At 35.5% G+C, this 258,521-nt stretch overlaps 13 protein-coding genes across 17 annotated transcripts; 7 read left to right on the forward strand and 6 right to left on the reverse strand.

Annotated features, from left to right (window-relative positions):
* Positions 1-6,213: 6,213 nt before the first annotated feature.
* LOC137394396 (uncharacterized) lies at positions 6,214-16,702 on the forward strand. Its single transcript, XM_068081111.1, has 4 exons — positions 6,214-7,312; positions 7,533-7,649; positions 7,803-7,891; positions 16,505-16,702. Exons 1-4 carry the CDS (start codon positions 6,214-6,216, stop codon positions 16,700-16,702), a joined length of 1,503 nt encoding a protein of 500 aa, XP_067937212.1.
* Positions 16,703-18,150: 1,448 nt separating this feature from the next.
* LOC137394397 (uncharacterized) lies at positions 18,151-32,580 on the forward strand. Its single transcript, XM_068081112.1, has 5 exons — positions 18,151-18,247; positions 21,165-21,305; positions 26,389-26,487; positions 28,985-29,134; positions 32,394-32,580. Exons 1-5 carry the CDS (start codon positions 18,151-18,153, stop codon positions 32,432-32,434), a joined length of 528 nt encoding a protein of 175 aa, XP_067937213.1. The 3' UTR covers positions 32,435-32,580.
* A 1,361-nt stretch (positions 32,581-33,941) lies between these two features.
* LOC137393219 (calmodulin-like) lies at positions 33,942-38,904 on the forward strand. The gene is made up of 6 exons (XM_068079670.1): positions 33,942-34,078; positions 35,952-35,979; positions 37,436-37,579; positions 37,862-37,971; positions 38,259-38,394; positions 38,614-38,904. Exons 1-6 carry the CDS (start codon positions 34,076-34,078, stop codon positions 38,640-38,642), a joined length of 450 nt encoding a protein of 149 aa, XP_067935771.1. The 5' UTR covers positions 33,942-34,075; the 3' UTR covers positions 38,643-38,904.
* Positions 38,905-39,360: 456 nt separating this feature from the next.
* Positions 39,361-43,714, reverse strand: LOC137393470 (small ribosomal subunit protein eS24-like). The gene is made up of 4 exons (XM_068080039.1): positions 43,624-43,714; positions 43,368-43,430; positions 42,971-43,180; positions 39,361-39,538 (listed from the first exon to the last, which is right to left on the reverse strand). Exons 1-4 carry the CDS (start codon positions 43,624-43,626, stop codon positions 39,425-39,427), a joined length of 390 nt encoding a protein of 129 aa, XP_067936140.1. The 5' UTR covers positions 43,627-43,714; the 3' UTR covers positions 39,361-39,424.
* Positions 43,715-43,787: 73 nt separating this feature from the next.
* Positions 43,788-61,710, forward strand: LOC137392829 (poly(ADP-ribose) glycohydrolase-like). The gene is made up of 13 exons (XM_068079159.1): positions 43,788-43,924; positions 45,074-45,300; positions 46,676-46,963; positions 48,424-48,538; positions 49,129-49,270; positions 50,678-50,838; positions 51,582-51,679; positions 52,777-52,916; positions 54,600-54,747; positions 55,043-55,121; positions 56,192-56,400; positions 59,358-59,486; positions 61,177-61,710. Exons 1-13 carry the CDS (start codon positions 43,821-43,823, stop codon positions 61,272-61,274), a joined length of 1,938 nt encoding a protein of 645 aa, XP_067935260.1. The 5' UTR covers positions 43,788-43,820; the 3' UTR covers positions 61,275-61,710.
* A 206-nt stretch (positions 61,711-61,916) lies between these two features.
* LOC137392828 (uncharacterized) lies at positions 61,917-91,894 on the reverse strand. The gene is made up of 11 exons (XM_068079158.1): positions 91,869-91,894; positions 83,335-84,415; positions 78,149-78,230; positions 76,912-76,997; positions 74,040-74,101; positions 67,550-67,700; positions 65,233-65,331; positions 65,014-65,112; positions 63,833-63,925; positions 63,361-63,582; positions 61,917-62,190 (listed from the first exon to the last, which is right to left on the reverse strand). The coding sequence occupies exons 2-11, from the start codon at positions 84,337-84,339 to the stop codon at positions 62,143-62,145; spliced, it is 1,947 nt and encodes a 648-aa protein (XP_067935259.1). The 5' UTR covers positions 84,340-84,415; positions 91,869-91,894; the 3' UTR covers positions 61,917-62,142.
* Positions 91,895-92,324: 430 nt separating this feature from the next.
* On the forward strand, positions 92,325-118,996 carry LOC137393538 (dol-P-Man:Man(7)GlcNAc(2)-PP-Dol alpha-1,6-mannosyltransferase-like). Of its 2 annotated transcripts, none has more exons than XM_068080131.1 (10): positions 92,325-92,339; positions 92,831-92,994; positions 96,158-96,284; positions 99,027-99,200; positions 101,367-101,561; positions 102,643-102,746; positions 106,193-106,419; positions 110,691-110,860; positions 116,068-116,143; positions 118,590-118,996. In XM_068080131.1, exons 2-10 carry the CDS (start codon positions 92,845-92,847, stop codon positions 118,822-118,824), a joined length of 1,458 nt encoding a protein of 485 aa, XP_067936232.1. In that variant the 5' UTR covers positions 92,325-92,339; positions 92,831-92,844; the 3' UTR covers positions 118,825-118,996. The 2 variants fall into 2 exon arrangements, with proteins under 2 accessions (XP_067936232.1, XP_067936231.1); XM_068080130.1 differs by lacking the exon at positions 92,325-92,339 and adding an exon at positions 92,362-92,454.
* A 455-nt stretch (positions 118,997-119,451) lies between these two features.
* On the forward strand, positions 119,452-131,868 carry LOC137393099 (uncharacterized). Of its 3 annotated transcripts, none has more exons than XM_068079512.1 (9): positions 119,452-119,572; positions 121,201-121,308; positions 122,645-122,699; positions 122,830-123,031; positions 123,318-123,412; positions 125,740-126,027; positions 128,368-128,493; positions 130,896-131,061; positions 131,423-131,867. In XM_068079512.1, exons 3-9 carry the CDS (start codon positions 122,655-122,657, stop codon positions 131,608-131,610), a joined length of 1,110 nt encoding a protein of 369 aa, XP_067935613.1. In that variant the 5' UTR covers positions 119,452-119,572; positions 121,201-121,308; positions 122,645-122,654; the 3' UTR covers positions 131,611-131,867. The 3 variants fall into 3 exon arrangements, with proteins under 3 accessions (XP_067935613.1, XP_067935612.1, XP_067935614.1); XM_068079511.1 differs by lacking the exon at positions 119,452-119,572 and adding an exon at positions 120,500-120,578; XM_068079513.1 differs by lacking the exons at positions 119,452-119,572; positions 121,201-121,308 and adding an exon at positions 121,990-122,047 and having other exon boundaries at positions 131,423-131,868.
* Positions 131,778-140,955, reverse strand: LOC137393100 (malignant fibrous histiocytoma-amplified sequence 1 homolog). Of its 2 annotated transcripts, none has more exons than XM_068079514.1 (4): positions 140,930-140,955; positions 136,700-136,934; positions 133,714-133,963; positions 131,778-132,463 (listed from the first exon to the last, which is right to left on the reverse strand). In XM_068079514.1, exons 1-4 carry the CDS (start codon positions 140,953-140,955, stop codon positions 132,162-132,164), a joined length of 813 nt encoding a protein of 270 aa, XP_067935615.1. In that variant the 3' UTR covers positions 131,778-132,161. The 2 variants fall into 2 exon arrangements, with proteins under 2 accessions (XP_067935615.1, XP_067935616.1); XM_068079515.1 differs by lacking the exon at positions 140,930-140,955 and adding an exon at positions 137,090-137,183.
* A 59-nt stretch (positions 140,956-141,014) lies between these two features.
* LOC137393098 (kinase suppressor of Ras 1-like) lies at positions 141,015-184,880 on the reverse strand. Its single transcript, XM_068079510.1, has 12 exons — positions 184,744-184,880; positions 160,261-160,445; positions 156,668-156,717; positions 154,282-154,908; positions 153,331-153,376; positions 149,151-149,277; positions 148,193-148,326; positions 147,624-147,838; positions 147,344-147,479; positions 146,205-146,334; positions 145,886-145,969; positions 141,015-141,146 (listed from the first exon to the last, which is right to left on the reverse strand). Exons 2-12 carry the CDS (start codon positions 160,353-160,355, stop codon positions 141,075-141,077), a joined length of 1,716 nt encoding a protein of 571 aa, XP_067935611.1. The 5' UTR covers positions 160,356-160,445; positions 184,744-184,880; the 3' UTR covers positions 141,015-141,074.
* A 24,711-nt stretch (positions 184,881-209,591) lies between these two features.
* LOC137394398 (potassium channel subfamily K member 15-like) lies at positions 209,592-226,327 on the forward strand. The gene is made up of 2 exons (XM_068081113.1): positions 209,592-209,874; positions 225,318-226,327. The coding sequence occupies exons 1-2, from the start codon at positions 209,592-209,594 to the stop codon at positions 226,325-226,327; spliced, it is 1,293 nt and encodes a 430-aa protein (XP_067937214.1).
* Positions 226,328-226,569: 242 nt separating this feature from the next.
* LOC137394741 (gamma-aminobutyric acid type B receptor subunit 2-like) lies at positions 226,570-238,377 on the reverse strand. Its single transcript, XM_068081503.1, has 7 exons — positions 238,255-238,377; positions 237,277-237,409; positions 235,465-235,572; positions 233,502-233,710; positions 232,704-232,908; positions 228,841-228,987; positions 226,570-227,467 (listed from the first exon to the last, which is right to left on the reverse strand). Exons 1-7 carry the CDS (start codon positions 238,359-238,361, stop codon positions 226,748-226,750), a joined length of 1,629 nt encoding a protein of 542 aa, XP_067937604.1. The 5' UTR covers positions 238,362-238,377; the 3' UTR covers positions 226,570-226,747.
* Positions 238,378-244,322: 5,945 nt separating this feature from the next.
* LOC137392815 (large ribosomal subunit protein uL15-like) lies at positions 244,323-250,894 on the reverse strand. Its single transcript, XM_068079146.1, has 4 exons — positions 250,751-250,894; positions 250,384-250,523; positions 247,595-247,760; positions 244,323-244,758 (listed from the first exon to the last, which is right to left on the reverse strand). The coding sequence occupies exons 1-4, from the start codon at positions 250,751-250,753 to the stop codon at positions 244,630-244,632; spliced, it is 438 nt and encodes a 145-aa protein (XP_067935247.1). The 5' UTR covers positions 250,754-250,894; the 3' UTR covers positions 244,323-244,629.
* Between the last annotated feature and the right edge of the window lie 7,627 nt (positions 250,895-258,521).

Here is a 258,521-nt window from a genome sequence, read left to right on the forward strand (position 1 = left end):
AATGTCAGTAAAAAGTTTGTGCCTCTATCTAGAGACACCGCTGAATGATATGTAGGTGAAAGTTCCTCAAGAAGTGCGCTTACCCTTTTCTCATGAACCGAAAGTTCCCAATGCACAACATATGGTGTTTGATTTGTCCAATAAATATAGCATATATACATAGCCCGGCCATATAGCACAGCTGTCCGCTAGCTGACATGTGGCTAAGTAGTTCCTAAATAATTGGGTTTAATATTTTTTAAATAACTGCACCACAGTGAACAAAAGGTAGCACAGCTATCTGTCACATTGATAGGTATTGATGTAAACCCACAAGACAGTGTTTCATCAATTACCGTGCCACCTGTATTTGAACGCTACTCGTATTTGAACGCCACTTCTATTTGACCGATACTATTTGACATTCTAAATCTTCACGAACCCATAATTGCAAGTGATCAGTAGAAAAGTGTCCACAAAACTGTACTAATAATGACTCGATTACATCAATAACAATTAATTCTTTCATTTTTCTGTTCATATCGAAGTCCATTTTTCAACTCCAAATTTTAAGTTTTTCCGTTAGAAACTCTGATTGCAACATCAAAGAAATAACTAGTAACTGTATCAGGCTAATAGTAGTTCATTTTTTAACGCGGTCTTGATACTCCGATGTACATGGGGAAATGTTGTCACATTTGTAATGAAAAATGTGCTAATACGTATTTTGAAGCTAATATTTTGAGGCTATTTTGATTGTACATGGTTTCTCTTTATTCATGGTAGAAGTTTCTATTCAAAATGGTATCGCATAAAACGTTTTGATCTGCTAAAAAATTGTTTGGACGCTAACATCGATTAGCTCAGCTGTGCAGAAGAAAACATGAGGTCAAAGACACCGTGGAAGGTATTGAGCGGCCAGAATAATATGAAATGATTTCAAACGAAGGCAACAATCAGAATGCAACTGGCCATGCGAACAATGCTAATATTTTTGTTTTTAAAATGTTAATATTTGTTTTAAAATGGTAATTTTTATTGCTGCATGTTTTTATAATTATGGTTTGCTATTTCACTTGCTTTTGAATATATATTTGCAGCATCTGATAAATTATTATTATTATAAAATTTATAAATTTGAATATTTACAGCGTATTATTTGATAGCATGATTGCAGTAATCTGGTCTTGGCTTACAATGGATCGACGCTTGTAACTTTGTTCTATTGCACATAAAACTCGTTTTGGCTGCAAACTGTAACAAATATATCGATGAGTGCAATGGGCTTTTATGCAACCTTGTTAAATATAGTTATAAAATGAAAATATACCTTCAAATTTAGTATGAAAAAACAACTTTAAAGCTCCAAAAAACTGCAATGCAGGGTATAAGATCATCATTGATTAATTGCAAGCGGTAGATATCAACTGGTAGAAACTTGTATCAACTTTCTCTTGCATATTTCTTTAAGAAATTTACGTCAAGTTGGAGCTAAGTAAGCAAATTTCTTGCCTCCAGAAGGGTTAATGTCGCACGTCCGAAGTGAAGTGCAAAATATAAATGACAGTCAATTCGCCTGTGAAAGGGTTAAATTTATCTTTTCAACATTCTAATGAGGTGTTTAAAAAATACAACCGCCACCCTTTATTTGAACATCACTGAAGGAAGGGTAGAAAAATAAGAGCGCCATGTCGTTCAAATAAAGGTAATAAGTTAAATTGTTTTAGTGGGTCCGGTTAAAAGCATGACTGGCTTCTTCAATGACTTGCTATCACACTAGTTCTATTGTCAAACTATTAAAAAGTTAGCTAATACTTGCAATAGAAACACAAAGTGTACAAAATATTTAAACTCATATAAACTTTACAAATATTTTAACACTTTGCCACAGCTTTTAAAAATAATCAAAGGTAGGATAACTTCTGTGAAAAACATTACTCCTACATGTTCTTGGCTCAGTGCTCAGGTTCTCTATGGGTAAAGCTATTTCAACAGTTGTTACAGCCAAAAAAAGACATTAATGATTATGTCGTTTGATGTAATAATCCGAACGAGCCTGGTTTCAATTTAATGCAAGCTTTTGTTCAGCAGGGCATCTCATCAGTAGGGTTTTTTGTATTACACACACAAAATCATAGCTGTCAAACAGCGCACAAAATAAAAGGGCAGCACGTTTGTATAATAGAACAGATTTTGTGAGCGTTGTTTGTTAGGAGCACAATATTCAGATATACATCAAACCTCAGAGAAGTTATCAATTTTGAAGGGGATAGGCAGAGATGGGCACTCGAGTTAACATGCTTGTTCGAGCGAGCCTTAAGGTTCAATTTACAAACGAATCAAATTTAATCGATTCTCTGATATCTTTTACTTACTGTAGAATAGAAATGATTCGGCGCATCCTACCAGTAAGAGTTGAATTGAATCGATTCTTTCCTGTCATCATAGACAAATTCACTTGATTCTCCATTTTTCAATAAGCAAAATACTTGAGTCACTGCTTCTCTTTATTATTACTATATCAGTATCTCTATGATTAGTAATTTATTACTGTGTTAATGGAAAATCCATCATGGAAAGTAACATCCTATTAAATCAATCAGTTGATTGTAAGTGCAGTCCAGCAATGCCAGCTGCAAGCGTTTAACCTTTTCATAAACCTCTATATCATATTTACGTTACGTAAAACGGTACGTATTAACGGTATTTACGGTACATTCTATTTGTTGATAATGTGTAGTATTACTATGTATGTACCACGCAATGATATAGTATAATTCTATGATTTAACAGGTTTAGCTATGCTGTTTTGATCATCATGTAAACAAAGGTAACTACATCTCATTCAAGCATCAAGCTACGTCCTATACAGTGGTCTAAATTTATCACCCACAGGACTCAGTGGTAAGTTAAACCTAATTCACTAGCCTAGTTGTTCTTAGTTTTGAAGTTTGTTGGCAAGATTTTCTTTCGCTGGATAGATAGTTAGATAGATAGATAGTAGATAGTTCCACTAGTCTGGTGAGTTCACTAATTTATTCAATATTCAATATATATTTTATCAACTTACTAACAATATCCATTCGTTTTTACAGTATTATTATAATCATATTATAAATGTGATGAACACTACTGATAAGAATAGCGCTAGCGATGATGCTATCTTTTCTTCCGACGTAGCCGTTTTTGCAGTGGTAAGTAGTTTATTATTTATTTAGGTAATTATTGTGCTATATTAAATACGCAATGAATGAAGGAGTCTAAATGTAATAAATGAATGAGAGAAAACACTATCTTAAATTATTATTATTGCTCTATTTTAAGCCTTTCATTTTCTGGTGTATCTCAAACTATCTCTAACTATCTATTATCTAAACAATTGATTGTTGTAATTATTATCAAATTATTTGTTATTCACAGCATTCAATTGTCAGTTGCTTAGACTAGTGGTTAATAAATAAACAAAAATTATTATAATAAGTATTAAAATTTTCTGTTACAAACAATTATTGAATAAAATGATTAGTAAATATTTTTTTGATCAATAACAGTACAATAACAAATTCAATTAATCGAGGTATAGATATACATGTATATACATGTATATATACATGTACGTATGTGTATATGGACACATTCAACTTGGTTCATATTGGCAATCATTTGACGGTGGGTACATTAGATAGTGGAAATGGTAGTATGTAATAACAATTGCAGCCCTAATGTGGCAATGCATGCATTGGCAATAATTCGACACACTATTTCGATTTGCTGCATGCAGTTCACCTATGATACTATCAACTTTCTTTCAACCACCAATAGCTATCACTAACTTGTACATACAAATGCCATTTGCTTTGGGAACTCAAGAAATGGGTGCCACATTCTGCTCAGCCAGCGGCACCTGTTGTCATCAAGGAGCCAGAATAGCACAGAATAAACCTCTTCAACAAACTGAAGAAAAAGCCATTGCTCCTTCAGTGTATGATAATGGCTTAGAGGGTGAATTACCTAAACCGTAACTGCCGCGTACAACTTTTATCGTGTTTTCTAGATAAATCAGACATGCTGATTCCGATTTTGTACTCGAAAGAAGAATTGATCTACTAACTGGCAGTGACAAGGGCTTTTTTACAGTGTTTTAATATCAGTCTTGAAAACAACACAATCGGCACAACAAGCTCCGCCCATAAATATGTGACAGACTCTAGCTTTTTAGGAGCGGAAGTTAAGGATGTTTAGTCCGATTTAGAATGATAGAGATGGATGTGTTTAAACCCATTATTATCTAAATTCAGTCTTCAAAATTTTCTCAGTCTTTTATGAAAGGTAGATAAACTATTCAAAATTGCTCATAGCTTGTTACAGGATGCTTAATAGGCTGAACGCCGAGAAAAATGAGCTAAAAAAAGCGCGATTTATCACAAGCTAGCGTTGTTATCGTGCTTTTTTGAGCTCATTTTTTAAATATGCATTGTTAAATAGCTTATCTACCTTTCAGAAAAGACTGATATTATTTTGAAGGCTGAATTTAAATAATAATGGGTTTTAAGACACCCATCTCTATCATTTTAAATCGGACTAAACATCCCTAACTTTTGTTCCTAAAAAGCTAGCGTATGTCACAAATTTATGAGCGAAGTTTGTTGTGCCAATTGTGTTGTTTTTGAGACAGATATTGAAACGCTGTAAAAAAGCCTTCATGACTTTAAAAGTTAGTGGAGCAATCTTTAGTTTGAGTACAAAATCGGGATCAGCGTGTCTGATTTACCTAGCAAATACGATAAAAGTTGTACGTGGCAGTTATGGTTTAAATATCACGAGTTGGATGCTACACGTAAAGGTAATTTCACTGTATTTTGGTTGTTTGTATACATCAGCTGGCAGAAATCATTGTTTCAGTGGTTGCTATTTTTTCGGCCGTAACTGTAAGCTATGTGTAATGATGCATTGACTAATCTAATGTGAGATCACTCGAGTGTTGGTAATGATGCACATGTGGTAGCTAGTTTCTATAAATGAGAAATTATGTCATGCTCTGGTACTGTTCAACAAGCATTCTGGAGAAACATTAGAAAGCAATTTGATTATCATCACTAAAAACCTTTACACAGGTATATAATGTTGGAGTAAATACAAGAGGCAGATGCCCGAATTTGCTAAAATTAAGGAGATTCTATGCACACCCCCTGCCACCAGTGCACCAGTGGAGCGAATATTTAGTCATAGGGGCATCATCAAGTACTTTCATAAATCGAGCATGACCTCAGCAACTTTAACATATTTTATATTAAATTATTTTTGTAAATTTAACCACCAAGCCCATTAATATATGATAAAACAAAGCTGCAACAATTAATGTTTATTTTATTTCTAAGCTTGTTTTGCATAGGAGTTACCCAATAACATCTGTGTGGGTAAGCAACTCTCTTAAGAGCAAAGGCTAAACAGACCAGCTAGTGAACAAGTAGCGAATTGATAGATAATTGATTTTGTTTAAAGAACTCAATCAAATTGATTCGTTGGAAGATAGCTAACGAATATAGAATTGAATTGTGGTGTTTTGCTTATTGAATTGAAATTAATCGACTCTCACGTAATCTATGATGCAAAAAATTTGGGAATGGAGTTGCTAATAGTTTGATGAGAATTGGATTGATTTGAGTCATTTTTAAAGCGCTCATCTCGGGGATATGTGTGCAGGCTTTTTATGCTTCTCGTTCTGAACAAACAATGAATGAGTCATAATGACTGAACTAACGAATTACTATGCAAAGCCAATGGTCAATAATGAAAAAACAACTATACTATGTATATCAGGCTGTAGTAAAGTAATAATAATAAAGTAATTTGCACATTGAAAGAGTGCAAGTTGACAAAACCTGCCGAATCATTTTAGCAACAAAATAATCCAATATGAGTCTGTGTAATACCTTGATTCAAATATTAAAAATGACTTTGTTGTACTTCTTTACCTCTTTCTTTTTCTTACTTATTTTTTTGCTGCAGCCTTATAATATACATGTAAGATACTGCCGATTTTTCGATTTTTTTCTGCTTCAAAATGGCCTTATCTTAACGTTTAAACGCAAGGTAGTTGACATGTCAATAATTATGATTAGCTAAATAAACTTTTTTTTTATTAAAATGCGATAGATTTTTTGCAAATAATATAAACAAAAAATCATGCATTAGTATTTGTATTGTAAGTTTTCATGGAGATTACAAGACAAGATGGCTGACAATCCTGCAGACGTAAGCTTTCGCGAAAATTCATTGAAAAGGCAAAATAAACGACTATCACAAAGCAAGATAGTTTCGGGACCTATATCCTATAATTTGTATTCTTTGTTTTTAAAATATTTAGTGAATCGTGAAGTTCCTACAGAGTTGGCATTAAACGATTCAGAAATTCCTATTCCAGCATCGGAATATCAAGCATTTGAAAACATCGCAAAAGACTGCGGGCTTGAGCGAGCTTTTCATGCGCAACGCAATGATGCATCTACGTCTGTCAATAATAAACGTTTTACAGGGTTGTCTTCTGCAACTGCATCTTTTAGTACCGCTATCCAAGCTGAATCATCAAACCAGTCAATGACTACTGATATCGATTATTGCGTTGAAGAGAAGATAACTTTTTCAACTAAGGGTACAGCGGTTTTAGGTGATGATGACGATATAGCTACCGGTAATATGCAGTTTCAGAAATTAGAAAATCATATCCGTAACCAGGGAAACATTCACGACGATGACATTCCTTCTATCGACAGTTTGCCCTGTGTGCCAAATACTGATTTATCTAACAACACAAAATTAGCACCAAACGATTCGTTGCCGACTTCAGTAACTAGCAAAATGTATAGTAATCCTATTAAAACTAACAAAAATTTACCAGAGGTCAATAATGCTAAGCTGAAAAAATTCCTTCTTTGGGCAAAGAAGATGTATGTTAAGGTGAATTCCGTTGTAGAGGGCAAAGATCTCCAAATAGTTTCACTTATGTCTAAAAAGAGTAACAGGGAGATTGCGCCGAAGGAAAGTTTTGAGCAAATTATTGAAGCAGTACATAATCGGCGGGGTCAGGTTGGTCAGAATCATTTGTCAATCAGCAGTACTATCGCAGAGATAAAGAAGACTTACACATTTGGGTATCGCGATTTCGGAATGACTGAAGAGTTAGTGCGGCAGACAGTGTCAAAATGTCGCTCTACTAAGTGTATTGCTTTGTATTTCCAAATTGCAACAGAAAAGCACATTGTTCCTACAGATGGAGGGCCAGCTTCAACAATCAATCAAAATGAGTCCCCAATCATTGACAAGTTTTATCAAGGTGGGTTAAAAAGTTGTACAGGTAATCTGTTTTATTTATTATTCAGGTAATTCCTATTTCTTGATAAATAAATCAACAACTATTTATAAAATAACTGAAATGTCCCGTATAAATAAAATACTGTGTCTCAGTTTAAAATTAGGGTATCTGTTAGCAAATGTAGCAGAAGGTCTATATTTTGTTTTCAAATATAAATTTGTAAAATTATTTAATTATGCAGAAATTGCCCATATCATTGTTGAGAATGATATCTGGCTTCATCAAGGCTCTCACAAGAACAAAGAGAAGGTTAGAAGCAAAATCAACAGCATCAAAAGGAGTAGCCCTTTTTGGCACGGTATTATCTAGCATAAAACTACAGCTTTGATCTTTGACTATTATACTAATTATGTAAAGTTAATATTATTACTAAATTTGATTACATAATCGTAACCCTTGAAAGTTAGTACAAAGGTCAGTGGTGCACATTATTTACATGCTATGTTTACAGCTAGAGTTGCAAAACGAAAAGTAGAAGAAGAGCGAACCGGGCAGTCAGGTAACAGAGCAAGGCCATCTCCACCATCAAATATTGTGGAGGTAAGTGTTTTCTGGGGACCATGTACTGCAAAACAGCATGCTTTTTGCTTTCTCCGGTAGTTTATAAATATTTGTTATCTGTTCAGCTTAGTAAAATTTCTTTACATCATATTTTTACAATGTTCTATGATCATACAAATTTTTCAGACACTGCAAAGAGGTGATGAGCTTGAGAATAAATTAATAGTGTAATGATGTGTGTTGGTCAAATGGTTTTTCAGTGCTCATATGTAGCGTTTAAATGTAGCAATGAAAAAACCTAGGGAGCAGTTAGAAGTTAACTCTTTATCTTTTTTTAGCTAATCCTAACCAAAACTGCCAAAGTTACATACAGCCAAACCTCGGCACACAAAAGATTTTCTTGTATTAGTTTAATTTTGCTTCCTCAAAAACAAAGTTTGTCATAAATGCATCATAGGATCACAGGCTATCTGAATAATGATATGTCTAATCACTAGGCCTAATATATGTGGTGCTCACTAGCGCATCATCATTACCTATTTCTTTGTGAAATTTCATGAGTTAAACTACCTCAATGTACGCAGAAGCTAAAGCAAGAACTGATGGTCTTAGACTTCCCATCACTTGCAACTATATTTTAGTAAGATGATGTCATAATGGCGACTTCTTGCTGTACATGAGTTGATGATTTCACTTTTTGCCATGCTGCATTTGTGTCCCAGTTTATTATTTGTATGTGAAACAAAAATGCTTGAATTATTTTTAAAAATTGAAAATTTGTTAAAGGTTGACTTACAACAAAATTCACATTACAGTTAATTGGTATCAAAAGGTTCGCCATGTTTTACTGTTGTGTGGTGGTAGGTGCCAAATATGTGGAAATGTGATTACAAGCCCTTAAAAGCTCAAAATTGAAAAGCCGCCATAGATGGGAATCAGTTTATTTCTCTGACGTTGTCATTACATTTGGTTATTGTTTTGTCACGTGATGTTCTCACGTGAATTGAAAGGCCTATAAAAGGCTCAATATGAAACTCCTCGTAGCACTAGTTTATGACAAACACTTCAGGTTTTACTGAAGACCCCGTATCAAATATAGATGCTCACTACTCTACAGTTTTGTTTCGGCTTATTGTAATCGTCTTGTCGCAATCTGATCATGTGACCCAATACTTCGCAAATAATTTCTGCAGCACTTTACGATTATCACATGTGACCAACAGGCTTGTCATGTTTATCAGACAATGATATGTACTCCTTCGAGCTAAGGTTAAAAAATTAAAAAAAAATTTATGGTAAGTTATAAGATATCAGTGCTAAAAGTGACAGCATTACAATGACGATAAAACAGACGCGTAAGAGCAATAGACATGGTTTTATTGAACGCTTGAAGTATATTTGTGAAAATATTTCCATGAATGAGGTTGCATAAAAGTGTAAACAGAAACCATCTCGTAACAACTACGTCCCATTTGAGCCATTTTGGAAAGAGAATCCAAACTACGGCGGTCTTGTGTGGCTGCGATTAACTTAGTTTTTTTTAGCTTTTAAGAGCTTGTAATCGCATTCCTACATATTTTGCACCTACAACACAACAGAGTAAGGCATGGTGAATATTTTAACACCAAATAACTGTAATGTGAATTTTGTTGCAAGTCAACCTTCAAGATTATTTTTATTTTTGCAGCTCTCAAGTTTTAAAAAATTCAATAAAATCTCCTTAAAGCAAGTCAATTTATTTGTTTCTGAAAACTATTGCTATAATGTATAGCTCTGATGTATCAAATACTACATCTATATATAAATCTCAAAGTTTGTGAGTGTGTCTCTGTGTGTTTCGGTTTTTCGAGCTATAGCTATTAAAATTTTGGAATTGAAAACTCATGTCCTGTTGGATTTGATCTCAGAACCCCCTGTTCACCAGGCAAATATATTTATCAATTAACCTACGTGAGATTGATAGATTCATTGGACAGTAGGAGTGATTATCTAGGTTAAAATACGCATTACAGCGCAACATCACTAAACCTTGCTCTCACGGCTCTTGTTAGTAGGTTTAATTTACTAGCTTGCTCAAATTAGCAATATGCCAGGCTAATGGCAAGTGGCAGGCAACTACATTACCTGTCACTGTTTATAAGATGATTTTTAATACTCGTGCAACGCTGGGCATTCCGCTAGTTATAATATACACCGTACAGGATGAAAATATTCGTTGGTTATAAAATTCGCGAGTTCGCGAGCAGGCAACTCCGCGAATTATAAAATTCCATGAATAATTAGTTCTATTTTTAATCACAAGGGAGAATAACTACTGCACCAAATTAAAAACTAGCCGCTAGGCTGGTTTTCAATATAAATACTAAACGTAGTTGAGTTTCAAAACATTTTTAAAATCATTGCCTGGGCTTTGAGCTAACACCATTGCCAATGCATCACATTTCTTTACAAAATTATTCAAGGTTGTCACAAGATATGCAGAATGGCGTCATCGCAAAAATAGCCACTAGGCAAAAGTACTAAACGTAGCCGAGTTTCAAAATTTATTTAAAATCATCGCCAGGCTTCGAGCTTTATTGCCATTGCATCAAACTTTACAAAATCATTCAAGGTTTTCACAAGTTATTCGGCGTGGCTTCGTCATTGCAAAAGGTCTCTCCTAGTCTTTTTACATTGAAATCAACTCCATCAATCCCTAATACCGAAGTTGAGGACGATCATGATTCTGATCTGGACATTATGGTATGTATTTGCTTTGCAGATACGTTTTTCCATAATTAACTGCATTAGTTAATTCTTTTGTTTAAAAACTGATCGCTTTCATTAAATACTTCAGCTATTGTTTTTGTACTTCCTTGACACTTGTTAATATTTTTTTCTTTTTTGTGTTTACTGCAGATTGACAATGAAACAACCTACTCCAATTACGAAAACTAAAGACAAGTAGTAATATTCACCGTGGCAGAAATATTGGCAGAGAAGCAACCAGTCAACCTAGACCCCTTCATCGACAACAACTCCTTGATATCGCTGCAGCAAACATGATTAATTGTATATTTTATTTCATGTATAGATATATTATAATTTATAACAAACTTGAGTGTACAAATAAAATGTTACAAATACAATTTTACAAACGATGAATGGAGTAAATATAAATAGTTTAGTCCATATGGCGGTTGTCTAGAGCAATAAAATTAAACTGATACTCTTGATAAGTGAATACTAGCGTGTAATGGTGCTCTCTGACTAGTTATTCTGGTAATAACAGCGCTATATCGCTGTCACTGTCTTGGGTAGATGTTAAAGGCAATTCTCTCACTACTACGTGGCTGGTAAGTCAGTTATCAGAAATCTCCTCGTCGCTTACTATTGTAACGTTCTGCTGGTTGGCCAAAAGTTTGTGATCGTAAAGGCGTTTTTGTTCCTTTTTTAAAACAGATATATTCTCCTCGTTAGCAGCTGCGGTCACTTCAATTTCAAAACATCCCTGAATGATTGGTGATCTTCTAGGAATAACATCCACCACCCTTGCAGTCATTGTACCTCCGGATATGATGAAAAAGCTGCTTACTATACTTATTTCACGGGGTAGATGACCAACCGTTGCGCAGTCTGCGTTTATTAGCTTTACTGCCAATGGTTCGTGTAGATTATTGGGCTCTTTCTCACACTAAAACGAATAACAAAGCGGTAGGGATGGAAAAAATATATATTGCGTTTTACTGAAGTAAAACTCAATTATTAATTTAGTAAATGGTTTAAAAAAAACTCATTACTTACCACAAGTTGTTGGCTTATCAAAGGCCTCCAAAGCGTTGAATATTCGTGTTTACCACTGGACGCAGCAAAAATTGTTTACCGTAGCTTAGCAAGATCGCCTCGCAGTTGTAAGCCAAATATAAACCAGAACACGTGTTGTGCGCATGCGGAGGAAAACTCTATTACTAGCCGCAATAGAGTTAACTTTTCCTAGAGAGTGGCAGTTTTCAGCCGCGAATAAATTCATCCGCGAATATGCATAAAAAGACAATTTTCGCGAAATATAACTCTGCGAATGAATTCATCCTGTACGGTAGTTTTGATGTACCAAATAACACACTATATAATATATAGCTCTGATGTACCAAATAACACACTATAATATTTAGTTCCGATGTATCAAATGCCACATTATAATATTTTGCTCTGGTGTATCAAATGCCACATCATAATATATTGCTCTGATGTATCAAATACCACATTGTAATATATTGCCCCTATGTATCAAATACCACATTATAATATATAACTGATGTATCAAATACCACACTATAATATATTGCTCTGATGCATCAAATACCACATTATAATATATAGCTCTGATGTATCAAATACCACATTATAATATATAGTTCTGATGTGTCAAATACCACATTATAATATATAACTCTGATGTATTAAATACCACATTATCAGGGTTGGCATCGTATTTCCCATGGCGATTATTACCGCCGGTTTATACCGGTTTTTACCACCCCGGAAAAACTCATTTTTGTCCAAAAGCGGGAAAAACTAAAAAACCTCTTTTTTGACAAGTTGACTAATGCTTAAGCAAAGAATAACAATACACTTATACCATTAGCTTCATAGAGCTTCTTTATGGCTCTTTAACGGGACACAGGCTAAAAAAGTGCATAACCTTTTTAATTGGTTTATTTACTAAATATAAAATGAAAAGACCAGATCACAAGATAATATTCGTTTATTTACATATATTTAGTAGTAATATTGAATGAAAAGCAAAATTGATGCGTGAAATGTGAAAGTAAGCATAATACAACAATTAGAAAATAATTGAAAGACGAAAACACATGAAGATAATGCCAAGTAGTAGAGACCGGTGAACTGAACAAACGGATTAGAGTATTGAGAATTGATTGTCTAAGAAAACTTAATCCTCTTATTTGGCCGAATCATACCCTAAAGAAATTGTTTTTAGGTTTTGGTATCAAGCTACCAGTTTGATGCTTTCTCCACTCCAAGCCTGTTGCACTTTGTCTGCACTAAGGAAAAAGCGCTAAACAATGCACCTAAAAACAGTTCTATTATTGGACTGTAAAAGGCTCATCGTTATTTAACGTTGGCCCGTATTTTGAGTGTTGATTTTTTCCAATTTTTCCCACTTTTAAACACAATTCGACTTCCATTGCTATCGTTTGATATAAATATGGAGTCACACAACCAATTGTTTAGTCCAATTTTCCATTTATATTAAATTTCATTGTTTAGCAAAATATTTGGATAAAAAATTCTGGCGTTATAATATTTCTCAGTGGTTCCCGGTTTTTACCAGTTGTTCCCGGTTTTTACCAGTTTTTCTCGGTTTTTACCAGTTTTTCCCAGGAATAATGCCAACCCTGCACATTATAATGTATAGTTCTGTTGTATTAAATACCACATTATAATTTATAGTTCTGATGTATCAAATACCACATTATAATATATAGTTCTGATGTATCAATTACCACATAATATATTGCTTTGATATATGAAGCACTAAATTGCTAAACTTTTTTATTATAACTATGTTCTTTTATTGTGAAAAATATACATTCCAACTTGTTTTTTTGTCAATCATGTAAAATGCTCTCTCAGTATCCCAACTAACCTTTAAAGCATTTGTAACATAAGTGTCCTTGAAAAATAATGGAGTATTTAATTTTACATATTCTAATTTAGTCTATGCTAAAGCTAGCTTTAGATTTGTTTCTCTTCGTCTATATTCTGCTAAATGATAGATTCAAACATTGCTGACTACACATTTCTACTGCAGTCCATATTAGTTTATATAAGCCTACATGTATATAGGGAAAACTAGAGAATCCGAATGTTTTAATACTTCTAGCATAGCTCAAAATGCAAGATTTTACATCTATGGTTTTTAAAATGTTCAAGTAAATTTGCTAAAAACAAAATGGAAAAGGTATGGATAAACGTTGCTGAATGTCAAAATGAGGCTATAGTGACATAATAAAGAGCTTGCGCAGTGACATAAAATAAGCTGAAATTATTTCACAATGATATGTGCCCAAGAAGATTAGGCTCAATAACAACGTTAATGCAAACCGTTACTGCGATCACCTTAAAGGTTGACTTGCAACAAATTCACATTACAGTTATTTGGTATCAAAAGCTTCACCATGTCTTACTCTGTGGTGTAGTAGGTGCAAAACATGTGAAAATGTGATTACAAGCTCTTAAAAGCTAAAAACGAACAGTTAATCACAGCCATGACAAAATCGTCGTAGATTGGAATCCATTTCCAAAACAGCTCAAATGGGACGTAGTTGAACATGATAGCTTCTGTCCAATTATTTTCACAAACATACTTCACAAATTCAATAAAACCATGTCTATTGTCCTTACGCGTCTATTTCACGATCATTGTATTGCTGTCACTTTGAGCACTGTTATCTCAAAACCTAGCTTAAAAATTAATTTAATGTTTTAACCTTAGCTCGAAGGAGTGCATATCATCCTTTGATAAATATGAGCAGCCTGTTCATCACCCGTAATAAACAAAAATTGTTGCAGAAAATGTTCAGGCCATTTGGCAGGAAGTATGGGTCACATGATCAGATTACGACTAGATGACTAGACCAAGCTTAAACGAAACTGTAAAGTAGTGAGTGTCTACATCTGATACAGGCTTTTCGGTAAAACCCGAAGCGTTTGTCATAAACTAGTGCTACGAAACGTTTCATACTGAGCCTTTTATTGGCCTTTCAATTCACGTGAGAACATGACATGTTAAAACAATAACCATATTGAGCTGAGATGATAGCTGCGATAAACTGTTCGTTTTTGGAGCTTTTAAGAGCTTGTGATCACATTTCCACATGTTTTCCACTTACAACACACCAGAGTAAGACATGGTGAACCTTTTGATACCAAATAACTGTAATGTGAATTTTTCTGCAAGTCAACTTGTAACAATTTCTGCAGATACAGTATTTTAAACTGGAATTAACTTTGCGTATAACAATACATTGGCTTTAAGGCTGTGCGTGGTTACTTACAGTATTGTTTAAAGAGGTGTTGTAGGTTTTTAGGCTGTTAGATCGATTAAACATAGTACAATGTATTCTTATAGACTTGCCACAACATGCAATGGCCTTATCATACGACAAAGATGTCAGACCATTTTAAAAATCATTGATTATGAAAATTGCCCTCATCATTGATTGTAATTGGATTGTGTTAGGGTTTGTGCACAGGTTAGAAATTTTTTTATGAAAAATTATCCATAGAATGAAATAAAGTTGTCTTACTATGACTGTTATTGCAAAATGCATAGACTTTGTCAGAGTGCCGCACCTTGAATGATTCTCAGCAGTGGTTGTTGGAAGGGAGTTGCTGTGGTCAGAGCAACTAACATGTGAACCTTTATTGGTTGAGGTTCAATGCTCAGAAAAAATTGGGGCATTCAGAGTATTCAGCCTTAAATTACTTCTTCAACCAGATTAGTCTGCTGTTGCTATCCCAAATAAGGAAACAGTCATAGACTACTGACCATAAAAATATGATCCTTTTTAAAAACAAGTTAAACAACTGATATTTTTAATAATCATCAACTAACTGTAGTTTTTATTGTTAACAGCTTTTGTGTGTACTAGCCAAATCCTGGACTAGATAACAAACTGCTTCAGCTAGAACTTGAATAATTCATGGGAAAAGTTGTCAATCATTGTCAATAAGGCACCAATGTTGCAACACTCAATGAGGGATTTCTGGTGAATTTTCCCTCTCTTGTATCAAAAGTTCTTTGTTTAGTAAATTGCAGCTCACTCACTCCAGTACTTTGTTTAGCGAGAATGACTCGGAGTCTGTAGCTTCAGCTGTATGTATATTTTACGAAAAAATTGTTTTTAGTTATGTTTTCCTTTCACTATCAATTATACAAATCATCAGCCTTTTCCGATAAAGCTTATAAATACAAGAGATTCAGCATTTATAACAATACATATCAGATCATGACTTTTCTGTGAATGACAGACAATGCTGACACGAGCCATCGCAATTCGAATTTAGTATATCAGTGTGTCACACTTGAAAAATTGTTGCTCAGTCTACCATGTAGCTAGTGTACACATAAATATACTCTAGTTCATAGCTTGCCACTAAAGCTTTGCAGGCAGTAATAATAGCTGAGAGAGAGTAGAGTTTGTATACATAACAAACTCACGTGTATAAGTTTTTTATGGGAAAATTGTCTCAGTGAGGGATTCCAAAGATAGTGTTGTTTGTGGTGTATGTATGAGAAGACTGCAAGTTCAGTTGCTGAGCTTGGAGATTATCTCTGCTTTTAAAATTTGCCTATTATGCACCCTCTATAGCTAATTGTAGTTTTAAATACTCTGATAGCTGGATTGTTGTTGCATATAGCTGTTAACTTTTGTAGCAATCATGCTTGTAATAGTGCACATTTCAGCGCCCTAAAATCAACCAGCTTCATTTCACACAAAAAGGTAAAGATTTAAAGCTAAATGGTTGTTTTAAGTACTGAAAATGCTCAAGTACTCCGAGCTCACCGATGGCAGAGTTCAAGTTATTAATAAATTGTTACAGCGGAGTTTAATATTTTTATTAAAAATATTTGCCTATTTGTAGACAATGTCTTTAGAAGCTGCTTATGAGTGTCTGGTACAATTGACTACACAGATGAGGCACGAGCTGCTCATTGCTTTTGTTGGGGAACGCAGGCACCAGGACAACCTTTCTCGCTCCATAGCTGCTAGTCAAGCCTTGGTAAGGCGGTGCTTGGCAACTAGCATCGCTCCTGTCCAGATCGAAGCATCTCCTTCCTAAAACCACTTGCTACCTAGGTTTATTACGGGATTGCTCCTGACCAGTAACTGTTTTAAGTATTTTGCCAGTAAAACTGTTATGCTAATTCACAGCCATGAGATAATACTTGTTGATTTTATTTTGTTGCATTACGTTGTTATGCATTTTGTTTTCCAAAATCTTAGTTCTCATTAATGATACACATTCCGTTCCTGTTACTAATAAAATTCTAGTTTTTTTACACTGCGAGGCTATTATTAACTACACAAAAACAGTTAGATACATTAACTAACCTATGCTAGCTAGTTATGTAAGTCATTCAACACTGGCACCATTATTTGAAGATCTTCGTCGATTGCTCTTCCAATTGTTAAAAGACCTACAAATAACAAAGACATTGCCAGCATAGTGGTTGGTGTTGGATTAACAATTATAATTGGGAATGTAAAAAGTTTGAAGTTTGTTAAAGCAATTTGTCTTCATTTTAGTTACATAAAATAAGTCATCCATTTCTATAATTACACTGTGTACATGGTTTTTATAACCAATCAAACTTACTTAGAGATTAGGAGAGCAGACAACTCTTCATCAAGAGGCTCCTGAGGATTATAGAATACCAGTTCATTCTGAACAGTTTGCGTGCTCTTCGTATCCTTGCAACATTAATCCAATAATGGTGAGTGTTCAATGCATCAGTAAAGCAAAATGTTGGTTTGAGACAATTTGCTGCAACAGCTTAATTCTTACACTCGCCTAGTAAACATTTGTATTTTAGTAAATGTTGTTTTCCTAATTTCTCTAACTTACACAACTTACAAGTTGTAATGTAAAGTCGGCTATAAGCTACTGACGTTTATTTTCAATAGGCCATAATCTAGCTACGCTGAGGATATGGACTGTAGCTGTTAATGACATAGTCATGAAAAAGCTATGAAATGCTGGTTGCCACCTAACCATTGGGGTCAAATATTACAACCAAATTATATGAATGTTTTTCTATTCCAGTTTTATCAAAAGTTGCAGCCGTTAAAAGAGGAGTCATTTTTCTGTTTGCAAAGATGATGGATGTAACAATAAATGTGAAGCTCTGTTACAAATATCTAGCAGAGGATTACCAATCAAAAATTATTATCTCATAGGATTTAATAGTTTTATACAGTTTTCCATATTCAAGAGAAATGATTTAATGTATAGCCCACGACTATTGTAGCCAAGTAAAGCTTTTGGGGGTTTACTAAAATTTAACACATAATGTTAATACACGGATACAATACCTGGGAAGGTCGTTCCTTGCTGACTAGCTCGTAAATGTATAGCACTCTGTCAAATGTTTTAGATAAACATTCTGCGAAGTAAAGAGAGAGGCTCTTGCTTTTCTCACATAGAGTAATGAATGTTAGACTCATTTGTGTGAGACATTCTCTTGATAGCTGTCTGACATCGGTCTCTCGTAGTCCATGTTTTGCCATATGACTCCATGCGTTAGCAAACATGCTCAAGGCAGTGAAGAGATAGATAATGACTATGTAGAAGACTGTCTGCTTGGCAATTTCTTCAACAATAGCGGTCGGGTCATCTATGACAAACATTTCAAGCAGCTTCTATCGAAATTGGTCACTAACCTGTGAACATATATCTTCAAAATTCTTTTTAAAAACTGTTATTCGAAATATTCTTCCATTTAAATAACTCATTAGTAAAACAATCCAAGCTCCATTTGTAAGTGAAATCTGTGGTACTCTTGCGATGTTAGTGGCTAGTCAGCAGCCATTGCTAGACCTTTTCCTTTTCGCGCTAGTTTGCAGATTTGTTGAACACTCCTGTCTGCTGCCAATATCATGTGTTGCTTCTCATCTTATATTAGGCATCACAAGCTCAGATCAGGCAACGGGAAATGCATTGATGTAACTAGCTGCACTGCCTGTCGGTCTTCATCTTATATCTAAGTATCCTATTGTTACTTCATAGGCTGTAAGCAGATGGTGGTGATATATAACGCGCTTATATTCTCCGAAGGTTAATCTCTAATTGAGACCTCTATACTTATCTCACAATCAGTGCGGATTGATTCCACATTAATAAACCTATAAATAGTGAGCTCTAACAAATGCAGTCCTGATTATTGCATTTTACATACCGGTAAGATGGGCTTTTGATGATTACATACTACACACAAATTTTTGTATCCATTGCATCGTAAAAAGGTATACAGCATTTTAGCTTAAAAGGTTTCCACAATTGAAAGCGCGTTTGAAACCTATGACCTTTTAAATTATTTTTCATTAATGTATTAATTGCTCTTAGCGCTGAAATTTACATGTCTGCTAGACATTTATATAACATTTGATCAATTTTTGTAATATATTGAACAATAGGAACAATGTACAGCCGATTGTGTAATTAAAAAATTCATTGCCAACAACAGAATCAAGGATACATTTGCATGTAAGTTGTCTTATACCTGGAGAAAGCGTATAAGGCAGAGAACAGGGCAGTAGCATTTTATTAAATGATATCTTGTCTACAAATAGTTACTGCCGCCATCATTAAAAGAAATATATGCGAACACATTTAAAAAGTTTATTTAAACACGGCACCAACAGTTAAGTCTAACTTTTTCATCTAATTAGTTGAAAAGTTAAATTTCCTATTCTATTTGTTGGATCAAGGACCTTAGGAAAATTTTGGCCCAAAGGTCAGAGAGCATTATCACAATATTTAACATATTTTAGATATATATCTATACATAAAGAGATTCATAAACATATCTAGAGATTCATAGATGTCTAGATTTTCTAAAGACATTTTCATAGTAGCGCTAGTCTATTATGCTAGCTAGTTCACAAGGTGAATCGATGCTAATGGCAGGCTACTGCGTATGTTGAGCGCATACACTGCTATTCACAAAGTTCATTACTACTGTACGTTGTATTTTATCACGTCTTATCCACGGTAATTAGCACTTGGCCTGATATGAGTTGCTACAAGGGCGCTCGATAGCAACAGCCCACACGTCATACTATTATATACTATTATATCTTATAATGTAGAGTGTTTGCTCATTGTGTTTGTACAGTTGAGTATTGTTGAACTTCTTATCGATTATTTAATAGGTCAGTGTATTGGACATTTTCCTTTCAATTGTGGCACACAAAGCATTTAATTTTTGGTTAAGTAATGATGAATAACCGGAGTGAATAGCCAAGTGTAACGACGAGACTTGCAAGCTACTACATTTCACGTCTAGTTGTAGTTGAGTTAGCCAGGAGTCATAATGGTAAGCTGTATGTATAGCTGGTTACGGGGATGATAAACTGTATTCAGGTTGTAGCACAAAATAGGTACATCGGAAGATTAGCATAAGCATAAAATATTTATGTAGTAATGGTGCTGCAGTGTATTTTGTAGGAGGGTAGTGTAAAATGGTTGTAGCCTAGCCATTGAAGTAAACAAAATAGTCGTCATAGTAGTGATGGAGAATAAAATAGTTTCCATAGCAGCATTTTAGTGAAATAGTGCTGTTATAGCTACTTAGCATCTTTAAAAAGCTATAGTCATAAATATCACTTTCCTGAAGACAAGTGGTTAAGCTTACATCGCTGGTGCTACAAGGTAAAGAACATGGTGCAGAAAGGCTTAATTATGTGCCATTAGACATTTGATTATCTTTTTGTAAAGCTCTGGGCTTTTGGTAATCATTTAGAAGTACTAAATTTTGCTAGTAATGTCTGAAGCTACATATTGCATAAGTAAGTTGAAAGCAAATACTGTCGTTTTGTATTTGACTGAACAAATGTCTGGAGGCTTCTAGACTGAATAAAAGACATTGTGCACTGACAGTTTGTATATTTTCGGTGTTGTAGAGTGAAGAAACCTTAGCAGCTGAAAAGATTTCCGGTAAGCAGACTAACTGTCACATGCTTGCGTCAAAAAACTGATATTAAAGATTTGAAGTACTAAGGAACGCAGTTTATCGATTGAGTACCACTTAAACTACAGTTTGAATTTACTCTATGTTTAAATTTAGCAAAAGACAAGCCTTAAAGAATGATCAAGCTTTTGGATGCTACTATACATGATTTTTATTGAAGCACTGTATACGGTAAAACAAACTAAAAATCTAATGGTTATTTTTTGCCTTTTCGCGGAGAAAGATTGGCCTGAACTGATTGGCCAAAATCTTAACGCCTCAGAAGATGTAACAATAGCCAAGTAGAATTATCCAATAAAAAGTATAGACACACTGATTATGCTTTTTGATTGGTCGCCCTTATGTTATTGCGGTTACCTTACTAGTGCTGTTTGAAATACATATCTTGTGATTTGAATGTAAATTTATGTCATTTATTTGACTGCTAAACCTGCATTCATTTGTTTTGTTGTCAAGTTTTTTCTATGACGGCATTATATTTTTATCAAAAATGACAAAATTTCGTATGTTCAAGTAGGTTCGCATCACTCTATTTACCCTTTATATTGTCAGAACTAAAGGTGCGATTCGCCTGGTATGATAAAGAAGGGAATGGTTTGATAAGCTCCAGTGACCTCATCTCATTTCTAAGGTGCATCGGCCTGAACCCTTCCAAAGCTGAATGTGAAGAGTATAAGAGAAACTGCTCAGGAGGTGAGTACAATGTTAGCATGCGCCTCTTTGTAGCTCAGCTATAGCCTCAGTTCACAACATCACTTTTGAAGCGCAAAGTCCCACTTGCCAGGCTGGAGCTAATCTAGTGCTTAAAGCATGGCCATTTCTGGTCACATTCTATGATCACAAGTAGTTGGGCTCCAGCCTTTTTTAACGGAACTAAAGTAACTATGTTAATCTCCTGTACCAGGACGGCGTGTTAGGCCTACACAACATGATTTAGAGTTGCTATTTATTAAGCCTACCTTCTTGAGAGATTTGCAATAAAAATTGGGATGCTTTTCACTTGTTTGTCTGAGTGAATTACCACTTGCAGTTTGCTCCTTGAGATTTAGACAATAGAACTAAAGGTGCAGCAGTGATTTTCAGTAATAGAATAGTACACAGCATATCCTTCCTTTTAGTAATAAATTATAGGAGAGCTAAAATATTCGCTAACAAAGCAGTTATAGAATAAGACTACTAAACAGGTAACATGTGATGGCTTAAAATTAAGATCTGTAATTGGTCCAATTGTCAGCGCTAAATTGTTTCAAGCTGGCGCAGTTGTACTGTCAATGATCACCATAAACTTACTCAGTAGTTTTATGTTTACAAATCAGTTTCAAATAGTAAATGATATTAGATGAGATAACTGTTTACAACCTTAACCTGTATAGCAGCCATCTTACCATACTATCCCTGCTTTAGTCCCATACTCCACTCTTTTTATCCACTCCTCTGCTTCACTCCCTTTATCCACCCCTCTGCTCTACACTATCCACTCCTCTGCTTCACTCCCTTTATCCGCCCCTCTGCTCTACCTCCTTTATCCACTCCTTTGCTCCACTCCCTTTATTCACTCCTCTGTTCCACCTCCTTTATCCTCTCTTCTGTTCCACTCTCTTTTTTCACTCCTCTGCTCCACTCTCTTTATCCACTCCTCTGTTCTTCTTTCTTCCACTCTATAGCTCTCCTAGTAGTTGCGACTTCCAGCCCCACTTGGGTTTTAGTCATTCCATGTGAGCCACATTCAGCTCCTTACCCTCTTGGATTTGTTTAAACACGAGGTTCAATGGTTTAGCATGACACCGGAGCATTTACAACATTTTTTCCCAATGCTGTTGTGGTGCATCAAAATTCCTGCTAACTAAGGAGTCATTATTCACAAAAATTTGAATTGTATGTTCACCTCATATTTTCACAACTTCTTTATTGCTCACTACCCTATGTTGAAACTTTTTATTATCTATATTGACAACTGAGTATCTTACTAGACTCTGTTTACCTAATGTGATGTCACAAGCACGGCAAGGCCATATTTTAAAGATATATAACACCAACACTACTACATATATACATTCTATATGCAAACCTGCTTTTGTATGTTAAAACCATAATATGCTGGCGCAAATAATCCCATAAGAATTCATTATAATTTGTTTAATTCGCTCCATGGCCCACAACATGATGATGCTTTAATAGTTACTTTAGGTAATTCTTCGTATCATTAAAACTAATTCTTTATTTAAAACTGAAAAAATTAAATGTACAAGTAAATTCATAACTCTTTTCAACTCAAGTGATATAAAAAAATTGTATACAACCTAACAATTATTTTGAAAATATCATTGCGAGCTCCTTTAACAATGCTCTACCTAATATCCATTGCCATAACAGAGAAATGCATTTTAAATGCTATATTTAAAACCATTTATTTGATTTAAAGGACTAACCATTGCCCTTTTTGTGATTTTTCTATAGCATAAATTGTCAAACATTTTGGGGTAAAATAAAATTATAGGCAATTTGCTTTACAAAAGATATAGTAATAAACACTAAAAAAGTTTGTTGTTACATTCATTTTGAGTAACGCGAACCAAAGTGTAGGTGGATTTAGAGGTGGAGAGAAAGATATGTGTAACTTACACTAAAACCCAGTTCTCATCTCACTGTGATCGGCCTGTGGTCATGGGCGATACCTGAGGAGGTAGCCTGTCGTGATGAACTGTTGTTTTTGTGGAGATGTCCCCCGTCGAGCTGAGCGAGCAAAACAACTGCTTGTCACAATATGCACTGCACCTGATGCATCAGCTGCACTGAAAGGGAGTTGTTCTCTTCTGTCTATACGGCTTGGCTGCGACGTTATGTCAGTCGCTCCATTGGTAATCATAACGGATTTAGCCCCCAAATTTATGTAGAAAAAAATAAGATAAAAACGTTTAATAAGGGACCAGACTCTGCGGTGAACTTTAGTGGAACTTAAAAATAAAATAAATTAAAAATAAAATCAATAAGAACAAGTAAAACTGACTGATACAAAAATATAAATGAAACTGACTGAGCGCACAAATAACAACATGTTTAGTTGCTGTTGTTGCCTAAGTTCTTAAGTTCCACTAAAGTCTACCACAGAGACTGGTCTCTGGTTAAACGTCTTTACCTTATTTTTTCTATATAAATTTTTTGGCTAAATCCGTTAAGATTACCAATGTGGCGACCGACATAATATCGCATCCAAGCCGCATAGACGGAAGAGAACAACTCCCTTTCAGTGCAGCTGATGCATCAGGTGCAGTGCGTATTGTGACAAGCTGTTGTTTTGCTCACTCTGATCGCCAGGGGACAACTCCACAAAAGCAACAGTTTGTCAAGACAGGCTACTGAGGAGGCTGCCTTAGTTCTCAGCGCCTACGGTACCGACGGTGATAACGTGATGAAAAAATTGTCTGCTCCTACACAACGGTATTTTTTACACATGAAGTTAAGATATAACATATGTTTTCGGGTCAAGGTCATATTTTTGGCGAAGTGCAATTGCACAATGCATTCTGGATGCGCAGGTGGCCGATGCACAGTTCTCACTGTCAGCAACATCCTGCAACCTGCGCTGGGGAGCATAGAAAAGTTCAACTCGTTGAGCTCCGCCAACGGCCATCGCCGGCAGAAAAATTATCGTCGGCTTGCTGGCTCTCAACAACCGCCAGCAGCAACCGGTTGCACCACCGCCTCGTCTTACGGTGGGGTGAGAACCAGGCTTTATTTGAACTAAGAAAATTTACTCCAGCCTAATTTGACACTTGAAATTATATTTTTCAGTATGTAAAACAAATGGAAATGAGGAGCCTGGTAAAAATTACTGATGAATTGAAAAAAAGGTTTGTGAGTCCAACATTTGCTCAAACCTTTCATCATAAGTTGGCAAATTAGTATATTTAGACGGTTATAGCCGAAGGTTTAACCGTATAGCAGATTTGGACTTACACGTAGGTTAATTATACACAATATGAAGAGCGCATCTCTTCAAATACTACTTTCATAAATAATCTTGGGGCTGCTTTCATGAAGTTACTAAAGACAAAAGAGTCTATCAGAGATTTGAGTACTTAGAATATTTGTGTTTACCATAAGTAATCTAAACAAAGAGGGTTATTATCTCTTTATCTTGAGTCTAGCAGCTGGCAGTCTAGCTGTTATTATATAGCCAATGGTAGCCTTGCCTGTTTAATGTTAGCCAATGGTAGCCTTGCTTGTTTAACGTTAGCCAATGGTAGCCCTGCTTGTTTAATATTAGCCAATGGTAGCCTTGCTTGTTTAATGTTAGCCAATGGTAGCTTTGCTTGTTTAACGTTAGCCAATGGTATCCTTGCTTGTTTAATGTTTATAAACCTAGTTAATGAGCCGCAAACATCAATGAAATCTTTGTTACGAGGTGTGAATTTTAAAAACTTATAACATAACTTCTATCTTTAAGTTTATTGTTTGTAATTGCAACATTGAAAATTACCATAATCCAGCGTTCTATATAAATCTCACTGTTTGTCTTTTTGTTTGGACTTTTTGTTAAACCCTGTGTCCAGTTATAGCAATTAAAATCTAGCAATGAAAAATCTGCATGGCACTGGATTTGATCTCAAGACGTCTAGATCTACAGGTAGAAAACTTAACCATTAAGCTACACGGAGTACAATGGATTCATTGGGCAAATAGTCATTACATTGGTTAAGATACTCACGCTTGAAACTCTTGCTTGGGGTTAATAACTAGCACTGTTAACTGTTAAAGATTGTTAAGCTGGCCCTAAACATGGATATTGTTTTAATAGAGATTTTAGTAAAGATAGCTTTCCAGATAATTTTTCTATTGCCGTGCAATGCGCACATTCAATTAGCTCGTAATAAAATTAAATTCTTCATGACAATCTGTCTTCACTGGAAATGATTTTAAAGGTTGTAGCTAGGTTTAACTTTTTTTTACCTTAATTGCAACGCGTCGGTTGTTTAAATATAATATGATCTACAGTACATAAATATTGTCCTATGTTTAGATTACAGTGTGATATTTTAGGTGCATGAAACGTACCTCAATCAGATTATGGGATCAGCTGCAAAAAGTACGCGAGATTGAGCAAGGCACCTTCTCTTGATAAATATGCAATTAAATTTTATTTTGTGATACCTGATAGTCTCACTCAATACATAGGGAACAGCCGTGACATAGAGCACTTAGTCCACAATCAATAGGCTATTGCTGGTAGTATAAGAAACGTTTTAAATGAACTGCCAACTGACAGGTGTATGCATATGCTCTTGTTCAGTTATGTATATTTGTGTATCTAGTGTATAGCAAGTGAATCCATTTTCATGTCATCAAACCAAAGGATCAAAATAGTCAACTATACAATCACACCTAGCAAACTGCTTTGATGAAAATTTTGTGTCATTTTCATTTGATTGGTTGGTTTAATTTTAATATTTCTGTTACATATAAACTAAATAATGGAAAAAAGTGGTTCTTGACGTATAAATTTAAACTAATGTTAATTTTAGTATGTTTACTCTAATAACTTTTGCTCGAAAAAAGAAACATTTTTTAAAAAGTTTGTTGAAGTACACAAAACATTATACATAGACATGAGAACTCATCCCTTCTCATTATCTGCGATAAATGTTGTTATTTATAGATACAGTACCAAAGGATGCTTCAGCCAACCAGTAAAATATTAGCTCAAGTAAATTTGAGGTTATCAGTCCCTTATCAACATCATGTCTATGATAATACTCTTGCCATTTTTGATCCACAGAGAATGGCATGGTAGACTTCTCCTCAGTGGCCTCACTTGTCCAAAATATTGGCTGGGATATAACTGCGGAAGAGGAGGCGGCTGCAGATGCTTTAGCACGTATGTGTTTCGATTTTAAATTATAAGAAATGAGCTGAGTATTTTTTTATCTTGAATTAGTTTCTCTTATGATTTCTCGAAGATTTTCTTGGAAAATGTTTAGATTGTTACAAAGCAAAACCATGTAAAGACAAATAGTAGCATATAATGGCAAGAGGTCAATGGTGGTAGGAATAGAATGTTGTAAAAATACATCCATTCGTGTTTTAAATATCAGAACAAAACTGGTGTTGTAGGCAGGCTATAGAGGAGCTAGTGAATATTGTGCTCCATTGAATTTGTTATTGCCCTGTAATCTGTTAAAAGCATGAATGTAGACTTTAAAGGAATAAATGATCAATTTAGTTGTGATATACATGTATACATGTAAGAGGATAGCACAACTCTCAGACCTATTGTTAAATTTATGTTTCGTTTAATTATTGCCGTGGTATGGTCTATTTTAGTATAGTAATTTATATAACGTTTTTTTACAATATTTTCATCAGTTACAAACTAGTACTGTCACATGATCTACTCCATGCATCGTGTTCCTTTATGAGGCTTCAAATTTTTATTGTTGGCAAATCAGTTATGCTATTAGATATTATTTTGAAAAAAATTATTGGTTTAACAATTTTTGCATTATTTAAAGCCGTCTCAATCAGTTTAAACATTTAGCATCTGAACTTATCTTAAATTGGTATGTACAGGGTAGGTAGAATACTTGTATCTCTGATGTCATCAACTCAAGTAAGTGTGAAGAAGCATATGGAATACACTTGGAGTAGCACCATGAAAGTATCTTACTGTTCTAAACCATGTACTAAACATGTCTTCTTGTTGCAAATATGCTGTAAGTGCTGCAGTAAAACAATTCCTAACAAAAGTTGAACAGTTTGTCAATCTCAAGGTGCTATCGAGTTTAACGAAATCTATAGTTAAGTCTGCTCATTTTTATTATAGTAATACTTCTTTGTGAATTTGAAGCTTTTTACTCTTAGTTTAGACACGTGTAATATTGTTGCTGGCTATGTGAGCATTACCCTTAAAGTACTACTTCTACAATTTAGTAGTTTCGTTTCATCTTATAAAACCGTTTACAGTTTGACAGTAAATCCTGGATTTGTCACGCCTTGCGTAATTCCTAAAGCATTCAAATTCATATACTTGTAAATGGAAAAATGTTATACAAAAGAAAACCTGACATTTAAAATTTATGGTTTACTCAATTTTTAGACAAACACTTCATATGGACAAAAATAGAGAGAGGCCTGCATAGAAATATAGAGAGTTGGCATAGCTGAGATTGCTGTCTATAATATATTCTCGTACTAATATCATCGTGGTTTGTTCATTCGATGGCCAAAAACATCATGTCTGCTGCAAATAATTTTATTTGAAAAAGCAAAACACTGAAAATCCTTTTGCTTGCTCTCCGGTTTAAACTGCTGCTATTTTTACACTTCACTACAGAAAGCATTCGTTTTCTGTAGGCCAATCATACATAATTATGGGTAGTCAATCTGAACACTAAAACGTAACGTTGTTTTTCAGAGTGACTCTAATAGGTCCTGGCAGCAGTGTGGTCTCACATAAACAATATCACTAGTTAGTCACCTGAAAAAGTAATTTTTGCCTCTTCTCGCTCTAGTCTTCTAATGCTCTAATAACAAATATACCAGCTGATCAACATACCGATTTACAGATTATAACTAAAAACTACTCAAATCCAGATGTATTGAGTTAAATGGTCAAGTGACCATTTTCACTCAACAATTCAACTCAAAAATGGGTTGCTTTCAAAAAATTATGTTGAAATGGGCATTTGATTATTTGTTGATATATATTAAAAGAGGAAATATATTTGAATAATTTACAACATATTATACGTAACGCTAGTAAATGGAAGTATTACACTGTATTCTTAGTCTATGATTGCTTGTAGTAATTTGTATTGTTGCTAACATTAAATACATCTCATATTATAGGAGTTCTGACCGTAACAAGGAAATTTTTAACCTACTTTATCAGCTGTATTACTCAGGCACAATTGAAAATAATTTGGTAGGATAAGAATTTATTAGATGTTTATAACTGAGCAATAAAAACTTAATATTTATGATACTTTAATGTGTTAGGCTGAGGATAATTACGTTCATAAATAGTGAGTTAGTAAAAACTACATCAAAATACAGATTTATTTAAGAGAAGATTGACCTATCGAGATCCTCCCTGATACTGATGCAAGGATATAGTCATCTCTAATTATCCAGAGAATTGTATGCATTGAGTAGAGAAATACAATTTCGCTGTATAAAACTGATAGCAAACTCTCGCTAGTGTTATTTCCACTAAAATAAAACTTGGCAGCCTTTGTGATGTTACTAGACCTTCTGAAATACTAGTGCTAGATACTTTGAAACCTTTAGTTGCACGGATGGCCATGTATTATAACTGTGCAATCTTATATGCTTACTCTTTTCAACGGCATCATTACTTACTTATATGCTGACAGACTTTGATGGTGCGAGAACTGGCTATATAGAAGAATCTGTTTTACGTAAGAAGTTAGCTTCTCTCGGTCAAGATCAGCTGACACAAACCGAGTTGACAAGGATGATTTCTCTAGTTGAAAAGGATGAAAAGGGTAGAGTCAACATTAATGGTAAGTGTAGCGTGTTTGTCAGAATATTCACCTCAACTCTTTATTTACTCACAAGACTCAACAACACTACTGTACACTAGTCAAGCAAGTTTACAACTGACTGCCCAGTTATTCATCAGCACTAACAACAGATAATACATGTGGTTACGGCACACAGACATGGTTACAGCACAAAGACATAAAAGCAGATAATATAGGCTAGCATAACAGCATGTGTGGTTACACACCGATGACTATTCACAACCAATATGTACTTGTAATCTCAAAGCATCTACCACTAAATATTCAAAATCACAGTAATTTACAGTTTCTGTTAATCATACGTACATCTGATACACCTATCTTCTGTCAGTAGGCAATGATCACAATAATACAGTCAAACCTCGTATGTAGTCTATCTGTTCTGATCTTTGCTCTTTATGTTAAGATCGTTGTAAGCTGGAGCATAGTGTTTTAAAATTATATTGTATTTCACTTAATCTATTCCAATTCTCAAAACGCCTTAATGACAAATACTTTAATTAATTACATATAGTAATAAGATGAATGTGTTATATAAGGTTGTATAGAACCAAGATATTTGCTAGAAATTACATTAATAAAGTGAAAATTCCTAAAAAGCTTACTACTTTTACTTCGCATTCATGTTAGAGACGGGCAAGTTGTGGTAATATAGAAGATATATAGTAATATAGTATATAGTATATATTAGTAATATAAAAGATGGATGGCGAGTAGACATACTAGTAATATAGTATATAGTAATATAGTATATATTAGTAATATAAAAGATGGATGGCGAGTAGACATACTAGTAATATAGTATATAGTAATATAGTATATATTAGTAATATAAAAGATGGATGGCGAGTAGACATACTAGTCCAATTTAAACTATGTAAATTTAAATTAGCATACAATTTTATATATATTTTGCTTTCATATTTGCTATTTTTAAAATTCTACCTTCAACTATCATGGTCAGCCCCACTTTAACCCGTTTCAAGCTTTTTTTCTTCACAATAATTACACCTGATTCATCAAGTTAACTTCTAGATATGTCTAGACACTCTTTGGAAGTTGCTTGCTTATGCCATTCTACAACTGATTGTTTTAACTCGCCACTCTTAATTCATTCGCACCACTCTTCTTGTGAGGATTTTAAAACTAAGGAAAGAAAGATATGAAGCACTGTTCATCATTATTTGAGCGACATACAACTAAACTATGTAAACAGTAACTGTACACTTACTTGCATATACTGATTTACAAAACTGTTATGTTTCGAGAAAATTTGGACATCGTATGTTGGAAATTACACCATTATTTGGAAACAACTACTTCCTCAAACTACACATTGCATGTCTAAAAATTCATATGTAGAGGTTTATAAGTCGAGGGTTTACTGTACATCAAAACAATTTGCAAAACCAAATGTGATTACAGAAAAAATGAGATGCCAAAGTCAACTCACTCTTGTTAAACCCCAGTGCAATGATTAGGTGAAAAGTTAAAAACAGTTATCCGATGTTTACAGGAATATTTAATTATTATATTTATTTATATTTTATTTAGATTTAGTCAATATATAGTTGACTATAGTCAATATATAGTCAATATATAGTTATTAGTAACTGAAATTTCCACAGTTGGAATGGTTGCTTTCCCATAACCTGTAATCTCATGTAGGAAAATCAAGACTCTAGCTTGTGGCCACTTTTAATATCTTACTTGATGTTTCATTAAGATGGTGGCATGTCAATCTTGCAAAGGCTTTCAGCTTTTACACACTTTTACGCAGTGCCGCAGATTGAATGATCATTTCTAGATGTGTATGCTGTAAGGCTAATAGGGAGGTTTGATTCTATATGTCACGAGATAGCGCTCTGTATGCTCGCCCAAGTGGCTATTTTCTTAACTGTTCTAATTGTATGCTTGGTCATTAGCTCCCAGTCAAAGCAGCTATAGTCTCCACCTTTTGGCAGAGCCCTGTCATTAGGCACACTGCATCTGCACTCCACTGAAATAATTGCTTTGCACATTGCCAGACTAAAAGACCTGGTGAGAAATAAGCGGTGGACAATTGCTGTCGATATTATATACTAAGGCATTAGATGTATCATTGGAAGAACGCTTACTGATGGCTCCGGAATGTTCTCCCACTTTAGATGAAAGCGTCTCAAGCTATTGACACAGCGCGTGTAACAGCCAATTGGCGAGAGCTGCCAACTCACTCCATGCATAATAAATTATGCATAAATATTGTCTGATAGATAGCTGATACCTACTCCAGCTACTTGTCAATATTTATCAGCTATTGCCGTCGGCTCGCTATGGAAAGGATACTGCCGAGATCCTCTATATATGGACATGTTGATAATATATCTCTTTTTATCAAAGACTGGCATGTGTGACCAATTCCTCAAGCATGATGTCTGCTTATGGCTAGCAGAGGCTGTGCGTGTTTTTAAAAAGCATCCTTGCACAAACAATAGCTCTGTGGTATTGGCTGTACATGTCTGAGTCCTGTGGCAAAGGATACCTCTATGGCTGGAGACATGTCCAATTGTAGAGAGCGATTTAAAGTTGGATGTCATTCTTGTGACCACCAGTAGCCTTTCCGGGAATTGAATGCCAACCTGTTGTTCGCAAAACAGGCGCTCTGAACCACGAGGCCACAGAACTGTCTCAGTGCTAGCTCTGCTTACAGTTCTTTTCCTGGTTGATACTAGTTTTGCGTAACTGGCTGGGCAAGAAAATTAAAGTTGGTATCAATTGTAGTATAGACTTTATAAGGTCTTTGGTATACGCTTTGGCTGAACCGGATAATTTCTTGGGGATTATGTCTGCAATCAGCATATCAGGTTTGGCTCATTGCTTTAACTGGTAGATGTAAAAGTTATGTGAGCTTAAAAAAGTATGATCTACATAGAGGAAGTACAGGAAGAGACAGCTTGTGCTTCAAATTAAGTCTTTGATTAGCTATATGTACTTCAACCCATATTTAAAATGCAGCATTATAGGCCACAAAATACCAGCCTTTTTTCACTTCAACAAACACCGCCTCCCCACCAATGCAGGATTTGCTCAAGCTAACCACTAAATTTGCAAAATAGACATCTGAAGAGTTATACATTGTGATCACGACCTTGAGCTAGATTTGGAGCTGTGCCAGTATTCTTGTCTTATTAACGACTAAAGCTGAATGCGTGTGTATGTTATGCTGCCTTATATCATGCTGCTTTTTGTATATTTGTAGAACTTAGCACGGCTTTAATGCGCCGATCATCATCAGCTTGAACGATGTCCAAACGTTCACTCTATGCAGAGAAATGACGGAGAACTTCTCTAATTATCAAGATTTCATTTGTGCTCGAATGTCGATTATTTAAATTATCAATACTTAAGTTTTTAAATTGCTTAATAAATCTCAAATTATGAGTATATCCTGTATTTCTCTTTTCATACTGAACTGCTCCATTGTTTCTCAGCTCAGATTTTAGCGCCATCATTTCTTGACCTTTCAGATCAGTCACTCAATTAATCTTTAGTTGATTATTTTAAACTCCACAGCTCTAAAACTAGTATGTGTACCTGATTTCACGTAATTTATTTGCTTTTCTCTTCCACATTTTACCCTACTCTCGTTCCTTGTATATACCTGTCTTACTTGGTATTAGAATTAATCTTGCTCACCACATTAAGTTGATACGCAAAATTGAGGCTTAAAATTTCTCCACCACTGGCAGCCGCATAGAAATAACCTCCCATTTATTCTTCCTATGATCATAAGTAAACCACTTCGACCTATCATAGATGTTCTATAGATAGATATATGAAGGTTTTAGTATGACCCAATTAATGTTTAACACATTCTGTATCCGACCTAGTCAGCAAAATGAGTTAGGGTGCTGTGTACTTGAAGCAATAGAATTAGGACTCTCATTACCACAACCGTTGCAAATATGAACATTTTTAGCTTTGTTCTCATTCATTTGCTTGTTTTATTTGACTGCCAAATTAAATTTCTCAGTATACAGGACAATGGATTACTGTTGCTAGTGTATTTCTTGGTTTGATTTAATGGATTACTGTTGCTAGTGTATTTCTTGGTTTGATTTAATGGATTACTGTTGCTAGTGTATTTCTTGGTTTGATTTAATGGATTACTGTTGCTAGTGTATTTCTTGGTTTGATCTAAAGGTTACTCGTTAACCATTTTACTTCTCTAAGACTAATAAGAATAGTGGTGTATATATGTTTAATAATGTTAGGGGCAGCCATATCCGCCTCATAAATAGGTCAGAGGTTGCATGCAAGTTCTAGATGTACTGCTGGACACATGTTCGAGTATCAGCTCAGTTTTGACACCTTGAGTAATTAAGATCAAACCTGTCCGAGAATAAGCCAATGGTTCAAATTCGACATCACAGGGTCTCCACTGGATTGTCTAATCAAATAGAGAATGGACAGTTAACAATCCCTCATGAGACCAAACATGCAAGGTTGTGAGCCTTTGTTGTCATTTTCTACCCTCATTATCCGAAGGTCCGATACGCAAGACTCATGACTCGGGGGACTACTTCAACCCTCAAGGTGTTTGTTGAAAGCAGGGGCTAGCTTGTATAGCAGCTATTGAGAATTACTAGGATTATTGACAGCTGAAACGGATAACAATAAAGCAACGCTCGCCTGATGACAATAAGTTGCTGTATTAATGAATTAGTCATATAAATGGATCGATAAAGGATCGAAGGCTAAACTCATAATGGCATTGAGGCTTGGTGTCGGATGTAACCAGTGGCATCGCTTTAATCCTCTAGCCAGCCCTCGAAGCAGCGTCTTGGCTACTGGCGTGGCCAAAAAGCAAACGGAACACAACTTTACAACAAACAACGGCGTGTACCGCCTTCGTGCAGCTGATTGGGACATCTTGAAAACATGGTAAGCCTGAAATTATTTTTATCGACTAAATACCGTATATGAAATTTTTCACCTATGTTTGCAATAAACTTTTAGTGTGCTTAGTACTACATCATCAAAAAGCAGTTGTTATATATATATTTATATACGTATATTGTTTTATGTTCACATATACATTTTTGTTTGTATACGGCTTTAGCTGATTGGAGATTGTCGAAGAGAAATCTCAAATGCTTTGATTAGACGAATCTACCTTTGGAAGCAATTTTGCTAGTGTAGAAATCTATACACGTGAATATTTTTAATATTTTGTGAAATTTGGTCTTGTGGTGGTGATCGTACTCATGTTATATGGCCGCTGTTCATAAAACACAGCTTCCTTGTGTAAGCCAGTACTCAACTTCATGCGTAGCATTTTCTAAGAGCGGGATGCTCAGACCTTGTTAATTAGATTCCTACAACGCAACGCTGTTCTATAAGGAAATTAATTTCCTTCAGTGAATGTGATACATGTAGCTGCTTCACAGCTTATATACTGGCAGCTGAGCGCTGTCATCTAGTAGCCATGGCATACAACCCCTCACAGGCACCGTTGTAACTAAATTTTAACAGCTAACATTCTTGCTCAGTCAACAAATATATATAGTTTGCAGCCTACAGATAATATAGCCAATGATTCGACGTGTCTACTGGGTCATCTAGCGCAGATGCTCAAGTGAGCTGTTCATTGCGAATAGGTTTAGTACTAAATTTTACATAGGTAGGTCATATTTTAAAACAATTTGGCTCCATTGTGTTGACTGGCATTTTTAAAACTTTGTTTTGATAAGCTAAAAGTTTTTTTCAGAATGTTTATCGATGCTATAAAGAAAAGTTTAAACACAATTCTGTTAATTGAAACTAGTACACTTGACAGTCTCGTGCACAGTGAGAGATCGTCATGAGTAATCAGTAGATGTGCATAATTATCCTGTGAAGTGGTAAGGCGGCCAAGTAGTGCAGTAGTGTAAAGCGTAGTATGTAAAATGGAGGGTCTGAGTTCAATTCCCGTGCGAGGGGTATCTTTTTTAGCTAACTCTATTCGCGTGGCTTCAGATGGATGGGCACGGCTCTTATTATAGTAAATATTTTTGCAAACAACTTTTAACAACATATATTGAAATGCTTTCATTTGTTTTTAATCTCATACTGGCCGATTGTGAGATGAAAATCACATTCAAACGAATCAAACTCCTACAAGATGTTGTACTGTTTGCCCAAATACTTCTCAGGTTAATTTTCTATTGTAAAATCATAAAAACCTTTTTTCAAATCTTTTGGCTGTTGACAAGCTCACTGTAATCGGTAATACAAGCTGTTCTCTATCATGTTATTTACAACTTGTAACTTGACAATCCGGTTTGCTTTGAGAAATTGTCAGGTGTGCTAAAAGAGCACAGAGAATAAGTATGTGTACAACTATTCTGAAAACTTGAACGACGAATGATAAGCACAGGTGCTCTGCATGCTTGGCAGATGAACCAAATATCGGTGGTTGAAATCCTACACAAAGCCATTGGTCTTTCAAACCTCCAACAATGGCTTCAGATATTGCTAAACAGCATTGTGTGTTGATCTTTGTGACAATGAAAATGTTTTGCAACAGAAGACTGTAGCAAGCCTCTTCAGTTTTAAACTAGATGTACCAGTTTTCTTGCACTCTGCATGAATAAAAACTAAAAAGCAGTAAGGCAGAATCGTTTATGCTACAATTGTTTTGATACTTCTATCTCAGAGTCGGCAGCGAAGAAGGGAAAATCGTCTTATTCACTTGTAAATACATTTACCCTATTTGGTTAGTTCTGTCATGTAGGATAGGTAGTATTTCGCTCAGACATGTCATTCTTATTTGTAGGCAGGACTTACGGAAGACCAACTTGGAGGTAAGACTACAATACTTGCAAACTTTAGTTTATATTTTATTTTATATTTACTTTTATTTTATAATAGTGCTTGAAAAATTGAAAGAATAAACATGTCTGGTCATTATCATGCAATTCTTTTTATTTTATAGTAAAATGTATAGCAAACTAAATTTTTTTTAGTCGAGTTATAAATAGAGTATGTTTTACAAAATGATCATCTTCCCTACTTATTGTTTTCCATGCTACACTAAATAAAAACGATTCCGTTTTACCTTTGCTAGTCCTACTAAAATGATTTTCATTCATATTTTATAACGATGGCAACCTTCCGTTCATTGTACTTATATATTGATCCCATTTTGTTCTAATGATTTTATTCGGGAATATTTAGAGATACAACATCAATTCATGATAAGATAAGTCCTGCGACAGATAACCTAACAAATAAAGTAATTGTAACTTTGATTACATGAAAGCATTCTTGCCAGACTATTCTGGCTTAGGATGCATGTTGAAAAGAAATTGGGGTTCCAATATAATGGGTGTGGCACAGCTTGATGAACTCCGATCGTGTACGCAACATAATCTGATATCATATTTTCTTACATTTATTCAATGTGATGTTTTATTATTTCGGATCTAGCTCAACATCTGGGTAAAAATATTACATTTGAAAGCTTTAGCAATAGGCCTGCTGATTACTTATATCAAACACAAGGCCATTAATTCATTTCAAACTGTTTGATGAAACATCAAGCCATAAATTATCAAAGAGATTGTTACTTCAAAACAGAGAAACTCCCCTGCCTGAATTCCTACTTGAGATAACACATTCAGTGGCAGGACAACTCCTTTTAGTACATTTGGCTTCCAACACTATCAGAAATAGATAGCACTGTAACAACAGGAGATTGTACTGTAGTTCATCTAGCTCTTTATCCCACTACAGATGTTTCCAATAGATTCAATTGTTCTTTAATACACCTCGTTTAGTATCTAGCCATAGATGCTAGTTTTAAATTCTACCACACAAAATTGTTGCACCAATAGCTCAACTCCACTGCGATACAGCTAGCTTTATCTCACATGGAGTAATTATTTTAATCGCTATTCAACAGGTTGTAGAATTATATAATTTAAATGTGTGTATATATTTAAATTATTAGTGTTAAATTTTTGTAAATGTTCTGTAAATGAGACACCCCAATTACTCACTTTGCTTTTTTCACAAACCCGTGTTAGTTTTGCGTATAACACAACTCTAGTTAATCATAAACCCAGGCCGAGTTGTACAATTCGGCAACTCGAGCTGTACAACACGGCAACTCGAGTTGTGAACGCGCAACGCGAGGCACTGTAAACATGGCATAAACGCGCCATAAACATGACAAGGCGTTTTTTAATAGCAGCAGACTGAAAAACTGCTTTTTTGCCTACTAAACAGAAGTCAGTAAAATCTGTGTCACAATTACAGACTTCAAAGAAGCTTTCCAACTCTTCGATAAGGATGGAGATGGCCGCATCACATCCAAAGAACTTGGAACTGTCATGAAGTCCCTCGGGCAAAACCCAACAGAATCAGAGCTTAGTGATATGATCAACGAAGTGGACACCGACGGTAAAGGCTCTTAATTTATTTCCTCAAAATGTAAATTGTCACTTCAGAGAAGACTTTTCACATGTAATGTGCAACGTTAAACCCATAAATCCTGAAAAGGATAGGGTGCAATAAAAAGTGCACGCATGCTCCTCATGTACTATATAAAATAATCTACAAATGTTTTCCTATCAGCCCTTACAAGCTGAAGCTCTCTGGCTTGATTTCGGTTTATGTGACAGCTATGCCACTTGGTAAGCGTTCTAAATGACCTTGAGCTGTCTTAATGGCCGTATCTTGCAGGTAATGGAACTATTGACTTCAACGAATTTGTCGTTATGATGCAGAAAAAACAAAAGTCTATCGACAATAGAGAAGAAGAGCTCAAGGAAGCTTTCAAAATGTTTGATAAGGTAACACAACTCTAGCACATTTTTTCTTGATCAGTTTATCTTTCAGTGTAATTATTAGCCTTCACTAATTTCCTCCCCTGTCTAAAGCATTACTAGTAAAATTGCCCAGTTACAACTTGAAAGTTTATCCTATCATTGTTTTATAAACAGGTTGCTAGCTCGATGGATCTGTTAGGAGTCCTTTACTACTGATGTAATTGCTTGTTTTAATATCATCTCTACAGACCAGCACAATTATAACTAGCGAACTTATTCAAAAGTTGAGCAGTACTACTGGGTACTTGTAGGATGGTAATGGGTATATCAGTGAAGCAGAATTGAAAAGCGTGATGTCAAGCCTTGGAGAGAACCTAAGCCAGGAAGAAATACGACAGATGATTGAAGAAGCTGACAAGGATGGGGATGGCCATGTGAATTATAACGGTATGTGAAGATAATTACTATTAACGTTTGTAATTGTTCGATTATTATATTACCTGCTGTCACATGTATTTTTCTTTATCCTGCATGGAACAAATAGCCTACTAAGTGCCACAGGAGCAATGGGGGTAGCGCATATTTGTTAGTACTATGTATTAATGTCATCACGTGCTGGGGTATTGTAAATAATTCTTTTCATTATTTTTATTATTATATTTGTAGAGTTTGTGAATATGATGCAGAACAAATAATATGAATGGTAATGACATCCATTGATTACAGCAGATGCTATGGCAATCTTCACAAAGGAACCACTGACTGTGTGAATGAACCAAATTTAGATTTTACTGCTCGACCTAGTCTTAGCCTGTACATTTTGTGGACATTATAGAATGAAATGTAGCAAACACTGAGATGCAATCTTGTTTTAAAACTAAATCATAGAGTTGACGAGTTTCAACTCTATGAACACCCACTTTTTTGTTATTCCATATATATATATTATTGTCCTTACACTAACCTCACCACCGTAACTTGACTATTGTTTGCCCAAGAAATATTGCAATAGGTACTACAGGGAGTCTATAGGTTTGCAAGACCACCACCACATTAACCAAATGAGACTGACAAGACAACCTTGAAGCAGCCAAACAAACGAGTTTCAACTATAAATAACATGCATGAAATTTAAAGTGAAAATGAGTTTCGTCAAAAGCCATATACATGTATAAACGATGTGTGCTATAGTTTGACGTTAACTCTCAAGCGATGGGTGACTCAGTTTCTCTGATGGAAACAAGCCCAGATGTTAATTCATCATTCAAATTTTTAGTAAACAATGAAAATTATTACAATCGCATTATTACAATAACTTACACCATGTATATATTAATTTTATTGCTGTTCTATGTGTATTTTTTGACTCCCGTTCTCCTAGGTGCCCATATGCAATGATTGCAAAACAAGGAATGATAATTTGAGTTTTATATTTATTTATGATCGATGAGTGCAACAAAAGTAACAGAAATGTGAATTACTTCTTGCCACCGCCGACCTTTGACTTGGCTACACCTCTCACCTTCTTCTGCCTGTTCTTTCTCTCTTTACGCTGCTTCCTTCCAACCTTCTTTATTTCTATTAGGCCATGCTACAACAAGGAACGACAAAATTAACTGGAGCGACAACAAACGACCTATCAGCCTTAGCCCCTGGTAACCCATTGCTATGGGACGAAGAAAGTTCACTAATGTTTTTGTTGGACATCGAGTTGTAAACTCTAGCTAAAACACTAATCCTAGTTCATATGAAGATGAAATATCAGTTTCGTCTGGACAGTCATTCTTCACCAAAATCTTTTTGGTGAAGAATGGCTGGTGATAATGCATGATATACTCTGCATGAGTCTAAACGTCACCATTTTTCATACGAACAACTTACAAATGGCATAGTTCATGCTTCATCCAATAGGAAGGCCACAAAAGCATACAACCACCCAAAAATAAATAGACCTCCCATATCTATAGTTTTCGCATGTAAATTTTTCATTACAAGATTAATTCGTTGATTCCTTTGAAGATCCTTCCTCAGATTTGGGCATAAGAGACGCAAAATAACTATTTTATACAGGATTAAAGACTTTCAATCACAGGCCGTTGAGCTATACATCTATGCAATTAACCTACTGGAACATAAAACTCAGACTCAATAATTTTGTACAATTTCCCACAATCTAACACAAGTGCAAGTAACTTGGCAAAAACAGAGTGAAGCGAGTTAAGGGATGTGTCAGTTTGCGAGTTATATCTGTACTAGTTGAATGCCTGGCATTGCCCAACTAACAAAAAGTCTTTGCACAAAAAATTCATTTTTATTCAACATACAACAATTACCATAATTACTTGTAAACTTCGTACCACGAGTAGTATTTTGTCCAGTTCAAATAAATTATGATAAAAACCAAAACAACTGCAAAGGTGAAATGGGAACAAATTAGCAAGTAATGGCTAGATAAAGTGTGATTTGTTACAATGAAAAGCGAAATGATACGGATACAATCAGAACGAGCTGAAAAAACCAGCATATATTTTGAATTATTAATGCAGAAAGTACATAGAAAGGTGTCCATAAAAAAAGGTTACTGTTGCTGCAGAAGTTGTGTCAAAATTTTGAATACGACTGTACTGGTACCTTTTGAAAGCCAATACTGGCACAAAATAAGATATCGAAATTAAATAACCAGTGAAGCGCATGAGGGCACTTTGTCTGACCGAACTGAGAGAATGTAGAGGCAATTCCTACTCGAGAATGTCCATGTGAACATTTTTCAGTTTTACAATTTCTAGTGATTGCCTTCTGCATTAACTGGGAATTGAGGATAGAAATTATGCCGTATAACAGAACACTTGAAATTGCACCAATTGCACTATAATAGAATACTTGAAATTGAAATGACACAATTGAAAATTACAAATGAAGAATGGATTTTAGATTTATTTTCAAAAGAACAAACGCAAAAGACAATATTAATTTATAATAAAACGTATGCATTCAGTACTAATCGTGATAAGAATACTGAAGTTGAACTAAACAAGACAACAACCTATTAGCCTTGTGGTTAGGTGCACATGTTCGCAATTGCGACCGTCGTGAGATCAATTCTTGTATGGTGGGTATTTTTCCTTACGAGATTTCAATTTTGCAAGGAAAAAGACCCAGCTATAGCATCAATGTGTCCAGTTACAGTTAGACACAATGATGAATACAAGATGAGACAAAATACAAACATTGGGCTATATAGATTAATGCAAAATGTTGGCCCATGATACTAACACATGAGAAAACAGAACTCGTTCACATCTAAATAAACTAGTACAAATCGAGGGTACTTAAGATTTTCTCGGCAGAGGAAGAATGTGATTGATGTATAAAGCAATTGGATTTCAATTCCATACCTCTCACAATTTGAAGAGAAATAAAAAATACAGCAATTTTTCATTTTATTGGAGCACACGATAATAAATGATAACCGAATTGGACAAGGTCCATTGACATCAGATAAGTAAATGTGTGGCCGCAAGCAGAATTTTCTTATATTATGAGGAATTACTGTATTGGTTACATATCGATGAAAGCGGCATGTACAAAGATAACTCCCGGTTTATAGATAAACAGAAACAATTGTGTATGTCATAACCAACTCTGCAATAAATATTGTTTCACGTTTTATCATGTGTACTGCTCTACGATGAGTGTACCGACAACACTAAACCAAAGCGGAAAAAATATTGACAATTTTAATGAACAAAGGTGCTTGTCATCACACACTAAAAGTAATAATACAAAGTAAAATCGAAACTTAATCTTTCTTATGCAGTCAAACCAGGAACAATTTTAGCGCATTTTTTTCTCATGTAATTCCCAACATACAATATCCAAAACTTTTCAAAACATTTCAATTATGTAAATGTAAAAAAAATGGTTAAATTACAAAAAAGAAAGTTAGGTTGAAACATATTTACACGATTTAAAGTAAGTTATGCCACATATTTCTATCACATCCTCGTTACCAAACTTCAGCAATGTCGATCCCGCACTTCTATCCACGCGGCTCTCAGACAAGAAACAACAAAACAATTCTTTTTCATCTAGCTTTTACAGATCAGTTAGTTTTTACATAATTATTTATAATAGATTTGTTTTAATGCTACAAGCAACTCCTAGAAGCATTTTTCCGTTTTGCAACTTTGAAAATTAATCAAAATTCAATGTATTTTTTAAGAATATTTGCTCAACATATAAAAGTTTTGACATTCAAAGCGAAGAGGAAACAGTATTAACTTCTCAAGTCACGATTTGACTGTACTTGTATATAGACAGCAAAACAAATATCCTACTACGACGCGAATTGGAATATGACTTTTGTTGTTGACAATAGAAAAACTGAAACCCAAATGATTTTAGTTGATCTTCTATCTAGATAAAATTGAGTTTAAAATTTTTTGATGAAGTCAACTAGATGATTCAGCTTTTATGATAGCTTCGGCCTTGTCAAGTTTTTATGTCCAATGGAAGCAATATAGATTTGTATTTTGAAAATTGTTATCATGGTAGGCGTGTTGATTTCCATCAATTGATATCAGACACATCTAGTAAGCCTGTGTAGTAGTTATTTGTAGCAGGATATGAAGTACAAACTGAAGCTATGCAAAACGCTTCTAGGTGTTAGTGAACCAAGTTCAGACGAAACAATATGTTGGCAGCATGATGCTGTCAAGTTAATTTTTATGTAAAATCATGAATTATAAAATAAGTCGAAAATTCAAGATTTCCTATCACTGACTAAAATGTACATGTCTGCTTGGTTAAAACTGAAACAAAGTCACGAGCAGTCATTTGATGACATATATATACAGCCTTGATTATGAGCTAATAGTGTTGTTTTACTGAAATCCGGACACAAATCACATAAGCAAAAAAATGCTAAGCATTTTAGCCTTGAGGATATTGATGAAAACAGTATTAGTCACCAATACTTAATTTTGTTGAATAATGCAATAGTTGACGAGCCTGATACACATACCCTGGCAAGTCTGTGTTTGGGTTCAAACTTCTTAGCATAGTCCAATGAGTCATAAATTAAAGCAAATCCAGACGTTCTGCCGCCTCCAAAGTTGGTTTTAAATCCGTAACAGAATATCGTGTCTGGGGTTGTTTTATACATTCTCGCTAGTTTTTCTCTCACTTCAGTTTTTTTCACCGTTGGGCCTCCAGGGTGCAAAATATCAACTACCTGTTAATAAAGGAGAAATCTCAGTTGGCTAGGTGCACAGGCATATAGCACGACCAGCGATAATAACAATGTGCAAAATCTAAAATGTTCTAGCAGTAATTTGTTTCAAGATTATTGGCAAATGATATCGTAATAGCCACCAGCCCACCACACGCACACACATAATCCATGCAAAACAAAATCTTACCATCTGCTTTCTGTTCAGCAAACGATTTGTCATAAACTTTCTCGTTCTAACGGTGGCTTCGCTCTAAAAGTTAACGCAGCTGATTCAATTACGAAGATGAGTAAGCCTAATGCAGTTTAACACCACAAAGAGTAACCATAGTGTAAACACATACAGCTTTATAACGCAAACAGAATAACCAGGGTGATATAAACCATTGTACCATTGCTAAGATGAACGCAAAAATTACGGATTAAAATTATATTTCAATATTTACCATCTTGGCAGATTCTTCAGCAAAAGCAAAAAGGAACCGGATAGAGTAATTCCTGAATTAATCCAGAACGAAAACGTCTTGGCAGTTGATTTGCAGTCGCAGCTTTTGTTATCGCTTTTTGCAGCAAAGGCCAAGGTTATATGAATATTGATAGTGAAACCGAAACCTGCTAACCTTACACCATCGAAAGCAATGTCATGACTAAAAGAAAGGTTTCACCTATAAAAGATTACCGACAGAAGTCTTTACTATCATTTGTAAAAGAACAGCCTTTGGATAAGCGTCAAAAGTCTAACAACAGGTTAGTGTTCTAAATAAGCCTTGTTTTCCAAACAGTTTTCTAAATAATAAAACTGATGCACTTCATGGTTGAAAGACATGAAGCTCGGTCATGGCTGTAAAATGGATTAAACCATCGTTGTTACTAGTGAAATTTGAACTGTGGTGGTTTTCAACGTCGAAGTTTCAAACTTGAAGGCTACATCTTGTACGCAACGTTTGCCAACATTCTTAAACATGTTACTTGTTCCGTAATTTGTCTACGTTTAATGGAAGTTGGACAAATATGAAAAATCTTTAGTATTTTTGTTGTTTTTTGTTATTGAAAAAACATGCAAATTAGTTATGCATTCTTTCAGTTTATTTCACGAGTCTAAAAATTTGGAACTGGAAACTTGGTCAATTTATGAAGTTTAGGGCTCTCTAGTAACGCGCTAGTTGAGAGACTATTTTTTGTAGCTTATGATGAGGTGTATCCTAGATTTATGTGTTTAGTTTGTAGTTGGATTTTTTTTGTATAATGTAGAATGTTGTCATCAGCTTTTTGATGGCTAGAAATATAGCTGTCCAAAAATGTCTGTTTTTAATGCACCTACTTAGTCGAAATTATTTATTTACAACCCTGCAAATTCTTACTAGCATGGAAGTTTTCAGTTGTTCATGGTGTTCTGATGGAAAAATTGGCTAGTACTGATATTGGAGCACTCACAGTCAACTTTTTACATCAATAATTCTTGGTTATAATGCCTATAATTCATTGGTTATAGGCCTACTCAAAATAATTTAAGCTACTATATTCTGTGGACTTGGGACACACTTTTCGTATGTAGATGTTTTTTGTAATATCTCAAATTTTATTGTTACTTTTGTTAATGACGTTTGTTTTAGTAAGCCCAATTGTTTTGGAAAGGACTAGCATTGAAAAACAATTAAGTTGTTGGACTTTCTACCTGATCGTTTCTTTCATTTTTGAAATTAACTATTTACTAATATAAAAAATTATTACAAAAACATGTTTAGAGAACTGATCATTGCTGCTAGTTCAGGTTTGAGTGAGTTTTTAAAAATGCTTTTGATTTCTGGAAACAAATGACTGTATCTTCTGCAAGGGCGACGGAGAGGGGAGAGTTAGAGCATACAATGATTAGACTGGCCTTTTTATGTTGTTCAGCGATAAATCGGAGATAATCGATAGTAAAGATTCTGAAAGCCAGGACTCTGATGTTATTTGTCTGGAAACTGAAGTAGCTGGAACTTCCCGCATAGCAATGACCACTGTTTTGGATACAGAAAAACCGAGCACTTCCTCAGACATTCTTACCTCATCTAAAAATGAGCCCGGTAATAACTCTCCAGACCTGTTTGCCTCAGACTCCGATGACGCTGTTCTAGCCGCAGGTAGGAATCATCACAGAAACCCATATTCTGCTGCTAATTGAATTTTCTGTAAGTAGTGGAATTTTTAACAGCGTTTCAATAAATTTTTTATTACTCAACATTTCTCTGTTGCTCAATGAGCAAATAGCACCATATGCCAATACTTATCACATTTGGGAATCCGCTTGAGATGAGAAGTCATTACTTTGTCTCCTGATTACTCTGCTGCTGCTTCCTGTTGCTTTGGAAAATTGGCTTAGTAAAAGTTGTAGGTGTACCTGAAGTGCAAGTTGCCAGTATTGCATGTGTATTGCATGCGTATGCGATAATGATTGCTTTGTAAATGTAACCAATGCTTGGTGAGCCTGTATTGGTTATATTTTGTAAGGTCATGCAACTCCGTAAAATCGTGTAAGTTATTTATTCGAGTCTCTATCTGATGCAGCAGTTGGGTTTTGTATATTAGCCATTTTATAGCTTTCTGCACAATTTTAACTGGTCAATCCAGGATATAATATATACATGTGTTAGTGATGGAGATTCGTATAATGTTTTTGGAGAAGCCATCTAGAATGTAAGCTTTTTACATAGCTTGATGGATGTATGCAAAACTCTTACGTGTTTTCATAGACATGGTTTCATGTTACGACAGTTCAAAATATAATGAGAAATTTTATAGCAAATTTAATTGAAATCATAGCAAAAATTATACAGTATGTTGTATGTAAATATACTGTGCACATACATGTAAGATTTTATTGGGAGCATGTAATGTTTATTAAATGTCCATCAGAAATTAAAGAACTCAGTTTACAAGAGGTTTATTATTGCATGTGTCGCTAAATGAGGCAAACAAGTCACGAAATAATTTCTATATTTTCTGCTTTCCGCTCTTGTATCACACGCACCACAGAACTCTGTATTTTTGTCATATCTTTTGTCAGAAAAGACAAGAAATATAAAAAGAATGCAGATTATTTCATATCATGTTATAGAACAAGAGAGTTACATATATATGACCATATATAGAACAAATATTCGTATATAACATATAATATATAGATATATATATATATATTATTATATAGAACATAGAGGGTTAATATACATTTACACTCACTCTAGACAGCAGCTAATTTGCGTTTATTTGAACTTAGTACGGTATGGAGTGTCAGGGGAGACAAGCCCTAGCCATAGCATTTTAAGGGCTAGTACATATACCTATACAGATTTTGCGTTAAAAGACTTTGTGTTATGTGAATGCATTCTTTAGAAAGATTCACTATATAATGCATGTAGAATTGTTATTTATTGTTTTTTTATTTGGCATTTAATTACATTGTTGCGATTTAATAATCAACAAAAGATCTGTCAATGGTTTTGCTCTATTTCTCAGCAATGCAGGACTCACAGTTCAGTCAGACCTTAGCCTATGGTGATTTAGTTGACAGTCAGACAGGATCTCAAGCTACTGACCTAGGTACACCCTTTGACCAAATGAGACTCTTTTCAAGCAGCGATGTTTCTATCCGCAAAGAGAAGACAACTACCGACAGACACAAAATATTTGTAAAAACTCCAACTGCGCTGGGCAAAGTTCCCAGTCATGACTGTACAAGCAATAAAGATGTCTGGGACTCAGAACATGTGAGGATGCCATGTTCTAGGAGCAATCTTTATCCAGGTAACATCTATGCAATGATCTATTCTCTGCACGACTACACAATGCTCTAGGACAGGGGTCGGCACCCTGTGGCTCCGGAGCCGCATGCTGCTCTTTCACCCCCTCACTGCAGCTCTCTCTGACTTAGGATTTTTTTTCATTTTTTACTATATGCCAAGTAATTCATGAAGCTTTAGAAATTTTATCACTAGATTTTGTAATAAAAAATTTTAAAAATGTAATTTTGGTGATAAATCAAACATTGTCGCTTGTTATGCATCATTATTTACGTTTTATTATCATATTATTAGTACCTTATCACATGATTGTCATGTGGCGTTAACTTTAACATAAAAGTGCAGAAAAATGTACTACCGGATTCGCGCAGAGGGCCAGATCGCAACGAGATACCTTCAAATATTATTCAACAAATGAGGTTAAACAATTAGAAATCTAGTACAACTGGCTAGCCACTTGGGACTGCAATATCGTCAACAACACTACTGACAAACAGCAACACTAATGCAGGTAGTGAGCCTACACCTTATAATAATTTATGTGCCAATAAAACGGCCAAAACTATTTTTTGTTCTTTGCAAAAGTGTAATTTTGTTTTCTCAGCAGTTAAATCATTATACATGCCACACCATTTCATTTTATGGTGTAAACATGGTATAAAAACATTAAAAGCTAAACAAAAAAGTTATATGTAGTATCTGTTTATTAATTAAAAATATCAAAGGGGTTTTGTGGCTCCCACTACGTTCTTTCCTGCGGAAAACGGGTCTAAATGGCTCTTTGACTGGAAAAGGTTGCCGACCCCTGCTTTAGGAGCAACCTCAATTCATTTTGCCATTATACAATGCTCTGTGAGCAGCCCCTATCTTGAATACCTCTCTGAAGGGTATGAGAGCTCTATGTATTTTAGCAACTATAATGTCCATGCAACCTCAAATAAATGATGAAGGCCAGCAGCTTTGTATGAGCTCAGGATAACATGCATGCTGCCAAGTTTTTTCTCATCTCTTCATTTCACAGTACATACAAGAGTTTTTTTAGCATATAAATTGAGGTATAGTTATGTTTTCAAGTTGATGAGATAAGTGTGATGGTTTGCTTCTTGATCTATAATCCTAATGTTGAAAGGAATTTTTGCTTCACCCTCTGTTACAAAGATGAGTAAACTATATCTGAGCGTAAGGGATATTATTCCTGTCTTCTTTATTAACATTTATAGGGCTACTTCTTGGTACAAACTAAGGAAAATATAACATTTTATTTTTCAACTTTAGAAAAAAATCTTAGTAATTAATTGTTTTGTCTTGTGACGGTGAGAGCTAGTTTTGGTAGCATAGCCTTGGTTCATTCAATTGTTTTATGGTTTCCTGTTTAAAATTGTTTTCAAATACAATTTAGTTTGTTTCTAAAGGGTTCGTGAAACATGATGAAATCGAGCATAGACTTTGCTGTTGGTGTTGCAGATGAGCACAACCAAGGTCAGCTGAAACAGAGGTGGAGGCTGATAGAGACGGCCCTGTTGAGTAAAATCTCTTCATCATATGATATAGAGGATGCAGTTTTATCTTACAATAGCCGGTATGTAATGCACGTAATAGTATTGGTTTACTAGCCTATTCTACTTACGGTATTTATTCGTGTATAAGTCGCACCTCCGTATTTGACATGAAAAATAGTACAATTTTTTGTTTATTTTAGGCGTGTCTAGCAAACTTTCTTTGGCCATACGCCAGTTTTGCTGATTAATATAATGTTTGCCATTGACACATTTTAATCATATATAAAGCAACATCATAGTCACGTGCAAAGGTACCTCTTAATGAGGTACGGGTGCCATCCGTAGCAGCTCCTAGAAAGCAATAGGAGAAAATGCTTCAGCAAAATCTATTCGTGTCGTAAGTCACGCCTGACTTTGTATGTGATATTTTGGTACAAAAACTGTAACATACTAGAATAAATATGTTATATAAAGATATATAGTTTAATAGTTGTCATAAAGCTACACAGAGTCATACCCATCATACGGAGTTGTATTGCTAAAGATATCTACACGTAGCCATAGAGTCATGCGAACTCTAATAAAATTGTGCAGGTTCATAGAGTTATATATCATTCTGATTTCGATTTATCTATGAAGGCAAAAGTTAGACTAAGGCTGATGTCTGCAGGTACAAAGGTAAATGGCATTTCTCAATACTTCACCAATTAGTCAATGAGGAGATGACAGCTGTTGAGCGCACAGAACTCTTTGGTGACATCATACCGAGCATGGTGCAGCTTGCTGTGTCTCTCCCAAGTCTTGTTGTTGAGGTACCATATAACTCACTGTTTGTCTGCAGGTTGACAGACTTGCATGTATTATTTTCACTTTCAACCAGTCGCACCATTCGAGCTCTTACTATACTTCGTGGTATCACATGTTTTTGGGTTTTTTTGCATCGCTTTACTCTAAAAATGCTACATATTTTGATATCTCCTAATTGCGTATCTCTATATATAAATCTTAGTGTTTTTCATTTGTTTTATATGTGTCCAGTTATAGCCTTGAAGTTTTAGGAACAAAACATATTTACTTTGGATTTCAACTCGGAACCTTCAGGTCTGCAGACAGGCAAGCTAAACCGATAGGCCACAATCTTTCTTCCTAACGCTGACTTAAGTTCTATTGGCAGCTCTTATTATAGTAAGATTAACTAGCTTGAGTTACTCAAATTCATTGGGTGAAGAAACTCAGTCAATTAAAAATAATAATTTATGCAAAAGCTTTTGTATTACGCATGCGACGCTGGACATTCACTAGTAATACTATAATAAATGAAAATGATATTTGTGTATTGCAAATAATGGAAGTTGAGATATGGTATACAGTCAAACCTCTACATATTGTTTCGGTTAGTTCACTGGTGTGATTTGTATGTTGAAACCATCACATGCTGGAGCAAACACTACTATAAGATTACAAAGTAATTTGTTTAATTTGTTCTCAAGTTTAGAAAGTCATTATGCCATCAAGCTGTATTGTTAATTGTTCTAATTACTCGTACACTTGCAGTCCCACGTATCGTGAGAGATCATCATTTGCAATAATTAAATCCTATATGACTATATTGCGCTCATATGACTATAAGTACAATTGTTCCAAAATGTGGCTAGGTGGCTGCATGGCTTAGTGGTAGTGTGCTTGGTTTCAAGTCTGTGCACCGGAATATCTGGGTTCAATTCCCATGTGGTGCTATTGTTTTTCCTAATGCTCTTCGTGTGCTTCAGACGGACGGACACTACCCTTATTATAGTAAAGATTTTGACTCTCAGAAATCTGTATTTCCGATTAGGATTATGCTGTCATCGACCAACTTGACTTATAAACCGTTGACGTGTGACTCATGCCACTTTTTTCTCAAGAAGCAGCCTGTTCTGGTGAGCGTCAGGTAGTCAGGCCACTTCAGGAGCGCTCTAGAAATAATTATTCTTGCACGGCTTATTCCTTAACAATCACCAATCAGACACTACCCGGAACTGACCAAGTAATAAGGGTATTAGCAAGGGAAATGTTTATTCATAAAATTTTATTGGCGAGACATCGGAACTACTCATTCTTCAAGAGTTGTCTGCTCACCTAGTTATGTGAGTTGTGAACTATTGAGAAAAGAATAGATATTTACATGTTGTTCCCGGGACATCTGTTTCCTTAACAAAATAAGCATGTGTGACTTGCAGGGTGTGCCACTGCTCAAGCAGCAGCTGAGGTACAGCCTGACGTTCAGTCAGCAGCAGCTTGCTGCCATCCTCGCCAATGCCTTCTTCTGCACATTTCCTCGAAGGAATAACTCACACCGCGGCTCCGAGTTTGCCAACTATCCCTCCATCAACATGAATGGGTGAGTCCTTTAGCAGGTCTCCCGACCCACAGTGCTTCATTTACCTGCCTTGTTGACAATGTCTAAGGCCTAATGAATGAGTATGACTTATTCATACGCAGCTGTCATACTCATTCTCTTTTTAATGTGTATCACAACTATATCACGCCTGACAATAGGTTTGGTTGTATATGAGATCTCAAACGTTTAGCCAGATATACTGATTTATTGATTTATAATATTCTTCCTATGCCTACTTTCTGTATAATCATTTAGTAAATAGGGCATGCTGATAGGCTACCAAGCTGTTGAGAAATAAGTCATGCAGATAATATGGCGTACTGCTGATAATTACGTCATGTAGATATCCAGCGGGTTACTTTTAAACCTGACAATCAGAAAGCAAAACAAGTAATGATTGGTTTTTATTGTCAATCATTATATAAACTGGTGTTTTTATGGCTGTTCATCCTCTTATTAGCCATTTCTTTTTTCATTTGTTGTCTCTTTATGAGTAGAATATGAATGAGGGTAGAATAGGGGACACCCTTGATTGTTGATAAAAATCTTGAAACTCCCTGGCTATTGGCCAGATTGGCACATAGCATAAAAGTATGGATAATATAAAAAGCCAGGTTTGTAAAGTAAAACCAGCACGCAATTTAGAAGCATTCAGGTTATTGGCTGGCCTCTTGTAGCTAGGCTCATTGCTATTGGTTGAACTCACTATGTAATGACTGACTTTACTCCTACATTAATCGCAGGCTTTTCGCTCCGTCTGGCAGAAACTCCAACAGAGACCAGTCGATGATGCACAAGCTGAGGTGTCTCTTTCAGTACTTCAAACAGATTTCCAATAATAGTAAGCTGTAATCTGATTGGCTGGCTGTAGCTCTAAATATATCCTAGCATATCATTGGTTTTTTGAGCATCAAATTGTCCCAATCGTATGCCAGCTTACTTTTCTAGCTACACGCATTGCATTCTTGCATTGCTTTCTATACCAAGTATTACTGAATGGTGCTGTAAGTCACCGATACTTCTGCGAGGGCTTTTCGGCTATTTACACATACCCTGGATGGGAGATTTACACGTACCTTGGATAGGAGATTTACATGTACCCTGGATAAGAACGCATGATAAAATGTTGGATAAAATGTCTTTGATTGAATGGGATATATACAATGAGCATTGATTTAGCCTTAGGCACATTCATAAACTATCCTTGAAATGCTACTATTAGCAATGTGTGGCAAACGCAGATGACCTTTAAATGAATCCAATAAAAACGTTTTTAACTTTGTTTGAATGTGCGCAATAAGGGAAGCATTCATTTGTTGTGACCTACAAATGAACCATCATCACAATCTTGGATCATGATTTTTAACGATGCATCGATATTCCTGCACTTATCACTGTTAACAGACCCACCTCGACTCCGTTATTCTGTACCATCATGTACCCCAGTGAAGGCATAAACTATCATAATTCTCCTAAAATTGTGAGGGATCCACATGGGAGATTTGAGGGCTTCAGTATAATCCAATCCACTACTTCTGCTTAGAAAATCTGAATGCACACTTAATTATGCGCTCTTCGCTAACACAATATCACAGGTGTATCTGTGTCATGGGTGATACAGTGTCACAGGCAGACCTGCCAACCCGAGAGTGAGGCAATGCGTGAGATTTGGTTTTGGGGCAATTGATATATCAATGATACCTAGTATATATAAAATTGCGGAAATTGGGGCAAAAATCTCATGCATTTCTCACGCATTTTCATTTTTTCTTTAGGGTGATTGCGTGAGTCTCACGCCCAATGCGTGAGAGTTGGCTGGTATGGTCACAGGCGCCACTGTGTCACCCATGACACAGGTGACACTGTGTCACAGGTGTCTCATGTGTCTCAGTGCAGATACAAATGATGGAGTTTCAACTTTTGATATTTACTTGACAGTGCCTACCGGCTGTGTGACATTTCAAAGGAAGGTTGTTGAAGGTCTCACTAGCGAAGACTGGGCTAACTCTAAGAGAACCTTCAATGAGGCTTTCTTCACATCACAGGGCTTGATAGAGGAAGCAGACAGGGCGGTGCAGGTGAGTTATAAGAATTACTGGCGGTGAGCTACAGGCGTGTGAAGTGAATGACTTGCTGACATAACCTTGTATGTTGAATCTGAGCTTCTGGCTCGGCAGCGCCAGATAGGATGATAGGTTAGCAGCACTGATACTAACTACTGTATTTTGTGAGAGTATTTATTTCTTGTATTTATGTATTTATTTCACTACGAGTTTTTTAACATTGGTTTAATGTACTGTAATTTAGTTTCATCGTTTGACTTATAAACCCATAACTCCCTAATATCTTCTTTTGTACAGGTTTGACAAACTTCATACTGTAATAACTTATTTATATTTTGGTTTGTGTGAAAACATTTTTTAGATTTACCTCCTTCAGTCTATCCATTACTGGTACATTCAAATGTAAAGTGCATTCTCATTGGATGAGTTGAGCATATTTAATTGTTTTTCTTCAGAAGTACGCGCTACAGAATCTGTTTGCACACAAAATTATTATTGAATGAAAGAATAGCTAAACACAGCTTTTTTTACCCCGAGATATCGTCATTGTGAATTTTGCATTTCTGTGATCGAGGCTTTGGGGTACAAAAACAGCGATAGAGAGGTTATTATTCTTGTGGCAGTGCATACAGAGTTTTCCTATCTTGCATTACATTGCTCATTTTTTCTTCATTGGATCAGATACTGACAATGATGAGCTCTGAAAGCGGTGCATACCAGTCATTCGAAGTTAGGCTAGTCTTACATGTTGGTGTTGCTGGCATGAACTGTATAGCTTTTCACTTGACAACACTTTGTGCTCTTCTAGTGTTTTTTATTAAGTTCTTGAGTGCAGGCAGTTGCTCTGAATAGCAATGCAATACTCGTAAAACTTGTCATGTAGAAACCTTTTTACATACAGTCGACACCCCTACAACAGAAATAATCCGTTCAGGCAACATTTACGTTATGGAGATTTTATGTTATAAAGTAATTATATTAGTAAAAACATGTAAATTTTTTTATCTGTTTCAAGATCTTCCTAAACTCACTCATTTGGTCCCTCAAAATGAAAATTTAAATGTAACATCTCAATTCATTGACTGTGCAGTAACTGTAGTATATTGGTTTGTATCGCCAGCGTTTCTCTTTTCTTATCACTTCCTCTTGGTTTAGGGACCATGATTACGGTAATTTCATGTCAGATTAATGGGAGTGCACATTTTCAGTGTAAATTTAAATTAATTTTTTCATTTTCCTTTTATTAAAAACATATTTTATATGACTAAAATAAAGTAAAAAGAAAATATGCATAATAAATATTCCTACACATGGTTTTTTTTAGTGCGGCAAGAGAGATAACGATATTTTGAAGGCTAACTAAGGAGCTCTCGTTATTCAAATCGAGTGTGAGAACTCGCACCGACATGATGCTTTAAATTATATGAGCTTTCTTACCTAATCCGATGCAAAAAACTCGACATAATTTATTTGCGTTCATTGGAATTTACATAAAAGGGGGTTTGCATTATAGGACGGTCTACCATGTTTGGTCGGTAAATAGTAACAAGGGCAACTATAGAAAATGATTTACAGCATTCAAAGAAGAAAACCCTTTTTCTATTTGATAATTTAATGTAAATCCTAGTTCTTTATCGTTAGTTACATGCAAGTCTTATTGGTACATTATAGCGTATTTTATGTCTTTCCTCACTGTAGATGGACTTTGCCAACTGTATGATTGGGGGCGGAGCCTTAAGAAGAGGGTGTGTTCAGGAAGAGATACAGTTCATGATTCACCCAGAGCTAATCGTTGCTTGCCTCTTTACGGAGCGACTTGCTGACAATGAAGTCTTAGTCATAAAAGGTAGGAACAGACATCTTCGTAATTCTCGCTAGATATTCACTGCCTGTCTTGCTAACCGATTGTGAAGAGTGGCCTATTATAGTAGACAGTATACTTCTGCTGCGCAGAGATAGCTGATGATGACGATTGCATACAACTTGCTGTTCTAGTGCAACAGTTGGATGTGACAGTCGGATATTGTGAAACTGTTTCTGGCATCTTGTTGTAACTACTCCTGTGTGCTACCTGATATTCTTTACACTATTATTATTCTTTTGTAATGTTTCTTATAACAAATATGGCGATGTTTTTATAGGTGCCCAGAGGTATTCCAATTACACAGGATATGCTGACACCTTTAGGTTTACTGGTGCTCACACAGACAACCTGGCAGTGTAAGTTGATAGTCTGTTCTAGTATCTCTTCTTCACTGGCCACATGACGATCATTTGTGCTAAAACCCTGACTTGAATGCCATTGCTGTTCTTGCGATTGGAAAATTATATTCATATGCAGGCATATAGAGTTTATATTGCGAATGCCTAGCTTTAGCTCTACACTTTGCTTATAGTATCAGATTCTGCGCAGAAGTCGAGAGTGTGTGAGTCATTAGAATGACTCATTTCTTAGGATTCATAATTTTATTTGTAGGCAGAATTTAAATTTATGTATAGTTTGTATTTATCAGCCACAGGAAAGCCACAAGGGTAATGTTATTCAATATGCCTAGCTATGCCTGGACTGGTAGATCTCTTTTGAGTATCGCATATTTGTAACACCTCTATGAACATTAATCTATTAGATGTACTCTTTTACAGATAGTACTTTGTTTTTTAAACTGTTTATACAATCAGTTGAATGTTGATAGATTATGGAATATAGGGCAAGTTAAATTGCGAAAATGTCAATAAATTCTTATAAATAAATATGTTTTAAACTCTTTGGATTGTTTAAAATTAAATGTAACAGCAATTATGATTTCAACACCAAAGACATTGCTGGTGTCAGCAAGGTTCATAAAGGTCAAGCAAGGAGGCAAAATATGATCAGTTCAATCATATTCCTATTTGCATCATGTGACAGGTATACATCTACTACACCGATGTTTACCTTTTAGCCCAATTATTTTTTGTGGGCGTTACGATTAAAGGCCTTTCAAAGTAAGTCTGATTTTTTTATGTTAGCTGTATGCAAATCAATTGCAAATAATGGTTTGAATAATCGAACTTGATTTGAAAAACCCAAATATAGAGCATCGTGGTATTTTCGAGCATTTTTGAATTTTCTTCTATATCATTTAACTTCAATATTTTAAGTTAGTTAGGCATGTTTTGTGCAAACAATGTGTGTGTTCTTGTCATAACAGTAGTAATAATAATAATCATATTAATGGCTTTTCAATGAAACAGTCTCATATCTTTGACTTGTACTCAGCGATATTTTGCACAGGAAGACTTTTTTACAGTGACTCTATGGGCAGGAAGTACAGACACATTATCGCCATGGATGCAACTCGCTACGGCAAATCCAGCACACAATACGCCCCAGATAAAGTTCTCCGCGAGTTCAATAAAGCTTATTGCGCCTTCTATAGCAACAAGGGGGCAGCAGCCATTGCTGTAGCTACTGGCAATTGGGGCTGTGGAGCTTTCAGAGGAGATCACCATTTTAAAGGTTTCTTTCTATTTGAGTCATTGAGTAGAGTCACACCTAGACATATGATCTCTTCTACATACATTAGAGTTACACCTGGACATGTGATCACTTCTACATACATTAGAGTCACACCTAGACTTATGGTCACTTCTACATACATTAGAGTCACACCTAGACATGTGATCACTTCTACATACATTAGAGTCACACCTAGACATGTGATCACTTCTACATACATTAGAGTCACACCTAGACTTATGATCACTTCTACATACATTAGAGTCACACCTAGACTTATGATCACCTCTACATATATTAGAGTCGCACCTAGACATATGATCACCTCTACATACATTAGAGTCACACCTAGACTTATGCTCACCTCTACATACATTTGAGCAATTTTACATATGATGTCAGGACATCTAAGTTTTTAAAACTTATCAGTTTGGATAGTTGAGAGCAAAAAGCTAATAAGCATTGCAAATTCAACATAAAATAATGAAAAACTTATAAACTGAGTTATATAGCAATTTAAAACTGACAGTATCAACTGCTTTCTAGCAACTGTGAAAGTGCTTAGGATTACCCAATTCCTTCTGAACTGTAAATCATATTAACACTCCAAGCTTGTAGAGCTCATTGAACAAAGCGGAATGAAATAGAGTGAATAGCCTTTTTATCAGTCTTTCAAAGAAGTTATGTTTTAGAGATAGCAGAAGAAACATAGTTGCAGTACACGGAGTTTGAGTATTTGTTATGAATAGAGAAAAGTATAGTTTTAGTATGAAGTTCTTGTTGCTGAAGAGAAGCTTTCTAGCTTTGTCTATTTTTCATCCACATCCAACGTCATAAGAAACTAATGTTCTGTCAGGAGCCATGCTTCTTTTCTAAGTCAGTTAGAAATGTCCTCAGTATTTTGTCGATATCTGAAGAACTGATGGGCTAATCAACTTAAAACTTGGGCTCAAATCGTAAACTGAACAAAGTAACCAAAATTTCGTAATCTTACGTGAATAAAAAATGGGAAAACCAGAGTGAAGCTACGCATGAGAGTGTGGTGGGGCGTAGGATCAGTTGGAAAAAGAATTTCTTGAATTATCTCAGTCCCAGGTTTTAGTGTGTTAAACTATATCTAGAGTAAGTTGAAATCAATTACACCACTGATTCCACAACTCATTTCATCACTGAGCCTACACACTGCCGAATTCACACCTCTAGTAAAGCAACGGTATAAACCTCTCTTTACTGATTATTGCTTTATTGAGTTAGTTTTTGAAAACAATTTCGGTTTTTACATATAGCTTTTATAAAAGTTTTATAAAATGTATTTGTTTTAATACATTTCTTCTAGTATTAATCATTGTTTATTAAGATCTGAAATGAATCAATCAAAATACAACATTTCTTGTATGAATATTTACTGCAACATATGAAGCCAATATTGGAACAGGTTAACATCGTATGGCTAGGTTTGACTGCCTAGTGACTGCAGCGGAGTTTTGTATATTATTATAAAATTATGTCCTTTTCATGTACACTCAATATCTCAGTTGCAATTGGCCAATTTGATACAAAGTTGGTCGAGTTTAATCATCTAAAATACGCATAAGAAATATTTTACTACCAAACAATAACATTACTCTAGAGAGTCAAGGGAATAGATGTTGCAGATCTGTATATAAATCTGTGTCTGTCTGTTATTCGTCTGTCCGGTTATAGCGATAAAGTTTTAACAACGAAAAATCACTTTTGTATTGGATTTGAACTTGTGATATTCAAATCGTAAGTCTACTAACAAGTCTACTAACAAGCGCGCAGAACCATAAAGCTAAGCTGTTCTTGTCACACCCCTTTGCTCTTACCATATACTGTATATCCTTTTTGCGTTTGCACACGCTCAATGTGCACTTTTTATTACCAATTAATGCAGCCTTCAGGTTACGATGCCCTTGTTATACAATTTTTTCACCTTACAAAGTGGAACTCGATGTTTTTTTGTACTCGCCTTATGAGAATGAAAATCTTTTTGACTTTTTTGCCATACGATATCTACAAACATTTCTCTCAAAATTAAAATTTGGCAGCCGCTGTGCTGATTACATCGAAATAACGAAGATGCTGATATGTTTGCTGAAATCCCAAAGCATGGAAGAGGCACGATGCTCACTCACTCTCTATCTCAGTTTAACGTTATTCGTTTTAAGTTATAGTGAAAACGAAACTGAAAATGAATAGGTTTTTTAACCGATAACATAATTTTAACCGATAACCAAGTTGAGGTTTGGTAAAATACATACTAAAACTTAGTTTTAAGTCTGTGTTTCGTAAGCTAAATTTATTTAAGTTAAATTCAATGTTTATGTAATACGTCTGTCTCGAAGGTTCGAACTCCCTACTGTACATACTGCCCGTAGTTCATTATAATGTTACATTTTATTGCAGATGTTAACCACTAAAACCACTAAAGTTACTGTATAGTAACATCTTTATACACACACTTCTATGCACTAATTGTTATTATTAATTCAATAAAGTCAGGATTTTATTTTGTTTTCTCAGTTTGTATTGTAACCAAATCATTTTTATTGTAATTGTCACAAAACAGGCTTTATTTAGCAATTCCTAGTTAATTATTTCACATTTAAGTTTAAACACCTTTACAGTTTTATTTTTTCCTTTAATTTATTTCAGCTGCACAAAACACTTTTTCATGATATGAAATGATATTAAAAGTTGCAATTGTTTGAAAAAGTTTGAAAACCTTTAGTTGTATTAGTTTTTCTCTTAATTTATTTGAACTGCACAAAACGCATTTCTCATGATGTGTAGTTTGAAAGTTAGAATGGCAACTGTTCTTATATGTTAATTGAAAATAAATCTTCTGTGAAGACTTTTTTATTACCCGGGCATTCAGTAGTACTGGTGTATTTATGCAGCTCTAAATATGTATGCCTTTGATTTTTGTTCCACAGGTCTACTGCAGATGATGGTGGCAGCACAGTGTCACCGGCAGCTTTATTACTCCGCTTTTGGCAATGCCAGTTTGCAGAAAGATTTGCATTCCTTTCACAGCTTATGTGTTAGAAAGAGCGTCACTGTAGGTGAGTCATTGCTGCTTTTTATGGTAAAACGCATCGATCAGAATTTCACAGCAATAACTTTCAGGTTTGCGTGCCATACATTGAATGTGCCACAAAACAAGTATGCCATAGAGTGAACATTAGTAGAGTTATTTGTCATGTTACAAAGTAATAAAATGGCTCTGATTTGGCCAAAATGGTGTCTATGAATTCTTTTTTTAATTTGAAATTTAAGAAAAAGTTTTAGGGTATAATTAAAGGTTGACTTGCAACAAAATTCAACTTACAGTTATTTGATATCAAAATATTCATCATGTTTTACTCTGTTGTGTTGTAGGTGCAAAGTATATGGGAATGCGATTAAAAGCTCTTAAAAGCTAAAAAACGTACAGTTTATCGCAGCCACATGAGACCGCTGTAGTTTGGATTCTCTTTCCAAAACGGCTTAAATGGGACGTAGTTGTTCCAGGATGGTTTCTGTTTACACTTTCATGCAACCTCATTCGTCGAAATATTTTCACAAATATACTTCACGCATTCAATAAAACCAGGTTTATTGTTCTTACGCGTCTGTTTTATCGTCATTGTAATGCTGTCACTTTTAGCACTGATATCTTATAACTTACCGTAAAAATTTGTTAAAATTTTTAACCTTAGCTCGAAGGAGTACATATCATTGTCTGATAATCATGACGAGCTTGTTGGTCACCTGTGATAATCGAAAAGTGCTGTAAAAATTATTTGCGAAGTATTGGGTCACATGATCAGATTACGACTTGACGATTAGTTCAAGCCGAAACAAAACTGTAAAATAGCGAGCATCTATATTTGATACGGGGTCTTCGGTAAAACCCGAAGTGTTTGTCATAAACTAATGCTACGATAAGTTTTATATCGAGCTTTTTATTGGCCTTTCAATTCACGTGAGAACATCACGTGACAAGACAATAACCAAACTGTCTTGACTACGTCAGAGAAATAAAAAGATTCCAATCTACGGCGGCTTTTTGTTTTTGAGCTTTTAAGAGCTTGTAATCACATTTCCACATATTTTGCACCTACAACACAACAGAGTAAGACATGGTGAATCTTTTGATACTAAATAACTGTAATGTGAATTTTGTTGCAAATCAACCTTTAAATCATCAATTTAATCTTTTTATATTCGGCATCATATTTAGGGCACTTGGATTCCCTACTTTTACGCTAGAAGGCCATGCATGACAATATCAAAAAATTTCTGGCATGGGTTACATGGTAAAAAATTGTGTAGTCCTATTATCTATAAACTTGGAGTTATCCTCTATACACCACTTTTAGCGATTCTTTCACGGTAATTGCTTTATCACAAATCCCTTAACAAATTCAATAAAATATTCCTTGCAACACCATTTGTTTGTTATAAGACAAGCATTCAGCTATCATAGCCTAGAATGTCAAAATATTTATGAAGATCTTTGGCCGCTGTATTTATTAATGCACCGACACACAAGCATATATCCATGATAAGTGGATCTAATCAACTCAAGACAATGTTTCTCCTAATATGTTGAATGATACACAATTGAAACCCAATGGCGTACCCCTACGTGTTGGGAAACCGAAAGTACTATCTCAAAACTTTGTCAAATTTAGAAAAAAAGCTGTGAGAGATTGTTTAATACCTCCATCAGCGTCTCGTCACTAAGTTAACTAATCAACTCATTTGTAGGTCAGCTGTGGGATTTCATAGAAGTCTACAATAAGAGCATAGGCAAGAGCAAGTCATACCCAAACATTATGGATTTCATTACAAAAAGGTTGAGGTAGTTCTGTTTTATTTATTTGTTTTCATAGATTTTCTTTTTATCAAGTAGACTAACTTTAGATCAAGATAATAGAGCATTATTTTATTGGTGTTCACTAGGTATAAATTCTTATTAATTTTTATCGAAAGAAACTTATCATACTGTAGTTCTTATCTTCTGCAATTCTTTCATTTCTTTTACATTTAAATCCAAATTTATTAGCTTGTACTTCGTGTGATTTCCAATTAAGAGTACACAGTATGGCTGCTTTGTAAACTCGTCTCAATCTTTTTTGCAGTTAAGTCCAATTTTATTTGCAGTTCACTTGTATGTTGTTTTACTGTTGTTGATGAAAATCTATGTCTATTACTCGATCGTGGTAAGACAAATCCTATGATTTCAATTGAATAACAATGTGCTGTTACAAAATAAAGGCATCTCTTTGCATATTGAGTATATTCAATGTCTTATGAGCTATATTCCAACATGATGGGTTGCCTTACATGACTGATTTCTCTTTGGCCATTCTGTTCTAGAGTGTAAGCAGAAAAAACCCTGCATTAATGTGTTGCCTACAAATTTTAAAATATATTTTTTTCATGCTAAAAACCCAAGATTAGTATAATTAGCTTAGAATGCGTATGGACAATATTAAAATTTACAATGAAATGATGTAATCATGTTATTTATGTACAGTCACATACTAAATCAGTCAGAAAAAACAACATTTGTGTAAGTCACATGCGCTGTAATATCAAAACCAAATCCACACAACCAGATGTGGGCCTGTAGCACCTAGCAGCGAACTCTGCTCCGATCCTCTGCTGGCCGCCGAAGTGTGAGAGTCCTCAACAATGGCTTGCATATAAAGCTATACTGCTTACTTGAGGTCATTCAAAGGCGACTTTAACTCTGCATACAGGACAGGTTGCCTTTTTCTAGAAAAAATGATTAATTCTAAAATTACTATGAACTGAACAAGTTGACATGCAGAATTCGAGTTGCTGGTCGAGCAGAATCCATTTACCCGCGTGGTTTTTATTTGTATCATTTCCAATAAACACCTAAGGCTTTCATTCATGTTCTCCTGCCACAAAGAGTTTCTGGTCAGGCCTGAGCTATGTAAGGCTAGTTATGCCCTAGCCTGTCAAAGCAACAACCCTCAACTTCTGTAATAATGGCTTTAGCCTTAGACTCCCTGAAAAAGTGGCCCTAGACACCTGTAAGACTACCACACTCCTTAGTAAGACTACCATACTCCTTAGTAAGACTACCATACTCCTTAGTAAGACTACCATACTCCTTAGTAAGACTACCATACTCCTTAGTAAGACTACCATACTCCTGAGTAAGACTACCATACTCCTTAGTAAGACTACCATACTCCTTAGTAAGACTACCATACTCCTTAGTAAGACTACCATACTCCTTAGTAAGACTACCATACTCCTGTAAAATCAAAGCTTATCAATTCAAAACCGAGGTTTGTAGAGGCTAATGTAACACATATTAGAATCACATTTCTTTCATGACGACAATAATAACCTCAAACTGTTGTCTGCGAGTAAAGAGCTCTAACAACTATTAGTGTTTCTTTAGTCTTATGCCTCCAATTCAGGGCATTCAGCAAAACAAAAAAGAAATGCTTTGTTTGTATTGTTTCATGATTAACTGTTCCTTTCTTAAATAAATAATTTAAAAAGCTGGCCTCAACAAAAGTGCAACGCCTGCTGTGAGCCACTAATTGTCGGCTACTTGTCTAACGATGCTGATGTTGACCATTATTTATCTTCATACAGCTCTTGTCAAGTGGCACCGACTAGACAGTCGCTAGGCTTATAGGCAGTTAGATAGGAGCCAACTCTATGATCGATGAATGAGCGACACCACCATATTTGAAATCAACCACATCCTGTATCATTTTAAGCAACTAATAAAATCATTACACACAGGGAAACGATCACCTAAGATTAAAAAGTCATCAAGATACAGATAATGACTCCAACAGCTAGTTTATAGAAGAGTCATGCCCCGCAGACCTGCTACCTAAAACTGTGATCAACACAGCCATAGTCAATAGTACAGATAGAAAGTATGTGTCCCCTCACCTGCAACCACTGGTCTATACAAGAAGAGTGATAGTCATGGAAGCAATTGAGAGTGCGAATTTCTTCTCCATTCTCAAAGTCTGACATGCAAATACGACACTGCAGGCCATCCGCTTTAGCCTCCCCCTCCTTGTACCTCCTACAGGGTAGTTGGCTAATGAGCTCGGGTTCAAGGCCAGCTTGCCTTGCATCTCCTATGCGCTCAGCCAGCTCTAGCAATGACTGCAAATATACATAACAGGATAGGGATGACATCACAGACTAGAGATAACATCACAAACCAAAGATGACATCACAAACCAAAGATGATATCATGGACTAGAGATGACATCACAAATCAAAGAAGACATCAGAGACTAGAGATGACATCACAGACTACAGATGATGTCATAGACTAGAGATGACATCAGAGACTAGAAATTCATATCACATAATAAGGAAAGTCAAAAATATTGAATATCTGAAAGTTCACCTCGTAGCTGTCATCCTCCCCCTCAAACATGCCTAGATCTTGCAATGTTCTACGGAATGCATTCATGGATTGTTGCTGGTTCATCCCCCTTGACTGTATCAATGTACATGAAAGGATATTCATCCAAAGTGTCAAGAATTGAGCAAAGATACATATAAATACACACTTTTAAAATAAATGGTTCGAATCAGTCTCTAGTTATGCATAACCCTAACAAAAATAAAAAATAAAATAGACAATCAGAACTCTTAAAGGTCTATCAATAGAATATGTTCACAAAACCAACTTTCAAAATTTTAAAAGCATTTGAGAAAAAAGGTTACGTTGTAGCCTTAACAAAACCCGGTGTGCTCAGGTTTTGCTTGGATAACTGGTTAAGGCCAGTTCACACCATATTGCCGTTTGTCAGTGTTTCCCTCTCGGCATTCATCATCGATTATGTGAACCGTGAATTGATGGCATCGATGAAGCAATGCGGACACGTCGGGAAAGTTTGCAGCTGTCAAACCTTGCCGATATTTCACCGCACATCAACGACCGCCTTTTAAATGTGAACCATTTCGGCAATGGTAATTTATTCATATCTGTTTACGATAGTCACTGCGGGACTAGTTTTTGATTCCAGCACACGAAAACAAAGAGGTCTCTTCGCAAAAATTAAAAAAGATAAATGAAAACACTACGTCACGGAGTATTTCCTAATGCAAACGCGGATGATGGCGATGAACATTGTTATCATCGATGATCACCGAAGTATTGTGGCATCAACGCTGAGATACGGCGATATAATGTGAACTAGCCTCTAATACCAGTTACTCAAACACAACTCGGCTTCTGCCAGAGGTCAATAGATCATAAGAGGTTATTATGATTGACAGCATTCAGGTAATATCATTTATACTTATGAAGTACTTGAGCATAATAAAGTGTCATTAGACATCATTGGAAGCTATAAAAAACTTGACTATCACAAAAAATGAAAATACAGTTTACGTAAGGATAATTATTGGTTACAGATTCTCTTACTACGTACTTCAATTCAAGGAAATAATTTACAAAGCGTGAAAAGTGAGGCAATATTGCACATGTACACACGCGCGCACACGCACACACGCGCACACACACACATACACACACAATAACATGCAACTACTGTCAACAAACAACAAATCAAGGCATACCGTAGAGCCTGCATTCCTACGATTGGGTTGTCTGAGAGATGGTGGTACAGGGCCTTGACTAGGGGGCATTTGCGGTGGGGGAACTGGGACGCCTAAAACCTACAAAATATAATATCCACTGTCTCAATTGCCTCAATATGCAAGTTTTCAACTAAAAGAGCAAATGAAAAGTACGTAAAATGAGCGAGATGATAGAGAAACAAGAGAGGATAACTGTACCTCGGTGATGACAGCGTCATCTACATACTCATCAAGGGCTAACTGCCTTAGAAAGTTCAGTCTGTTCTCCACATCGTCTAACTCTGGCAGCGATGCTCTCTAGGTAACACAGGCACACTAAGCATGGCACTGACCATATAACTGATAGCCATACCAAACTTGCAATAGCAAAACATGATTTCTAAAAATCAGAGATCTCCTCATTGTCTAGCATGCCAGTCAGTTCTAAAAAAGCTCATTTCTAGTGCAGCACAACTCCTACTTCTACCATACAATGCTCTGGTTGTTTGCGTTTATTAGAAACTTGATAAATGATTGCCTTCCTAGCCATTGCTAGCTCAACCATTTATCACAAGTATGACTTATTGACATACGAGTGAGAACAACTCCACATTATGTAATGTAAAATGAGAGAGAAATGAACCAATTACCTAGTACCTTAAACCATAACTGCCATGAACAACTTTTATCGTATTTACTAGGTAAATCAGACATGCTGATTCCGATTTTGTAATCAAAATAAAGATTAGGCCACTAACTTTCAGAGTAATAAAGGATTTTTTATAGCGTTTTAATATCGGTCTCGAAAACAACACGATCGGCATAACAAGCTCCGCCCATAAATACTTGACGTAACCTAGCTTTTTAGGAACAGAAGTTACGTAGAGATGTTTAGACCGATTTAGAATAATAGAGATGGGTGATTTAAAATCTATTAATATCTGAATCCAGCTTTAAAAATAATATCAGTCTTTTCTGAAATGTAGATAAACTATTTAGCATTGCATATTTAAAAAGCGCGATAACAACGCTAGCTCGTGATAAAACCGCGCTTTTTGAGCTCATTTTTCTCGGCGTCCAGCCCATTTAAACGTCATGTAACAAGCTGCGAGCAATTTTAAATAGTTTATATCCCTTTCATAAAAAACTGAAATTATTTTACAGGCTGGATTTAGATAATAATGGGTTTTAAGACACCCATCTCTATTATTTTTAATCGGACTAAACTTTCCTAACTTCCGTTTCTGAAAAAGCTAGGTTTCGTCACATATTTATGGGCGGAGCTTGTAATGCCGATTGTGTTGTTTTCGAAACGGATATTGAAACGCTTTAAAAAAGCCTAAATGACTTTGAAGGTTAGTGGACTAATCTTTATTTTGAGTACAAAATCGGAATCAGCGTGTCTGATTTACTTAGAAAATACAATAAAAGTTGTTCGTGACAGTTATGGTTTAAGTTTGGCCATAGCATAAGTGAAAGGTATGTCATGTACAGATACTTTCTATGTAAAGAATGTACAAGATGAGACAACTACAACAAAGACGTATCAATGTTGTTGTGTTTAGAGAAGAGGTAGGCAAAAAATATACTTATGTCTGATGCCAATTAGCCATCATGAACATGTCAAGCGGTGTGCAATTATTTCATTGAATGAAACTATCTCTTTTCATGATGTTCCGTGGGAGATCCACACAAACAAGAAATATGCAATAAAAACCGATCACTGTCTCAATGTTACAACTAAATTAAATTTTTTTTGTGCTGGAAATTTTCCACACACATGCTCAGGTTAATATTAACAGGCTACAGAATATGGCCAACTAGACATCCTGACAGCTGTTAAACACTGCACACTTGTATGCACTACATACATCTAACATACATAACATATGGCTGATATACACTACACACAACTGTTATATACTACCTAAAGCTGATATACACTACACATAACTGTCAGGTAGTTCCTAAAGCTGATATACACCACGCGCAACTGTCATGTACTGCCTAAAGCTGATACACACTACACACAACTGTTATATACTGCCTAAAGCTGATATACACTACACACAACTGTCATGTACTGCCTAAAGCTGATACACACTACACACAACAGTCATGTACTGCATAAAGCTGATATACACTACACACAACTGTCATGTACTTCCTAAAGCCGATACACACTAGGCGCAACTGTCATGTACTGCCTTTAGGCAAACATGACTGTGACATGTGCCTTTATTCAGGCCACACGCGCAAAAGAATCTTCGCTACGACACGTGACAGTCCCAACTCACGAAGTGGATATCAAAACAGGTTAACCTCATATGTTTATGTTAAATCTTATGTACAAAAAACTACAAAAATCTATCCATCATGGTAGTTTTCTTTAAGCATTGGGTAAAAAAACTTATTTGTTAAAAACAAAGTAGCAGCCAGTCCGTTTTGTTTTTAAAAGCCAAGTGCAGTACTCCGTTAGAAATAGTTTAGCAATAGACTTGGCAGAGGGCCAGAAATATCAATGCAATGTTCTCACCCTCTGAGACGTTCTGGGTGAACCTAGAAACTCTGTAACGGCAGAAGATGCACCTATAGCATGCAGCAATCGCTCCGACCTCTCCGGCAACGGGCTGTCCGTGAATCGAATCCTCTTAGTTGAGCTGCTGCCTCTCCCTGACTCTGCTTGCCTGTGAAAACCAAGATTGTCACAAAATGGCGTTTGGTGTGATACTTGTGTAGTGGAGTGTGTACATCCAAAGGATTGCAAAAACAGCTTCTGGATTGAAGGGATTTTATTAAATGTATGACCTGCATGTGACCTTTCATCTACATGTAAAGGTCCAAACACACTAGGCGATTTTATCGGGAGTGTCATGAGGAGGGCGGAGATATCGCTGGCGTGTGCCTAAACACACTTGAGCGATTCACCAGCATACGATAACGTGGGCGCGCTCACAAACTGCCAATAAAATTCCGTATCATTAGTTTCTTTGGAATTGTTAATAAATTTAGGTAGGTCAATATGGCGTCGTCTAGGCGACAGCGTGAACAACTTCTGCATTTGTTATTACACCTATCTCACTTTCACGGATTGTACACTGCCTACACTACAAGACATAAGAAAAAACCATTATTGTATTTTTAACTGTAATATTTTTACGATTTTTATACATATTTTATTCTGTAGTGGTTTTTTATATTTAATATATTAAATATTTACCGTTCTCAAGATGGTCAACCTGCGCAACGATTGACTCCAAATGTTGGTTTTCAACTCGGATTTTTTGTAATTTTTGTTTGTTATGGTTTACAGAACTGGGAGTGTTATTATTAAATCTATGAACAATTCAGTGTTCGTTCTGAAGATGTTTCAATCGTAACAAAATAGCAAATTGTGGCTGCTGTACATTGTGGAACATCGATAAGAAATAGTTTCCCGTCATAAAATTGCATTCTGGTAAAAACCAACCAATCGAAATGCATCTCGTTAGCGATAAAGTTGTGTAGAGAAAGTCTAGCGTTATCGCTCTGCATGAACACGCTGAGTGAATTCTAGCTCAGATTAGCGCCACGCAGCGCGATATCGCTCTAAATATCGCCTAGTGTGTTTTCACCTTAAAGCAGATGAAACAGAAGCCCAGGTGTGCAAACTAAATAAATCCATAAATTTCTAATCATCATAACTTGACAAGCAAGGCAGGTCTACTACTTTCAATTGTTTTTCCAGCTGTGTTTGTGTTTCACACTTACCATTTACTATGTAAATATTACCAGGTACAGTACCTGGTAGTATTTACATAGTACAGGTACATTACCTGGTAACATTAACTGTTACCAGGTAATGTTACCAGGTAGCGCTACCAGGTAAGTGCTACTAGGTAATGTTACCAGAAAATGCTACCTGGTTTATAATTTGATTAATTTTCTTCAAGTTAAAAACAGATCTGTTATGATGTGCACTTGTTTTATGTGTATCTGTTTTATGTGTACTTGTTTTATGTGTATCTGTTTTATGTGCACCTGTTTGACTGCACTTGTTTGAGTGCAGGACAATTGTATATTTGTCATATTGCATAATGTCCATATCTTCAGTTCAGCTTCAGCTGCCAATAAAGCAAGTCACAATTTCTAAGCCTAAAGTAAACCAGTGTTTCAAATGCTCAACATATAACAATTTGGCGACGAGGATTAAAGGAACTTTGTAATGGCTTCTGCTTCTGACAGTACTGTTAAGCCGTTTTTTGTGTCTACTGAGCCCTTGACTGTTGGTTCGAGGTGGAAGAAATGGAGAAGATCTCTGCAGTATCACATTGAGGCGCGTGGTGTAACAAATGCCGAGCGAAAGCGTGCCATTCTGTTGGACTGTGCTGGGGAGGAAGTACAGGATATATACGATACTCTTCAGGTAGGAACAGACGGTGATGCATATACTAAGGCTATGGCAGCTCTTGACTTATATTTCACACCGAAGACAAACATACCGTATGAACGGTCTGTATTCAGACGGGCTGGATTTAACTCTGGTGAAACTGTTGCTTCATATGTCACTAGGCTGAAACAATTAGCTGTTACCTGTGAGTTTCAAGAAAGAGACACGATGATTAGGGACCAGGTAATTGAGAAATGCCCTTCGCTAACACTTCGGAGAAAGTTGTTGGAGAGAGGATCAACACTAGACTTGGACACTGTATTAGCTTTAGCAAGCACGGAAGAGTCTGTAGTTAAACAGGCAGATGAAATACAGGCACAAAGAAATAGTGCTATTTCCAGTAGTGGTGGTAACAATACTGTGAATAGAATTTTTAGTAAATCTGGTAAAAACCATAAAAAGCGTGTTCAATCTCGACAACAATTTTCTGGTTCGGCTAGTAGTGATGGTAACAGAATATGCTACAGATGCAAGTCTCCAAAGCATCTGGCATCATCGAAAGACTGTCCAGCGAGAGACCGAATTTGCAAGGTGTGCAAAAAGAAAGGACATTACGCCGGCTCTAAATTTTGTGAGCAAGAGAAGAAAAAGATTGTAAATAGCGTTTCTGAGGAATCATCTACACAACGAGAAGACAATTATTATACAGACACTTTGTTTGCTGTTACTGACACTAATATCAACACAACTGGTGAGGTGTTTCCACATAATTCTTCTGCGTCTGGTAAGGTTTCAGTCAAATTAAATGATGTGGCTGTGCAAGCACTTGTAGACTCAGGTGCTTCTTGTAACCTGATGGACAAATGCACAGCAAAGTCAGTAAATGCTAAGATAGTTCAGACAAACAAGAAACTGTACGCTTATGGTAGTAGTTCTAAGCATCTTGATTTACTTGGTCAGGCTAACATTGATGTTTTTGTTCCTGCTAATGGCAATTTTACTACTGCTGTATTTTACATTTTCAATGGTAATGCTGCCACACTAATAAGCAAATGCTCAGCTGAATGTTTGGGCTTGTTGAGAGTTGGTCCTTTGGCTGGTGGGGTGAACAGTTGCAGTTCAGGCAGCTCTACTGGCCTGGGTGTGGAGCCATGGATTAGCAAGTACCCTCAATGTTTTGCGGGTGTTGGTTGTCTAAGGGATTTTAAGGTTTCATTGCACATAGACACAACGGTGAAACCTGTTGCACAACCTGTAAGGCGCATGCCATTTGGACATAGAGATTTAGCCCGAGTTAAGATAGATGAGCTTTTGGCTTCTGATATTATTGAGAGGGTAGAAGGTCCTACTCCCTGGGTTAGTCCTATTGTCACAGTGCCAAAAGACAACAATGACATTCGTTTGTGTGTGGACATGAGGCAAGCCAACAAGGCAATTGTGAGGGAGAGGCATCCTATTCCAACCATACAAGAGTTACTGTTTAATCTGAATGGGGCTAAAGTGTTCAGTAAGGCTGATTTGAAATTGGGTTTTCATCAGTTTGAACTAGATGACCAGTCTAAAAGTATCACCACATTTGTCACTCCTTTTGGTTTGTTCCGGTATAAAAGACTAATGTTTGGAATTGCCTCAGCCCCGGAAATATATCAGTATCAAATACAAAAGGCTATATCTGGCTTGGCAGGCTGCCAGAACTATGCTGATGATATTATAATATATGGCTCGAGTAAAGAAGAACATGATGAGCGGTTACACAAATTCTTGCAGAGAGTAAAGCAACTTGGGTTGACATTAAATGCTAGCAAATGTCAGTTTGGCTTAGACGAAGTTTCCTATGTAGGTTACAATATTTCAAGCAAAGGTGTGAAAATTTGCCCAAAGAAATTGAAATCTATTGCAGATGCTAGAGTGCCTAAAGATGTATCTGAGCTAAGAAGCTTTCTAGGGCTAGCCAATTTTGTGGGGAAATTTGTGCCACAGCTATCTACACATGCCGAACCTTTGCTGCGGTTGACCATGAAAAACACAGCTTTTATTTGGGAGAAAGAGCAAAATGCTGCCTTTTGCAAAATTAAAGCACTTATGGCTGACAGTAAAACGCTTGCTTTCTTTGATGCTAATGCTAAGACCAGCATAACTGCTGATGCGAGTCCTTATGGCCTGGGGGCAGTTCTCAGTCAAAATGTAAATGGAACGGAAAGGGTAATTGCTTATGGTCACAGAAGTCTCACAAAAACAGAGAGACGCTATTCACAAACAGAGCGCGAAGCCCTGGCGCTGGTTTGGGCTTGTGAACATTTTGCATTGTATTTACTTGGCATCAAATTTTGTCTCATAACAGATCATAAGCCTTTGCAATTTATTTTTAACAGATCTACATCTCAGCCTACTCCGCGCATAGAGAGATGGGTTCTTAGGTTGCAAGCGTTCAATTATGAAGTGGTGTATAAGCCAGGTAGTCAGAACATAGCTGACCCCCTTTCTAGACTGTCTGTAGGTATAGACAATGAGCGCTCCGTTGCTAACGTTGCTGACTCATACATAATGATGATGGCTAATGAATCAGTTCCAGTGGCATTGACTTTCTCTCAAATTAAAGCCAAAGCTATTGAGTGTCCTGAAATGAAATTAGTAAGGCAGGCTTTGTTAGATGGTCGCTGGGACAAATGCTTACCTATATACAAAGCAGTGTCACCAGAGCTGAGTCAGTGTGATGGAGTCATTTTGCGTGGTAATAGGCTTGTGATTCCAACAACAATGAGAACTTCGGTAGTTAGCTTAGGTCATGAAGGTCACCTAGGCTTGACTAAAACAAAGCAGCGCTTGCGGTCCAAAGTTTGGTGGCCATCTATGGATAAAGATGTGGAAAAGATTTGTAATCAATGTTTTGAATGCTTGTTGGTGTCCACGCCGAATAAACCTGTGCCAATTTCTTGTACTAAATTGCCTGACCAACCGTGGCAACACACTGCATGCGATCTTCTAGGACCATTACCTAACGGTGAAAGTATATTTGTTATTGTCGACTATTACAGCAGGTATTTTGAGATCTGCTTCTTGAGGTCTACCACTGCAGCCAAGATTATAGAGGCGTGTGAGGACATATTTAGCAGGTGGGGTCTTCCTTTATCTGTGAGAACTGATAATGGCCCACAGTTTGGTAGCGAGTTTCAAACATATTTGAAACAAAATGGGGTGTTCTGGGTTTCAACTACTCCAATCTGGCCTGCTGCTAATGGGGAGGTAGAAAGGCAAAACCGTTCTCTTTTGAAGTCTCTCAAAATTGCTCAAAATTCTGGCCGTAATTTCAAGAGTGAGCTTAGAAAATTTCTTATGGCTTACAGATCTACGCCTCACTCTGTTACTGGTGTGTCACCAGCAGAGCTAATGACGGGTAGGCAAATGCGTACTAAACTTCCATGCTTAGAGCGTTGTGAACCTAATCTAGATGGTGAAGTTCGGGATCGGCAGGTTTTGGCTAAAATGAAATCTAGAGAGTACATAGATGCTAAACACCGTGCTCAGAATAATGACATTGCTGTCGGTGATACTGTCTTGGTAAGAGCTGAGAAAACAAACAAGCTCAGTCCAACTTTCAGTCCTGAAAGGTATCAAATTGTGTCTAGACAAGGGTCAGAGGTTGTTGTGAACAGTGAGAAAAATGGATGACAGTTCCGTAGAAATGTAACTGAGGTTACAAAATTCCCTAAATCACAAGCAGAATCTGAAATAACCCAATACCAAGAGTGTGAGAATGACGAGGGAAATGTAACTGATGCTAATTTGAAGGCAGGGAGACCCATAAGGGAGAGAAAGCCTCCTTTGAGGTTTGGTTGTCCTGTTGCCCACTAAATGGTCCTTAGCCAGTAGCTCAGTAATTTGAACTCTCTGAAATAAGTATTGTCTTGCTTAGTGGTGGAGCATGGGATTCTTTGTTTATGTGCTAGTATTTCTTTGGTCCTTTGGATGGCTAACCCCTTGTCGGCCAGTGGTAGCTTTGCACTTAGGCTGGGCGTGCTGTCTGTGCTGCGGCTGAGTCCTGTCTCTGGAGGTCACTTGCTCTCAACCTCAAATTTTGTGAGAAAATTGTGTGGAGGCATTACCATAGGCTGGTTAGCTTATGCTATTATTATATGCTTGTAACTGCTTTATTAACATGCTGCTTTTGTTTCAATTCTCTTATTATTTTATTTTAATGTTTGTATTTTAGCTGTTAGTATGAGTGTGAGAAAAGGAAAATTTATATGCTAATAGAAATTTGACTTGTATCTCGATTCTTTTATCTAAGAAGGGAAGGATTGTTATGATGTGCACTTGTTTTATGTGTATCTGTTTTATGTGTACTTGTTTTATGTGTATCTGTTTTATGTGCACCTGTTTGACTGCACTTGTTTGAGTGCAGGACAATTGTATATTTGTCATATTGCATAATGTCCATATCTTCAGTTCAGCTTCAGCTGCCAATAAAGCAAGTCACAATTTCTAAGCCTAAAGTAAACCAGTGTTTCAAATGCTCAACATATAACAAGATCCATCAGTTTGATCTCTAGCTGTTCGTTATGTAACAACTTATGGAGAAGGGCAGTTATGAAAAAGACACCCTGTACAGAGCGGTAGTAATACCAGTAAAGGTGATGGCAGCCAAGGAAAAACATACCTGTGATCAGGATTAGGTCTATGGGCATTGATAGCTGTATAATTCTCCTCATCAAACTGAGCCTGTGAACAAACAGAAACCTTCAGTTTTGCATAAGGTATTTATTATAAGCGGTTAAACCTAAAGAATCACAGTTCAGACAGGGTAAGTTAGCACTAGAGGCCAGATGGCGTAAGCACCAGCAATTAGTTATACATTGTATTTACTAACTGAAAAACTGGTAAAAAATATATACATAAATACATCTAACTCCCAGTGGCTAATTACTATAAAGGGTTAAATTGCTCTCCATCAAATCAGAGCTTTAGCAATTTTAAATCGAAACTTTACTATTATACGAGCTGTGTCCGTCTGTCTGTTTGTCCGCCTGTCTGTCCAAAGCCACGGTTGGATGTTGTGAAAAAGATTGCACCATATGGGACTCGAACTCACAAAATGTAACTTAGCACACGAACGCTAACACCTGCACCAATCGACCGCTTTGCCACACTTCGGAATAATTTTGCAGACAGGGATTACACCTGATGATCTCTCGTGCTACACCGGACTGCCAGGGTACTAGTCGTTATAACGCATCCATTATTAACATTTATCATAACAGTTTGCAAATGTGTTGACTAGTAGCAACTTTTAATCCCCAAATAATACAAAAGCCATGCATATAATCTATATAATCAAGTCTCAATGTGTGTCTTTTGCTGGTCTGTCATCCGTGTGTCCAGTTAGCGATGAAGTTTTAGCAACGATTTGGCTCTCAATGCCAAGTGATACTGTTATTTATTGGCAATTTTTAAAATTTCAACAGAACTTCAAAATTATATCATGATAAAAAAATTGAAAATAACGTAAAACCAAACATAATTAGAAAGAATCTTTCGCGTTAATAAAACACTTCCTACAGTTTTGGAATACAAAGATTTTTTTCTCAAGCAATGTAAAGATGTAGGTGTGTCCGAGTTTTTCTAATTCTCTAAAAACGCTACTCCATCCCTTAAAAGTCATGAAGGGCATAATTTTATTATTATACAGCTTTGATATACGATCACCTCTACGTATGAGTTTTTTTAAAATGTAAATTTGAGCAAATATTCTACTTAACAAACAAAATAATTTCCAACATACCACATTGTCGTTTGTATGCATATTATATAAGTAATGGTGCATTAACAATTTCCAACATACCGCATTGGTAATGTCTTTAATCATGTATAACAATTTTGTGAGTAAAAGATAATAGAAGTTGATAGAAGCAGTTAAAATAATAAAAATGGTAAACATATAAATTGAGTTGCTATATATAATAATAATATATAACAATAACATATAATAAGAATAAGTCATGCCTTTTATGTTCAATATTCACTCAACCGCCCCATTTACACATCGCTAAACTTATAATTCCGATTTACGTGTTTCTCAGGAAAGATTACAAAAAAAATCTTTTTTACTGGTCATTACTTTTTCAATTTAGTTTTTATATTTAGTTCATGACTGCAGTTCAATATAAAACATGTTTTAATACTATATGTAACTAATTTCAAAACTTTTTTTAGCTTTGAAAAGATGCAAACAAAATACATCGGGTTTTCATAAGAATACTACTCAATACCTGGTGTTGCACAGGTAATAAAAAAGCACTTGTACAAAAATAATTTTTATTTAACATACAACATTTATTATATTTTAACTTTTAAATGAAGGGGTTTATTTATTTATATATTTGATTATTTTTATATTCGGCCAATATATTTGAGCAGGCTGACACCTACTTTTGCAATTTCCGCACCACCAGGAGGTAGGCAAATGATGTATTACACATTTTTAAGGTAGCAGGCTCCCCAGCATGCATGCCAACCGCTGAAATTCTATGCCACTTGTAATATCTAAAGAATTTGATTGTTGTACACAAAGTTCATTTTATGAAAATAAAAATAGAAATCTTCTAAAACTTCATATCCAGAAAAATGGGTTTTGTGCAGTTAAAAAAACTTCCAGAAAAAATAAAACAACAGTAAAGGTGTTTAGATGTGACATAATTAGCAAGAAATGGCTACATAAAGTCTGTTCTACTACAATGAATGCAATAAAAATATTTGATACTCATATAGTTAATACAAACCGAGAAAACAATATAAAAATCATGATTATGTTAAATTAATAATAACAATGAGTACATAAATATGTGTGTAAAAAGATGACTGTTGCTGTAGAGGCTATCCATCAAAATTTTCCATGCAACAATTCTGTTACAAATGTGAAACTGAGGTACCAGGATTTAATACATGACTGAAGCACGCGAGGGAAAACTATGTGGTGAACGCGCGTAATGAACTCAACACTAGTTTGTTGAGGCCAGAAAATTCTACACGTTAATGCACCATTACATATGCATACAAACGATAATGTTTTAAACGAAATTGAAAAATATAGTCGTAAAAAAGTTCTAACTTTGATTAAATAAAATAAAGAAATAACTTGAAAACTGTAAATAAAAATAGGCAAAGTTTTGTTCATATTAATGATTGTGGTGTGCAAGCTGTGGAGGATGTAGCCAGCTAAGAGAAGCATATGTTCTAAAAACAACCTTTTTTAAACTGTTTGCAGCTCATAGAAAAACTAATCTGAGACTATCCGGGTGGGTACATTCTGATGCGAAGTCATACGCACTTTGATTGGGAGGTGCAATAAGTATGAGCGTTATACCGTAGTGTGACAAGGCGATCGCGAGGGGTGGTGGATTAACCACGCGTTTCGTGATTAGGAAGAATATTTGTTGTTGCTTCAAAACCTACCTAGCAACCAGAGTCTGAAATATGTCCACAAAACTGAATTACAATTGTTTAAACTTCACAAATCTACAGTGTAATGATACCTGGAGACGTAGAGCATATTCCAGGTCATCCTGGAACTGCTGGTCTTTTTCGCTGTTGGTTAGCATCACAACATCCTCATCGTCGTCTGCAGCAAACACCCAATTATTCACATGAAAGTTTTATCTGATTCACAAAATATACTTATGTACGGGTAAGTGTCTATCAAGAACACCTGCAGATGTATGTCAAAAACGCTAGCTAGCTACAATAAGCACCTGCGGTGTCTAAACATTGATGAGTAGCTGTAATACCTAACATGTCATAAAGGAGCTACAACTAAAACCTCTGCCCGCTAAATGCCGCAGGGTTAGTGGCTCTGACAAACATGGGAAGTTATATTTAGGGGTAGTCTAACAGATATCTGTATAGTCCTGTTGGTAACTATAACTAGCATTATGAGAAACCCTTATGATAACGTATAGTACATGAACACCCATGAATCCCTGTCAGTAAGACATATATATATTATATCTTACTGATATATATAAAATATATATATATATATATATATATTAATTTAATGTCACACCTCGGGTACCAGAAGTGTAATATAACTTATTCACTGAGTGAGACTTCTTAACATTCCTATGGACTCTCCTCGGCAGTCGCTCTCCATTTAAGTGAGTTCTTCTCACTACTGCATCTAGTCGAGCGTTTTCCCTGGTCCAACCTGAGGGTCTGAGCTTATCTTTATTGTTCAGAATTTCAGATTTCATCAAACTTTTCTTACGAGCAGAGCAGTTTGCCGACGGCGTCTTTGTTGAGACACCGTGCTCTAATACACTCGACATGCCTTCATCAACCATTTCAGAAGTGGTCACCAACGATTTGAGCACATTTGCAGCTTTGAATGCCGTTGAAAACACTCGTGGGTAGCTTGATACGACGTTATTTTCTGATGAATGACCCACATTCGCTAGGCTGTTTTGCGTTTTTCCTGAACCCCCTAACGGCAAGCGCCATGCTGAGTTTTGTTGGCACAGTGCAAGACCTGAACTACCAGGTGGTAACACTTCACGTTCTTCAGACCTCTTTACAGAAGTAACTCCATCCTTATCATCTGCATCAGAGCTGCTTACCAAAGTGATCCAACCGAGCACTCCAGAAATCGTATTATCAAAGTTGGTTGCCATTGCAATAATGAGCTAGCCACAAATCAAATACAACGCAAAGCCTATAGGAGCTATAAGAAAGCTTTGCATATAACACTGAGCTTTATTGCTAGCCAAAGCTTACCTTCTATAAAAATGACTGAAGAGTTCGGTTTCACCACAGCCCTATTCAGACTTTCATTCCTCCCTCTATCGCTCCTCCTTAGCTATAAAAATTAAACAGCAATACATGTACTAGTCGATGCGTAGCTTTAGTAGCGGGAGTAAACAATAGCTTCATAACGTATTTAAAGTGATAGGCACACAAGCTTCATAAAAGGTAACGGACTCAACATTTTATAAGCTGTAAGGGAACTCTATTAAGCCCCGCTTACAAATGATACATTTGCTGAAACAAAGGCTCTAAGGCTTATGTCAATACACGCAATAATTGAGCTGATTCATGCCTGTTGCCTTCATCTTCCTTTGGTGAAGGTAGGGCTAACAGATAACGCTAACAGATACGTGCAAGAGCCTGTTTGCAACTACAGTATATAGCTGACGCTATGAGTAACTCTTATGATAACGTACAGTACATGAACACCTATGAACCATTATCAGTAAGATATATATTAACTTAATGTCAAACTACGAGTACCAGAAGTGTAATACAACTTATTTACTAAGTGAGACTTAACATTCCTATAAACTCTCCTCTGCTATACCCGATACAAGTGAAACGTAAGAACAACTTTAGGAAGCTACCAAAGGAATGTATAAATACATGCAGCAACAGTGTTTGGTTTGAATTTGTCCAGAATTGCCACAAAATACTTTACCAAATCTCTTAGCTTGACATATCTATTAGTAAATCCTACTATGTAATTTGGTGTGCGCCTGCATGTTTTTGTTCGTCTGCATCAAGGCTATGCATTTCCATATTTTTTGACTGATTTCATTCAAACATCATAGACATGCTTCACGCCTTCCACCAAAATATTTGATTTCAAAACTTCGTTTGGTTCCTGATAACCAGCCTCTTAGACACTCATCTGCTTGGAAAGTCAAGAACAAACATTCACATGTGTTAAGGACAATTGTCCTCAACGCGTTCATTGTTTGTTCATTTATTCATTGAGTTTCATGACTAGAAATCTGTTGTAGTGTGCATAACTATTTTCACAGAGCTTATATTTGGCTACTTTTTGTGGCCACAATACTCATATCAATCCTCAAGCTTGCTTCTTACAAATTTTATGCTTTCGATCCCAACATTATTATACTACTCAGACCACTCATTAGTTTTTTTAATTTGGTATACTGCTATTTAGTTTATTTGTTGTAGTACTTTGTGGAAAACATATATATTATAAAATATGACTATTAATTACCATAATAAAGATTGCTCATAATAATAAAATTGTTGCCATGAAAAAAGTGTAGCAATTTGTGCCAAGAACATAAACACATGTCGCTAGCTATCTGATTACAAATGAAAGATATCCTAAGAAACGCTGGGCTTTATATACTGAGCACTATATCAGCATATATACAAACAGAATATTGTATTTTAAGGAAACTGCCAGTTCCCTTTACTCTCCACAAAACGGTCAAACAACAACACTGTATGTTAAGTGCCAATGAAATATTTATTTACTGAATTTATATACATGTATATGTATGTCTGTGGATCTGTCATTCCGGCTATAGCGCACGCTGATTATTTTAGCGATGCGGCCACACGTTACGATGCCCCTGTTAAGAAATATTTTTAGTAAGGTTCGATTGCTATATCTGGGGTCAAGGCCAAATCTTCTTGCGCGGACAATTATTTTGTCTCCGTACCGGCGTATTTGAAATTTTGATGGATAGCTTCCGGTGGAATAGTAACCTTTTTTATACACACACATGCACACACTTCTATGCAAGAATTGTTATTATTAATTCTACATATTCAGAACTGCTATTTTGCTTTCTCAGTTCGTATTAATTGTATCATTACCGAATCATCTTTTATTGTAATCGTAGCAAAACCAACTTAATTTAGCTATTACTTGCTAATTATTTCACATTTACATCTAAACCTTTTTATAATCGTTTTATTTATTGGACCTGCACGAAACATTTGCCTCATGATATGAAGTTTAAATGTTAGAATGACAAATGTTGTTATATGTTTAATACAAATCAATTTTTTGACCAGACTTTTTTATTACCCGGGCAACGCTGGGTAGCACAGCTAGTGAATATATAAGTATAAATGCATTACAGACTAAGAACATACATGCAGAGGGCATGTGCGCAGAACAACTCAGCTTCAATGAACGATTTCTTTTCCTTTTATGTTATTATTCACAGTTTAGGCTCCACCCCTTTTTTGTTCTAGGCACGGCTTGTTCTCGGTCATTTTCTCGGTCCCTCAGATTTATTCTCGGTCCCTTGACTTTCCTCTCGGTAGTCAGAGTTCTAACCGGTGGCCGGGCTTTCCTCTATATCTCGAAGGCTCAGTCCTACGACTATATTGGTCAGGAGGTCTATCGCTACGCTGATCACAGTGATCTGCCATTACAATATGAGTTACTCTTACTATCAAAGCACTCGACACCCAAATGGTTCGCGAGTTTGATACATAAAACAATTTGACTTCTCTTCACTAAAATTTGATTTGATTCTGTCAATCTGAAGATAAGATAGCAGATCAACTTGGAACCCTAAGTTTTGATATGCGTGCTAATATACCTCAGTCAATCTACCGACAACTTGTCAGTCACAAGAAGAGGATACTTGTCCTGAAATATAAGGATTAACTTAGTCCAGCTCCTTGTACATCAACACTCAGCAACAAAAGACATTCGTCCTTAGCTTCCACAGGTAACTTATTTCAACCTAATCACTATTGACCTAATCACCATTGACCTAATCACCATTGACCTAATCATTTGATTGCATCATAACAGAGATTTGTCCTCAGTGTCTAACCACTGATAGCTAAGCAATGATAAGCTATGTGGGCCACTCACGGAAATTCAACAAGAGTTTCACAGTACTGCAGATATGGAATAAATTTTCGATTAAGACAGTGTCGGCTACGGAGTGAGACCTCCTGCAAATGCTGGCTTGGGAGTGGTCTGACAGTGATTGTATATGATCTGATAGAAGATATGCACAGCAGAAAACAATCATCCCATAAGAGGGATGATTAAGAAAAACAGAGGAGTTGAACACACTTATTCCTAGTTAACACAAATCTACAAAGCTAGGACAAAACATGAAGACTGGTTCCCACTGTATTGCAGTATGTTGGAGTTGTCTTCCCAATGATTAGACAAATATGCCAGGAAGCATTGCAGCTGTCAAACTTCATTGATATTTAACTGCGCATCCATGACAGTCTGAGCAATGTGCACCTCTTCATCGATGGTGATTGGCTGAGATTACTTAATCTATATCTCCCTTCATGATAGTTGCTGCGGGACCAGTATTTCATCATTTTATCAACTGCATCGCCTAATGAGAACGCTATGCTGTAGGCTATTCTCCGCTGTAAATGCAGATGGGTTTGTGATAGTCTGAACATTCCTATCACAAATAATCGCCAATTTAGTGTAAGTTTAACCGCCGACACGCCGTGATACAGTGTGTACCAGCCATATTTTCATCCGGCAATATTACCTCACCAAAATCGTTATGGTTATTTCATCCAGCTCACCAATTCAGCCAATGAGAAATGAGGTTAAATTAAACTCTGGCAAACCTGAACATCATCACTTTTTCATGTTCAATTGACAAATAGCATAGATCTAGCTTCATCCAATAGGGAGGCTAGAAAGCATCAATTGTCCAATCATATATACCCTTTCCCTAATGAATTTATGAAACCTAGCACTGCTTGATCACCAGGATGCTCCCAACAAGCTTTTCTTTTGGCCTACCAAATTCTATTATAGGTTTTATCCCCAGTTTCATTAATGATTCTTTCTCGCATGAGCTGAGCATTCCTTTAGGCCGGTTCACACTACATCGTCGTATCTCGGCGTTGACGCCACAATACTTTGGTGATCGTCGATGATAACCATGTTCACACTATCACATACTCATCCGCGTTTGCATCAGGAAGTACTCCATGACGTAGTGTTTTCATTTATCTTTTTAATTTTTTGCGAAAAAGCCTCTTTACTTTCGCGTGCTAGAATCAAAAGCTAGTCCCGCAGTGACTATCAAAAACGGATATGAATAAATCACTCTATCAGCGACCACGAATTACCATCGCCGAGATGGGTCACATTTGAAAGGCAGTCGTCGATGCTCGGCTAAGTATCGGGAAAGTTTGACAGCTGCAAACTTTCCCGATGTGTCCACGATACTTCGTCGATGCCATCAATTCACCTTTCACATAATTGACGATGAACGCCGAAAAGGAAACGCTGACAAACGGCGATATAGTGTGAACCGGCCTTTAGACACGGAATTTTAAAAACAACTTACAAACAATTTTACTGGATGGCCATACAGATTGGAAAGGTCATTTAGAAGAGAGGTTCAGACTATTGTTAAAGGCACTGCCTACATATGTGAATCTAAGAATTCTCAGATAGAATTATCATCTCTTAGATCAAAAATAAGGAAGATAACTTCTAATCCAAAATCACATGACAGCACATTAATGATAAACTAAAAGAGATGACAACTTACAGGTGCCTGGCTAGATTCAACTACAACATATTGCTTTATTAACCTTTGAAGTTTCTGCAGTCACCTCACCAAAATTTCAATGTTTTGAATTTAGTCAATAGTGAAGTGCATTTAGTCAATAGTGAAGTGAATTTAGTCAATAGTGAAGTGAATTTAGTCAATAGTGAAGTGAATTTAGTCAATAGCCATTAATGAGGATTTGATTAATCCTAATTTAGCACTGATCTGAAAAATTTAAACCAAACAGCTATAAAATTTATGTTTTTAAAAGATTATGTAGGCTAAATTCTCAACATATCATTTTTAAGGTTCGAAAACCATTAAAAATGAAATGTTAATTTGTTACCACAATTATTCTGTAGTACGACAAGGCAGTCGCGTGGTGTGGTAGTTAGCATGCCTGTCTGCCAAAGCGAGTGCGTCGGTGCAAAGCGGGTTTTTTCCATTCCTAACGTTAGCGAAAGTGTGCATTTTATCGCTATAACTGGACACACAACAGACCAACAAACATAAACATTTAGATTTATATATAGATTAATAGTTATAGAGTTATTTGTATACTGCATCACTGTTCATAGCACAACGGTTTACTTGATTACCAAACAGAGCACAGGCCAACTGACATGTCACTAATCTTACCTTCTTGTCATGAGGAGCAGTGTCATCTAGTGTTAAATCCGATTTGCTAGCAGATGATGATACAATTATTATATCATCCTCTGTACTTGAAGCAGCCACTGCCTCATCCTTAGTTTTGTTTGGAACTTTGGCTACAGCTTGACTCGCTTTGATCGTCGCATTATCAACCACCGACTCGCTGCATTTGGTTTCCATTTTTTCGACTAAAGGCTTACTGCACTTGGTCACAACTTTTCGACGTTTATTCGCAGGCTGTTTGCCTTTACGACTTGTCTTCCTGAGTGCTTCACTGTCCGAATCATCACTGTTTGGACCATCCTCGTGAGGGTTGATTAGAAATGCTGTTGGTGATGAAGAAGCTGAATGCAGCCGTTCACGAGGTGATGGTGGAGGATTCGCAATTGGCTGGAGAGTCTTTGAAGAGTCTTTAAGAAAATCAACTTCAAAAAGTGATAACTCCGAGTCAGAGTCATCCATGTTGTCAGTTTTTTTCATCGTAATTTTTGGTAGTGGTGAAGAGTCATTGACTTTCTCAGGCGAGCTTATGTCACTTTTTATGACATCTGAAGTATTCATCTTAGAGTCTACAGTCTGAGCATGGTCAACTTTAGTAATAGGAGAAACAACTGCCGTTTTTTTACTCGCTGATATTGGTCTGAGCGGTAAGGCTTTGAAGGCTTTGGCAGCTTGTGCGGCAACTTGCCTGGTTACAGGTCTATTGTCTGCTGCCTCATCCGATTCATCCATTAATTCGGTACAACGAAGTTTGGCTCGTTTTCGAGTGTTTTTTGGGGCACCTACCACAACTAGACCTTCAGACTCTAAAGCTGAAACTGGTTTTTCCTCATCAGAATCCAAAAAAAGAGCTATATAGTTAGGTTTTTCCTCAAGCATTTCTGGTGAAAGACAGACAAAGTCCTTATCAGGGGATCGGCTTTCCTGGTTGTTCCTTCTAAACTGTTGAATTCGCCATTTGTTTAGCTCAGCCAAATGGCTACTAGCCATTAATCGTTTCCTTTGTGACCTTAGCAATTTTAGTGACCAACCTTGCTTATTTTGCTGAATCTTTTTGTACTCCAGCCTGCAAAAATATATGAAAACTAAACATAGTGACGTAGAAAATAAGCTAGACAATTGCGGGTATTGGTACAAACTATGAAGTTGAAAATGTTGCAGATTTGTGTTTACTAATTTCACTTAATTTTAACATAAATAAAGTTACATTATGCCTAAACCCTGCCGATGATCACAAATTATGAACTAAAATGGTTTAAACAAACAGTTTAAACAAAGGACATTTCTCTTTGTATAGTTCTAATAAAACTTGCTATCACTTAACAAGTTAGTATACATGAAAAGAATACAGAAGACAGTTAAAATGCTTGAACCTTACACATAATACAACAACGCAACATTTTAAATTATTTGTACATTGATAAGTTCATATTCAAAACTAAGGAGTTGCTAAAAATAAGCCAAGGAATGACGTTCAGCAAAAAACTTGTGTTAAGTGTGTAAAGGACTATTAAAATTACTAAATCTGATATCGTCATTGGCCAGTGTGAATAAAGTTAATTTCTATCTATTTCTTTTCAAAAAACTTTTACCAAATTTAACAACTGTGGAAAGCTTCAGAGTTATTAATGAAAAGCTGAATTAGTTCAACAAACCCTTGAATCACTCCAGAACTGATGAGCTGACACGAGAAAACATTTCATAGTCACTCACAAGTAGTTTAGTAAACGAAGGAATTTTTGAAAACAAGTGATTTTCAGCTCTAATCACCATGTTTTTCCACCCCTACACAACAGCCACCATTGTCATCAGTTAAAAGAATTGTAATATATTAAACTTTTTAGTCAATTAATAACTAGATAGTACAAAAATGAACAAGCCTGGTAAAACTGTAGAACTATAGCTACTAATTCCAGTCTGCAACGGCTAGCAATTACAGCATTATTGCAGTAGCACTTACTACAGGACACACAAGCTAGGGCCAGTGTTTATCTTAGCCATCAATGCAAAGTTTCAACACATCCTTGAAGTTGTGAATTGGAGTTAAATTCAATGCATACCTACAGTTACATAATTTTACGAGGGCGATTCGATAAGTAAAGATAATTTCCTTAAAAGTTAGAGTATTATTGTGATACATGCATAATTTTTTGAAGTTATGTTCTTTTAGGTGTTGTCTTCACACTGTAATCTTTTTCAATAACTTTGAGGCTATAAATTTTTTTGGAGACTATTTCAAAATGGCTGCCCCTCTTGAAATTTGTTCACATGTTGTACAGAGAGCTGTAATAAGATTTTTGTCAAGTGAAGGAGTCAGACCAAGTGACATTTATAGGAGAATGAAAGCTCAATATGGTGAGTTGTTTAAACCAAAACAGAGTTTTCAAATGGGCTAGCAGTTTTAAGGAAAGAAGGACCTCTATTGAGAATGAGCCAAGGTCAGACAGGCCAAAAGAAGCAGCCACACCATCCAATTTGGAGGCTGTGGCCATGTTTGTCAGAGCAGACAGGAGGATAAAGGTAGAGGAAATTGCTGAATCATTGAGCATCTCCATTGGAACAGTGCCTTCCATTTTTCATGAAGATCTTGGGTACTCAAAGGTGTGCTGCAGGTGGATACCCAAAATGCTCAGTGATGCCAACAAAGCTAAGCGAATGGAAATGTCTAGGAAGAATCTGGACAGGGTTCAAAAAGAAGGTGATTCCCTTTTAAACAGACTTGTGATGAGACCTGGGTGGCACACTATGAGCCAGAGTCAAAGCAGCAGTCATCGAGGTGGAATCACCCATCATCTCCTGTCACAAAGAAGTTCAGAGCACAGAGAAGTGTCAAGAAAGTGATGTTGACTGTTTTTTGGGATGTGAGAGGCCCAATTACAGTAAGCTTTCTTGAGCAAGGAACCAGTAAACAGTGAAAATTACTGCCAACTGCTACAGCAAGTCAAGAAGGACATTAAGAACAAGAGAAGAGGCATGCAATCTCGTGGCGTCATTCTCCACTAAGACAATGCAAGGCCCCACACTGCCACTCGAACCATTGAGACCATAAACCAACTAGGTTGGGAACTGTTGGACCACCCACATTACAGCCCTGATCTTGCACCTTCTGACTATCATCTCTTTGGTGCTTTAAAGTCCTATACCAGAGGGATTCATATGGAGACTCATGACGAGGTCAAAGCTACTGTGAGCGAATGGTTACGAAGGCAATCTGCAGAATTTTATGCAGATGGGATCAAGAAACTGGTACAAAGATGGCAGAAATGTGTTGACTTGTCTGGCAATTATGTTGACAAATAAAAAAAAAAGTATCTAACTCAACTACAACTTGACTTATTGTAAAATTATCTTTACTTATCGAATCGACCTCGTATATGACGTCGAGTGACTAATCATTTTATGTGTGTTCGAACAAAATACAGGTTGCATAAAAAGTTACTGCCGTCATCTAACCATTAGATAATTGAAGTATGATTAACATGTAACATTATGATTACAAAAGTAACCTATATTTTAGATTGCAACATATAGGTTATTTTTTTAATAATTTTTAAAGTTATAATTAACAAATGTTACATTGCAAAAGCACCATAATAATTCATTGCAATTCCTTTTTATACAAAAACACAACAAGATGTTACCCGAAATAATTTTGCTGTGGTGTCATAACGCTATTGACTTAGAGTGACTCATATTTTTTGTGCATTGAATTAAAATTTAGACTGCGCAAAAAAGTTACTGCTGTCAACTAACGCACCAATCAAGAAATTTTAAAAATAACTTGTTTTAACCATGTTTAAGGTTACAATTAACAGAATTTGCATTGCAAAGTATATTTGCTTAGTTCCTCTGGTGTTTTGAGAAATGATGGTGAATCGTGAACGCGCATCCCGGCTGGTATTGCTTGGTTTACATTTGTCACAGATGGTACACCGACGTAGCTTCCTGTACCATTAGTAGTTGTACTAACTTGTGCATTATCACTATTATTGTTATCACTATTATCACTTATATCATTATCATTGCATTATCACTAGAGGCTGAATACTTGGTTTCAGACATCTTTGTATCCAAACATATATAAGACTCACATGGGTTTATAATAGATTGCTTGATTGCAACTTGCATTTCAATTTTTGCAAAAAAATAGTAACTTAAAAGCAGGATTATCAGCGGTCTGCCTAATATTCTAGAACCAAACAGTCTCTTAAACACACAACACCTGACAACTATCACTGTAATAATTTGGGTAAACAACTCCAATATACAGACAAGGAAAACAATGATAACATAACTCCAAATATAAAACCTTAGATATTACATGATGACCCCCGCCATTTGATGCAGAAGTAAAGAGAATACATGCAAGATTGCCTTGCAAGTAGTGACGGGGTCAACTTTTGTTAAAGATATTTATATAGCCTAACATTAAAATTCTTTATATTACATAAACTGGTCTAAAATATCTGAGAAACCTAGTACAACAAACAAAAATCTAAAAAAAGAATGTTAGCAACAGTAACTTCTGAATATCGGTAGAGTATGTTTTTTGCATCATACATTATTTCTTCGCTATCTGGCTCTGCTACAGAAAGGCTGTTTGTTTTAGTGCATAGATACAGTAATCTCGGTAATGTCACAGTGATACCTTTGCAATAAGCAGATGTTTGAAGGTTAATAATGAAGTAGGCCTATAACCATAATTTTAACGAGATCAAGGCATATATTTATGCAACTTTAAAGAGAGGACAAATCTGAACATCAATAATGAGGAAACAAAGAAATACAATTTTCAAAAGGAACTCTGGATGGAAAAATACAAATACCTCCAAACACCGTTAGGCACCACAGAAGACACAAGGGAAAAAGAATGTGGAGCTATGGAGCAGTTAAAGCATATCACAAAAGCTTACTGCTTATCCAAAGACATCGAACTCAATAAATTTAATGCAACCCGCAAGCAACTTCCGCTATAGGGTTAAAACTTGGAAATCGATAAGTAAACATCTATAAAGACTAATAGCTACCGTGAAAAACTCTTGGAGCCATGAACATCAAATGGCCCCAAAAGATCCCTACAGCAAGCAACATCATTAAGAAGAGAAGACTAAGGCCATATAGGCATGTAATGAGATTAGTAAGAGACCTCCATCAGATCTGCTTCGGACGAATATGAATGACCTTTAAAGATGTCCATGACTTCTGGGAGCTCGGGAATTTACATGTCATAGGAACATCACTAATGATTAATAAAAATATAGTTCTAGCAAGAGGATGACTAGAAAAGTTTCTCAGTTTTTTCATTATTGATGATCAGATTACTCCTCTCTAAAGTTGCATAGATGTATGCCTTGATCTTGTCAAAATTATGGTTAAAATTCATTAACCTTCAAACATCTGCAATTTGCGAAGGTATCATGATTGCATTACTCGTATTAATACAAGTAATGCATAGATACACTAATTAGTGTATCTATGCACTAAAACAATCTTTTTTGTAGCAGAGACAGACAGCGAAGAAATAGTGTATGAGGAAAAAAATATACTCTACCGATGGTCAGAAGTTACTGTTACTAACATTCTTTTTTTAGGTGTTTGTTGGTTGTACTAGATCTCTCAGATCTTTAAAGCAAAAAGAAGTGGCAAGAGTGAATCTGGCGAACAGATAAATGATAAAGACACAAGTCTAACAGACGATAAGTGAAAGAAGATGTGGTCCTCAGTATTAGTTAAAACATTACTAAATAAATGTTTATGCTCACAGACTCGTTCATAAAAGATTGTTCTCAAACTACGAGAAAGCCATATAACCATTCTATCTACAATATGGACAGTTGAAATAACAAAAAATTTAATGCAATTGACGTAGCATTAGTATGTTTGATATTTAATGGCAAGATGCTGATACAGAGCATGCATGGCTGTTATAATGTTACATAAGCAGTTTATTTCTTAGCTCGATATGGTATTAAACGTGATATCTTACGGATCAACAAGTGACAGTTATCAGATCAGATTGTTCTCACTGAGAGCCTCTAAAGGCAAAAAGACATGAAAACTCAGTTTCAAGAACCTTTTTTGTTTATTTTTTACTTTTATTTATTTATTTTTTTTATTCTTCATTGTATATTTATTTATTGACATATATACATGTACAAATCTCTCCGGTTAAATCAAAGAAACTAAACATCTGCACACTCAACACCCCCTCGAAGATCCCTAGTGTTTTTTGGCCAAAAGGAGTGAAAATATTGCCCTGATTTTATAGATGGCTTGTACAATTCCCTATTTTGTCTTGTATCGTGCGGGTTATTGGGAAGAGTAAAAGTGTTTTGAATAACACCAGAACTCAACACTTTGCAATATAGTTTTATTCGGGCATCTTTTCTACGTTCTTGTAATGATTTTATGTTAGTGCTTTCCTTTAATCCCGAAAAGCTCACTGGTGATCTTATGCGGTAAACAAATTTCAGACATTTATTTTGGATTTTCTCGATCTTCTTGATATCTTTTTTTAAATGTGGGTCCCACACCTGGCCAGCATATTCAAGGCCTGATCGTATCAGAGTCTTGTATGCCACTAATCTTGTCTTAGTGTCAGCTGTTTTAAGAACTCTATGTAACATTCCTACTAGACTGTTAGCTTTTGATGTAATTTTATCTATGTGTTTTTCCCATTTTAATTTACTACTCAGGTCAACTCCTAAATATGGATTAAAGTCAACATTTGTTAACTTTACATTATGTAAATAGTAGTCTTGCTGAGATTTCAGTTCACCGATGGAAAGAACTAAACACTTTGAAGGATTAAAAGAAAGTTGCCAGATGCGGGACCATTCCTCGAGAGTCATTAAATCTTCGTTTAAAACTGCACTCTCACTTCTTAAATTGTACACAAGGGCATCATCTGCAAACAGACGACATTCCGACGTTATTTTGCCTGGCAAGTCATTCACATAAACAAGAAACAGAAGCGGACCCAAAACCGATCCCTGAGGGACCCCAGAGAGAACATCGCAAAAATGTGATTCAACACCCGTCACTGAAACAAATTGCTTCCTACTAATTAAAAAATTTCTAATCCATGATATAAATATAGGGCGAACGCCAAGACTTTCTAACTTAAATAGCAATTTCCGATGATTTACTGAATCAAAGGCCTTCGAAAAGTCCAGTATTAAAACATTTGTGATATGTTTCTCCTTATTTAAAGCTAAATCATTGAAAGTATGGATCAGTTGTGTCTCACATGATCTGTCTTTACGAAAACCATGCTGAGAGTCACACTATATTTTGTTTTTGTCAAAAAATTGATGAATGTTGGAAGCTATTATGTGTTCCAGTAACTTGCAAGTAATACAAGTCACTGAGACAGGCCTGTAATTGTTTGGTTGCTTTCTATCGCCCTTTTTAAAAATTGGTTTCACCTTGGCAAGCTTCCATATATCCGGAAGAGAGCTCGAGGTCAGAGAGTACTTAAATATTTCAGTTAATGCGTAAACAATACAAGCAGAAAAAGTTTTTAGAAGTATGCCGGTTAGATTGTCTGGACTACATGATTTAGCAACTTTAATGTCATTGAGAACTTTCAGAACACCTTCCTTTTTTATTTCAAAAACAGAATCATCTACATCATATTTCTCAAAGTCAGTTGGCAAAGGTTAATCGTCGTCAACAACAAACACTGACTGAAAAAAGCAGTTGAGCATATTAGCTTTTTCTGTTGATGACTTTGATGTAGATCCATTTAGAGTTAGGTTGGGTATAACATCACAACCGTTGCTCTTTGCTTTTTTAAAAGGTGTCTGTAAAATGCCTTGCTATCTCCTGACAGTAATGGTTTATAAAGGGTTTTAGATAGATATGTCTTTTTAGCTTGTAACACGAGCCTTTCGTTATATTTCCATTTGTTTTTGTACCTTGTAACATTATAGTTGGTTTCATGAGTTTTCATTAAATGATAAAAAAGTTTCTGTTTTTTTATAGGATTTGACAAGCGTTTTGTAAACCATGGTGGTTGTTGTGTAGTTTTTCTTGTTCTAACTGGCACACATGTTTGTTTTAATGCCTGCATACCCGCACAAAATATATTGTAAATCTTATTGGTGGACTCACCAGCTTTAATACAACTAAGTATATTTGTCTCACACTCCGGTTATAGAAAAATAAAATGCAAGCCAAAATGTATATTTATGTGAAGAAGGATGACACCAAACGCTAGTCTAGTCACATTACGATCTCAACGCAAAATTTTCCCTGGGAATATGAGTTTTAAATGCTTTAGTCCACCAAAACAGATCAACAGTAAAAACCTGTAAACTCCTCACGAAAACAGAACTGCTTCATGGTTAAATGCTACATCGCAGCCGTCAAATTTAATTTTGGGCGCCAATTTAAATCGGACATTAGAATTCCATTAAAACATCAATACAATTAGCCAATCTCAAAATAAAACTTCCTTTTGGAAAACCCAAAAGAAAATAACACGATTTTCATAGACAAAGCAGAATATATTATACCATTATATTCACAGAAACCTATTAAACGGATTCGTGCGCGTAGCCTATTATTCCAGGGAAGAACTCAATTTGCATGTCATACAAAACCAAATTGATGTTCTCACAGAGATATCCTGCTCTGGCGAGACTCACATAGGCGCGCCGCAAAGGCTTACTACTTTAAAAAAATTATTAAGAGATACGACATTTGCGCAACTTATATTTACAATGTGTAAGTTCGAATCTTTATAAGTTAGCAATAATGTACAAAAAATTTTTTAGTTTACTAAAAATTTTTGTTTTAATTTTAGTTGCAAATTTAGATTCAAAATGCATAAAAATTTATCAAAATGTTTTTATTTGTATTTTAATTAAAAGTACAAGATTTCTGCTACCAGTGTTCATTTTTAATACTTCCGTTGTCCAGGCTTACTATCTTAGAATTGGGATTCCGTAGTTGACGATGTATATGATACAAGACGTGATCTGCAGGTAACCTCGTGTTTCTGCTTGAGTTTGTGTAAACTTATTCAACGATCTCTGGCTTCGTATAGTCTGTTTTTATGTTATTTTTCTATACTTGTAGTGGAATATTCCATATGACTAGGTCAGTCTGTAGAACAGAAACAGCGCTCATTAAACATTAGTTCATTCAGCATGTTTTGGAACAAATTGATGACATACCATAAAGCATTTACGGTAGCCATCTTTGGCTGATTATACTTCAATTGTATGTCTTAAGTTTTGTCGCTTATGGCCCTCTATTGCGACAACAGCGTATTGTTATTTTGAAATTGGATATACAAAATTAGTTTATGGCTAGCTTAACAATCGTTGCAAGGTTTTGTTTGTTAACTTGACACCACTTGGAGAAATTACAATTTAAAGTTGGAACTTTTCACTCACTAATTTAGTCATTTGTTAATCAATTATGCAGCTTGGTTCAGCTTTTCAGAACGTACAGTTTGTTCTGTTGTTCGCAGCTTCTAGTGTTACTATGCTTCCCGGGGCGGTGTTGGCCAGCTGGCTGCTGTGTGTCAGCACATCAACACTCTATCTCTATTTCTGTCCCTTCACCAAGGTTGAGGAGAGCTTCAATCTGCAGGCAGTGCATGACCATATATACTATGGATATAATCTTTCCCAGGTGTGTCTAAGAGACTATGGTTGAATGTCAGCTTACCACGTTATCTTATAACTATTTTCTGGATCCAATAGTTTGTAGATTTTTGTTAGCTCTCATATCTAAATACATGTACTTTAAAAACAATTTTATTATGCTCGGCTGATCTGTTTATATATTTTTAAAGTATTTTCGATCTCGCAGTAAGTCGTAATCCTACAGTATGTATTGAACTGTTCAAGGATCTATTAGAATAGAATTATAATTGCATTATAAATTTTAGAATACGTCTGATGGGCAGAAATTTTAGACATAAAACCCGTATCAACAAACCCGATACCCGTAAAACTCGAACGGAAGGGGATGAGTCTAAACTCGTTGGCCAAGAAGTACTCGTGCCCAGCACTAATATATAGATATACTGTGCAACCTCTATTTGAACACCATGGCGCTCTATTTTTCAACCTTTCCCTCATAGTGGTGGTCAAATAGAGGTGGTGATCAATTAGAGGTTTAATGGTATACAGTATGCGCTCCTACAACATAAATAATCCGTTTCAGGAACATTTACGTTAAAAAGATTGTACGTTATAAGAACAGTAAAATACATGTAAATTGCCTAATCTGTTCCAAGATCTTTCCAAACTCACCTCTTTGGGCATACAAAAAGAAAAACTTGACTTTTTTAATTTGTGGGCTGTACTGTAGCTGCAGCATTATTGGTTTTCACATACAGCTTTTCTCCTTTTTAGGATCAATCTCACTGGTTTTTATAGACCCTGATTGTGGTAATTCTACAATAAGTTGATGGGGAGCGCATATCTTCGACATGTATTCATTTACAACGATTTGCTTATTTATCTAAATAGCAATGTGTACTCTTGAAAGTAAAACTAATGACAAATATTTTACATGTCTACAAAAAAGCAAAACAACAAAGTATTTTACAAAAAAGCGGTACTACCTGTTCATCATCAACCTGTATCCAGAGGTCAAGGTTAGGATAAATGAGAACTTTTGATGATATTCTAATTTGTGGCATTCAGATTGGCAGGCCTACACTGTAACACCTGCACTAATCGAGCGCCTTTGTGTTTATGAACAGTACGCAGCTATCTTATTCTATGTTTTGTCGACACATCTGACGATCTATCACGACGGACTAGATTGTTGCGAAAGTTGTGTACGTATATAATATGTGGGTATAACGCTATACGCACGCCGTTTTTTTTCGCAATTGTGGCGAGATAGACTAACGTTCAAATCAAATTTGAGAACTTGTCTGATTTGGCACATTACATTATATGGAGTTTTTACGTAATAGGAAGCAAAAACTTCACATAATTTTTTTACGTTTTCTTGAATTTATGTATAGGAGGTATATGTTATAGGAGCATCTACTATATACAGTGAAACTCAGATAACTCGCCCTCGGATATCTCGAACACATGGTTACCTCGAATGGATTTGTTTGGTCCGTTCCCATGCAATGATAAATTGCTTTAAATAACTCAACCTTAACTTTGTTAACTCGAACAGTTTTTTTGCCCAACGGCTACCGAGACGGTTGTTATCGCTTTAGAATATCACTTTATTCCAAGCCATAGAGATAAACAACAACTTTTAGTAGTTCTTAGGCGTCATTATTACCACTATCGGCAAAATATTTCCGTTAACGACTTTTCTAAAGGTTTGCAAAAATCAAATTTTACCAAACTTCCGCTTGGGGATAGCCCTTCGCAAGCAAGGAGAAGCGAGGTAACCTTCAGATAAACTTTAAGAAAATCGGCAAAGCTGGTTTTTGTTAAAACGCTCAAAAGGAAAATGTTTTTTTTTTCTGCGAGTTTCAACCGCGATCAGGTTTTGCCCATTTTAATCTAAAAACGTCCTGGCAGTCACATCACCTAAAGCAAACAAACGAATCTCATGTAATAAAAGGAAAATATTTATACTTTCTGATCAAAATTGTTAAAACATTACATGAGAGGTCCCTTAACTTGCAACAAGCAATCAATGCTTTTGATTTATATATAGTTTGTATATGTACTGATAAATACAATAATACATGCACTTGTGACAGTGTTTTCATAACTTGAACGCTCTGATAACTCGAACACTTTCTCTCGGTCCCGTGAAGGTCGAGTTAGCCGAGTTTCACTGTATATATACATACATACACCCACACGGCTACATTCTCTTTCGCATGTTTTAAGGTTAACTGCCAATATTACCCATTCATATTGATTATTTGTTACTGAGTTTTTATACATAATTTAAATACATACAAGCCTTTAAGTTTTTAGGCTGAAGAACAAATTAAGGGAATTGCAATGCAATATATTGTTGTGAAGAAATGCTTCAACATTTGACGCAGTTCTGGAAGCAAATGTGCTTCATATGTGGAAGATTGACTGTATGTTTAATTCGGCTGTTGTCAGTCATCCCTAGTCATGGAGTAATTGTCATCATAAACATGGAGTAGCACCCCTTCAAATACTGTTATGCTTCTCCTCTAAATAGACTGCTAAAAAGTATAATTTTTGATTTGCAGATTTATTGAGTTTCTACTAGAAATATAAACATTCAACTCATATACACGTATTTAACTTAAAATAAGCAAATGAAAATGTATGTGGTGTTATCATATCTGTACATATTGTTATCTTATCCATTAGAAAATGAAATGTAAAGAATTTAGCCAAAATTAATTTCCACACCACTCAAAGTTGGCAGTTTTTAATATATTTGGTAATGTTCGAGAGAATATTAATTAATAAGAGTTTTTAATGCTCTTCGCCTGTCAAAAAGAAAATGTCAAGAATTTCGCCGATATAATCATTCAAAAACATATTTTATAGCTGTTTGGTTTACATTTTTGAGATCAGCACAAAATGGGAATTAATCTAATCCTCATTTATGGCTATTGACTAAATTCCCAGTGAGTAACAAGGTCTTAAATGGGAATTTTAGTTTCCCAACTAGGGGTTTTTTAGGGGTCCAGTTTTTTTCGCACACCGCGGTAGTTTTTGTTGAACCAAGCCTCATACAGTACTTTTTTGTAATGCTACAATGATCTGGTAGTAATTCGCACAGAGTTGCTGTGAAGACACATCGCCGAACCTATGCTGCTACCAAAGCTGTCTTTAGACTGAGTCATTAACCTGGCTTGGCTGTCTTTTATTTGTAGTTTGACCATATAGAGTTTCCCGGGCCTTTGCCAAGGACCTTTATTGGAAGCTTAATTGTGGGCTATACCAGTATGCCTATTTCTCTTCTCTTTGCCCACATCCCCAAGCTCTATACACAGTATGCTGGTAAGTTGGTTTAATTTTTAAAAAGGATTACTAACCGCCTTCCTTATGAATGGCCGCTGTCAGCCGTGTGAGCGCTGCTATTGCTGCTGTTAGCAGTGATTGACTTGCTCTGTATGTGGTTGATCGGGAAAGAATTGTAATTATATCCTCAGGCGTGGTAACTCACAGGTGTCACGTTGTACTTGTCAAGTTTAGATTAAAAGTAACCCACGTATCTCTTGTTTATTAGTCATCAATATTGTGTAGTTTGATTACGCCTGTACTTGCCTTAGAAGTGAACTCTCACCTGCTGCTTATTGTAAGCTGAAGAACTCAGTCAGTTGATATTGATATTCCTGCATTAGGACAAACTATAAAGGTGTTTTGGATGATTATTTTACCATGGCCGCAGAAATATATATATATGCTATGCAGGAGGAGTGTCTTACAGTTTTATTCGTATAATTGACTTGTATAGCTGCACACTAGCATATCTCCTTGTGCTGTATTTTTAGTGATGACTTGTATAGCTGTACACTAGTGTATCTCTTTGGGCTGTATTCTTAGTGATGACTTGTATAGCTGCACACTAGCATATCTCCTTGTGTTGTATTCTTAGTGATGACTTGTATAGCTGTACACTAGCATATCTCCTTGTGCTGTATTCTTAGTGATGACTTGTATAGCTGTACACTAGTGTATCTTTTTGGGCTGTATTCTTAGTGATGACTTGTATAGCTGCACACTAGCATATCTCCTTGTGTTATATTCTTAGTGATGACTTGTATAGCTGTACACTAGCATAATTCCTTGTGCTGTATTCTTAGTGATGACTTGTATAGCTGCACCCTAGCATATCTCCTTGTGTTGTATTCTTAGTGATGACTTGTATAGCTGTACACTAGCATATCTCCTTGTGTTGTATTCTTAGTGATGTCTTGTGTATCTGTACACTAGCATATCTTTTAAGCTGCATAGTGTTGTTGTCTCTGTATTTGTTATAATATTTGGCATTTGTAAATGTTTCCTGCATCCAAAAAATGGTAAATGTTTGATGATTTTCCCACAGTCATAACTTAACCCTTTGGCAGGGGAAACAACCAAAATGTCGTTTACCGGTTGCGTGGGGAAACGACATTTATGTCGATTTCGGTAGACGTTTATAAAGCTGTCGCCTAGTAACGTTAAACAAAGGATATGAACACTAGTAAGTTTCAAATATCATCGACAAGATATCGGTCGATGATTTACAATATGAAACGATTATCTGAGAAGCGTTGCTTTGTGCTAAAAGCTAAACAAATCTCGCCTCCTTGGAAAAGAATAAAAGTTGGAAAAACCAGTCAACGTAGGCTCGACTTTCAAAACGGTAAAATAAAAGATTATTTGATCCTGCGATCGTTAGTGATTTTTTGTCTGATCAGAATAAAAATAATTCAAATGATAGAAGTGATGTAAACTTTTTGGACTTTTAATATACTGTACTTGGAATATACAGAGAAAACAATCGTTATGGTGGCTCACATGGCTACGTTATAGCGTTTGACTCTACTGGAAAAAATTGCTTCCAAGCATTTCATACAGGGACAATTGCACATGGTTGTATTTTTTTTTAGTACTAGATATGTGAATGCATGTATATATACAAAAAATTTTGTTCATAGAAATAAATTTAAGATTTGAGCTATGTATGTTCATAAAATATCGATTTTATTGAATCTTCGAAAATAAATTACACCAGTTTCGATTGTTTTTGGGGGGCTTTAACCCGGCCAAATAGTTGAGGCTTCGTGTTGGATGTCCCACATGGTTGTACATTAAATTGTAGATCGCAAGCTTGAGTAATCTGTTCCTTGGACAGATAATTTTCAAAACTATTTCATAACGGCCAGTAGATTTTACTAATTGCAAGCCACAGCGAATATGATGTGCAATAGTTTTTCTTATCATGGGAGGCAGCATATTATTGCTAGCTCATATTATAATTGAATAAGATTATATTTTAACTGGTGAAACAGATAATCAAACACTAGAGCGCAGTTTTGTCCTTTCATAAAATGTATTAACCGTGCAGCTGTATTCTCTGATTATGTTTTCTAGTGGAACTGTGTGCCAATCATTATTTGCATGCTTTTCAAGTGTAACATCCAGAAGTTCAATAGCTACATGAGTAGGCCCCGATGAGCTGCAATAAATATATTAACTCTGTTAAATTTAGTGCGTGTTTCTAAAGCTTCTCCGTTAGACCTATAGTAATAAACCCCACTTTTTATATTGTGCGCGTTTGTAAACGCTATGCGTTTCTAAATTTTATTGGACGATTTCATCTAAACTTTATATGCATATAGGCTGTACCTTCCTATAAAATGCTAAAAATCTTTGGGTTCACAACTTGTTTCCTAAAACCAGTCTCACAAACACTCACCTGTGGACTATATTATTGAAAATGAAAAACCCAAGCATCGTCGGTGCTTACTATTAGTATATATTAACCAAAGAAGGTAATAAGTTTATTTCTGCTTGTTAAACATTGCTAACGTGTGATGTATTGGTATTGTTACAAGTAAGAGTTGTCCTCTCATGTTTGTATCTTCATTAAGAGTAGACAACTCTTGTTTGTACTAATACCACTACAACAACGTATGTATAATTGATATGGAAGTGTTGCGTCTTATCTTCCATTGTCTACATTTCCAGTTTTATATGCATCGTGTGGGTCTTGTTTTGTTTTGAATTACTTTTATTTCCTTTTGTTTCATGCAGCGCGGCTGATGCTGATGATGTTGGTTATGCTCTCTTACCTGCATTTCCTTTCTTCCGTTAAGAAGCTCTATGGCTCGGCGGTTGCTGTTTGGAGTTGCCTTCTCTTGTCTTCTCAGTTTCATTTCCTTTTTTATGCCTCACGAACACTCCCCAACACCTTTGCATTAATATTTGGTAAGTTTCAGCCTGACGAAGTACTGCCCAGCTACTAACTGAACAGTTACTAATTAAAGGATGTTTCCACGAAACACATTGAGATGAGAGTTTGTTCCCATGATTGGTACATAGCTTAGTTTAAAAACATAGAACTGGTTCTTTTCCGCTGAAGTGAATGAAACACAGGTAATTGGGTTGTTATGCTAAAGCGTAGCCACACAGGATGCTGTTACAGACCTACAACTCACTACTATCAAGTTATAACACTAGCTACTAGCAATATATTCTGCACTTCAGCTAATGCATTTATGACATTATGGCAATCTATATATATCTCAAAGTTGTTCATATGTCTGCGTCCAGCTATAGCTATTAAAATCTTTGAATTAATATTGTCCTCGTTCTGATGGATTTGAACCCACGGTGATTGTTACCATATGTTTGAAATCCAGACGCTCTACCACTGAGCCATAGAAGATGTAATGATGCACGTAATGATGCACGTTGTTATCATATTCAATATACCGTAACCACACACTAATTATTTTAGCAATGCGCCCACACGTTACGATGCCCCTGTTAAAAAATTTTCTTGTCAGGTCCTATTACTATATGTGGGGTAGAGGCCAATTCTTCTCATGCGGATATTTATGGGAAGAGCTTCGACATTCTTTCTTCGTTCGGGCAGACAAACATAGTAAAGCATCTCCTTTTTACATTTGCACCGATATCGAGAGGCACCAGTATCGTCGTATTCAAAGTTTTGATGGATAGCTTCTGATGGAATTGTTATTATTAATTCAACGTATTCAGAATTTTTATTTTGTTTTCTCAGTTCGTATTAATTGTATTATTACCGGATCATCTTTTATTGTAATTGTAGCAAGACCGACTTAATTTAGCTATTACTTGCTAATTATTTCACATTTATATGTTTATGTTTATATCTTAACCCTTTTTATAATTGTTTTAGTTTTCTTATAATTTATTTGATCTGCATAAAACTTTTTCTTCATGGTATTAAGTTTCAAAGTTACAGTTGTTTGACAAATTTTTAAACCTTTACAGTTGTTTTTGTTTTCTCAATTATTTGAATAATTGAAAATAGTTATGTAGTTGAGTTGAAATAAATTGAAAATTATTTCAACTACACAACACACTTCTCTCATGATATGTAATTTGAAAGTTAGAATGGCAAATGTTGTTATATGTTAAATACAAATCAATTTTCTGTGCCAAGACCTTTTTATTACCTGGGCAATGGCGGGTAGTACAGCTAGTATATACATATAATGTATGTATTTGTTATCTTATGGTTTATATGAAATTATATAAAATCTAACTCTCTTTTTGCTCGCAGAATTGAAACTTATTTCGGACACTCATAAACATTTTGACATACTTTACAATTAGGAGCCTTAAATTATCCTTATTTACCTTAAAGGTTGACTTGCAACAAAATTCATATTACAGTTATTTAGTATCAAAAGATTCACCATGTCTTAATCTGCTGTGCTGTAGGTGCAAAATATGTGAAAATGTGATTACAAGCTCTTGAAAGCTCAAAAACGAACAGTTATTCAACAAAATTCAACAGTGAAAAGTTGATGATTACAAAGGTATAATAGTGTTTAGGGGATGTTCAGGTGTTTGTTCAGTTCAAAGAAACTTGCTGAAGGAAATAATGACACTTGTACGAACAAATGGTGCACTTGCAGTCGCACTAACTCTAACACGTATCTGGTATTTGTTCATTTACTCCATCAAATCATTCCCACTCGCCTTAGTCAGCGCACGATACGTATCTAGCTATTATCGTAACCCAAGTTCGTGTGACTTACTCTCTACAATAAGGGATTCTTATATTGAGATTTGAGATAGTGGAACTGCTAAAATAAACTTGATTTTATTGATGCACCAGAATTAATGTTGATTTTAGCTATGGCAGCACAGTGTTAAGTATCTACATGTATGTTACCACTTTTAGTCACTTATAGAGATTTTGTGCGAAATTGACATAATGATAGATGTAAAGATGCCGGAAAAGATTGTAACAACTTTTTGCCTTAATAGCTCTAAATCGCTCACTCTTAGCTCTGCGATTTACTTTTGTAGCTCTGCTGCTTTCTGGCAATACTTCTACTCTACTGACAGCTCTTACAGTTGTATTGTTTTCTTTTGTAGCCCTACTAGCAGTGAGCTGTTGGCTTCGCAGCTGGCACCGGGGATTCGTTTTCTCCGCTGGTTTCGCTATCATTGTTTTCCGTTGTGAACTGCTCCTTCTTTTTGGACTCATGTTGCTTATCTCTCTTATTTACGGTCGTTTGAATGTTTGGAGGCTACTATTTTGGATAGTTGCTGCCGGCAGCATCAGTCTCGGTAAGGCTTAAGCCATGTTTTAATGTTTGCTAATTTTACACATGGATGATTTGCGCACTCAATTTCTAATTTGTTCACTTGGTTATAATTTGAGATGATTGTTTTTAAATGAATTGAACTCTGTTTAGTTATCTGACAGTGAGTTGATTTTGATTAATGTGTTATTTTATTGTAACTGTTCAGTGTCAACCAGACTGTCTGGAATTTATTTTATAAATTTTTGTGTTTCCGCTGGTGAGATTTGCTCACTCACTGATAGCTTTCTTGATAAGTGTCTATATTTTACGAGACTGATTTATGGCTAAATGTTGACATCTCGGAGATAAACTTACACCAAATTTTAATTGATTTTATCAGAAAGTATCGGTAGGTTTCTATCATTTGCGATTGTTTTTTGATGTTTGAGTTGGTGCGACTGCTAGAATGTTTCAAGATTAAAATCGATAAAACTTGATCACGTTTAGAGCGCTCAGGTCAAGTGAAACTTTGATTATGACGTCTATATTAGCAAAGCGACCGACAAAACGGAGACACATAACGCTGCAATTTGAACCCATTAGTTGACGTCATAAGTATCGTAACGATAATAACTAGTGATGTCATTTCACTCGTATTTTTCTTCTGAGCTGTTTAACTGCGATCAAGTTTTGTCGATTTTAATCTTGAAACATTCTGGCAATCACCTCAAACATGAAAAACAATCACAAATGATAGAAAAATCCGATACTTTCTGATAAAATCTGTTAAAATTTTGTGTAAGTTCATCTTTAAGCATACAAGTAATTATTTTAACTATATGAGGTCACATCGGAAGCTAAATCACACATATTTCCTCCGCAAATACCGATAGCTTGAATTTCTTAATTTTAGTGTGGGAAAAACATAGCTTCTACTTTATATATGGCGAATTGCTTCCAGACATGCACCATGCTAAGTGACACTGTTGGTAATATGTTTAGATGCATTTGGTATGCTTCTCCATTTGCATCAACAGTGTTAGGAGTTGTCGCCCCATAATTTAATCAATTCTATTGACATTTAGCGATAGTGTTCTCTGACTGCCAGATTTTGGTGTTTGCAGGCAGTACATTGCTCATAGACTCCTACTATTGGCAGCAGTTGGTGTGGCCTGAGGCTTGGGCCTTCTACTTCAATGCAGTGCTAAACAAAAGCTCTGAGTGGGGTGTATCCTTTTAACATAGCATGGGAGTTGTCTGCTTCTGTTGCACATCAGTGTCATGTATCAGGAATAGTGACTATTGAAGGGATTGATGCATAAATCGTTATTATAAAAAACATGTGAGTCAGTTGTTGATGCACGCAGATCTATATGTAGTTAACAAGATCACACAACTCTATTTATTCTAGTGCTGGGCATGAGTACATGTAGGCCAACGAGTTTAGACTCGTCCCCTTCTGTGAGCTTTTTGAGTATCAGGTAGATGGTAGTGCTTAGCACGAGTACTTCTTGGCTAACGGGTTTTTCAGGTATCAGGTTTGTTGATACGAGTTTTATGTTTAAAATTTCCAAACGTCAGACATATTTTAAAATTTACAATACAATTATAATTCTATTCAATTTATTTATTGTTTTTTACTATTTTCTAATGACCGATATTCATGCTCGCAGCCTGAGCCCTTTGAAGTTTGAACCCCAACTGTCGGTTTTCAGGCATTTCGTAGGGTGTGTCAGAATCTCTATCGGCCGAATTCCGGCATTCACATGGCTTTATTTGCAAAAGCCGTTTCTAAGTAACAGTGTAAACCAATCATATTGATTTTTGCACAAGATATTAGACTAGACATTTCACTTCCATTTGTAACAGTTTTCAAATATCTTTACCTACTTCGTTTTAATAACAAATTTTATTTTAATGATATCGCGAAAAAATCGACACAACTCGTTTGTTGGTAGGTCATAAATGATTGTGATTCAAATAAAGCATTTTATAGTACTAATTATAATTTTCCAGTATATTTTGAGTCATAAAATAATGATGAACATGTGCTCAATAGATATGGTGCTATTGTAAATGTTTTTACGAGTTTCTTAAAATCGTACAAACTTTCATAGTTTTAGTCCGAATAATGAAGTACTGTTTTTTTCTGTTTAATGACATGTGCTGTGGGTTGCCTGACTTTTTTTTTACTAGTGTTTTACCAAATATCATTGTATCATGAGCGCGCGCGTATATGATATATATGTATATATATGTATATGAATGTATATAATAAAAGTTTTAAAACTTCAGATCGTTGAACAGATTGCCCAGGGTTACTGACGCGCATTGACAACGAAGGCCAGGGTTCAAAAGGTTAATAGGCGGGTTATCAAACAGTGTTTAGAACACAGGGCGCAATAGATCGAGTTTTTGTCCACTCTACTCGGCGATCCATGTACTAAAACCCGAACTCGCAAGTCAAAACCTGAACCCGCAAGATCGGAATACAGACACTCCCCAACTTACGAACGAGTTACATTCCGAACGATTGTTCATAAGGTGCATTCGTTCATAAGTTGCTTCAGTGCTATATTTTGTATTATAATTTATGTTTAAGGCCTATATAAGTATATTGAAGGCTTATATACGTATGTTTAAGGCTTGTATAAGTAACCTGTATTGGTTTGTACTGAAAAAAACATTTAATAAAATGGAGAGAATACGTACAGTACTGTACTATGTATTTTATATCATGTAATGGTCTTGATGGAGATGGGCTGATCCTCGAGCCAAATGGTGAGAAGTTTCTCCATCTCTTCTATGACTTTCCCTCTTTTTTTGCTAATGGTCGTCGATTGCATAGGCACTGCACCTTTCACGTGTTCCATTATACGATCTTTCTGTTTATAAATAGTACCGACGATCGAACGATTCAAGTTGTATGCTCGTGCAACGCTCACCATTTTCTCACCCGCATCAAGCTTCTTTTATATTGACACTTTCGTTTCAAATGAAATGGCTTGCCTCTTTTTTGCACTACCACTCTCACTAGAAGCCTTTCGCTTTTCACCAACCATATTGAATAATGGATGCCCGAGATATTTAATGATAAAAATATAAAACGTTTTTTGCGCACTGGAGATACGTTCACGCACTTATGCACTGCAACGAACTGGGCAGAGGAAGGTGGATGCTGGATGGTGCTTCCGAGTAGCGCTTTTTTCCGCCGCTAATACCGACAACAAGCGTCTTTATCAGCGGCGGACATACGTGCAGACATGTTCGTATGTATCGTTGTTCGTAACTCGAATGTTTGTAAGTAGGGGAGTGTCTGTACTCAAAATCTCTATTACCCAAGACTCGAGAGATTACCCGTGCCCAGCACTAATTTATATCATTGTATGGTTCACTCAATAAAGTCTAAAAGTTGGTAAAAACTGTCTAAAAGTTGGTAGTCGTAATCGATTGAAGGATTAATGGCTTTTATTTCCTTCAGCTGCTAAAAAGCATCGATCAAGCAGTTGCATCTGATCCTTTTTTACTTGTAAAAATGGTCGATCTTTATATTTAATAGCCATGCCTTCCATAAAAGGAAAGGGTCCATTTTCCTTTCTCTTGGTAAATCTTCAATTTTAATGTTCTCTGGTTGGTGTTAACATTGCTGGAATATTTTATAAGTGCTGTACATATTAAAAATTAGTACCGTAATAGTATGTTAACCTTAGTAACTTTAGTTACCTACAGTAACTTTATTGTATTTAGCGGTTATGATCTGCAATAAAATATAACATTACATGTAATGTACCGTAAGGAGTTCTTACCTTCAAGACAGATGTACGTATAACAAACTTTGAATTCACGTCAAATAAGTTTAGCTTACAAAACACACACACTTAAAGCTGAGCTTTAGTATGTATTTTCAACTATTTTACTGAATTAACTTTTTATCACTAAAATTTTATTACTTAAATTTTATTACTTATCAGTTTCTGTCTTCGCTTTCATTGTAACTTTTAGCGAACCTGTTTAAAACATTTTTCAACCTAATTTGGAAAGAAAACCTGAGCAAGGCTGTTTTCGTAATGAAGCGGATTTTTGTTAGCAGGTATATGGAAGTTGTCTGACCACTAGACCTTAGGTGGGTAGGGATTGCAGCTCCAACTTTGCTACTGTTTCAAAGGGAAATACATGTATTACCGTTTTACACGAAAATTACTGAATGCAGAAAAATCGGTCATCGTGTCTCTTTTAGGCGTTGTGAAATATTTTTTAGCCAACAGCATTTTGGCGTCTTTTTTATTTTGACATACGTATGAACACACTGATTGCCAACTTTGAACATGGGCGAAAATATTGTTGAATTCGTATGGTAAAAAAAGATTCGCAAGGTGAGGTGAAAAATCATCACGTTCCACTTCGTGAGGTAAAAAATCATATATCAGGGTAATCGTATTTTGAGGGTGCGCTGTATAATATGTATTTATATATATAAATATTAATATATTGATATAAAATAATAATATTATTGTAATAAATATTAATATATGCTATATATTTATAACTTATATCATCAGCTGTTAGGGTGAATATTAAACTTTCAGCCTGAATGCTTGTTAACTATTCAACATTCAACAACTATTGATGTCTTGCTTCACTCGTGTGCTGTTTGACCTCTTGACCTGCAGTTAGACATCTCCTTTCTTTTGGTACTTCTACTCAGCATTGCCGAGGGCAATGGGTATGAGTCTGGCGATCGTCCCCCTTGGTATGGTGTTGGATAGGAGATGTCTCGTCATGGCAGCTCCTTCTTTTGGCTTCCTGTTTCTCTACTCCTTCCTCCCTCACAAGGAACTTCGGTTCATTCTTTATGTTGTGCCTGTGCTCAATGTGGCAGCCGCTCGTGCTTGTTCCGTAGTGTGAGTCCTTTTCTTCTGATCTTCAACCAAGTTAGCATCGCTATGGTTACCATCTTACATACTAGGAGCATAAGAATTGGTACATCTTGCCTTTATTAGGGTGTTTTTAGTTTCTCTATGCCTATTCACGTTTGGATTGTAATCGTGCACCCTTAAAAATCTTTACAGGAAATATGATAGTTTTTGCCTTGATTTGGGTACACGATGATGCAGAGTAACCGAGTTGACTCGATTGACAAGTAGATAGGTGCATCTGTGATGATGCAAAGGTCAGGTTCTGAGATTTTTGTAAATAATTTAATGTTTTAGACTGCACCAACAAAACCCGTGCCTGGTAACAAATTTATTTTTTTATGCTAAAGTTTGTTGGATATGTCCCAAGGTCTTTGATAGAATAATTACCTGTTGGCCACGTATCACTGAAAGTGGCATGTCGAAAATAACTTCAAGTTTATTGTTACGCGTCAAACTGAATAAATGCTAATCGCTTACCATGTTCTTCAGTACATTTATTTTTGGTTATTTTGCCGTACGTTGTCCCCTTGGGTACATGCCAGGAATTCAGAAGTATCCTAAAAGTGAGTGCATCTTCATCCATTCATAGCCTGGCTTTGAATTTGAATTATTGTATAATATAAAACTAGATGGATAAAGGCTCTTAATTTCTTTCTACTAGGATGACTAAACATAATAGATTTTGTATGACAATGGTGATGATGGTGTTCACACGAAAAACAGTTTAAATATATAGATATATAGAGAAAGATATTCTTGTTTGTAACAGCTGTATGAAAGCTGCTATAAGACTAAATTGGTTTTAAGCTATGCGACCCTCCCTAAGCTTAGATTAATCACTCGAATATGATGTTCTCAAAGCATCCTGTTTCTCTAAATTGTAGTAAAAGAGCTCAAGCTGAAAGTTGAAAAGGAAAAAAGAAAATACAACATATTAAAGTAATAATAAGTAGTCAAGTTAACTTACACTTGCTCGTGTCTGAGTTGAAAGAGCTGAAGTGGTGCTTCTATATAACCACCTCTACTGCTGTATAAGCGAGCTCGCACTCGGTTTGAGTAACAATACAGTAATAATGAATTAATAGAGTTACAATAAAAACTTATCATAATTTTTTACTTTTCGCCACTCTGTAATACATTTAGTTATTGTTATATATAATTATTTGTAGTGCTTATTTTGGAGTTATCGGTCATTGGGCTAAAAGTTGATGAATTACAGTGTCTTTATAGGAGTACTTGCTGTACTACCCGGCGTTGCCCGGAGCCCGGATAATAAAAAGTCTTTGGACAGAACATTTATTAGTGTTGAACATATAACAACATCTGTCATTCTAACTCTCAAACTACATATAAGCAAAGTGTTTTGTGTAGTTGAAATAAATTAAGAGAGAAAATAAAAACAGTGTGAAGGTTTTCAAACTTTGTCGAATAACTAACTTTCAAGTTTCACAACTTGAAAGAAGTGTTTCGTTGAAATAAATTGGGAGGAAAAATAAAAATGTAAAGGTGTTTAAATGTAAATGGGAAATAATTAGCAAGTAATGGCTAAATATAGTCTGTTTTGCTACGATTACCATGAAAAATTATTTGGTTTACAATTATATAATTTTAGTTTGTTTCATTGGTGGCATGCAAAAATTAGCATGCCAATTTTTGTATGCTAGTGTTGGCATGCAAAAATATCATAGGCTATAGGCGTGCTTAGCCTATGATCTATCAAATAATCTATTAAAATCATCATCAAAAAGTAGTAACAGAACAATATGTTAACCTTAGCAACCATAGGTACCTACAATGACTTTAGTTTATTTTGTGGTTATGATTTGCAAGATAATATAACATTACAGTGTACTACACGGAGAGTTCTTACCTTCAAGACAGACGTGTAACATAAACGCTGAAGCTAACTTAAATGATTTTAGCTTACTAAACACATACTTTAAGGATGTTTCTGTATGTATTTTAGTAAACCCCAAACTTTGAACTAAAATTTTATCGCTCATCTGTTTGTGAATCTGTTTTTGCCTAAAATTCAATAAAATGTTGTCATTTTTCCGTTTGCTTATCGGTTTTTACCATAACGGATAACGCTGAACTCGCCATGGCGAGCAATGTATATCTCTTCGGATCGTTTGACACATTGCCCAGAGTTACTAACACGCAATGACAAATAAGGCCAGTGTTCAAAGGGTTAACAGGCAGGTTATTAAACAGTGTTTAGAGAGCAGGGCGCAATAGACTGAGTTTTTGTCCACTCTACTCGACGGATCCGTGTAACAAAACCCGAACTGAGGTCAAAACCCGAAACCGCAAGACCGAAATGCTCAAAATCTCTATTACCCGAAACTCGAAAAAAGATAAACCCGCGAATCCAACGAGTTTTATTACCTGTGCACAGCACTACTGTATATAGATGTGAACTAGCCTTGAGAATACAAAACCAACTCTTGCTTGAGTTTTTTGTATGGGATTGTACTGTTTCTTTAGTAGTAGTAGTAGTAGTAGTAATGCCCAGTCAGTAGCTCATGAATGTCAAGGTCAAAATGGAAGCAAATCAAAACTTGGTTTAATGAAATTAAAATGTCATCTCATTTTAATAATTTCTACTCGGTGTTCCTAACTGTGATTTACATACAATTTCGCTGCTATTGTCCTGCCAGTGTTAACTCTAGCATATATTGGTATTAGCTGGCCTCATGGCATATGAAAAGGTATTTTAAGCTTTTGTAAATCAAGGCTATTGGTCCATTCAGTGTACTCAGCAACTCATTTACTTAAAATAAACCGGTATTCATGTAATCAAGTGTTGGTCGATTCTAGAGTTGAATGATTCATGTATTCTTCTGTTCGTGCAATGCATTTGTTGTGCCCAAATGATTAATGACTCCTATTAGCGCGATTACATTCATATAACACTATAACAAAATATCTGCTGCTCATCTGCGTGTGTTCAGTAATTACTAAGGTGATGTTGGCGGTTTGCCAAGTCTTGTGTAGTCAAGTTGTTTCTAACGCGGACCGAGTGTCACTTGTATGCCATACTAACTAGGAGATTAAGTTCATATCTCGATGTCACATTGTTGTCACTCATCGGGGTTCAATATGGTGTACAGAGATTAAGGAAAGCACAGCAGGAGTTATAAATTAGAAAAATATAAAAGTAAAGAATTATTTTTTGTTACCGTCAAAGAGTAAAGAATTATGTTTTTGTCACCATCCGAAAGTAAATAATTATGTCTTTGTTACTATCCAAATATAATGAATTGTTTTGGTTACTGTGCGGAAATGAAGATTTGTTTTCGTTGCCATAAGAAAGTAAAGAATTATTTTTTCATTGTCATACGAAAGTAAATAATTGTTTCTGTTACCAAGCCAAGGTAAATAATTATGTTTTTGTTACTATATAAAATAAATAATTATGGTTTTGTTATTATATAAAAGTCAAGAAATATGTTTTTGTTAGCATTGTATTTTGTGGAGGTAGACGGATTGGCCTATAGCCAAACATTTTTAGGTTGTCAAAGTTTTCCTTCCTCCCTCAGGCAGTACTGTGTACAAACATATTTTGTGGCTGGAAAATGTAACATGGACATTCTTGCAGTAAATTCTTGCTAAAAGCTTTTGCTCTGCTTTAAGTACCAACCCATCATTTCAATCTTTTATATTAGAAGTTGTTTACTTACTTTTTTAGAAGTTACACTTCTCACAAGTTGTTCAGATAGTAAAAAGTAAATTTTGTACCCAATCAAATTGGTTTAAAGTTTAAACTAATTGATTTATGTCAATCTGTTGTTTGTTTTCTTAAAGCGTCCAAAATATTTATGTACAATTACAATCTCGATACTATCATTAATTATGCCATGAATTGGATGAAACTGGAACTTACTGCATCATTCCATTGATGAAGCTGACACTTGTCACACCTTGTCATTAGCGAAGCGGCTCTGCGCTATACCTACTAGCTGGAAATTGATATTTTTTACCCCATTTTTCATTGCGAACCTAGCACCGCATTATGTCATCAATAAAACTGATGTTTGCTACATTTTGGTAGTTAAAAGCACATTTACGCTTCATTATCTCATTATTCAACCTAAACACCATACGTGCCTTCGGGGAAGCAAACAATTCCTACCTTGTGTCGCCGGCAAATCTTACGCGCGACACTCCGCATTATTGGTTAAGCTGGTACTTTCTATTGTAGAAATAAATGACGATCTTTTATTAGCATGTTATTTTAGCTTCAACTAATGCAGGTGGAACAACAAATACAAAAGTCTGCTGATGGGTTTGATGACATTAGCGGTGGTTGGACACTTGTTAGTCAATGTATTGATGACATCCTTTCTCCTCAAGTTGTCCTATCACAACTACCCAGGGGGCCGTGCTCTACAGTACCTTAACTCACTACCTAATCCAAACAAAGGTTTGATCTGTTTTTTCTTCCATTGATATCTCAGCTGTATAAAATGTACCCCATTTATTTTTTTAAGTTGTAGTCTAAAATATAATACAGGTTTTGTTCGACTTACGACCTATGCGACTGCTGTCGGACCTGACCAGCTTTACGACTTTAATTTTGTTTTTAAGGTGAATTTTCATAATTTTTTTGAGCACAATCAAACGCGGAAAATCCATAATTACCGTAAAATCTCTGTTTGAACGCTGCTTCTAATAGAATGCCACTTCTAATAGAATGCCACTTCTAATAGAACGCCACTTCTAATAGAACGCCACTGCAGTAGAAGCTCTTACAACGTTAATAATGCACCCTTTAAAGGTTGACTTGCAACAAAATTCACATTACAATTATTTGGTATCAAAAGATTCACCATGTTTTACTCTGTTGTGTGGTAAGTGTCACATATGTGGAAATGTGATTACAAGCTCTTGAAAGCTCAAAAACGAAAAGCCGCCGTAGATTGGAATCTCGTTATTTCGATGGCATAACCACGAAGTTTGGTTATTGTTTTGTCTTTACAGTTTTGTTTCAGCCTGGTCTAATCGGCAAGTCGTAATCTGATCATGTGACCCAATACTTCGCAAATAATTTCTGCAGCACTTTTCGATTATCACAGGTGACCAACAGGCTCGTCATGATTATTAGACAATGGTATGTACTCCTTCAAGCTAAGGCTAAAAATTTAAACAAATTTTTACGGTAAGTTATAAGATACCACAGCTAAAAGTGACAGCATTGCAATAACGATAAAACAGACGCGTAAGAACAATAGACATAGTTTTATTGAATGCGTGAAGTATATTTGTGAAAATCTTTCGACGAATGAGGTTGCAAGAAAGTGTAAACAGAAACAATCTTTTGCAACTACATCACATTTGAGCCGTTTTGGAAAGGGTATCCAAACTACGGCGGTCTCGTGTGGCTGCAATTTTCTGTTCGTTTTTGAGCTTTTAAGAGCTTGTAATCGCCTTTCCACATATTTTGCACCTACAACACAACAGAGTAAGACATGGTGAATCTTTTCATATCAAATAACTGTAATGTAAATTTTGTTGCAAGTCAACCTTTAAAATAACTGCGTTGAGAGAAAATTTATCGGAAACATGATGTCCCAAGTAACACAACCTGTTCCTTAATGTGCGCCAAAGTGAAGATGTCTGTGCAGTTCCATGTTGCCACCCACACACTATTTCAGAAGACTCCGATGTCACTGCTTATATGCTATTATGTACTGCGCACTAGCTTGGTGGTTTGCCTGCGCACTGACAATATTGCAAAGATTGACACTTGCAAATATCGTTCATTTTACTGAAAAGGCTTTATAATGACTCACCTTTGTGCCTATATGGAAACAAAGATCACGGATCGCAGTGTTTTCAGATTTGCGCAAAACTTTGCCACAATAAGTTTAGGAAGTTGGGTTATCATTGTGCCAAAAGCGAACTTGTTGCATGGTTTTTCTTTTACTCACGAAACAGCATAAAAGTGGTTTCATTTTTTTTTAATTTCCGGTCTATGATGAATGACAGAAATATTGTGAATAGCGACCTAAATGCATTTCCGCTAGTGAAATCTTTCAACACTGGATCAATGATATTTTTGGCTACTTCATTTTTAAGTTAGATAACGTGTCTGTGTTTTGGTCAAACTGCAAAAACAGTAGCTAGCATTTTTCTTTTGCAGCCAGTTTCACTAAACTACAAAAATATGAAACAATCCATTTGTTCTTCAAATGCATTGATTCTTGTGCGGAATTTCTTGCATCTTCTGAAAAAAACTTTGAATTGAAGTTATATGGCTGAAACTCTGCTTTAACAGCAAAAATACCGAGTGTGTGTCAGCAAAAATTGGTAGGCATGACTTAATAATACTCCAAAAAGCAATGAAATCTCTAAGGAAATGGTTGATATTTGCTATACAGTCAATAAACTGAGCTAATGCGCGTAGCTAAATTAGAGTTTGGGGTTATTGTTATTTTGATATATTGTTGTCAATTTTTGTAACAATTGATCGAGAATGGATTTTGTATATTTGGGAGAATTGAATTGATTCATCGCAATTAGGATAGGTAAAGATTTGTGATGTTTTGATGAGAATTGAAATGAGTTAAGTCTTTTGTCAACTTGTCAATCTTTTGCCTTATAAACATCTCTGCAAAATTCTGACGAGCTAGTCAAAAAATGCAGAGCCACCTTCTATTTAAACGCCATTTCTAATAAAATGTCACTATAGGAGAAGGGTTGAAAAATAGAGTGCCATGGCGTTCAAATAGAGGTTTTACGGTATTTTACATAGTTTGAGCATACAATAAGCTCTTCAAGTCTATGTGGTTGTCTATTGTCGAGAAGAATGTTCGCTACAGTAAACAAAAAACAAGACTGCTTTGAAATTAAATTGTATTCTCATTTTATATTGCATTTCCTATGATTTTATATTTAAAGGGTGATATAAATCTATATATATGAATCTCAGTGTTTGTATGTCCTCTGTCCAGTTATAGCGATAGTTTTTGCAACAAAAAAATCACCTTCGTACTGGATTTGATCTTGTGACATTCAAATCACAAGTCTACTAACTAGCGCGCAGAACTACAAGGCTAAGCCATTATAATTTTCATCGCTCTTACTGTATATCTTTTTTGCGATTGCACACGCCAAATGTGCACTTATAATTATTAATTCCCTCACCTTTACTTATTTGTGCTTTATTTTTGTGATTTTTTCAATTACCAATTTTTTTAATTTGTTATTTTCAATTGTGGTGTTTCAATTTCAAATGAGCTCATATTTCCAGTTTCTGTAAATCTGTAAAAGCTAAATGATTTTCATGAGAACAATTGTATTATCTGGAGTAAGAATTGCTTCTATATTCTCCCTCCGTTCGGTCAGACAAAGTATCAGGCAACAAAAATCTGATATCTCATTACGTTTGTATCAGTATTGAGAGGTCCCAGTATCATTCCTCAAAGCATTAAATACAGTGAACTTCTGCTACAACAGTAACCTTTTTATACACACACTTTCATGTACTCATTGATTATTTGTTCTCTTAGTTTATTGAAACTGCACAAAACACTTTTCTCATGATATGAAGTTTAAAAGTTAGAATGGTACGTGTTTGTTCATGTTGAATAAAAACGAGTTTTCTGCGCAAAGACTTTTATATTACTCGGGCAACACCGGGTATTCACCTAGTAATATGATATTTAATGGTTCAACTTACGTCCAGACCGGCTTACGACCTGTCGATCAAAACGTGACACAGTCGTAGGTCGATGACAACCTTATAGTTATTCTTCAGTGTTAAATTAGTAAAGATACACTCTTATATAAGTGTCATCTGCTAGCTATTTAGTTTGTTATTCAAGTTGTTAGAATTCCTTTTGTCGTGCTCGCTGAGACCAAATATTTTTAATGGAAGATATTGATGTTAATTATGCTATAAAAACAATAGTGTTTGTTTCCTTGCAGCTAATCAATGAAAGAGTTATATTAACACTTTGGCTACTGCTATAGTTCTTATGTACCCCATTTGATTTCATCTGTTGGCTATTCTCCAGCTCTGAAACATGCAGGACTCATTACAAATCTCGTGCTATTCAAAACTGATGGCCAATAAGATTTGTATAATTTGACTTCAAATCTTGTATACTTTTAAAAATTGTTGTGAAGTTCGTGTCATGGCCGTTTTAGTCAGTTAGCTCTCTCCTCTCTTAGCTGTACTCAGTTAAATAAAAAATTGGCATAGCTGCCATTAGTTTAAATAAATCAGCTTTCTTGGGAAAAGCCAACACATCTAAATGTGCTGTAATGTTGTGATCTTTGTTGGAAGTTGGTGTCAAGGTTGTAAAAGACTGCTCACTTGTCTTTAAAAAAATCATGTTTGTGGTTTTATCATTTGATTCTTTTATTGTATCAAATATTTGCTCAGAGTGAAGAAATACTTGAAATTTCATAGCTTTTCATAAAGGAGAGCTCAGTGAAACTGTCAGAGTATGCTACTAATGAGTAATTTCCTTAGCAACGCTTGTTCCGCCTAGAAACAACATATTTTACTGGGAAGTTTTATAATTTGCTAGATTTTCACGGGCTTCCTATTTTATGAAGATAGCCTACGTGATTTTGTTGTTGTCTTTATACTTCTCAAATGTGATTTGAAACAATTTCATAAAGAAACAAACCTGTTGGTTTATATATGTAGTGATAAAACTGATGCAACTATTATTGGCTAAAGTACTTATTTGCAACGATCTCGATTCTATTTTATTTATTTCTAACATGAGCTATTTGCGTCCAAGATTGGCTTGTGTGCGACAATGACAACAAAGCTTCTCACGAACAACTAATTAAATATGGAGAAAGATATTCTTGTTTGTAACAGCTGTATGAAAACTAGCTGTTACAAACAAGAATATCTTTCCCCATATTTAATCAGTTGTTCGTGAGAAGCTTTGTTGTCATTGTCGCACACAAGCCAATCTTGGACGCAAATAGCTCATGTTAGAAATAAATAAAATAGAATCGAGATCGTTGCAATTATATCGTTGAAATATATTGTAAATTGAAACTGTTTATAAAACATTTTAGATAATTCTTTCAGTAGTTAAATCTGTTACAATTCTTTTTTCTATAGTTTAGTTTGTCAAAGACTTGAAGTATATTTACACTTAGTTGTTTTTATCGTTTATCTGAAACATTTCTGGAGCAAAATATAGCAGTGCAATTAGTCGCACAAATGCTATTGCAAAATATGATGACCCATATTAGATAATAACTATGTTAATGATACCTTGATAACAGTACTTGAAAATGCTACAAGGATGTCACCGGCTTCACACAACTGACCAATTCTCATAGGTCAAATTAGTTGTGGACACCGCGTATCATTCAGTAGCGTCAGCGTGTGTAGCCACACTAAATATCTACACATTATGGATGCATTTCATAGTGTCGTCAGACCTTTAGGGTAGGAAAGCTTCTGAAGCATTTATAGATATAGCATATATAAACGTTAACACGGATAAAGTTTATCTGAACTATTTCTGCACATATTCACCGCTTTGAGAATATCTCAACTTAAAATTCTCAAACAAGAGGATTAAGGGCTTGGCATTTGTAAGCAAATGATAACCTCTTTTGCTCTATGATTATGGAGTTTGCCTACTTTTTCAGAGCTCACTGTGCATATTGACATCTACGCTGCTCAAACGGGAGTATCAAGGTTTCTGCATGAGCATAAAGGCTGGAGGTCAGTGTGAAGTTATTGTTATGTTGTGAATATATGAAGTGTTCTGTTCTCGTCCTCATAGAATGTGTTTACTTTTGTTTACTGATTGAGAATTATCACTAGTTCAAACATGGCATAGGCATACCATCTTGATAAATGTTATTAGTGGATACGCTATAATAGTCCTCTTTACATTTACTAAAGCTCGATTTTATTTACTATTTACTTATTATTATTTACTAGAGTTTGGTTATTTATTCAATAACCATCTTATTCCAGCTCAAATGGTCTTTTCAAGCTAGTCAGCATATGGGTAAGGGAGATAACTCTATGAAAGGTTATTCCGCATATGACATGGGGGATAATCCTATGAAACATAAAAACTGCTAGCAATGTTAAAGTCAACAAAAAAATCTCAGAGAAACTTGCTTGTTTTTTCAACTAAATTTACCTCAAAATATATTGAAGAACGTCATTGCTAAGGTGATTGCAAGGCATTGCTAGGGATGTCATGGTGTTGCTGATTATATAGCCTTGGTTCCAGAATTTAGTTACGAGTTATCCAACCACCGTAACCGGTTCGGTAGACCAGTACTCTACCAGTTGATCACTCGGCGGTGTTGCTAAGTTTCAGGGTAATCCTTAGTATCATAAGGGCGATTTTCTGTAATTTGAACATATTCTCAGAGCACTCTAACTACTGCTTATAGCCTCATCTTTACAGCGCATTTGATACCATTCGCAATCCGGCATTATCCTAGGTGGGTTAACTAGATGGTGTGGGCACAAATGGTTAGGGTGGTTCACTCTTCTACTCCAGCTGGGAGAAGCCTGATAAGCAGTATGTGTATAGACTGTATGTATCTAGACTGTATGTGTATATACAGTAGGTGTACAAAGTATGTATATAGGCTGTATGTATACTGATACAGTTGTTGTGCTGCTGGATACAAACAAGGAGGCGTATAAACACTGATACTGCTGTAAAAATGTTGGATGTGTTTTAATGTGGTCTTCGGCTTTGAAACAAGTAAAAGCCTTCAATAATTTTAAAGTGTTTCAGGTTGTACTTATATTATGTGATTGCAGGAGCAGACAACTATATTGATTTAGAATATTTCAATCCACATGTCTGCTGGCAGCTGTATTGTTTTTGTTTCCTATATAATAGTTTAGTGTGTTAATTTGATATTATCAACTTCTAAGGCTCGTTGAAACGCTTCAGTTCTTTGACCAAGTCAAATTTCTTGTCACTATTTTTAAAGTCAGTCGAATATTTTTGTTACCTTCAATTATCAAATTTACTTTATCAAAATTATATTATATATTAATATTAATTTAATATCAACTTAAAATATAATTTAATATTATTAATTAATATTAAATTAATTATATGACTTAGTTACTCATCTAGAAAGATGAAAACAGTGAAGTTTTGCTATATTGATTCGCATGAACCAATACATAGGCAGCTGTAAACATACAAAAGAGGCGGCGCTTGAAAAGCTAAATTTATTTTCACATCATTCAGATGATGTAAAACTTTTTGCCTTTCAAAAGGTGCAACGCTTTAGTCAAGGTTGTCAGCGGTTACTTTTATCCAAAGCAGCATTACTAAGTACAGGTCATCGCTAGTAAGTGCAGCTATAAAGCAGCTGAGTTCAGACTTGACACGGTCTCTTTTATAAGTTTTGCAAAATTATTTTTTTGTATTTGATTAAATCTTGAGAAAGATTACAGTTTAAACTGAAGTTTGTATCAGTTACTTTTGAGACTGGCATATTTCTAGTGTTGTAAGTAGGGTTGATATTAAGCAGAGAATGCACACAGCTTTTAATCAGAATTGTGATTCAAGTAGATTATAACTATGTCTTTATTGGTAGTTTTCTCACTGTAAGAATGGAATTAATGAGTAACTTGAACAAGCTTTTAGTAAATTTTATCATGGAGTATCAGTATTTTTCTATCAGTAGCAATTGTTTTTGATGTTTGAGGTGATCCGACTACCAGCATGTTTCAAGATTAAAATCCACAAAACTTGATCGCGGTTAAAATGTTCTATTCGCAGTGTGATTATGACATCAATAGTAGTAAAGAGACTGACAAAATAGAGGCGCGTAATGCTGCAACTTCAACACAATAGCTGATATCAACTATTGCAACGATAACAACTAGTGATGTCATTTCGTATATATTTTTCTTTTGAGTGTTTTAAATGAAATCAGCTTTTATCAATTTTAATCTTGAAACATCCTGGCAACCAGATCACCTCAAACATCAAAAACCATTTCCCATAATTTTCATTGACCAGCTAAGGCTTTACAATGCTTCTTCAAAGATAACATCAAGTAAAAAACAAGTGAATACAACTTTTGTAACTAGTTTGACACAAACAACCAGATCAGATATTGCAGCTTTCTAATGTTGTTGAACTTTTTGGTTCTTTAGTAATTGTCCTCTCATACAGATATGATAAGTCCGAGGATATGGTCAAGGTGAAGAAAGAAATATCGTCATATGATTACCTCCTGATTGGAACTCCAGATGAGCCCGAAATTGACACTATTGTGCAGCAATACTCTCTTACCCATAATGCTGTGCACTCGGTGTTGTGCTACAAAAGCATACACTTAACGAAAGAGTATCCATTTATAGATGTTAACCTAGCTCCATGTATTTGGCTTTTTAAATTGCGGCACTGATACATTTATTTTTTATCTATTTACATGATAAGGACTTTTACTGTTTTAGACCAGTGTAAGACGTCTGGTTGCCCCACCTGTTGTAGTTAGTCACTGTTTGCTATGTCAATAGTAATGCAATAAATACCGAGTCTCTCCAACCAAACACTGTTGCTCAGGCGTTCCCTTAATTTCATCCACATCGCATTAGTTCGTCGTGTCGCCCTGTCGACGTTGTCTCGACTAATATTTGCATAGTTTCTAAGTTACGGGCCGATCTGATCAAGATAGGGGTTACTTATCCTTTGCGATTGCGCAACGTAATTGCCATTCCGATGAAACATTTTGTTGTACAAGTTGTCAAGATTAGAGATAAAAGGGAACATACGCCTGCTCGCTGCTCTCTACACCAACAGGTATGTTCTACAGCTCATTCTTGTGTATTCCTATAGGTGACAGTGGCACACAAAGACTCGCTTGATTCTGCGCTTGTTTTTTGTGTTCTTGTTGGTTTTGCTAATGTGTGACAATCATGAGGTTTGTTTGTTTGTTTGTTTCATGTATTCATGCTGGTCTTTAGAGTAATGGGCTACCCTTGTCCTAATTATTGTATGTTTCCATTATACTGATGATTTAGAGATAAATTTTAGTGTATTATTTTGTTTTCAGGATTTGGAAGAGTTTAAGAAGACAACAGTTTACACATGTGTGAGACTTGCTTAGTGAGGCTCGGTGCTCATTTACCTTTACTATCTAAGATCATTTAAAGGTAACATTAGCTTAGACATTGAGTGCTTAGTGATTGGCTTGTAGATCATTTGCTTTTGGAATTTGCTTTTCATGCTTAATCCGCATTGATCTGTCAGTTTGGAATGTCAGCTCTCTTCTTTTTTCTCTCTCGCTTTGTTTTTCCGGATCATTTAGGGTAAAGAGCAATATCCACTCATTTTGGTGCCTATTATACCTGGTTTCCTTAGTTGAACTGCCGCCAGCTTATTCCTATGTTAGACCTCATTTATTATGCCGTTGGCACGCTATAGACGAAATCATTTAATGTTTTTTGCCCTCTAAATTTAGCATAAGTTCTGCTAAGTGGGAGGCCACCTCCGTTCTGGCACGCTCGAGTGAATAGATTTCATCTGCGGTTGGGAATTTGTGAAGCTGGGTAATTCTGCCAGTGCACGCATGGTACGCCACGCCCTAAACATTCACTCACTCACATGCTTATGTTCACATTTATCATGTTAGTTGAGTCAGTGTTCATATGAGCCGAGGTGCAGACGGGCATGTCTCCAGTTTTGCAGTTTCTCCAGCCTGCAGTTAGTGTGAAGAGAAGTTACTTCTTACAGCTGTCTCGTGCAAATATTGGCATTACTTCTTCGCTATTTGTTCAGTCTACTTGATGAAGGAAAACTCTGATACCTCGTATGCGTCTCTCTTTTGTTGTGATCATCGGCATAGAGAGTGCATTGTGTCACTAGTAAATAGTGGACCGGTTGGTTTCCTCTCGTTTGCATCCTATTCTTTTCTTTCTTTATTCAGCATTTATTGTGTCATTGGCGCCATTTCGCTCGCGTCCTATTGGTCGACTGTTCTGGCTTGGAGTAAGCTAATCAAAAGCCTTTCTATTGAATTGATTTCTGTAGCATCCATGTTTGGTAGCACGCTTCGCTACCCGCCTGCATTCTAGTTTCGCTAGTCACCGTAGCGATAGTATGCTTGCCGACTCAATCTCGTATTGGAGTTACTACTAACTGTCTTGCTCGAGCAAATCGGTAAGTTTATTCTGGTAAATGCTTCTAGTCTATGTATGACTTCATTCTTTTTATTTTTAGCTGGTTGATTCTGTCTGGCGTTCCTTATGCACTGCACCACATGAGTTGATAGAGCGTGTCTGTCTCAGCCTGACCCAATTCTCATACATCTTCCCTACACTCATTTGTCCAATATGTCAACCGCAACATCTACAATGAAATAAAGGATTTACTAATTCAGAATTCACCTGTATCACTACTTATTGAGACTTTCGTTTGGCTAAGGTCGTCTAGTACCTAATCTGGTCAGCGATTAGGTCGTGTTTTTGTGAGTCTGAGCTCATAGTAGGAGATCTTTGACAGTTGGCAGCTGAGTTAAGTGCAAGCAGTGAGGAATCAATAACTGGTCGATGGAATACACTCACTTTTTATTCACCGAGAGCTTAAATTCATTTCCCATTCAAGTGTGTGTATGTTCAAGCGTGTATTTTATGAGCAGTAAATGCAAATATAAACGCTTTTGTATTTTTCCATTTGAATTTGAACAAAAGCTCATTGAAGTCTTGCAATGAAGGCTCTGTCCAATCAGCTTATTGGCTGTATGAGACCTTTTGTTAAATTTTGTTTGTTATGTTGATCGCAGGCTGTGTTGCTAGCCAGCTCGCTGGATCAATCACTCACCACAAAGGGCACGTCTATGATGTCGTGATCAACCTCCAACGCGTCGTGCTTGCATTCTGTCAACGTCTAGGTAGGCATATTTTCTGATTAGATGTGAACTAGTCACAAACACCCCGTGTTTTTGTCAGTTTTAAAGGACTCGAGGGAGTCTCGCGCTGATGGTAGAGGCCTAAACAAGACTGTCCTGGTTTCTTGTGGTGCTCGATTGTCCATAATTCTAGCACCATGTGAAATCAGTGCAGTCTACATGTCAACTCTGGGGTCGTCATCATATGGAGTCGCGCAATCATTTGCATATTCTGGAGGGAATCCTTCGGAGTGTTTCATGTTAGTTTCTATAGTTCCATTTGGCCAGGAGTATACGCCACAAATGCTCACAATGCGGCTGACCACCTGCTATTGGTGTCTCCTTTTGTTAGTCGCTTTGTCTCTAATTGCTTTGTCGTGAAATGAGCGACATGCTAGCTCCACAAAAGCTTTTTTCTATCGTCATTGGAGTGTGAACAAAGTGGATGATTGTGTGGCCGAAGGCAGCAAGGGGTGTGAGCAACTAGTCTCTTTTCATGAACATATCAGACTTGCTGGTGGTTTATGGGTAGCTAGTAGTGCGGGCAACTGATCTCTTGTGTTGTGTAGATTGGACTATTGGTGGTGGTCTATGGGTAGCTAGGAGTGTGGGCAACTGATCTCTCGTGGTGGATAGATTAAACATATGTTCTAGCACCATGTGAAATCAGTTTTCCACTTCTCACATAAGTCAACAGTGTACAAGACTCACACTAGTTGTACAAATCTACTTACTGGCCATGGTAAGTAGCTGCCCTGCGTTCCCGAGCATATGACAGTAACTTCATACCACCTCATCATACCAGTTCAACAATATTATCCCAATTTTACTCACTCACAATATTTTACTCGCAATATTAACCCACTTTACTATTGAGATGCCCAAGTAATATATTTATATAATGTGTTTAATCTACACTGTCTTGTGGCTGTCACTTATAGCTGTTGTCCAATTATTCTCTTTTAGCTCAAGCCTTTTATCATAAACCATCTAATGCAAAAATACATGATATACAACTAGAATCTAGGCTTTAGTAATAATAACCTGTCATCTACTGTCACCACTAATGGAATGGTCAATCGCAGCTCACTCAGCTCAGGTCTTTTTGAGCCAGAATTATCAATGTATTTAGCAGGGAGGGGCAAGTGGTATTGTAAAAACGCTAGATGGTATAAGAGAGAGCGCATAACATGGAAGCTAGAAATGTTATTGATGCCGTTGTTTATTCCATTTCTGTTTGCGGTCTTAATTTTCTTTCTTGTCCGTAGCTTGTGTCAGGGAAGCTATTTCTTTATTGTAAGGTACAGATCTGTAAAATGACAAATATTTACATTTGTAGAAACCTTAACATGGAAGAGATGAGGAGACCACCTGTCTGCCACCGTCATAAACAGGTAAGTCTTCTCCTCTGCTTGTATAAAATAAATGTTACATTTCTAATGAGACTAACTTAACTTGACCTAGGAGTTTGGCTAAAGTTAGTCAACTTGTGGACACGTCGCAATGCAACCCATTCCTATACAGGATGTCATAGAAGAAGACCCCGAGCTCGTAACACCATCACCTCAACCACCGGCAGAAAATGAAGCTAATGAACGGGATATCGCTGATTTGCCCTGGCATCACGCTCAGCTCGTCTCTCTCTATGGATGGCAGGCAGCTGAAGATATAATTCACCCCAAGATGGAGAAAAAGCAATTGATAGAAACAGATAGGCAAGCGGAAAGTGAGTTAAGTAGTTGGTCTCCCTTCTCACTGTATTCCCAGGACGACGAACAAAGAACTCAAATAACTGCAACGTTGCAGCTCAGCGTCTGTTTGGTTTTTTATGATGCCGTGCACATGGCGGTTTATGCTTGGTTAAATTTGCATAATAAAACTTAACTCCAAATCAATACTCGCAAGTAGGCAGCCATTGAAATATGTATGATCAAGTGGTGTGCTGATGAAAGGGGCTGCAAATGCAGTCCGGCACATGGGTCATGTATAATTCACCGCTTTGTCCTTTGAAGGGCATGCAAGCGCTGCGCAACTATGGGCTATGCTAAGAGCTCAGTCTAATGGAAAATTGTTGGAAGAGGATAGAAAGATTCCAAACAGTTTGAAGGTGAGGTCCTTAGGGTGGAGTGCTTGCTTGCTCGTATTGTGCCTTTTAAATGCTGGAATATCTCAGGAATGCTCAGGGATTATGCGGGTCATTATGGTTCAAAGTGTGCAGGGTGCCCTTCTGCTTTCGTACGCTGCATGTTCCTGTATTAGCTTACCCAGTCCCTACCATGCCAGAATGATAAAGTCCTCATATAATAGTTAGTGTGCCCTATCTACCCTCCTTTCTGCTCTCCCAAACAATCATATTGAGTCGAATCTTCTTAATTAGCTGACTTCGGCACAATTTTTTGTCATTACAAAGGTTTTCGTAATAGCTTGAAAAATATTCACTGAGTTAGTCCGTGATTTTAAAAAGTGCCTAATATAGCTTTCTGTATTTATCACTTTACTGGTGCTTTGTCATCGTGTCTATAATATAACTGTATTGCAATACACTCTTGGTAGACCACTGTAACAACACTGTACTGTATTGGTAGAGCATTGTTAATAACTAACACTGTACACTCGACAGCGCGTATTGTTAATGTACTCTATAGGTAGTGTACACTATTAATGGAGTAATGTATCGGAAAATACACACGGCTGGAGGTTCACTTTATAACTGACAGTATTTCTCTCATATATAATCAGACAGCCTCCACGTTGGTGTTCAGGAGGCTGTCTCTCAGTAATCAGACCGAGTTGGGAAACCCAATATTTTAGTGACTTGGTGGAAGATACAGAGCGCATGTGAGTGAAGTTTGAACAAAATCGTCTAAAATTGTGAAAAATCATCGGGTTTACACAGATTAACAGACACACGACGACAAGTTGGATTTGTTTATACAGATTAACTCTATCAGTGCCTGATTCTATCGGCAATATATTGTATTCTATCAATACTGTATTGTGTCGACGGTGTACTTCAGTATTATATTGTTGCAATTGCCTTCATGTATTTCAGTAGTAGTGTGGGATGGTAGTAGGGGATTTGTCTTGCTAGTAATATAAAATTGTGGCACTGGTAATCAATATGATATTATTACTTGTGATTCTAGCTTGCATGAAAAATTGCTCTGTCTCAAATTCCCGAGGGTTGTTCTGACACCACATACTGTCTGGTGAAAGTCGACACTTAAATTGCTAGAGCTCTCCGTTGCGTGTCGAACCCCAATTGAGACTGACTACTCGCCATTGTCGTTAACTGAGCAACGTTTGGTGCAATTTCTTCTCTTATCCATGCGATGATTTGATTGTGTTTATTTATCGCGTTGAAAGGAGCCACTTATAGTATGACGCAGTCGCCTTTTCACTCGTGATACGGCTTTCCAGCGTGACATGCGCTAGGCTTGGCTGTTAGGACTAGTAACGCTCGGGTCGTCTAAAACAAACTCCCAACTCCTATATTTCAAATATTGATTCGTTAATGGACGAGTGGCGCTGAGAGATGAATAATAAGTTTAGCATGGTAGACTGTCAATACTCGCACAATGTAAGCAAATTCTCTCTGCTATTGCAACTAGATGCGTGCACTTAAGCGATACCCTCATTTTTGACGCATGCAGTAGCGTGAGTCAAGAATGAGGTTAATACACTAAGTCATTTTATGACTAGAGGCTCATTTTACAACAACGTAACTTTTTGTTGATTGTTATTATTATATGGCCTGAATTGGCTTGAGCCACTGCATCGGGATGAAAATGGTTTTTTGGCCATTTTTGGAGCGAGTCATGATCTGGTCCAACCCTAAATGCGGGCATCGTTAGAAGGCCCAACCCTAAATGCGGGCATCATTAGAAGGCCCAACCATGAATGCGGGCATCGTTAGAAGGCCCAACCCTAAATGCGGGCATCGTTAGAAGGCCCAACCATAAATGCGGGCACCGTTAGAAGGCTGCTACTTTAAGCAAAGTACTTGTCCTTATTCCTCAATTTGAAGAAGTTTCATCAATTAACGTGAGTTATTTTCTTTCGTAATCACGGTTAAATGACGGATTTGCTCATAGCCAAGAGAAACTGAAAATATCAAATCTACTTTATGATAGAAAGCAAGCTATTGGAGTATCAACCTACAACACCTAGCATTTATAATCAAATTGCTCTATGCCCTTGACGTGGTCGTTAAAACTATTAGTCGCTTATGCCTTTTGGGTAAGATTTTCCAACTAATGGTTTGGCCAATGTATGGCCGGTTGATACCATCCCTCATGGGCAATGTAACCGAAGCAGATGTATTGAGGCCTGGCTACACACTTTGACTAGACGATTTGTAGCTTTTCAAGATGTGCACAGCTGACGCTTTTTAAACTATATGTACTTCTAGTTTAGACGTACTCGTGCTTGTAGGAGTCGTACGGCGCATTTGTCAGACAGCTTGTGTTGAATGAAGGAGAAGTGCCTGTGAAGCGAAATTTTTATGAAAAAGAAGATGTGGATGATATGGACCATCTCGTGGACAGGAGGAAGCTGCTTAGGACCCTCGACATCAGGCATAAAACAGAGCTGATGGGTCGTTCCTCAAAGATTAATCAAGACAAGACCAACATCCTCTTGTTCAACAACCCTCTTCCAGATCTCGTAAACGCTTCTGGTGAAGAGGGCATCGACAGATATCTTCCGTCTTGGCTGGAAAGTGTAAGTGACTCATTTTCCTTTAGTCATCCCTATTCCTTCCCTTTATGTTAAATTTATTTATTCAACACATTCTGATGGCCTGTTTTTCCTTTTTGTTTTTCACCACATTGCTCCAAGTCTTAATCTTTGATTATTTTAGTTATGGTATAAAATGTGATCAATAACCTATATAGCTCGAGATCAGATATTGACCATGATGTTAAAATACCGTAAATTCTGGTGTATAAGTTGAAAATTTGACTTCAAGCTTAAAAATCCATCCTCGACTTATACAGAGGTCACATTTTTCGTGACGCAAATCCTAGTAAACTGCAAGTCAAAATTACTTGATATGACATATAGACATATATATTTATAAAATAGTAAAATACTAGTAATCCTACTCAACATAAGATGGATCAAACACAAAGTCTAATTTTTCATCGCTCAAATTGTAATCGCAAGGATTCTCTTCAGGAAAAGCGTGTTTTTTTCGAATTCAATGCTTTTTTTCGTAGTATCTGCCTACAAGCCCACATTTGGGTAATCCATTTGACAAATCCATTATCGTCCATTCATCCTTTTCTTGCACATGAATTTTCACTGAGCCGTCCTCTCTCGTTCTTTTGTTAACTGTTGTATATATTGTTGACAGCACAAAACGCGTGGCCGTTTTTGATGATGGCATATTTAAATGCCATTTCTTCAGCTACGCATCGCACACCTCTGATACTGAATGAACTATTGTCAATCGAATGATTTGAGCCAGAGAAGAGGATCGTTTTGAACTAAATTTTTAACCTTGGTTTATATGCCGGGTCAACTTGTATGCCGGAATTGGCAGCAGTTTGAAAATGCTCAGACAACCAAGTTACGCAGGCCAAGGGCTGACAAACATGAAAAGTGCGTGCTAGTAGTTTGGCATATGGCACTTTTGTTTAATAAGTATGCTTTTGCCCTGAGCATATGTAAGTTTGTAGTACTAGGTAAAAACTCACATATGCTCATATACCGTAAGTCATTCTCTAGCCACGCGGCTTGTCGTTGGGCGCAGCTTGTCGTTGGGCACGGGTTCTGGTTCAAGGTCATAGACCGCAGGCTGAAAGCCATTCTTTTAAAACTTACGTGGGGCTCAGGGTGGCTTCTCGATAAATGCGGCCTCTGCTCAGCTCCCGTGCTATAACCATAGAATCGCATTCACGATACACTTTTATGTGCGGGGTTTTGGCGACCTACTCGCTTATTATCAAGGTCATGTTTATGGAATACTTTATACTAAAGATGAATTTATCGCTCTAAGTCGAGATGAATTCGTGACACACGAGTGAGAGACAAGTGGTTGGGATCGTGTTAATACCTGCTGACACCGAAGCAGAAACTATGGACCAAACTGAGTGCAAAATAGTTTTTCTTATTCAAGAGGACGGTGGTATAGCGAAACCCGTCTCAACACTCTCACTCCTGAAGGGGTCAAGGACGACAAAATCTTATTCGTTAGTTGCGATCTGTGGGCATATGCGGGCTTGTTGGTAAGGGCGGCTAGATACCACAGGGGGCTTGTTGGAGGATTATTTTTTCCTTCGTGAGTCATCTGTTTGTGAGCACAAGCCACGCGGCTTGAGCATGATGACTTACGGTACAAACTTACCTGTTATTGATGCGTAGACTATCACTCACCATACATTATACTATCACTCGGTGTTCAATATATTATCATTTGGTATACAGTATGTTAGCATTAAGTCTACAATATTTTATCACTCGGTGCACAATAAGTTAGCACTTGGTGTACTATCAGTCGGTGTACAATATACTATTATTACTCATGTACAATATATTATCATTCAGTGTACAAAATACTATTACTCAATAGTATACAATATGCTATCATTCAGTAGTGTACAAAATAATAGCATTCATGTACAATATGATAGCATTCAGTGTACCATACACTATTACTCATGTACGATATACTATCACTGTACATTATTCTAACACTCACTGTACATTATACTATCACTGTACATTATTTTAACACTCAGTGTACATTATACTATCACTGTACATTATTCTAACTCTCAGTGTACAATATACTATCGCTGTACATTATTCTAACACTCACTGTACAATATATTATCACTGTACATTATTCTAACACTCAGTGTACATCATACTATCACTGTGCATTATTCTAACTCTCAGTGTACATTATACTATCACTGTACATTATACTATCACTGTACATTATACTATCACTGTACATTATTCTAACACTCAGTGTACATTATACTATCATTCAATCACTCGGTGTACAATATATCATTTTTAAGATGTCTAAAGCTACCAAAATTATCTTTGTAGGATGATTCATCTGAGGCTAGCTACAGAAAGTGGCTCGGTGAAGACAGAGAAGTTTCGCTGCCGAATGAGTCAGATAACCTGATTGAGTTGGTACGACCAATAGCGAGAGATACTTCAAGACATAATGTGAGTTTCTTGAACAGGCTTTAGCATCTACGATTTCTTATCACCTTATTTCTCAGCATCTGCTGTAACCTTGGTGACCAAAAATTTTGAATTGACTACAAACTATGAGAACGTAACAGGAAAAACTGACATTTTTTATTCTGTTTGCTTGAAAACAAAACAGTTTCTTTTAGCAGTTTCTAAAATTAATCGTAAAATCTACAAAGGCCAATGTTAGTCCTGCATCAGTAAGGTTGGTTCTATGAAAAACCTAGATTGTGTTGGCCCTGTCTGCGCATGTAAGCATGTTTCTTCCTTTATCATCATCGAACAGTTCTGTTTGCTCAAACGGTTTTCCAGTCGTCGCTTTTCCTCCGTAGCAGCAATCTCCCCTGTCCTCTATTCTGTGTGATGGTTTTAGCTGTGGTAATGTCTATTCAAAGTTTTTCGGTGTTTTACTTGATGTTTTTCCATGCGATCTTTCGGATTCCATTTTTCTAAGGTTGATCAAGGTAGATACAGTTTCTGTATCATTTCCTATAAGCATTCCTGGGCTATTTTACAGCATATCACCTTAGCTATAGACAACATCCGGCTATCTTTGTGTCCACTTGCTAGCTATAAACACGCAGGAGCCATCCTCTCCTGATCCATGTAGTTCATCGATGAGCACAGTAACACTCAATCTTTATATTCGGCGTAACTATTTAATAAGGTTAGCTAAAGAGAGGTAATGTGGTAACTGCATATTCAAGTAGGAGTTGTCTGCCCTTCATCAAAATTAGTTTTCAGAAATGTAGGAGTTATCGGCACATTGATTCATGTTTGTGAATGTCATGGTAGTTCCTGTACTATTCAGGTTTGAAATCAAAAACCAAATTTAAAACTAAATTTGCTTTTAAATCATTTTGATTTTTGACTGTAGTAAGCAAAACAATTATCGTTGACAGTTTTATAGATGAGTCTTTATGTAAGCCAAGTTTTACATTAATAGTTGTAAAAGATTTCTTTCACAGTGTCATATCATACTTCAGTTGATGTTGCAGTGTTGCAAACAATATTCAATTTTTGAGAGAACTTCTCCAAACTACATTCGACTTGATGTATTTACTTTTAAAATGAGTTCAGAGATCCAACATCCATTGGTTAAAATTTTGAGAAAACACAAACAGTTAAGGCCTGAGATTTTAGTTTTCTTTTACGAATGAAGTGTTTTCCAATGATCATTTGCATAAACTAAAATGGTCATGCATGGTTGCTAAAATTTGCCAAACATTTCATCACAGTCACACAATTGATTGACCAATTGGCAGTACTAACCCAGTGCAACCGAGCAGATGTGTCGCTGGCTATTATCACAAGTGTTGTCAAGACTTGAAACTACTAAAATGATCATGTAGTAAAACTAACAAACCAGAATTGATAAAAAATAATTATATTTTACTGGCCAATCAGCTTCAACAGATTATTTTAATCCAGTATTGTTAGTGAACTTGTCATTGGGTAGTTATACAACATTTTAATAACACCCAATTTTAAATCCAGTATCGAGTAATTTTATTGTTTGCTTGTGATAGAGAATTTACTTACAAGAAAGAAAGGTATCACCGTATTGTAAATTATTAAATATACTTTCTAAATTACGGTAGCTAAGTTTTGGTTACCGCCTGATTTGTGAAAGCGAATCATTATTTGTTTAAACAGGTTGGCATTTGTGATAAATTCTTCTTTTCGTGCTAATTTATTTCATGTACCAAGCGAGCATCATTGTACATGTAAATGCAAAGCCTACTCAAAACATTATGTATCCGGATCAATCAACTAATTCTTCTACAAAAACTTTTAAGTAATTTCAGAAAATAAACAAGAATTTAGTATTGTGAAAGGTTCAATATGCCATAAATTAAAAAGTAAAATATTTCCGGAGGTTTTGAGTACTGGTCTGACGTTCTTCGTGATACGATGTTCAATTTTAGGTATGATTTAATGTGATCATATTGCAAGTTATACTGGCAGAAGGCGGGTCGAAAGCATTTGAATTCGTATTTTCACCATTTCTGATAAGCATATGCCACTGGTGTCGGAAAAAAAACTGCTGGTAAATTAGGATTTATGGTTTTAAAATGATTTATGTAATATGTGCTCAACAAACCGAAAAAGAATGATGAGTGCTTTTTGTCAACAAGCTGTTAATTGGTTGATTTGATTGTCACAAATGTCTGTCACTCGGAATATTCAGTTATACAGGCGCAGCGAGAAATTGTATGACAATGGTTCACTTGAAATTATGTGATCTAACCCACCATGCTTTGTGTTAACACATTTAAATGTTTGAACATAATAGCCTCGTCGCAAGCTTCATGCACATTTAGTACCACTATACATAGTTGGCTAAATAAATTGTATCATTTTAATTGTTGTAGGGCCCGCCCAGGGTTGTGTTTCTTACCGAAAAAGAGGCTGGTGCTGAGAGAGGCAGGTTCTCCGACAAATACAAATCCAAAGAGGCAGAGCATTCAACAGATAGACCGAAGGGAAGTCCACCAGTCTTAGCTTCTGCTCCAATAGAGCTAAAAGCCTTCAAAGGAGGTGTGTTGTAGGATAGGCGTCACACTGTTTCACGCAAGCAAGCGGAACCCAGACTTACCCATTTTCAGTCCGTAGTTGCTTCTTAGCCATCCTTCAAACAGTTGAACAAGTAGAGCTGTTTAACCCATTTTCTGATGCGAACTTTATGTTCAGCAAATGATAAACGGATAGAACCCAGGCCATTGAGATTGCCAACTTTGGCGTGTATTGATGGTTTCAAAAGGTTTTGGATGTTTGGCTGAATGGCTTAGTCAAGCTGTGCTAACCAAGACTTTTTGTGTTAAGTTCTCTTCGTACTTACTCCGTGAGGTCAAATATAAAATTGACGGAAAATTTAAAACTACATCAATTTTGGTTTCAGATGCAGTGAGAGCTAAAACTTCACAAACGAAAGCACAAAAGCAAGATCCAACATGGCAGCCATTGACCCTGAATGCACTAGTTGCATATTCTGACAAAAGAGACACTCGGGGAGTTGGGCAGTTTCGCAACGGCAGAGCAGAAGTGTACAAAACATTCAACAGTCTGGCTACTCCAGAGTGTTCTTGACTTCTACCCATTAAAACTATTTATTACTGTATCCGTCCTTCACATTTACAAGTCACAACGCTCATTCATTTTTGTTCTTTTTTTCTATGTACTCATTTTGATGTGATACGAATGCTGACCTGGTTGGTGCTGTTATAAAATTTTGGGAGTACTGTATTGATTAGCTCTTAGTCTCCCACTTTTTGGTTTTATTTTTGCAGTAAGTGCACAAATTCATGTTCCATGTATGAAATACAAAATATTTAATAGCAAAAAATTGCCGATGTTGTTACTAGCTCTCAAAAATGTTGTCCAAAGAATATGCAATAAATAAGTAAATTGATAGATTGGAGCAACAGATCCAAATGATAGATACATGTGTGCTACAATGATGCTAGCAAACCAATACTCACACATGCATTAAAACATAAGTAACTACCAGAGATAGCGATGTTCATTTTTTGCAAGAGAAATGCAATGGATATGTAAAATCTATCGTCAGCTAATCATCCCGATTCAACATTGTTGGAGTATGGAGAACAAAAAGCTCAAAAGTTTGTGCTACAAAAATTTCACCTTTCCACCACATTTTTTCCTTGCTTACTTTTGAAATACTGTCCAATAGCTTTAGGTCCTTGCTTTGCAACGTGCATAGGTGGGTTTCTTAGCGGGTTGCCATCAAGAGCACTCGAGGTACACCAACGTGTCCAGTCAAGCCTCGAAAGCTTTCCAAAGTTTGCTGGTAAAGAGCTGATATTGTTGCTGCTTAGCCAGAGTGTCTCAAGACGTTGCAACTGGCAGAAGGATTCAGGTAGTTCCTGCAGCTGGTTGTAGTTGAGCAGCAAAGTTTGCAGGTTGCTCATATTAGAGATTGCTGTCAATATTAATAACTATATCTAGTTGTTATTACAACAAAATAAACAATATTAATAGATGACCTCACTAGTTGTTACAGCGAAATAGACAACATTCGGTTGTTTAACAAGAAAATAAGCAATTTAATCTGCTAAGAAAACAGTTTACCACAAAGAGTTTCTGTAAACAAAATTAAAATAACCGTGTGAATTTTTTTGTAATTTTTGCTTTGTTAAGAAGTTTTTTATGTACATGCATTCTGAGCGTTAACTGGCATAGCGTATTGACATCAATGTGACGGGACTGCATCACCTTACGGTCATCGTCAGGTGATGCATATTGGCATCAATGTGACGGGACTGCATCACCTGACAGTCATCGTCAGGTGATGCATATTGGCATCAATGTGACGGGACTGCATCACCTGACGGTCATCGTCAGGTGACGGGACTGCATCACCTGACGGTCATCGTCAGGTGATGCATATTGGCATCAATGTGACGGGACTGCATCACCTGACGGTCATCGTCAGGTGACGGGACTGCATCACCTGATGGTCATCGTCAGGTGATGCAGTAGAAAACTTGTAACGATTTGCTTTATAAGATCTCGTTAATACAAATATGTCATTAGATGATTAAAATGATCTTTCATTTCAGTTTGTAAATTAGAATATTAAAAATAGCGATTTATATTTTGGTGTGTTGGTAACTTGACATAAATTATTACTTTGTTTTTGTTAATCTGTCTCTATGTGTTACCTTGAGACTAATTCACATTGATCTCTGTTCAGATGTAAGACATGATATGATACAGATGGTTGTTTAATTTCGTTAAACATTTCTGTTTGTATCAAACGACTTTTTCAGGTGAATAACAACCAATGTGAACATAGCTTCAAGTTAAAACTGTTGGCTATGGAATTCTGGACCTGTTCAAACACTGAATAAACAAGCTTTCTTAATTAGCTTAATTTTTTAAAAATTTATTTTGTTACGGTATCTTCAGGTCAACTACTAGTCCTGAACTGGATAAAACATTTTAAGAATTTTTTGACAAACCAAACAGCGTTACTGTATCACAAAGGATAGGGGAAACATTTTTCATCTGATTAAATAATCGTAATATTAACAAACACCACTAAATATTAGTTATATAAAAATGTAACAAAGTTTCTAAAAATGTCAATGCATCACCATTGTTTGCAAAATGTAGGCAACGCTTGGGTTAGTTCACATAATTTGAGCCAAACAGCATGTAATGTCATACCTGCAGGTAACTCCATCAAGTAATTATTAGAGAAGTCTAAAAAAACAAGATCAGGTAGGTTTAGAATTTCTTCAGGAAGATCTCTAAACTGGTTATTGGAACAGTGAAGACTCTTTAGTGCCCTCAGCTTGCAGAAGTTGCTGGGCAGAGACCTGAGCAGGTTGTTACTGAGAGCGAGTCTCTCTAAACCTTTCAGGTAGCCGATTTCTTCTGGAAGACTTTTAAGCTGGTTGGTATCCAAAATAAGCACCTAAGTGGGACACGAAAACACGATCACTGAGGAATGGCAGACAGGTGCTGCAGATTCTCATTGGTTACACATAAGTCAGTAGCAGGAGGAACGCTTACAGTTGTAGCCAGGTAATTATGTCTTAACTACCTTCTTGATTAGTTTACTGTAATGACAGTCGTAACCAAATAACTATTCATAGTTACATTTTCATTTGCCGCTTAATTATTGTTAAGTACTAGTGTTACGGTGGGCGCTTCCGCAATTGCCCTTGATAGCTGAAAGCCAAATCTGCAGGTCCAGAAAAGGAAATGTTACAGTTATGCCAAAGGCCTAGTTTTTCAAGATTGGTCATGAATTTGGCTTTAGCTTCATCCATTTTCCTTCAGAAGAGAGCAAGTTCAATGCTATCTTAAAACTTAGCAATCACCAATTGCCATACACTCTGGCTACTCTACCATAAGAGTAAATGAGTGCATTCTTATGATAAGAACACTTATCTGTAGAAACATAAATAAAACTTATTCACCATTAACAACGGTGACTATTTGTAGCAGCTCGGTACAGCAGAGGTCCTTAACCTGGGATCATCGATGCAATGAACAATGACAATGACAAGTAATGACAGGTGAATTCTTTGAGCAACAAGTATCACATCCGTTACTATCGTCCTGTGGGAATATTGCATGCTACGAGAAACTTTGTACTCTGTATCATAAATTCACTGCTGCCAACAACAGCTTTTCTGATCTTTAAAAATGGCTTCGAAAGCATGGAATCGGCTGCCTGCTGACATCTGAAAATCAAAAACACTATTTTATTTAGGACGATCTTGAAGCTGCCCTGCTGTCAAGGCTTGAGTAGTCTGAGTAGTGGTTGGGCTGTCTTGTTTCTTTATCTATTAAACTACAGTGATTTTTCCATCCATGTGAGCCACACTTTGTTCATTTCCTGAAAACTGGGCTCTGTACCTTGATTAGCCAAGCTGTTGTGCACAAGGAGCCTTTATCAATGATTTTTATGGTGTATTTTTTGCAATTGTCTACGTGATGAAAAAATAAAATTCAAAGCAATAACCATCATTTCAGAAATGTGAAGTATCCAAAATTTATCAAATACCGAGCTTGAAGGAAAGTAGCCATTTGGACAACCCAACAAAGAATCTACAGTGTCTAAACACATAACGTGTTTATCTGTTGCTAATTGGCAAGAGCTGACAGAACTGAGCTGACAGAATTTAACCATAACTGCCACGTACAACTTTTATCATTTTTTCTAGGTAAACCAGACACGCTGATTCCAATTTTGTACTCCAAATAAAGATTGGTCCACCAACTTTCAAAGCCATGAAGGCGTTTTTATAGCGTTTCAATATCCGTCTCGATAACAACACAATCGGCAGAACAAGCTTCGCCCATAAATATGTGACATAGCCTAGCTTTTTAGGAATGGAAGTTAGGGATGTTTAGTCCGATTTAGAATGATAAAAATGGGTGTCTTAAAACCCATTATTGTCTCAGTTCAGCCTGTAAAATAGTCTGTCTTTTATGAAAGGTAGATAAACTATTTAAAACTGCTCGTAGTTTGTTACATGATGTTTAATAGCTGAATGCCAAGAAAAATGAGTTCAAAAAAGCATGATTTTATCACAAGCTAGCGTTGTTATCTCATTTTTTTGAGCTTATTGTTAAATATGCAATTTTAAATAGTTTATCTACCTTTCAGAAAATACTGAGATTATTTTGAAGGCTGAATTTAAATAATAATGGGTTTTAAGACACCCATTTCTATCATTTTAAATCAGAATAAGCATTCCCAATTTCGGTTCCTAAAAAGCTATAGCTTTACGTCACATATTTATGGGGGGAGCTTGTTGTGCCGATCGTGTCGTTTTCAAGACCGATATTAAAACGCTGTAAAAAGCCTTCATTATTCTGAAAGTTAGTGAAGCAATCTTTATTTTGAGTACAAAATCGGAAGTAGCGTGTCTGATTTACCTAGAAAAAACGATAAATGTTGTATGTGGCAGTTATGGTTCAAGTTGAATCATAGAAACATATTACACACTGCCAAATCTGTACATTTCTGACATATATTGTGCTATTTATAGACCATAAGAGTAGTCTGATTACACAGCGTTAATACACAGCCAAAATTCACTTTAAAAACAGGAACAACACAAATTTTACTCATTAGTGAGAAAAATAAAGCGGAATGAAAACTGACTACTTCTGTTGAGAGAAAATCCAACTCATGATGAACAACAAAGAGCAGTGAAGAAATTACTCTGGATGATGAATGTTATTAAAAAACAAAACCATTTTGTTACGTTTCATACTTAACGACAAATCTTCAAAAGTAGGCAGTTTGTTTCAAGAATTTCCATTCCAGCTTTGTTAAAAAATTCAAGCTGTTTTTATACTTCAAACTTGAAAGCTTTTAACGAACTCCGATGACTTGTAACCAAAAATTGAATAGTTGACTTCTTGTTAGCACAGACGAACTGACGACCTTTTATGTTGACAATTTTACCCACCTCACTATCTGCCTCATCTATACCATCAATCAAATCTAGTAATACTTGCTCGGCATTCCTTAGAAATCTTTTAGAATCAGTCACTTCTGTTGATTTAAAGAGTCTACCAGACGAGCCTTTTAATTGTACACCAAAAGAAGCTCTGGTAAAAAGTGATGGAGTATGCGCTACCCCTAGATATAGGCAGACGGAAGAGATGGCTAGCACTACAGCGAGAATACCTTGAGGAGGGCAAGCTGTCCTATCTCCTTCGGAATGCTCGTCAATTGGAAGAAGAGGCAAGTTTCCCTCTCAGGGCTTAGGTCAAGGACTTCCAGATCCAACATACTGAACAGGCTTCTTGGTAGACTTTTTAGCTCTTTTCCATGAACTTTGAATTTTTTCATTCCGGGAAACTTTTGATCATCCGTGGTTATTCTCATTTTCATCTGACGGAGAGAAGTCATGTTCGGCGCTCTGCAAGTATTAATCAGCCACCTTACAGCCAAGAGTCGATAAGTTAGAGTAGACCAGCTGTATCTGTACCTTTTCTCATCGTTAATGTCACTAGACAGTTTCCGTATTGACCGTGATGCTTTGTTAGAACAAAGTCTTGAATGAGATTTGCCTACCTTGAATAATGATGTCCTTTAGATAATGCTATTTCCTCTAAAACTGTTGACACTATGCAGACAGTATGATATCCTAGCTAAAATCTATATCGCCATGCCAGCTCTGGTGCTGTGCTCTGACAGGCATTTGCATATTATCGCCCTGACCTTTCTACATATATGTATACCTATATGAAACTAACTTATTCCTTTGGAGAGCAAAGCTTTAGCCTATAATAGACCAGTGTCTCAGTTACGTATCTCTGCTGATAGGAGGCTTTACAACGGGCTAGCAATTGAAGTCTACCAACAAAAGGCATTATAAATATTAGATAAGAACAGGCAACAAAGCATTAGTGTTACACAGGACAGAAGTTGATCAGCTCAGCGCTTAGCCAACAGGAACCATTTCTATCACTAACCATAATGTCATAGTTCTCAACAGCCTTCATCCTTGCATGCTTCCATAATTTCAAATTCTAATGAACTTTTTCAAATTAGAGACAATATCACATGGAAAGTCCACCGATGCCATATGACCGTTCACACCACACTATAGCTAGTATTGTTCACTAGTACCCTGGCTGTCCAGTGTGCTGTATGAAATCATAAGGTGTGTTTTAATGCACAGCGAATCACACTCTGCACAATCATTCTGGAAGCTCAATGATGGTTGATGGGTACAGGTGTTTGAGTGTCTTGAAGTCGCAAGTTCAAATCCTGTACGTTGCTGTCTTTTCCCCATTTCCAATCGTGGCTTTGGACAGACAGACGAACATGACCCTTATTATATTAAATATTTGAGTGTCACATGCAAGAATGATACTATGCCAGCTCCTGTCGCTAGTTGTCTAGTACATCTACTTGACTACACTTTAAAGCAGGTTTTGTATCAAAATTTTGACAAGCAGAAAGAAAATGGCAAAATGCGTTGGCCTGCATTGCAATAGATTCTTCTGAGAATGTACTATCAGCACCAGCAATAATGCAGTGTGTTTACTATCGGTCCAGCAACAAGCCTCAACAGTTATCACTATGTTTCCATGACGCACATGATTTGCAAATTTCAGCCAATCCGCAAGTTAACAACATCATGGAAACAGCATAAATCCGCAAGCTAAGTGAGTTTTGCAATTCGCCAAACATTAACGAAAATCCATCATGCTTGGGAATAATGGAAACAGCACTTGCGAATGATGTGCATTAAAATACCGCGCCAGCTATTCTATTTTAAACATTTTCAATAGTTCCGCTGTCTGTTTTCGATCAAGTTTCACGTATTTGCGTCGCTAACACACGCGTCGCTAACTGCATCCCTAATTATTAACTTATATCATACAATTTTTACTTTTTTCAACAAGACGCCAGAGTCAATCAGTTATATGCCTTAAAGGTTGACTTGCAACAAAATTCCCATTACCGTTATTTGATATGAAAAAATTCATCATGTCTTATTCTGTTGTGTTGTAGGTGCAAAATATGTGAAAAGGTGATTACAAGCTCTTAAAAGCTTAAAAACGAACAGAAAATCGCAGCCACACGAGACCGCCGTAGTTTGGATTCCCTTTCCAAAATGGCTCAAATGTGATGTAGTTGTGAGAGATGGTTTCTGTTTACACTTTCTTGCAACCTTATTCGTTGAAACATTTTCACAAATATACTTCACGCATTCAATAAAACTGTGTCTATTGTTTTTACGCGTCTGTTTTATCGTCATTGTAATGCTGTCACTTTTAGCACTGATATTTTATAACGTACCGTAAAAAATCGTTAAACTTTTAACCTTAGCTCGAAAGAGTACATATCATTGTCTGATAATCATGCCGAGCCTGTTGGTCACCTGTGATAATCAAAAAGTGCTGCAAAAATTATTTGCGAAGTAGTGGGTCACATGATCAGAGAACGACTTGACGATTGAACAATGCCGAAATAAAACTGCAAAGTGGCGAGCATCTATATTCGATACGGGATCTTCGGTAAAACCCGAAGTGTTTGTCATAAACTAGTACTACAACAAGTTTTATATTGAGCTTTTTATTGGCCTTTCAATTCACGTGAGAATATACGTGTCAAGACGATGATCAAATTTCGTGGTTACGTCATCGAAATAAAGAGATTCTAATCAACGGCCGCTTTTCGTTTTTGAGCTTTTAAGAGCTTGTAATTACATTTCCACATATTTGGCACTTACAACACAACAGAGTAAGACATGGTGAATCTTTTGATACCAAATAACTGTAATGTGAATTTTGTTGCAAGTCAACCTTTAATATCGACCTACATACATAGTCATATACCTCGATATCTACCTACATACATAGTCATGTACCTCGATATCGACCTACATACATAGTTATATACCTCAATGTCAACCTACATACATAGTTATTGAAATTTATGTTACATATTCCAGTTTATTTATTATCGAGTATCTGATGGCATCTCACGTTTGTTGCTTGAAGATTTTGTTGTTATCAAGCGTTCATTTAAATGGATACTAAATGTATTGGATTCGTTATAGTACAGTAACAAGCCTTTTGATTTGAGTGTATAATGTAGGAGTGTACGATGTAGGAGTGTACGATGGGGGAATGTACGATGGGGGAGTGTACGACGGGGGAGTGTACGACAGGGGAGTGTACGACAGGGAATGTACGATGGGAATGTACGATGGGGAATGTACGATGGTGGAGTGTACGATGGGGAGTGTACGATGGAGGAGTGTACGATGGAGGAGTGTACGATGGGGGAGTGTATGATGGGGGAGTGTACGGTGGGGGAGTGTACGATGGGGGAATGTACGATGGGGGAATGTACGATGGAGGAGTGTACGATGGAGGAGTGTACGATGGGGGAGTGTACGATGGGGGAGTGTACGATGGAAGAGTCTACGATGGAAGAGTCTACGATGGAGGAGTCTACGATGGAGGAGTGTACGATGGAGGAGTCTATGATGGAGGAGTGTACGATGGAGGAGTGTACGATGGAGGATTTCTTACTGCTAGTTTTACCTATTACGTATTCTATATTCATTAAACTAAGATAAATTTAAAAAAAAACTTGAGCTTTTTTATGAAAATCATTAAAAACATTGGAGTGCTTTTCAAACCATTACTGAAAAAGATTTTGAAGCTTTCTATAACGTCTTATAATAAACTCTACCCAATCATATGCTGTAAGCGCATTTGAGTAACATAACATTGGTCTACCACAACCACCTAACACTGACTGTTTCTCATAGCTAACTAATATCACGGTCTCTGATAGCTAAGGAGCAGGCATCTAGTAAGTGATGCTAGACTCCTTGTGCAGATAGCATATAGTTGGTGCCACAAACATCTTATGCAAACAGAGCGGTGTCCGGATGGTGGCAGTTTTAGGAAGTGACATTTTAAGCAGATGTCCAATTGTATTGCGCAGTTAGAGACATTTTAAGGAGATAAAGAGTAGATATTACTGTCTGTAGGTTAATCACAACACCTAATATTACTAGCTGTTAGGTTATAATGACCACAAATAGTGTGTAGTTCGATTACCTGGAATCTGAGGCGCATGTTTCCACTGATCGCTGGCTGCATGACGATGAGGAGACTAAGCTCATATTCAATGGCTGCGCACAAGTTTGTATGATTTCTCTCTAAGCAATCTTTTCTGTTTATACAGTATAACTGGCAGCACTTAAAAGGTCAGCGCTACAAAGTTTATTCTTTTCAAATGTGACTAGGGACAATTTCGTGAATGTAATCGATAAATAATTGCTAATATTATAAATAGGACATGTCGTTAAATAAAAGATTTCCCATAATATAAAAACCAACACAGTGGCAGCTGTTCAAATTATGACTAGAGTGGAAATTTTACCTATTCACAAGAAGTACTGGTTTCATTTTACTAATTGTAAGGCGATCAGGTATCTACTTAAAATAAACTGTCTTAGGAGGCTCTGTTAGGAGGCTCTGTTAGGAGGTTCTTATCATCAGCTACTCCATACTTGGGTGTAGAGTAGCTACAGGTGATAGCCTCGCTGCTTGTTTATGCTGTCCGGCTCAGAAGAACTAAATCGATTGTGCAGCGTTACCTGCAACAGAGCAACACGACTGGTTTGGTGGGCAGTTGGCTATAGTGGGAGGCCTAAAAGCTGGTTCACACTATATCGCCGTATCTCAGCGTTGATGCCACAATACTTCAGAGAACATCGGTGATAACAATGTTCACACTATTATGAACCCATCCGAATTTGCATCAGCAAATTCTCTGCGACGTAGTGTTCTCATTTTGTTGTAAATTTTTGAGAAGAAATCTCTTAGAATCAAATACTAGTCCCGCAGCAACTATCAAAAAAAGAAATAAATAAATCACGCTCTCCGCAACCACAAATTACTATCGCTGAAATGGTTCACATATGAAAAGCGGACGTCGATGCTCTGCAAAATATCGGGAAAGTTTGACAGCAGCAAACTTTCCCGACGTGTCCGCATTGCTTCACCAATGCCATCGGCTTACAGCTCACATAATTGAGAATGATCGATGATGGTTGACAATGAACGCCGAAAGGAAAACACTCACATACGGTGATATAGTGTGAACCAGCCTTTACAAAGAGCCGATATTTGCATTTGGAAAATGGGGTGCTACATATCTGAGCTGTTGACTGCCAGTTGCAATTGGCGTCATGAGTTAGAATTGAATTTGGGGCTCCAAAAAGTGAGAACTGCGTCGCAGACCAGTACAAGTGAATTAGCCTACATTCCTTCAAAAGATTTGCTGACGAGCTTTAACAGAAAGTTCTATATAAGCCGACATAAACATGATAGCCTAAGCATCTCTTGCATTTGTCTGCTGTCGCTGAGTAAAAGATGCCACCAATATGACCAGTTATCCCTTGGTAGACAGCAGAGAAACTGACCATGGAAGTGACCGCGGCAGGACGGATACATAAGAGCTGATTGAGTGTTCATGTCACTTCAATTGCAACTTCACGCAGTAACAAGAAACACACTTCATATCGTATTGTAATGGATAGTAAATAAAATGCTAAGTCAAGGCAGTATACACTATGTTTCCATGACGCGCATGATTTGCAAATTTTAGCCAATCCGCCAGTTAACTGAATCATGGAAACTGCATAAATCCGCAAGCTAAGCGAACTTTGTGATTCGCAAAACTTTATCGAACCCATTATGCTTGCGGATAATGGAAACGGCACATGCAAATGATACGCATTAAAATACCACGCCAGCTATTCTATTTTAAACATTTTCAATACTTCCGCTGTCCGTTTTCGGTCAAGTTTCACGTATTTGCGTCGCTAACACATGCATCGCTAACTGCGTCACTAATTATATTAACTTATGGCATAGCCTACAATTTTAACTTTTTTCAACAAGACGCCGGAGTCGATCAGTTATATGCCTTAATATCAACCTACATACATAATTATATACCCCAATATCGACCTACATACATAGTTATATACCTCAATATCGACCTACATACATAGTTATATACCTCAATATCGACCTACATACATAGTTATATACCTCAATATTGACCTACGTGCATAGTTAGTGAAATTTATGTTACATATTTCAGTTTATTTATTATCGAGTATCTGATGGCGAATGATGCATATTAAAATATGCGCAGACTATCCAGTCTAAACAATTTCACACTTCAGTCATTTTTATTTCGAATTGAGCAGTCTCAATCAGCCAATGTTCGGAACGATTGCTGCTAAGCTTAGCTGCAATCAAGACTGCGTAGTTATTTATAGAGTCATTAATTAGGTTAATACTTGACCTATGGGGTCAAGCGCTGGCTTTAAATCTGCATCGTGCAGATGTTCATTGATAGACTCAATTGCAAAGTAACTCAACTTGCGCTCAGCCCCAAATGCGCATCATGCAAGCCATGGAAATATAGTGATAGAGGGCTCGTCAATCAATGCTACTCCCAAAACAGATGAAAGCGAAATATTATTTAGGGTGCTTCCGAGTCCATTGGAATATTAATAGTAAAATAATTAGTATCGGTGTAAGCTGACACAAATGATAAAAATTTCTCACAGTTCAATCTAAGCAGTTGAATTAATGATCCAATCACTTGTTCATTTTGATCCAGATGTTATTAACTTAGCTCTTATAATCTCTGATGCTCTCGCAGACCTCTTAAAAAGAGAAGATAAAACTCAAATTAGTGATTAGATTTTATTATCAATAATTTATAATTTATAAATAAGATTTTTAGTCATCTACTCACTTTGTATTAAAATTTTAAGAGAAATCCGTCAGATTGGATTTTTACTAAACATTAAATAGTCACTTTTTTATCGATTTAATTTTACTGATTTTACTTTTACTTGTTTGAAAAGGCTATTTTTAGACAGGATGTTTTTTTTATAAATGTAAAAAACATATATAGATTAGGAACAAAGCTTTGTTGGTTTGCCATTTATTCTCATATTAGAATGTTATAAAATGACTTTATAAGAGACGCAAAATGAGAGTTTTACAAACTTTGTACAGTGATAACGAGCTCACGGTTTGATTTATGTCAAAACCGATCTTAGATTTGTCTCCTTTGGTCTATCCTTTATGTGGTGGTGTGTTTAATTGCTGTCAACTATACATTTTTATTGCTGCCTATAAAATAGTTCAGTGAAGCAGATATATCAAAAAATAAAAAGGTCGAACAAGAAATAGAAATAAAAATAGGGTGAAAAATAAATCGGGCGGACAAGTTTCATACAAGCTTGCAGTAGGAATAAAATGTGAGGTTTTGTATGTATTCTTTTGTAATGGTTGAATAAGTCTGATAGCAAAAAAGTAACAATAACTTTGGTAACTTTGTTGCGGTATGTCAATAGGGATGTAATATCTATATATTGGGGTTGGTAACTAGCACTGTTGACCGTTAAGGTGAAAACACATTAGACGATATTTAGCGCGTATATTTATATATATTATTTATATATATTATATTTAGCGCGATATCGCACTGCGTGGTGCTAATCTAGAACTCACTCAGTGAGCTCATGCAGAGCGATAACGCTAGACATTCTCTATCACAACTTTATTGCTAACGAGATGCATTTCGGTTATTTGGTTTTTTCCAGAATGCATTTTAATGGGGAAGTAACTATTTATTATCGATGTTCACCAACGTACAGCAGTAAAATTTTACTATTTTGTTACAATTGAAACATCATCAGAACAAACAATGAACTGCTCATAAATTTAAAAAAAGCATTCCCAGTCCTGTACAACACACAAAAGTGACAAAAAAACAGTTGAAAACCAACTTTCGGAGTCAATCGTTGCGCAGGTTGACCATCTTGAGAATGGTAAATACACACATATTTAGTATATTAAGTATAAAAAATTACTATAAAGTAAACTATATATAAAAATTGTAACATATCATTGTTGAAAATACAAAAACCGTCTTTTCCTATGTCCTTTTGTAATGAAAGTGAGATAGGCCTAATAACAAAAGCGGAAGTTGTTTACGTCGTTGCCTAGACGGCACCATAATGGCTTACTCAAAATTATTAACAGCTCTGAAAAAACTAGTGACACAGAATTTTATTAGCAGTTTGTGAACATGCCCACGTTATCGTTTGCTGGTAAATTGCTCAAATGTGCTTAGGCGCACACCAGCGATATCTCCACGCTCATGACGCACGCGATAAAATCGCCTTGTGCGTTTGGACCTTTACTAATATCAATTGGTATATATCGATACCGATATCAATATTGATACTTAATATCGATACCTTTACTAATACTTTTACTAACTTTACTAATATCGCTGGCCCAAAACGCGGGTATTTTTTTAGTAAAGATTTTTGGAAAGATTTAGCTTTCCAGGTAAGTTACTCAAATTCATTAGGTAATTATTCTATTAACCATGCAATGCTGGGCAGTTGGCTAGTTGTTCATATCGCTGGTGTGACGATAAGAACACAACCAGCAGTAAGATCGTTATGCTTGTTTGTAGGATGAACGCGTGTGTACGTTTCAGGGTGGCTACACAGCAACTGAATTAAGATTTCTGACAACAAAAGCTATTGCCGAGAGAAGCAACAACAGTGATTGATGCACAAAAAAGCCTGAGACTGACTGACTTCGACCACGCTTTATTTAATGAAGAAAAGCTTAAAAAATTTACATTCAATCCATCGTTTTTTTTGACGTCATCAAGTCGTTTGCACATGCGCTTGTTCACGAAAAAGCCGCCATTTTTGTAGAAAATGATCGTTTTTCTTTCATTTATTAGTACTTTTAAGTGTTGGTTTGGTACTATAATAAAAAATTGCAAACAAAAACATTGTTTTCAAATTATCATTGCAAAAGCTTTGTGTTTCTAACCAAAAAATTGTCTATAAAGATGGCTGACCACGATAAAATGACGTCACGAAAAAACGAAGGATTGGACAAGTATAATTAGCAATATCTAATCATGATTTAGAATGCATTCAACAGAATCGCATAACGATAGAATACGAAACAGCTCGAACAGCATTAATTTTTCAAGTTCGGGACAATCTAGTGCAGGAGCTCCATATAAACCTACCGTAAAACCTCTAATTGACCGCCACCTTTATTTGACTAATCGTATTAATAATGAATCATTTACATTGATAATAGCCAATTAGAGGTTTTACGGTAAGTTTGTTTGGTTACAAAAGGTGTCTGTTCAATTACCGAGAGGCTAGTCATTTAAAGACTAATATTAAAAGGAATTAATAAAACAGGCCAACTTCATGGACTTTTCACCGCTGGAAAAAATGTAGTTTAGTAATGACTACTAACTCACCTCCTTTTTTTGAAGAGTTTTTAAAATGTCATGAGTGTAGGGGCGTCTCGCAGGCACTCCCGTCCAACAACTTTTCATGAGAGCCTGCATGGGGTCATATAACAATAGGTCAGCAAGTGACTTGCTTAAAAGGCTCATATAGATGCCATATCAAGAAACACTAAGATGGAAAAGCAACATAGTTCATATAGAAAACCGGTTTGACAAGCCTCAACATGTCTGACTGTCCATATCTTGACACAATACTTTGACATGTTATGCAGGTCATCAACACCCTAAGATAAATAGAAATGTGTTATAGCCATGTTAACACGCTGACCTTTAGAGGTTGAGGACACACAAGGACATCAGTTGCCGGGCGTCGACCTTGACACACTTGAGCAGCCAGGGCTCTCGCTGGAATGTTCCTGAATGGTCTTTTACTAGAGATGAGCTCGTGTAGTAGAATTCTATAATCAGGGTAGGGGTGATAAACGGATATAACTTTCCGTAAAATTAGGGCAAAATGAAAGACAGCTAGCTCTGTTATGCAAACGAACAAATCCATCATGAATTATAGCAACCAGCAAGAAGATAAAACCTAAAAGGAGTGAGGGCGTAGCCTAGTAGCCAGACCTGTTAACAACTGGTTGGAGCTCAACTCCAAAAAAGGTGACAAGTGGTACCATGAATGGAAACCAATCTTAAACTGTTCCTTCAACTAATCAACAATGCCAATTAGCCTGCAGCACCCACCTCAAAATATGACCAAAAGGTAGAAGAACATCACGTCATTTTGGAAGCATTTCAGCCAACAAAGACCATCGCGAATTCACCAAATTATTTTTGAAATCTATTTTTTGGCAAAGCGCTTATTTCAAGATTACGGAATATCGTAGACAGCGACTCAAATTAGTAACGAAAATTATACAGCAAAATATAATTGACATGCTGGTACAGGTTGAAGAGACTTTGTAAGACCATTGACATTGCATATCACAATAGAAATGAGTCGATTTTATTTATTTTAATTATTTATATTTAATTTAATTTCAATTTAATTATTTAATTTATTGTCGATTTTATTGTCAAATTTATAAAAATATAAAACCTTAAATTTTAGTTGGTGACATGAATTCAGGTCTACAAAAATCTATAAACACATGAAAATATGATTGGTAGAATAGCTGAGAGCATGAAATAAATTAGCCAATCACAGTGATTTTATTTAGTGTGAACTCAGAGATGGCTTTCGCTCACCACATCAGTCACTGAAACTTGCTAGTAGGTAAAAATAGAATACTTGTGATGAGCAAGAAAAGCTATCGGTCAGTGGCGACTATTGTGCTTAAACCCACTGTGAAGAATCATGTCAGTCTTGAAAAAATCATTTTCAGCCTTGGATCACTGAAGTTTTGAGTCTGAAACAAGAGGCAGCTCCTCTTTAACCTTGACAAATCATAAAAAAGCAATACGTACCCAAATGCATAGATATCTGCTTGAGGGCTACCCGGAAAGGAACAGTCTCCATCAGAAGTCATATCTAAGGTCTCTACAATTTCAGGCGCTATGTAGGGGAGTTGTTCTCTCAGCATGTCCCCTCCACACTCCTGAGCTAAAGTGACGCAAGATAAGATCATAGAGTTGTTACAACTTCTCATTCAGATGTCAGATGTGATTGAGTACTTTTCATTACATTTTGAGAGAGGTTTATGGTGAGTTGTAAAACAAGACATACTATCTGTACGTTGTTCCTCACCTTTCTGCAGAGAAGCAAAGTTGATAACTGACAAGATCACCTTCTGCTTCTCCACAAAAACATTCCTTGTAGACAGGATTCTGTAGACTATTCTTTTAGCATGAAGGTAGGCAAGGGCTTGTAATATTTGATAGGATATGCTAATCTTCACCGCAAGAGTTGTTTTCTCTCTGCTAATGTGCAGCTTTTTGTAGAGGGTATTTCCCATACATACTCTGCAGTGAAAAGTATATGTTAACTGATTTCAACACATTGTATAGTGAAGGAAGGCAAAAAGAAGCACAAAACTCCAAACCCTATTCATTACAAGAGAGGATAATAACAATTCAGTTGAAAAAATTATTACTAACAAGAGGCTAGCAAGTGTAAGGAAGTGAGCTACAGAAAGAAGGCTATGGAAGAGGCCTACGGAAAGAGCCAACGCGAAAAGGGCTGCGAGAAGAGGGCATTAGCGAGAATAGTTACGGCTTTAATAGACTGTGTTCCCACAGATTAAATAATAAACCCTCCATGCACCAATAGCCAGATAACAATAATTATCTATTTCTCACATCAATGTTGTTACTCACCCAGTGACTAGTGCAAGATTGCCGGGGGAAGTGCAGGCGCCCATAAATAAAGCAATGTTTTCATGTCGTATTCTACTCATTTTCTTCACTTCCTCCCAGAATTCTTTGCTAATTTGGCCTCCTACTTCATAAGTCTACAAGGGAGATGCAAAACTTGGTCACATGTCAAGGACACTTGTGTTATCTACATATTCTAACCTTAACAAGGTTGAGGACTGCACTCAACTCTCTCTGAGGCTAGTTGTTTTAATAAGTATTGCATCAGTAGCAAACTAGAACACTGCCGTGTGACCTTTTTCATCACAGTAAAGACTTCCTGGCAAGACTGACAAGCAAGTTATTATCTGTACAAAAATATATATAACACTGCCTTGGAAGACACAATCGTAATAGCTTCTGGCAAACTAGCAAATATGGTATCATTTACCAGGGGTGTCTTTGGGTTCTGTGTACATAGTGGGCACCATGGAAGGGGTACATGTCAGGCATTCAGATTGTAGTTCACAATTTAAAAAAACTTTTTTGTTTTGATTGAAATACAGAAAGGTACATTGTAACTGAGTCAGGTGGAGTCTGTTGACAGTGACTAACATGAGTAGGGCTCAACCAGTGAAAGATGTTTTGGTTAAATTTACTTCATATACTGATAACACTATCAGATAGTAAGCCTAGTCCTGGCAAGCAGCATTGCAGTAAGTTCTAGCCATTGTACATAAGCCTGTCATACAACGAGACAGCCTCAGTTATGACAAAATGCATTACTTTCAAATACAAAATCGCTTGTTTGCTTTTGTTAGCACTCGTATTTGAGATGGTGTATGTTTGATCAACTGTGGGACTAAGTTAAAACTAACTTGCTAATATAGATGGATACACATCTATACTTGACTGTAAAGAAAACTTGGTGGTTTTATCAGCCCTAAGGCTATGTCATGGTCATGCCCTAACCTAAACCAACCTGTATCATAACGTCTCCATGCCATTTACCCCGATACACTCCTCCCCCTTTCCAGTGCCCCACAAGTTCTTCCTGAAGCGTATCTTCAGGGGCTATCCTGAACTCCTCCACATTCCTTGCCTCATTCCTGACAGAAAAATAAAGCTTCTTGAAACTTTATGTAAAAAGTCATCCAAGTAATCAGTACCTCAAGCACACATAGAATAAACAACTCGGCAACAAGCCACTGTTATTTGGTGTAAGACATCATACAGGGTGCCAGACACAATAGCTCATATGCGCAATAAAGAGGGACAATCAAATGGAGGCAAATTTGCCAAAATTCAAGTGAGTCAGAACTTTTGTAAAGTTGACATGCTTTCAATGCTTTGTATTTAATTTAGAAAGTTAAATTAACTTTGTATACTGATAACACTATCAGATAGCACAGTGCTGGACAAAAGTTAGGACTCATTCTTAAATTTCTCAAGCGCCTAACGTGCATTAGTTCAAATTGTCATATACAGATCAATTTTTATCCTATCAAGGTCATTTTTGGTTCAAAATGATGCTGAACTCTTGCTGATTACACAATGAATATTAAATAATAATGTACATATTACATAATATGATTAAAGTATTAAAAAATTAAATGACTATTTTATCCAATTTCTCGCAAAAATTGGCTTTATTAAACACCCCATGAAACCGAAATCCAATCGTGATGAGATTTTTCTTTTTATTGTTTATTGAATTTGAGGAATGTTTGGCATTTTAACAAAGAATGTTCAACATACAAAGCCATCCATAGCATATAAAAGTTGCATCAAACAGTGGACTTCACATACACTAATTTTCTGTTACTTTATACACTACATGTACACATCAGGCCCGCCATGCTTTCTGAAGCTAAACAAGGAGTTATTCTGCACTTTGCACACAAAAAAGATCTCTGCTAAAAAGACTGTGAAGTGCTGGAATGAGACTAAAAACCCTAAAGCACGTTCCAGATCAGGAAGACCTCGAAAATCATCTGAGCGCTATGACAGAGCACTTGTCAGGCTGTCTTTTGCTGATCGTCGTAAAACCAGCCAAGAATTGACTAAGAGCTGGAAGGAGAGAACAAGTGGTAATGTTGCCACTAGAACAGTCAGAAAGAGACTTTTGGCCAGTGGTCTTAGGGAATGCAAAGCAAAGAGAAAACCTCTGCTGACACAAAACCATCAATAAAGAGTTTGGAGTGGGCTAAGTTGCACTTGTTCTGAACACATGCTCAGTGGAAGAGAGTTTTGTTTTTTGATGAATCAACTTTCACTACACAGAACCATGCAAGTAACGACCTTGTGCGTCGAAGACCAGGAGAGGAGTACCAACCAGAATGTATCCTCCCAAAAGTCGAGCGCCCAATTTCAGCGATGGTTTAGGGAAGTATGAGTGCATCAGGAGTATGACAATTGAAAGTCTGTGATGGTATGATGAATGGAGCAAAATACATTTCAGTGTTTGAAGATGCTAACATGTGCTTGAGACATCTTTACTGAAGGAGATTTGTGGTGGTTCCAAGATGACAATGCGCCCTTACACCGAGCAAAATAAGTCAAAGAATGGATGGAAAACAACGGAGTGTGTTTCATCAACTGGCCTGCACAAAGTCCAGATTTCAACTCCCTAGAAAATCTATGGCAGAGGATTGGGACAATTATCAGCAAATGCAAGCCTTCAAGTAAAAGTGAGCTGATAGAAAAGATAGTGAGAGCCTGGAACCATGTCATCACTGTAGAAGAATTGGACAAACTTATTAAAAACATGCCAAAACGGTATCAAATGGTTATCGAAGCCAAAGGCGGTGCTATTAAATACTAAACTCATTCAGAACAACCCCAAAGGCTCTTTTCAGGGCCACCAACCTATAAAAGAGTTAATTTTTAATCATATCTTGGTAACATACCAAGTTTTTGATCAAAATTAATGTTGCAAAACTAAAGTCAGAATAGACGATTTTCATTGATGACATATATGATTGCAGAAATCCTTCCTGATCACCTTTGATATGTTTATAATAAAATTGAAACCTATTTCATTGTATAGCCAGCATGTTTCTGAACAGTTTGATATATAATTTGCCATGGTTTGAAGAAAATTAAAACAAATAACCTCTAACACATTTGCAAATTGTCAATAATGCGTGATGAGTCCAAACTTTTGTCCAGCACTGTGTATGCCTGGCCCTGGCAAGCAACATTGCACTAAGTTATGACTATTAAACATAAGCCTGTCATACAACAAGATAGCCTCAGTTATAGTGAACATGTATTGAATATTAAAGAGCATTTCTGTAAATAAGTAACTAATATTTTATAAAAAGGCATTGTCCGCCCTATAACGCCTCGTCAAAGACAGGAGACTACTAAACAATACATTGAATGTTAACTACCGCCAGCAATCATCTATGCAAATATACACCTTATTTATTCACTGAAGACTTTCTGGTATGAGAAATACTGGAACAACACAGTATACAAGTTCTTCATATGAATCCTCGGATTAATCAACAATAAATATATATTTTGTCAGAATTGTTTATATTTGAAGAACATGTAAAATTTTCATGAATATCTTTACTTTAAGAACATATAAACTGCTTGTTTGTATGTTCTTTAAGTAATGATAATTTGCTATTTTTATCCCTATTAGTGATAAAAATAGCAAATTAATAAATTGTGCAAAAAGAAAGCAGTGCTGAATAGAGACAGGTCATGGTATGCGTTTAAAGTACAGCTAATAGTGAATTGAATCCCTCACACACTTTTGGCGTAAGTTTTTACAAAGCACTCCTGCTTTAGCAGTTTTTAAATTATATTAGAGAAAAATAATTAATTAGTTTTGAGAAATTTCATAAGTTAAAACTGCCCGTACGCATTTAGTAGATAGAATATTCCTAAAACAACACACTGTTTCTTTTAAGTCGCTTCACCACTCAGGAACCTTAAGACAACACCCTAATAATCACTGTAGATAATTGGAAATGACATTGAAACAAATGCAACGTGAGATAAGAACTATATTTATAAAGAAGCAATCTGTTAAAGAAAGGGCTTCGTGTTGTTTCTATTTTAACAAATACCGCAGACAACCACAATTAACAATAAAACAAATGTATTATAAAGATATAAAATTAAATTCGTAAATAAGTTAAAAGATTTTCTCGTTTTTTACCTGGGAGACACATGAATGTGAATGAGAGGGAAAAGTTGATGGTATAGTAACTGCATAACTTTAGTTTAGAATAACTTATGTTAATAACTCATAATTTTTTATTACTTTTATATTACATTTGTTTGTAAAAGTCTCGAGGGTTTTACTGATGACATTGCGATGCTATATAAGAACATTCAAATGTTGTATGCAGCATATTACTTTTGAGCAGGAATCAAGTATTTGCTCAAAATTCATATCATGTGTTAACAACTATTGTGTCAAGGAAATTGTAGATAGAGGTTTGACTGTATTACAGAAAGCTAGTTTTAGCTTTTTCGGATTAAAAAGAGATTTGTTTAACAGCATCGAGCTAAAGTGGAGAAATTGTATTTTGTTTTTATAAGACAGTATTGATTATAAAGATTGGGATGATCTTACTGTTTATGATTTATTTAACACATCCAGGAGGTTGCAACTTTAAAATAATTTCCGAAGATGAGCATTCCAATGTCGTATAAATAAAAGACTACATAGGTCAAACCAAGTCACAGGTCAAATCACATAACAGGTCAAATCAAGTAACAGGTCAAAACCAGGTCACATGTCACACAGGGTCTAGTGTCAAACTAGGTCACAGGACAAACTAGGTCACAGGACCAACTAGGTCACAAGTCAGACCAGGTCAAGGGTCCAGACAGGTCACAGGTCAAAACATTCTATTAAAACATTAGAAGCTGATCCAACTTGCTTGACATAAGATCTGTGACCTCACATTAAGGCGCGAAAGCCACCGATGTACTGGTGCAGATGTTCTTGTACAGATATATTGCTACAGATGTATGTCTACAAAAATACTGCTACAGATGGACAGGTACATATATACTAGTACAGATGTACAGGTGCATATGCTCTGGAACAGATGTATACATACAAACATACTTTAAACATGTTACTAACTAATGTTAAAATGTACTTTGAACATTGCCAGGTTTGACCAACTCACATGTAAATTTTTCCTTCCGTGTATACATCTACCCTGTCATCATCATCTAAAATATTGAGAACAAATGTGGATTATGCAACTATCATAGGGAACGAAGCGATGATAGAAAGCACACAACTCCTCAGAAAGAAATTTTAGGCATCTGCCAAAGAAAGCTGTTTATCAACTATAGGTATACAACAAGCTGTGTTACTAACCATATGTAAGATAGTAAGTTACTAACCATATGTAAGATGGTGTGTTACTAACCATATGTAAGATGGTATGTCACTAACCATATGTAAGGTGGTGTGTTACTAACCATATGTAAGATGGTATGTCACTAACCATATGTAAGGTGGTGTGTTACTAACCATATGTAAGATGGTATGTTACTAACCATATGTAAGATGGTGTGTTACTAACCATATGTAAGATGGTGTGTTACTAACCATATGTAAAATGGTGTGTTACTAACCATACGTAAGATGGTGTGTTACTAACCATATGTAAGATGGTATGTTACTAACCATATGTAAGATGGTATGTTACTAACCATATGTAAGATGGTGTGTTACTAACCATATGTAAGATGGTGTGTTACTAACCATATGTAAGATGGTGTGTTACTAACCATATGTAAGATGGTATGTTACTAACCATATGTAAGATGGTATGTTACTAACCATATGTAAGATGGTGTGTTACTAACCATATGTAAGATGGTGTGTTACTAACCATATGTAAGATGGTGTGTTACTAACCATATGTAAGATGGTGTGTTACTAACCATATGTAAGATGGTGTGTTACTAACCATATGTAAGATGGTGTGTTACTAACCATATGTAAGATGGTTTGTTACTAACCATATGTAAGATGGTATGTTACTAACCATATGTAAGATGGTATGTTATTAACCATATGTAAGATGGTGTGTTACTAACTATATGTAAGATGGTATGTTACTAACCATACGTCAGATGGTGCCGAAGTGGTGGCCAGGTCCTCGCCATCATATCTCTGGCAGTCAAAGTCTCATTTTTCTGCAGAGGACAGCTAGCAGCTATAGCTAGAGGCGAGTGACAGTTGCTAGGGGACTGCTGACCTGGCACCCGTATATTCCCTTGACTTAGCTTGAGATTAACCAACCCAGGAGTATTTGATACTTTGGTAGAATTCTCAGATAAGACAAAAGTTGCAGGTTTTTGAACTCTGTTATGCAGGCGCCTAGCTAGTAATGTTGATGAGGATGGTTTTTGAAATTCATGTACAGGCAGCACCACGACTGGTTTTACATCCAATTTATCATTTTTGGCAGCACCTTCACAATAGACTTGACTGGCCTCAGAAAACGACTGTAGAATAGGAGAACTGGAGCACAGCCCGCTGTCTTCAGAGGAAATGCTGCCTAGTCGGTTAGACTCCTCTGTGTTATCTTTCGTGGCTGTTTTTTTAGAAGTATTGAATCGTCTGAAGAACCTAGAGAGCGACTGGCTGATGGCTGTTATTGGACTGAGTGGTGGAGAGGCCATCACAGATGGGGAAGGTTGCTTGGATACTTGACACGTTTGTAATAGTTTTGACCAATGGGCTTCATCTGTAACATCGTACTAGCAAATTAAGAATATGTGGAAACTTGCCTTATTATTCTGGTTATTCTGCAAAAGATAGCCATTAACACTTTCGTTACCGCAAGCCGATGTATCGGCTTGCACAGTAATATAAGTACAGACCGTAAGCTGATGTATCGGCTTATCAATAGAGTTTCACTTTTCTTTTCGTTACGAAGCCTACACATTAGCTATACTAATCAAAATTTGTCTCCAATGAAGCAATCTTGTTGCTAATCACGTGCAACCAATAAAAAAAATTTGGTTCAACAATTCCAATTTTAATTATTTTTCAAAACAGCAAAACCAGATCGTTATCGTCATAGATATAAGAAACACACCGCGTTCATTCAACCCAAAAAATAATTGCGAGAGTGAGGTTTACTAAACAACTTTATACATATCTTGTAGAGAATTCTTTTCTGAATAAGATGCATTTTACAGTAAGACGATATCAGTTTTTATTATTGAGATATTGCTTAAATACTAGCGGTATATCGGTTTTTCGAAAATCCGTTTAAATTAATTTGGGCAGAGCAATTGTTCGGTCAGAATTTAATGTGGTAGTGAAAGAGTTAACGCTTTTGTAAGCAAAGCATTTTAATACAGTCAAGGGAGACATCGGGTTCAAGCCAGGCAGCTTGATCGGAAGTAACATGACCAATACAAAACACAGGTATTATTAAATGCCGGATATTTAGTACAGATATTGAATGCCATTATTTCTTAAGGGATGAACACAAGAGACTGCTAGTAGGCGTTGTCAATTGACAAGACTGTATCTTGCTTCCTATTGGATCATTTGATCTCACATCTCACGCAGCTAATCATAGATTTTTAATATTTATGAAAGCTAAACAGAGTCTTATCAAGGTACCGGAGTCATGAACCTGAAAGGCTGACATGACAAACATGAATATGCTGCGCTGCTTCTCACCAGCTAAATCAAATACAGTGGACTCCCAGGTTACACCGTCACTGCTAAAGGGTTTTTGCCTTGCTAAGTGGAATACAAAGTTTTTTTGACCTCTCGTTACGGCATTTTCCCTACAAAATTCATTCGCAAAAAATAGCATCAACAAAATTCGAATTTGAACCACATTGCTAGGTCATTCTTGTTGAATTAACTTGCAAAAAGGCATTAATACGATTAGCTAAAAGTTAGTGAAAGCGAAGCAAAAAGCTCCAAGCCGCAAACAGACATGTAATAAAAAATTAAAACTATGACAAAACTAAAGTGAAGTTTAGTAAAAGATCATAGCTTAGCTTGAAGTGTGTATGTTTAGTAAGCTAAATTCATTCAAATTAAATTCAAAGGTTATCATATTACGTAACATCACAAAAGTCTAGTGTACCGAAAGCATTACTGTCAAACCTCTCCCACGCCGTTAGCTACTACGCCTGTCTCAAGGTAAGAACTCCATACAGTAGTATACATGGTAATTTTACATTTTATTGCAGATCATAACTACTAAATAGATAACTATAGTTACCAAGGTAACTATGCTATTTTAGAACTAATTTTTAATATATACAAAATGTATACATGTATTTTTAATGTATACGAAATATTGTTTTCATCAGGGGGTCTTTGCATTAGATAGCTACTATAGGTTCCTATGTCCTCCATATGACACTTTTGCCTTACAATATCGACATCAGAACGAATTATTGTTGTATGGTAGAGTCCACTGCAGGCAGCCACAAGTAAACATTTTAGATTCTCGTAAACATACAAAAACTCACCTGCGTGTGAGCGTCGGCATTTGCAGTTAGTTTTTCTCTTGTACTCCTTTCTAAAACATATAGGAAACAGAATGGGTAGTAGAACATACAGAAACAAGGCGGCTTGTGAACAAATGGCCTGAACAGATGCGCTGTGAGTCACTTTACTTTTCCACCAAAGAAATGAATGAATTCAATAAAAATGGACACAGGAATGGTTTGTCATCAAAATCTATAGTTGATATGCCCTGAACGCGAGGCATTCTCAAAATTGACATGCTTCAAGAAACTTCATGATGAGCGAGTTGGAAATTCTGGAAGTTAGAGTCAACCTTTGTTTACACTCCACATCGTATGTTGAAAATTTGTACATAAACGTGACCGCAAGTCAAGGTTAGCTTGCGTGCTAAAAATTGAGCTGATAATTAAACCTAAAATATTGATGAAGACAACTTCTTTCTTTGTACTATTTTCATTTCATCTATGCCATGTAGTGATTATTTGAACACAAATGTTAACCTCCTACATGTTCATGTATTGTAGTACCCAACGCTCCAGTCACATTAGCGAGTCAATTGAAAAAGGAGAAGACAATCACTGAGCTATTTCATATGTCAGTGCTTTGACCACTGACCATTATTTAAATTTGAATATTACATTATTCAGCCAAGCATATTCATCTTTATTGATTGACACTTCATGGCAGGTGAGACGACACAAGCTAAGGCAATTGGACTGCAGATGGCAAATACTAGGACAGATACAGAGCGGTGCACATGTCAAGCCAGTTTTCAAACAGAATGCTGGTTACACATATTGTAACCAATAGATACTTTGAATACTTCCAAGCCAAACATAATATACAGAAAACAAAAACGGCTCGTTTTTAAAAGCCAGCTATAAACTTTGTCTGATATAGAGAGACAGTGGGTGTCAGATGAAAGTCCTTAGAGAGAATGAGGAGACAACTGATCTAACACTTGAAAAAAAGTTGCTCTTTCGCTCAAAAAGTTTATTTTAAAAAGATGAAAACTGTGCCATGGTCATATTTGTATATTGTGCGCCACAAATTAATCACAAACTAATAATTGTTTTGAAATTAGCAAACAAATGTAAGCAGTAAGAAGAAAATAATTTCGTCACTTTTCTGTATTCATAGTTAAACTTGGTAAACGGGGAGTATTTAAACAACTTGTACAAAAAATGCTGCAAGAAAATCTTGCAGTCAACAAAATTCTTGTTGAAAACTTTCAGATACACTAGAGGACACTTTTATTTCGCTAGTATTTAGTTTCGTGAGTAGCACAGAGTAAAATTCCGCTGCAACTTAATTTCGCGGCTCTGATGAGTGCGAAAATATAGTGATGTGAAAATAAATGCAGTGGAGCAAACAGATTAGATTCCTCAGGTCCAGTTCGCTAGTAACAAAAAATTGTCAATTTGGGACCGGTTTGTATTTGTAAACCGTAAGTAGAAATGTGTGGCCGAGATCGATAATTTAATTTGATCGCTTGCTGCCATTTGTTTCTTGGACTATCAATGACGTCTAGGTCCCTCTATATGATGATTTTATTGTGGATATCAATGAACAAAGCTATTTAATTTCGCATTTTCGCTCGTTCGTCACGATAGTTTAGTTTCGCTCATGAAATTTTCGTGAGAGGATGACTCCGCGAAAACGCGAAAGTTAGATGAAGCGAATACATAAGTGTCCTAGGGTATATTGATGGACAAACAACTACATAGCTGATCCAACAATGCTTTTTTTTAATCGAGCTGTCAATCTCAGAGGCTTGTAAGCTAATAGGTCACTTTTTATTTGTTCAAATTTATTTTGACTTCATCCCTTCCCCCTAGCCCAAGCAAATATGAGCTCTAGATATTAAAAAATCTAGCTAGAGGCACCAAGATCTCAGTACAATTTTTGTCACTGGTGGCCATTTTTAAATGGAGGCTAGGAACAGATGGATATTAAGTATTACAGTACTAAATATTAGCAATAGCATTGGCAGACCATGGACTGCCTTAAAAATTTGGTAGCGTGACAAAAGCAGAAAGCAAAACCAAATTATTTGCAGGCCATATCTGTCAAATTATTTTTTGAAAATAGTTTCTTTCGATACATTTATTAAGGATGGTTCACACTATATCGGCGTTTTCCTTTCGTCATTCATCGTCGACTATGTGAACTGGAGGCCGATCTCATTGACGATACTCCGAAGCAACACAGATATGTCGGGAACGTTTGCAGCTGTCAAACTTTTCTGATATTTCGCCGGATTTCGCGGAGAGCGTGATTTATTTATTTTCATTTATGATAGTTGCTGCGACACTAGTATCTGATTTGAGCACATGAAAACTAAGAGGTTTCTTTGCAAAAATGTTTTTAAAAAATTAGAACACTACGTCACAGAGTATTTGTTGATGCAAACGCGAATGGGTTTGTGATAGTGTGAACATCGTTAATCATCGACGACCACCAAAGTATTATAGCACAATGCCGAGATGCGGCGATATAGGGTGAACCAGCTTTTAAGCATATTTACATGAATCTATTTGGAATTGAATTTTGTGCAGTCATCTTGCAAATAAGGTTAGTGCTGCATGTTGTCACAGCAGCAATTTATAACGGAATATTTGTCTATTTTGGGATATAATAAGTATATATTGTTACAAGATAGCCATTAGCAATAACCAATTCAGCATACGCTTTCCACTTTAAAAATTAATTAGTCGCAAAACGAAACATGTCTTGCGCTATAACAATGCAATGAGAAAGGTTTGGTTACTAAAAACAAAACACTATCTGCTGTAGGTCCTTGGTCAGCGAGTACAAGTGGATCACTGGCAGCTGTCATTGCAAGGGTAGCCCTTGTGTCTCACCCTTTTACCACAGTTTACCTTAAACTATCATCACCTCTATATGTGAACAGTTTGACATATAAGGTACAATCTGACCAAATTTTCCTTTGGACCTGTAAAGACATTTCCAACACCAAATGTCAGAGATTTCTTAAACCTTTACATTTGATGAGCAAGAGTGAAAAGATACTAGGAATAAAACTTGAAAATAGTAAAAAAAATTAAGTTAAGTTAAACTTTATATAATATCAGCTAAAAGAAGTTACATATTACTATGACTCTACCGCTGAACCTAGGAATGTCGACACGTTCGTTACTCGTTTCTGTCAGATAAAATAGCAATGAAAACCTCTTCTTTATTATTACTTTATTAATTTAGTTCTGACATAATTTTATATAATCTATTCATGTTAATACTACTTGTAATGAATTATCTGGAGTAGTGCTTTCCGCTATGTTTTCCAACTGAGGAGCGAATAGAACGAAATGCATTGTATTTTTGTGAGAATACTTGCTGCAAAATACAACTGTCCTGACATACGAAGCAAATATTGCAAGAGATTTACTTCATATGTCGATGTTTGACCATAATGGGATTTTTCTATTGTTTGGTATGAAATCGCAAAATTACCAACCAAATCATCTAAGCTATAATAGGTATTTAGAAACATCCTAGCCTTAGCTCCACAACTCACAATTATTGATTTATGAATGTAAAATGTATACACCCTACATACCTCCACTTTCCTTACCTTAGTTCTGCATGAGATCTCATCGGATAGTTGTCTCCACCTGTTATGCTTGTTGGACTGTTGGGACAGATAGTTGGCTGCTCCTTGAGCGACATTCTAGTAAGATCACAGTCTATGGACTCTTTAAGAGATATGCTGCGTAGAGCACCCTCGGGAACTCACAACGAAGTCATCAGGTCAGGCACCTTCACATAAACGTATAGTATAAATTTATTTTCTACCATATATTCATGTGAGTACTAGCTAAACAGAATTTAGCCAAAGAACCTCGTTTGCTGTTAAAGATCGAGTTTAACTAACCCAACGCTTTGACCCATAGATAAGAGTGCCAGATTTTAGGTTTCAGCTACAATTCACAAAACGAAACGCTCACGGTAGTAGGATATAATGTTCTTTTTCCTTCTACCCATCAAGTATCGGTAAAGGACAAGCATTTGATCTAGGTTTCATAGCATTAACAATTATCATTAGAATGATAACAGTAAATAATAATAATAACACTAATAATAACACTAATAATAGTAATAATGATTTGATAAAAGCATTTCTGCCGGTCAGTATTCAAAAAACAATAGCAGATAAAAATTATCAGTAACACAGCTTCTGATCAATTAATAAGAGAACAAGGAATATCTATAAAATACAGGAAGAGAATAAAGAGAATGAGAAATTCGTACCATTCCCTGAGGTGTGAAGCTCTCATTAGACTTTGTTACAAGATAACTTAGACTATATATTGGATGTCATCTCTTTGTATCTTATATAATTATTTCTCTCACCAGTTATTTCCTTACAAATTCTAGCTTTCTGTTCAAGTGACCGATTAAATAGGAATTCAGCGATCTGTCTGGTCACACAGACTGATCAAGTATTTGCTATCAGGACTATATGACCGAGTTCAAGATCAAGTTATAGCACACCTTATAGTCGGTATAGTACACATAGATAGGCGACAAACAACTCGGTTCCCAACACTAAGTGTAACAAAACACCAATACACACAGCGTATGTTCAGACAGAAGTATGCTGGTTACTTTTGAACTAGTGCCAACTGTCTAGAAAAATAAACAATGCTACACGTATGCTATTATACTCACAGGATGAGACTGCAGTAGGTGAAAACATATCCTAGTTTCAGTTCTATTCTGTCGCAGTATAAATAAACATTCAATGATGCGATAGGACTAATCAAAAGGTGATGCAATACCTAGTCAACTTTCAGCCGCTAGCGAGATTGACAATTATAACATTCCACTTATCATTCTTGTATCACCATCTGCCAAACATGTGATAGTTATGAGAGACTAAATTGTAATATCTTCTACACGTGTTACTAAATACAACAAAGACCTCCTTGTAAGTTGTTATTCTAAATAGCGTACTCGGGCAGCTCAGGGACTGACATCGTGCGTGTGAACACTGGCTAGTCAACACGATCTGTAGCTCAGTGATCTTGAAAAGCCATTTTGAAAACATTTACAGTGTTTAATGAGTAAAATAAAGTTTGGATCTCAACAGAACAAATATTAACAAGATATTTGTTCTGTTAAGATGCACTGTAGTTTGAACCAACTGCTTCAAACTACAGTACAAACTCCTACAACGTAAATAATCCGTTCCAGGGGCATTTGCGTTAAAAAGATTTTACGTTATACAAATATTAAAATACATGTAAATTGCCTAATCTGGTCCAAGATCTTTCCAAACTCACCCCCTTTAGGCATACAAAAAGGAAAAATTTGACTCAACATTTAACATTTAATTTGTGGGCTTTACCATAACTGCAGTATTATTAGTTTTCACAGACAATTTTTATCCTTTTTATGATCAATTTCACTGGTTTTTATAGACCATGATTGCGGTAATTCTGCAATAGTTTGATGGGGAACGCACATCTTTGATGTTCATTTACAACGATATGCTTATTTATCTAAACAGCAGTCTACTCTTCAAAGTAAAACTGATAAAAAATAATTTATGCGTCTACAAAAAAGCAAAACAACAAAATTTTACAAAAAAGCGGTATTACTTGTTCATCGTTAACCTGTATTCAGAGGTCAACGTTAGGATAAAAGAGAACTTTCAACGATACTCCAACTCGTGACACTCCGATTGGCAAACCGATGCTGTAACACCTGCACCAATCTAGCGCCTTTGTATTTATGAACAAATGCACAGCTACCCTATTCTATATTTTGTCAACATATCTGACGATCTATCATGATGAACTAGATCGTTGCAAAAGTTGCATACGTATATAATATGTAAGTATAATGCTATACTCACGTCGTATTTTTCGCAAGTGCGGCGAGATAGATGAACGCTCAAATCGAATTTGTGAACTTGTCCAACTTGGCACTTTACTACGTTTTATGGAATTTTAACGTAGTAGGAAGCAAAAACTTTTCATGAATTTTTTACGCTACTTTGAATTTACGTTATGAGGTATAATTCATAGGGGCGTCTACTGTGTATCAACTTTAATTCTTAACTTCCTTGCATATTTATGTATCAAATTAGAATTTACCATCGTAAAAGTAAAATGTTTACGAACTATCTGGCATTTCACCTTCGTGGGTGTTAAAAATAGCTTTAATACAAAATTACATATTAACTTTAGTAATAGTTTACAACACGATTAAAATTCATTATAAACAATTTATCAATTATTTTAACTCTTTCACTATGTAATTTTTTATTTATTGTGACAGAATTCATGCCAAACATTTTTTGCTGATGTACACACTCAGTAATTTTGTTGTAACAGCTACATGTAGAGTTTCTGTCACATAGCTTTTATCTTAAGTTTATTTAGAATCAGCACAACAATCAAGCATTTGAAAAACAAGAGTCATGGTTAATATTCTTTTCAGTTCAGTGTATCCAGATTCCGAGGAAAACCGCTATCATTTTTATTTTGGCAATATTTTGGATGGATCTGGTAACTCTAGGTTCCTTGATCAAGGTTTTGTATAAAAGCTTTCTGGCAGAATGAACGATATACGTGAGCCGATAGGAAAAGGTTAACACAACTACATCCAATTGCAGCAGCTGTGATAAAATTTGATGCTGAAAAAAGCCTTAACAATGTTTAAATGGCTTCTAGGAAATAGAAACTTATCACAAAAGTTGACAAGATACGATTCTCAGATATTTAATACTTTTTCAGGCAGAACAAAGTTTTCGTCGTTTTGCGCAACATGATGGGCATAGCGACGATTTCTTTGTTGCTAAAGGTGTTTTCTTGTAATGAAAAATAACATTGATTAACGGCCTGTGTTTGGCTTCCTTTTCATTCAATAGGAAAATTCAATATAATAACATTCAAAAAATGATATATTTGAAAAGTTTTATCGGGCTAAACTTTCGTTTGACTTGCTTGCTTTCTCGCGACTTTAACGATGAACTTTTATATCATGGCGACATCCAGACAAATCTGCGAATGAGTATCAAGAGTAAGTACATGTACAAGTTTTCCAGCGCTAAAAGATGCCCAATGGAAAAAGAAAAAATGTATACAGTTTGTGCTACACTGAGGAAACTGGGCGTAGGATACCGAGGAAGCAGAATCTCAACCTGGTGTCCTGCTTGTGGTATGGGACTCTGCAAAGGAGAATGCTTCCGAAAGCACCATTCATAATGACTAACATCGGCATTTTTTTTCTGATTAATATTGTATTCTGCATTAAAAATCATATCTATGTAAATAAATATATTAATCAGCTTGACTCATCAAGTTTGAAAAATTTCATGTTTTGATAAACTAATTCACTCGTGGAAGGCTGAAACAACCTCAAAAACTTACCTGGGACATGGTTCACCTACGTCATAAAAATAACATTTCAACTGTTTCTCAGCCCAAAGGGAATAATTTTAGCTGGACTGTACAATAGACGTAGGAATCGCATCTTCGTTATTTGTAAGGGCCGGTAAAAAGGTCTGAACTGGTCTTCTCTCCCATTTTGTAGGAGAGAAGACGTGCATCTCAAACTTCATGAAATTCATTTGATAAGGTTATAGGGGTGTTTCAAGCAGAATGCTACCTTCTCTAGTTAAATGTCGACCTCATGTAGTAAATGCAATGTTTATCTAATAGAGTCATTCGTCTTCATTTGAATAAACGCTGTTATAATGGCGTGTTAACACATTACATGTTTTAAAATAGATTTTTAGTTTGTTTATGAGTTTCTATAACAGGTGTGTATTGATTTTCAATGCATCCCGGTGAGAATTGAAGTGTTGCTTAGTGGTTTCAGTTGCAGGGGAGTTAATATACTATTTGAAGGTATTTTTCTTTACTATGATAAGAGCTGTGTTCATCCGTCTTCCAAAACTAAGGTTAGAAGTTGGGGGTAAAGATCGCATTGTACGGGATTCAAACTTGCTAACACCTGCGTCAATTACCCACTTTTCCACATTGGGAATAATTATACACATAGTTATTACACCTAACAATTTTTCATGACACGCAGGACTCTGAGAGTACTAGTTATAATAAAAATTGCATTAATGGAGAGAGTTGTTACAAGGAAGTCAAGTCTTAAACAACTCGGCTAAATATTTATATAATACAGGCTTCATTTGATTGAGATTGGCCACATCTCAATACATCTCACATCATATATACATTAATGACATGCCTAATGTAATCAAATATGCCCAACTTAGATTGTTTGCTGACGACTCATTACTTTATCACAAAATTAAAAGTAAGCAAGATCAGTTACATCTTCAAGATTTAAAAAACTTGGAGAAATGGTCAAAAGACTGGCAGATGAACTTTAATGTCAGTAAATGTGAGCACTTGTCTATAGCAAGAACTAATCCCATTGTTGCAGTCTATGCATTAAATGGGAAAGACGTACAACAAGTAACATCAATAAGATACTTGGGTATTAATATAGACCAAAAACTAAATAATGATGAACAGGTTCAGTATGTAGCTAAAAATCAACCTCTACTTTATATATGTTAATGGCACTAAACAGAGCATCTAGCAGAACAAGGTCACAAGCTTTTACATCTATCTGTAGGCCCATAATAGAATATGCTTCATGCGCATGGTCTCCTCACCAAGCAAAGCATATTAAAAAATTAGAGAGCATTAATAGAAAATCTTTCCGATGGGCATATAAGATCAAATAGAAAGACTCAATTTCATTGAAAATGAAAGTTTTAAACTGGCATACTTTAGGAGACCGAAGATCAGAAATAGATAGAAATATGCTCAATAAAATTTTTAGTAATAACATAGCCATTGATATAAAGGACCATGTACTACATAGCAAAATGAGTGGAACTCGAAGAGGGGTAATTACTAATTAGAAAAGCAATATCTTGTGATGTGGCCAAATATTGGTACTTTAATCATATTTTGGCATTGATTGGATCTAAGCCCAAGGCCTTGTCAGCAAGCACAGTCTCAGAGTAAAACGCTGATGACAATATTCTATTTACTATTTATTTGTTGGTTCTCTTGTCCCATTGTAGAATTTGGTCGTCTTGTCACGATATCAATAGCAGAACAATAATAACAATAACATAAATATTTGTAAATAAAAACAAATTAAAAAAAGAAAAAAAAAACAGCATTGACAATTTACCTTATTCATTTTTTTCTTACTCCTTTGGTCAAAGATCCTAATTTTCAACATCCACAATATAACAATTAACTATAAAAAAATGAACGAGTTGATATCTCTATAATGCACCCACACGGGAGCGAATGAGATAACCAAGTAGACTAGACATCACTAGGCAAAACCACAACGTGATCCTCGATAGCATAAAGAGACGAGCTTTGTAAATGCAAATAATATATATCTTTCCATGAAACAGAGGATTCCATTTGCTAACATACAGGTAGTTAAAATGGATAAAAAGATTTATCTGTTGATGAAAAGTCAGTATAAAGTGATGAGGAAAATTTCAGACATGATAGAAATGATAGTTATTTGTTTTACTTACATAAATACTCTTTTTTTAGAATAAAGATCAACGACGAAAGTTAAACTGATAAATCAAGTTTAGTTGTGCTTTGTATAATTGATCTGTTGGTTGTACCTTTTATAATTGATCTGTTGGTTGTACCTTTTATAATTGGTCTGTTGGTTGTACCTTTTATAATTGGTCTGTTGGTTGTACCTTTTATAATTGGTCTGTTGGTTGTACCGTGTATAATTGATCTGTTGGTTGTACCTTGTATAATTGATCTGTTGGTTGTACCTTGTATAATTGATCTGTTAGTTGTACCTTGTATAATTGATCTGTTGGTTGTACCTTGTATAATTGATCTGTTGGTTGTACCTTGTATAATTGATTTGTTAGTTGTACCTTGTATAATTGATCTGTTGGTTGTACCTTTTATAATTGGTCTGTTGGTTGTACCGTGTATAATTGATTTGTTGGTTGTACCTTGTATAATTGATCTGTTGGTTGTACCTTTTATAATTGATTTGTTGGTTGTACCATGTATAATTGATCTGTTCTGTTGGTTGTACCTCGTTTAATTGACCTGTTGGGCCATGCCCAGTTAGAATGGACTCTTAACACCATGTTCTCAAGCAGTCTGATGTAGAATCGCAATTTTTTAGGTCATTTGAAGCTTCGGTTTTTTTGAAGCTGGCTAAAATGGGTACGCATATTCAGCCATGGCTCATACAGCAACTATGGTCTCGACCATTCATTTGATTGCTTCACCTGAACATGGTCCAACAGGACCTTCAAAGATGAACAAAAACTACAATTTTAGTAGATGTTATTGGAAAGTAGCGGTGTTTTTTAACAGCTGCGATTGTTGTTTATGTTTGAGGTGATTTCACTGCTAGGATGTTTATAGGCAAATCGACAAAACTTGATCGTGGTTAAAACACTCAAATTGCGAATGCGCATGTATGAGGTCTATAGTTGCAAAGAGATCGACAGAATAGAGACGCGTAATGCTGCAATTTGAATGCAATAGCCAATATTAACTATAGCAATGATAACAACGAGTGATGTCATTTTGCATGTTTTTCTTCTGAGCATTTTAAATACAGTCAAGTTTCATCGATTTTAATCTTGAGACATCCTGACAGCTAGATCATCCTAAAAATCAAAAACAATCACAAATGATAGAAAAGTACCGATAATTTCTGATAAAATATATTAAAATATTGTGTAAGTTCATCTTTAATAGTAGGCCTACCGTTGTTAGTAGCTTACTCAGAGCGACCCGCTGAGTGTGTCGTGTGAGAATGACGATTTGTAGTATGTATAGCGTTCTTTATGTGAGACGCTCTCTGGCTTGCTTCGTAATGGGCGCACCACTAAGGTGTCTGTTTGTGTTAGAAAAGTTAAGTGGTATTATACTAGTTTATAAAGCAGTTTTACTGACAACCTTGTGCTATCAAAAAACTAGACTTGGTACATGACAGAAATAGTAAAAATATTAATACTTTGTTATTACGCCAGAAATTAGCTAAGGGGTACCCACCCATAACGACTAGCATTTATAATCAGAACAACCCTTATTCATTGACTCATGCTAGCTAAAAACAATAACCGCACCTTCTAAGATTTCTCCAGATAGTTACCTGGTGTGGGATGTGATGGGTGGGTCAACCTTGTAAAAGGGTATGTCACAGATTTAATCCTATTGCATGCTATTGCAGCTCTAGACATGATCTGAATACCAGACTGAAAACTTACTCAAGATGCACAAAACGAAACTACAGCTCATTGTCTGAGCTTAGTTTAACGAATACACAGCGTCTCCTACTGCTCCTGGTAAGAACTCAGTCTTAGGAGCACAAGGTATTTTTCTATGGTTTCTTGGGAAAATAAGTCAGATTAACCTTTGGAATTATCCTTTGTAGAAATAACTGCGCATTTCCTTTAATATTTCTCGCAATGTTTAGAGAGTCTTGGATAATTAGATAGACGTCAATTGATGTTTGCTTTCGCAAACTGGCAGCCAACATAATCATGACATGCCAGAAAAGCAAATCTTTGGCGACTTGCGCATATATTACCTCAACCGAAAATGCTTGACTCACTCCTTTAGCAAGATAATGCTCTTTGATGATACAATCGAAACGTGGGTATATATAATACTAGTAATATAATAATATAATATAATAATATAATATTATAATAATATAATATAATATTATAATAATATAATATAATAATAATATAATATAATACTAAGAGCATATGAATAAGTTTAAATAGAGAGCAAGAGTGAGCTGCTGCCTAAAGCCTAGTTCTCATATTCGCCACAAACACCGTGACAGTATCGCAGGGCTATCAGCGGTGAAATGTGAACCCGCGCGCTGAGTACCACCGGTAGTTACCGGGGGTCAATGCAAGAGTTCAAAGCTGTTAAACTCTCACGAAGAGTTCATCGTACAGGTGAAGGTCAGCAATTCTGAAAGAGCGTGGCGAGCAAGCATTTTTATGCGATTATTAGCGATGCAGCTTTATGTGAACAGAAGGCGCCGAGCCTAGCGTCGCAAGTGTCTCGTAATCGATCGGGGAACTAGGCTTAACAAACAGTTGTATAGTTACTAGTAACTGCTACAGCACAAATGTTTATTGAATTAAGAATTTCAAGAATTAATGAAGAGCGTGTAAATACGGCACAGACTTTCTTCTCATCCGTATTCCTAAAACCTGCCAAAACCTTTCATTATAGGGATCTGCCATATTGGGTAGCCAAAACTCCAATGTAGCCTGGTGAATAGAACGGTGGAGGGGGGAATGTATCAAAGTGGGGGCCGACAGAATCACTTTCGTCTGACATTCACGCATTGGCTAATCGTCAGCATCGACATCATATTTTGTAATTCTATGTGTTGCTAAAAAATTACCTCCCTTATGTAACAGCTTGGAGCTTGCATTGCAAATGTTTTTTGCCTCAGAAACTGCGTTCTTTTTCTTCTAACCTTAAAATGATTGCTAAAAAATGTAATATCATGATTATGTTAAAAATAGATTTATTTTAAATTGCTGTTAAAGAACCTTTCAACATTTAGAAATGGATATCAGGAATTTTTTTAAATAGATGAATCTTTTGAAGTGCCAAGGACAACCTGACAAATATCAAGTTTTACCAAGATTGAGCTTTTAAAGGATTAATCAAATTTTAGTCATGAACATTAAAGGACTAAATTATGAGAATTGCCATAATAGGACTAGAAAGCCAATCTTTGTGTCTAGCCAATTTTTCTGTGAGAAATTTAGCTGGTTATCCTCCGAGCATTGTCGGACTCGCTATACTCACTCTAAACAGTACTTATGAGAAATATTGCAAAAAATATCTAATGTGTAATGAGATACGTGACAAGCATTTATTAAGTTCGACGTGAACTTGGAGTTATCCTCTATATGCTACTTTCAGTGATATGTGATCAGAGTAATAACTCTATTGATGACACTTGACAAATCCAATAAAACATTTTAGCATACGTTCCACGCGTTTGTGGCGAGTAGGATTATCTTAGCTTAAAAACATTAAGATATTTATAGATCTCAGGCTACAGGCTACCCCAGGCCTATCAAGTCTCCAAGGGCAGCTCTAACAGGCTCCGCTATCAGCCACACATCATAGAAGCTGCAAAAACTTACAAGTCAAGCGAATGTTGTCACTTATCAGGTTTTTCACGCTTGTGAAAGATGGAAATGGTACTTGCGAATGATGCGCAAGAAAATACCATGCAAGCTATTCCATTTTAAACATTTTCCACACTTCTGTGGTTCCAAAATGCGTCGCTATGTACTCTGGCGTAGAATTCCTTATCTTGTTTAACAAAGCGCCTGCGTTAATTTACAAAATGTGAATTTTTAATGTTTTAACCGCGATCGTTTTAACTGTGATCGTTTTAAGCGTGATCAAGTTTTGTCGATTTTAACCCTGAAACATCCTGGCAGTCAGACCACTTCAAACATAAAAAACAATCACAAATTATAGAAAAATACCGATACTCTCCGATCAAATCTACTAAAATTTTGTGCAAGTTCCTCTTCAATTATGATAAAATCTACATGGGCCAACCGCTTGCCTTGAATTATCAAGCTCCAATACTTAAACTATGGCTGTCCTGATATATGAAATAGAACCTCAAAAGAGTTCATCGTACAGGTGAAGGTCAGCGTTTCTGAAAGAGCGTGGCGAGCAAGCATTTTTATGCGATTATTAGCGATGCAGCTTCATGTGAACAGAAGGAGCCGAGCCTAGCGTCGCAAGTGTCTCGTAATCGATCAGGGAACCAGGCTTAACAAACAGTTGTATAGTTACTAGTAACTGCTACAGCACAAATGTTTATTGCATTAACAGCAGCAGATAACATTGCAGATTGAGGTTTTAATAATCTTTTGTGCAATTTTGATCAAATACCAGGTTTTATTAACGTTTTCAAGTCATAAAAATGGACAGAAAGAATCGCGATCTTGACAAAATATAAATTGGAAACAGATCGAGCGATTTTCATACAATTATAATTGTATTAAAATTACTTGATCTTTGAACTACATGTAGATTTCTAAAATTGTCGATTTGAAGTCCTTTTTCATGAAACAGAGCATGAATTAATATGTTTTTAAACATATGATTTTCGAGAACAGCTGATTTTTATGAAAAAAAATTTTTAATTTTCAGTTTGTGAAAGAGAAATTTCTTGCTGCAAACTCCACAAGATGAGGCGCGCAAGTCGATTGGTCTAATTCCATAAGCATGGCTCAAGAATTAATGAAGAGCGTGTAAATACGGCACAGACTTTCTTCTCATCCGTATTCCTAAAACCTGCCAAAACCTTTCATTATAGGGATCTGCCATATTGGGTAGCCAAAACTCCAATGTAGCCTGGTGAATAGAACGGTGGAGGGGGGAATGTATCAAAGTGGGGGCCGACAGAATCACTTTCGTCTGACATTCACGCATTGGCTAATCGTCAGCAACGACATCATATTTTGTAATTCTATGTGTTGCTAAAAAATTACCTCTCTTATGTAACAGCTTGGAGCTTGCATTGCAAATGTTTTTTGCCTCAGAAACTGCGTTCTTTTTCTTCTAACCTTAAAATGATTGCTAAAAAATGCAATATCATGATTATGTTAAAAATAGATTTATTTTAAATTGCTGTTAAAGAACCTTTCAACATTTAGAAATGGATATCAGGAATTTTTTAAATAGATGAATCTTTTGAAGTGCCAAGGACAACCTGACAAATATCAAGTTTTACCAAGATTGAGCTTTTAAAGGATTAATCAAATTTTAGTCATGAACATTAAAGGACTAAATTATGAGAATTGCCATAATAGGACTAGAAAGCCAATCTTTGTGTCTAGCCAATTTTTCTGTGAGAAATTTAGCTGGTTATCCTACGAGCATTGTTGGACTCGCTATACTCACTCTAAACAGTACTTATGAGAAATATTGCAAAAAATATCTAATGTGTAATGAGATACGTGACAAGCATTTATTAAGTTCGACGTGAACTTGGAGTTATCCTCTATATGCTACTTTCAGTGATATGTGAACAGAGTAATAACTCTATTGATGACACTTGACAAATCCAATAAAACATTTTAGCATACGTTCCACGCGTTTGTGGCGAGTAGGATTATCTTAGCTTAAAAACATTAAGATATTTATAGATCTCAGGCTACAGGCTACCCCAGGCCTATCAAGTCTCCAAGGGCAGCTCTAACAGGCTCCGCTATCAGCCACACATCATAGAAGCTGCAAAAACTTACAAGTCAAGCGAATGTTGTCACTTATCAGGTTTTTTACACTTGTGAAAGTTGGAAATGGTACTTGCGAATGATGTGCAAGAAAATACCATGCAAGATATTCCATTTTAAACATTTTCCACACTTCTGTGGTTCCAAAATGCGCCGCTATATACTCTGGCGTAGAATTCCTTATCTTGTTTAACAAAGCGCCTGCGTTAATTTACAAAATGTGAATTTTTAATGTTTTAACCGCGATCGTTTTAACTGTGATCGTTTTAAGCGTGATCAAGTTTTGTCGATTTTAACCCTGAAACATCCTGGCAGTCAGGCCACTTCAAACATAAAAAACAATCACAAATGATAGAAAAATACCGATACTCTCCGATCAAATCTACTAAAATTTTGTGCAAGTTCATCTAGAAGTATGATAAAATCTACATGGGCCAACCGCTTGCGTTGAATTATCAAGCTCCAATACTTAAACTATGGCTGTCCTGATATATGAAATAGAACCTCAAAAATATTAATGTAATTCAAATGAGTACATTTAACACATAATTATGAATCAAGGTTTCACTGAACCAATCAACTCGTAGTATTTGTGAAAGCTTGCATTGTTTATAGAGATATAAGATGTGAGCACTTGTCATAAGGCTTCATTACCATGCTACAATTTTATCTCTCACAGTAATCCGCAGAACCACACCTGCTGAGGTCTTCTTGTCAATGCATTCTTTGTCTTCATCTTGCGCTGTACCAAACAATGGCTTGCCTGTCAGCCTTGCAATTTTTTCAAGGCTGGTTCACACAACATCGCCGAGGTTGATGTCTCAATACTTCAGTGATTGTCGGTGTTAACAATGTTCACACTATTACAACCGCGTTTGTATCAGCAAAATTTTCATGACGTAGTGTTCTCATTTTTATTTTTTATTTTTCAGGAAAAAACCTCTGTTTTCGAGTGCTTGAATCAAATACTAGTCCAGCAGTAACTATCATAAGCGGAAATAAATAAATCACACTATCTGCAACCGCGAATTACTGTCGCCGTAATGGTTTACATTGTACAGGTAGTCATTGATGCTCGACGAAATATCGAGAAAGTTTGACACCTGCAAACTTTCCCAATGTGTCTGCGTTGCTTCGCCGATGCCATTGGTTTACGGTTCATATAGTTGATGATGAACGCCGAAAGCAAATCGACGACAAACACTGTACAGTGTGAACCAGCCTTTTATCTTTGGTTGTTCCTCATTGATGTTTGTCTTCAGCCATCTTGGTAATATTACTAATAACTACATTGAGTAATTCATAATTATGATACTAGTATAATTAGAATCTACCATTTAACCAGCAACAGTTTAGTGAACTTATTGACGAAAACTGATTTCGCTGGTGACACTCCGATTTCATGACATCGCGTCATGTCTCCACGACGTGATGTCAATCCGCTCCGCAGTTTGTGTCATCTGCAAGATGGAAACATCAAAAACCCGCAAGTCAAGTTTCATGTTTGCGAAAGATGGAAACGGCGCTAGCGAATGATGAGCAACAAGTAGCTGCTGAAGCTATTCCATTTTAAACAACTTCAACACTTTAATCATTCCTATTTCGAAATCGTATTGCTCAGCGAGACAGAAATACGCCAGTATGACCTTTAGCATAGAACTCCTTCCCCTGCACTAATCCGCAACATGCGAGTGCCCATTTAAATACGGTAACTCAACGTGTGCACACAACTCCAAATACGCATCATTCGTACAATGGAAACAGTGACTACATTCACAAAGCTCCAGTAAGCTGGGCAATCAAATGTTGCTGAGAGCATCCTAAGACAATTAACCTACATGTAGGTCTCATGAACTCTCACGGTCACCTCATTTGTTTATTGATTGCACTGCTTGTGATATTTAACAACATTACGGTACCGGTTCTGCTTATAGATCAGGCATGTGTCACACTTCCATCTCCCATTGTGACAACGTAAAACAAGTTGTCTTACGCAGTTAATCAATTCTAACTCCCCAGCTTAAGTAATTCACAGAAATGCTTGCACTAGGAACGCTGATGTAATTCACGCGCACAACGCCAAAAGGTGCGCAATCACTAGCAATTTCTTCTCTAATTTCTTGAGAAATTTGTGATGCTAGCTGACATTTGATTCGCTTGTCTCCATCAGCAATTTGTAGGATGTGCTATTTTTATTTTTGGCAGTGGCCATAGAGTTCTTTAATAATCAGCCAATGGGAATAAAGAATTAGCTTTTTTGCTGCCGGAAGATCTGAATTCCCGTGAGGGGTTCAAAAGACCGATTCCCAGAGGTGCTGCTTACAACTATTCAATCCTTATGCAGCCCTAATATATATTCTAATTTTTGATAAATTATGTCACTAGGGTATTCAAAACAGCTTCATGTTTTAGGGCCACCTACACTATGCTTCCATGACGCGCATGATTTGCAAATTTGAGCCAATCCTTGTTAACTTTTGGTATGGAAACAGTGATTTATACAACGTTAATTTTGTTATTGAAAGGTTTCAAACATCATGACTGAAGTTTTACATTTACATAATGTATGCTTTTATGCCTTTTCTGATCGGTCATGAACAAATTTTTTTGGTAGCTAGAAGTTGTTTGGTAGCTGACTGTTTTCATTGTTGATGTGCAGCATTCTTTCCTTGAGCAAAATACAGCGATGCAAATAGCTGCACAAACATAATTTCTATCACAAATTGTTGATGAGCTGTATTAAATAGCATATGTGCTGACAATACTTTAATAAGTGGACTAAAATACAGCTTACGATGTCATGGAATTCACATGGCTAAGGCAAATTCTCATTGGTCAATCTATCTGTCAAATAATGAATGCGGTAGTAGACCTGTGCAGCCACATAATCATCTACATTACAGAAAAGGGATGCATTTCGTCAGTGTGTGTAGGCTAGCCGGGCCTTTAGCTATTGACATTAGACGTATTGCCACGTGACAGCACTGATATGCAGAAAAGAATTATTGCAGTCATACATTGGCTTTCGAGTCATACAGTCATACATTGCAGTCATACATTGGAAATTCGACCAGAAAATTCGAGATGTCCAGACCTAAGACTGACCAAAAACAAAGCTTTTGACCATATCTTACTGTGTTTAAATCTTTTTATGTTAAGGTAAGAATAGAAGCCAAGAAATTTTCCTGCTGTGCTTTGTCATTTCCCACAATATTTGTAAGGACAAGCTACTGTGCTGTTTCATTAGAAGTCTTTACATCATAACATCAGTATAATTGTATTAATGTAATGATCTATTTAACTACTCGACTGTTTCTATTAAAATTTATAAAAATAAAACAACATGTTTGTTTTTTTCATGATCATAAATAGGATTTTTATTAAAATAAAGCAGTCAATTTCTACACAGTTTATTTATAGTACACAGTACACAATACCTGAGCAAATGAAGCTAAGGTACGAGTTGCTACAGCTACAGCAGTACAGGACATTCCCGAAGCTAACTTAGTCTATCAATGGATTTTCATGAGACAATCATAGTATTTTACATAATACCTGCACTCTAATTACATTTGTGTACAGTTTATGGTGTGAAATCATAAAAAAATGTTTTCACAAGTTGTTCTCTAGAGTCGAACTGATTAAAACTATCAACATTTTATTGGAAAAAATAGTTTTTGCTTCGAACAAATTGCTTTTCGAATCGCCTTCCAAAACAGATTATGGTCTACAACCAAGATATGACTATACTTTTCGGGAATGAAGGTGATGCAATTTTAAACCATCTAGATAATAATACAACTAGACAATGAAATTCCTGTCCAAACACTGCCAAATAGCAACTGTTTACATTTTGGCCGTGATAGGCACATGGCTCCAACGCTAATAATTTTTTGACAAGAATACTAAGTATGTGTGAAGTACACGAGTGAAACCATCAACTCTTGTGCTGGAAATCCTGAGGGCAAGTTGTGATAGAGGTGACCAGAGAGAGAGAGGGAGACATTGACACAAACAAGAAAAGGTGATCTATTGGGAAGAGATTAGACCTGTCAATCCTATGGTTAAAGAATGACAGAGTTCGAGTACTAAATCATATATGAATAGAGGAGACACAGGAGAGTGAGTAAACTTACTGTTTTTTATATGAAAAACTGAAGGCCTACATCATTGCACTATTGCAGCAAATTGTGAGAAAAAAACATGAAATGCCCATGTTTTCACCAGAACAGGCAAACCACGAGTGACTCAAATATGTATTAAAAGCGTTCTTTGTCAGCAGTTGTATGCATATTTTGTGTAGAAGACATGGGAGACCGGAACTAGTAAAACAGGAATAGTATGTTGGAAAGTAAACTGGAACTTATCAACATTCAAAATCAAACCTGCTTTAACTAGTTAAACTGTTTCAACTTTCATAATTCAACTTTCTAAATCCTATAAATTGTAATTTATCATCGTGGAAGTCAAATAGAGCCCATGTTGAATTTTATTGAAATAAACATATTTCACCTATGGGAGTGATTTATAAAATGGCTCATTTTTAAAAAAGCTTGTTTTTAGTAACTACCTAAAAGTATATATTTGTTATAAATAATTTATTAATTGTTAAAACACAGCTGTATTACACTTGCAACTATTATGACAAAATTTAGCGTTCAAATAAAGGTAAGCAATAGTTAAACAGTTTTCATCAAATGGCAGCTTCTCTTACCATTTTAATAGTAAATAAAAGGTGAGGAATTTTACTTCATAAATATTCCCAGTGGTTACCTCTACATCATTTCTTGATAATATAAAAATAATATTTTCCAGAGATGAATGAATGTCATAGGAACCAAAGCTTTGGTTTCTTGTTGACTTGTAAAAAAATGTCAAGTTCAATGTCCTGCTGGAAGAAAGCACATGCCTTAAACCTCTTTGGAACTCATTTGAGAAGGTAGGTTGTTTTAGGAAAAAGGTTGTTTCAACCTACTTGGGTTGTTCCAGGAAAAATGCTAGCCTAATGTAAAAGAAAGTTATTTATTTGTATTGTAGCTAATATTGGTCTGATATTGTACTAAGGAGCATACTTTTTTAAAATAGACTTCAAATGCTGACAAACATTTATCACAAGTTGTGCTCACTTTCAATACATCATAGATAAAACCAAAAGCAGTGAATTTCATGTGATTGTTTTGCAGTTTAGTTAGAAAGACTAGTTATTGGCCGTAAGGGCTGACTAGTACTTCGGGAAGCAAAAGTTAATCAATAGATACAAACTAAAGAGAATAGTTTACAGCACATTTTTAATGAAAATATGGAGCTATGTGGTAGTGTAACATTTAACAAATCACTATCATTTTATATTGATAATTATTATAGAAGAATATGTTTATTTAACAAAACAGCTGCTCTATGAGAGTTCACCAGATGGCACCCTAGTGAGCATTCCAGTTAAAGGTTGAATTGCAACAAAATTCACATTACAGTTATTTGGTATCAAAAGATTCACCATGTTTACTCTGTTGTGTTGTAGGTGCAAAATATGTGGAAATGTGATTACAAGCTCTTAAAAGCTCAAAAACGAAAAGCCGCCGTAGATTAGAATCTCTTTATTTCGATGACGTAGCCACGAAATTTGGTTATCGTCTTGTCACGTATGTTCTCACCTGAATTGAAAGGCCAATACAAAGCTCAATTTAAAACTTATCGTAGTACTAGTTTATGACAAACACTTCGGGTTTTACCGAAGACCCCGTATCAATTATGAATGCACGCTACTTTACAGTTTTGTTTCGACATTATTCAATCGTCAAGTCGTAATCTGATCATGTGACTCAATACTTCGCAAATAATTTTTGCAGCACTTTTCGATTATCACAGGTGACCAACAGGCTCGTCATGATTATCAGACAATGATATGTACTCCTTCGAGCTAAGGTTAAAAAGTTTAACGATTTTTTACGGTAAGTTATAAGATATCAGTGCTAAAAGTGACAGCATTACGAAGACGATAAAACAGACGCGTATGAACAATAGACATAGTTTTATTGAATGCGTGAAGTAATGTATATTTGTGAAAATATTTCGACGAATAAGGTTGCAAGAAAGTGTAAACAGAAACCATCTCTCACAACTACATCACATTTGAGCCATTTTGGAAAGGGAATACAAACTACGGCGGTCTCGTGTGGCTGTGAGTTTCTGCTCGTTTTTGAGCTTTTAAGAGCTTGTAATCACCTTTTCACATATTTTGCACCTACAACACAACAGAGTAAGACATGGTGAATCTTTTCATATCAAATATCGGCAATGTGAATTTTGTTGCAAGTCAACCTTCAACAATGATATTTATTATCCTTGTGTCATTATGATGTTTTAAACTCTGTAAAACTTTGACTAACTTGATTCAGCATCTTGAAAAATACCTGAAAATCTCTTGTCTAAACCTTACGTCAATAATATATGCTTTTAGTATAACTTAAACTCGACAGTGTGACCTTGTCATGTGAAGTGTATCTTTCATCTATACCTAGACTAATTTTGGGGCTAGAATTTTGTAGCGTATTTGTAGTGTTATCACTGGTAACTCAACCGAATTTCTTTCACGCCCAAAAAAGATTTTTCATGGTCGGTATTATTTGAAGTCGCTATGACATGATATAGCTCCTACCTTCTCTGGTCGTCTAACCTTGCCACTTTAGCTATACCCTTGATTCAGTAGCTGTGCTACATACAAGTTATTCCTAAAGGCTGATTTTGTGGACACTTTTCTACTGATCACTTACTATTATGGGTTTGTAAAGATTAAGAATGTTAAATAGTATTGGTCAAATAGAAGTGGCGTTTAATTAAAGAGTGGCGCTATATTTTCAACTTTTCTTCCGTAATGGCGCTCAAATAGAAGTGACATTCAAATAAAGGTGGCGTTCAAATACAGGTTTCTCGGTATGCCTAAAGGCTGATTCACTTTATATCGTCACATCTCGGCGTTGAGACCATAAGACTTCGGTGATCGTTTGTGATAACAATGCTCACACTATCACAAACCTATCCTTGTTTGCATTAGTAAATACTATGCGATGTAGCATTTTTGCCCGTTTTTTTAATTTGTCTCGAAGGAATCTCTTTGTTGCAACGCGCTCGAATCAAATACTAGTCCCATAACAACGATCAAAAACAGAAATAAATAGATTACGGTGTCCGCGACAACGAATCACCATCGCGGAAATGGTGCACATTGTGCAGGCGGCCATTGATGCTCAGCAAACTATCAGGTTGATATCTGCAAACTTTCTCGACATATCCGGTTGCTTCGTCAATGCCATCGGTTCACGGTGCGCATCGTCGACGATGAACGATGAAAGGACAATGCCGACATACAGCGATATACCGTGAACTAGCCTTCAGATGAAATGATACAAGGAAAGATTCATGAAGCATACACAAGACAATACTTGAGGATTTCAGTCACAATTGTCATATGAATTGATTACAGTATAAATTTACTGTTATGATGGTGGTGACCGGACAGGCCAGGCGCGAACGCTCTCATTATAGCTGAAGTTACTGTCCAGCCATAGCTGTTAATACCAATTAGCTACAGACCTGTCTAAAAGTAACTGTATTATCAATAGCACAATAATATCTCATGAAAAGCTGTTTTGCTCTAAAGTGCTAGTCACAAAGTTTTCATGCCGTGGTTAATCCGCAAGGTTGTATGTAGGCCTACCATCCGCAAGGAAATGGCAAAAACCCATCGAGTTTTTGCTATTTCTATCTCACAAGTCTGGCAAGTTTTGTCATTCGCAAATTTTACCGAATGTTTTATGAGTGCGAAAAATAAATATGGTATTTTCGAACGATGCGCAAAAAAAATGCCGCGTTGGCTATTTCATTTTAAACATTTTCCACATTTTAATCGTTCTTTTTTCGAAAGAGCGCTATTAAGCGAGACGGAAGTACTCCGGTATGACTTCCAGCGTAGAATGCCTCATATTTTTTAACTATGCGCCCGTTAGTCCTATTAATCCTGTTAATCCGCAACCTATGAATGTCCATGGAAACACTTATCACATACTAACTTAACATGTGCACACAACTCCAAATCCGTATTATTAGCCATGTAGAAACATAGGAAGTAATTAGTCACACTAAAGAGGCATAATAGTGTTGAAGATTGCAAGCTTTACCTCTAGTGAATCATAATAGCTTGCTATCTATTCTTCAGCAAGGTATCAGCTCCAAGGTAACAGGTCCATAAGTTTGAAAAAGGATTCTCCTAAACTTTTAATTGAATGCCACCCTTGATTGAACGCCATTTAAAGGGAAGGAATTCAAATAGAGGTTTTACGGTAGCTACAAAAAAACTAGCGGTTCATAAATTTACTAGCCGTTATATCAGAATGTCACTTTTGTTGGTTAAAAATAATTTGAATCATCTTGGAAAAAAAAACTCTCACAATGCCTGCTGCGTTCATGTCTCAACTCATTCACTACCGAATTTATTTTTAGTTCTGACCAAATTTTTTTTCTATTCACACAAATGTTGACACAACGTCACTAATTTTGTAATAAATTGAGAAAGAATGAAGATATCTACTTAATTTAAAAAACAGGCTGTTGAGAGAAGATGCTTTATTAGGAAATAGATAAAAATCTTAAATTAACTTCACTAAAAACGACAAAAATTTCCCAAACTTTCACTAATAGCAGTACTACTACTACCTCTACTGTTGACATTTCTACTAGTACTGTTGATACTACAATACTGGGCTCTTTCATAGCAAGATTCATTGCTAAAAGAGTCAGAATCACTCTTGATATAGAGTTACTGGAGTCCCAATGGCTGAGAATGTTAGAAGCTTCTACAGCTGTAAGCGATCGTGGTATTTTTTTTCGTCCATGCTTTTTCTGTGATGAACTGTCTGTTTGAGAATCATTGTGAAATTGAAGCTGCTAGTGAGAGGCCTGCTGATTGGTCTATATCATTAGCAACAAGCTTGTTTTCGTGGAGACCAGATATTATTGGTCTATCTGAAGTGAAAGCTGAATAATTATAAATAAACTAACGCACTGTCTAAAATCCGATGTATCGGCTTACGGCCACAAAGAGAAGATAACCCGAGCCAATACATCAGCTTGCTGTAGTGAATGTGTTAAAAGCTGCCTTTGAAGAACACTCAACTTTCAAGGCTTGCCAGTGTGAAAGAACAGGAGAAAGCTATTTTTTGTTATGTTAAAACGGTATGTCAAACCATTTATCAAACTTGATTGACTCACTGTTGTACTGTTTTATGATTCTTACTTGGCATAATTTAAAAAAAATTTCTTCTGAAAATGAAATTATAGCAAATAAAGTATGAAAGGGTTAGGGGCTTGAACGGAAATGAAAGGGGAAAGGCTCGAATTTAATTGGACAATTTAATGTTAGCAAGTACATTACCAGTTTAACATAGGTTTATTTGCATTGGTTATTAGTTTAAAATAACATCCAGCAACATTTCAATGAAAACAAACCATGACCCTGTCGAAATAGTGCTACTAGCCAATGAGCATTATGTAATAGAAAACATACGAAAAACCTTGGTTCGTTAATCATCCCTGCAGCACCAAAAGCAATAACTTCTGAGCATATATCAGTGAGACAACAACGCCACCCTACGTAGCTAGGCCTCCATGCACGGTTGACCGGGTCCTATCTCAGTAACCAGCAATCAGTCGAATCTGAAGGCTATTCTGTTGCAAACAATTAGTAATTGCTGCTCTGGGACTTCCACCTGAAGGGTGTTCACATACCTTACCCTTCAGTATGAATGTAGTTCCATAAATAATACATATCACCTAATGATTAATCGAAATACCGCTGGACCAGTTGCATTGTACGAACAGTTGCGTTCCTTCAAACGCACTGGCGGCGACTGGCTGACTATCCACCCCTACAGGAAGATGTAATGGCCTAGGGCAAGGTTGTTGGACTATCGTAGCGTTCAGACCACCCAACTAGAACGCATTCATCAGCAGACGCTTCTTCAGAATCAAAAACCTATTCTAATTTACATAATTACTTATTTGTTTGTACTAAGGTTCAGATGTGAAGGTTTTCATTGCGAGCAAACTCCGTGCTAAAGATGAAATTGAAGTAGCTATAACCATGATATTACCTGAATGAATATTACCTAATTACTAGGTTAGAGAGCTGTTCATGTATGTTCTGTTAGTTGCGAGTTTTAAATCGTCAACGCATTTCGCTACATTTCTAATTAGTAAATGTGCCCCAACTTAGAAATGTCAGGAATACCATGCTCAGGATTAGCATAAAAGAAGCGTATACCATTGTATGGCCAGGTGATACCAAGCCACTGACTATACCACGCGTTCCATGAGCTCAATCTTGATGCACCATTAGTAGACCACTCTCTGAGAAAAAAGGGTACAAAGTTCTGCTCTTTAGTATGTAGGTTAATATCGTCGACAACCACATACCATATTTATTCATAATGAATGACCAATCTCCTGGTGGCCAAAAATAATAGTACAATATTGATAGCAAGTATTTATGACAAACAACAAGCTATAGGGTATTTGCCTGCAGCGCCTCACATTATGAGAATAGCTCTATTTTTTTCACAAGGCTCGTTGAGAATATATTAGTAGCTTGTGCCTAGTAAGATTTTTCTATTGCAAAAATAGGAAAAGTGGTTAAATGTCAAAGACATTTGCAGAACTCAGTCTATTTCATAGGAGAAATACTGATATTAACCACAATACCATTTAAGTATTGCCTATACTGTGTCCCTAGTAGCTGAGTGTCCCTAGTAGCTGAGAGTTCCTCGATTTGAATGGCGACATGAAGTACAGCGATGATAAATCACTACGTAGTTCTCCAAAAGTTCTCTTTTGAGCTACTCAATTATGTTATACTTTATAGAGAACTATTATTACTGTTGTCCTATTGTAGTCACACAGAGACTATTACAGTCAACCCTCGTCTGTTCACACTAATACAGACTGGGACATTGGAAATGTTCAAACATACAAGGCCTACAGCTGTACACTACTGAACATTGAACCGCATATATTGCTTCAAACACAGACTCCTCTATGCTAAAATATGTGCATATCGTATACATGAGAGAGTAAAATATGGTTATACCTACGATAGGGTACAGTATAATATTAATAGTAGTAATAATAAAAAATGAAAATCATATGACAATACTCTGGCGAAGAACTAGCGCGCACGAGTCACTCGCATCGTTTGCCGCAAAGCCGCCTGTCGGTCAATGTTGTCATTTTTTGGATTTGACAACCATCAGGACCACGGATTATGTCCGGACAATCGAAAGTTCAAAGAAATGGAGCCTGAAGAAGCACGGGTGAACTGCATATGCGTCCCATTCATTTCCTGTATATACTTCATTTTGGGCTGAGAAAGCCAAATTATGAATAACTAAATGCCTCTCATCGGCTTGATCACACCTGTCATTGGCTTGAACATGCCTCTCATCGGCTTGAACACGCCTCTCATCGACTTCGATGCGCTTCTCACTGGCTTACATGCGCTTGTAACTGTATCGGCTATGCCTTTTACTGGCTTAAAAGCTCGTCTTTCCGTTTTCACCATGCCTCGTATTCGATTGACCACACCTAAAACTGGCTTAGACATGCCTCTTACAAGCTTAGACACGCCTCTTATAGGCTTAGGCACACCTCTTACAGGCTTAGACACTCCTCTTACAGGCTTAGACATGATTCTTACAGGCTTAGACATGCCTCTTACAGGCTTAGACACGCCTCTTACAGGCTTAGACACGCCTCTTACAGGCTTAGACACGCCTCTTACTGGCTTGGAGTTTTGCTATTTTGATAGCTGTTTAGCATAGAACCCAAAATTCGTGTGGATCATACTTCTTTAAGCTGTTTCACATTTTGTATGAAAAATTGTTTGCATCCTACCTTTTCGTAATCGCGTGACCGAGTAGGATACAAATATGACCAACCTCTTTTACATAAACAAAATTGCATAAAAACCAGGAGATGCATGGTTGAGTGACACAGGTTGGTCTCCGGAGAACACGAAGCGTACAGATACCATCAATCAATTGTCGTCAATCACCTCAGCGAATGCCATGTTTGCATTTTCAAGTCTGGCATATTAGCTTCAGTGAAACAAAAATTGACTAGCAGCTGTAGGAGATGCGCCATGAAGGGAGATATGCTCTATCAGTTCTGGGAAAGTATTGACAGGTAGCAAGAGGCTCTTAACAAGATATCATCTATTTACTAACTATAATAAGCAAGAACATTGTTATCTGTTTTGTTATTCAGGATTACTTCGCATCACTCTTTGATAATAATAGTTCAACTGGCCTAAAGTAAGTCTGATACCAAAAACTGATCAATGATCAATTGTGGGCAATGACAGTTTTTCTTATATTGTTGGTAGGTCCACCTGATGTGGCTCGACTTAAATTTAGAGAGACAACCTCTACCAAAGTAGTTTGGTATAATCATGGAGAAGCATGAAAATATTTCACATAAAATCAACACTCAGCATGTTTAGAATCCATGGATAGAACCTTTCATATTATATCCATGAGTTGTATGTACGTCAGCCTTTAAACTGCACCTGGTAAACCAGACAAAAGATTGCTTGATGCGGTTTCATAAAGATTCAGTTTTGCTATACATAAACGACTAAACTTCAGCAAAAACCTTCAGAAAAACCTGCAAAGCATTCATCTTCAATTTGTAAAATACATATACATGTCTTACCTCATTGATCACGCGTTTCTACATGCCCTTGCCTTTTAGAATTCAATAAAAGAGTCGAGTGATTACCAGGGCGATCAGGATTGTACTTCCAGTAATCTGCGACTATCAGTTTTTCTTGAGACATAAAACGAACGCGACTGCTACTGTGACTCAACCGATTATAGCGAGCTCACATCGCTTTGCTAAGCTACACGCGACCATCCAATCAAACCGTCAAGTTATGGGGGTAGAGCCTATACTAACCATATCAATCATGGTGGTACCTGTGTCTAATAGATCGGTTTAATTGGAGGCATAACTGAATGGATCGATGGCTGATAAAGCGTAAAAAATATATTTAACAAGTTTACAAACCGTTTTAAAGATATTATTATGATGATTTAAACCAACTAGATTAAAAGATCTAATCTAAGAGTGTTTTGTGTATTAAATTATTATAAGAAATATTAATAGCCAATCAAATTAGTTATAATTTGATTGGTCTATTAATTAGCATTGCATTAGCGGGTTTTTGATTAAAGATGAAATAATTTTACTAATTTGATTACGCTTGTTGCACAGCCTACTGAAACAATATTTTAATATAAGATATGAAATATTTTAATGCTCGCATCTTTATGTTATACTTGATGGAACTCGAACTCACAACCTTGCCATTTTGGCACGTTTGTAAGTACAGTATGCTAGCTGATTGCACTACTGGAACTTCTAACGGTGATATACTATGTCATTTTCGATGTATTTTGAAAAAAGTTTACTTACATCTGTATGTACAGGCAGACGTTTTCATTTTTTTTAAATCTACTTTCTCATTTGAATAGACAGATGGTAGAATATGAAATGGAAATAAACAAGCATTAGTCTATGAATTTATCAATGAATCTACTTAGTGAAAGCAGCTTATACGATAGCGCTATATCATACTTAGAGCATCAATTGATAATAGAAGAGCAGCCCATCCAGGGCTCAATACCGCTGCTCAGTAGTTTATTCCCATAGTCACTGTTTACACTTAAAGAGCAAACAGTAACAGCTGGTGTTCGATTAGAGCAAATGACAAAGGACTAAATTGTACCTAATCCTTGAGGGAAAAGCCAAGCTTTCACTTATCGTGTATTTGATCAATTCCAAGAATTGCATTAATTAGCTTGGTCAGTTTTTTCTAATGAAAAGTAGTTTGGCCTTGATATGTTTAGTGTAGAAGGGTAGAAGGTCTGATGCAATACTATGGTTAACACCAACAGGTTTGCCAAGCAAAAAGCTGATAAAATCGCTATCACCAGGCTACACACTTCTTTTTTAGCACCACACATACGTGCAGGCTGTGATCACTTATAGCTATTTCATTTATTGTAAAAAAATTTGCTTTTGAGAAATAGAATAGAGAGAATTTTGAAAAAAATGATTTTGAGAGTTTTTAGCTAATTTACTTCAATCATGCTTTCAATACAAAATTTGTTTCAATAAAATCTAGAGATTACCAAGAAACATTAATTAGATAAGATAATAATTAGATTTAACAACAATGTTGAATCCGTGGAATTCTTCATTTCAGTTAAACACAGAAATCTTTAGTTTGTGTCATAGCATAAATGCCTTATGCTACTAGGGATAAAAAGGAATCAAGCAGTTACAAAAAAAATTTGTTTAAATAAAAATCTCTCATCATTCAGACAAACGGCGCGTTTATATTTCAACTAGCTGTGCTACCTGGCGTTGCCCGGGTAATAAAAAGTCTTTGGCCAGAAAATCTATTTGTATTCACCATATAACAACATTTGCCATTCTAACTTTCCAACTACATATCATGAGAGAAGTGTTTGGTATAATTGAAATCAATTAGGAGAGAAAATAAAAACAACTGTAAAGGTTTTCAAACATTGTTATACAACTTTTAAACTTCATATCATGTAAAAAATGTTTTGTGCAGGTCAAATAAATTTAAAAAAATAAAATGACTTTATAAAGGTTTAGATGTAAATGTGAAATAATTAGCAAGTAATAGCTAATTTAAGTCGGTTTTGCTACGATTACAATAAAAGATGATACAGTAATGATACAATTAATACGAACTGAGAAAACAAAATAAAAATCCTGAATATGTCGAATTAATAATAACAATTATTGCATAGAGGTGTGCGTGTATAAAAAGGCAACTGTTTCACCAGAAGCTATCCGTCAAAACTTTGAATACGACGATATGGAGACAATATAATTGTCCGCGCGAGAAAAATTCGCTTTGACCCCAGATATACCTAGTAATCGAACCTTACAAAAATATTTCTTAACAGGGGCATCGTAACGCATGGCGGCATTGGTAAAATAATTAGCTTGTGCTATAGCTATAGCCGGAATGATAGATCCACAGACATAATTTGAGAAATCTATACATAGATTATAACATACCGAAGTATTACAAAGACAAAAATATTTTGTTGTTACAGACAAGGCTTTGTTGCAGATAATTTTTTTTCTTGTGAAGTCTTAGGTTCTGCCACATTAAAACATAAAATTGTTCACTTGAAAATTACAATTCTTCCAGGTAAAGTTCGGCTACCTTCAATTTTTTTATTGCTCGGACTTGTTTACAGGTTGGCAATGTAAGCAAATTGGGAGTTGCGATCTCTTGAATTAAATGAAAACAGCAATTATGGGAGTTCTTAATACAAGAATATTTTCTGTGCAACATTCAGTAAGCATAGTCAATGATTTTATGACCTCAGATAGAGCTTTTTCAAAACGCTTGATTAACAGGTTGGTATTGAACATAGCTTTGATCTTTAGCCGTATCCAGCTGAAGTAGCCGGCGGTTAGTATTCCAATCAGTAACGTCTGAAGCAACTCCTTCCGGAAATAATATTACATGTACAGTTTTAAACAAACTGCAAAACTCTTTTAAGGATTAGAGTGAGGATGGGTTAGAAATGGGTGCAGTTGGAATTTCTTATTTATCCTTAAATGGTTCGAACACACCGTGAAGCCTGGGACTATAAACTTGATAATTAGTTGACAATTAATTCAGTAAATCACAAAATATAAACCAGTAAATAAATCAAACAATTCTTGTAACACCATAATTCAAGAAAGATGACAAAATGTTATGAAAATCAAAGTAGAATACTGACCTGTGCCTCTATTTAACCCAAACAATATCCCAAGACGACAGTACTGTACATCTAGGTAGTATTGTACCAAGCTTACGTTGTGTCATAAATTGAAAATTAAGAGCTCCACGTTGTGTCATTACTTTCCTACTCCGTAGGCCCATTCCTATTGGTCAAACAAGTAGGTCTGTGGCGGCAAGAACAAATGATAAACGTATAACAAGATCTGTCCAACTACTTGATGAACTAAACAGCTAAGAAGCTCAGTGAAATATTAAAATGGATGCAAATATAGTAATATTAATCAGGCCAAGGTTGCCTTTGTTATTGTTGAGTCGAAGCTTGAAGAAATTTATTACATTACATTTTTATTAAAGATCCTTCCATTGCCTAACTAAGCATGTCCTTAGGCTAATATGTTAACAGCTTATTCCCTGTTTCTCAAAATTCCATAATCTTCACACTACAATGAGCTGTGACATGGCAAAACTGCTGGCTCCAGGTAGGGCTTGAACACACAACCTTGTCTTCTCAACACGTTTTTGAGCACAACACTCTAACCAATTGCTCAACTGAAGCTTCCAACCGATGCTTAAAATCTAATTTTTGAGAGAAAAATTTTTTTGGGAAGAAATCTTCCATTCATATGTACAGACATCGCCTATTCATTCAAAAAAACTTTGGATAATACCTGTGTATTATATTACCTCATACAGCACTTGTATAATATAAACAATATTGCTCTAGTAACTCATTACTGTTTTTTTTAATACTTTCAATCTAATTCACTGAAGCTTTTATAATATTGTCGCCCTTTATATATTTTAGGACAGGAGAAATAACTACCCGAATACATATTTTTACTAGCTGTGCTTTCCGGCATTGCCAGAGTATTAAAAATCAGCTTATAAACAATGAGAAGTAATGAGAGTTGCCTGCCACTTGCTATTAGTCTGGCACATTGCCAATAAAAAATTAGTAAGCTTATTAATGGCAATCACTTACGCAATCACCCTGCGTAGTACGCAAAGCCGTTGGGTATTTGCTCCAATATAGTGACATATATCGGCCAATGAAAAATCAATCTTTGTCGTCTAATTGATATGGTGTCAGACCGGCGAAAAGGAGGGCCTGAGATCAAATCTCTTTCGATATGGGTTCTTTATTCCAAGATTTTACAAGAGGGACACACATACATATACACAAGCTTTGAGAAATACATGTATAGATAAATTTAATTCATTGATATCTATTGTTATTTTGTTTGCTAGCATCAACTGAGTAAGAATTTTTGACCCACATCTTGATTACATCAACATTATTTTAGGTTTGTATGTAAATACTACCTGAATGATCAGCATTTTATGGGTAAAAAAAAGTTTTTGCACAGAACATTTATTTTTAATCGCCTATACAGCATTTGCTACTAACTTTAATATGAAGGTGTCTGTTTATTTCTATGTCTGCTAAAAGTTTAATTAATTTTATGCTATATTTATGCTAATGCTATATATACAGCGCATTTATAGTGCTTTTGGTAAGTTTATGCATGTATTTTTCTTCTAGTATAATTTTTATCTTAGTAAATCAGTTCAAGCTCGCTGATTGAAGAGTGAAGAGTTCGTGTTGTAACCTATAACTAACATTTATTTCTGAGATCGATTCCAGAGCAAAGCCATTTTTCATTCCTAACACTTTATCGTTATAACTAGACATGCGAACTACAGACGACAGAGAAACCAACACTGAGATATAATAATAGATTTATTTTTGCCTTATTCCTTGGTTCATTACTCGTTATAATGCATAGCCTTATACCATCACAAGCTTGATTAAAACTGTGAACTGGGGCTATAGGTGGCCTTTTCAAATAATTAAATTATTTAGACTAGTAGCCTGACAGTGTAGGGTGTGATGAGAGTAGCTATCCGCTGACTCAGCAATGAAAGTAGCTGAGTGGTTGGTACATGTGTCACAGTGATGGTCTACCAAGCTGTATATTATGAGTTCAAATCCGGTTTATAACGATCTTTTATCTTAACCTCTCGCTGTGGCTTATTATAGTCAATCTATTTAGATTATTTCACAGCCAAAACTACTTTTCTGGAGTCAAATTTTTAAAACCATTTTCGCACATTCTTTTAAGAAACAACTCTATAGGTGCCTCTATGAATATATCAATTGAAAGCGTGTTGTTATATTTACTATCAAATTGAAATGGCTTATCAGAGTAAAATAGATTTTTGGAACCTCACACCATATTTCGGCACCAATTGTTGTCACTCCTTTCATCAAAGCACTTCTCTTAAAGAATGTTTGGAAGAGCGGGCGATAACATTGTTGCCTGTCAAGTTAACCAATCAGAGTGAAATATAATGAACTATGAGTCACTGCTGACCCAATCAAAATCACACTTACACAGTAGACACGCAACATTGAATTCTAGTGCAAAGTCCCATGATAGTAATGATCTAGCAAAAATATAAACAGGTCTACAGTAGAGTTACTCGTAGAGTTACACATATGTTCAAGTATATTAGGCATCAGGGTATATCAGTAACTAATGCCCTTCTTATTGAATCTCACGTATCTACAGAGTTCTTGGTTATATTAACAAGGTTTGTAACCTCATCACCAACAACTAGCACCATATAACAGCTTATTGCTATCCCAAGGCATTAATACAGTATATATTTTAAACTTTGTCATGAATACTCCTTTAGGGTAAAAATAAAAAATACGAAAGCTTCCCAAGTATTGAGGTGTGCAAAACATATGAGAGACCCGTCTGCTGTCTGTATTATTATTCGTACATATATGTTTAATACTCTTTTGGTTACTTAAGCACGCTAGCTTGTTCTGCAAAAAACAGATCTGTACTTAACTTGCTTTAATTGGTTGTTGCAACTAAACAGTTGTTTGTAAATTGAATAAGTTCCCGCTGCAGTCCGAACAATTTTTTTTAAATATTTTCAGTCAATCATAAATTAAAGTTTGTTGAAATTTATTGGGTGAGCAAAATATTTGCTAAATCTGCCCAGCTATTGGCTAGTGTGCATGTGGTTTTACCCGATATTGCTTGAATCAATGGTTCAGATGATGTCCTTCACCAAAGGGTTCAGCTAAAGCTGCCTCCATAGGCTGAAGAAAGGCTAGTACTCTACTACACAGAGATCTGTGATGATTTGCTGTCTGATCCTTCCATTTTATTTTACAGTAAGTTCTTGCTGCCTCATCCCGGCAGCCTTGTTTACTTCTTTGTATCACCACAATTTTACAACCCTCGTCCAGTCTTTTTTCTCTTATAGCTCAGCATCATACAGTATAACTTAATTATATTAAAACTACATCTATATATTATATTGCAGCTTGTTAAAATAGTTTTAGTTTAATTAAAATATTGCACTAGAGTCGTCTTCTCTACCTTGAATTGATTGTTTGGTTCATTTAAAATTTTCACCCTCACTACAATGAGAATCAAGAAGTCTCAATGTAGAAAGCAGGTACAAGTAAATCTTCTCACTACAGCTGACAATGTTATCAATTGTTGCCTGTCGCTGTCTTGCTAACAAAGACACCATCTGCTGCTAATTTTAGCTCATTGATTATTTATTATCTGTGTAATCTTCTTAGGTAGCCTAGTTTCACGCTCATCTAATTGCAATACCTAATCCATAAAAACACAATTATGCCCTGCAGAGTCCAAGCCTAATAGTCCTTTGTAGTGGGGAAGATAACTCCATCTTTGAAATAACATAGGGAGGAAGATCAAAAATTGTGCAGCATTGCTGGGTTATAATCAATGGTTGGATGCATCTCTAAGACACTTACTATGGTTAGACTAATCTGGTTGAGAAAGTACATAAGCTAGGTATTTGGCAGAGAGAAGTCAAACGTTGGTTCACCCTTTCAGTTTAACGTAGGTCAGATTTAGTTCAAACACATGTCCAATGTTTGATCAAATAATTAGTCATTTCTGTTACAGCGTCTTTAAACTCTTATATTCGTGAAAATAGCAACACTTTGTGAGTGTTTTTTCTTCTGTTTTCAGTCAGTTTATAAAAGCAAACTGAAAAGCATAAGCCCTGATTGAATATAAAAGCTTGATGTAGATTGCATGTAAGGTTCTGCTTGTCTATGTTAAATTTTCTAATTTGATAGTTCACTCCACAATCTAGACCACCTGTATGATTCACTGCTCCTGCCAAGAATGAATACCAGTTGATCTGTTGATCTTGGGTGGTCTGTGGGTCTTGTGTGGTCTGTCTGACTTGCCATAGTGTTATACATTTGATTAGCTGTCCTTGAGGCTTGAAGTCATTTTTCTGTTAGCCTCTGAGCCAACAGCATGTAGTTTTTTCAGCTCTGTTTCAAATGCTGATACTTCTTTTTATTTGTATATAAGTTTCATCATTACGCCAATGTCATACACATATATAATCAAAAATTACCTAGAAGGGGAATTACATACTATTTAGCAATCTCCTGGATGTGTTATTAAAGTAAATGTTATATCTTTCATTTTATGTGTTTTATTTTATATGCTACCAAAGGCTTCGCAGATGATAAACTGTATAGTTAACATACTTTCAATAACCTTTTATCTACAATCAAATTATTGTATTATTGTAGTTTCATGGTGGTGACAAGCATAAATAATAAATTTAGATAGAATATACACTATGCCTCATCACCTGTATGTGACAACATAACTATCAACTGGGGGATCTGCTGCATTGCGTGTCATGATTATTTAAAAGTTAAAAAGATGGAATTTCATATAGTTATTGTTTACCCACAGTTGATAATGACCGATTAACTATTGAACTAGGTTCTAAATTACTACAAAAATTAATTGTTAACAAACTATTTTGTTATATTTACTTAACTATTTTACTTTGTGAATGCTATCTATAGCCCAGTGGCGGAAAAAAGACTTTTTTGCCTTGGAAGCCAAAGTCTGTTGCGTGTTGCAGAGGAGTTATTCACTCTTACCTAAGCTAACACTAAACTATGTGCTTCCAAAGCTTTCTTCATAACCACTCAACTGATTGCTATAATACTCTCTAACAGAGAGAATGTAACATCGCCAAACAAATTATTAACTTACAACTACATTTATTAATTTTGATTTATTTAGGTTAGCAAATAAATTACTATTTGACTAACAATTTTAATTATTAAAGTTAATTCACAATTACTTTATAGTTTTATTTCCAAAAGTATTTATAAGAAAAGTATGGCTGAAAATGAGTGTTCTTAAAATTTAAACCAACATTTTAAGAGTATGTGAATCAACCAATCAAGTGCAATATCGGCTCAAAGTATAGGTCAAAATATAGGTTTCATAGCTTTAAAATAAGATGGATATTCACAATAATGTTTCAAGTCCTTTTATCTTTAAAAACACAGTTTAAATTTAGTGTAGTATGTAGTTGAAAATAAAGCACATCATGCAGAGAATACAAAATAGAAAAGACATAGAATTATAGAATATATGTTTTTTACCTCAAAACGCAAGCCTGTATATTGAGGATGGCTTATGCAGTAGATGTAGGGAAGACGAACTCTATGCACAAATGCATGGGGAGTTACTACAAGTAATATGCAGAATGCTCTAATAAACAGATACATATAAAGTTAGGTACCTTTAAAATTATCCCTTGTGCTATGAATTAAAAGTCAGCTAATTTGGCAAAGGTTTCAAGTCAGCATAGCATGATCTGCAGTCGACTGACAGCAAGAATAGAAAACAAGCTCCAGCTGTTTATCCTAACTTACTGAAAAGTCAGTGTGACTTACATGTATATGTTGTCATTATGAAGCTTTGATCAGGAAATAAAACAACCGCTATGATTAAGTTTCTATGAATAGAAGTAGAAACACACAGTCAAACCTCTTATGACTCACACCTTATTATACAAACATCTCATCATTTGAAATGAAATTTTGAGAAACACTTGAATGAACACCCTAAGTAAGTTTCAACACCACAACCAGAGTTTATCAAAACAGTACAGTACAAGACCTAATGGTCTGGAAGGCCTGTACTGCAAACAACACATTCAATTCAGGGTTCAATTCCTCAAAGAAGGCCGCTAGTGGTGACAGGAATAACATCCAACCTTAAATTGTTCTCCCTAATTGTACAAGTCTCTAGTTGTAGAGGTTTCCTTCCAACCAGACTCAGATATGTCCAGCCAATATCACAGAGCCAATGTTTGTGTAAAAGTGCTTTTTTAAAGACACATCAAGCACCTGCTGGCAGTAAGCCAAGTCTTATGAGTCAGTAAAAACAATCCTTGAGAGATTGCTCATACAGACAACATTCTATATGTAGTTTTTATTTACATAGTTTGGATTTGCGGTGATATAATAATATTGAACAGTGTTTCGTACCTTCGCAAACCACCATTCTACGCTGATCCTAATCAACATGTTGCAAATATTGCCTGTCAGAATTTGGTTGAATGTTAATCAACTTATTCAAGCTTTACCAGTTCAAGATAAACTAGTAAAAATACCTTAATTTCATTAAACACACCTTTGTGTTAAATATAAAATGCAATTTGACCTCTATAAAGGTATAAAAACTTATATATTAGTGTGCGTTCATGCACTCTGCATACTCCCCATAGTCTGCCATGTTTATGTTTAGTTCTGTCAAGAGTCCGGTCTCAATGCCTGCTGAAACTTCAAATTCTTTTAAATTCAATGCCAAAGTGAAATTACTGCAGAATTCTATGTAACAGATGAAAGATGTCTGGCACCACCTTCTCTGGCTCACGCTCACGCGCTCTGTTTATATTATTACATTTATATTACTTGATTATTATTTATTAATAGAAATAATTCATGTATAATAGACTGGAGGTGTTGCGTGACCTATAATAACACTAATCAAGGTTTATATGTCTATGATTAGCTCTATTAATTGTTCTCCAAGCATTCGCTATAATAGCCAACAGATATTTTCCAACATATTCACACAGTTTGTCTAACTGGAGGAGAAGTCGTGTGAATCAATTGAAAGAATTTATAGACTGTGTGATAACTCTATGAGATATGTAAGGTAAGTCTTTTTTATAGTTTTTAAGTACTCTATGACGTATGCGCTTGACAGCTTTCTCCCTTTGGCTGATATGATATGTTGACCGATATGACGCACTCAAACAGAGCATTCCTAACTCTACAAGTATGGGTCCTTTTTACTGTGTTGAGCCATCCTGCGGCTCTCTTAGGAGTCACCTTGAGCTGCCTTGCGCTTGATCTTTGAAGTTCCAATCCATATGCAATCTAGCATACAAGTAGATGCTTTTTACCAGAATCCGTCAGTAAATTGTAATATTTTTGTACATTTTTTGGTACATATTTTTGTACATATTTTTGTACATATTTTTGTACATATTTTTGTACATACTTTTGTACATATTTTTGTACATATTTTTTGTACATATTTTTGTACATGTTTTTGTACATATTTTTGTACATATTTTTGTACATATTTCTGTACATATTTTTGTACATGTTTTTGTACATATTTTTGTACATATTTTTGTACATATTTCTGTACATATTTTTGTACATATTCTTGTACATATTCTTATACATATTTTTGTACATATTTTTGTACATATTTCTGTACATATTTTTGTACACATTTTGTACATATTTTTGTACATACTTTTGTACATATTTTTGTACATATTTCTGTACATATTTTTGTACATATTCTTGTACATATTCTTATACATATTTTTGTACATATTTTTGTACATATTTCTGTACATATTTTTGTACACATTTTGTACATATTTTTGTACATACTTTTGTACATATTTTTGTACATATTTCTGTACATATTTTTGTACATATTCTTGTACATATTCTTATACATATTTTTGTACATATTTTTGTACATATTTCTGTACATATTTTTGTACACATTTTGTACATATTTTTGTACATACTTTTGTACATATTTTTGTACATATTTCTGTACATATTTTTGTACATATTCTTGTACATATTCTTATACATATTTTTGTACATATTTTTGTACATATTTCTGTACATATTTTTGTACACATTTTGTACATATTTTTGTACATACTTTTGTACATATTTTTGTACATATTTCTGTACATATTTTTGTACATATTCTTGTACATATTCTTATACATATTTTTGTACATATTTTTGTACATATTTCTGTACATATTTTTGTACACATTTTGTACATATTTTTGTACATACTTTTGTACATATTTTTGTACATATTTCTGTACATATTTTTGTACATATTCTTGTACATATTCTTATACATATTTTTGTACATATTTTTGTACATATTTCTGTACATATTTTTGTACACATTTTGTACATATTTTTGTACATACTTTTGTACATATTTTTGTACATATTTCTGTACATATTTTTGTACATATTCTTGTACATATTCTTATACATATTTTTGTACATATTTTTGTACATATTTCTGTACATATTTTTGTACACATTTTGTACATATTCTCGTACATATTTTTGTGCATATTTTTGTACATATTTTTGTGCATATTTTTGTACATATTTTTGTGCATATTTTTGTACATATTTTTGTACATATTTTTGTGCATATTTTTGTACATATTTTTGTGCATATTTTTGTACATATTTTTGTGCATATTTTTGTGCATATTTTTGTGCATATTTTTGTGCATATTTTTGTGCATATTTTTGTGCATATTTTTGTGCATATTTTTGTACATATTTTTGTGCATATTTTTGTACATATTTTTGTGCATATTTTTGTACATATTTTTGTGCATATTTTTGTGCATATTTTTGTGCATATTTTTGTACATATTCTCGTACATATCCTTGTGCATATTTTTGTGCATATTTTTGTGCATATTTTTGTGCATATTTTTGTACATATTTTTGTGCATATTTTTGTACATATTTTTGTACATATTTTTGTACAATTTGTATCTTAGGTTGTTAGGCGGTAGGTCACCCTTTCCCACAAGATGAATTGTGTCCATAGCAAATAGCACTAAACACCAAATGATTTTTTAACAAATACTATGGTTGAAGGTTTGTCTAAAACTCAATTCAAATTTCATCACAGAAAAAATTGGCAATGTAATAAAATAATTTTAATATTATTACTAAATGCTGTAACATAGCATATTCTTTCATGATTTAATAAATCCTTGCATTATACTGTGGTAGATATGGCATAGCTGTAGTTGAATTTGGTTTGGGACGTAGACACCTTACAGTAAAAACTTAGTTAAATAAGCCTGAATGCTTTACGTTGAAATTGTCATAAAACCTTCAGTTGCCGGAGGTGCAGAGATGAAGCTGACCAAAAATGTATGCAAAACAGCAAAAATGTTGTTACGCAGCACCAAACTGCAACAATAGCATACCGATCTACTCTTTGCCACCAGCCGTCACTACCATGGTGATACACGTGCACAGCATAATGCTGTCACCAATCTCGCGGCTGTCAGTCCTACTGCCAACCTGTACATCAGCCAAATCAGCAGCATCGCAGCTATACGATGGTCTCCTAAGCCAAACCACCACATGAAGTTTCCTGTCAGCAAAGGCACAGCAACTCAGTAGCTCAGCTCACAGGCTCTCCTCACTGAGGCTTCTGCAGGTTACCTTCTGGTTCACGCCCGTTGATATAACGAAACCTGTTACATGTAGATAGTCCCTCACTGCTTTCCTGTAAAAAGCGAGCTTTTTAAAAGCCCTGACTTTCTATGAAAGCCAGCTTTTGCATTACTGATTGCAAGCCTTGGATATTCGCATAATATCCCACAAACCATATATGCATTTTGTAATGTCCACTGGTTTTATAAATCATTCGTTAACAAAATAGCATCGAAATACAACTGTGTCAAAATTTTAAAACTATCGCAATGAAACCATGTTTAGCATCAGGCCAATCAATTGCCTTGAACTAAGTACGTAAAGTGCTCTGCAATCTGCTGACAGTTGGTGCTGAGACTATAACCAAGCCAGTCGACTACAATCACATTCTGGTTGTTCAAAGTATGAATTGCTTTTTGGACACAAAAACCTTTTAACTTCGTTTGCTAATTGAAGCCTGATGGTGTCTTGGCATCATACTCATCATTAATTGCTGCCATTAAAGGAAGCGCTGTGGATAGACAATATATAGCAGAAGGAGAGAAACTGACGATATATTTTATTATATAAAAGTTTCCAAATGAGAAAACAACCATTACAAGGTGTGTATTTAATAAGCAAGCTTCACTACTATCAAGGTCAAAGTTATTTTAACAGATGTTCAATTCTTTTATTGGCCTCTTAATAACAGTTCTACATGTAAATGCATCATAATATGTCCCTGACAGCCTATTAATACCAATTGATTACCAAAGCAGTCTTATCTGGATTTAGTTAACTGTCTGATTAACAGACAAAGTCTAACATAACAAAGTTGTACATTCTGCCTGTCTGTGAGTTCGAGCGCTAGGCTTAAGGTGTTTAGATAGCTTCTGTGATCTATATACATATTACATATATTCTAAAATTATATAGATGCTAAATTTATTTATTTAAATTACAATCAACCAAAATTATCCTACAAATGAAATGATGTCCCCTTCAGCAACCCCTCCTCCTTCCAAAGTATTTAACTGATATGAACCTAAGGCTCTAAGGATTAGTCTAGACTAGCGCAAAGTAGTTCAGCTGACATGAACCTAAGGCTCTAAGGATTAGTGTAGACTAGCGCAAAGTAGTTCAGCTGATATGAACCTAAGGCTCTAAGGATTAGTGTAGACTAGTGCTAGAGTGCATACTTTAAATCATAGATATAATAACAAACAACCGAAAGTGAAGCACACCTTCAATTGACTAACATGTCAGATTTTATGATCAATGCAAATGCAGCTAAATTATAATCTTTAGTTATTCTTGACACTTGGTTGTCAGAAAATGTTTGAATAGAGCTTCATATACTCATGTACTTCATATATAAATTATGAAGGTGCACTTTAATTTGTCGTATTGCCAATTGCAAACGTTTGATTTATAAAAAGCAAATCATTAGTTATGTTGACTATACTTGTGATAACGATAAACAATTTATCTGTATTGGCTTGAATTGCTTTGGTATAGTAAATTTACCAATAACATGTAACGATGAATATCTATTGACTAATAGCAGGTAGTAGTTCATGCTTATTGACCAATAGCAGGTACTAATTAATGTCTGTCTATTGATCGATAGTAGATAGTGATTAATGCCTATTGACCAAAGGCAAGTAGTAAGTAGTGAAATGTCTATTGACCAATAGCAGGTAATAATTAATGTCTATTGACCAATAGCAGATACAATTAATGCCTATTGACCAAAAGCTGGTAGTAATTAATGCCTATTGACCAATAGCATATAGCGATCAATGTCTATTGACCAATAGCAGGTAGTAAGTAATGTCTATTGACCAATAGCAGGTAGTAAGTAATGTCTATTGACCAATAACAGATAGCATCTTATGCCTAGCAGCCAATAGCAACTGGCAATTATTAGCAACTAGTGATTCGTGACTTTTATATAATAATATCTAATGCTTTTTATGATCAATGGGTTTTTATAAATTTTTTTTTGTTAGTGTTTAATTTTAAAATAAGATGAATATGCCAAACACTAATTTGTTGTTATTATTACTTGTTATTATTAGTGTCATCTCTAGGATAAATTATTTTAGCTAACAGCAAAATGAACAGAAGACATTTTATAAATTGCTGATGTAAATAAATGAATTGCGTATTTGTATATAGTTGATGTATTTGTATATAGTTGATGTATTTGTATACAGTTGATGTATTAGTATATAGTTGGCGTATTTGTACATAGTTGATGTATTTGTATATAATTGACATATTTGTATATAGTTGATGTATTTGTAGATTGTTGACGTATTTGTATATAATTGACGTATTTGTATATAGTTGATGTATTTGTAGATTGTTGATGTGTTTGTATATAGTTGATGTATTTGTAGACTGTTGACGTGTTTGTATATAGTTGATGTATTTGTATTTAGTTGATGTATTTGTATATAGTTGACGTATTTGTATATAGTTGACGTATTTGTACATAGTTGACGTATTTATACTTAGTTGATGTATTTGTATATAGTTGACGCATTTGTATATAGCTGATGTATTTGTATATAGTTGATGTATTTGTATATAGCTGATGTATTTGTATATAATTGAGGTAATTGTATACAGTTGATGTATTTGTATATAGTTGATGTATTTGTATATAGTTGACGCATTTGTATATAGTTGACGTATTTGTATATAGTTGACGCATTTGTATTTAGTTGAAGTATTTGTATACAGTTGATGTATTTGTATATAGTTGATGTATTTGTACATAGTTGACGCATTTGTATATAGTTGACGTATTTGTATATAGTTGACGCATTTGTATTTAGTTGAAGTATTTGTATATAGTTGATGTATTTGTATATAGTTGATGTATTTGTATATAGTTGACGCATTTGTATTTAGTTGAAGTATTTGTATATAGTTGATGTATTTGTATACAGTTGATGTATTTGTATATAGTTGACGTGTTTGTATTTAGTTGACGTGTTTGTACATAGTTGACGCGTTTGTATTTAGTTGACGTATTTGTATATAGTCGACGTATTTGTATTTAGTTGACGTATTTGTATATAGTTGATGTATTTGTATATAGTTGATGTATTTGTAGATTGTTGACGTATTTGTATGTAATTGACGTATTTGTATATAGTTGATGTATTTGTAGATTGTTGATGTGTTTGTATATAGTTGATGTATTTGTAGACTGTTGACGTGTTTGTATATAGTTGATGTATTTGTATTTAGTTGATGTATTTGTATATAGTTGACGTATTTGTATATAGTTGACGTATTTGTACATAGTTGACGTATTTATACTTAGTTGACGTATTTGTATATAGTTGACGCATTTGTATATAGCTGATGTATTTGTATATAGTTGATGTATTTGTATTTAGTTGATGTATTTGTATATAGTTGACGTATTTGTATATAGTTGACGTATTTGTACATAGTTGACGTATTTATACTTAGTTGACGTATTTGTATATAGTTGACGCATTTGTATATAGCTGATGTATTTGTATATAGTTGATGTATTTGTATATAATTGAGGTAATTGTATACAGTTGATGTATTTGTATATAGTTGATGTATTTGTATATAATTGAGGTAATTGTATACAGTTGATGTATTTGTATATAGTTGATGTATTTGTATATAGTTGACGCATTTGTATATAGTTGACGTATTTGTATATAGTTGACGCATTTGTATTTAGTTGAAGTATTTGTATACAGTTGATGTATTTGTATATAGTTGATGTATTTGTATATAGTTGACGCATTTGTATATAGTTGACGTATTTGTATATAGTTGACGCATTTGTATTTAGTTGAAGTATTTGTATATAGTTGATGTATTTGTATATAGTTGATGTATTTGTATATAGTTGACGCATTTGTATTTAGTTGAAGTATTTGTATATAGTTGATGTATTTGTATACAGTTGATGTATTTGTATATAGTTGACGTGTTTGTATTTAGTTGACGTGTTTGTACATAGTTGACGTGTTTGTATTTAGTTGACGTATTTGTATATAGTCGACGTATTTGTATTTAGTTGACGTATTTGTATATAGTTGATGTATTTGTATATAGTTGATGTATTTGTATATAGTTGACGTATTTGTACATAGTTGACGCATTTGTATTTAGTTGAAGTATTTGTATATAGTTGACGTATTTGTATATAGTTGATGTATTTGTATATAGTTGATGCATTTGTATATAGTTGACGTATTTGTATATAGTTGAAGTATTTGTACATAGTTGACGTATTTGTATTTAGTTGACGTATTTGTATATAGTTGATGTATTTGTATATAGTTGATGCATTTGTATATAGTTGACGTATTTGTATATAGTTGAAGTATTTGTACATCGTTGACGTATTTGTATATAGTTGACGCATTTGTATATAGTTGATGTATTTGTATATAGTTGACGTATTTGTATTTAGTTGACGTATTTGTATATAGTTGATGTATTTGTATATAGTTGATGTATTTGTATATAGTTGACGTATTTGTATTTAGTTGACGTATTTGTATATAGTTGAAGTATTTGTACATAGTTGACGTATTTGTATTTAGTTGACGTATTTGTATATAGTTGATGTATTTGTATATAGTTGATGCATTTGTATATAGTTGACGTATTTGTATATAGTTGAAGTATTTGTACATAGTTGACGTATTTGTATTTAGTTGACGTATTTGTATATAGTTGACGCATTTGTATATAGTTGATGTATTTGTATATAGTTGATGTATTTGTATATAGTTGGCGTGTTTGTATACAGTTGACGTGTTTGTATTTAGTTGGCATATTTGTATTTAGTTGACGTATTTGTATCTAGTTGACGTGTTTGTACAGTGTTGATGTATTTGTATATAGTTGATGTATTTGTATACAGTTGATGTATTTGTATATAGTTGACGTGTTTGTATTTAGTTGACGTGTTTGTACATAGTTGACGCGTTTGTATTTAGTTGACGTATTTGTATATAGTTGACGTATTTGTATATAATTGACGTATTTGTATTTAGTCGATGTATTTGTATATAGTTGACGTATTTGTATATAGTTGACGCATTTGTATATAGTTGACGTATTTGTATTTAGTCGATGTATTTGTATATAGTTGACGCATTTGTATATAGTTGATGTATTTGTATTTAGTCGATGTATTTGTTTATAATTGACGTATGGTCCAAGAAAATGTCCTGCAAAAGTAGTAGCCGATTTCAAAATGGCACAGTGTACACATACCTCAAGAAACTGAATGAATCAGATTTACATGTACTTCCTGTTTGGATCAGAGTCAGCTAGCTAAAGGGATGTACCATAAGGTAGACAATACGCAGTTAAACACTCGTGTGGTGGGTTTAGTCCATTTTGAAGTTACCTTTATCTCAACCCAGCAACAAATGTTGACAAAGCTCGAGCTAAAATAGAGGTAATATCACAAATGGTGGTTTTAGCAGTCTATGTGACTTTTTACAATTCCTCAGTCTGGTCCTATAGAATTTAGTATTCCGTATTACGGTTATCTCTTACCTCTCATCAACCAGGCCTTAATAATTGCCCTTCCCTAATGTATTGCTATACTGAACTATAGAGTACAATTCGCTCAGCTTTGGTGTTAATTCAGAACTAGGTGAACATACATTGTATACGCATACAATGTATACATTGTACATTGTATAAGCATACAATGTACAATGTATTCAGTCGAATGCTTCTTACAGTTGGAAATGATTATGGTATAAGATTCCTGCATATTGCAGGGATTTCCTAAGAATTATCTCTCTTTATACACACATTACTACACATTTCATAATATTGGCACTTATTAGAGTACGTTTCATAATGTTTAGGCTATTTTATTATTATTGAGCCTTCTCTTTGAACAAAAAATTGTATCAGGATATCACTGTCTGTATATTAAATGTTTATGCGATTCACACATTTTTTGTCTAATTATTTTTTGTCAGCTTTGGTGAAACAGTGATTTCTGTGTGTCAACCTGGTCATGACTGGTTATATCAGCATGAATCAACCAATCAAGTAAAAGATTAGTTAAACGGATAGGTCAAAATATAGAATTCACAGCTTAAACGATGGATATTTGTAATAATTCTTAAAGGGCTTTTGTCTTTAAAAACATAGTTTAAATTTAGTGTTTTTTATATGTGTTTTTTATATGTGTTTGATGAATGTCTAGACTACTTCATCAGTTGAATAATCCTGTTACAAATTGGACAGCCAGAGCTCTCAGGTCAAGGTCTTCTACAGATGCCTATGAGGTCACCTTGGTAAACCTCACAATATTCATGATGGAGTTTTCATAGTTGACACATACAGTAAATATCTTTAGTTAATCCTTACCATGATAAGGAGCGCGTCCATCTGTTCTTGTGTCTGAAGTCGCGGCTGGAGGTTGAGAAACGAGATTGCATCATGCATCATTTGACTCATGACTTTGGCTGAAGCTGAACTCTATCTTCTACACCAATCAGCCAACCATTTGCATTGCAGAATAACTGTATATATACAGTTATCAATAATCGCTTGCGGCACACTAGACTGCCGGGGCACTTATACTCATAACTTCAAAAGAAAGTTTGCAAGTGTAAAAATGTAAAAACAAAATATAAAAACGTTAGATTTTATTAACTAAAATCTGTACCACAATATTCAGTTTTTAATGATCACTTCTCATATCACTGCATATTACTATATATACTACATTACTATATATATATATATTACTATATAACTATATATTACTATCATATAACTTCTTATTATTCAAGGTAGTGCATGGTTCACTTTCTGAACCATTCACTACCTTGAATAATTTTTTTATTGACTTCCGTTTTAACATATTTAAAAAGTTGTCCTTACTGACAGTTGTTAACATATTTCTGGCTAGCCAACACATGTTAACTGATGTGTTAACTGATGTGCTACTATGTAATTAACTGGTCATATGTCGGTTAACCAGTTCATCACTAATGTATTTTTATGAAATAAGCTGCCTGACATAACAAAACTTAACACTAAAATAGCAGGTCCGAATAATATGCCGCTAATTTCCCACAGTAGCGACAGCTAACTAAGATATCATTAGCTAATTAGTTTGTCATTTCATAGCTAACCTGATATCAACTGGCTAGCACACAATTAGCTCTTATCGATATATGAATGTGAAGAAGGTATCATTTTGTTTGTTGTTGCCACCTCACGCACTATCAATAAACAAATTGATCAGCTAATGCGGCGTTAGACTATTACGTGTCTAGATTATCTGAAAAGCAAGTCTGATGAGCATTACCATCTTTCTGTAGACAAACAAGGCTAGCTATAACGCTCTTGGATAAAACCTGAAAACTATGATGAAGTAGTCTGGACATTCATCAAACACATAAAAAAAAATCCGGATTATATTTTTTCTCATAATCTCCATTTGCAGCCAGGAATAAAGCTGTGCTGTTCGAGGGAATCTTAAGGCCTTGTCTAGACACTGATTGATTGATTGAAATGATCAAACAGTTTATAAATGAATATTTACCAGCTCCTGCTACTGTCTGGTGTCGGTCTGCTAAACTACATATCATTATATCTTAGATACGGACAGTATATCAAACAAGTTATATACACTAACCTACTGTATATAATGTATACACTAATGTGTTGTGTATACTATATACACTAATATGCTATATACATTACATGCACTAAATTACTACATATATTATATAAACTAGTGTGCTGTATATACTACAAATATAAACTAGTGTGCTGTATATACTACATATATATATTAGTGTGCTGCATATACTACATATATATATACACTAGTGTGCTGCATATATTACATATATATATAGTAGTGTGCTGTATATACTACATATATTATATATACTAGTGTGCTGTATATACTACATATATAAACTAGTGTGCTGTATATACTACATATACAAACTAGTGTGCTGCATATACTACATATATAAACTAGTGTGCTGTATATACTACATATATATACTAGTGTGCTGTATATACTACATATATAAACTAGTGTGCTGTATATACTACATATATAAACTAGTGTGCTGCATATACTACATATATGTACTAGTGTGCTGTATATACTACATATATAAACTAGTGTGCTGTATATACTACATATATATACTAGCGTGCTGTATATACTACATATATAAACTAGTGTGCTGTATATACTACATATATAAACTAGTGTGCTGCATATACTACATATATATACTAGTGTGCTGCATATACTACATATATGTACTAGTGTGCTGTATATACTACATATATAAACTAGTGTGCTGTATATACTACATATATATATATATATATATATATATATATATATATATATATATATATATATATATATATATATATATATATATATATACTAGTGTGCTGTATATACTACACATATATACTAGTGTGCTGTACATACTACATATATAAACTAGTGTGCTGTATATACTACATATATATACTAGTGTGCTGTATATACTACATATATATACTAGTGTGCTGTATATACTACATATATATACTAGTGTGCTGTATATACTACATATATATACTAGTGTGCTGTATATACTACATATATAAACTAGTGTGCTGCATATACTACATATATGTACTGGACTATTAGTATTGTATGATGCGCTTTACTTTTAAGAATATACTACACTAAATTAAAACAAATTTTTAAAGGCAAAAGCACTTTAAGCATTGTTACAAATATCTATCTTTTAAGCTATGAATCCTATATTTTGACCTATACTTTGAAATAATCTCCTACTCAATTGGTTGATACACGTCTTCTTGCTATATTCATTAAAATTCTATGAATATTCATTTCTAGCCACCTTTTTTTTTATAAATTTTTTTTAGAATAAAGTTATAAAATAATCATGAATTAACTTTAATAATTATATTGTGTATGTATTTCATACGAGGTAGTGTACTATATTCCTTGTGCACACATTAATCACTAAATACGTTATATAATCTAAAATGAGTATAGCTGTATTGAGTGTTTTAATGTCATGTGAAATTACTTCAAGTATTCGCTATTAAGGATTTTGAGCTGTGAGACCATTTATGAAATTACTGGCATTTTCTTACGCAAAAAATGAAACAAAACCAACAAACAACTAACAGCAGAGAATTATGGTTGTCTTGTGATAATTAAAAATAAGCCAACAATGCTTGTTTAATGTATTTTGTATTCTAAAGGTTGTACTCTATAATTTAAAGTGCTGTCTTATATGGGTCGCATATAAGATGAAACAGCACTTTTCTTTTCACTTCATGTAAAAGCACAATATAATTTCTGTGCACTTGAACAATGGCTTTGTCTACTACATCATCAGGTATGGATAGTAAACATAGCCTTGTATCTGTGTAAGTTACAGGCACAGCACACCACTGACCCTAGGAGGCTTATACGAATCGTTGCTACAACACATAACACACAAAACAGATATTTGAACAGATTAACTTAGTGTGAGGAGCTTTAACTGTAAATAGTTTCTAAAGTACATTCACTATAATCACATCATTATAATAAACTAACATTCTCATGTGCTGTTAATTGTTTGTTTGTCGGTTTGTTTCATTTTAACTTAAGGAAATGTCAATAACGTCAGAAATTATCTCCAACCTCAAAATCCTTAATAGTGAATACTTTAGGTAATTCCACATGATGTTAAAACATTATATGCAAATATGTGAGAAGGTAAATGTGAAAAACTAAACTACATGTGGGAACTTACTGTAGATAAAGAAGGGGCGATAAGAGGTTTTGGTTGTCACTTTGCCTTCACAAAAATGACAGGTGAACTGAGGTGTAGCCTTGGTAATACAAGAAGCACACCTCGTGTACATAGAGGTGCTGATCAAGATAAAGAGTTAGTATAATTTAGACTAGGTTAACTTTAAATTAACATAATATATTTATATTTAACTTTTTTTATTTGATATTTATATTGTATTATTATTCATCTTGTTTAGCAATTCCACTTTCATCCTTTTCACTTTTTTTTTCATGATAGTCACTAGTCAACATATAGCAGATGGAAATATGTAATCATTTTTGTTTGTGATTGATCGTGGCTGAAGTCTGTCTCCAAAGACGGCTTGCTTTACCTTAGTCTAATGAGATCAAGGACTTTCTCAGTCTCAGGCTATTTATAGAAGCAAAGAGCCTGACAAGGAGCGCAATTCTAAGCCTAAAGTGATTAGTCAGATGCTGCCTCTATGGAGATAGACGCTGACTCTTGCTGACTCGTTCTAAGCTTTAACTCAATTGTCAGAGAGTGCGCTCATTCAGTAGTGAATTGGTCTAGTACTCAACAAGCTGTGTCAGCAGTCTGCGTATTATCAATACATGACCTGCTGCCTCTCCTCATTTCCTCTCATAATTTTCTTAAAATTCAGCTCTAGGTGCAACACTGCTGACAAAGTGAGCGAGTAGTAAACATCGGAACACTTTGCGCTCGTTGGACACAGAACAGTAAGTTTAAAATGTCTACTAATATATTATTTCTGATGTATCTACACATAAAAATGTAAAAATTCAAAAATGTGCAGTAGTAAGTTAAGAAAAATGTAACTTGGTGGCATAATTATTACGTATCAGACAGTTTGATAAAATATTAGGCTAAATTTAAAAATGGATAGTTTAGTTTACTTAAAAGAGAGTTAACTGTCTGGTCCTTCAAATATATCTCAACTTAAGATTGTTGCAGGGTTTTCAATTTTTTTACCCAACAAAATAACTGATGGTCTTCTTGTCCAAATGACTCACCATATACTTTGTATAATGAGAGAGGTCAGCAGGTCAGCAGGTCAGCATTTGTTATTAAAAGATTCAACAGGCCATTGGCAAAGAGTTTTGCAAAAGATGGTAGTTTTCTAATCCCAAAAACCTGATAACAGGTCAGCTTTTCTATCTTATAAAATAATAAATTATTAAACATCAACTTTCAAAAATAAAATACCATATATTTCAATATATTTCAATGTACATTACTGCAATAAATAAAACATTCAATTCCTTAGATCAGATCATGTCATTGTTCTCTTTGTCAGACAGCTGCAGTGAAAAAGTTATTTAATAGCTGTTGTTATTATCATTATTATTACTATGGTTGGTTTTTTTCATCTCTTCATCTGGTATTATACTAATATCCGGTAAGGTCCCCTTTCTTCGGATATCCAGTATTTTCAGCAATATCCTTGCATATGTCAACAGAGCAGAAACCTGTGCTCTGTCTACCCCCTTCCTAATATTATTATTGTTATTGTTAATACTATTATTATTGTTATTATACACAAGATATAGCCCATTGAGGCCTTCTTTTTAGTGTGCTGTCCAAACTTGCTGGCTACTTCATATTTCCTTACTGTGCTGTGATGATGTTTGACAGGACTTTCCTCACCATACTCTCACTGCCTGCTAATACCTTTGTGAGCTCAGTATCTCATAGACTCAGCAGCTCATAGACTCGGTATCTCATAGACTCAGCAGCTCATAGACTCGGTATCTCATAGACTCAGCAGCTCATAGATTTTTTAGATCTCATCCACTTTATACACATATATATATATATTTGGATTCCATAGACTGCATAAGCTATGTAAAGGCAAAACATATGATATAAACACAGTATTATTTGTAATACCATCAGACTTTCTTTCGCATATAGATAGTAAACATAACTCTATGTATAACTCAATGTCAAACATTGTGACAACACAATTACTAGAATTTTTAACAGCAAAAGTAAAACAATATATTATAGACATAAACATTATAAATGCTTTATTATGGATTTTTATGCGCATACTTATAGGAACCGTAAACATCAAGTTTTTATTTTCAGTTGTATAACGCATCTATTTGTAGATTGCTGTAATAATTATCGCATCTGACCGATAACCAGTTGAAACTTGGCCAAAGTCAGCTTGACGAAAGCTTCTAAAAACAGATCTGTTGGGATGATGTTGAGTGTCTGACATGATATGAAGAGACAAAATGCGAGAACTTTGGTGCTTCTGGTCGTCACTTTTGGTTTCCTCCTACTCGGAGCCATCATTTTTGACAAACTCGAATCTACAAACGAACAGGCGGAAAAGAATCGCTTAGAGAAATTAGAAAAGGAGTTAAAACAGAATTTAAATATTACGGATGAAGATTTTGAAACTTTGCGATCGACCATCCTCCAGTCAAAACCTTACAACTCGGGCATTCAATGGAAGTTTGCGGGTGGATTATACTTTGCTCTCTCCGTCATAACGACTATAGGTAAGTGAGAGATCAGATGTTATGAGGTCAATGCCTGTGTTATGTTTACTCTAAAACATAAGTAAAAGTCATTAGGGTGTCAGTGTCAATCGCTATTTGACACTCCAAAATTCAAGTGCAAATTTTCCCAGCAAAGTAATTTCATTTCTTGTTTAAAGGTGCCGGACAAGATCTCATTCAAATTTACTAATGAACTTCCATATGTACTAGTATTATCGATAAACCTTCTATAGATTGTCTCTAAGCTCTGTTAATACTCCTTATACCAACTGTATCTCTCTATAAACTAGAGGTCTTGGTAATTCTCTGTATCAGTTCTATACTTTTATAAAATAGTTTTGCATGAGTTTTATCCAGTGTTAAAATGTTTTTCATAAACTGAGGAACCTGGACACTGGTCAGTTACAGTTTTAGCTAACCAAAGAAGACTGCCTATAGGCTCACACCCTATTTACGCCTCTGCATTCTTTCTTATATATAAACGGAAGAATATACAGGCCCTCTACATATACCATTAACCTAGTTCATCCTTTGTTTCTCAGACATAATGTTATTATAAGTGACATATTCGATAGAGAGGTCCAACTATTGCATGTCCTAGGAGAACAGCACGTGGCAAAAACTTGCTCAGAAACGACCATAATGGAATGTAAATAAAAAAGTTGGGTAATGTATTTTTCATTTTTTATTTTACAAAAGATTTAAAAAAATACTCAACTTTGTTAAGATAATTTATGCCCTGACAAGATGAGCTACTCAAAGTCATAATTGTAACAAGTCAAAAGAAACACACATGTCGATCTCTGAACAGAGAAAAGCTTCACATGAATTGGTAAAATGTACCATAGGTTTAGCCAGTGTTGTGTAGCTAATTGAGTTCTTCTCTTTCTGACCACCTCAGCAATCATGTCAGGGAAAGTTTTGGTTGCATAAGAAGGAATTCTTTCATTAGGAGAGAAGATCCGAGTCTTAACTATGTCTACCCGCTAAGGCAGCCATTGTTCTTAAATAACATGATTGTGTTGCCTACCTAAATATTAGCATCAGATGTTAACATTTCCGTGTGCATATTAGCTGCAAGCTGCATGGCCGACTCACTAATAGTTTAGTTGGAACCTCATTAACTTTCCATAAAAATTGCATTGACTGTATACACACACTCTCTGTCTATACATAGACTTGACAGGATTCCTACAGCCAGCACATTCTATAGAATTCACTATTTCTGCAAAGGTTCTATTATTTTCATGTATAGTATAGAACATAAACTCATTAGAATTTAGATGTGCCATAGAATTTGTAGAGTAAACAAACAATATCTATAATTGCCAATAACTTTACATCCTATTTGTCATTAATTTGAATAAGTTGCATCCTATTGGTCAATAAATTTAATAAGTTGCATCTTAGTGGTCAATAAATTTAATAGGTTGCATCCTATTTGTCATTAATTTTAATAAGTTGCATCTTATTGGACAATAAATTTAATAGGTCGAATTATCTAATACGCTAACTTCAACAAGGTAAAATTTGAGTTTTGTTAGCTAAATTTTGTTAACTTGAAACTAACATGTATTCATGAAAACTGATAAACAGCCTAAAAATGTAAGGTTACTTCATATAGACGTAATAGTGCTATTCATTGGTTGAGAATCGTCTTTTTTGCAAAACTGTATTTCGTTTAAATACAGTTAAATGATTGGAATGAGAATAACTCTATAATAATAATAATAATAATAATAACTCTCGAGAATAATTCTATAAGAGTGAGATATTAATACAAAAACAACCAAAGAGTGTTCTGAACTTTGTCAGACAGTCACGGAATCCTAAACATGTTTTAACTAACTAGGTGAGGGCAGATGCCAAACATCCCAACCGATGTCACATGATTATGTGGATAAGGTTTTGATTTTGGAGATAGGGATTACATGAATTACATATAAAACGAACTGTTAAGAGCTGGTGCTGCCTTAAACACATGAACTACTACTAGCCATTACACATGGAATGAGATGAAGAGTGGACTGTCCCGGTAGTCATCATAAGGGGCTCTAGAATGACAAAGGGCACTCACTAACCAGTCAATCGCACCGAGTAACACTAAGTCTATGGATTATAATATATTTATAACTCGCAATCCTACAAGCGGCTTGCAAACAAATGCCACTTAAACGCGTTAGCAATCGCTACGCGGTCTACCTTGGCTCTTGCAAATATTTCAACCATAATGCTTTACTCGTGTCACTTTTTTCAAATATATGCCTTTTCAGTCAACGTAAATTGTAAATATATTATGGAAAAGGCTGGCTGCCTTTATTTATTAGAGATAATAGTTAGACCGAGATGAAGTCACCGAACGGGCTAGTGGCTTATATAGTATTGATTTAATGAATGTCTCCGACTACCGCTTCTTACATGTACGTGTAATTTAGTCTCATCAGAGGAGCTGTTATTAGAATTTTTGATTCTGTATTTACTACTTACGGCATGATCAGCAAGTCAGCATATTGATCACAGCGAGAAACAGCACCGATTCGAGAAGAGACATTAAAAGTGTATGTAAACATGTACTAATAATATGGACCTATACTTACCTGCAGATAGGAGTTTATCTCGGGCTATCTTAAATTTTTTTGAGCTCTTTTTCTCAAGACTGACAAGCGATTCAGTGGTTGGCTGTCTACTGAATAAGGTGCAAATTATTTTCTTACCTTCTTTTCTTTACCACATCTTAATAGTGCCGCCATTTCACCTGTTCATTTGGCTCTCAAAGTCAAGTTTTCCTTCTTGGAAGACGCTAAGTTAGTTTATACTCTACTTTCCCACAATTAAAAAGCACTCCAACATCACTTCCAGAACATCAGAACAAAACAACAAAATAAAAAACTTTAAAAATTGTGAGATTACTAATGCTTATCAATTTTTTTATTCAAGAAACAGAACAAATCAATGTTTTCCAGAGAATTCTTATTTTATCTAAAATTAGGCCCAACTTTGTGCTGATACAGGAAAAAGTTAAAGGTTGACTTGCAATAAAATTCACATTACAGTTATTTGGTATCAAAAGATTCACCATGTCTTACTCTGTTGTGTTGTAGGTGCCAAATATGTGGAAATGTGATAAAAAGCTCTTAAAAGCTCACAAACGAAAAGCCGCCATAGATTGGAATCTGTTTATTTCGATGACGTAGCCATGAAATTTGGTTATTGTCTTGTCACATGATGTTCTCACGTGAATTGAAATGCCAATAAAAAGCTCAATATAAAACTTATTGTAGCACTAGTTTATGACAAACACTTTGGGTTTTACCGAAGACCCCGTATCAATTATAGATGCTCGCTACTTTACAGTTTTGTTTCGGTTTGGTCTAATCGGCAAGTCGTAATCTGATCATGTGACCCAATACTTCGCAAATGATTTCTGCAGCACCTTTCGATTATCACAGGTGACCAACAGGCTCGTCATGATTTTCAGACAATGATATGTACTCCTTCGAGCTAAGGTTAAAAAATTAAACAAATTTTTACGTTAAGTTATAAGATATCACTGCTAAAAGTGACAGCATTACGATGACGATAAAACAGACGAGTAAGAACAATAGACATGGTTTTATTGAATGCGTGAAGTATATTTGTGAAAATATTTCGACGAATAAGGTTGCATGAAAGTGTAAACAGAAACCATCTCTCACAACTACGTCACATTTGAGCCGTTTTGGAAAGCGCATTCAAACTACGGCGGTCTCGTGTGGCTGCGATTAACTGTTCATTTTTGAGCATTCAAGAGCTTGTAATCACATTTCCACATATTTTGCACCTACAACACAACAGAGTAAGACATGGTGAATCTTTTCATACCAAATTACTGTAATGTGAATTTCCTTGCAAGTCAACCTTTAAAGGTTTACAGACATAACAAACAGCTAAAGATTGTCAGTGAAAACTAGCAAAACTACTTTTATGTGACGGTTAACATCCAACTCAACAATAGCTCAAGGATGCTGCATCGCAGGGTCACCTCATAAAGTGCCGGCAGCGCAGACCAGTGAAGACGGATACCTACTAGCTCAGTGAATGCTTACAGTAATATCAACAGGAGGTCAAGCATTCTTCAGAGTGTCTTTATATTGCTCACATCTCATTGGCTAACTATATTTGTACCGAGCACAATTTTTACTTTTTACGAGTTGCTGAGAAAATTAAGATAATTTTTTTACTGCTCAAGAAAATAGTAAAGATAGTTAAAAGTAGCTTTTAATGTTCAATTTTGCTGCTAGTGTCAATCTAATTGCTGTCTTAAGTCATCGATACCACTTTTTGCTAGGACATATTTAGTTTGAGCAGAAAAAGTTTAGAGTAATTTGGATAGGTCGCATCCTATTAGTCAATAACTTTAATATAATGCATCTAATTGGTAAATAAATTTAATAGGTTGTTTCCTATTCGTCAATAAATTGAGTAAGTTAAAGACTGTTTAACTATTTGGATTTCGTTTTGGAGACTGTTTGGTGTTTTTGTAATAGTGGTAGTGTTTCAGGTAGGTCTATCATTCCACTGAGGACACTAAACCATTGGCAGATGTGATTTTTGCAACTACAGCAAGCCGCCATATCGTTTTGCTATTTAGATTAGCGATTTTTAATGAATATTATGTTTTGTTTTTGATTGTTAGTGAATAGCATTAGTTAAGGAACAGTTAATAGTTATAACTAAATAATTCTTGGCATATCCATTTTATGTTAAAACGAATTAATAATTAGACAAATTGAAATATTCGTGTTAAATAAAAACATCTCAAATGAGTTTTGTCATTGGCCAGTTGACTGTGACAAAGTTTTTGGATGCAGCGTGAATAGGTCGTCAGTGACTATTGTGAAGGCAATCTACTGATAAAATAAACAATTCATGTTGTAGACGATTTTAACAAATCGCTTTAAAATGATTTACAAATACATTTTTGCTTTTTAAATTAATTAGTATTTCTGCTGTTTGTTTATACTTTAAAGGTTGACTTGCAACAAAATTCACATTACAGTTATTTGGTATCAAAAGATTTACTATGCCTTACTTTGCTGTGTTGTAGGTGCAAAATATGTGGAAATGTGATTACAAGCTCTTAAAAGCTAAAAAACGAACAGTTAATCGCAGCCACACGAGACCGCCGTAGTTTGGAATCTCTTTCCAAAACGGCTCGAATGGGACGTAGTTGTACAAGATGGCTTCTGTTTACATTTTCACGCAACCTCATTCGTCAAAATATTTTCACAAATATACTTCACGCATTTAATAAAACCATGTCTATTGTTCTTACGCGTCTATTTTATTGTCATTGTAATGCTGTCACTTTCAGCACTGATATCCTATAACCTTACTGTAAAAATTCGTTTAAATTTTCAACCTTAGCTCGAAGGAGTACATAACATTGTTTGATAAACATGATGAGCCTGTTGGTCACCTGTGATAATCGAAAAATGCTGCAGAAATTATTCGTGAAGTATGGGTCACATGATCAGATTACGGCTATACGATTAGACCAAGCCGAAACAAAACTGTAAAGTAGTGAGCATTTATATTTGATACGGGGTCTTCGGTAAAACCCTAATTGTTGGTCATAAACTAGTGCTACAAAAAGTTTTATATTGATCCTTTTATTGGCCTTTCAATTCACGTGAGAACATCACGTGACAAAACAATAACCAAATGTAATGACAACATCAGAAAAATAGACTGACTCCAATCTACGGCGGCTTTTCGTTTTTGAGCTTTTAAGAGCTTGTAATCACATTTCCACATATTATGCACCTACAACACAACAGAGTAAAACATGGTGAATCTTTTGATACCAAATAGCTGTAATGCGAATTTCGTTGCAGGTCAACCTTTAACTTTACTATGCTCTCAAGCTAGAGGGATTCTGACAGAATGAGAAAGTTATGAGCTTAGATCGGGATCTTTGTAATTTTTTTAAGCTTGAAGCACTCTGATAGGGGAGCAGAAAGTTGAGCGTTTTGCCAAAGTTTGAGAAGCCAAGAAAAGACTTCTTTTTATCCAGAATTGCTGCTATCTAAGACCAAAGTCTGATCATCAATTTTGAAAACATCAATCTTGGTATTACTAAAAACTGCAATAGTTGTCAGTAGGTCCTTTGCACTTCCACACAATCTGTCTTTTCTAATCAATTCCATGACATCTCATTCTGTGAGTTGATGAACATAAAAATATTGACTTTTGCAGCCATACCTGAGTGGTATCAAGGTTGGTAGTTTAAAGTGTAGCATTAAAAACTTGTATGCTTTTAATTCCCTCTTTACTTTTATTATTTACTGAAACATTTTATTACTGACAATATATTCTCACATGTCTGCAGGCTGTCAGCCATATTTATTGTTTTGCGATGCTATGTCAACTTTTTAGCACAATTGCTTCGATACTTCAGGGCTGACTTGTTTCTTTCATCAATTCTCTCAACGAATTCACTTTTCAAAATGCATTGTAAAAATTTTAGTAATTGAGTTTTTATCAATCTTTCTGGTCCAGTGTTGGTTTTTAGCTGTATTTTTACATAATTTCTATAGTGTATTATGATCAACCTTGTGTCATACACAGTTGCTCATATTTTAGCCCTTGGAGCTTGTCTGCCACCGTCCATAGAGTTTCGGCAACCACGAAAATCTTGTCACTTGTTCTGTTTTAAACAATTTTACGAGTTCGCTGTCTTACTTGTTTTATCCACCGTGATAGCTTCATTACCTGCCGGGAGTGGGGGTAGGGGTCTATAAATAAAGCTTATTTTTTAGAAAATGTTACAAAAGTAATTAATTGCTGAACCTTAATATTTGTTGAAAAGATAGAGCTTTTTGAGGCGACTTTGGTGTAGGCATTCTGTATCATCTTGTCAGATACAATTCACCAACCATCAAGGTTCTTAAACTGCTATTCAAAGATGACAGCCATGTGTTTGATCCCTTCAGAGATGTGTTCCCAGCGATCTCACCACCGCCACCCCCCATTGCGACTATAACAGAGTTTCTGCAATGATTATTGGCTGTCTCTATGTAGATTTTAATGTTGAGTGCCTCGCCTGGCACAGCTACGACCGAGGCCTTGCCTTATGCCAGTAATTTCCCTCTACGCGGTTGCTGATATTTTTGTTTTGTATCTGCTGTTTTGGTACCTCTCTGTACCAAGTGACGGGGAGTGTCTTAGTGTGAGTCTGCTCTATTGTTAATGTTTAAGTTCGAATAACATTAAATTATCAAATAGACTTGTGTACATTATAATAAAAAGCCATGCAATACAATGATAATACTATAATATATATTATATATATACACAGTATTGTATGATATATATAATACCATATGATATAGTATAAAAAAATTGTAATTTCAAATAGTATATTTAATATGATATGATGTAATATACAATATACGATCTGATATAATACGAAATATGATATAGGTATGATATACTATAATATATAGGATATAATACATATATTACAATAGAATACATACCACAATATATTCAACATAAAACACAGATCCTTTTGTACACATTAGACAGGAAGGTGATAAGAATAACAATTGACCCGCTGCTGACGTGATGCAACCGTGATGCAACCGTGATGACCTCATCACATAGGTTTATTTAAAGCGCAGCACATTCCTCTATCACTGATTAAGCTAATCTCATCAGAAGAGATATAAGCAATGTCTATGCTTTGACCACTGACTCCTCATTCATGCTTTCGCTTTAGTAAAAGTTTATTTTCTCTCTGGAGAGCTTTGAAAATGTATAATAGAAAAGTATAAAAATATGCTGTACTTTTTCGAAATGAAGCTGAAATGAAAATGAAGCTGATACAAATACAGTAATTAAATTCCTGGTCAAATCTGCTCTATTACGATAGGGGTCAACAACCTACAGTATCACATGGCAGCTTCATTCCCGTGACTTCATCTCATGGAAGAGCAGCATTTTACTGCGGCTTATAATTTTAATCACATTGTAAAAATTGTTTGTGCTTGCAAAGAGCTAAGCCTGGTTCATACTCTGCGCAAACAAAAAACTAATAAAATGTGTTTGTGAACAGAGATATGAAAGGCATATGCACTTCCTGTCATATAAAGCTTTACTAATGTAAACAGGAGATGTGCTAGACAGTGTTTCTATAGGCGATGTCACAATATGTTAACTGAATTACCGTGAATTTTAAAAGTATCAACCGTTTTAAAATATATTTATTTATAAACAATAATTGAGAAGATAACAATCTAACTTGTATTTTATTCCATATTATATAAACACTCAACAGATTGTATTAGCAGTTTAGTGACAGGATGCTATCTGTGCAAAAGTACATCTGATAGTTTAATATAGCCTACCTACATGTACATGTTTGTGTAATTGAACAAGTAATTGTGTGCATACATGTACATCTGAACTGAGTGTATTCATTCCAGATGCGCTTTTGGCTAAACAATCAGTTTACCCAAAAAGATCTGATCAAAACTGCCATTGTAAGTTTGCCATCTCTACAATGTGAATATAAGTTATGATTGGCAAAAAAGTTTCTGCTTCTTCAGATGACCTTCAACCCTGCGAATGTGTTATGAAACTTGTTGTTATACGTTGAGTCTAGAGTAACCCTACTACTAGACATTTGAAAACCAATCTATCTAAGTGCTTCACCATTGTTACATTGTCCAATCGACATACATGTACATGTAGGCCACTAAGTGCTCCAGGCGAGAAGTAATCCTTTTCTGTAGTGATCATAAAGCTAGCTATCTGGCTCTGGTCCACAAGAGGGCAGCTTCATGTGAGGACAAAAATTGCTGTATGGAAGCTCTTTAGTTTACAAGACACTTTTGTTGAAGCCTGTGTACCATGTTTATTCATGGACGTGATTAAAATACCAATTTCAACAACCAAATGAAATAGTAAACATAGGCTAAATTATTGTCATAGAAAATGAACTAAAGCGTTACATCTAACATTTATAACCAAAATATCGTGATGTCCTACACACGGTTCACCTAAAACAATATTATTGGTTTGTGCTTCCTATGATTTTTTTCATTAGTTGCTCAGCTAGGGATTTGCCGGCCAAGACTGCCATGAGCGAGACTCGTAATAATGTTTTCAACTTTAACTTTCTGAAGGCGTGTAATATGATTTAAGTTTAAACAGTGTCCAGAGTGCACCCAATTTATCCCACGACCAAACGAGCGAAGCGAATGTTTGAGAGTTTTTATGATAAATGCATGTGCACACAACTCATGAAAATTATTCATCAACAACGTTGCAAACCCTTGTTCCGAAATCTCATCAACAAATGTAACCATTTTTCTGTGGAGTCGTTTAAGTATAATAACGATACAAAACACATAAAAACCTACATGTACATGTATTTAAATATATTACCAAGTCTTTGAAAAGTGTCGACAGTATCTTAAAACTTACCCATCTGAACGGATTATACACAAATAGACAGATTAATTTGGCCGAAAATCGTTATTAAAACTTGCTAAGCCTCACTTTTATAAAAGTTAAGACCGGAAATTGAAACGCTGAGCGACAAAGAATAGAACGATTAAGTCGTGCGCATTTCACGAAAAAATAACGTGCACTTTTCACCAGTCTATAGCATTGTCGAATTGCCGAAGGTTTCGGTAATTAACGTAGGAGTACTGAAATCGTTTCATTTTTGCCGATTTAAAATTAACTGACATTTCAGACACTTTTGAGTACTTTGGTATTCTAACTGATGTCCAACGCAGTGAAAGTAAAGGAAATGACGATGATATTTTTTTCTAACGATTCTTATGAGATTATTACAATAGTTAATTATAAGTTTGGATGACTACTGAAGTGTTATAGTCAGACTAACAACATCGATAATGGGCAATATTTTACTGTTATTATTTTTTCTAAATAGTTTTGTTAAATAGATTTTAAAAAAATCTATATAAATATCATGACTTCTTGATATTGTTAGCTATGACGTTTTGAAATGTAAACAAAATTGTGCATTGGTTTTCTATTATTACTGTATTACTATATTAATAATATTGGTTATTCTAATAATATCAGTGCATTTTACTTCTAATATTGGCCAATATTGCATTTCTCTTATTGCAGGGAGAGAGATATAAACATATAATATTTTCCTTTCATTATTGCTGTTTGTTGTATATAATAACACCTACACCCAGTACATTACAGCTACCATTGCAGTTATCCTATTGCACTACAGTGCCATTTGACTGCTAATATTGCATTTCTCAACCATCAGTACCCTTTCTTTTTTCCAATATCGCTTTGGCCGTGGGCTGTATGACAGAGGAATTTCTAGTTTATAATATTTTAAATAAATTAACTTGGTGTGAAGCATTGATATTTGTACACAAAATGACTCTTAGCCTGTGCTCACTGCACTTTACAAGCCTACAGTAAAACATGAAACAATTTCTCAGAAAGATTGGCTATACTGCCATAAATGATGAGTTTCGAGACAATGATTAATTTTTATAATAATCGATAGCCTGCCATATAGCTGAAATGACATGCTCTGCAGGTGCTTATACTCATACAGAGCTACTTTAAATACTACAAAATGACAGAACCAGCAGGTAGTTTTTATATGTATAATTAATGTATTGGTATATCTTTGCTCTTTTATATTATTTCTAAACAGCAGGCTTGCCGAGTGTAACTATACAATAGCAGAGCTAATCAGCGGGCTTGCCGAGTGTAACTATACAATAGCAGAGCTAATCAGGGGACCAGTATGGCTCCAGTTGCTGAGAGTTAATATTACTTCAGCTTGACAAGAAATAATAGACATGCGGAGGGCTAAACCCTCAAGGTCATTGGTGAACTTAATCCCATATCCTTTCAACTAATCTATGTTCTGACAGGCAGCAGTTGAAAGGTTCAAAGGTTCAAAGGTCACTGTTGAATGATTAAAGTGGCCAATGCCTTGATCAATCATTCAAAGAGAAAGATTGGTTAAAAGTTTATTTTAGTTTTATAATGAAATATTGCAAAATAATTAACAACAAAACATAGGTTTGTTTGTTTTTTGTTTAGCAATAAAAATGCAATTTGGAATCTTTGAGGTTTGTTGACATGTGTGAACTTTTTTAGACAAAAGTAAATTTTGCCTTTTGCCAATATTATGACTGGTGTGACAGGTGATGACAGGTGTGCTCCAAGTTCAATTTTGTTGTCGATTTGCCTTTCCATGCTACATGTGCCTCAACAACACTAATGTAAAATTTATAAATGTCGAACATCTTTAGTTTCAGTTGGATGTACTTTTTAAAAGCTGGTAGTATTTATAGTTATGGTACCTACGTACTGTTGACAGTTGCAAAATAACATAATCAAACTCAAGCTATGTTTGTAAGCCAGTACAACGGAAGTCGAATTGAATAAATCAATACGACACGCCGTGATTGTAAATGAAGTACGCTCATTGGCAACAAAATACGTCAGCAGGTTGATCCAATAGCTCAAGCCGCAAACTAGAGTCTATCAAAATATTAGAAGCATGCAAAAAACCATAGATGAGTATTTGATATTTTTTATCTTTCGTTAACCAAATTTAGGACAGCATATAATACATGTGTTCATAGTTGAGCTGAAAATATGCAGATAATAATAACAATGTTGGTGTATGAGGAGGCATGCTTATACAAAGTAAATTGAAGAGGTGTATGTTAATCATTCACCAGACACAAAATATGCCATAAAAATATGCTTTTTATTTTTATAGATTTAAATCTAACTTTTCATGTAAAAAGTAGTTATGTAGACCCAAAATATGGGAGGTAGTAGACTACACAGGTACAAAACAGCATAACATAGCAGCTAGCAGACAGACCATGCAAGTAAAAAATAAGTCAGACAACACAGATCAGTATAATAAAAACAATTCTCTTGTAATATTTTTTTATTATTTACCAGGCAGTATATATAATATATACTAGTACACTGACAGTCCGTGTGCCGTCAGAGATCCTCATGTGTAATAAGAATGTGCACAGTTATTCTTATATGTAAAAAGGTGATTGAGTGACACAGTGGTAGCTTCGAGTGCTTTTTAACCAGAATATCCGGTTTTGAATCTGGCACAATACCTTTTTCCTAAGGCTCTTAGCGTGGTGACGGAAAGATGTCATGGTTCCTTATTATAGTATAGCTTATACAGATATAAGCTATACAGATATAAGCCTATTGCTGATAAGTAATTCGGCCATATTGCACAACAATAAAGCTTACAAATTAAGCATTTTATTAGGGAAAATCTTGGTTGATCAAAAGGGTAACAAGTGTCCAAGATGAAAATGCATACGTCAAATTACACATTCTTACAACTAAACCTATTTTGTTGTCTAAAAGTATATTTTTCGTACTGCTACTAGCATTTGGCTTACAATTCCCTTAGAGTTTAGAAGATAGACTCAGGCTAACTATAAATCTCTCGTCTTGAAACTAACTCGGCCTGGCAGTTATTCTGTCTAATAGAATTAGACATATTCTCTGTCAGCAGTTCAACGCATTATTTATGTTGGATGCAAATGGTTACTGGCGCCTAGCCAACAATTTATAACAAGTTATGAGTTATATTTACCAAGTGAGCTGTGTCGCTCAACATTTCTCCGACGCGAAGACATATTGATAGAAATCCTACACAAAACACCTTTATTATATTTTAGGAGTTATTCTCCCATGTCTACATGAATATATGAATGACTCTAGTTAATTTATCTTTGTTACTAATGTATTGTTTACTTGTGATAATATATTAATTTTATCAAAAAAAAACTTTTATTCCGGTGTCATCTTTACTTGTGAAGAAACCACAAAGTTTTGCTTATTTTTCACCACTGTCGGTTAATAGGGTATATGGTAAGAAAGTAAAGTTAGAAAGTAATTTAAATACTCGATAAACAAAGAAATGATGTGCTTTTTATGAACTAACAAGTTTGTCATATTCTGGCTTCAAATAAGCTAAAGGCTCTCAAGAAAAATTGAGTAATCAATTTTTAATATCTTTTTAGATAATAATTTAGGAAATAATAAAAAATAGTAACATTTAATAAATGTAACAGTAATTTGATCAAGTATTATTGCAAAGACAAGTCATCATCTATCACCATATGTAAAAAAGGAAAAAGGTCATGCTCTAGAGGATTATTGGGTCTCAAATTACGAAGCGATCTAGTTTTCCGCACTGGTATAACATTTCATTTGTAAAGCTGACCCGCTATATAGCAGTTGTAACATGAGCTGAGAAAAAGCAGATTTTCAAGAACCCTCCACATTGTTTTCATGCAAAATTAGCAAACAATGAAAAACCTTGAAGCCTGTTTGCTAGACATTCCAGCCAAATTGAGTATGATCAATTTAAATAAAACATCTAATCAATATCTGACATCCACAGATGCTGCTGAAAATAATAAATGTCAATCTAGTAAAAATTAATCTCGCAAAGAAGATCGATGTGGTATTCATGATTAGTACCCAGATTGACCTTGACATGCTATACAACTTTTTCATAAACCTAAAGGTGAGGTACTACTAGAATTAGGAATAAAAATACTAGAAAAATTTATTCAAACAAAATTCATGTTGTACAGGAAAACATTACTGGCATCTTTTATGGTAAAACTTAAAAAAGTCCTACATAATCTGTGTTTCATCTATTGTATTACCTGTTTATCTATATACATATTTCTCAATGTTGATCGACTGTCGTTGTATATGTCCATCTATAACTATTAAAATCTTAGAGTGAAGAATCCGTAAAGCAGAATATTTGATCTCAGTAACTCCAGTTCGCCAGTTCGACACCTTACAACCTAAACCTCATGAGCTTGATAGGATCACCAGGCAATATATGTCGCTATATGGGAGCAAATAGGCTCACGCTTTCGGGCACGACGCAAAGTCATGGTGTAGCGTCATTAGGTAGCTCTTATTAGTAAGCTTATTCAAATTATCCATTGGCAATGTGCTAGGCTAATAACAAGTGGCAGGCAACTCTCATTACCTCTCATTGTTTATAAGCTGATTTTTAATACCCGAGCATCGCCGGATAGCACAGCTAGTTTACTATATAACTGTAAAAGATATACATGATCACAAGACTATTTATTTCACCTAACTAACATCGTCATCATTTGACTGCAGCATGACGACAGCTGCCATTGCCTGACTCGGCCATTTGCTCTGCTTCATGAAATAGCTTGCTATATTTGATCAACATAGTTGATAAAGAGAAGATTTTAGGCAACCATAGAGACATCATAGAGACACCATCATAGAGTCATCACTGTCATCATAGAGACACAGGGTGAAACTTTTTTGGGTGGCAGGTAGCTACGCAGTGTCAAAAGCCTCAACTAGCCACAGTAATATATTATTTTACCTGTTTTGGCATCGCTGATGTTTTTGGTATTTTTTAAAAATTGACATGCAACAAAATTCACATTACAGTTATTTGGTATCAAATGGTTCACCATGTCTTACTCTGTTGTGTTGTAGGTGCAAAATATGTGAAAATGTGATTACAAGCTCTTAAAAGCTCAAAAACGAACAGTTGATCGCAGCCATCCCGAAAACACCGTAGGTTAGAATCCCTCTCTAAAACGGCTCAAGTGGGACGTAGTTGAACACAATGTGCTTCTGTTTACACTTTTATAACACCTCATTCGTCGAAATATTTATACTAATATAGTTCATGCATTCAATAAAACCATGTCTATTGTCCTTACGCGTCTATTTCATTATCATTGTGATGATGTCACTTTGTTACGTGCTTTTTGGTAAAACCCATAGTGTTTGTCATAAACTAGTGCTACGAAACGTTTTATATTAAGCCTATTATTGGCCTTTCATTTCACATGATAACAGCATGTGTCAAAACAATAACCACGCCGAGTTAAGTACGTCATCAAAATAAAGGGATTCTAAACTACAGCGTTTTCGTGATGGCTGCAATTTACTGTTCGTTTTTGAGCTTTTAAGAGCTTGTAATCACATTTCCACATCTTTTGCACCTACAACACAACAGAGTAAGACACGGTGAGCCTTTTGATACCAAATAACTGTAATGTGAATTTTGTTGCAAGTCAGCCTTTAAGCAAAAATTGAACCAAACCAACAAATAAACAAACAACTGCTAATAGAGAAATATGGTTATCCCTTGTAAAAATTAAAAAGAGCCAACAAGGCCTGCTCTACAATATTTGCATTTCCAATATTGTCTGTTCTGATCAAGAAGCCTATGAGTCGTGCACAAAAGATGAAACAGTGCCTTTTTTACTGTATGTAAAAACACAGTATAATTGCTATGCACTTAAACAATAGCTTGGTCCACTACATCACCTCGCATGGATATTAAACATTGTCTTGTATCTGTGTAGGTTACGGCCACAGCACACCAAAGACACTAGGAGGCAAGCTGTTTTGCATCTGTTACGCCACCATCGGAATTCCTCTCAACATCGTTATGTTTCAAAGCATCGGTGAAAGATTTAACATCCTGTTAGCTTACCTCATAGGAGCTGCCAAACGCTGCCTCCATCTCCGTAACACCAAAGTTGGTGAGTTTGAGTCGGCCATAGTAGGCGGAGTTTTATGTGGCGTCGTACTAACGGGAGGAGCCGCAGCATTCCAAAAACTTGAGCAGTGGAGTTATGTGGAATCGTTTTACTTTTGTTTCATAACTATGTCAACTATAGGGTTCGGAGATTACGTCGCGCTGCAAAATGATACGACAGAGGCTCTCCAGACTCAACCCGGTTATGTCGCTTTTTGTATAATCTATATTCTTTGTGGATTGACGGTGTTTGCTGCTGCCCTGAACAAAATGGTGCTCGGACTACTTACAATGAATACTGCAGACGAGAGGAAGGATGAACTGCAAGCGCAGGAAGATGCTATGCGAAACCCGACACTAGATGGTGATATCCTCATAACTAATAGCAATTATCTCCACAACGCAGAAATGTCGACCAGTCATATTGAACTAGAGCAGTTTTCTGTAGGAACTAACAGAATGCAAGACAGAAAGTATTCCTCGACTTTGACTCGCAAGTCGAATGGAATAGATAAAGACTGCTTACAGGACCTGAAGTCGACCTACTTAAAACCTGCCATCAACAGAAGGAAATTGCACAATCGGCTCAAATTAGCCAACTTGAGATATTCCGCAAAACATAAGCCATGCCAATCAATTAGCCATTTGCTGCCCGCCCAATCGCTGCAACACAGACAGTCTATGCAGACAGGCTTTACACCATTGCTTGCCAAAAGAAATCAGCTGTCCTTTTTGTCAATAAATGGTGAACAGCAAACGAGCCGACCTATAGGCGAATCTAGTGAGTTGCATGTCAACAGTAGAAGAGAGAATGCCGTAGCAGACTCCTTGTGAGCACAGTGTATATGCAAGCAACCTCATGCCATCAATATTTATGTCTTTCTATGCTTATCTGCTATGATTCATGGACTGGAATGAATGCTTCTATGGATTTTCATTCAATTTTGAAAAATATTTTATGAATGTTATTTGTAGAATAAGGCGCTGCATGTTGCCTTGCAACAATAACAAATTAAAGAGATGACAACTCTTATATCTATATTCTCATGAATTACTTCCAAGACTAACAGGTAGCAGTAGCTTAAAAACTTGAAAAAATATTATAAAAAGCAACATCTAACATAAACATTCAAAAAATATAACATTGCACCTGACTATTTTTTAAAACAACTAGATTTTCACCAATATAAGTAGAGATAATCTGGCTTATAGATGGACAGCAACAGCCGCAGACCATTTGTGATGCCAAAACCACTAGATTATCAAAGTATGACCTTTATCATTGACATAAACGTTTGTTGTTGCTAAGGATTGTCTTCTGCGCTGTTTTTTTGGTTTCGGCTTACTTCCTGTGGCAGCAGACCAAGGATATAACTGATCATTTCCTAAAGCAACCGACAATCTTGACTTATCACTTGGCCGCCTTGGTAACGACCAGCTTTTACTATTATTTAGACACGAGCTTATATAGGACAAAGCATCTATATCATCTCCTAGCTGGTAAGTGTCTGCTATGGAGGATAACAGCTCCATATCATTGAGATAGATGTTTTCGCTGTTGGCTAAGACTGGACTAGAAATTCTTTCTGCAGAATGCAGTTGCTCTTCACCAACAACATGCTGTTCGGCGCGTTCAACGCTTGGCTCTATGTCAATCGGTTCAGCATGAGAAATTGTCACGATGGGTAGAACACGTGATGTAATGTCACGATCAGAGAGATGATGCTGGTAAACCGTCGGTGATTCTACTGTTTGGCTAAAGCTTATATCATTAGGAGCATTTGGAGAGCCTTTTGCTGCTCTCATAGAGTGGTTGCTGCCAGGTGACATGAAACAAGGTAGCACGCAGCAGAAGGAACTAGATGCCCTTGTCGGTGGCGAGACAGTTGATGTGAAGGAATAGTTTTGACTACCGCTGTCGCTGGAAGTTGAACCTGGCACCTTTTTCTTCAGTTGAGTCACTAGTACTTCTCTCTATGGACGATTGGATACAAGATTAGTTGCAGCAAACACATTTAAACTGATAAAAATGTATTTCAAAATGTAAAGTTTCTTTATAGCCGTGCTCCTATAAATCTCTATTACCCAGATAACAAACAACTTTTTCAGATAAAAAACAAAAATTCAGTATTTTATTCAGATAATAGTTACTTTGATGCAACTAACTATTTATCTGGATAATACATCATTAAATTTTATACAAACATTGTTTTCTGAATAAACATTCCGATTTAAATGATATTTGAATTATTTATGTGATAATTTATATATAATAAGTTATTATAATTATGATAATTTATTTGAACGACGCAATTCAACTAATCTATAACCTCACTGCTAATTTAAATAAAGTTGGCATCTGAGTAATACTTTATCAGAATAAAGTTCATTGTAAGGAAGTAGGCTATTAGTTGCAATTAAATAATAACATTTATCAGTGTCTTAAATAAATCTTCTACCGAGAAACAAGCTGTAAACGGCCTGAACAAGACAATTGCAATTTTTCTGTTATCAAGGGATAGAGTTTTCATGAAGGCATCACATATTATTAATGCTTTTGGATTTCATCAACATGAACCATAATCTGTTGAGTACAAAATGAAGTTGTCTTCTCTTCCACCAACAGTAGGTCATGGAGCAGAACCTAATTTACATCTAAATAATTTTCTATCAATAGTGTTACTAACTTGCTGATGGTATGCTTAGTCTAAACTTTCATGTAGGCAAATTGTTAACCATAACACGTTGTTAACACCGTAACACCTAACAACTGTTAACAACCCAATGCTCACCTGTTCATAAAATGTGGTTAATATCATTCTTGAACCTTCCCTCAGCAGCAATAAAAAAACACTGTTACAACCCTTGCAGTACATACTCTTTGAGCGAAGTCAAAATTGATAATTCTAGTTTTTTTCTCAGTTTAAACTACACAAAAAGATACAGTAAGGGAAAGTTATCTGGCACACTCATACCATGAGAGAGGCATTTATAAAATTGTGTTATTTTTTAAACCAATCTTCTATCATAAAATGTATTTTCAAAAGAAGCATGTCTGTAAGCAACCATATAGCAGCAAAGAATACATCCGCTGATGCTATTCTGCAATGGTTCAATTCTACTGCATTATGTTTATTTCATCAAAAGCAAGTTTTCTGTCTTCCGCGGTTGGTATCTCAAGATGAAAATTTTATTACAAAAGAAAACAACTCCCATAACTATAGGCCAGGGAGTAACAACTCTAAAGTTACCTATTGCACATTTGAACAAAACCTATGCATAGTACATGTTATACATCATTTCTATCTCAAAGGATTAAAACACGTTTAAATGACGTTGAGCCTCACCTCTTCGAGTTGTTTTTTGAGATATCTGTTCTCTGCGAGTATCTTCACTAACTCAATGCCAACATCGCTAGAAACTGGTTGCTGGACATACTTCGATGCCGAACCCATCAGTGGCTCTAGACCTCTAGATTTGCTCACAACTTTTATCTACAGAAATCAGAATTAGAAATCGCTGATATTTATTGTTAGCAACAAGCTCTGCAAAGAATCCTCATGCCATTCCTAATGACTAGTGGTTCACCTGTAGAATGTACAAAACCTGAGAGTAACACACTGGGTAAGTTTTAGTTACTTTTTATATTTGTTCTCTGACTACGTACTGTATTATTATGTATTATATATCAGTTGATTTATTTTCTCTGTCGTAGTCTTGTATCCAGACGGCAGCACAGAACTATTTGCAGGAGCTGGTTTAAGATTGGGTGCTCCTCTCGCCACCCTTCTAGTGGTCTTCCTTAGCAGAATTTAACCCCAACCTTCTTTTCGCAGGTCAGACACTTTAGACCACAGCTTTTTCTTAATTAAACATCATGTTTTGATAAAAAAATATATGAACAAATTTGCAATAGGTTTTTTGTATGATTTGTTTGATGTACATATACAATGTACATCAGACAATCATACACAATATGTGTACATTTACAATGTACACATATTGTGTATGATTAATTGATGACATTTACAATGTACACACGTACAAACTTTTGACCTAAACTAGTCTAGCAGTAGCAGCAGGATGCATTTGGCATCAAGCTTGAAGTTAAAAAGAATAACATAGACACACCAAGAAACTGATTCAACATTTTATTTATGTAGCAGCAAACCTGGTTTCCTTAAATAAAAAAAAACACACCATGATTAGTCTTTGGCTAGCTGGCTAGATTTTCTCAAAATCTACATTAATAAATCTCATTTAGTCATTGTTTGTGTCTGTCTGTTAGTCTGCTATATATTTCTACATCTTTTTCCTGATTTTATGCAAACATCACACGTATACTCTCCGCTCATTTGGCCAGATAACCAAAAATATTTGGCTTCAAAACTCTACCCTGTTGCTGTTCCGATTGAAAATGAATAATCTAGGGCAGGGCTGGGCTTGCTGCTAGTCATAATATAAAAATTAACTCTCTTTACATGATCTTGAGCACTTTCCAGCTAGTAACAACATAAATTAGTAATAAAACAAGTGGAAAGGAAGAAGCTGGAATAAACACGCCTCATGGCTATCACATGTATTTAATTATCTTTACAAGTTTCCCACAGACCATAAAGGTTACCTTAACGTAGTACCTTCTGCAGACATTTATTAAATTAAATAAACCGATGCTAATCTCCTTCAGAGTGTCTGCTGAGAAATTACAAATCAAATACAACTTTGGCCTTGAGTTCCACTAGCTGTTAGAGCGTACAACGTCGGACTACAACTGGTGCAACAACAGGATGGTTGTAACAAGCTAAGGAAATATAATATTTAAGCACTTCCTGTAAACACAACTTGTCTGCGTCAGAGGAAAACTTTTATTATGTATTGTTGATTTATAAGAGTGCAATGGTTTTATTACTGTTGTACTGGCTGTACAGAAACCTTTCCAGTTGCATGATACCAGAGGTAACCGAGAAGAATGCCACATCGACTGCTTCGTGTTGGGTATAATCACTAATATTATACCTCCTTATTTATAAGAAAGGCGTCATTTTCTTTACAATTCAGATATTAAAAATTGAATCACTCACTGGTTCAAGGTCATTAGAGAGTATTTTATGAGAGCCCTTCATCAGCCAAGCTTCTTGTAAACCTTTGTGAAACTTTTGTGATAAATAACACATTATCAATGAGTCTTTATTGAACGATGTCCAACCATTGAAATGTTTTAACAAAATAGGTAGTTAATAGATATGCTGTTACATCTGTACTTTGTTTATCAATGCATGGGCACACAACTTCTTTATATACTAATTTTTAAACCTGCTCACAGTCACCATAAAATGTCCTCAAAAATTTTACCAAGAATGCATAAAAAATGAAAGCTAGCCACTGGTGTTGAGAATAGAGACACTGTATAGCTGTAACTATTGAATGACTGTACAATAGAAACGAGAGGATTCTTTTTGAATAGGTATAGGTCAAGGTCAAGTTGAAATTACCTAGTAAAAACTTTTTCTTAGTTGGGGTCTCCGACATGCTCTTCATTAGAAACATTAAAGTGGCTATGCGAATGTCTAGCAATCAGAGGAAACGTGTGGTTTCTTCTTTGGGATCCAAAAACCTGACTGCCACCCTTTTTTAGCTTCTAACAGACTAGCTGGAAATAATTCACATGCCGTGTTTTTTAAATAGTAGACTATGCGCGAGCTAACTCGCCAATTACAAATACTAAAGTACAACTAAACCGATACATTAAGCTAAAACAAAAATAGTTCTCCAGTACTAACAAATAAAAATTTCTAATCAGTTGTCAGCTCAGCAGCTGTAAAATAATTTTCATTTGTTAATGAGCGAAAAGCAGATAAAAAGGTAACTAAGTTATGGCAGAGAGAAAAATAAAACCTTAAGACTTAATTAGCTACTTACCTGCTGCCGCTGCACTTACCTGCTGCCGCTATACTCGCTAAAACTACTAACTCTTGTTGGTGTCAAAGTAAGCAAATATGTCTACACCTCGAACAAACCCACTTGAGATTTTTATTTATAAGCTAACAGAATTCATGGCTCTTGATATTGTGGAAATTAAAATATTTGTTGTCTCTGTTACCTCTGTTATGATACTCTGTTTAGAGTTCCCCGCTAAGTTAAACACGATGAAAGTTGAGTAGTTATTTGTGTACGAGTGAGTGGGTGAGGGTTGGTGTAATATCTCAAACTATTCCTCGTTATTATACTGAAATACTTGCAGACCCGTATAACTTTTATTAAAATCAAGTTACAAGTTTTTAATGCTTATCTAGAAGTTTAGACACATGAGAAAATAAGTTCAACTCTGTTAACGTAAAATGACAACATTGAATTGAAGAGATTCTATGTTGATGATCTCACACTATATGTTAGTAGATTTTATCGGAAAGTATCGATATTTTTCTATTATTTGCAATTTTTATCATTTGTGATTGTTTTTGATGCTTGAGGTGATCTGACAGGATGTTTCAAGATTAAAATCGAAAAAACTTGATCGCAGTTAAAACCCTTGGAAGAAAAATACATGTGAAATGACATCACTAGTTGTTATCATTGCTATAGTTGATATCAGCTATTGGGTTCAAGTTGAAGCATTACAATTCTCTATTTTATCGATCTTTTTGCTATTATAGACATCATCATTACACTTTTGATTGATCTGAGCGTTTTAATCGCGATTGAGTTTTATTGATTTTAATCGTGAAACATCCTAGCAATCAGACACCTCAAACATTAAAAGCAATCACAAATTATAAAAAATACTGATATTTTGGGAGAAAATCTACCAAAATATGTGTAAGTTAATCTTTAAGACGAGTTTGTCAAGAGAAAGCAAAGTTTCTCCAAAATTATTTTAGAAAAGTGTGTTAATAAGCACAAATAGCCATAAACACAAATTCTAATGAACAAATAGCCGTCAGCGGTAGCTATATTGGCATGGCTGTTAAATAAAATCGGTATATCACGGCCTTTAGTCATACCCGCACCATCACTCAAAGACTATGATCCGCTTGTAATTATTTTCAATATGAGGTCTGCGATGATATTTTTTCAATTTCACCAAATTTTCCAGAAAACGGTTCAAATTCAGATTTTTAGACAACTGCACACGATTTTGGTATAGTATCGAACAGTTTGCTTAGATACGAAGAAATATTACAAAAGTTGGTTTAGCCTTCATTCTTCTTACCTTTGGCAAAAAGATGAGAAAGAGGGTGGCTGTGACACCCAGCCATATGCACAGGGCAGCAGTCGCAAGCAGAACTAGGGTGTTCTCAGGAAAGAGCAAAAATAACAGACAGGATGTCCCTGACAGAGTCAGCGTAACACCAGAGCTCAGTAGCAAGCACCTGCTGTCGTCGAGGGCTGGAAATGTGATGTGTCGGATCTGCCACCTGCGTGAGACAAGTGGAGCGGGTTAGTCGAGTGTGCTTAATGGAGAGCTTGTAATCTTCTCCAATAATTATAGTTTAGTTATGTGATGTTTTTGTTAAATAAATTAAATACAATTGTGAAATAATGTGACAACTCATAGCAACAAAATATTATTCATAAATTATTATTATTATTATTCATAGATTATATCATTCATTATTCATAGACATTTTAAAACAATAACCACTGTTATTATATATATAGATTACGTGGATTTATAATTTTTCACGTTGCAATAAATGCTAGATTTCTCAGCCGCAAAATAACTTGATATTTTGAATTCAGAACAGTGACTTAAAACTAAAAACAAACTTTTTAGAATAATGTAAAACCAGGTAACACCACAGAGTCTTACTAGGTAGCACCTGGTATTACTACCAGGTAAGACTAAGTAATGTTATCAGGTAAGACTAATGTAACCAGGTGACACCAAAAATATTAACAGGTTACACCACATAATTTCACTATGTAACACCAAGTGCCATAGCCAAATACCACTAGCTAATGTCACCAGGTAACAACAAGTAATATTACCAGGTAATAGCAAGCCTACCCAATATAGCATGACATGAAGACTGTGACATATTTGTAGAGTAGCAGCACAAGCAGCCATATGGAGTAGAATTCTGAAGAACAACCGCTGTCGATAAGCTCAGCAGCGGGGCAGCTGATAGGGTCTATAATCTGCCAGCTAGTCAGCAGACCCACATCCAGGAGCAGCAGCAGAATGATGCCACCAAAAAGACTTCCATCTCGAATTGTCTATAAACACAAAAACTTGCCCTCTCTACTAAGGTGACAGTGCAAATCTGTCTGGACTGATATGGATACAAGAGTAACCAGTAATGCACTGATATATTTAGCCTTGGGTACTTACATGGAGGTGTTGTGCTTAACTAGTGAAAGGTTATATGTTGTGTTAAAAACATGGATATAAGGATTGACTTGATGTTTCAGCTTGAAAACTTATGAAGAACAAAGGTTTAAAACACTTGTGATTGATAAACATATCAGGCTTATCAGGGGGAGGTTTATACACTTCAACAGATATGCCATGCATGTATATGAAATGGATGGGATGGATATTCTACCCAATAAATAAACACATTTTCATAGATTTATTACCAAAAAATAAGATATAATGTTTACTATAAGGAGATAAATACACCATAATAGGTGTGCGAGAGTGAGGTAATAGATCGACTGCAGAGATGTGATAGCGTGGCAGTAGGCTTACCAGGGGGAGATAAACACCCGATGATCGGTTTGCCATAGAGAGATGAATACGCTATATTAGTTCTACTGTAGCATGATAAGTACATTAAAATAGGTTTACAAGGAAATATATTTATCGTGTAGTAAGGATATGATTGGAGGAATAAGATGTAATATAAGCTATAATATGGATCGAGCATATTGAATATACCAAGGGGTGATAACTACCTCAATTTAAAAAGCTGGCTCTGATACCGCAAAAGGAGGAAAATTGTATATTAAAAAAGCAAATCTTTTGTATGTTTGATCTAAATGACGAGTCATGGCGGGACTGATCTAAAGCCCATTTGGGAAGTTGTTTTTTTACCATCATGTAAGCACTGCTTGAAAGCTTCATGATTGTAAGGCAGCGAAAACAATTGCAAATTAATGTTACTATAAATAAAGCATTGTCTAGGGAGACATATGTAGCTAGCTATAACAGTACAGCTAGCATCCTATAACAATTATAGCAATAAATAACTTCGTTAGCTGGATGCAAATGCTATATTCTCATAGACAGCGCCCGAACTGCAGGGCAGGAAAATCTGAAACCCTTTTACCACGAGGTGAATAGGCCAGTCGTAGGATATTCTCATCTAACACGGAGACTTGTTTTCTCTATTGCGCTGACTCAATGGCTGTTATAAGTGATTTCAAAGCTGCTATAGAAAGTGAGGAAATATTACTGTAGCACCATGAAAGAAGAGTGATTTATTGCGAGGCCGGCTTTTAGAACAACTAGTATGACATAGTAGTGAAGCCCTAATTACACCTTTTGCTTATGAAGAACCTAATTACGGAAGCTTTATCTTAAATTGAGCCTTCAATAAAAAGATTAAACGAGAACTTGCTGTTTCCGTTCAAGGTTTGAAAATCATGCGTGATTGTATCTAGCCTTTCAGACAAATGAATAACCTTGTTTTCTATTCTATGACACAAACATACTCCATCCACCATCGCATGTTTCAGTTTATGAACTTTCTTTCACTTTAACCTTCAATTCGCTATTCTGATTCCTCCGCAATACCAGGAGATTACTAGCATTTAAAACACATCTGTTCAACTCAATCATTCCGGATTTCTATCTTTTTATTGTTTTCTTTTCTTTCTTTTAGCATGTAATAAAAAAAGATCATTTTTTTTATTATTATCAATGTCAGTTAAAAGTTATACATACATATATGATTTGCCCAGCAGGTCTGAAAAAGGTGATTGTACTAACTAGGAATGCCTGCAAGAATGCATACAAGGCTACAAACCACGGAATGGGCACGAGGATACTGGAAGAGCCTGTGCACCCTCCAACCCTTCACTAGCATGGAACTGCAGACGCCGGTGAATCCAAGTGTAACCAGCCAATAGCGGGCCTAAAATGCACCAATCATCTTGTTTGTTAAAGCTATAAAAGTTAAGAGAATAGGAGACAATACATCTGTTCAAAAAAGCTTCATATACCGGTATGATATTCACCTGACCTTACAGCGAGATCAGACACTTTTTTAACTAGGACATTAAAATATTATTATTATATGTATTATAGAATAGCATTATAGATGGTAACATCTGTTGTTTCTCTACAATCTACAATATAAGAGTATGTGAAAATTTCAAGGGATTTAACAACTTGCTTCACGGATCAATTATCACGGATCTCACAAAACCTTTACTATGATAAGCATCGTGTCCGTTCGAAGCCACCACGGTTGATGGTTGGAAAAAGATTGTATCATCCAGGATTTGAACCCTTGACTTACACCTGGGTAGGCTGACTTTCTACCAACTGTGACAATCAACCACGTTGCCGTAATTCGTAGCAATTGTGCAGTTACTTACTACATCTGATGACCTCTCACGACGCCTCGGACTGCCAAGTTACTAGTATTCGTGAAAACTGTAGGTGCCTTAGACCGTCTTGTCTTAGCCTTAGCTTTCCGCAGAACAACAGCTAAAGCACTGAGTCTATGAAACTGGCATTGAAACTCGTGAGGTCGGCTGTGATATTCATACTGAAAGTGCATACGTATGAATTTTGAGAGAGGCCATATTCTCAGACCTATTAGAGCTAAATTATATCAAAAGGGTTAGAACTAGAACTAAGATTTGAAACGCATGAAGCTGGTGAGTTCTCTGCTGTATTTTACCAGACAGATTAAGTTGTAACAAGTTAGAGATGATATCTTTCCCTCCTTTTTCCTCCTTCATCTGTTTTTTCCCTTCCTCTAGCATCCTAACTCACTCGCTACCTTCTCTCCTTCCTCTTTTCTCCCCACTCCTTACTCTCCCTTTCCTTCTTAATCTTTCTCCCGCACCCTTTCTCTCTATTTTACCTCCCACTTTTCTCCTTTTGCTCTCTCTTGCATACTCTCTCTCTCCCCATTTTTCTCACTCACAGATTCACCGATTAAGGCACAGTTTCCATTTACCACTTAGCGCTCTCCCACTTCACTCGTAATCAACAGCTTGGACAAGAATGGAAAGAAAAACAAGAAGCTCTTAAGCGGTGTCAAGGCCTTGTTGACAGTCACTCATGGAGTGGAATGTGGAGGAATTTGTGAGCATTCCTCTGTCAAGTATTTGCTTTAGAGTGTATCACTCCTGGCCCAGCTGTGTGTCACTGAGGCTACAGTTATTTCATTTGCTTTTTCATAAAAATAATTTAGGCATTCAGGCATCTATGAGATGACATGGTCAGCAGTTACCCGATGTTAACCGACATTCAAAACAGGTGGTTTGAGAATGGCTTCAACAATGTGCTCAGTAGACATTTTAGACCACACAAAAATTTGTATTGAAACCTTTGATTTTAATGTGAGATTATGAATAACATATCACCCATTATATCTAGTAACAATGTACCAGTTATCTTGAATAGGGATTTAGAAAAATATTTTTAAACATAAGTCACCTTCTGCTGAGGTGACTTTAAAAAAAAAATGTTAAAGACAAAAGTCTGTGTCGATTACTTATTTGGTTTAAACCTAGTCATGCAAGTTGTATTAGTATAACCATATAGATTTTGTTTTAATGAGGAGAAGTTCAGTACCCACCCTCACAACGAGGTAGTGTCTTACCTGGGCTATTCGAGTTTTTGCATCTGTGCTCCAAGAGTCAACAGGCAGAACTAGTAGCAAGCTCCCTGTATATAGAGCTAATGCTCCCCCAAATAATACCATGTTTACTCTAGGGCTTGTCATCTTGATAAACCTAAAGAAAATAAACCACCATTTTTAACAGGCTCAACTCATCCTTAACTGGAAGAAGTCAGTTAAGAGATTCTGTGTATTTTATAGTCAACCGGAAGTAACCCGGTTCTCCTTTGGTCTTTCACAGCGTACATTTGACACATTTGTTACGTCATAAGTTTGGAGTATATTATCTCTGAGTCTACTTATAATCATTATTCATAGATAAAGTTCTACAGGCGCGACTCATATGGACACATAAAAAGCTAGTTAATCTTACGAAGCCTGAAAATTTTCACATTGGAGATGAAGAGAAACATCTTTCTGATCTTTCACAGATATCTTTCTTGACTCTGATGGTAATAAAAAGCAAATAGCTGTAACCTTAGGGTCCAAACATACATACAAACAGACAAACATATTACAGATAAACAGACAACTAAACTCGTTATCTATCGTATTTAGGTATTGCCTGGAGCACAGATAAGTTGGGGGTTTATACAGTAAAAGGTTCTTTTCTTTGTCATTTACAAGAAAGGTAATCATAACATCCATCTTATTTATCAAGAAAAACTATAAAACAAAGAAAATTCTTCAAAAGTAGTGAATGTGCCTAAATACTTGTAATCAAAATACGACTAAAATACATTGCATGGAGCCAAATTAATGCACATTTTATTAATTTTATATAATGTTATTATGCTTAATTGCTGCCATTCAACTTGATGTTTCTATCTATGACGCTTGACCTCTGACAAACTGCTTAGCATTTTCTAAACACCAGGAACTAGTTGGAACTTTGCAAGTATGTCATTCAAGCGACAAAGCCAATAGCTAGCTAAAATTCGCTAAACCTAGAACACCTACCTGAGGTTCATGTATTTGATGTTGAAGACCAGCATCGCTAGCGTGAGAAGATAGCCAAGGGAACAGAATGAAGCTCCTAGCACAAACACTATCAACGAGGTTTCCATATCCGCTGTCTCCGAAGATTTCACGACCTGAAACTTGTCTCGTGAGCAGCAGCTAAAATTAAGGGTGAACATTCTCGCTCGACATCGAAGAGTTATTTGATGTGGCCCACGGCTTGCGCGTAATCTCTGTACGCACCTCTCCAATAGCTCAGCTCTGAACAGCTATTGTGCGTGCAGAAAAGCCTTTTGTTTCATTATTAGCACTGAATATAATTCGTCAGTGGGTAATTGGGTGGAAGCTAATGCTTCTGAACTTTCCATTCGGTGCCGCCTAATTTCAGGAAATGCTCATTCATCGGCCATTGTAAGTAGCCATTACAAATTATCTAACGGCAGCTCGTCCTAGCATTGCCTTGCTCAAGCAGCAAAATCAGCTTGGTGCTGAGAAATGGCAGCACCGAGATTGAGAACATTTAATCGAATGTAGAGTTATACTTGTGTTAACGCGAGGAGGCGAAACAACGCCTCTATGCTTAGAAAGGTTGATTGAAGAAATTGAGGTTGTGATAGTTGTATGATGAAAAGTAAACATCTTCGTGCCGCACAATTTGCAAAAAGAAGTGATTTGTTAAAATTCGGTTCTTCTGTAACTACCGATTTTAGCAAATTTTTGTTGTTGAAGTTAATGTACTTGGGTAAGTCGAATAATGAGCCAAAAGTGAACACAAATAAGTTAAATTATGTTCAACCCTAATAGGTGATGAGTAAATTTGTTTGCTGACGCTGTATATAGTTGTATTCTATACCATCAGCTTGGAGCTGGAGCTTGGAGCAGCATCAGCTACTCCAAGCTGGTATCCATTTGTATAAAAACTATTAAAAGAAAACTAGAGAAAAAAATAAAAAGGAAGGTTAAGAAAAGTTAAAATTAAGGAAAATTAGAGCGCATACAAAATTTATGTTTTAAGGTTTTGCTGTCTGATATAGGCAGTTATGACCAGCGTCTAAATATACCCTTAATGCTGAGGAGATAACTGTATTTTTAGATATTTGCTGTCTGAAATACTTAAATCTCTAATCTGCCGACCATCCATTACATTCCTACTTCCCTAGAAAGTTCACCACACTTTATACCAAACACCAACACCTTGCCAATCCACATTATTTAACAGGGTTATGCAAAAAGAACTTTTTCTTCCAATACGCATAGTTATATTTTAATATTCTTTATTTTAGTTTTTATCACATGGTCATGTGACTAACGGTCATGTGACTAACGGTCATGTGACTAACGGTCATGTGACTAACGGTCATGTGACTAACGGTCATGTGACTAACGGTCATGTGACTAACGGTCATGTGAATAACTGATTAATGATAATAAAGCTCATATTTATCTATTCATCAACTAAAACGGTAAAACATTCCTTAAATATATTTCATAAGACACTAAAATGCGACTTTAAAAACAGGACTTATAAAACACTCAATTTAAACACATAATTTAATAATTATAAAACTAGCGAAATTTTTGAAAAAGCCTATCAAATATTTTTATAACTCACATTCCACGAAATCATTAAATTGTCAGCTTAGAAAATTTATAAAACAATATTTTAGCTGCCTCTCACACTCACCAGATGCTGAGCTGACTCGCACTCACCGACAGCGCTGACAGTGAAAGACTACCACTAACAACTAGACAGCGAGCTATTATATTCTAATATATTATATTCTGTAACATAATTAAATTAAACGTGTCACAGCGTTAATTGACCTATTATTTACCTTCAACATTCTAAAGCTCTGCAAGTTTATAATTATTGGCTAGCTAGTTGGAACTTAGACACAAAGGCAGCCCATATGTAAGTGTATTGACTGCCCATTACTCATGTAGAAACATCCTATCAAATCAGCTACAACGTTTATTACATAGTGATATGCAGGCCTTTGTTCCTCAGCTGTAACAGCAATATATAAAGAAGTTGTTAAAATACACTTAATATAATTAAGATAATCCGCATGACAGATGAACTAAGGATCATGTACCACGATATCTAGTGAAAGAAACAATTATAGTGAGTGGCAAATGTGTAAGGGAGATAACTTCCATTCGTCACTAATAAAACTGTAAACTCAACACTATGGAATCTTCACCTTATGCATATATAAAAGCAGGTTGCCGATCATAGACTTTCCATTGAATGTGAGAGACATCAGACTAGCAAAATTCCTTTTGAACTAAACATCGTTTGAAAATTGTAGAACTCAATGAAAAAACAGTAATCAAATAAAATAGTTTTTATTTTAACATCTTTCAATGAAGTAATGATTTTGAGGTAACTGAAGAAACATACCAACTGCAGTACACAGAGTCTTATAGAGTGTATATTTACTATGTATAGAAAAACAACTAGTATCAGTGTAAAGCTCCTGCTGAAGAGAAAAAACTTTTTAGCTGTTTATTTTTTATCCTTCATTTCTCAGAATTTCAATCAGTGTGTCGTTAGAAACTAGTGATCTGTGAGCAGCTGTTTTTTTATTTCTTGTTCGATTAGGAGTTCCCTCTGTATTCTAGCAATATATCAAGAACTATTAGTCTAATCCACTAGAAACTTTAGAATTCTACTAAAAACAAATTATAAAGAAATTGACAAGAATTTCGTAATGTAATGCAAATCGAAAGTATGAAAAAAGCAAAACTACACAGCCGAGTTTACCCAGGCGTAGGGCCAGGTGGGAACACAACTCCCTGAATTATTTTGAGCCCAGGTTTCAAAATATTAAAATACACAATTAGTTGAAATTAAATTTTTTGCATAGATATATGTTGGATTAAAGTTGAATTTTAAGGGATGTCAAACTCAATTGTATAAGGGGCCAAAATTCAAAATACAATCTAGGTCGCGGGCCAAACAGGATAAACATTTATTTAACACACTAAAACAAAATGATTTTGGAACATAAATATGAATAAAAACAAACCAGCATATTATTCTGAAACAAACATCAAGTTTAATTGATGCGAGAAGTAAGCGGCAAGGCAGCTGAAGCGTTGCATTATGGGATCTGTAGTTCTGCGCAGTATTATGTCATCAGAGCATCATATTGATGGGCCATGAATAATTGACACATGTGATTATTAAACTATCAGTGTTTTTGTACTAAGCTACTTGTTCAATTAATATAATAACTGTATCTACAAGCTGTACATATATATAATAACTGTATCTACAAGCTGTACATATATATAATAACTGTATCTACAAGTTGTACACATATATAATAACTGTATGTACAAGCTGTACATATATATATATATATATATATATATACATGTATATGGATTGTCACTGGATAAAAATGGTATTACATTGTTACATATCACATTAGCTGAACATGGGTTGTCACTTTTCTTTGTTTACGCATACATTTTCATCTGATATATTTTATAATTTCACAAATGTTCTTAACCATTATCTCGGAATGACGCATTACGAGGTTACTATATTTATCACCTAATTACCCTCGTACACCGCATTTTACTTCTTTATGAGGAGTTTGAATGTTGAGCTAGTAAATTCTATGTTATGCCAAAAATGTTAATGCATAGAAACTTGAAGCTACAGTTGAATACGTATAAAGTTAAGACATACTCACCAACTAACTCCCTTTACTTAGCTGCAGGGGAGAAGCAGATGTCGTCCATTTAACCCACTTCTGCTAATGAAGTCCTTTAAAAAGTTGAATAAGCGTGTATCGATTCAGTCCACCAGTTTGTATTTTTAATGACTCCCTGAATAGGGGACACAAAAGAGCCTGGCTTGTCATTAGTACCCATTAGCAAATAAACAAACATGACTGGATATGGGCATTCTATATACAAGCACCTGTTTTGTCCCATTTGAAACAGCCGCCCGTGCATGAGAGAAATGCGAAGCGCATATGGATGACTTGCATGTTATTTCTACTGCTGGGTACATAGCTAGGAGCCTGGCGCCTGTAACATCTGAAGTCCTCAACCTTCGTAGAGCTTGATGAGATCTTTTCACTCATATCACATGATCAAGGAACATTTCTGAAGGTGAAGAGTAAGCCGAGTCCTCTAGTTATCACAATCACAAAGGGCCTCATTGAATAATGTGCAACTAACTACATGGTTTTCAATAAGGTTGACTTGAAACAAAATCCACATTACAGTTATTTGGTATCAAAAAATGCTGTGTTGTAGGTGCAAAATATGTGGAAATGTGATTAAAAGCTCTCAAAAGAGAACAGTTAATTGCAGCCATCACGAAAACTGCCGTAGGTTGGAGTCCTTCTCAAAACAGCTCAAATGTGATGTAGTTGAACACGATGTGCTTGTTTACACTTTTAAGCAACCTCATTCGTCGAAATATTTTCACAATACACTTCACGCACGCAATAAAACCATGTCTATTGTCCTTACGCGTATATTTCATTATCATTGTAATGATGTCACTTTGAATACTTATATCTCAAAATCAGTAAATCAGTTTAATCTTTTTTAAGAGTAAAAATCAGTTCCTATTTTTCACCTTAGGTCGAGGTGGTGCATGTCATCTTCTGATAAACATGAGGAGCCTGGTGGTCACCCGTGACGGTCAAAAAATGCTGCAGAAATTGTTCGCGGCATTTGGCAGAACTATGAGTCACATGATCAGATTATGACTAGATGATTAGACGAAGCTAAAACAAAACTGTAAAGTAGCGATCATCTACATGCATATAATTACAGCTATTTATGGCTTAATGTCAGCCATTATGTCCACCGTTCACTCACCAAGGGTCATCTTTACAACAGCTTACTTTCTTCGTACAAGTTTATGATTTGTTAACTACTTGTATGGCAACCTGGTTAGGTGTTTTACATTGTATTTACATTGTTTAACTGTGTGGCATGAACTGGTAAAGTTAAAATAACTGGCTTCCCAGTCACACCGAGAGTATGAAAGTTTACAACTAGAATGCCACCACCAGATAATTTTAAACGCAGTCTGAAGTATGAATAACTGCAGCTGATAAGCCAAGATGGTGTAACCTTGACCAATACCTAAACAGTTGCAAACCAGCTACAAAATGAAAGCGTCTCATTGTTGTTGCAATTATAGAGGTAGTAGGGCAGACAAGCAGGATGTGAGGATAGTAACTACTCTATATAACAAAATAGTTTTCTATAGTATTGATAGCATATCCCAAAGTAATACTTCGTAGCTAGAAATCCATCTTCAACCAAGGGAAAAGTATAACTTCAGCACAAAAACATCTCATGCCAAAATACCAAGTGGCACAACACCTACATTTAAAAAAAATTGAAAACGTTATGCTACTTAATTAAGTAATGAATCAATAATTCATCAATGTGCTATTGGTTGAATGTTAGCGAATGACTAAAGACAGTCACGTCTACCCAGCACATTAATGGCCAGGAAGGTCACTAGACTGAGCAGTTACTAATTGACAGGTTGAGAGCGGTCAACTCCTCATCCTTAGACTAATCAATAGTAGCCTGGTTCAGTAGCTTCAAACAAAAAACTGCATTGATGATGAGAGCCATGTACTAACCTTTCAGATTTCTGCTCAATACTAGACCAACTTCTAAGAAAAACCGACATACCAAGAGTTATAAGCAAAAACTGCCTAGAATTCGCATCTTCTCCAACAAATACATTGATCGCTAAGTAAGCACAAATGTTTGCATGTTACATATTCATGTGAAATGGTGCAACTGCTATCCACAGTATTTGATATCTTTTATAACGCAAACAATGCAAGAACCACAATGTATTCGCTACATGAGGGTAAACTGTCAGCATGTCCTAAATTGGGTTGCATCATCAACAACTATGGCAGTTGAGCAATTGAAGAGATCATCTGAACAAACAGCATTCTTAACAGGTGAGTGCGAACCATCAAACATATTTGCAACCATCTTACACAGAAATGAACACCCTCAAGGCAAGACCTCGACTGCGTATGAATACACTAGACAATAGCTGATATGCGGCATCATATACAATATATTGTCATGCGATGATACAAGAACTAACACCTACGATTCGTCTAACCATATACACACTAACAAGAACATAACTATTGCATCCCCATTAAACAACACATTCAAGTTAACCAACAAGATTGTCAAAACCTTTGTACAAACTGACATGCAGCAACGCTGTGTACGATAATCCAGGACATTTCAAACAAAACAAAAATCTTGCCAAGCAAGAGTGCATCATCCAGAGCCATCAAACAGTGCAGAGAAACAATTTGGTTTATGATTTTTATTTATCAAAATGGTCACAAGCTAAGGAACCAGTACACATGCACCACCAACAGATTTAATTTTGTCTTCTGCACCTCGGCTAAAGAATTTAGCCTTTACAATCACTGGCTGCTTTGGAAGAGTTCCCTTTCCTAGGACCTTGTAGAACCCCTGCAAAGATACCAGAAAATCTGTAAGCTGCAACCAGAGAGAGTAATTAATTATCGCATCTCTGAAGGAAAAACGAGACAGCACTAATTTGATTTCGCAAAGCATTGCCAGACACTCCTGGGGCTTATAAGAAAACAGACCATCTATTTGGTACAAGCGCAACTTGAACTGACCCTCTCGGGCCTAATCCTGAAACCATTGTTCAAAGCAATGAACCAATGACAGATCAATCTATAACCAAACCATTTCGACATCCGTGAACTTTCAAGTTTGAACTGTATAATGATGCTTGCTAACAGTTGCCAGCTCAACTAAACAAAAGCTAATGGGTAACAATTCTCGGCCTTCAGAAATGAATAAGCTTGTTTGTCCAAGTTGTATAGAATCACTATGTTTCCATGATGCGCAGTGCTTCGGAGTTGGACTATCTCCGAATCATGGAAACGGCGTCTTCGCACTGAAATCACTGCGCACTGATCAGTGCGAAGCCAGTGCAAATTCGCAGCAAGGAAACAGCGACTGCGCATAGCTCTCATGCCGTGGAGACGGATTTTTCGATGGCCATAAACTAGTACAAAGGTTGTCCTGCTAATCTTGTTTTTTCACTATTCTTCCGATCTTCTTTAACATAAATTTAATTATGGTCTGCATTCACGAGGATGATGAGGTGATTACTTTCCTGGACTTTGTTATCGATGCCAACACTTCGAAAAATAGGTGGCAAGTCCTAAATTAATGTTTAAATAATATATTACTTAAAAATACTTATTAAAAATATATTACTATGTAAAGAGTGTGTTAAGGTTTGTAAAACCTTGTGAATGTGTATTGTAAATAAAAGTATAATGACGACAGAATCATAAAAAAGACTGTTTATGACGTTCGGTATCCGTAATCGATTCTATTTCTCCATCAGGCGATTCGATTTATACAATTTCTCTTCTCTGGCTAATTTGCGGTATTTGCTGAAAACCACTGCGCAGCATGGAAACGTACAATCCCCTCGACTTCGGAGGGGGCTGCTTCGCAGTACTGCGCACCATGGAAACATAGTGATTATGCAACTATAAGAACACTTAAATTGATGGCTGAATATAAAACATTAATTACCCCATGGGAAAGAAACTTTTAGCTGTATATCGATAGTAAATAGTTGTCAGCCAGTATCTCAAGCTAGATAACTTGAGAGAAATGACAATTTGGCAATTTATGAAAATAGATGGCTGTATGATGGGATCACACTTGGCTGTATGGAACTAAAAGTGCTAACGTCAAACATAGGAGATTGCTTCACTGTCTGTCTGAAATGCTTTAGTCAAAATCTTTTTTTTGGAATTTTACTAGTGCACTTGTTAAATGTAACCATCGCTACTGTTTTGGGCCGACACATTTTAATTCCTGTTCTCGATTTTCAACCAAATGCAATCCGTAAATAAGCATTCTCCATTAATGCTAAACAATATCACTGTACAGTAGACACTTAATCTAAACCTTTCATGTAATATCCCCTTTACATAAAGATTTTATATGAAGTTTTCTTCATATTATGCATGAAATTCAATATTGCAAAAGTATTCAGTCATAGAAAGTTATCAAATTCGATTAAGTAACAAGAGTCTCGTAGTTATATTTTCTCTCTTACTATACTTAAGAAAGAAAATGACTTTATTCATATTTTTTCTACTTCACTACTGCTTTTGCTCATAAATTTTACAATGTTCAATGCTTACTTACGTATTTATACAACTTTCAAAGGAATTTTAGACTTGACATGTCGCATGCAATTGCGATCATCAAGTTGATGGTTGACTGTAGTTAAATTTTCCCAAAAATACACGGCGGCATAGTTTCAATGATCTTGTAATGTGTAAATGTTACTCTGTTGTCAACAAATGTTGTTCATCTAGTCATAGCAACATAGTTAAAACCTGACTGGATACACAGTAGATATTCCTATACCTACTTATGTAGAATTCATGTAAAATTTTGCATTATACAACGCAAAACATTTCATATGACGTAAAGTGTGAAGTTGGTGAAAGCCCTCAAAATCGATTTTAATGACACGCATCTCGTTGTTGGCCTCAGAAACATCACTCTTCTTTTTGTCACAGTTGAGAGAGAAACAATGAACAGTAGACGCTCCTATAATGTGAATTTGTGATAAAATTGTGCAGTTTTTGTTATGTACTACATAAAAAATTCCATATAACGCAGTGTCAAGTAGGAGGACCATATCAAATTTGATATGAATGGTAACATATCTCGCCCTATGTACTTGCGAGTAAAAATGACGTACGTATAGCGTTATAGCTATTATATATACAACTTCCATGACATTCTAGTTTTTCGTGATAGATTGTCAGATGTGTCGACAAAACAGACAATTGTTAATAAGTGCTTGAAGGCGATCGAACCGTGCAGGTGTTACAGCGTCGGTCTACCAATCTGACAGTCACAAGTTGGTATATCTTAGAAAGCTAAGCTTTATCTTAAAACTGTGAACCTTTTTGACTAATAGACGTATGGACAGATAGACACCGGTCTTATTGTAATAAATTTATATTTTCATTTTACTTCGTTTTAGACAATACATTTATTGTTGTGGTTTTGCAAAAAGACCTAGAATGAAAAAAAAACTTGAGGTAAATTAACATTGAAGGCGTGTTTTCCTTAACTCTTTGTAAAATGACCACAATCACAAATTGGACAACGAACCGATTGTTTACTGTTTACGGTGTAGGAACATCTGTTGTATATAACTAGTTTTGCGTGTAGTTCTATGATATATTAGTTGATTATGTATTCAACCAGAAAGGTCAAAAGGAAGACTTACAGCTCGAACACAATCGATGACAGGAGCCTTGTCTTTACTGACTATATCTCTGGTTTCCTGAGGTACGAGAGTCCATAGTTTGTCAATGTTTATAGTTGGGCAGTAGTGCTTAGCAGCCTTGTAATGAAATACTCTCATTCCAACTTTTCCAAAGTAACCAGGGTGACTGAAATACAACACAAATGATATGAGTAATAATTACAAACTAGGGTCCGTCATGTATGCTTAGTGAAACTCACAAAACAGAAGAAACCCAAATACAGCGCACCCTCGTAATATGATCTTAACCCGTTCCAGGGTTGGCATGGTATGACGGGATATAAAAACTAGCAATTATATAATGCAAACATCCCCTGGTAAAAATCATCAAAATTTCATTAAGTGTTGTACATATTAAAAATTAGTAACAAAATCGTATGTTAACCTTAGGAATTATAGTTACCTACTGTAACTTTAGTATATTTACTGGTTATGATCCGCATTAAAATATAACACTACAATTTGCTATGTGCAGTCCGCACTGTCTAGTTCTTACCTACGAGACAGCCGTACGAATAACATAAACTTTGAATTTAACTCAAATGAATTTAGTCTACTAAACACAAACTTGAAACTAAATTTCAGTACGTATTAAATTTTAAATATTTTACTGAACATCAACTTTTATCACTAAAATTGTATCACCTTCATATTTGTGGCTTCATTTTCACAATAATCTCATAAAAACTTAGTTCGCCAAGAAAATCCGAGCGATAATGTTCTTGAAAATATTGTGATTAATACATGACGGGTTTTGTTAGCAGGTTAATAGAAGTGGTCTGACCACTGACCCTTGCCTTTAAAAGGATTGCAACTTCAACTTCGCTGCTGTTTTTAAAGGGAAAATATCATTGGCTTTCACAAGAGAAGTGCTGAACTGAGTAAAAAACTGTCGTGTTAGTTTCAGGCGTTGTTGTGTAAATGTTCTTGATAAACAGAATGTCGATGTGTTTGTTATTTCGACGCACATAATAAGCACACTGACTGCCAAATTTGAAATCAGGCAAAGATTTTGTTGAATCCGTATGGTAAGGTGGAAAAATCTTGTTCCACTCCGGAAAGTGAGAAATCATTTAACAGGGTAATTTTATCCCAAGGCTGCACTACATAATTTTTAACAAAAAAATGAGACCCCTTATTAGAAAAAATTAATGAGCAGGGTTTAAAACTAAAAACCCTTTCAACAATTATGACTTGACAAGCTAGCCTGTCTTGACAAACTGTTGTTTCTGCTGAGTTGTCCTCCGGTGAGCGGAGTGAGCAAAACAACAGCTTGTCACAGTACGCACAGCACCTGATGCATCAGCAGCACTGAAAGGGAGTTGTTCTCTTTCATCTATGCGGTTTGACTGCGATGTTATGTCGCTCCATTGGTAATCATAATGGATTTAGCCCAAACACTTATGTAGAATTAAATAAGATAGAAACGTTTAACCGGAGACAAGTCTCTGCGGTAAAAAGGTTCTACTAAAGTTTGCTGTAGAGACTGGCCTCTGGTTAAACGTTTTTATCTTATTTTTTTCTACATAAATGTTTGAGCTAAATCCGTTATGATTACCAATGGAGCGACCGACATAACATCACATCCAAGCTGCATAGACGGAAGAGAACAACTCCCTTTCAATGCAGCTGATGCATTAGGTGCAGTGCATATTGTGACAAGTTGTTGTTTTGCTCGCTTCGCTCGACGGGGGACAACTCCGCAAAAACAACAGTTTGTCAAGACAGGCTATCGACATGCCAGATTTGATATTTTAAATTGTTGCATCTTAGCCCAACATATTAAAAGAGGTTAGACAATAATGTGCCACCACTCTGGGCTAATTGACAACACATGCATATACACATACCATAAAAAGGTTGTCAAGTACTTCTTTTTTTACTTCATACTAAATAAAAACTTCAATATAACATAAAGGGTCAAGTCGGGCGAGTTTTCAAATCGCATCTTTCTAGTTTGCTGTAACATATCGTCAAATGTGTTGACAAAACAGAGAATAGAATATTTGTGCATTTGTTCATAAATGCTTAGAGACGATCGATTGATGCATATATTACAGCGTCAGTCTGCCAATCTGAATGTGATGAGTTGGAGTTTCGTCAAAAGTTGTTTTATGCTAACCTTGACCCCTGGATGAGAACGGACGATGAACAGGTAGAACCGCTCTTTTAAAAACAGGAATTTGATGTTTTGCCTTATTATAGACGTGCAAAATATTTGTTATTAGTTTTACTTGCCAGAATAAACTTTGCTGTTTATAAAAATAAGCAAATCATTGTAAGTGAACATCTACAATGCACAGTCCCTATCATGTATTGTTGTAAAATTACCGCAATCATTGTCTATGAAACCAGTGAGATTGATCATAGAATGAAAAGTTGTTGATGCATAATAATACCGATAATACCAAATAATAATACCGATAATACTGCAGCCTCAAATTTAAATAGTTGAGTCAATTATCTTTTTGCATGGCCAAATGGGTTAAAAGAACATTTATAATTATTATTAATTGGAACGATTAGGCAATTTACATGTAGTCAACTATTCTTATAACGTTAATTATCTTAAACGAAAAAAATTTGCTGCAACGGATTATTTACTTTGTAGGAGCGCCTACTGCAGTTTGCCGAACTGCTACATAGCAATCACAATATCAGACATAGTTCTGTAAACTGTTTGCACAATAGTCTCTATGAATTTTTCAAGTGAATTTTGGCGTAGTCACTAAAGAGCTAGTCCCACTTACTATTTATCGAAGTGAATTCTGTGATGTGTCAGACCTCCGGCGTTTCCTCTACCTCCAGGATGCTTTCTGTGTTTGCCAATACGGCCATGTCCATGACTGACATGACCTCTCAGCTTTCTGGTCTTGCAAAATCTGGTGGGCTGTAACAGGTCAAACTATTTACATCTGGTAAAGCGAAATTTTCTACAATGGGCACATAAATAAGATGCTGTGAACTAAAACAAAGCGTGCTCACTATGCCTTATCATCACCTCCAATTTATGCATTACACACTTACATTTTTTTCGGATACTAAACAAAATCTAAACAGACGATGGCGAGAGATTATTCTACTTGGTCAACAATAATATAAATTTATTACACCTACCATCTTTCCGGATGACGACAAAAAGGCTGAGTGTGTTGGTCACGACTTCTAATACGCACGCTGCAACCACATAGACCTCGGCAATAAATGCGACTTTACGGCGCGAATGTTCGATATGTATTTGTATTATTTTTTATGTTGTAGTGCTGGATGGGCAGTAGCTCGCAATTTACACATGCACGCAATAATACATATTGGAATATGTTCGGCTTCTGTCTACCTACATCACTATAGACTAAGCTTTCACAGCTAGCGCGAGCCGCTTTCGCCTATCAGTTAGATAATCTATTTGTATGCTCTTGTAAGGTTTCAAATTGAGTTTATTATTGAAGGCATCAACATTATGTTCCATACGATTGGTTTTATGTGCTTTGAATCATGTTATGTTTTAAGGATGTCGCGGTTGCTTTACTTGATTATTTGTGTTTTGTCTCATATTTGTTTTTGTAATTTTTTTTACGTTGTTTTCAAATATAATCTGCTATCAAACGTTGCGAAAGGCAGCATATTTTTGTAGCTTATCCATTTGAACGTTTGGGTCTGTGTTAGGCAATAAATGCTTTCTTGTGTTCTTGCCGGCTACAGAAATTGTTTGTTGTCCGGTTGTGTTCACTTTTAAACCAATCAATAAAAGTTATTTTAATCTCACTATAACCATTTTATATGGTATACAAACTTAGTAAATACAAACTTTTATGGTCACATACGTTACAAATTTACATTATTGTTGAGCTTCCTTAACATTAATGAATCAATTCAATTTTCTCAAATAGATCAATTCTTAACAAGAATTGTTATGGTAATGTATCAAAATAACAGTAAGCCACAGTCACTAATTCATCTACACACGTTAACTCAGTCCCTTGATTGCTTTTTTCAAAGCAAATATCAACTTTTTTTACAGATTTCAATGCTTGTTCGGATGGAATTAAGCCATAGCGACAATTTTTTGCTGACATACACTCGATATTTCTGTAGTAAAACCACAGGTTTCCTTTAGCGGGATATCGCCGAGGCCGGGCCGTAGTCTACACACACAAAAAACCAACAAAGGTCCACATAGTTATGAGCAAAAACAAAAGTATCCACCCAAATATCTCACCAATCCGATGAGCAGCACACACAAAAACTAAACCAATCGACAAAGCCACCCATCATGTCAAAATATTCCAAGTTTCAAGTCATGTCTTGCACAACTCACCTTATGGTTTCTCAAAACTTGTCCCAAAGTCCCCATTAATTTGAGACTGTCCGATTGCTGTTTTAGAAATGGTCGCCGCTAGCCTAACCTAATGTCCTGATTCAACATCTCACTAACTATCGGGGCACGGCTAAAAAAGGGAATCAAAAAGTTCGGGACCACTCAGCAATGCCCCGATAGTTACTGAGATGTTGAATTAGGACGCTAGGCTAGCAGCGACCATTTTTAAAACAGCAATTGGACAGTCTCAAATTAATAGGGACTTTGGGACAAGTTTTGTTAAACCATACGGTGAGTTGTACAATACATGACTTGAAACTTGGAATATTTTGACATGATGGATGGCTTTGTCGATTGGTTTAGTTTTTGTGTGTGCTGCTCATCGGATTGGTGAGATATTTGGGTGGATACTTTTGTTTTTGCTCATAACTACATGGACCTTTGTTGTTTTTTTGTGTTTGTAGACTACAGCCCGGCTTCGGCAATATTCCCGCTAAAGGAAACCTGTGAGTAAAACCTAGAGTTTCTGTCATAAAACTTTAATTTTTCTTTTCATCCATTAACCAGAAAAAAAAACGTGGGAAACCGCTAAGTATGCAGTGATTTCTGAGTAAAAGTCAAACTAACTGGTTCATTTTGTTTCGCAAAATAATAACCCAACATTCTGAATTTATTGTGGCAGTTTTTGGTTGGTGCTTTAATATGTATAAAAGAACTACCGCACCGCAATAAAAACAGAATACATAGCTTGTTGTCTGTGCAGGGGAACCATAAAGCTATATATATTAGCGTGTAGTCTATATTATCAACTAATTAAACGTACGTCTTGATATCGAGATTTTGGGAAACCATGCGTAGTGGCAACTAGATTGGCAAATGGATTGCAATGACATTTTTGCTTCGGCGCGCATCAAATAACAGATTGAGTTCCTTAAGATTCGCAGTGATAATCATAGAGGTAGTAATAATAAAGGGAAGCATTAATGCATTTTGACTCCAGTCGTTTTACTAATTGAAAATAAAGAGTCAATTTATTAATGCTGACAGTGAAGAACCGATTTAATTTATGCTGGCAGGATGTGCCGAGTCACTTCGATTTTATAGTAACATTAAAAATACCAGAGAATCGATTCGATGCAATTTATGTGTGAGATGAGCACGAGCAACTTGAGCAAGCATGTTAACTCAAGTGCCCAGTTTTGCTATTTGGGTTGACAGCACGTTTAGAACAATAATATGGTGATACAGTGCACCTTCAGGATACGATTTTGATTCGTTCCAGGTTTGGCATCGTATGGGGAAAAATCGTATGTAGGGGTATAGAAACCATGATAATTATATAATGCAAATATTCCATGGTAAAAATCGTCAAAATTTTATATAAGGGCTGTACCTATTAAAAGTTCGTAACAAATTAGTATGTTAACCTTAGTAACTATAGTTACCTACCGTAACTTTATTATATTTAGTGAGTTTATTGATTATGATCTGCATTACAATGTCTATGAGCAGTATTACCTACCGTAGAAGGTCCTTATCATCAAGACAAATGTATGTATAACAAAAACTTCGAATTTACTTCAGATAAGTTTAGCTTACTAAACACACACACTTGAAGCTTATTTTTAGTGTGTATTTTTAGCTAATTTACTGAATTTCAACTTTTTATCACTAAAATTTTATCACGTCAGTTTCAGTCTTCGCCTGCACTATAACTTTAGCGGACCTGTTCAGAACATTTTTTAACCCAACTCGTCAAGAACACCCGAACGATGCTGTTTTCGTAATAGATTTTATTAACAGGTTAAGGAAAGTTGTCTGACTACTGGACCTTCTGTAAGAAGAGATTGCAACTCCAACTTTGCTATTGGTTTGAAGGAAAAATATTACTGTTTTACACATAAGAATTGCTGAACTGAGAGAAATCGGTCATCCCGTCTCTTTCAAGCGTTGTGAAAAATTTTTTGGCGAACAGCATTTCAATGTTTTTGTTATTTTAACGTATGAAGTAAGCACACCGACTGCCAATTTTGTACTCGGGTGGAAATTTTGTTGAATTCGTGTGGTGGAAAAAGATTCGCATGGAGAGGAGAAAGGAATCATCATGTTCCACTTCGTAAGATGAAAAAATCGTATAGCAAGGTAATCGTATCCTGAGGTGCACTGTGCCAAAATTTGAAACACTAGATGCTCACTTCTCCTAAATATTAAAATTGCTTGTTTAAGACCAGTAACGTCTTAGTTAAAAAAAAGTGTAAAAAGTATAATATGCAATTTGTAAATTAGTCTCTCCCTGTGGTGAATGCTTTGAAATATATTTTTCAAAAAACATACTCAGTTTAAAAGTATTGTATTGACAAATGCCAGTTGACTAGAATATTTTTAGTTTAAATTATTAAATTTAAACTAAATTTAATAAATTAAACAAACTTAAAATATAATATTTACTATTCAGGTTTGGGTAAGTTCATTATTGCATTCATTTCACTGTACTTGGGCCACTTTAGTTGTCTGAACAACAAAAATTAGGATAAAGCATCACAGATCTCAATAGTGCAATTGTTCCATTGCTTCGATTGTAGCAGGGTATTTCCTGTAACAGAAACCATTAAGGCAATAGGCCTACTACTATTGCTGAACTAATGATTTTGATCTTCCGCTACACTGCAACTAAAGCATTGCAAGCTCCTTCAGATGTCAAAATATGGAAAGACTGTTTTACCTTCTATAAACTCTTTTCTCTTGATATAGTATGCTAACCATTTGGCTTGGCTTGTTTAGCCATCATTTTATTGTATCTTTATTATAAAGGCTGTTCACCTTCTAGTGTATGTTGATGCAGATATTCCTATAAGAATACATTGTATTTGTATAATGTCTTTTAGAATCCAAACAACAATAATAAATACTTTTAGTACCGTATATCCCCGCGTCTATTTCGATTCTAGAACGCAAGTTTTTTTTACAGACCTTATAGGTCCGCTTTATATGCAGGTAACTGATTGAGAGCAAATGAAATAACACTATGGTATTTTAATTGTAACAAATGCACCTCGAACCTTTATTAATTAAACTTTATTGATAAAACTAAAACATAATAATTAAATAGTTACCACTATAATTAACTCATTCGTAACTAAATAAATTTTTATGGAGACAAGTATTCGGTGAACCAAATATTTGGCATTGGTGCATATAAGTTGCAATAACATCTTACCAAATTAATTAGCATAAAATTTTACATCATCTGATGCCATAAAAAAGGCCACAAATGTGTTGCAGAATGAGTTCAGACACCATTTTGTTCTCTTCACATTACCATGGTTGACATGTTGAGCATGTTCTGAGTCAGACGTGCTATCAGTGCTATCAGTACTATTACTATAGCTTACGGCATCAGTTTTAATGTGAAAAATAAGTACTGTCACTACTACTGTTGCACAATAGATAATCATCAGAAATCCATTGATCTACAAATTGTGAAAGCTATGTATCTGTAATGCTTCTGATCATCGTGAAGAAGAAATAGCTACAAAATATGTTTTTGCAAGGAGAAACTAAGGTCAGCGTGAGATGCAAACATGTTTTTCATTGGCTCAGCGAAAACAGATGATTGTTTATTTTCAATTAGGCGGAGACATGATAGGCTAATTATACAACTATTCACCAATCAGAAACATTTTGTACTAAGCCTGCAAAAGCCATTCAATTTTGCGCAACCTTTTGCTCTGATACATTGTAGATACGTACGGCGGTGTTACAATTTATAGGGTCGGATTATGTGCGAATTTTTATGAATTCCCTGATTTCAGAGCTGTTTTATATGCCAGACAGGCACTGTATATCCTCGCTTATATGCGAGGATATACAGTAATGATATATCACACTATAAATTAATTATATAAAACTACATGTGTCTGCAAACTTATGGTATTATCTAAATTATTTGTGAAAGGTAAATTAATAAAGTGATAATCTGTAAAGAATCAAATTTTATTGTTACTTTAGAGACTCTTGAATGTGATTTTAGGTCGGGCAATATCTAGGGTCAGTGGTAATAAAAATAGAGCAATAGAAATACAAGGCATAAACTACACTGTACATGGACTCACACAAGATATAGTATAATATACTATTTCATAATGATAATAACATAAATTTTTCATTTTATTTCGAATTTATTCTAACTCTTTGACTTTTACTTACAAAAGCTGTAATGTCTTAAGGAATTATAGATGGGCATGGTGAAACTAGGTCGAGGCCCAGAAAAGGTCAGGTGCGATGACAGAAATGACATCCAACATTAAATTTCTCCCTTTATCATATCAACAACATAGATTATTCTGTGCACTGACAGGCAATCAGGTAACTGGAGTTAAGTGAGGAAAAGAGTTATGACAGGCGAGTGATTCCGAAGAGTAATACTGAATCACTCGTTATCTAGCTGTGTAGCTATCTGTGTTGACTCACACTTGAGCATCCTTATTACAGAAACATATACTGATGACAAACGCTCAACTTAAAATCAGGAAGAACAAAGTTTACTATTTCACATCATATTGTCAGAGGAATGTGCGACATACTGGCTGAATATCAATGTTTATTTATGTTTCATTGTTAGCAGGAAACAAATCTAGTGTTCATATAATTTTACAGCTCCTTTTTCTATCGCTCAGCTCACCTTTGAATGAATTTTGAAAGACAAAAAGGCAGTAAATTTGGATGAATAAATTTTGTGACCATAATTATTTTTCACAGAAATTTGTAAGAGAGTAAGTATGACATGATTGTCTTGACAATAAACCACACCGCCTCTGCTATGCATCACTTATCTATAAACATCTAGACATTCAACTCAAAATTGCTGGGTTAGGGCCATTTAGACTGAGTGGGCAGCTGCCTTTGATTTATTTTTGGAGTTATCAGCTAACGTTATTTGCTATATACAAATACTGATAGATATTACAAAAACTAACTGCAGAAAAATTATACCTGTTGCTTGTAAATGTCTTTTAATTGCTAAGGTTTAGCTTACATTGCCTCGTGGGATTGTACTTGCTCATGGGATTGTACTTGCTCGTGGGATCGTACTTGCTGTATGTTTAATTCAAGCACATCAACAGAAAGTGCTCAGTAACGCTATTTGGCTAAGATAAAGCAGATATGACACTTGATATGATAGCGGTGGATAATGAATAAATTGCTTCGGCGCCTGTTACCTTTTTGTTAAGTCCTCTGCTATACCTCTTCACGCTAATAATATCAAAACTATGGGAGAGCAGTGTTTGTCTAAGATTATTCCTTAACCACATGGAAGCTGACACGCATATTTAGGGCTACTTGTGTAGGCAGCCCATTGAATATGACACCTGATATCACACAAGGTTGTGATGTAAAAGTCACTGCATCAGTAACAGAAGGCAGAGATTCACAAGATTAAAAAGAGTAACCACGAAAGAAAGATAAGAAGTATGTCGGAAGGAATTTTGTAGATCATTGTCCAGCCTGTGTGAGTACATTGACACTTAACCACCAGCTGTCAGCTGACATTCTTTGATTGACATTAGCAACACAAGGGTTACATATACTAGTACTAGTATGCTAGCATGTTTACATTGCATTGACTGCTGTGCATCCTGCACTTGCACTTGTCATGTAATCTGTAGGAATATATCTACGGTAGGTTTTTACTTTTTTTTAGTTAGGCGTAACACTCATCTGATAAGTTTTATAATTTTACAAACGCTTTAACTATGACCTTGAAGTTAATCACGAATGGAGAGTGGTTTCACTTCGAAACAATTAAGGTAGTAGCATTTTTGCTTTCGAAGTTTGTATACCAAGTCTCATAAAAAAGATTAGATTTATGTTATGATGAACGGCTGTTGTTGCTTCAATTTTCACCACCATAAATTACCAACCCACAAATTACATGTAATTATTTACCAAAAGTATCCTATTAAGATCAAAGTGTGGTCAATAACCTAAACAGTACGAGAGCTGCTTGAATTTGATTGTTGGCCAATCAAAATTTCCTAAATAATCAATGGAAAGCTAACTTGTTCGTATTTAATTTTCAGATTATTATTCTGTTAGTATAAACAATGAGAAAGGACTTCAACTCCCCGGGGCGTACAGTTTCACTTAATGATAGAAAGCGGTTTCACTTTGAAACATACACAGTAGTAGTGTTTTTACTGTTGAAATTTTTATATCAAGTCTCATGAAAATTATTTGACCTTTGTTATTACGAGCAGCTGTTGCCAATTCAATTTTCAGACATCACTTGGCTTTTTTAGTGTTTGATAGAACAGTAGAGTTCAGTCAATCAAAGTATACAGGAAACAAATTCTACATTCCATTTTTGGCAAAAATTGTAATTTGCATACTTGTTGATACCAACAGTTACATGGTTGTATGCGCAAACAACTGGTACGGTGTTTGTGCAATGAACACCTAACTAGGAATTGTTGGCAGCTGATATGATATTGTTGAAAATATTCCTAGGCGTTCAAGTTCTTTGTGTTATAATTTTAGTGTACAATAAATCAAATAGGATTTAAAGACGAA

Source organism: Watersipora subatra, chromosome 4 (assembly GCF_963576615.1).
Source record: "Watersipora subatra chromosome 4, tzWatSuba1.1, whole genome shotgun sequence".
In the NCBI taxonomy this organism is placed as follows: Eukaryota; Metazoa; Bryozoa; class Gymnolaemata; order Cheilostomatida; family Watersiporidae; genus Watersipora; species Watersipora subatra.

Coding starts and splice junctions, on each gene's coding strand:
- LOC137393098 (XM_068079510.1), bottom strand. CDS start 160,355: ATGTCGCTCAAGGAGCAGCCAACTATCTGTCCCAACAGTCCAACAAGC. Junction 149,278..153,330: donor ACGGAAGGAAAAATTTACAT/GTGAGTTGGTCA, acceptor TTTTTCTGTCAG/GAATGAGGCAAGGAATGTGG. Junction 145,970..146,204: donor TGTGTCCTCAACCTCTAAAG/GTCAGCGTGTTA, acceptor GACCCCATGCAG/GCTCTCATGAAAAGTTGTTG.
- LOC137392815 (XM_068079146.1), bottom strand. Junction 247,761..250,383: donor AGAATTCACTTCGATAAATA/GTAAGTGGGACT, acceptor GTTGTATTTCAG/TCACCCTGGTTACTTTGGAA. Junction 244,759..247,594: donor TCATCGATTGTGTTCGAGCT/GTAAGTCTTCCT, acceptor GTATCTTTGCAG/GGGTTCTACAAGGTCCTAGG.
- LOC137394397 (XM_068081112.1), top strand. CDS start 18,151: ATGACTCCATGCGTTAGCAAACATGCTCAAGGCAGTGAAGAGATAGAT. Junction 21,306..26,388: donor TAAGAGAAACTGCTCAGGAG/GTGAGTACAATG, acceptor TTTGATCCACAG/AGAATGGCATGGTAGACTTC. Junction 26,488..28,984: donor GGCTGCAGATGCTTTAGCAC/GTATGTGTTTCG, acceptor ATATGCTGACAG/ACTTTGATGGTGCGAGAACT.
- LOC137393538 (XM_068080131.1), top strand. CDS start 92,845: ATGCTTCCCGGGGCGGTGTTGGCCAGCTGGCTGCTGTGTGTCAGCACA. Junction 96,285..99,026: donor GCTCTATACACAGTATGCTG/GTAAGTTGGTTT, acceptor TGTTTCATGCAG/CGCGGCTGATGCTGATGATG. Junction 110,861..116,067: donor ACTACCTAATCCAAACAAAG/GTTTGATCTGTT, acceptor CTACTTTTTCAG/AGCTCACTGTGCATATTGAC.
- LOC137393219 (XM_068079670.1), top strand. Junction 37,580..37,861: donor CAACGAAGTGGACACCGACG/GTAAAGGCTCTT, acceptor CGTATCTTGCAG/GTAATGGAACTATTGACTTC. Junction 37,972..38,258: donor CTTTCAAAATGTTTGATAAG/GTAACACAACTC, acceptor GGGTACTTGTAG/GATGGTAATGGGTATATCAG.
- LOC137394741 (XM_068081503.1), bottom strand. CDS start 238,361: ATGGAAACCTCGTTGATAGTGTTTGTGCTAGGAGCTTCATTCTGTTCC. Junction 237,410..238,254: donor ATCAAATACATGAACCTCAG/GTAGGTGTTCTA, acceptor TATTTTCTTTAG/GTTTATCAAGATGACAAGCC. Junction 227,468..228,840: donor TCAAAAAACAACTCGAAGAG/GTGAGGCTCAAC, acceptor AATCGTCCATAG/AGAGAAGTACTAGTGACTCA.
- LOC137392829 (XM_068079159.1), top strand. CDS start 43,821: ATGACTAAAAGAAAGGTTTCACCTATAAAAGATTACCGACAGAAGTCT. Junction 43,925..45,073: donor CGTCAAAAGTCTAACAACAG/GTTAGTGTTCTA, acceptor TATGTTGTTCAG/CGATAAATCGGAGATAATCG. Junction 50,839..51,581: donor CCCTCCATCAACATGAATGG/GTGAGTCCTTTA, acceptor CATTAATCGCAG/GCTTTTCGCTCCGTCTGGCA.
- LOC137393099 (XM_068079512.1), top strand. CDS start 122,655: ATGGAAGAGATGAGGAGACCACCTGTCTGCCACCGTCATAAACAG. Junction 123,413..125,739: donor AGATTCCAAACAGTTTGAAG/GTGAGGTCCTTA, acceptor TCGTGCTTGTAG/GAGTCGTACGGCGCATTTGT. Junction 128,494..130,895: donor GAGATACTTCAAGACATAAT/GTGAGTTTCTTG, acceptor TAATTGTTGTAG/GGCCCGCCCAGGGTTGTGTT.
- LOC137393470 (XM_068080039.1), bottom strand. Junction 43,181..43,367: donor TGCTGAACAGAAAGCAGATG/GTAAGATTTTGT, acceptor CTTTATTAACAG/GTAGTTGATATTTTGCACCC. Junction 39,539..42,970: donor CCAAACACAGACTTGCCAGG/GTATGTGTATCA, acceptor TCCTTGTTGTAG/CATGGCCTAATAGAAATAAA.
- LOC137393100 (XM_068079514.1), bottom strand. CDS start 140,955: ATGAAACCAGTACTTCTTGTGAATAG. Junction 136,935..140,929: donor CCAGTACTTCTTGTGAATAG/GTAAAATTTCCA, acceptor TAATACTTGCAG/AGCGCCGAACATGACTTCTC. Junction 132,464..133,713: donor CTTGATGGAGTTACCTGCAG/GTATGACATTAC, acceptor TAATATTGACAG/CAATCTCTAATATGAGCAAC.
- LOC137392828 (XM_068079158.1), bottom strand. CDS start 84,339: ATGGCTAGTAGCCATTTGGCTGAGCTAAACAAATGGCGAATTCAACAG. Junction 76,998..78,148: donor TTCAGTCATTTTTATAGAAG/GTAAGCTTTGGC, acceptor TGTTTGCTGCAG/ACGACGATGAGGATGTTGTG. Junction 62,191..63,360: donor GTATAGACCAGTGGTTGCAG/GTGAGGGGACAC, acceptor CATTTTTTCTAG/AAAAAGGCAACCTGTCCTGT.
- LOC137394398 (XM_068081113.1), top strand. CDS start 209,592: ATGAAGAGACAAAATGCGAGAACTTTGGTGCTTCTGGTCGTCACTTTT. Junction 209,875..225,317: donor CTCCGTCATAACGACTATAG/GTAAGTGAGAGA, acceptor GTATCTGTGTAG/GTTACGGCCACAGCACACCA.
- LOC137394396 (XM_068081111.1), top strand. CDS start 6,214: ATGGCTGACAATCCTGCAGACGTAAGCTTTCGCGAAAATTCATTGAAA. Junction 7,313..7,532: donor CATTGACAAGTTTTATCAAG/GTGGGTTAAAAA, acceptor TTAATTATGCAG/AAATTGCCCATATCATTGTT. Junction 7,892..16,504: donor CACCATCAAATATTGTGGAG/GTAAGTGTTTTC, acceptor GCCTATTTGTAG/ACAATGTCTTTAGAAGCTGC.